Genomic DNA, 250,971 nt, shown 5'->3' with positions numbered 1-250,971 from the left:
AAATATCATCCAAGGAAAAATTAAAATTAGTAAAGTTTTTACTCCTCCAAGGGTGATTCTTTATGAACAAAAAATATATGTTAATATCACATATTTATATTGAAATCAAACACGGAAAATAATTTGAAAGTTCAGCCAAAGCACTTCTTGATGGAAAAACCAAAATAAATGTCAGTATTTGTAGACCGGGATACATAATCACACTTTAACCCACTTTCAAGGTAATGTTTCACTTTTTGAATTAGATGGTTTTTTTAACATGTAGAACGAAGCACACAAGCTGGATGACTTGTAAACAGAGAAGCACAACTTTAGATACCCATTCAAAGCACAGAAGATTTCTCACACAGCACTTGAGAGACATTAATAATCTGAACCTATTTTACACTCACTCAATGGTTGATATTAAATGCGTAGGAAATTAACACATCTTGAATGAAGAAATTTTCGAGATATCTTTCAATCATTTTCTTGTGAACTAGCGGATATTTTTCCACTGGGGTCAGCCGCGTAGGTTTTACATATCCTGTCGACTCTTTGTGATATTATAGTTTTTGCGAAAGATGAAAAAACAATTTACTCCTTAATAATGGCCGAGAAGACTGTTGATGACTGGTGCTTAGGTAATAACTGATACTATGGTTAAAATATCATTTATATTTTGCACATGAACAATTATTCAGAATACATTTTTGCTTAAAACTGATACAACACTAGGGTTGCTAAACACACTCCACAATCTCTATACATGAAACTTACATGTTAAACAATAGAGAAGGAAGGTGAAGCGAGAATTGAAGTTTACGCAAGCAACAGCAGGAGACAAAAAGTATTGTGTGAGATTAGAATAGTTGTCGTGAGTAGGCAGCATTTAGTAGTACTGGCTACTTTGACTGCCTCGGCTGAGAGATTGCCTTTAGGCATTGGGGGTAATTAAAGAATAAGACGATAAATACCGCGCCGTTAAAGGCGAAGCTATCCATGTACATAGAGTACAAAGTTGAAATTAAAGAAATTTTTAGGGGAAAGCATCTGATGAGTCTTCATTGGCCGCCGCTCGAGCTGTTACTATTCCGAGGTAAGTTGGAAAGTATTGTGTACTCACTTCGGTCCTATTTATAGTCGGAAAGTCTTTTAGTCTCAAGCCTGCCGTCTCTGCCGTAGGTACGTTTGCTCATTGCTGGTTCAAGTGGCTTAACTGCCTTGCTTTGCTACCACTAGCTTAGAAGGGGTTTGAAGTTCGGGATCTAGCTGATCCCTGTAGGCTAGTTTTATCACTTGCCAATATTTCAACTTAGTAGTTTCAACAGTTACCGCCCAAGTAGAGGCGAAGTTTTCTCTGGCACTAAGAAACATTTTTTACATCTGCATTTCTCGCAAGCTGTTTCCGAGCTTAGGCTGAAATAGCTTAGGTTTTCAGAGCTTAAGCTGTTTAAATATTTTACTGTACTGTCTGTAATTAATTTTTATAATAAGCAGTTAATTTATTCCTGCTCATTCAGAGAGATATCACTGAACCAAAATGATAGAGATGTTCTTTCTTTTGCACATAATTCCCTAATTAGGGGAAATTTAGTCAGATATGTATATTTTTTATTTTGTCTGGTGAATAGTATTGTAATTTTTTGATTTATTTAATTTGCTTTCTATCTTTCAACTCTTTAAAACATTACTCCACAAGTGGCCGGGTGGTTAAGATTGCAAAACACTGTTAGTTCGGTCCCAGGCGAACGGGCTGGCTGCATGACTGGTCTTCGCGGTGTTTCTCATGTGTAATCTGAAGGCGAAATAGTGTGGAAAAGACCACTGAACACTAGTAATTCGCCTTGAATTCATTTAATTCCCAATGGGAGGATTTCACTGGATTTTAATGTTTTTCATCTGCATTACTCCACAAGTGGCCGGGTGGTTAAGATTGCAGAACACTGTTAGTTCGGTCCCAGGCGAACGGGCTGGCTGCATGACTGGTCTTCGCGGTGTTTCTCATGTGTAATCTGAAGGCGAAATAGTGTGGAAAAGACCACTGAACACTAGTAATTCGCCTTGAATTCATTTAATTCCCAATGGGAGGATTTCACTGGATTTTAATGTTTTTCATCTGCATTACTCCACAAGTGGCCGGGTGGTTAAGATTGCAGAACACTGTTAGTTCGGTCCCAGGCGAACGGGCTGGCTGCATGACTGGTCTTCGCGGTGTTTCTCATGTGTAATCTGAAGGCGAAATAGTGTGGAAAAGACCACTGAACACTAGTAATTCGCCTTGAATTCATTTAATTCCCAATGGGAGGATTTCACTGGATTTTAATGTTTTTCATCTGCGTGTAGCTTAGTATGTTCCGATGTGTAACATCAATATGAGACAGTTTCCCTTAGAAAGTTAACCCCACTGTTGGCCAAGTTGCCAGTTGAATACTGGAAGTTCAATTGAGGCTCGAAACTAAGCAGACAGGTTGGCTGCATGAATGATGTTTTTATTCCATGCACAACGTAATACGAACGGATTTCTCTTAAAGTCCTCCACGAAACCTCCCGCCCATTTTAGGCAGAGAGTCCTTGTAGCTTTGGCATACTCAAATAACCCAACTTTAAAATTTCGTACGAAGTGCAGTCACCCTCATTTATTTAAAGTCCATCTCCTAAAACTGCCGAGATATGCTGGATATATGTTTACGTTAATTACAAAAATACCGGCTTTGAGAATTGATGATGTTTCTTCATTATTTGAAGACAAATTTTTTAAAGGTATGTATTGAATTAAGCTACCACATTTTGATTGATTACGGTCAAATACATACATTCGCCAAACTTATTCCTATAACTGAATATTAGAACACTACAAGCGTCCGATATGCAGAGGTTTGCATAACAGGTCTTTCATCTAATCAATCGTTCGTGATCTAGTTTTTGAAAACGTACTTTTGAAAATGCTGAAAAAGTTAAAATGTTGATGATCTATCCGAAAAGAAAGAAAAAGGATTACAATCCTTAGAAGAAATGAAGCCTTCAAAATGCTATTCTATTAAGACAAGGGTTTAAATGCCTTACAAATGCTTATTTGATTAAGAACATATGTTTACAGTATTCGAGATCAGTATAAAAGGCCAAGAATATCTGAGGAATTTCGCATTCGTGCAAAGCAAAGCGGTTCCTTGTGGTTCTGTTGGCCAACATCTTCTGCAGGGGATTCACAGCGCTACTTGCGGGTGACTCTTGTGGATTTCAGGAATTCTGAGTTTCAGGTAAGTTCTTTCTTTCAGGAATATTCTGCTAGGAATACTTCTGCGTTGCAACTTCGTTAACCTTCCTTAGCAAACTTAACTGTGGTCTTAGAGACAAGAAAATAGAACTGCATCCTTATCCATCGAACATTTGAAAAAAAAGAAAAAAAAAAGTTTTGTTAACCCTCTACATATACTAACAACTCTTTATCAGTCTATCGGTAATATGAAATAGAACTTTCACAACCTCCATTTCATTAGCAGTAGATCTTACAGTTCTTTAGCTCACAGTGAGTAATATATATTTATGGTCACCATTATAGCCTATGAAGGTAAATAATTTTCCTGATGCTAATATTAATCTGCTAGTCTGTTTTCTTTTCGCTTTTCTTCCTCTTAATTTTCTACATACTGGAGGATTCATTGAGATAATTTTCTGTAACTGAATCTCACAAATAATGTTTTCTTCTCAAAAAGTTTTTTTAAAAATTCCCACTTTTTTTAATTGATTGCATTTCTAAAATAAGAAGATGAAACTGTCTCCCATATACAAATGCATTATTTAATGAGTTGTTAAAATTTAATTATATAAGATAGAAATATGTATTTCTTACGTTTCTTGAGCTGAGTTAAGTACAAAATATGTTTTTGTTTCCACCAACAGCTAGTTCTTTATTATTCTTTATAGCAAAAAATTCAGTGTTAGATATATGTACACGGAAGTTTAATTTTAATGTTTTAAATTTCGTATATCCTACGAGAAATGTGACCCTCTTCATTTCGGATGTATCCAATTAGTACATTTTTATTAGTATACTAATCTAGCATGTTCCATATTCAAATGGCTGCATTGTTCCTTCCGGATCTCAAAATAAATGTCTGATTTGCTAAAGTTTCTGCTTACTTTTGTAAGAGTTGGAAATGTGTCTCACAAAAGTGATCGCCACATTTGATTTCTCAAAATAATAAAACATGAAATGCATTTAAACTAAAGCTATTAATGTGATTTTCATTAAGTAAAAGTTAACTCCTTTTTCTTCCTCCATGAAACAAAATACAGAGCTTAAAACCTAACATTTTCTCCTCTCAGCGGGAATATCATGTCATAAAAATGAAAGCACGTTTATTATTCTATAAAATAAAAAGAGTAAAAACATTTTTAATGACTTTATAACGTTGCGCGCCTCCAACTTGCACGCAACCAAGAGGTGACTGTGAAAACTTGTATAAAAGATAGAGCCTAGTGAAGGGTTTAAGTCCCTTTTTATTCAACGTAATAAATTACAATTGCGTCCTCTTGACGCTTACAGACTGAGCCAACTTGGCAGTCAAATAAAAATAATAACCTCAAAAGAAAGTAAAGACAAGATTCTAACTACGAGGCTCTCTAAAATAACTAACTCACCGCGTGTTACAATACCGCTGCTAATTCAGCAGACTTGAAGCTCACTGGAACGATTACCACTACTTCCCGCCAAGCACATAGGCCGCAACGCGGGGTTCTTCAATTCTCGCTAACTACCTCCGCGCTCGCTAAGTAAGAATATCACATACCGAACTTGTTTCCTTCTATTTAAATCAGAATACTTCCGCTGATAATTTGAATCCTTGCGCGTTCTACTCAAATTTACATATTCTGGCATTGGCAATTCCAGGGGAAAGTAAGGCTTGACAGGAAAGATAGTTTAAACTTAAAATAAATGTTAGTTAAAATAAATATAAACCCTACAACTTTATAAGATTATTATTAGCTTTCAAAGATCTCTATTTGGTTTAATCTCTTTGGCATAAATTCAACTAGAATTTTTTATTTACTATTTAAAGTTTCTTCAATCACCTTATAATATTAAATTGAATTTTTGTTTTAAAGAAACACTATATTTTCAGATTTTATATCCCATTTGTAGCTGCATATGTTGCATACGATTTAAATTTTGAAAATAAGGAGTTAATTTGAAGATTTCAGGTGTATTAAACAGCACCTAGAGCCACACATTTGCTTGGGATATTATCTTAATAGAATGTCAGGAAGAAAAGCCATTTTTTTTTTTTTTTTTTTTTTTGCATGGTACATATTGGAATTTAAAATTTGTTGTCAAGAACTTAATTCACTGATATGCTCACTTTTGCTTTCACTGGAACAATCATGAAATTGTGCTTCACTCTAAGTTACATTAATTTTGCAACCTTTGAATTCTTAATTTTTGCAAAATTACACTGCTTGTTGTAATACATTGCTCCAGAGACTTTATTTTATAAACATTTAATTAAAATTTATATCATTTTGACTAAAGTCTAAAACCTTTTAACTCACTAAAGTATAAACAAAACAAACAACAACAACAACAACAAATTTAGTCAATTGAGTAAAACTGAAAATTTGAGAAATGTTTTTAAACTAAATGCTATTATTTTTCTTTTCAGCAGCTATTTACTTTCTTCAGAAATGTCTTCTCAGGCGATGAATGGCGCCTTCATGGCTCCTCGTGGAATGCTTGGTGCCCCAGCCCCAGTCCATCTTAGTGCCCCAGTGCCTTATGATGGTGCATTCTATCCTTACCAGAGGAATGCCACCGTCGTCGATTCTGTGCCTAGCGACATTTTACATATGATACCCGAGCATTGGTATCAGTTTCCACCTCTAAATCCATTGTGGCACAGCCTTTTAGGGTTGGCTATGATCATTTTGGGAATCATCAGTGTCATTGGCAATGGGATGGTTATCTATCTCATGACATCAACTAAGGTAAGAATGATCACTACATTTACAAGCATAATGTTCTTGAAATCTCTATCCTGTTTGCATTTCTTAATGGATTATCTTAACCTATGTAATTTCTTTCTTTAAATAACAAGCAATGTTTTGAAGAGCGTATACATTTTGGGCTAATTTAGATATTTAATTAAAAAACGAGAAAGCTACATGTGGCATAGGAAGTTTGATTTCAGTCATTCGAAAGTCTGAAATGAACGTTTATGTAGAACGTTTGCTACATGCTTTTGCTGCTCGAAACATATGCGTTATTTTTATGATGCTTAAATATTGCACTGGCAATGATTTTCAAAACGTTGACTCTTACAGGAAACGACAACAGCAATGCATATACTAGCTTGAAGAAGCAAATCTTTACAAAAAAAGTGAGTAAAGATATACTTTTAAACATTGTGAGGTGAACTGAAGAAATTCGGATGTTATAAACTGAATTAAATTTAAGGCAAAAATTAAATTCTTGATATGTTTAATAATATCTTCCAATAGTAGAAAATGTTTAAGTTCCATATTGCAATATCAAAGCAGCATAAAATTTCGTTTTATGTCTAGTGAAAAGTCTTTTTGATTTATCATGTGAAAAGTCTTTTTGATTAGTAAAAAGTAATTTATCTAGTGAAAAGTCTTTTTGATTTATCATTTATCATTAGTCTTTTTGATTATCCAAACATAAATCGAGGTTAGAAAATGAAGAATGGGTGAAAGATTTTTTCCAGTCGTATTTTTTATGATAAATAGATTGATTATTAATAATTGAATGATTGAAATAATATTAATGACCTTGTCGTGCTTCCATTTTATCCTTATGTTAGCTATAAAATTGCACGGATTCTCCAGAAATTCAATTTTCAAGTCGGTTTCTCCCCTATTAATAAAATTCACCCTTCGATTCTAAATGATTGCGTTTCTGTCTTGAACTCTTGGGGAATTTATAGTATATTGTGTCAATGTGGTTTAAGATATATTGGCCAAACGTAATGAGCGTTGAAGTTTCGTATCAAGGAACATGAATCTTACGTCAGAAAAGGCGAAATTAACAAGTCTTCAATAGCGTATCATAGTTGGACTTTTAACCATAATTTTGATTTTGGATCTGCAAAAATTATCAAAAGGCTTCTTCTATAGGTGAATCGGATTTTCTTGAGGCTTTTCACATTCACAAAGATTTAGCAGGTTCAGTTAATGATTTGAAGTCCAATTCAGTCCTTCCTGGTGCCTTTAAAATTCTACTATCTTAATTCAGTTATTTTTTCCGATAGATGGCGTTACCTCCTCGCGTTAGTACTACCAGAAGGTATAAAAATCCGTTCAGTGGTTGCTTTCCATTATTTGAAGTTCAGATTTTGAGCGTAAGGTGCATTTGCCCCTCGCTCCCTATTTTAACTTCCCTAATTTTTCATGCTCGATCAGATAGCCTGGCTCAGTAAAAGTAGGCAGCCAGTGCAACTCTGATTAAAAATCTTGTTATAACCACGTGCAGTGCTGATAAGGACCACGTGTTTCTGTCACTCCTTCTCCTTTATTTTCTTCTTTCTAGGTATTTCTTTCTCCTGATGAGGAGGGACCTTTAGCTGCCCTCGAAATCGATTGAGTGTTTCATTATACCTACGCTAAATACAAGGTGGTTTTTACGATTTTTGATTGTCATATTAGCGTGTTTCTCTTCTATTCTAGTCTAACTGAATGATTATTACAAAAATGAAACAAATGATGAATAACATTAGCAATGCAAAGCATATAAATACTTAGGAAGAAGGAGATTTAGTTATGAGAGATCTAGCCTCTTTATTTTGAAAAGCAGAAATCTTGAAATCATGAAAAATGTAATTTCTAAAGTAGTATTTGAAATTATTTGTCTATGCATACTAAATGTTAGAAATGGTAGCTGTAGGAACTTGATAAATTAAAGTAAAAGTTTCTTATGTAAGGTTAATTTACGGAAATCCAGAGAAATCGTTATTAGTACGCTATATGAACTTTCGTTTTGTTTTAGAATTAAACATTCATGGATTTTTAGAAATATGCCTTTAAGAATCATTTGTATATTTCAATGATACATTTCATTGGTATTTTTTCTTTATCTAATTTAATTTATTTAAATATAAAATTATTTCACACAGGGTATGTAAAGCTCTATTTGATACTAATTCTTTTCTTCTAATGAATATCATTTATAAAATCTAAATGAAACTCATTATTGTCAAATAATTTAAAATTAAACCAAAATCTTTCTCAAGAAGTTTTTCTTTACAAAATATACTTTCATTTCCTAATATTTATTTACACTTAAATGGTAACCCTGTCGAAAGATAAAAATTACCTCGAAATGCATTGCAAAACTGAACTGAAAAATTGTTCTGTAATAATTTAATGATAACATTAACTACATGTATATTTTCATAAGTTTCTTTCTTGAATTAACATAGTGTCTAAATTTAGTGAAAATTAAACATTCTGCAATTTCAACAGGTACGATTAAATGTATGAATGTGTCATACATATAATTACACTTTGCCAACAAATGAGATACGTAAGCCTGTTTATTGTATTACTATTGCTTTCTACTTTGCATAATCTGTTGTCTTATGAAAAAGGCGTAATTAAATTATATGTTTATAAGTCTTATTGTAAAACGTTAAATAATTAGTAACAATTTATTTAATTCTGCTGTCATGCTTTTTTATGGATTAATATATTTAAAACAGACTATAATAATGCCTGGCTAAAACACTTTTCAATTTTGCATGTAATCCATTAATTACAAATTTATTCTTAAAAACAGTAATGAAATTAATGTTGTCTTTTTTAATTATTAATGGAAAATAAAAAGGTCTTGAATTACTGTACTGCGTTTTTAAATCGCAAACTGAAAATTAAATGAAATACCTGACTATGAAAATAAATGCTGTGAGCAATAAATTTAGTTCGGCTGTTATAATCAGTACGTTAGAACGTTAATGCGGAAAATATGTTTTACACACTTATAAAAATTCGCATTTATTCAAATCTGAGAAATCCGTTATTACAATCCTCAGTGGTCCATTTTTAAATTTAGTTGTTTCAAATAGTTAAAAAAAAGATTAAATCTTTTACAACTATAAAGATTAAAAAGTTATGTGGTTTTCATACTTTCTTTTATTAAAGTTTTCGCTAATTCAATATTCTTTAATGATTTCAACACCACTCATTATCTTTACAGAGCCTCAAGACACCCACGAACATGCTAATAGTAAATCTTGCTTTCTCGGATTTCTGTATGATGGCTTTCATGATGCCCACTATGGCCGCTAATTGTTTCGCCGAGACATGGATCCTAGGACCACTTATGTGCGAAATATACGGGATGGCTGGTAGTCTTTTCGGTTGTGTTTCTATCTGGACCATGGTGATGATCGCATTCGACAGATACAACATCATCGTCAAAGGTATGTCTGCAGAGCCTTTAACTAGCAAGAAAGCAGCACTTCAGATCCTTTTAGTGTGGATATGGGCAGCTGTATGGACTCTGCTTCCTATGTTCGGCTGGAACAGGTAAGTTTACTGCAACTTTATTATAAAATTACAGTGCAAATAAAACATAGTTACTAGCAGAATTCTTATTGCAGCTTGTATTTCAACCCAATGAAATATGATAGATTATTACTTGGGAGAAATTATTGAAACGGGCACGATTAATGACCTTGAATTTTAAAACGACGCGAATGGCCTTTCAAGAGTATTTCACTTCATGTGTGTTAGTGCAGTACTTGAGTTCAGTACTGAGTACAGTTAGTGCATTCGACGATATCATTGCTCACAGCATGCTCATTTCAGATTTAAAGAGACAAGTATTCCCCAAAAATCGGAAACTGTTTTAACCGATCAAATTAATATTGTTATAATTTAGCTGCAAAACTCCTCTGATGAAATCTGAAAATAATTATCACTTTTCATTTCTATAAACATATTTTTCAGTTTTTAAAATTATATTTGAAAATAGCGAGTGTGAATTAAAACTTTTAGTTTAAGTTATAACATTAGAGTTTATATGTAAATTAAGATAAAAAAATATGTAAATAAATATTATAACTTTTCGGAACGGGAACGATTAATGGGCCAAATTATTTGTAGACGCAAAATGTTTAATTACAACAAAATAAACATGATTTAAATTATCAGGGTCACTTTTCCTTCTTACCTTCTTCGGGAACATACAAGGACCTGACTCGGAACAGAGAGCTTACTAAAGCTATGTTCACTAATTGTGGTAAGTAGACAGGATACAGACGAAGGGTATACAAAACCCTTTATTTTTTCTCTATATACAATAACTTCCGTACTTCGGAATACACTGACCCGCCACTTGGGGTCTAACGTAAAAGTATAAAAAATAAAAATAAACTCTAATTTAACTTTAGAATAATAAACGTGGAAGATTGGCCTTATATTAACAGGAAGGCGTATGTAGTACAGATAACTGAGAACACTACAATACGTTTAAAAGTTATCAAGAGGATTAAAACCTCTGGCCTGGAAGGCAACAAGCAACTGCGTAACTTCTAAGGTAAGCGGCCTGCTTCGAACTCACTGCTTCCTCTCTCTTGCTTGGCAAAAAGCCACAACTTAAATACTTGGCGTTCGCCAGACAACTTTGCATAAAAACCTTAACGCTTATAATTCTGGCCGGAAGTAGAAAATAAGAAGTGATAGTAAAGATTTAAAATAAAAGTAAACGTTAGTAAAACTTAAGATCCTTACAAAATATGTCGTGATTGCAAGCTTCTACAGTTTTATCCTTCAATATTTATCTGCGTCATTCCCAAATCATCACATGTGTGTGTGTGTATAGTTCCTTTCCTATTTATGTTAAATTAAAAAAAAATTCAGCAGCTAAAACAGCTAATTTTGATTAGATTGTTTTTTTTAAATGCACATTTACTTCTTAATTTATAACTATATATAGTTAGCCCGAAGGCAAACACGTGCTACTCAGGATATGCGTTCTCTCTCAACCTGAACCTTCCTTAAATACTACTTCTAATTTGCAATCAACGCGGTTCTGAAAACTCATTCTGGTAGGGAGTTGTAAATGGAAACAAGAATTGATAGGAAAGTGACTTTAAAATAAAAACATACCTTACAAAGCATAAAAAATATATAATTTATTATTCCTAAATTTCGTTTTATAAAATTTAACTGGAAATATATAACTTTTTTAATTGATTTCATTGTGCTTTTTTTAGGTATGTCCCCGAAGGTAACATGACTAGCTGCACCGTCGATTACTTAACGAAAGACTGGTCTTCATCTTCATACGTTGTCATCTATGCTCTTGCTGCTTACTTTACACCTCTGTTTACCTTGATCTATAACTACACCTTCATCGTTCGTTCTGTCGCAGAACACGAGAAACAGCTCAGAGAACAGGCTAAGAAGATGAATGTTTCATCTCTCAGAGCTAATTCCGATCAACAAAAGCAGTCCGCTGAATGCAGACTCGCTAAGGTACGCAAATTATTTTTGTACCTTTTCTTTTCGCCGGCGCAAATCTAGCCAAGCAGACTTTATTGGCGACAACATACAGTAACAAATAAATGTTAGTTCTAAGAATTTTTTATTTTGAAGGCATAAACATTTTAATAGCGTTTAAAATTTTATAAAAAGCCAATAAATTAAGACAATAAATTTGAAAAAGACATTAATTTAAGAATTTACCATGCTTTCATGGTTCAACATCCTGAGTCGCCGGTTCGTATCACGTGACCCCAAGTGGCCTCATCCCATGTAAACTACGTTACAAAAATCTAATTCTCTCAGTAATTATTTACATTAATTCTAAGTTAAATCTTAGTTTGGAATACAAGCTTAAATGCAAGAATTATTTCAGTTCGTACGAATAGCTTACTCAAATTATGTAAAGCCGTAGTGCTTTACTTCGTTAGTGCATTCTCATTAGAATTGCTGGAATTTAACCCTTTGCCTTTTCTATATTTTCGCCTTCGGGTGAGCGGTGTGATTTCATCCCAATTGACTTAATTATCGCGAATGGCCTTAGGGCATAAAATTGAGCTATCTGGTAAAAATTCTATGTATTCCAGTATTGAAAGAAACAATCAATCTGATATGAAATGGCAGCGACTTGTTTTGAAAATGAGGCGTAAATGGTTACCAGCAAGGAAATTTAGTTTGGCACCCAGTTGTACCATTATTGCCGACTTTATCGCCTGCGCCGGCAAAACGGAAAAGTACCTTATTTTTTAAAGCCACATTTGGCAAGTATATTTATTTAGGGTATGTAGAGTATCGTATGCTGTGCATAAAGTGTAGACATGAGTAGAATCAGAATCTTATTTGGTAGATGAGTACTTTTATAAAAATCAAGTGAAACAATCTACTAATAAAATATCGTTTGTATAGAATTTGTATAGAAAACTGTTTTTCTAGAATTGGTTCCTATGGCATGGTCCCCAAGTTGAATATTTAATACAGTGTAAACAAATTCAAAGTGATTATTTAATTTTTCAATTAATTCTGCTTTTCTATATTTTCATTAAAAAATAAGTAACAGTTGAAAGGTAACAAATATGCGGTGTAACACTAAATGACGTCTCTTCTTTTAATCATAATAATAACCAGAAAAGTGTTTTCATTATTTTAACTGATAAACTTTTTTTGTGTAAGTAATAAGTCTTCAAACAATGCCGACTCAAAGAAATTACAAAAACTATCATGTTTTCTTAGAATTACTACCATCATTAGAAAAGTATGTGTTAAAAAAAGAATAGAAAATCAATTTTTAGTACATTTGATTCAGAGGAAAACGAAAAAAAAAAAAAAAAATCTTAATTTCTTTTAAATTTTACTTATAGAAACCGATTTATTTCATATTATTTTAGGTAAAGATAGCAACACAAATTAAACGTATATTATATACAGCGTGTCCCACTTGAACTTTGCCAGTTGTGTCTTAACCACATGAGCGACGTGGGGACGAGCATTGTCGTGTAGCAAGATCACACCATTCGTCAATTTTCCAGGTCGTTTGTTCTTGATTGCGACACGCAGCCGATCCAGCGTTGCACAATATCGCGAACTATTGATAGTCTCTCCACGTTTAGCAAATTCAATCAGTAATGGCCCCTGACGATCGAAAAAAAAAGTCAATAGCACCTTTCCCGAGGAAATGACAGCCTTTGCTTTCTTCGGGGGTGGTGAATTCAAATGTTTCCACTGTAAGCTTTGCCGGCGTGTTTCAGGTTCGTAGTGGTGGCACCATGATTCGTCTCCGGTCACAATTGCAGACAAGAAGTCGTCACCCTCATTGTGATACCGGATGAGGTGAGTCAAAGCAGCGCCAAACCTTTCCGTCTTCTGGTGGTCGTTCAAAATCTTGGGCATCCATTGAGCACACAAAAGCCGATAACCGAGATGATCATGAATTATGGTGTGAACCGAACCGTGACTGATGTTCACACGCTCTTGTCAGTTCATCGATGCTTATCCTCCGTTCTTGTCTAATCAGCTCATCAACCTGTGCAATTGTGTCGGGGGTGATTGCAAGGTGGCTTTGGCCCGGTCTTGGATCGTCTTTGCAACTTTCACGTCCTTCTCTGAACCGTTTGCTCCAACGCTTCACAGTGGCCAATGCGATGCAATGTTCACCGTACATAGCAGTCATACGGCGACTAATTTCATGTTGGGAAACACCTTCAGCTGTCAAAAACCTGACCACACCACGCTGTTCCTCTTTTGGAGCGTCCATTATGTCACGCTACCGTCTTCAACCCAGTGTAAGAGCGCCTTAAAGAACTTTAACCTCACACTTTCGCGCCACTTTCGTAAATGAAGGCTGTCTCTGTGCTACGCGCATGGGCCGCAGATGATGGACCGAACCATTCTTGCTGAGGAAGGGTTGGCTCACTTTCATTTGACTCGCCCTTATATAATAATAAGCCCCATTTCAATGTGGTTTAATATAAAGTCCTTGATAAAGAATCAGATTGCAGATATTCAGTCGAACGATCTCTCTAATTAATAAAAAAAAAAACAAGAGTGTTTTAGCAAGGATGTATTAAATATTCTTTAATTTTTTAATGTTTTTAAAATTTATTTTTGAGGCTTCTCATGCATGGTATTCAAAAATCCTTTGCTTTAAAATGAATGGTTTTTTTACAACTGAACTTACAATTTATTATCCCTAACAGGTTGCCTTGATGACCGTCGGATTGTGGTTCATCGCATGGACCCCATACCTCAGCATCGCATGGAGCGGTGTTTTCAGCTCAGGAAAACGTCTTACTCCTTTGGCCACTATTTGGGGATCTGTATTTGCCAAGGCAGTTGCAGTCTATAACCCCATTGTTTATGGTATCAGTCATCCCAAATACAGAGCAGCTTTGCACCAGAAATTCCCAAGTCTTGCATGCACTACAGACAGCGGTGACCACGGAAATGATACCAGGTCTGACACCACTGTTGTTTCCGATGAGAAACCGCCAAAAGGTTCAGAAGCATAATTTTTTAGCTAAATCTTTCTGTTTCAAGCTTGTAAAGTTGTGCGCTTCGTGATTTTTCTCAAATGGTTTGTTCCATTCTTATAGATTTGTAGAAACTTCGCTTACCATTTGCCTTAATAAATCTGCATTATATACCTGGCTGTCTGCTTCTTTGACCAGATTTGTATTTATTTTTAAAAAGTAATAATATATATAGCTCTAGCTTATTATGAATATCACAGGAAGAGGGGATCGAAAGTGATAAATGATAGTTCTACTTAGGTAAATATTCAACATTTTGCAACAGTTACTTCAAAACCATAAATTTCATCACTAAGAAATGTTTTTCTCTATTGAGTTTCAAATAACACCTATTATTAAAAGTCTAATGTGCATTCAAATAAGAAGTAATCACGTACCTTTTCAAATTAAAGACCAGATGTGAGGTATAATTAAAGACCAGAGAAATATTCCTCTGACTTTTATATGCATTGTTCAAAAGCTGGTCGAAACTTTCAAACTGAAAAATTAACCTTTAAGGTGTGCCTTTAAGTGTCTACGATGGATATGTTTTTATAAGAAGTTTTCTTTTTAACTGATTATGAAACGAATGTGAGGCTATGCGCCTAGTGGAATGATTTTTTTTTTTGAGGAATTTGAGGGAATGCTGCTTATGTTCATATTACACATAAGAGAAATGATGTGAATTTCCATGTAGTCAAATGTAAGCCAAGATTCAAACCTGGTCGAAACAATAATGTATAGCCATTCAACAGTTTGTGGATCAAAAGCAAAAGTCTGGAAAAAACCGTCTTATTTTTAGGTCAAAATGGGATTTAAATAACAAATATTTTTACTTTAAATAACTGGCTTTTTCAAAACTAAAATTACATTCTTTCCCTCCGTAAATAATTTTCATCCTGTTTTGATAGGTTAAATAAAATAAATTCTAATAAAACTTATATATTTGAAATAGTTATTATTTAATGGAATTCTTATTTATAATTCAGAGGCGAAATATAAAATATTACCATAGACTTTGATGTATCAGGTTAGAAACAAAATTTTTAAATGAATTTTGTTTAAATTTACCGTAATTTGTTTCCTATCCTTCGTTTTCCTATCAACTAACCGAATTTATATATTAGGCTTAATTATACACTGACTACCAGTAAGTATTTGGACACCTGTGATAGAAAAGAAAAACTAACTTTATTCAAAATCAATTGTTGGTAGAGCCTCCACTAGGGGTAATTACAGCGTGGTCCCTCCGGAGCATACTTTCCACAAGTCTTTGTATGACAGATAGTGGTATTTTCTTCCACTCGGCTTGGAGAAGACATAGAAGTCCCTTCACCGATTTTGCACGGGTAGTGCACCCCTGAATTCGGCGATGCAACTCGTCCCAAAGGTTCTCGATAGGATTCAGGTCTGGACTCTGGGCAGGCCAGTCCATTCGATAAACTCCATTGCCATCATACCAAGCCTTGGTTAACTTCGAAACATGACAACTGGCATTGTCGTTCTGAAAATAACAGGGGTCCAACCCGTAAAACTGCCACAACGTAGGAAGCACATTGTCATACAAAATAGTGCAGTAGACATCGGAGTTGAGCTTACCATGAATGGGGACCAAAGGTCCCAGCCATACCAGGAGAAACACCCCCAGACCATAATTCTACCTTCGCCGAACTTGACTGTTGGCACAATGCATTCTGGAAGGAGACGTTCTCCAGGTAGACGCCAGACCCAGACCCTGCCATCCGAACGGTAAAGGGTGAACCTTGATTCGTCACTCCAAAGAACCCGTTTCCACTGATCTACGATTCAATTTCGATGTGCTTTGCACCACATTAACCGAGCAGCGCGGTTGGACTTTGTGATCAAAGGCTTATAGGCAGCAGCACGACCATGAAAACCAAGCAGATGTGCTTCCTTACGGATGGTATTCATTGGAACAGTACTCCCGGATGCCTATTGAAACTCCTCGCGGATGAGGGCTATCGGTTGGGTGCGGTTCTTTCGAATTTCTCTGAACAGCACTCGTCGGTCTCTATCTCACAGTTTCGTTGGTCTGCCGACTCGAGGCAAATTCCGACAATCACCGCTCACCTTCCACTTTTTATTCACATAGGCCATTGTCAATTTGGGGTACTTCAGATCGCTAGATATGTCCCTTAAGGATCGGCCCCATTTGTGATACCCGATAATTATACCTTTCTCGAAATCAGAGAGCTCCGAACTGCGAGGCATCTTGCATGCGATTAAAGCCGATGCTGTTTCCTACACGATATATACCGGTGGAGTCCGTGACGTACCTTAGGACCGGAGATATCTTCATTTGCATAGGTGTCCAAATACTTATTTGTAGTCAGTGTAATATCATAAACAAACAAGTTTAGTAGCATGAGAAAGATATTCAGTGATTAAACCTCCAATGGTGATCATTTCCTGAAGACGATCACCACTAAACGCAACCAATATTTCTGAGAATATAATAAAATATTGATCAGTAATACGATATACTTGAAATAGAATTATTATTTAATGTAGCTTTATTTATAATTCACACTCGAGGCAAATTCAGACAATCACCGCTCACCTTCCACTTTTTATTCACATAGGCCATTGTCGATTTTGGGTACTTGAGATCGCTAGATATGTCCCTTAAGGATAGGCCCCATTTGCGATACCCGATAATTATACCTTTCTCGAAATCAGAGAGCTCCGAACTGCGAGGCATCTTGCATGCGGCTAAAGCCGATGCTGTTTCCTACACGATATATACCGGTGGAGTCCGTGACGTACCTTAGGACCGGAGATATCTTCATTTGCATAGGTGTCCAAATACTTATTGGTAGTCAGTGTAATATCATAAACAAAAAAGTTAAGTTAGTAGCATGAGAAAGATATTCAGTGATTAAACCTCCAATGGTGATTATTTCCTGAAGATGATCACCACTAAACGCAACCAATATTTCTGAGAATATAATAAAATATTGATCAGTAATACGATATACTTGAAATAGAATTATTATTTAATGTAGCTTTATTTATAATTCACACGCGAAGTATTAAATAGTATTAAAATTTATGAAGAAACATGTAATATAAATCAGCTTTCTATGATGATAGGTTCTATAGAAAACAGCTGGTTGTCTTAACGAGAGGGATTAATTACAGTTGTACCTAGATATTTGTCCGCTTTGAAATACATAGAACCTGGTATGTATCCTGTTTGAACGCGAATTTTTTTTGTTGGGTATGAGATATTTATTTCTCGATTTCGAACAGTCGCGATTGCGCGCACTATATCTCTTTCGAGACAATGTTGCAAGTGCCCATGAGCATCAGTAAGTGAGTTGTGTGTGAAGTGCACCGGCCATCATAAAACCCAAGTTTGTGATAAAGGACGCTTGGACGTACCTAAATGCTGTAATTGTGGAAAAGGTCACCCAGCCTCGTACAGGAGTTTGGAAACATTTCTTACTCTCAAGCGGCCCCAAACGTCTTCCAGAATCTAACGGTATGAGTTATGGACAGGGTGTAAAATCTGATAGAGAAACGCAAAATGCAAATTCCTCATCTGAATCTGCTACTGCGACTATTAATAACCCGAAAAATATTCCTGATAATAGATACGATAAGAGTTTTGTTAGTATGCGAAATACCTGAAATTTTGTACACCTTTTGGAGTTGATGAAAATCTTATCCGAATTTCAAAAAGCTTTTAGAACCGACCTTCATTGGGTTACCCAAATTTTCAAAAGTAAGTTGCCTGTGATGCAGGTTGCTAACGATTTAGGCACTAAATCCACCATTCTGTATTTTGTTATGGAGGAAATAAATGCATTAAATTATCATAATGAGCCAAATCATTATAATTGTTCTAAATACTTAATGGTTTTATCTCCCATCTCCTAAGGTAATATTTAACCTTCTTTATATAATTGTTAAATACTTGGTACCATCCACTACCCCTTTCCCCTTTTATTTTCTGGCTCTAACTGATAGGTACTTTTGCACACCTTTAATGATTGCTTCCTCTTAAGCCTCACAGTTGATTCTTCTCTTTTCCTCGCAGTATTTAGCCTAATTTGAATGGTGGCACTGGTATGAAACAGTTCGTCAACGACTTTTCATAGTTTTACACTGTTCCTGATTGATTTGATGTCAGCTTCTGAAATGTCATAATTGCTTTAAGACGTCAACTATGATAGCACAGGATAGCGCTACCGCGTGAGTGCCTATTTTTGCGAACTGCATTCGCCTGAGTCGTCGGTACGTTTCTGTTGCTACTATTCACTATACAACCCGCGCTATAACTCTGAATTTTCAGGTGTTTTTTTTTTTTTTTTTTTTTTTTTTTTTTTTTTTTTTTTTTTTTTTAGCATAAACATTTTGCAAATTCATACTTTTGTTTGACCGTTTTTGGAAAACATACTTCCAACTCAAAAGCTAATCGGTTACGAAGATTGCGTTTTTGTAAGATAAAAATAAGGGTGCTAACCAATTAACTGTTATTCAGTTATCTTCTAAATTTGACTTCAAAATTTATTTTTCATTCCTAAAAATCGGTGGCAACGGTAAGTGTACATGTAATGATAATGGCTCACTGAAAGTACACTTATTATACGCTTTTAAGGAATTTCGTACCACTGAAATCCAATAAAATGAGTCAAAAATTTCCTTTTAACGAAATATGCTACTATAATTCGGATTTATGAAATAAACCTCTTTCTGATATATTGAATGTTTATTTATTTATTTATTACGTATTTGTTTTACTGTTTCTGTTTCAGAAAATCTGGTTCATAAGAAAATAAATCATATATGTGGAAAAACAAGCGTTCATGACGTTAATAAATTCAGACTAATTTTTTCCATAGATATCTTTTAATAAATAGCTCAGGTATTAAACTATCGACAATTTATCAATTCTTTTATATTTCTTGGGTCATAAATTTACTTCTGAGAAATATATCATTTCATGCTGAGCAGTAAGTATAACCGTCCTTTGAGACATCCCGGTGCCGTTTGCTTATCTACTTCATTCGCGCTCTGCATCATGCCTTGTATTTTCTACGCCCTGAATTATGCATTATACTTTCTAATGCTAATAAACGTTATAACTTGAAACATTTCATGAAGTTTTAGCAATGCCTACGCTCTAATTTAAATGCAGTGGTACTTAAGTCATTAAACCGGTGCAAATCATTACTCGCACACCGAACGAAATTTTACAATTAGAAATACAGGGAAAATAATGAATCCGTTCTTATAGAAAATCGTATTGTTATTCTTATAACACTGTTTAATACCAAAATGCAAAAGCAGTGGGTGAAATAAATCAAACAAGATACCAGATCAAAGGAAAATTAATGAAAAAGGTTAAGGAAGGAAGCAAATTGTTAGAATTGTTAGAATTGTTAGAAAGGTGAAAACTAATACTGCTGAGATGTATGAAGATGACATCCGTACTGCATACCGTATGACGAGTACCATGGTGTCTAAAGCTGCTAAAACTAAGACGCTTTTAAATCGGATACAGTTGGGAAGTTGTGAGTTATGAAGGGTGGAAATCGATTTCCAAACAGAGAATACAGACCTTAGACCACGCTGAAAAATGGTTTTTGATCTGGTATCTCGCTTAATTTATTTTACCCACTGCTTTTGCATTTTGGTATTAAACAGTGTTAACTATAGTACTTACTTCATTTTATTGGATTTCATTGATACGAAATTCCTTAAAAGCATATAATAAGGTAAATGAACTTTCAGTGAGCCATTATCATTACACGTGCACTTACCGTGGCCACCGATTTTTAGGAATGAAGAATAAACTTCGAGGTAAAATTTAGAAGATAACTGAATAACAATTAATTGGTTAGCACCCTTATTTTTATCTTACAAAATCGCAATCTCCGTAACTGATTAGCTTTTGAGTTGGAAACATGTTTTCCAAAAACGGTCAAACGAAAGCATTTTTTTGGTTGATTTCAATGCTTTTCTTAAGCATAATTTTTAGAAGAAGCCCATTCAAATATGTATGTTAATTTTCAGTTATAAGGCTTAACGTTTAATTTACGCTAGTAAGGTCTTCCATTTATTTATTTCAACATTATGAACATTAACTAGGAGTGGCCTCCTGGCTCACTAGTAGGTCATTATTAAGATAACTAAAGTTTAGCCCTCCTGATATGCAACTGCTGTCATCCCCCTTTTGGTCTTTTTAAACACCTGGCAATTCCACTTGGCTTAAGTAACTCAAGTCAACTTTCCAACCCCGTTTTAAAAAATAGGGTTGGATTTTTGCCACCCGTATTTTGAGGGTATCCTTATTGCTTGAGCTAGCGAAGAAGGGCATGTCAATCACCTCTGTCAATCCTTAAATGAACACAGTTTAAGTTTAAACCCTAACAAGTCCATACTCAGAAAACTATCTGTTTCCTTGTTAGGTTGCTATATCACTGCCTCGGGTGTGTAATTCCTGCCCGAGAAAACAAAAGCAATCGCTGTCTTCTCAAAACCCATCACTGTAGTCGAGCTTAGACGTTTTTTAGCTATGTTAAACTATCGTCGCTTCGTACCAAAGGCAGCCGACACCCCAGCTTCTTTGCACGATCTCTTAAAATATTCAAAGAAATATTATAAACGCCTCGTTCCTTGGTTGGTTTATTTAACTACTGTAAAGCGCTCGAGGGCTATCTGCCTACTGGGAAAGATGCCTTCGTAGAGGACTTTTTATTGCAACTCTCAGTTATCATTCTTTCTGGTCAAAAGCTATGTATTATGGTCGAGGTTTCTGACACTTCCACGTACAGCTGTCTTATACGTGCGATACACTAACAATTTTAAAGCAATTAGCGTTTTGCTCGCAGTCTCCCACACAACAATTTTTTTTTCTAAATTTAACTTACCACTAAAATTTAGAAAAAAAAAAAAAAAAAAAAAAAAACTGAAAGGTTTCAGATTTTAAATTACGTCTAAAGGGGCGTTTTTTTAACGTTTTGTGTGTTACCTTTATTTATTAAATATCATGTTCTTCGCACTTAAACCATAAAATTCACTTCAATAGCAATGTCGCTTAATAATTTTTAAATGAGCCTATCTTTAGAATTTTCGATACGCCGATTTTCCGCGGGCTGGAGATATTTTCTTTTTCTTACGTAGATTGTTGCCATTGCTCGCTTTCAAATCGTTGAGCTTGTTACTCAAAAATTCGTTAAACTTTTACAAGATATGAAATCGATAATAAACCAAATTCCAAATTTCAAATTTCGGCTTCCACATGCCCATATTCGCTGTAGGATTACGTCATTCAAAATTCGATGGCTCTATGTACCGTTGTTTTATCACAATGCGAGAAATATACATACATTTATGCAGATTTTTCATTATTTAATTTCTTCAAATATAGTGCAGGACTCTAACATTTGGTGGCAACAGTTTGAAAAGCGAAACGGGCATTTATAGTGATTCAACGCAAAATCGCAAAACAAAAACAATAGTCCTTCAGGAACAAAGCCTTTTTGGACTAAAAACGTTTTTTTCCACAATCTATCGCACCTACGCATTCAGGTTTCCAAAAAAGCTAATAGAAGAAAAATTCGTTTGGCCGTCCATGCTAAAGGCCAATTGAACTCGTTCCTGCATTAAGTGCCAACGTTCCAAAATCATACGGCACATGCACAGTCCTTTGCAGAAAACTAACGTTCCAGAGATTGGCACGTTAAGATAGACATAGTCCGTCTTCTGCCTCCATCTAACGTTACCGATATCTGCTAACCTTTTCGATGGCTCAGAGTTTTTTCCGTATAAGACATACTAGATCTGTAGCTCTACTATACACTTCCGATTGGGCTACGTCACTTCCTCTTGTGCGTTTTGTTTTACGTTCTTCCTTCAAGATACATCTCCAAGGTAAATCCGCCGAGCTTGTTTATGGCATAACGTTTTGACTACCATCTGAGTGTTTTCAAACTTCCTCTGCTCCAATCGAAACATCCTCCTTCTTTCAGATTTTCCGAGAAGAGACGAAAACGCTTTCTTCGACTCCACATCATGCCACAACAGAGCAAGTTCGTTCGTGCATCCTGCACTGAGCACCTGCACTCATATGTTTGTTTGTAACGACGTGGTAAATTATAAAGCTACTCATATAGACTCGTTAGAAACATTTTCGTATAAAACGGCTCTCTCTCTGTGTGTGGGGAGAGAAGCAAAACACATATATAATGCATTATTTCAATGGTAAAAACAGTCCAACAGAAACACCAGAAAGCAAACTAAAGTTTCATATCGCAAACTGATTAAAATGCACTGAATAATTTTGATAACATGAATTTACCACAAGCATATGTTTATAATAAAACTAATGCAGTGCTGTACTACTTCCAACAATTTAATTTGCTAATAAAAAACAAAACAAACAACAAAAAAAAAAAATCTGAAATGTTTCAGATTTTAAATTACGTCCAAAGGGGCGTTTTTTAACATTTTGTGTGTTACTTTTCTTTATTAAATATCATGTTCTTCGCACTTAATCCTCCTTCTTTCATTTAAACCATAAGATCCAGTGCAACAGCAATATCGCAAAATAGTTTTAAAACGAGCATATCTTTAGAATTTCCGATACAGAGACTCACGCGCTGAAGATATAAATGTTTTTTCTGCACAACGTTGCCATTGCTCGCTTTGAAATCCTTGAGTTTGTTAATCAAAAATTCGTCAAAGTTTTAAAAAATAGGAAATCGATCATAAAACAAATTTCAAATTTCAAATTTGGTCTTCCACATGCTCATATTCGTTGGAGGATTACGTTATTCAAAATTCGATGACTCTATGTACCGTTGTTTTATCACAATACGAGAAATATACATACATTTATGCAGATTTTTCATTATTTAATTTCTTCAAATATAATGCAGGACTCTAACATTTTATGGCAACAGTTTGAAAAGTGAACCGACATTTATAGGAGTCCGACGCAAAATGCCAAAACGAAAGCAATAGTCCTTCGGGACTCAAGTCCCTTTGGACTAAAAAAAAAAAAAAAAAAAAAAAAAACAGAGATCTGCAACGCTTGGCACTAGAGATTCTGTGGATTTTACGGATTTCAGGAGAAAAAACATAAATCATAATGGTTAGAGTAAAAGTGCAAAATAAAGAACATTAAGGATATATGCAATAAAGGTCATATACAAACATTAAGATTATGCACAATAAAGACTTATGAAAGTAAGGGACAGTAATAAAGCATAAAATATACTTTTTAACATGTTTCGAACACTTTTTTGAGAGACAGGGTTTTGTTTTTAAACCTTAGGAAGCCCCACAGTAAGTTTTCTTCCTTTCTTTTTTCTTCTTTCTTTTCTTTCTTTCTTTCTTTTTTTTTTAATGTGTCTGCGTGTAAATCATATGGAGTCAATCTCTTGTTCTATGACTCAGCTCTGTTCTAAAAATTTTAGGTACTTTACATCATGTTTCAAACCTTCATTAAAAGCTATTTTCTACCTCCTATCAAATTTATTATCTGTGTCGGAGTCATTTTCTTGCTGTGTCATGTTCAAAACAGAGCCAATAATTTCACCATCGCTCATCTGATATGCTAGTGCTGGCTGATCTGGATATATCATCTATTCAACTATATTATTACAAATTTTGTCTTCAATTTGCTATTTTTAGTAGAATTATAATTAAAATTGCTTTATTTCCCCGTGCAATGCAGCGCGTGACGAGTTTCAAGAGAAAGCTAACTATATTATTACGGATTTTGTCTTCAATTTGCTATTTTTAGTAGAATTATAATTAAAATTGCTTTATTTCCCCGTGCAATGCAGCGCGTGACGAGTTTCAAGAGAAAGCTAACTATATTATTACGGATTTTGTATTTAATTTGCTATTTTTAGTAGATTTGTATTTAAAGTTGTTTTATTTCCCCGTGCAATGCAGCGCGTGACGAGTTTCAAGAGAAAGCTACGCCGAAAAAGTAAAAATACGGGAGCACGCGCATTTAAAATTTCATAAATAGATATCTCGTAATTGTACTCTTTTGCTTTCCAGAAATCTCGAGAAAGTAGCAGACTGTTCTCGTGCTGATTAAAAAGCTTATAAAAGCCGGAGCAAAAATCTCAGTTCAGTGTTCAGTTGTTTACTAAGTAGTTGATTGTAGCGAATTCGCGAAGAGATCGGAAAAGCTTTCTCTGCGTTTGAATTGTGTTCTATTTAACGTTTTAGTAGTTTAAAATATAACTACTGTGTGATATTGTACGAATATCTGTGAGGAACAATTTCAGCATTTTGTTTCATTTCTTGTGATAAGAATAAATTTTATTAACTTTTAATCAGACTTGTGCATTTAATCTATTACGAAACCGTACGCACACAGCATGTTTTGGTGGTAGCGGGAGGATTGAATGCCAGTCACTAGAGCCATAGGTGAACAGTTAAGACAGCTCGTCACTGCTTTTTCTGCATTTCAAGAAAAGATGGAAGCTGGCAAGCATCAAAGAAGACATGAAAGATTCTGTTAAAGGAGAGATGAAAGCATATCAAGTAGCCGTTCAAGACGAGATGAAGTAGTCAAGTAGCTGTTAAAGAGGAGATGAAAGCGGGTAGAGTAAAGCGGTTCAAGAAAAGATTAAGGCAGGCTAAGAGGAATTGAAAAGAGAAATTACCTGAGTAATAGAAAACAAATTCGAGGCTATGAAAAGCAGAATTGACGCGGTTGAAAATAAAGTTGAACACATTGAAGAAAGAGTTTCTTCGGTAAAAGAAAAAATAGAAGAAAGAGTTGCTTCTCTAAAAGAACAAATAGAAGAAAGAGTTTCTGCAGTGGAACAAGAAATTGAAGACAGGGTTTCTGCTGCCGTTGCCAAAGAAGTTGACATCTTAAAGAAATGCATAGCGACAGCAGGAAGCAATTCTGATGGATTTAAATTTTTACCCATGCCTGCTCGTCCCTCACTGAAGCGATCAACATAAGATGGGAGGATCTCCTGGTAAGTACATAAGACGCAATTTTCCATAGTGGCGGATGTGAATGGATGGGATTCCCAAGCTAAGCCCTGCCATCTCGCCGCTTCTCTTAGAGCAGACGCTGCGGATATTCTTCAAACTCTTCCAGAAAACCAGACACTAGACTTCGAACCTCTATCCGGCGCGTTGGAGCTGCGCTTTGGCGAGAAAAAAGATTACAGTAGGCTTCATTTAAAGTCCCGTCAAAAGAAGCCCACGGAAACACTCGAGGAGCTCGCCACGGATGTTGAAAGGCTATCTCACCTCGCCTTTTCGGAGTACCCGACAGAAACAAGGGAAATCCTGTGCCTGCAATACTTCATCGATGGCATCCGGGATCCAGGAATACAGAAAGCTCTGCGAATGGCGGATGTTAAAGACGTAAAAAGCGCTCTAGTGTGCGCCATGAAATTCAAGATAGTTCAGCAAGTAACTCGTAGAGGTCGCTACCCAGTCAAAGCTCTGCAAGTCCACGAGCCAGTGGATCAGTAGATGGCTCGTTTAGATGATTTATCCAGACACTTCAATGATTTGATACGGGGTGTAATGTTTGTTATTGCATTGATGCCTTAGTTGTAAGTTGCCTTAGTTGTCCTGGACAGTACAGTCCCTGGACAGTAGCTTGATGCCTTAGTTGTCCTAGACAGAAGCTTGATGCCTTAGTTGTCCTGGACAGTAGCTTGATGCCTTAGTTGTCCTGGACAGTAGCTTCCTGTCCAGGGACTGTACTGTCCAGGACGTGCAGTCCTTGGGAAGGGGGTAGTGTTTACGGAGCAAACTTCCTCTAAAGTGTTCGAAATGTGGTACTGAATGCCACATATGACGGTATTGCAGAACACGCAGGGACACGGGAAATAAAACGGACGATTTGACAAGACCAATCAATGCCTTGAGACGGAATAGGAGCGAAAAGAAACCAATCCTAAAGTGCTGGATCTGCGGTGTTGAAGACTACATACGAAGGAACTGCAGAACGCCCAGAGCACGGAAAATAAGACAGACGATTTAAACAGACAATTAAATGCCATGGGACGGAAAAGGAGTGACAAGAAACCAATTTGCTGGAATTGTGGAGTTGAAGGCCGCGTATGAAGGAACTGCAGAACACCTCAGGGCACAGAAAATAAGACCACGTCCCAGCAACGACGCAGGAAACAATTTAATGCCCATATCGAGGAGCAGAGGTTGCCAAATAATAAAAAACCCCGTTTTAATGCGCTCCAGATTTCTACAGTGAGAGGCAACAGTAACGGACTATCCATTAATGAGCGTATTGATGGAGTTCCTTGCTATATGATCATTGACACAGGAGCTAATCATTCGGAAAGATTTAGCACAACACTTTAAACTCATTTGGACGCCATCCTGCGTTACCCTACAGCTTGTGTCTGATAAAATCGTCATAGATAGGAAGTTATATGTGAACATTACGTTTGGAAGTGCAGCCTAGTACCATACGACATATGTGGCAGATATTACAAATGCTTGCATACTCGGATTGGGCGTTTTAAGGAAATACAGTTTTTCCTTGGACTTCAAACACGGCAAACTGCTTTCAGCATCAGAGGACGTAATTATCCATCATTAGAAGGGATCCGCACCTGGAAACGACTCGTCTGAAAGACCCTGCTCAGAAAACTGCATAAATAATACAGTCAAAAGACGTTAATTCGGACACCCATAATCCGGAATGATCTATAATCCGGACCTCAAAGCTACAAACTTTCTGAGCATAGGCGTTTAAGCGTGCGCGTTTAATGTATAACGGATGGTATAAGCTAAGCTAAAATTATCTAATTCAGTTAATGTTGCAGATTGCGTTGATCCTTAATCTTCGAATTGGATCTGGCTTATTATTTTTTTCAGACTCTTAGAGCAATTTTATAAAAGTAAACTTGAACTTTCGATTATGTCAAATAGAATTTCTGATATATACTTACTAATATGTAAAGGATCTACAAAGCGAAAATATGTTTCGAAGTCCATTAAACAAAAAGTGGAATTGCTGCAAAAAATGGATAAAGGCATATCCTTTGTTTCTCTAACCATTCCGAAATCTGCTTATCAATTTCACGCTGCTCTGCGGCGCGGGGGGGGGGGAAACGCCGCGGCGCGCAATGAATTGGAAGTTGATCTGTCAGCACTATCCTTATCTTCAGGGTAGATGTTTTTATTTTATTTGGCTTATAATTCCTTACTAAATGTAGTATTTTATCTCGATGTACTCCGTCTTTGATATGATTTAAATCAAGTTCCTCGTCATTATAATTCGCTTCCGATAGTGAAGAAAGTGACACAGAGGTTATTGAAAACGAAAAAATTTCGATTGACAAATTAGTTGGTATTCTCGACACAGCAATTATAGGCCTTGAACAGCGGAACTTTGTAACTCAACAAGAAATTATGTCTGTTTAATAGAATTAAAGAGAAAGTATTATCACATGAAACGAAGCAACTTAAACAACTTACATTGAAAGAAATGTTTAATAAAGTAAACAAATAAATATTAAGCTTTTTCTTTTTGTAAATTTTCATACCCTTTAGATCATAATTGTTGTTTATTTCATAAATTACGATTTCATATTTTTAATTTTATAATTTCTGCATGCCATCTTACCAGATTTACACTGATGATCTATAATCCGGAATCGCCGAAGTCCTGACGAATCCGGATTAACGACTTTTGACTGTACCAGGGTCGAAGAGAAACATGAAACCACTGGTATTACCCATCTCAGATGCTCTTTGGTCGTGACCTTCGTCTGCCTTGTCATCTCTAATTTGGTCACCCTCCAGGTGTGCTTTCATCGCCTGAAGAATAGATCCAAGATCTCCAGGCCCGGTTTGAAGTGATGCACAATTTTGCACGAGAGTGAGTCAACTTAGTGACGAAGACGAAGACTCGATACGACACCAGAGCTACTGGACATCGATTCAGCAGAGACAAGGTGTGGTTGTGGAATTCGATTCGAAGGAAAGGATTCTGTCCGTAACTACAATCACCTTGGTTGGTCCGTATATAGTCCTAAACAGGTTGAATGACGTGGTGGTTCGGATCCGTTAAGTTAACGAACCTAAAGCCTAAAGTTGTTCATTACGACAGGTTAGCTCCTTACTGTGGCCATAGTAAGTAGTGTACAAAGTATAAAAACATGGTCCTTTTTGTTTCTTAATTTGTATCTGGTTTGATTTGTATTTAATTTGTTTTAAGTTACTTATTGCAATTATTGTTTACATTGTTTGCTCTTGTTATGCAATGTTTGTTATTGCATTGATGCCTTAGTTGTAAGTTTGGCTTCCTGTCCAGGACGTGCAGTCCTTGGGAAGGGGGTAGTGTTACGGATTTTGTATTTAATTGCTATTTTTTGTTGAATTGTAATTAAAATTGTTTTATTTCCCTGTGCAATGCAGCGCATGACGAGTTTTTAGAGAAAGCTACAGCGAAAAAGTAAAAATACAGGAGCACACACATTTATCATTTAATAAATAGATATCTCGTAATTGTACTCTTTTGCTTTCCAGAAACCTTGAGAAAATACCAGAATTTTCTCGTGCTGATGAAAAGGCTTATAAAAGCCGGAGTAAAGCACCTCGGTTCAGTTGTTTACTAAGTTGTTAATTGTAGCGAATTCGGGGTGAGATCGGAATAGCTTTCTCTGCATTTAAATTGCATACTATTTAATGTTTTAGTAGTTTAAAATACAACTACTGTGTCAGATTGTACGAATATCTGTGGGGAACAATTTCAGCATTTTGTTTTATTTCTTGTGATAAGAATAAATTTTATTAACTTTTCGCCAGGCTTGTGCATTCAGTCTATTACAATTCCACACGCACACAACAATATCTTCTTGCAAAGCCTCCTCATTTGCTCCTTTTCCGAATGCAGAAGCAATTCTCTTGCTTAAACCTTTGCTGCACTGTCCCTAAAACCAGAAAATTCAGCGTCATTGGTCTCAGTTTCAACAGACAGAGAACAGGCCATACATTACGCCAGCCATTTATTAATGATGTCTGGAAAACAGAATTCCATGATTCTGCTAACAAATCCATGCAGTCTTTGGTGGCAAAATTTTTTTTCTAATCACAAAGTGAAATACAATGGTCTCTTAAAAGAGTTATTTTCAAAAGCATTAATGTGGAATTTAATACTGTGTTGGTCCATTGGCTATATCAGGGATAGAGAATTTGGGGGCAAAAATAGGGCCATGAATTTATCACACATTAAAATGGTTGCATCTGGATGTGCAGAGTAGTTGTCTAATCTTGCAGTTTGATGGTAAGCACACATTGTATCAATGCCTTCTAGCCTCTTTAACGAGATTTTGGTATTTCATTCTCCATGTTGCGGTTTTACTGAACCCATAAACTGAGTGCTTACATTTTGAGAGGCTGTGCAGATTTCAGGTCAGCGGATTTCCCGTATTTGACTGTACCTTTAATATTGAAATAATGAAACGGTGAGATATGTGAATTTATAAAAATTAATTTATTGAGTAACATTTCTAAAATATATGTCAACTATTAAATTAATTACTTTACACTTCATAGCATGCTACAACGTAGAAAAGATGAATAATAACACATTATATAAATATTTGTTTATTTTATGCTTCTCATAATTCGTCGACAATGATGGGATTTTGCTTCTTGAAGGGCTTGATCTAATACTTCTGTCATGTGAATAATGTTAGAAGGATCAGCTTCAAAAACATTATTGACTGCCTCCCCATCTTTCTGCAGTTGCAATTTCAAAAGAAAAGACGGTTCAACTGGTCTGCGCAAGTTTCTGCTTGCAATCTGAATTGAGGAATAAAAAATAATGTAAATATACATAATTGATTCAACAAAAAGAAAAATGCCAGAATATATTTGTTTTAATTTTGCAATAATTATGCAAAGAATAAAATTTGCATACAATTTTGCACTAATATGGATAGTTTGCAAAAACACAAAAATCAAATACTCTTTACAAAAATTATATGCATAACAATGACAGTGAACGAAATACTGATATTTCAGTTCAATGCTCATTAGCGAAAAGACTGAACTTTGATTAAAAAAACTGAGACTTCGAAATTGAGCTATTTCAATCAATTGAAAAATATCTTTGTCTTTAAATGCGCATTAAATCAGCAATCTCAAATTGCACGCATGCCGAATACAGGATCTGAAATCAGCTGATTATATGAAGCATTAAAAACTGCTAAAATAAAAGTTGTTTATTAAGCATTAAATATGTAACTAACAGCAAACTAATAACAACAAAAGGATAAAGCATAATTAAAAAGATGAAGAAAATTAGATAGGGGATAATTTATATAAATTAATTATTTTTAATGGGGAAAAATATTTAATATGAGATTCTTTTTTGAAACTTACTTCATTTCTAGCATTTTTCAATTACCATGTTTCCCGAAAATAAGACCGAGTCTTACATAATATTTTGCTGCAAAAAACACACTAGGGCTTATTTTCAGGGATGCCTTATTTTTCATGCATAATAATTATCATTTGTTCATGTTCAAGAAATGCATTTATTCAGGTTCTCAAGAAACATTTATTCAGGTTCTCAAGAAATACTTTCTTCAGATTCAAGAAATACATTCTTCAGATTCAAGAAATACATTTATTCAGGTTCAAGAAACATTTAAAAAATGAACAAAATCCTTTATTCTAATACAGCCATATTTTCTTCTTCTGCAACATCGTCACAAAGCTCCAAATCACGAATTTCGGCCTGAACCTTTTGCAACTTCAGCAACAGAGCTTTTGCTAAATGAGTTCTTCTTGTCAAAGTTTCATAGTGCATTGGCAACAAAGAATCTGTTATTTTATCCCATGTATTCTACACCCAAGTAGGATTTCTTGTAGCTTCACAAATTTTGCTCATTGATTTCTCTCCATTTTATTTTCAATGACATTGAAAATGCAAAATTGTTTCTCATTGTTGTCTGAATGAAAATGGTCTTTAAATGGCTTCTTTATTACACTATCAAGAGTATGAAGATATGCAGTCATTCCTGCGGGAATCAATATTTGATCAATTCTTCTTTATGGAAGGGAGTTCTTCATGGTTTTAGCGCAGGAATACTAGCAGAATCCTGCACTTGATCAGTGGTAGTTTGAGACCCTTGACCCATAAACACTGCAGTTTTATCCACAGCAATCGTGTTCGAAAGTTGGTACTTAGAATTTAATGCCATCAATGAAACACTTGAATACAAATGCACGTTTAATCACTTCAGTATCTTCCCATTTGAGCAGAGTTGTCAACTTCTTCAGAGACAGTTTATTTCGCTAAAAGAAGTCATCTTTCCAGTGTTACGATGCTTTGAATTCATCTGCGATATGCCTAGCTGTGGTTTTATGCTCATATCTAGTTGTGGCTCTATATATGCCTAGTTGTGGCTCTATGCAAGGGAAAATGCTTGAACTTCAGCCCTGTTAACAACCAAAAGTTCTTCTTGTCGATGTTTCATAGTGCATTGGCAACAAAGAATCTGTTATTTTATCCCATGTATTCTACACCCAAGTAGGATTTCTTGTAGCTTCACAAATTTTGCTCATTGATTTCTCTCCATTTTATTTTCAATGACATTGAAAATGCAAAATTGTTTCTCATTGTTATCTGAATGAAAATGGTCTTTAAATGGCTTCTTTATTACATTATCAAGAGTATGAAGATATGCAGTGATTCCTACGGGAATCAATATTTGATCAATTCTTCTTTATGGAAGGGAGTTCTTCATGGTTTTAGCGCAGGAATACTAGCAGACTCCTGCACTTGATCAGTGGTAGTTTGAGACCCTTGACCCATAAACACTGCAGTTTCATCCACAGCAATCGTGTTTGAAAGTTGGTACTTAGAATTTAATGCCATCAATGAAACACTTGAATACAAATGCACATTTAATCACTTTAGTATCTTCGCATTTCAGCAGAGTTGTCAACTTCTTCAGAGACAGTTCATTCCGCTACAAAGAAGCCATCTTCCCAGTGTTACAATGCTTTAAATTCGTCTGCGATATGCCTAGCTGTGGTGTTATGCTCATATCTAGTTGTAGCTCTATGCAAGGGAAAATGCTTGAACTTTAGCCCTGTTAATAACCAAAAGTTCTGCACCTCTGTCAACATTCGATCAACAGATGATGTGTTTCCAATTCAGGAAATAATGGTTGCCGACCTGATCCACACTTAGGCTTCTTAACATTTCCCTCGTGGACCTGCTGACGGAGGTTACTGTATTCTGATTGCCATTTTTGGACCATTAGTAGATCCAACTTCTCTTTGTAGAAGGCGTAAAATTTTATTCTCTCAATCTTCAACAATTTCTTTTTTGCACTCAATGGAATAGCTCTTCTCTTTGCAATCAGTTTATCTGTCTTTGCACTCAGTTTATCTTAGCATCAACATTTATTATATTTTAAATCTATTATTAAATCAAGTGCTAAACATCTGTTGCTAGTGCAACATATTGAATACTGAAAATTCTGCTTTATCACAACCAGATCGTTTGTTTCAAATGTGCATGAACTGCATCTGGTCATTCAACAATTAGGCGTCTGTCTGCTTGACGATTTTAACTAAGGTTTATATTAAGAATACCTTGAAAAATAATGTTAGGACTTATTTTCAGGAAACAAGTATTGGAAATGATATTTATAATAGTAATTTGAAAAAGTGAGACTGTTAAAAAATAATAATGCTGTGTGTAATTATTTTTAAAAACAACATTATTTTCAGAAATTCTGCTGAAACATATATGTTTTAAACTTACATCAAAATTATTAAAACCTTAAGTAAGCTTTATACAATTCCTTTAACTGGGATCCTCAATAAAATAATACAAAGCTTATTAGAAACATATAAGAAATTGACTTATTTTTAAAATTAAAATACTACATCTAATAACAATCATATTAAAATAAGGTGAGTATTAAACTTTTAAACCTTTTTGCTGAAAAAAACTACAATCATATTTTGCTACTAATGAGCAGTTTCATATAAAGGTATTTTAAGTACATACATTGAAATAAATATAGATAACCTTATTAGATATCCCACTTTCATAAGCTGCTCTCTGCATCCTGGTTAGTTTATCACTTTGTCACTGTTATTTGGTAAAGTTTTGAAATGTGACGAATATAAAAGAAGTAAAACGGCAATATGGTGATCAAACCATCCCCTTTCTTATGCCTACTGTTGCCAATCTAAATATTTTGTATTTAGATCTCAATCTTTTAATGTTTTCTAGATATTTTTCTCAAAATTATAACAAGTGTTATAGTAATAAATTATTATAGCAATGAATTTAGATGCTTTATTTTTTCATTTAAATATTTTTATATTTTTAACAGAATTTATAACAAATTGATATGAGAGCCCATGAGATCCATTTATTTTTATTTTTTGATATTTTGTTTCAATTAGTGTTGGCAACACTGAAAATTACACTAGTCCTGTTCACTGTTGCTCATATCCTATCTTAGTTGAGGTCAAATTGCGAGTCAACATTTGCGATTAATTTGTATTGTAAATCAATCTCTAAAATATAGAAAAAAAAAAAAAAAACTGTACTGCCGATGAATTAAGAAAGGACCCTCAATTTCTGAAAACGTTTGCAATCATAATGAAAAAGTGAAATGTTTACTATGCTTTTCATAATATTCATTAGCTCATGGTGAGCATTTGGACATAACAAATCATTTGAAATTAGCAAAATATAAGGTAAGCTTAGAAGCAGTAGCAGAAACTTTCTCAAATATACTATCACATTTCAAAGGTATCAATGCATGTGTCAAAAAATTCTTAAAAGCAGCTAAAGAAGCAACTTTTGTATTCCTGTTATTATTCACAATCTCAGCTTTAAGTCAGATGACTGTTCATATAAAGTGATTTCAGTGCTTTGAAACAAAAGGATAAACATTAGCAAAGTATGCTCAGTTGAGTTATTAAAAATTTCTTTTAACACATTTTTGTTTTTGTTAACAGTTTTTTTGCTTAGTCTTTTCAATCATAGGTACACCAAGCCACAGAAAACATAAAAAAACAAAAAAAAGGGGGGAGAAGGGGGGAAAGAGGAAAAGGGGACGATTTTATATCTGCTGTTTTAATGGGCTAATTGACAAAAATCAATGTTTTTCAACTTTCAAAAGTCCGCTTAGGGTATACATTACATTTACATATAAGGCCTTGTTCTAACATAAGTTATTTTTACGAAAAATTAGACTCTTTCTGAAATGACACATTGATTTTTTTCTCAAAATTTCTAACATATGCCTTAAATTATGCCAAAGTGCAAAGTTTCATAAAGATCTGAGTAGATTAAAAAAAAAAAAAAATCAAGTTTCAAAATTTCAGCTCCTCAGTGTTAATGGGTACATATTTATTGAGCTCTCTTTCTTTTTTATTAAACTTACTTGATTCCTTCTTTCAGAATTCGAAATTTAGGTTCAATCCATATAAAATTTGTATCTTTTTCATGATTTAGCTTTAATTTTTGTATTTTCAAATAACTTTATAAATTTTTTGAAAAAAAAAATAAACTTTTAAAATGTTTGCCATCATATTAAAGACGATCTAATTCCAGGCATACTTGAAAATTCAAATTTTCCCAAAATATATGTGAATATGTAAATTAAGATTTTAAATTCAGCATAAAGCAATAATAATGCCAAATATGGCTACACACTTTGTTATAATCTTCATTGAATGATAACAGTTATTTTGAGGTTTAAATTTACAAACGGACTTTTACTGAGGATTATTTATAGGGAATTTTTTTATTTTCATTTTTATTAATAATGCCTAATAAATATTTATTAATAATACATGAAAAGCTACTTTTTAAATTTATTAAGAATATTAAAAACCAACCCCCAAAGAGTTTTGGGGGTCTTTAACAACCCCCCCCCAAAAAAAAAGAAATTGCAGGGACTGAAAGGGGTGACCAAGGAGGTTGTTGTCTGCTGTTGCAGCATGCCTAGCTAACTAGCATTGGTTAAGAACTAGCATTGATTATGCCTTAACTAACTAGCATTGGTTAAGAAGCTTTCGTACATTCTTGTGAAAATGAGGCAGAACACCATCCAGTTGTAAAATGTAATCATCATAATTGGGCTTAGTTAGGGTAACAACTAGTACTAAACGTGTATAGAAAAGAGTCGCCAATCACAGTTTCTTGTTCAAAGAAAAATGGACTGTGCACTTTCTCGAGGGACACTGTACAGAAAACGTGCATGAAACTCAAGCTGCACTCAAACCACATATGTGGACACATCATAACGGAGTACAAAGAGAGACTTTTCCTAAAAACTGAAGCTGTGGCTGCACAGTAAGCATGACAAGCAAACAGAGGTAGCACATGAGAAACTTGGAAAGTTGCCAATGCTTATGGTATAGGTTTTACATGGGTAAGGTAATATATCAATTTATTACTAATTTTTAAAACTGCACCATTCATTTACAAATACCCTGCATATGATGATTATTATAACATTTTCACATAATTCTTATTTCTGTTATATTAGAATTTATTAAATTTCTTGGACAATTATTTCAAAAATTTTAATCAAATTAGCTTCCACACTTCCTGTCAACTTTGTCAAAAAATACAAATTAAGTGGCAATTCAGCCATTGGCACTACATCTATGATTCCTCGGAATCACCGAATAATTATACTAGGCTTCGGTGAGTTTGTCGTTTTCTCGGTTTGGAAATCTGCATTTAGAAATCATGCATAAAGTTAAGTTGGTTGGCTATTTTAATGTGGAAAAAATATAGAAGCTATCTCTTTTAGAAGGAATAATGACTCCGTGGAGGATTTTTCTAAGGAAAAGTAGATTGTAGTCATGTTGCACATACGGAAAATCAAGAAAAACATGCAGCCACCTCTTTTGTCTGGGTTGATTTCTGGGAAAAACTATCAGTATTCTTTAATGACTTGGCCACTTGTGGGGCTACTTAAATTATGAGCCAGGTTATTAAATTTGTACAGTATCTCATGTTAATTAAATAGTTATGATGATATCAGTCTTTACTATAATTTCTTCTTTCCATATTTCTCCCCAGAATGCAAATTAGCTTTGTGTTTATTTATGATGAGGGTTTTGAATGTTTGGTTGATAGAAATCATATGTATTGCTGTCAGCATGTTTAGCCAGCTCTAAATATCCTTAAGTTGTGGAAAAAATATCCTTAAGTTGTGGAAAAATTCATCTGTAGCACCAGTTGTGCCTTTATGTTCAAGTTGGGAATAAAATATAAAGGTTATTTGAACCTTCTTCTGTATTTGGTGAGTTACTTAAGATGTAGCCATAACTTTCTATCAGTCTAGTTGGGTCTGCAGACTTATAGTTTCCAGTTATAATAGCAACCCTACAGATTCTAATTTAATATTTGATTTATAAATATTTATACTATTATTATATACTCAGGCACAAACAGCAGAGTTCTGTTAATACATTAGTTTTTAACCACCAAGTTGTGCTACAAGTGAATGTTCAGATACATTTGCTGTTATTGTATTCACTTGAAATCTAAACTAAAGCTTAAGTATTGTTCTTGGAATCTAGGTGAAAGACAGGAGAAATATCTCCCTGTTATACACCATGGGAAGATTAAACAGATGTTTTGATTAAGTGACATTAGATTTATCTTATAAGTTGAAGTGTCAAAACAGTGCTGAAACTTTAAATGTTTTGTTCAATAGCTAATTTAAATAGCTAGTATTTAAGCAGACAATTTTTAATCTTACGTTTTCATTCTGAAGCCATTGTATCACATGATCAAAATTGCGTTACAGTATTTAGTTTCAGATACATCTCGACAAATGTAAAATCAAATTATGCACACAATGTATGCCATAATTACTTACATTTTACATGCGATAATTGCTACTCATACAGTCTTCCCTGCTATACTTTGAATTCTCAATCTTATGAACTTTTTCTATGCTATGCGAAAAGATACGCACATCATCCAACTTTATTATACACAGGGTAGAGCCAAGTCCAGGAACAATGCTGCATGACTTTGTCACCTAATAAGAAAAGATCCATCTTTCCACTGGTCAATAACCACTTTGTAGTACTGTTCTGTCCTGAAAATAAGTGTGTGTACTTAGTCATCCAGCATGTTCTCTAGATTTGTCTCTTTAGTATTATTTCCTATTCACAAAATTCGAGTGTCTTTTCAAAAGTAAGTTTTTCCTATTATAGACAGCCCACCAGTGGCCGAGCGGTAAAGTCGCTGAACACTGGTAGTTCGGTCCGAGGTTCGAATCCCGCGAACGGGCAGGTTGCATGGGTGTTTTCGTGGTTTTCCCCATGTGTAACGTATATACGAGCCAGTTTCCCTTAGAAAGTCCTTCATGAAGGCATCCCTCCCCCTTAGGCAGATAGCTCTAGTGTGCTTTGCCATAATTAAATACACCACCACCTATTATAGACAAGACAAATGGAATGCTATATTCTAATCTTAAAGCTGTGCCATAAACAGACCTTTATAAACATTACTGCTTAAATGTGACACCAAATTTTACAAAATTTGGCTTTTAGACATAATTTGAAATTTGAATTTTGTTCATCCACCAAGTAGAACAGGAGATACAAAATTGTTTCCCTTTCTTTTCCACTACAGTAGTAGGTTTTATTTTCTGCTGTATTTTCTAAAAATGCCTTAGTTCGAGAAGAAAAAAAAATATTATGGTAAACCTAATTATAGTAATATGATGAGAATATAATATATACCTGAACATCAATTCTCCATTCCAGATTATGATAATGAGGAATACCCACATTTAAAGTAGTGAGCAAAGATCGAATTTCTTGACTATTTTCTAAATAACATCTAACGAGTTCTTCCTGGCTTTCAGCATTAAAACCCAAAAATATGATTGAATCACGGAATTCTGTTTCATTCACCTATAATAAATGTGTATTATAAATAAAGAACTTATCACTGAAAAGTATAAAATTTATTTTTTCATAATTTATGAAATGCACACATGAACACTATATGAATTCCATTCATATGTAAGTAAAGAATCCATGGTAATAATGTAGTAAGTGAACAGTTATTTATTTTATAAGATGGTTTTGGTAAACCAAAAACCACTAAGATTGGTTTTGTTTTGATCATTTCTCTTTCTCGCTTTTTTTCATACATTTGAATATGAAAGCATTACCAAAAGAACTCTGTCAGTCATGACTGACAGAGTTCTTTTCCAGGAACTGTTTCGATTCTAGGAATTTCTGGATTTTGGATCATCAGCTTAAATCTAATAAGATCACAATATAGAAAAAATATTATTTATTAATATTTTCTTAAGAATGAGGTATTTTGCACACAGATTCTTTTTCTGAATTACCATCATGTAAAATTTCAATGGGTACTTTTCCTTTATCTGCCCACAATATTATAAAATCATAAAAACAAATAATATGATATAACAACACATAATAATGAATAATAAGACAATGAGAAGACTAAATTTAATTATAAAAAGGGTAGAAGGGGCATTGCTCATGTCAATTAGTGCTTATTTCAGGTGTTGCCTATTGCCTCTATAATGGAATCAAAATAATTCCTCCCACTTGCTTCTTCCTCAAAATTATTCTGACAGATAGGATGTGAGATGTTGCCTTGTGGTACCACATTGTATTTTATTTCTTCGTTTAACTAATCCCCATAAATGCTCAACAGCTTGCGTATGAGCACCCATTTCTGGATCTATGAAATTATATTTGTGGTTAACTTTCAGATGGAAATAACCAGCTTCCTCAAATGCCTGAGTTTCGTTTCCTTTCCAACAATCTGAATAAATCATGGTTTCATCACTAATATTTTCCTTGATGCATCACAAAAAACAACATGCTCTTCTGTTGCATACTGCTGCCAGAAATGCTTCTCTTGTCACTCTGCATATCAAACCAAAACCCCATTGTTGAGAGAAAACACAATTGGCATTGTTCTTTCTACTGGAAATACACTCTCGTCCATTCTGACAACTACACAAGCGGCTTCTACTTTTCTCTCTCCTGTCCCATCTTTTGCACAAATCTTGTGTAGACTGCCATTCCAATCAACTACAGTATTGTTATGAATTTTGAATATATGTAAATAATTTTAACAAAATTATATGTGAAACTATAATATCTTTTGTATAATACAACATGAAAAGTCTAGAGATAAAGCTCTGATGGAAAACTACAATTACAGGGGCAGGTTAACAGTGAGTAAATGGCTATCTCATTAAGTTAGAGAGATACTGCCAAGCTGATGATAGTTTTGAAGACTAATTTTTGCCATCAAATTTGGTAAGAAATCGTGAAATGTCACCAAACTCAGCGACCATTTGATTCAGTCCCTGAATAAATGTAATTGATTCCTAAATGTAACTGTAACCATATCAGGTCTTTGTATATAACTTTAACCATACATGCCACCCAGTAAATTCAAGAAAATGGAGGGTACTAGAGATTTCTTGGCAGCCGAAGTAAAACTATATAAGCCCGAAGAGAGCATCTTCTTGTTTGTTAGTTCAGAGCTGACTTCAGAGTATTAAGATATCCGTGAGAGCTTCGCCTTTTAGATGCGCTTTGCATTATGCTGTGTTTAATATTTTTAGTAGTTTGAAGTATAACAACTGATTTTGCTGTGTGATACTCACAAGAGTGTGATAGTGTATGAGTGCTTTTGTTCAAAGTTCCAGAACTGTAAAGTATTTCTTTTGAAAAAATAAATGTTATTAAGCTATCATCGGTTCTGTGTGCATTCAATCCATTAGGAACCTGTATCGATGCTACAGTATCGTGGTAAAAATTTTTTTTTTTTTTACAGGATATCCATAAGTTCTTATTTTAAATGTACATAGAATATACATCATAAATTGCTATATAAGATAATTTTGTAAGCAAATAAAAACAAAATAATACATGCCATATTTTTTGCTGCTTCAGTAAACAAATGCATGATACCAGTGACAGCATTTTGCACAAGATCAGCTTCTACATTCAGTCTTTCTAAAATAACAATAGAATTATAATTAATAAAAAGATAAGGGAAAAAAGCTATCAATGTTCTATTACTGCATAAAAAGAACTAATAATAATAAAAAAGTTAATTGATAATATGTTTACAAGAAAGCATCAGTGAATATTTTCAAAAAATTAACATAAAAACAATCAAAAAAATATTTATTGCTGTTTAAATCATTCCACAAAAATTACATATGGAAAAAGAAGAGAGGATTAAATTAAACCTTTATGTTTACAGTAATAAAATATAAAGGCTATATAAAAATTTAATTCAATAATTAAACCAGCACATTTACTTCTTTAAAATTGTCAAATCCCAATACTTAAAACTGATTACTACATGAATATTTTAAAACTTGAATTTATAAAAGTCATATAAAAACTAAAAATTTTAACTTTATAAAGGGAAATCATTTAAAAAAACTTGTTACATACCTAAAAACATGTAAATAAGATTATACTGTTAAAGACGAGAGATTTTACAGACATTTTTTTAATCATATATCTCTTGATTTTTAAATCTAAATATGAATATAAATTCTACAGTATTTTAAATAAATATATCAAAGTGCATTGTAAATTAATCTACTTACGAGCAGCACTCTGATATACTTTTGGATTACTTCCTTTACGAAGATGTTCAATGGCTATTCGACAAAATTCTTTCAGAACTAAAGCAAATATAAGATGGGAAATGTTTATTATTTGAAAAGTATCTAACACACAAGTTCACATTATATTTAAATACATAAGACTACTTGCAATGAAAAAAATCATAATGATATATAAGTGTATTAGAAGGATGATGGTACACTGTTATAATCATTTTAGAAGAGGGGACTTTTTTGTCTCATGTACCCCTTTTAGATGATCATTTTCCCTGCTCCTTTCCAAAACTTGAAAAGTAAATATATATATATTTATGCAGATTTAAAAGACAACAAAAAGTAGATAAATACTATTACTGAAATGTCCAGGCGCGGTAAGATGGCTGCTCCGCAAAGCAGGTTTAGGGTTGCCATAAAATGGGAAGAGAAGGCAATGTTGTCACATTTGGTGATAAATCGCCCACTTGCCGACAAAACTTGCAATATGCCATGGATGGATGGAGAACCTTCTGGAATGAATTCTTACTGGTTTAGCCCAGAATGTTCTTGAATACAAGTCAAAAGCTATGTAAACCCTGCTAGTACGTGGAGAGTTAGTATCGAGTTAGTTAGTACCTTGTCTAGTGAGTTGATAGTCAGTCATCGAGCGAGTGTCTCGAAGTTTAGCACTAAGTGCATCGAGAGAGTCTTTTAGTGTATCGCAAGTTAGTGCATTGACGAGTTTTGTCTTGCGTCAAGAGCTGTACTCTTGCGTATCATCAAGTGCATCGCGAATTGTAGTGCGGAGAGTCTCGAGAGTATGTAGAGTTCCAAGAGTGACCGAGCAGAGTCGGAAGCCGTACTCTGGTGCTTGTCGTGAAACTGTCTCCACTATTATAGCCTGATAGTGTGAAGGCTGTGTCCCTGATCGTGTCAGCGTGTTTATTGCAATTCTTTGAAGACTGTGTAAACGTGTTATTGGACCTGTTTTGAATAATACTGGCCATTAAAGTGTGCTTCGATACTTCATCAAGTGTTGTCGTTATTCACTCCAAATCTACGAACATGAAGGAAGAAAATAATGGAACAATGCCACAACTTGAAAACAGGGTATTTATGTATTGATGCAACCACAAGTAATTAAAATACTGACCATATTTCCTCCCTAAAACTATGAAATTCTCCACAAGGGAATTAAGTTTTAGAATTACGTTAGTTGCACAGGTCGCACAATTACCTATTAGAAGAATTTTGTTACTGAAAGATCTCTTTGGAAGAAGGAATTTGTTACTGATTTCATTATCTGCTTTGTAAACGTCTGTGACATCATTCCGGATTTTCAGTTAATTTTATAATCTGCTGCTAAAGTTTCATATCTTTTAAAACATCTTTGGTTTCTATATTTATTGATTACAAACAGCTTTCTTTTGTCTGGGCCATCCCCATTAGTGTAAATAATCACTGTTGAATACATTTTAGAATTTTTACCCCAAGTACATATTTCCTTTTTAATAGCTAATATTTTGTACAATATTAAAATAAAAATTCATTTCTTTTTTATTATTAGCATTACAGGTACGATATTGTAAAATAAAAAAAAGATTAAAAGGCTTTGACTTTTCCATCATTTCTTCATTTATCGGATCACTTTTTTCTACATGTTGATTTGAATATTGCTCCATAATGCTAAATTAAACCATTACATCCATCTAAAACCCTTCTGTCTTAAATATTTAGTATATTTTGAAAGTTTTTGTTGTTCTTTCTTTTAGCAAAGGAGACTGGAATCACTCTGATTCCCCGAAATCACTGAAATACTGTGGCTTCAATCTCATTATGAAACTCTATCATAAAATCTTTTCCCGTTATATACTATTTAATGAATGATAATTAAACTTTCACTTCATATTTTCTTTATTTTTCAGTATCAATAATAAAGAACTTATTGGAATAGCAAATTTGTTGATCATTTCAAATTTTTCATTCAGCTTTTATCCACTAAATTAATTACATATTTTTTTCCCATTTAGTTAATGTTTTACATTTAAGTGGTGCCACTGAGCTTTTACATCATCATTTGTTACATGTAAAACAACAAATTTTAATATGCATTTCTAAAAGGCTAGAAAGGTGCATTTTTTTTCAAAGCCAACAGCCACTGGAAGAAGATAACTGGAAACTGAGATGACTGAGAAAAGAGAAACAAGCTTTAAAGTTTCAGAATAGCAATCCAGATTGAGGAAGTGAAAAGCAAATCATGCTCACTCTTTACAGCTACTTCTGGGAATAACAATGAGCAAAGGATTTATTTAGAGGGAGGGGGGGAAGCAGCTTCCTGGATTTTGTGGAAATAAATATATATATATATATATATATATATATATTTGATGTCTGTGGATTTTAAATAATATATATCCATATTAAGTAATTAAATTAATAAAGATTGGAAAAAATACTTTATATCATTTATTATATGTCCGATAATTACATTTGGATGATAGTACATATTAACCTGCCATTATAATGTTTTTTGCTTTACCACTGTCAATATAGGAATAGCCTTTTTCTTTTTAGCCCAAAGGAGCAGTAGCACAGAATGGCTATTAGTCTCAAAATGGCATTTTGTGGTTTCAAAATAAACGGAGAATCATTTTTTTAATTATTGCCACCAAATATTATTGCCCTGTATTACACTTAAAGAAATTAAATGATGAAGAATCTGCATGAATGTATGTTTCTCGCACTGTGAGAAAACTACAGTACCTAGGAGCCGTCAAATTTTAAATAACGTAATCCCCTCTTGAACATGGGCATCTGGAAGGCCAAACTTTAAATTTTATTATTTTATTTTATTATCTATTTCATATTTTGTAATATTTTAAGGAAGTTTTGATTAACAAACTCAAAGATTTCAAAGTGAGCAATGGCAACACTGTATAGGGGAAAAAAAAACATATTTATCTCTAGCGTGCGAGACTGTTTATCAAAAATTTTAAACATATGCTGTTTTTAAATATTGCTGTTGAACTGAATTTTATGTCAACTTCAGATTTATGCAAATTTAGCTGAATAACACATGGGAATAAAAAGAAATATTGGCCATAGTAAGTCTGATAAATAATCATATTTTTAAAAAACTCGTGTATATTGCAGCAAATTGAAAAGTGTTTATGATTAGCATCAATTTTTTTTTTTTTTTGCTAGCATTCTTAATTCCTTTATTAAATTGGACACAGTTTGCATGTGTCTGAAAATCCTGAAATTTTATGTTCTCCCATTCACCTAAAACAGGTTAGCGAATTTCTGCATTCAGACGCCTTAAAGTTGTATGATAACCATTTAAAACAACACTTCTTCAACACACAAAGGAATAAAATCTTCCATTTTACACAGGATGTAAGAATTTCTTATGACAAGCTACATTCATTTTGATTATAATGTGCTTTCCATTTCTAAATTTCTTCAACACAAATCTCACTTTCATTTGATCCGATGCTTCTCCTAACTCATCTAATTTAGTATTCTGCTTATTTTAACAATGTCTTATTTTAATTACTGGACCCAGGTTAAAAGAAATTTTTCTAGTTCTTTCTTAAGCAATCGGTGGTGAAAGTGCAGAATCGCCCACTGCTTGGTGCGTTTTTAAGAACTGCACATACTCTGTATCCATGTACACATAGACCACTTAAAAAAACATCCCAGAATTGCACAAAAATGGCATTGTGTACTCCCTTGACTTTATCCATGTACACATCGACCTATTTTCACTTAAAAAGTCAAAGAAAATTGACAAAAATCCAAATCTTCTTACTTTTGTAAAAAGCGCCAAACAATAAGTGGACGATTCTGCACTCTAGCCACAAACAGTTTCAGAAATTACAATTTATTTTGCATTTTCTATAATTTACTTTCTGAATCATTCTAGATGTTCTTCTCCATAGTTTTCAATGAAATTATCCTCCCATAGAATTAGGGACCAAAACTAACTAGCAAATTATCTCACCAAAACTTTTCCCAAAAACAAAATTACTTCTTTATTTACTATTGGGAGTTTTAGCACTGTAACCTAATGCAGAGATTTCAATTAATCAAAAGACATGCAATGAAACAATGAAAAACTACTCGATATTCAATGGGTAAAAGTTTACAATTGCGTGCCCCTTGTTTTTTGGCGATTCTTTTTTGACGGCAAGATCGGTGCCAGGAAGACATAATTTCAAGATGGCCGCTAAACAAAAACCAAAATAAAAAGTCAAAGAATTGCATAAACTCTGTGTCCATGTACACATCAATCTGTTTTTACTTAAAAAAACATCCCAGAATTGGACAAACTAGGCATTGCGCACTGTTTAAATTTGTCCATGTACAAATCAATCTATTTTTATTTTAAAAAAATCAGGAAGCTAAAGCAAAGTTACACTATCATAGTAACCAGAAATAAGATTTCATCGCCAAAATTTTACAAAAAATTGTCGCTAATTGAAGGAGTATTCAATTCTATACTAGAGCCAAAATATGAAACAAGGGAAGAAATATAATGAATTTAAGCAACAAATAAAAGTAAAAAAATAATTCATAAAAAAATATTATAGTAAAAGTATGTAAATAGACCTTTTATTTTTACACAAAGTCGCACTAAAAAATTTACTCTTATCAACTTCCCATAAAATTTAAACCTCAAGGAACCTTTAAAAACTCTCATGTAAATTATGATAACACCTAACATCTCAAAAAGAATTCTGACTTTGAATTACAAATATCTAAAAAGTTAACCTCATTCAGACCTATCTAATTTTTAGTTTATTCATCAATATATCCTTAGAAACGGGCCGCAACAATGAAAGCTTAAAATATCTGAATGAATTTATAGAAACATCACATTTTTAAACCACTGTAACTAATTAAATTGCACAGAATTTAATACCAAGTGTACAACGTACTTTTGATATTTATATCTTTAAGAAGATCCAAATGCTTTTTATGAATATCATCCAGAATCAACAGCATGATTATTATCAAATACAGCAATTTATACACGATTGACACCCACAATAGCACACAAACAAGGTCTATGATTTTAAAATTCAAGTTTCTGAGAAATATTTTATCAACAATCTTGTGACATTAAAAGATGAAATTAGAAATGAGAAGGAATTTAATTAATCTACAATCAGAGGCCGTAACTGAATAGTCATTTCCGTAGCACACTATGGCCAAACCACGGAGTATAATGAAGGAGGTGAAACTGCCTAGTAGAAAAACGGTCCTAAAATGTCGCGGTCACTAGATGGCGCTGTTGTTCCATCTTAGTAGTTCCAAATGTAAACATTTATTGAGTAGCCAGGCGGCGAAGCTTACTACCGAATGAAAAATGTTTATGTTTTTAATGTCATGGATTGCGTTATTATCAACGTTATAATATTCTGCTCACTAATGATTGTATTTTATTCCTCAAATTATAAAATTAATTTACAGCTTTCATGCTGTAAGGCTTGTAGTACTTTTTATGAATGATTAATTTAATGATTATTTTTCAGTCCCTCCCCCTCAGAAAAATAATCATATTACTAATAATAATACTTGCTGTATATATGTTAAATTTAATTAGAATAGTTTCTTCGCGTCTCTCATTTTGTAAAATGCTTAGATACACAGCTTGATATAATCTGTGGCGAAATTTTAATGAAGCTTATAGAATTTTTTGCTTCCGTCAGTAAATTTTTGTACTATCATAATAAGTTATTCTTTTTTATGACTCAGTTAATTTTTTATGTCAGTTTTGATTTTGATATTTTTATCGTTTTCTGTTAAAAATTTCCATATCTTTGTTATTTGAGAAGTATGTTTCAAATTGATTTTAAAAGATTTTAAAATAGAATTCGGATTTGAATTCAGTTGGTTATGCTGAACTATATTATTCATAATTAAATATAAAGAGTAAAAAATATTGACTAATTCAATCTATCTTTAATTTTGTCCTGCTTGAACTAACTTCTAACCAATAAATGCAGTATTTTAACTAAAAATATAATGCAGATCTTTTTTATTTTAAAAGTACATGTCCACTTTTCTTTCCAAAGGAGGAAAATTCCATCCCATTCAATAGCCTAAAAGATGAATTTCTTATGTTCAGAAAAATTTTATCACAGTTATAATGATATGATATTTTCTCGCTGTTAAGTTTCAAATTGGTACATGTAGCTTTTTTGAAAAAAAAAAAAAAAAAAAAAAAAAAAAAAAAAAGTTTTCCACGTGTTATGTTTTACTGGAAAAGATCCCCTATTTTTTATTTTCATTTGTTGAACTGATCATTTACTAATAGAGTCTAATTACATTTGTTGCAAAACTACCAGTTTAATATCAGAATACCTAATGTATGCTTGCTGCAGTATTTAAAGAACATCATTAACTATATAAAACTAAAGTCTGTTTTCTCTTGCAGTAATTATTTACTTTTTTATTCTCAATTTAATATCTCTTTTTCAACGATTAAAGACTCGCAATGAAAGAAACAAGTTCAATTAAATAACAAAAATTTAATAAAAATGTAACAGTAATTATATAAATAATCCCGAAACAATCTTAGCAGTATTGTTTTATATTGTTACACACAAGGGTGAGCTATAGGAAGCTCCGGGGACGAAGCAGGTTGCATTACAAGAATTACTCATAATGGAAATTGATATCAAATCAATATTTTCTGTGTTGCTGCCTATGGCAAATCCTACGAAAAGTAGAACAGCTAACGATTGCAGCGCCCTCTATAAATAATGCGACAAAAGTGGACCATTTTTGGGAAAAGTTGTAATACCACTTTCCCCTCCTTGTTTATACTCCGTGCACATAAGTTATGTGAAATATTTAACTAATTTCCAATTTAAAGTTCTGTGAAATATTTAACTAATTTCCAGTCTATTACTTTTTAAATACCCTCTTATTTACTAGCAACCCAGACGTTCTGTAAAGTTATATAAATTCGTCTGACTGTGATCAGGCATGATATAAATGTTGCTCACCTTTGGAGCTCTAAATATACTTGGATTCTTGATTCTCAAGCTTTTATTCTTTTGCCTAACAGATGTATAACCACTGTTGCATCCGGGGACGAAGCAGGTTGCATTACAAGAATTACTCATAATGGAAATTGATATCAAATCAATATTTTCTGTATTGCTGCCTATGGCAAATCCTATGAAAAGTAGAACAGCTAACGATTGCAGCGCCCTCTATAAATAATGCGACAAAAGTGGACCATTTTTAGGAAAAGTTGTAATACCAGTTTCCCCTCCTTGTTTATACTCCGTGGGCCAAACATACAATTTTATTTTGCCTCATCTGAGTCGTTTTGTCTAATGTTGGACAACTGTTGCATAATTCGATTTACAGTAGATAATAATTCTCTCCAAGCATTTAATAATGAAAAAAAAAACCTTCTGATTTCTTGAAAAGTTATTGGTTTAAAGTTAATGTTTTACTATATTGAAAATGTAGAAATTTTAACTGTCAAAAACAGGACCTTTCGAAACAGTTATCATCATGCAGTCATAACCGCAATAATCGAGAATAATTGACTGCTGTCTTCGCCCATCGGTGCAGAAAGACTTAGCGGGTGCAAAACAAGACCATCTGTGTACTTTGTCTGTCTGTCTTAAATAACGGGATAAGTGTTGCATTATTTTTTATTTAGTTCGTAAATTGGTACTTAAAAAATTGATTAGAAAGCTGTGGTTAAAAAATCACTGTCTGTTCCATTTGCTTAGTCAACATGGATTCAAAAATGGATGATTCTGATTCTGAATATGAGACTGAGGTATGTATACTTAAAAATATTATTGTTGTGTTGAAATAAATTATTATTGACATATAATTTCATTTATTTGTGAAACTAAATTTAACAGGGTGTGTTTGAAACTTGTAATGAAAGCCGTACTTTGAAATTTCTCATTTTTAATTTCTACATTTTTAAAAGGTGCTTTCTTATAGTAATTCACTGACAGTAAAAGGATTTTGAAAATATTATAATTTTTCAGTATTTCTTATTTTTTCAACTGTAGATTCCAACAGTTTCCTGTTATATTTTAGATCCTTTGAAAAATCCTTACCTTTAGATACAAAATTAGTGAAATAAATAAAAACAATCATTATGTGAAAAATATAAAAGCAGTTTATATTTTTCAATTTCTTTTTCGTATTTTTAAGAGAAATATATGTAGAGAATTAATTTGAATTATTTTTTTTAAGAAATACATAGTAAATATAATTTCGACGTGAGAAGAAAATGATGAAAAGCTGACAAAAGTTATTTTTTCATTTTTCAAACATTCCATTTACAATAGTTTCTTTTAAAACGTATAACATATTAGTGTTTGAATCTTTTCTTTTTTCTGAAAAGTATGGAATCATTACTTTCTGTCATTACATTATTTGGTTGATCTTTACATTACGGTAACTGGTAGTTTGGCGACATTTTGGAGGCGATAAAGGTTACTACCTGGGACTTTGGTAATAATGTGAGCAGTACTGAGTTCCGATTACGCATTATTTTGTGTGGGGGAAATGAGAGATCATGGGATATGTCATGTGATATTAATGGACGAATTACGGTTCTTTAATCGAAAAAGGGGGGAAATCGGGAAAAAATCTGGAAATTTTGTATTTGGCTTTATTCTGTGTTGTGTGAAATAGTGTTTGTGAATTTTTGGATCCCATGGCCGTAAGTAAAGTGAATTCGAAATGGGTATTTAGTGGTATTGAAAAGGATAGTAAGAAATGTTTTTTAAGGTTGTGTGAGAGAGAAATAAACATGTTTTATTATGTTATTTATTTTACCTGGTATCTTGCTTTGAAAGATAAGTATGATTTTAAAGATTCTGAAAGAGAATGAAGAAAAGTGTATCCGCCACGTAATGAAGATTCTGAAGGAGATTAGGTAAGTTAGTATTTTTAATTATTTTTATGCATTGTTGGAAATGTAAGGTGAAAAGGAATTTGGTATTATTGGGAAAATTGTTATTAGCAATGATTTAGTTTAAAGTAATTAGGATTGTAAGGTAATTTTTATTAATTGAATGTATGTGCTCATGTATATTTTAAGTGGTGTTTTTGAATTTAATTATATTTTAATGAAATGATAGTTATTTTGTGAATTTTATACTTGTAGGAATTTGGTGTATGTTTAAGTTGAAATAAATGTGCATGGAAATAATTTAAATATTTGATAATAAATATTTGTAATGCTTCATGTATGAATTCGTTGGTGACGTGTATAATGTAATAGATGATTTAGAGGTAAAAGTTTTTGGATATTTTATTTATTTTATATGTGGAAATGTTCATATTTGTAAAGGGTAAATACTTTTTCGTGATCATGTAATTTCATATATGTTCTTTTTACCGGGTTTAAAGATTGAGAAAATTGTCATGTATTTTCGTGAAATTTTTTTAATTTATGAGAAAAAAGCAGTGTACATGGATATAGTGAAGAGTGTGCGCAATGCCATTTTTGTGCAATTCTGGGATGTTTTTTTAAGTAAAAATAAGTCGACGTGTACATGGTTCAGTGATATTTTAATGAAATGATAGTTATTTTGTGAATTTTATGCTTGTAGGAATTTGGTTTACGTTTAAGTTGAAATAAACGTGCATGTAAATAATTTAAATATTTGATACTAAATATTTGTAATGCTTCATGTATGAATTCGTTGGTGACGTGTATAATGTAATAGATGATTTAGAGGTAAAAGTTTTTGGATATTTTATTTATTTTATATGTGGAAATGTTCATATTTGTAAAGGGTAAATACTTTTTCACAATCAGGTAATTTCATAGATGTTCTTTTTACCGGGTTTAAAGATTGAGAAAATTGTCATGTATTTTCGTGAAATTTTTCGAATTGATGAGAAAAAAGCAGTGTACATGGATATAGTGAAGAGTGTGCGCAATGCCATTTTTGTGCAATTCTGGGATGATTTTTTTTAAGTAAAAATAAGTCGGCGTGTACATGGTTTATGTGTATGTGTTATTTTGAAAAACGCGTAAGGAGTATGGTATTGTGCACTTTTTCCCAATTTTGCAGTGAATATTTGTCATGATTAAGCAGTTTTGTTTGATAAAATTTCTAGCATAAGTGTAATTCGGCTAGTAGATTGTTGGAAGAAGTGTTCAGTAGATAAAAAGAAAAGAAACATGTCTTTACTTCGTGAAGACAAAATGGTGGCGGGGGAAAAAAAATAGAGGGTTGCTGTAGGAGAGTTGGTTGCCAAATTTTCGCCAAAAAATCGCCAAGTTACCATAATGTAAAGATCAACCCATTATTTGTGTATATGCATTTTTTCTGTTAATATATGAATTGATTAGATGAGAAACAGGGCAATGTAAAATTGAAAATTAGGCAATGAAGTAAACGTAGATTAGCAGAGATTTTGAATAAAACTTTTACTGGTTTTGAGGGCTATTAGACATAAGTTTCTGTTCTTCAGGAGAAAAAGAAAATTTCCGTATATTGTATACAGGCAGTTAGTTATATGTGCTTTACTATAGCTAAATATTTGGTGCTTGAAAATAATAATAATAATAAAAAAATCGGCGAATCCTTGAAGGAGTGGAAAGTTTTTCAGTATCTCTAAAAGTGTCCTTCTCTTTCTTCATTTGGATCAGTCTCCATTACAAAATCAGACAGTTCCCATGCCTTTTCTAAGAATTCATGTAACTTCTTTTACTTAAAGCTCTTTATCTTCTTCACTACTGGTGCTTTCACCATTGACGAGTGTTACTAGGATTTTCCAACTCTTTATTTGTCATTCATGACTATTTGTTTAATTTCTCTATCTTCCATATCTGAAAACCCTTCAGAGCTTATTACTTTTGCAGTTTGTATGATTTCCTTGTCTTCATCTTATAAAAATCTTGTAAAATTGTTGACAGTTTCTAGACAGTGCTGATGCTAGCAAGCATTCATTGTTGATGAATTTTATTTCTATGATGTGTCGTATGTTAAATTGCTTCTGAACTGCCATTAGCATGTCATGCTTTTCTTCATCTACTGTTTTATTTGCAGAGATATAAATGTGCTTCTGTGAAGTGTTTTATGTTGAATTACTTCCAAAGTGCCATTTATGTGTCATGATTATCTTCAATTAGTACTTTATTTGCAGAGATTTAAATGTGTTTGACGTAATATGCCTTAAATTTGTTTATGACTCTTTGATCCATGGGTGGATTTAGGACATAAGTGATGTTCGAAAGGATTATAATTTCTGCATTTGGATGCAGTGCTGGGAAGGCTTCAATACAGTGTCTGGGAGCAATATTGAGAATTAGGATAACTTCAAAACTCAATTTTTTCCATTCTAAGTAATTTTTGACTTCTTCAATAACTGAATTTTCCTACCAGTTATTAAGGAGAACTATCACAACGATACCAACTATCTTCGGCATATTGCATATGATTGAAATTGTCACATTGGGCAAATAAAATGGAAACAAGGTAACAAGTCTGCACAAAATCATGTTCCGCAAGGGTTTAGTGTAGTATAGATTTGCTGAGTTGCATGTTTTTTTTTTTTTTTATCATTAAGATGATTGTGCCTGTGATTTTAAGAAAGCAAAATTTATTGGGCAAATAAAATGGAGACAAGGTAACACGTATACACAAAATCCTGTTCTGCAAGGTTTTAGTGTAGTATAGATTTGCTGAGTTTGCTTTTTTTTTTTTTATCATTAAGATGATGCTCCTGTGATTTTCCAAAAGCAAAACTTATGGATATCTTTTTCCTTTAATGCTCAACGTAATCAAATTTAAAAGTTAATTCTCATCCTCTCTTGTTTAGTTGAAGTTTCATTGCAAAATATACAGTCAACTCCTGATTTATTGGGCTCGATTTTCACGACTCAAAATCATGTTTGATGTGAAGGCAGTTAAAAAAAAATACACCATGATAATAATAATCTATATTATATCCCTCTAAGTGGCCAAACCATATAAATTAAAAATAAATAATATTAGTTAATATCATTATATCTTTAAATACACTGACATGCATCTAGAAATGTGTCAAAAATAATAGTAGTATATATATTGGAAGGAAAGGCATAAAGGTACAAATTGGTCAAGTCATTTCATAGTTATAATCAAGAAAATACCACTTACTCTTGACCTTTTAGGGGTTCAGGGCCAAACTCTTGGATGTTCAGACTTAACAGAAAAACAGTTAACAATTTATGTGTGTTTTCATGCTGTTTAATCTAGAGGCTAAATTCATTTGGTTATGTAAATCAAATATATATATTGTTGCATGCGTACGGTTCGTTAAAAATTGAATGCACAAGTCTGATGAAAAATGAACAAAATTATTATTATCACAACAAAAATGCTTGAATTTCCTCAGATATTCGTGCAATATTACAATATCTCTCAGTAGTTATCTTTCAGCTACTCAAATGTTCAACAGAACTTAATGCAAAACAGATAGAGAAAGCTAATCCACGAATTTGCTGCAGTCAACAAGAGCAGTTTTCTAAACAAACTCTTAAAACAACAACAAACTAACAACTACTGAATTGAGAGGTTTCCCTCCTTTTTATAAGATTTTAAATCGCACGCGAGACTGGAATTTTCTCGAAATCAAAAAGGGATATTTATTTATTAAATGTTAAATGCTACACGTGCTCTTGTATTTTTAATTTTCCAGCTATGCTTTCCTTTAATATTTGTCACGTGCTACACTGCATGGGGAATAAAATGATTTAATTTATAAATCAACTAACATTAGCTATTTAAATACCAAATCTGTTACACTGCCCCCTTCCCAAGGACTGCACGTCCCGGGCAGTACAATCCCTGGACAGGAAGCCAAACTTACAACTAAGGCATAAGTGCAATAATAAACATTACAATATCAGACAAAATGAACAATAAATGCAATAATTAAACAAATTAAACGCAATCAAATACAAATCAAATACTAAATACATATTAAAAACAAAAAGGACCATGGTCTTATACTATTTACAATTATTTACACTACGTACTATGGCCATAGTAATGAGCTAACCTGTCTTAATGAACGACTTTATGTTTAGAATTCGAAGACTTACGGATACGAACCACAACGTCATTCAGCCTGTTTAGGACTGTGTACGGACCATCCCAAGGTGACTGCAATTTCAGAGTCCTTTCTGTCGAGTCGGATTCCACAACCACACCTTGTCTCATTCATGGAATTGATGTTCAGTAGCTCTTGTGTCATATCTGATCTTCATCTTCTCCGTCGCCAAATTGATTCGCTCTCAAGCAAAGTTGTGCATCACTTCAAACCGGGCTTGGAGATCTTGAATATATTCCTCAGGCGATGAAGGAGCATCCAGAGGGCGACCAAACAAGAGATCACAAGGCAGACGAAGGTCTTGACCGAAGAGCATCTATGATGGGGAATAGTCGGTAGTCTCGTGGACAGCACTGCGGTAAGCCAGTAAAAACGGTGATAATTTCTTGTCCCAGCTCTGCTTGTTTTTAGAAACCACTAATGAGAGGTTATTAAGGATGGTTCGATTGAACCTCTCTACCATGCTGTCCGACTGGGGATGTAATGGAGACGTTTAGGTTTTGCCAATGCCAAGTAGTTTGCATAGTTCTTTGATTACTGCTGAGGTAAAATTTCTTCTCTGATCTGAATGTAACTGAAGAGGCACTCTGAATTTGGAAATCCAGTGCTGTATCATCAACTCAGCTACTGTGACAGCCTCTTGATCAGGAATAGGATACAATTCAGGCCACTTGGTGAAGTAATCAATGACAACGAGTATGTATTTGTGGTTGATCTTTACATTATGGTAACTTGGCGTTTTTTTGGCGACCAACTCTCCTACAGCAACCCTCTATTTTTTTTTCCCACCGCCATTTTGTCTTCACGAAGTAAAGACATGTTTCTTTTCTTTTTATCTACTGAACACTTCTTCCAACAATCTACTAGCCGAAATTACACTTATGCTAGAAATTTTATCTAACAAAACTGCTTAATCATGACAAATATTCACTGCAAAATTGGGAAAAAGTGCACAATACCATACTCCTTACGCGTTTTTCAAAATAACACATACACATAAACCATGTACACGCCGACTTATTTTTACTTAAAAAAACATCCCAGAATTGCACAAAAATGGCATTGCGCACACTCTTCACTATATCCATGTACACTGCTTTTTTCTCATAAATTAGAAAAATTTCACGAAAATACATGACAATTTTCTCAATCTTTAAACCCAGTAAAAAGAACATATATGAAATTACCTGATCGCGAAAAAGTATTTACCCTTTCCAAATATGAACATTTCCACATATAAAATAAATAAAATATCCAAAAACTTTTACCTCTAAATCATGTATTACATTATACACGTCACCAACGAATTCATACCGCAACCATTACAAATACTTAGTGTCAGATATTTAAATTATTTCCATGCACGTTTACTTCAACTAAAACGTATACCAAATTCCTACACACATAAAATTCACAAAATAACTATCATTTAATTAAAATATAATTAAATTCAAAAACACTACTTAAAATATAAATGAGCACATACATTAAATTAATACATACATAAATACCCATTTCGAATTCACTTTAGTTACGGCCATGGGATCCAAAAATTCACGAACACTGAACACAACACACACACAACTTCACACAACACAGAATAAAGCCAAATACAAAATTTCCAGATTTTTTCCCGATTTCCCCCCTTTTCCGATTAAAGAACCGTAATTCGTCCATTAATATCACATGACATACCCCATGATCTCTCATTTCCCTCACACAAAATAATGTGTAATCGGAACTGAGTACTGCTCACATTATTACCAAAGTCCCAGGTAGTAACCTTTATCGCCTCCAAAATGTCGCCAAACTACCAGTTACCATATTGTAAAGATCAACCGTATTTGTTGCCATCAGCAGTTCGTGGCAGAGGTCCCAAGATGTCAAAGGCGATATGTTCAAAAGGTGCACCTATGTTGTAACGTTGCAGCTTGCCTCGATTGCGTTTCCTCGGCCCTTTTCGACTTGCACAGGCATCGCAAGATCGGCACCACTTTTGCATGTCATCCTATGCATTATTCCAGTAAAAACAGTTACGAATTCTCTACAAGGTCTTCATGATTCCAAAGTGACCTCCTGTAGGGCTGTTATGTGGTTCTTTAAGGACATCAGGAATCCGAGATCTTGGAAGTATCAGTTGCCATCGGAACATCTTCCTATAATATGTAGATAGTTTCAGAGAGGGATGATCAAGCATAGGTAGAAATTTAAAACCATCTGGATTGTTCTCTGCTGTTGCTAATTTAAAGAATTTCTTTAAATCATCAACTTCTTTGGTGACCGCAGAAACCCTATCATTAATTTGTTGTTCCACGGCAAAAACTCTCTCTATTTCTTCTTTTGCTGAAGAAACTTTTTCTTCAGTGTGTCCAACTTTATTTTCAACTGCGTCAATTCTGCCTTCCATAACCTCAAATTTGTTTTCTATTATGCTAGTAATTTCTCTTTTCATTTCCTCTTGACCTGCTTCTATCTTTTCTTGAACAGTCTTCATTTCTACTTTAACAGCTTTCATCTCTTTTGTAACAGATTCTTCCATCTTTTACTGACCAAATTTCATCTCTGCTTTCATTTCTTCTTTAAATGAAGCAAAGACTGATATCAACTATCTTAATTGTTCTTCCATCACTCTTGTTATCAGCATTCAAACCCCACTCCTGACACCAAAAAGTGTTGCGTGCGTACAGTTCGTTAAAAATTGAATGCACAAGTCCGACGAAAAATGAACAAAATTTATTATTATCACAACAAAAATGCTTGAATTTCCTCAGATATTCGTGCAGTAATAAAATATCTCACAGTAGTTATCTTTTAGCTACTCAAACGTTCAACAGAACTTAATTCAAAACAGCTAGAGAAAGCTAATCCGTGAATTCGCTACAGTCAACAAGAGCAGTTTTCTAAACAAACTCTTAAAACAACTACTGAATTGAGAGGTTTTCCTCCTTTTTATAAGATTTTAAATCGTGCGTGAGAATTTTCTCGAAATCAAAAAGAGATATTTATTTATTAACTGTTAAATGCACGATCTCTTATGTTTTTAATTTTTCAGCTTAGCTTTCCTTTAATATTCGTAGCGCTACATTGCATGGGGAATAAAACAATTTAATTTATAAGTAAACTAACATTAGCTATTTAAATACCAAATCCGTAACAATATGTATAAAGAAAATACACTACAGTCAAAAGTCGTTAATTCGGACACCCATAATCCGGAATGATCTTTAATCCGGACCTCAAAGCTAAAAACTTTCTGCGCATGCGCCGTGTTGACACATGGCGCATAGGCGTTTACGCGTGCGCGTAAGACTTTTTACGACTGCGCATATGCATGTGCGCAAGCGCAGAATACGTTTTCGCGTGCGCGTTTTATGTATAACGGACGGTATAAGCTAAAATTATCTAATTATCTATTTCAGTTAATGTTGATGATTGCGTTGTTCCTTAATCTTCGAATTGGAGCCGGCTTATTATTTTTTGCAGACTGTAAGAGCAATTTTATAAAAGTAAACTTGAACTTTTGATTATGTCAAATAGAATTTCCGATTCTGGAGCTCTCAAAGGATCGTACAAAACGAAAGTATGTTTCGATGTCCATCAAACAAAAAGTGGAATTGCTGCAAAAAATGGATAAAGACATGAAGAATGTGACAGAGAGGTTAGTAAAAACGAGAAAATTTCGATTGACAAGTTAGTCGGTATTTTCGGCACAACAATTAACGGGACTTGAACAGCGGAACTTTGTAACTGAACAAGAAATTATGTTTGTTTATAGAATTAAAGAGAAAGTATTATCACATAAAAGGAAGCAACTTAAACAACTTACATTGAAAGAAATGTTTAATAAAGTAAACAAATAAATATTAAGCTTTTTTTTTGTGTAAATTTTGATACCCTTTAGATTATAACTGTTCCTTTATTTCATAAATTACGGTTTCATATTTTTAATTTTAGAATTTCTGCATGCCATCTTACGAGATTTAAACTGATGATCTATAATCCGGAAAAATCGATAATCCGGTATCGCCGAAGTCCCAACGAGTCCGGATTAACGACTTTTGACTGTATAAGTAGTGAAAGAATCAACTTGTATTATTTGAGTTATTTCTAACTCTCCTGATCTCAACTTCTGGTAGATCAGATCTACAAATTTTATCATGGCAAGGGTTCTGCCTGTAGTTTGTTTAGGCATCATTCGAGATGCCTAAGCAGGCAGTATGAGTATGTGCATCTTCCATCCCACTTTTGAAGGAAAATACCATGGAGGACAAATCGCTGTCCTGATATAAGGGTTAAAGATCCAGGCTGTGTATATCATTGGGCTTCAGTTTGAATTATGGAGAATACATGGTTTTTTTGATAGTTTGAAAGGTCGTTTCAGCTTGGGGACACTTAAATACTGGTAAGCGGAAAGTTCTGTTGTATGGTTTGTGCCAGGGAAAGAGGAGCAGAAAGATTATCTTTCACTTTTTCATCAATAAATACATATTACTGAAATTTATTTTCATAAAAAGAAATTAAATCTAAAATGCGTAAACTTGCAATTTTGTGTGAAGTTCAATTAAAGGCTTTTTTTTTCGTAATGACGTCTCGTCCTTTAGATAAATAGCCCTCATTTGTTTTGCCATAAGCAATCATAAATACATATTTACTGAAATTTAAGTCTTCAGTTAAGGAAGTTGTGGTGAATGATGAGTGCTTTATTAGTGCAGATAATTTTTAAATGCATAGACCTTAATTTATTATTCTGGATTAAATGAGATAAACCTGTATATTTTTGCATAGTCGGCATTTTCATAAAAAGAAATTAAATCTAAAATGCGTAAACTTGCAATTTTGTGTGAAGTTCAATTAAAGGCTTTTTTTTTCATAATGTCTCGTCCTTTAGATAAATAGCCCTCATTTGTTTTGCCATAAGCAATCATAATTTTAAGCTTTGGTATGTGTACTGTATTGCCATTAAAAGTCAGACACCCACTGTAACTTTTATTGTCTGTCTGACATCAATATCTATCAGAATACAAATGAAGAAGGCATGAGCAAACAGTTAGATGTGTATATCAACTACTGCTCTCAGAATGAATGTATGATGTGAGCTGCATGAAACTTAATGTAGTATGATCATCAGTGACCATTGTTTGGTCATTCCATCCCTGAGATTTCTGGCAGGTCCTAGATGCCTTGTGCAACAGTAAGTGATGTATTTCTAAAACAAACATGAGATAAAGTTATACTGTCTGGGCAGCATAGGGGCATTTTCTAATCTGGGCAAGTCAAAAGCTTTCTTGAGTGGTTTGCTAAGGGGGGAAGAGGGATGGGAGATCCTAAAATATGTATTGAGGAGTTTCTCTATCAAAACTGGCATGGAGCTTTACAGTTGGTGTGGTGAATCTATACCCGAATGAATAATGGTGAAATTCTGGTGTCCCATCCACTCCTGTATATACCTAGAGGGCAACAGATCTAAAGGTCTTCCACCTTTATTCTACTTAACAAGCTCATAAGAACAGTATTTTAAATGCTTCCATGTCACAAATGCACAGCATGCTTATGAACATTCGACATTTGAACCTAGGCCCTAGCGATATGGCAGCCAACTCCCCACCATGTCAATAGAATGCCAGGAATTCTATTTTAAGTGGCAATAAGTGACATGGTGTCTGTAAAAGAACTTGAACATCATTGAAATTAAACATTTTTAAAAGAATTGTTTAGAACATTTTGGTTTTGGACAGATTTCTGCCAGATATCATCTGCTATCACTGATACTACTACTCCACACACTTTTTTTCCTTTTTTGTGTTTTCATAAGCAGCTTTGTTTTATGCTAATGGTTTGCAACAATAATTTTTCTTGCTACCAGGTTAATCGGGAGTTAACAGTATATTTATTACGATAGGAAAAGTCCTTATTAAAATTGTCGTGACAGTTAATCGCTAGCCTCAGGAAACATAATTGGCAAATTAGTTGACTTCTTTCTTTCTTTCTTTTTTTTTTTTTTAGGAAGCTGTGGTGCTAGTAGAACTTAATGGAATTATTGATTCAAATTTTCTGCATCAGGAACAAAACCCTTGCAAAATATTGGTAAATATGTTAAATAATTATATTCATTCTGAAACTTTTTATTATTGTTCTGAAGTAATTGTATTTTTTTTTTAGTTGGAAGTATAAAGATAGCTATGGAATAGTTGGCAATATTTCAACATAACTTTTAATGATAAATTTGTATTTTAAGTATTAAATCATTGTATCATATTTCACTAACTTTTTACTTTCAGCTGTGTAACGTTTTTCCTTTTTGTTAAATATTTTATTTTGAAAATTTTTCAAAGAGAGAAAATGTCATTCTGGTATGCTTGTCAACAGGTTATAGGTATATTTTTAGATGTATAGGAGGATGCTTTGTAATAAAATAAAGCCTGTATGTAATTTTCCATAATTGACTTAATTTTTTAAAGATATGAAGCTGTATATTAACACAAAATTTGTCTTATTTTTATATCTGTGATATATTTTTGTTTCACAATTAAATGTTGTGATTATTTGGAATTTTTTTTTGTTTGTTAACCCTCTGAGCAGCAGAACTCTTTGGATCCACTCATGAAGATAAATAAAGGATAGAGGTAGTCATGCCACTCAAAGTTAAAATAAAGTTAACTAAGTTTCTGTAAAAGCAAGTGTGCCTAAAACTGTGAAAACAATAAAAAACAATGAAGATCATTGATTATCATAATATTTTAATCTAATTAGTTTAGTGGAACTTATGCTGGAATAAGAGTCTTCAGTTAAGGAAGTTGTGGTGAATGATGAGTGCTTTATTAGTGCAGATAATTTTTAAATGCATCGACCTTAATTTATTATTCTGGATTAAATGAGATTTTCAGGTTTTTTCTATTTGTATGAATTTTTTATGCTTCAGAAGAAAATAATGATTTTACATCGTACTGATTTTGAGATTTGCAAGTCTGTATATTTTTGCATAGTCGGCATTTGTCAGTTGTCTGGTTCATGCCAAAATGGTCTCATATAATTACCTATTTTTCTACAATTCAATATAAAATGTAGACATTTAAGTAAGCATAAGTGTATTTCATTAATAATAATGTTTACTTTCCTATATTTAATAATTTTCTGCAAGTAGGATACATTATAAAACATTCACTTAAATCCAGTTGCACCCAAATTCTGCAAATATATTGATTTTTACTGTGCTTAAGAACATATTCTTGTTACCATTGAGAAATTCTTCCTATTAATTACTAGTTTCTCTTAAATAGGGTCTTTTAATTTCTCCCAGACTTAGAAGATTAAATGTTACATGGAATTTTTTTAGAGATACCTGAACTGTCAGATATCTCTAAAACTCTTTTCGTTTGCGATGTCAAACTTCACATTGCCGTTTCATTTTGCAGTTGCCAATTGCAAAAAGAAATGGCAATGTAAAATTTAACATTGCCAAATGGAAATGACGCTAAATACAATACAAGCATAAATTACTGCAAAACTAAAACATAAATTTAAAATAAACTACAAAAATACAAAAATAATGCATATCAAGTGTCTCTTTCTTCACATCAAAAAATTGTCAACCAACTAAATATATTAAAATTCACTAACAATGACATCATAAACTCACTAAAATATACAAGTTGCTTTTTTCGTGGAATTCAACATACTGAACCACTTTTGTTCAACACTTTAAACATTCCACATCTCTCAGTTGCTGCATGCAAGAAACAAAACTTAAAAAAATAATTAACTGACCAGAAAAACATTAAGTAAATTAAATTAAAACATTCATAAATTATAAACTACACGTCATCTGAAATCGAACATTTTCCCATCAACAACAGCTTAACTTCCTGCAAATAGTAAACAGTAAAACTTTAAAAAATAAACACAATATTTCAAAATTAAATTTTTTTTAAATAATATTTTCTGGCTACACTAAACTTGCACTCATTACAATCACTGAGATAAAGCTCTATGTTTGCCACAAGAGAACATATAGCCAGAGATACAGCCAAAAACTGCAACGAAATTTAAATCGCGCCAAATAAAAACTCTTGCCAAGTTTCGCACTCGCCTTATTTATGGAAGATTAACCACAATGCTTGTATCAGTCTTCATTTTTTCAAGGAATACGGATATATTTTTACTAGTATGACTTATTGCTTTGCATTGATGAAGTTTCACTCGTTGAAAGTCATCAGGATAAAGAAATGGAATCTCTTCTGTAAATATCAGGCATAAAATTTTCTATTGATAGAGCGTTGAGTTGATTTTAACATTTTCTTCCACTCTTATTATTTTAAATTTCCCATTATAAAAGAATCCTTTTACAGTCATAAGCCCTTACTGAAACTTTCTTTGCATTGATGTAACCAGGTATGCACATTTTTTTCTCGTTGTTTTTGATAATAAATAGACCTTTTTTTGTTGCAGTCATTTAGGTAAATTGTGCTTCATCAAGAGACACAGCATATTTCCATTTATCTCTTGCTAAATAGTTTTAATACAGGCTTCTACAAATATTGAGTTGAAACATAAGTAATGGCCATTTATGTCATGTTTAAAATTACATGATAAAAATAAAATGTATTGACATAATGTTTTGTGTTATTCAAAAGAGAATCTTTCCCTCTACAAGATGGTGTATTTGATTTTTTTTTGTCTGAGCTAATTTCTGTTATTTTTCAGATCATTAAATTGGAGTGTCAAGTCAACAAAAATAAGCATTTTCGACACCACCACCTTTTTGCGTTTAATCGAAGCGCCAATGCTGCAGAAGCTGCCCAAGAGATTTGTGAAGTGTATGGAGAAGGTGCAGTGCCTGAATGAACTGAAAGAAATTGAGACACAATAACACGCCGAACAAATACTAATTCAGAAGTCAAACAACAAAAAAATTCAGCGTTATATTTTCAAAATTTTCATAGGACTAGTTTTGATGGTTTTACCGAACCACCATCCTCAGCTGCAAAACCGCAAATGAATGAGATAGGATATAATGATTAGATAAGAAAGAAATTGGTTTGCCAAATTGAAAAATGGAACTTTTGACCTTGAAGACACTGCTCGTTTGAGACGACCAAATGAGTTTGATGAAAAGTGTTTGGATCAACTTCTGCATGAAGACACCCGTCAAACCATTGAGAATTAGCCAAATGAATGGGTTTTAGCCAAATGACTGCAGTTCGACATCTTGGGTCTATGGGGAAAGTCAAAAATTGGAATATTATTGACTAATTTATTGTTTTTTTGGTTTTGTTAAAATACAATTTTTTTAATTAAAAAAAGGGCCATTGCATATGTTTCAACCCAATAGTTCTACATTGAGACACATACCTTGATGAAAGATGGTAAACATTATGTATTTTAGCTTTTTTAATTTGTAAATCTTGGTTTTTATTTATTATAGTTACATATGTATTTAAACATTTTGCAGTTGATTTCTGCTTCGGTGAATTTTCTCTTCTTACCAACGATTTAACTGTGAAAGTGTTAGAAACAGTATGTACTTTTTGGGGGATTGTTCCTTTGGAATCTTCTTTTCATGTAGAATTGTAGATTTATGAATGGAAAAAAAAAAAAAAAGACTTTTTAAAAATATTTATTCCTTCTTATTTACATCTAAGTAGATAAAAAATCTTTTTTGGAACATTACTTTTATGCACACGTGAGTTTTTTAAAAAAAATATTTTAAATTAAAATAAGGTTTATATTTAAAATTTATTCCTGCCTGTATCGTGAATTAATCAATGTTTTAATTTTTTATTTTTTATTTGTAGATTTATTCATAATTTTAATTCATTATTGTAGGGTATTGAAACTGATGAGCCTATACTTCAGCTTGGTCATTACATATTTTCTGGGGAATATGAAGATACTATGGGAACAGTTGTTGTCTATGAACCTGTTCAAGTAGAAAGAAATGATGGTAATTTCTATTCTAATTTGATTAACTTTTTATTTTAAGTGTAATAATACATAATCATGTCTCTGCATTTTATTCCATTAATTTGAATGTTATATAAATGTAAAATAAGCATAAAAAGCTTTTAGGTAAAATTCAGTATCAGATTAATTTTGATTTTAATTTAATACTCTGTGCATATCAAGCTACAGTTATATTCAGGTCTGTCTTTTTAATTAACACTATTTTGCATTTATCTCCCTTATTATCTCCCTTAACCCTTTGCGACACGCATATTTAAAATATATTTTAATCTTTAAAAAAATGCCTTAGAATAAGTCAGATGGACTTACTTAAGTGCCTTTAAGGCTTGAAAAAAATTCTGCGCTTTTATTTTTTACGGGGGAAGGTGGGATACCATTTGTCCCACCATGCAACTAGCACATGTCTTATAGCATATTGGTGTATAGCAGGGAAAAAAAATCATATGTGGAATGAATAAACAAAATAAAGCGTGCATTCTAAAATATTCATAATAAACACACTAAAATGCATTTTGTACTTATTGCATATATGCATGACTTGTAAAATTTTGAATATGCACATTTTGCATATATATATTTAATATTTTTAAATTTTAAGAACAAAAGAAAATATTTTCTTGAATATTATTTTAAGATTAAAATTTGATACACGAACAAATGATACTAAATAAAATATTGAAATTGGCACTTGATTCAAAAACATTTATATATGATTAAAACTGAAAAACAGTCATTTTTCATGAAACTTTGAAAAACATGTTGTTTCATTCTTTTGTAAGCATAGAGGCACTTCACATGTTTCACATATCCAAAATGTTCGTCGTTCTTCTTTCGATGTGCTGCAATATGCACATCTTTCTCCTGCTCGTTCACTTTGACATGTGACTTATATTTTTTAGTCTCTTTTCTGGTTGTACGAACGAGTTTTTAGTTTTTATTTGAACTGGGGATTTCAGTTTTCTTTTCTGCTCTTTCTTGCCTGCAAGTGCCATTAGACCTTCTATAACTGAGAGAAGAAAATCTTTCATTGTGTTTACATCATGATCGGGTTCGCGAACAAACTTAAATAGAATAAATGCGTTTACTATACTCTCCTCTAAAAAGTAAAAAGTAAAAAAAAAAAAAAAAAAAATCATGTGCCACCATTTCTTGCTTTTGCGGTTTATTTCATATAGTCCTTTCAGTTGCTCAATCAGTCGACATATCCCATGTTCTTATTGTATGAAATAATGCTGTTTGGACACAGTACTTTTTTTGTCTTTCCATCTCGTTCTTTTCTATTAATTTCTTTCATTTGAGTTGCCTTTTCCAAGCAAGACAGGATAGAAACGGATCTTTTATCCTTCCATTTTATGCAATAAATTGAATCATCTCTAACTGAAAAGTCTATATATTTTCTTGACATAAATTTGTGGGTAGATACTTCCAATTCATATTTACAGTGCCACATGCATAGATGGCAGCCACACGCATAGATGGGTCTGTGTCTTTAAAAAGCGAAACAAATTATAACTACTTTCCTTTCTTCTTCAGCAATAACTTCAACCTCATTTATTCTCTCTTGGATTTCAATTTCATCTGAATCAGAACTGACATCTGAAGCATTTGAGTCGCAATCGGATGGCAATTCAGCAAAAAGATCCAAAGCTTCCTGTGTTGTTAATTTTTTTCTAGACATTTTAGCACATCAGAGCATACAACGGATGTAAAAGCGCGCACAATCACGAAAAAAGTAGATGCAAAAAGAAAAGAAAAAATAATCGTGAGTGCTGCCATCTATTGAGCGGAAATTCAAGTGTGTGGTGGGACAAATTTTAACCCACTTATTTCAACTGCAAAATTAATGTTATAAAATATTGAATCCAATTAAGATTTTTGAAAATAAAATACCTTTGAATATTAAAAAGAATCATGCATATCCTAAATTGTATACCAAAATGTTTAAAATATTGTAAAATGCGAGATACATGGATATCACTTTTGTGATCCTATTTTGAATATTTTTTGCTTATAAACTGAAGCCCTGGTATAATAGTGACATCTACTGAGAAAAATAATAACTAAAATAGATTATTTTTAAAAGATTAGAAAATTTCTAACGGAAATTGCTAACTGAGAAAATAAATATTAATTAGGTGGGACATATATTGACCCACCATGCCGCAAAGGGTTAAATGAAGACAAGTATAAGGCACTGTCTACATAACAAAATAAAAGGGAGGGAATAAATGTGTGAGATAACATTTTAAAAAATTCTGTAAAATAAAAATTTACACATATTATCACCATTGCTGTAATCATAAGTCCCGAAATGTTCATAATTATTCCTCCCCCTCCACAGTAAAATGTTTGGAAGCTTCAATATTTTACAATGCGAAAAGAAAGGAAATTAAGAAAATGTTTTCAAGCACCTGTATTGAAAAACAGTTCCATCAGGAAAGTTTAATGTAATGACTTACTTGAATATATATCTATGCTGTCAAAAGCATCATTACATACATCTGCATTATCCATCGTTCTGCTTTAAATTATACCAGCTTTTAATGCAAAAGGACATAAATTTTATAACTGGCCACTTCCTACATATAGCAAGCAACATATCATTGCCTAGTAATAAAGTTTTATATTCTTTGCCACTCTTAAGATTTATGTCATAGTGTGAATGCATCTCAACATCTTTAAGTTTATACTTTTGAGCTGAAGTTAATAAAATTTTGACAATATCTTTAAAGAAATATAATTCTTTAGAGAAATTCAATTCCCTAATGTTTTTTTTCCCTCTTTAAAAAAGTTAATTTTAAAGAAATTTAATTCATTAATTTAAGTTTTTGGAATCATTTTTTCTGAAGCAAAATTAAATGAATATTCCAGATACTAATGATCATCAGCAGAGTAAGATTTATTAGATTGTTCATTTTCAGTATATTTCTGATTTTCTTCCCCTCCCCCCTTTTTTTTTCCTTTCATGTTCTTAATGTGAAATTTCAAAACTCTTTTTGTATAATGTTTCTAAAACCAAGCTGATAAAGCATTTTATATTTTCCCCAAGAAATTAAATTTGAGGAGATGTTTTAATAAGAGATCCACAAATGCTGTTAATAGAAGAAAAAATAAGAACTTATTATACCATATTATATAGTATAGAATCTAGTCAGCTTTATAGCCCTCCCCCAATAAGAAATGATAAAAGTAGTAATATTTAGGAAAATTTTGTTAAACACAGGCATAAGAAAAGCAGTAACTCATCAAAAATTATATTAACAAAGAACTTGTGTTATTTTATATTTTTGATCCAAATTATATCCCTTTTTATGTATAAGCTTCATATAGATTTAAATCTCCAATTCAATATTTACTATTAACTTCTCATGCAATTGATGTGAATTTCTAATTTCAGCCTATCTTTTCAAATGTGCTATGTGTAGTTCAAATCCTTTATGCTACAATTATTTTTAGGTGAAGTGGATACAGACTTTCAATTTTTATGCAAAACTGACAAAAAATTATCAATGAAAAGGGTGTTCCTTCAAGAAAAAGTAAGCAGATATATATAGATATTTACTTTTTAATTATAAATCTTGGTACTTGTCAGTTTTACCTATGATTAAATACCAAATTTGGCAAAGTTTATCACCAGACAGTATAGAAAGTAACCAAAACCAAGTAAACATTTTTCACATTGTATTTTCTCATGATTATAATTTGTGCATAAGGTTCAGGTTTAAATTTGAGATTTTTCTTCTGTTCATGTCTTTTCATGTTTGTAAAGCATGTACATATCTGAGTTAAAAAATCAGCCTCAAAACAAGTAATAATTGTGAAATAATTTTTCTTTTCTTCACTTTCAAAAGGATGACAATTTTTCATTTATGATCAAATGAAAATGAAGTTATTGCATTCTTCCAAGAAAGGGAAATTTTACTTTTTGAATTGTAAAAACGAGTGTGAAATATAAACTACTGTAGAAATGTTGAAGCTGTATGGAGGTGCATTGTTAAAAATGGCCAGAAAAGAAAGACCTTCACATCTACAATTTTGTTGATCTGAGAACTGATTTACAAAATAGTGAAATACTGTGGGATTACATGAAGAAGAAAAATAAAAAAGAATGTAGTTCTGCTTGCCAATATCTTGAGTAGTACTTGGTTAAATTCATGTGATGGCAATATAATGGAATATAATATATTTGAAATCATATTAGATGCTGTTGCAGATTTATGACCACTTGAAAAAGAATTTACACCCTTTTTTTATTGTAAGAATTCATGTTTTTAGAAGTAAAATAAGTTCTTTTTTTTAATATATTTTATTTAAAATTCCATTATTTAAAATCATTTTTTTTTTTGGTCTGGTTCCTAAACTTAGTGGCATTTTTCTTGGCATTTTGGTCACAGGTAAAATGAGCAAGTACCTGAATTTTTAGCATATATAGATTTATTTTTATAAACACTATCTAGGAAAGATCATGAAGTTTTTTCCCCCTTTTTTTGTGGTGTTAATAAACTGTAACTCAGTTAAGGTTCAATGAAATGCAAAATACATCCACACAAATTGATTAATTTTATGCATACATTTATGATGTTTATTCAACTGTTTCTTTACAACGAAGAAATTTTGGTGATATAAGTATGGAAATAAAGACTGCTGCAAACAATTTCATTCAAAGCCATCATGAAATTTAGTTGTTAAGACTAATTTTGTTAAGAAAATAAGTGCTTACGTATTATCAACCATCTTCATAGAAGTAGCCAAATGTTCATAATGTGCCAGATAGTGGCAGCCATACTCATAGAATCCTTCATTCAAGCAACTTAGCCATTTTCATATGCTTTCTTCTAGTTGTATTAAAAGTTCCAACAGTTTTTATAAACAAATCTTTATATTTTTTGCCTTAAATTTAAAAGATGACTATAGTAAAACTTGTGTAAGAATGTAGTATTTTGCTGCAGAATCAATAAAAGGGATGATGGGAAGTACTCAGTAGATAGCAGGTGTGCAATGCCTATTATAGTATGTGATATTCTGTTATATTTCTTAAAACAAAAACATTTCACTTCATACATGGAGACAACAGCAGAAAATAATTACTGGAGAGTTTCAGGAAAAATATGAATTTTTTATTTTTTAATTTATCATTTAATCCTTATTTAATAATTAAAATTTGTATTTTAAAATGATAAAGTTTTTTTAATATGTTGATTATGTTTGCAGAGTTTGTACAATCCTTAAGAGACCGTAAAAGTCCTTAGGTTTTTTTGGAATCGATTTTTAGTCCTTAAAAGTCCTTAATTTCGACCAAATTCAGCAGAAGGTCCTTAATTTTAATCATCTGAAATTTCTTTCCGTTTTTATGACTGCTACTTTGAATGTGAATTAGCATTTTGGACAAATATTTTAAATTATAGTTATATTTTGAATGAGTGAATAGGTTCATGAATTAAAGAGTTTGTTCCTACTTCTAATATAAACAGTGGGATACTCAATTTCTGAGCAAAAAGTGAAACATAAGCATTTAAAAATTATTTCATTTTTTTTAATAAAGCATTCTTAAACAACTTTTTGCTTTTGTGAATTCTTTATTAAATGGTTCCAAATTTGGCGACTTATCAACATTTTGGCGATTATAAGATCAGCTTCTGTAGAAATTTTTTAATTCGGAAATCTGAGAATTTTTCAACAATATTTTTTTAAAACATTATAACATTGATCAATCTTATTACAATAATGCTAATATATTGAAATTGTATTCAAGAAATAACATTTAAATTAAATATTTTTATTTTTCTGTTTCATGTCATAAAGTGACTGTGCTATTCATTTTGGTGGTCCATACAGTGTTTTGAATATGAAAAATAATAAACAAGGTAATAAATGCTTAAATTGTGCTCTGGCACACTTTACAAAACAATTCTTAGCAAAATTGCTGTGTAATTAATTAAAAATGCCTTCATTTTAATTTTTGCGTGGTAAGAGTTATTCCCATGTAATTGTCTCAATATGCATCAGTTTTCTCTTAATATTAATTTTAAACTTTCTTCCTCTGATATTTTTTTTTCAACATATTTCTGGCTTTTTGCTGTTACAGAATTAGTAGGAGTAATTTTTCTGTAAGATTTTAGACATTGCAACTTGAAAAGTAGAAAGATTTGAAGGCAAGATTTATAGACTCACAAATCTAGAAGATTCCAGAAAAATGTAACACATATAATGGATGTAATTTACAGAACGTTTGTGATGCACATTTACGTTTTGGAGAATTTTTGGAAGAACAATAAAAATCTTATTTGAATGTTTTACTTCCGATACTAGAAGTCTTTTTCATAACATGTTTACCTTCCCTTTGTTTTCTCTACTTTTCACTAGACACAAGAATTCAAAGTATCAAAAATGCTTCTAATATCATCGCATGGACAGACATTTATAGAAAACAGTTTTTATATTAATAAAGAAATTGAAAACCGACAATTTAAAAGATTAACCTTATCTCATCTTGTTCCAATGCATCATCAGTGGCATGGCTAGGGTATGGCAAGGGGGAATATCTGTTCCCTGGCACAGATCCATGGGGTGCCAAATTGATGTAACAGAATTTTTGAATGAAATGTTTTTCATTCTTGGCATACAGAAGGTGCCACAAAATCTTCAGCTGTTCCCTGGCCCTGAAAACCATAGGTATGGCTCTTTGCATCATACACAGGGCTGGCACTACACATTTTCACAACTGATACATTATCTGTGGATCCTAAATTCTGCTGCCTAGTGGCTTCGTAAATTCTAAAATTTTGTCATTTCTAGATTTTGTTGCTCGGTGTGTCACTAAATTCTAAAAATTCTGCTATACCAGCTCTGTAACTGGCCCTTACCATATATCATTTCATATTTATTCTGAGTGTTCATATTACTAAAGGAATAAAATTAGAACCTTTTCCTATACATTCTAAATGCATTTAGTTTTTTAGAATAACAGACATCTTTAATTAAATCCCAAAATTCTAAAATAAAGAGGAAACGTACTGAAGAAAGAAACTGAATACATTAAGAGCAAGAAAATTATTCATCAAAAATATGTAGAGTTATTATTATGTAAATTAAGCAGTTGTTAGTAATTTCAGCCTTTGCTGTAATTTTCCCTTTTCATTTCGTCACCAGAATGAAAATCATTTAGATAGTTTCTAAACTAAGGTTTTGGGGTTGTAAGACAGAATTTGTTTCTGGCCTCTGCTTGCACGCTGCATTAGTTCCAACCAGCTCTGGTAATTTGTAATTATTCTTATTTGCGTTATCGGTGCCAATATTTGAATTTATTATGTGATAACTATGTTACATGTTACTGAGCCAGCTTAGATTAAAATTAAACTGTGTAGTCTTTGATTACTAGTTCACATTTTTAGTTTGAATTTGACTGTTCCTGTTTCATTAGATCAACATAAGTTGTAGTAGTGGCAACCAGTGTTCTGTAAATGAATCATGCTGATTATGATTTTACTTTCCATATTAACCTATGCTGTTTGGCATAAAATCTAGCTGTTATTTACTAAACCTCTGAACTGAGCAAGTACATGACAAAATGAGACATAAAAGAAAAAGTCAACATAAAGCTAGCTGTTAGTAAAACAGAAATAAAATGACACTAATCTTCTTTCAAAATATGTCCGACTATTATAAGTGTAAAATATTTAATGCTACTTGATAAATTTTTAAAGTTGATTTTATTCTCAAATTTGTTTTATAATTAGGTTTATTAAATTATGTTTAATAATAATGCATTCTACCTTGTGGATCTATTTTCATGATCTAGTATGCTATCACAAAATTAAAGTTGAGGCATAGCTAATGCCTTTAATTGAATTTATTCAGTTCCCATTTTTTGATAGGTTCTTAATTTTTTTCATTAATGATCCTTAAAAGTATTAAATCTCCACGTGCAGAAATGTGTACAAACCCTGTATTTGCTGACTTGTGATAAACATTGGTAGTTTAGGAATTTCGTAAAAAAAGTCATGAAAATTGTCAGCTTGTACTGGATAAATATTTTTTACCTTTTCATCTGGAAAAATCACCAAATTGTGCCAAGGTGGTTGTGTTAATATGTAAGTAAAGAAAATAAATAAAAATCAAGATTTTTAAATATTAAATAATTGTTTTCTTTCATGAGAGCTTAGTTACTTTATTTATTAATGTAATCATAGATTTTCCTTACTTTCATTGTTAAAACTGTAAGCTTTTAAAAAATTAATAGTGCTTATAAGAACTGAAGTATAATAATTTAGAAGTCAAACAACAAAAATCAGCGTTATATTTGCAAATTTTCACAGTTAACGCTGATTTTTGTTGTTTGACTTCTAAATTGTTACTTGTTTGGTGTGCTATTTTATCTTAACTGAAGTATATTTAATTAGTTTTATATTTTGCTGTATAACTTGAAGAACTTAGTATTTTAACACAATAATATAATCTTGAAGCAAGCATGAAAGAAATCCTTCATGAGGAGCAACCAACTTTCATAAGTAAAAGATTCATCTATTGAATCCTTCTTTTGAATTTTTGTTCACTTCTTTTATTGATTCAGAAATAAATTATTGATAAAAATTTATAAGCAGAAATAAAAGTGTGTGGGGCAGCAACCATCTTCTAGTATAAGATTTTGTTTTTGTTTTTGGCATGCATACATAATACTAGTATTCTTAAGTAAATTCATGTCTGCAATGTGACAGCCATCCACAAAAGGTTAATCTCTCGAAAAGATGTTATTGTCTTCAGTTTCCGATAAAATTTTATCTGTCATAAATAGATCTGGCCTCTCAGCAATACTTATGATCTTTCATTTATCTTTGTTATTATAACTATGCATTACTAAATAGGGTATAAGTTAATTATTTAAAAATAATTTTATCCAGACTTTTTAACAGTGTTTTGCAACAAGTATTATTTTATGTCGTGTGTCATTAATAAAATAGGTTTCTAAAACCCTATATGAGATTGATCATAAAATTTGTAATTTTATTTATTGTATACTGTTGTCAACATGCACAATAAATTATAATAATTGATGATGGAATTTTATTGTATGTATTGTTTGCAAGCTTCTCTTTATATTGTCTCTCTTTTTTTTCTCCCTTTTTGTGATTTGTGTAAAAGTTAATGTACATTTTTCTTTTTAAACCATTTTGTTTTCAAAAAGGAAGTGTAGGGGGAAAAAAAAAAAAAAAAAAAAAAAAAAAAGAACAGCACTTTTAAAACTGAAAGTCTTTCTAAATTGAGTTTTAATTTCATTTTTCGTTCAATAATTAAGATTTAATTTCATAAGTTTGCAGTAATAGTTGGTATTTAACATTTTTTTGTTTTCTGATAGTTCATTTAGACCAGCGGTTGTCAACCCTTAGAACTTCATGGACCACTATGTATATAATTTTATATTTGGTGGACCATTGATATGAATTATTAAAAAAACTCCCTTAAATCAGACCTTATAAACAGCATATTAATACGCAAAAAAGATATTCAACTTTCCAATACGTGTACAGGTAACCCTCCGACAACACGGTTCGCTATAACATGATTCATAAATTGTGAGAACCCTCCTATAACAGGGTTTCGCTCTAACACAATAAGCAAATTGCCCAAGCAATCGAAGAAATTTAGCGACTCCACACGAAGTTTTACTATGTTGTGCAAAGCACCCATATAGTCACAAGGTTCGTACGGTCCTTAAAAGTCCTTAAGTTTTTTGGAATCGATTTTTGGTCCTTAAAAGTCCTTAATTTTGGCCAAAATTGGCAGAAGGTCCTTAATTTTAATCATCTGAAATTTCTGTCTGTTTTTACGACTGCCATTTTGGCTGTGAATTAGCGTTTTGTAGGAATATTTTTGGCAATTCACTGACAAATATGGCTAATTTTTGAATGGGTTCATGAGTTATAATTTGTTCCTATTAGTAATATAAATAATGGTGGGATACTCGAGTTTCTGAGCAAGAAGTGAAACATAAGCATTTCAAAATTATTTCATTTTTTGTAATGAAGAGCTCTCGAACAACTTTCCGCTTTTGGGGATGTGAATTCTTTTATTAAACGGTTGTAAATTTGGCGATTATCAACATTTTGGCAGTTTCTATAGAAAAATATGTATTTCATATTTCTTCTGAATGTTCATATTACTAAAGAAATAAAATTAGCAGCTTTTTCCCATACACTGTAAATGTGTTTAGTCTTTTAGAATAACAGAAGTCTTTAATTAAATCCCAAAAATTAAAGTGAAAAGGAAATGTGTTGAAAAAAGAAACTAAATATGTAAAGAGAAAAATTATTCTTCAAAGATATGTACAGTTATTATTATGTAAATTACGTGTTAAACCTTTACCTTGGTCACAAGGTAAAACACAAAAATGTAAAAATTCATGTGAAACTTATTCTTTGCATCTAGTGAGACTTAATGCAAAACAACTTATCACCGCTAATGCTTTAGTGGCTTAATAGAACCTTAAAGTATATTACAGCCTCTGAAACTCTACACAAAGCTACAACACTAATAGCATCAGACAGAGGTCAGCTAACTTTCAAAACTTGCTAACTGTGCCTACATCAGGCCTTTCAGATTTGTTCTGATCAGCAGGTCTCTCTATAGGTGAGCAGGAGCGGTGACAACAGCCAATGTTTTGTTATGAATCATGCTGATTATGATTTTAATGCTCATTTTAACCTATGCTGCTTGACGTAAAAATCTACTTACTTTTTACTAAACCTCTAGACTGAGCAAGTATGTGACAAAATGAGACATTAAGAAAAAAAGAAAAAAGCTAACTGTTAGTAAAACGTAACTAAAATGTCACTTATTTTCTTTCAGATATGTCCAGTTATTATGAGTGTAAAATATTTAATGCTACTTGATAAATTTCATAAAATTAGTTTTATTCTCAAAATATTAATAATTATGTTAATTATGTTTAATAATAATGCATCCTACTCCCGTTCAGCAATAGATATAATATTTTTAATTGAATTTATTCAGTTCCCATTTGCTCATAGGTCCTTAATTTTTTTCATTAATGGTCCTTAAAAGTACTTTATTTCCTTGTGCAGAAATGTGTACGAACCCTGAGTCATATAAGAATCCTTGTTTTGTAAGTTCTGCCTGTTGTCTTCCAAGATCTGCTGCCCGTACGAACAAATGTCCTCAGGCTACCCATATGAACGAATGTCCCCAGACGACCCATACAAACAAATCTCCTCAGATAAAAATGAAGAAAACTCACTATCGCAGAAGGTGAACAACATGAGGTCACAATAAGTGCTCTAAAATGCCCAGCCTGCACATTCGGCTTCCAAAATTCGAATCCTTGTCTCCATGGCCTGAAAATAAAAGTGTCTCACGGTGCTGGTTGGCACTCTGCGTCGAGCCAGGGTGTGTTAAAGAATAACTTTTTTGTCTTTAAGACATTATGTTTCAGTCTTGTAACATGTCTGATAAAGATAAGAAACAACGTTTAAGAGGAAATTCATTTCTTTAGAAGTACAGATACAAATCTTGAACCATCTTTTAAAAGAAGAAAAGGCATCTCACATTGGAAAAAATTTTAATTGGAATGAAGAAACAGTCCGGACTATAAGAAGTGCAGTAACTGCAGGATCTTCCACATCCACAAAACCTGCAGCTCACCCCCGGGCATGCCAACAATTGAGAAGATGGAAAAGGCACTCAGCATTTGGATTGATGATAGCTGTCAAAAAAGAATTTCATTGGATGGTAATATAATTAAACAAAAAGCACTCAAAATTTTCAAGCACCTCAAACAACATGGAGAACTCTCTGTCAACCCAGATTTTCTGGTAAGTAAAGGTTGGTTTGAAAATTTCAAAAGCATTTTGTAATTCATAACATAAGAATTCAACAGGGTTCGTACGGTCCTTGAAAGTCCTTAGATTTATTGGAATCGATTTTTGGTTTTTAAAATTTCTTAATTTTGGCCAAAATTAGCAGAAGGTCCTTAATTTTAATCATCTGAAATTTCTGTCTCTTTTTACGACTGCCATTTTGAGTGTGAATTAGCATTTTGGAGGAATATTTTTGGCGATTCACTGACGTATATGGTTATCTTTTGAATAGGTTCAAGGGTTATAATTTATTTCTATTTCTAATATAAATGATGGGATACTCGAATTTCTAAGCAAGAAGTGAAACGTAATCATTTTGGAATTCATTTTTTCTAATAATTTCTAGGGCTCTTAAACAACTTTTTTCTTTTTGGGATGTGAATTCTTTTATTAAAAGGTTCTAAATATGGCAATTTTAAGGTAAGTTTCTATAGAAAATTTTTAATTCCGAGATCTGAGAATTTTCCGATGATTTTTTTTAAAACATCATAACATTGATAAATTTCATTAAAATAATGGTAATATATTGAAATTTTATTTAAAAAATAACATTAAAACATTTTCATGTTTAACTGTCATATTATAAAGTTTCATTTTGGTAACTTATTACAGGATATTTTGAATCTGAAAAATAAACAAGGTTTAATGCTATAAAGCACAATTTACGAAACATCTCTTAGCAAAAGCAAAATTAGCTATGCAATTAATTAAAAATGTCTTTTTAATTTTTTCATAGTAAGAGTTTTTGCCATGTAATTGTCTCAGAATATTCAAAATTCTCAAAATATGCATCAGTTTTCTCTATAAAATTAATTAAAATTTTTTTTTTTCAAAATATTTCTGGCTTTTTGCTGTTACAGAATTGGTAAGGATAATTTTTCTTTAGTATTTTAGACATTGCAGCTTGGAAAGTTTAGAAAGATTTGAAGGCAAGATTCAGAGACCCACGATTCTAGAAGATTCGAGAAATATGTGACAAAATGAAAAATATCTCCATAGTATCAACATGTAATGAATGTATTTTACAGAAAGTTTGCGATAAATTTCTTATTTTTTGGAGAACGTCTGGAAGAACAATGAAAACATAATTCTTGAATGTTTTACTCCTGATACTAGAATCTTTTTCTTAATATGTTTATCCCCCTTTATTTTCTCTACAGCATGGAAAATATCAAAAATGCTTCTAATCTTATCATTTGGGAAGGCAAATTATAGAAAGGGATTTTTTTTTTATTAATAAAGAAATTGAAAACTTACAATTTAAAAGATTCATCTAATATGTCTTTATGCATCATAAACAGAGCTGCACAAGGCATTTTCCCACATGATGCAATCTCAGTGGATCCTAAATTCTGCTTCCAATCCCTGCTCTAAATTCTAAAAGTTTGCCATTTCTAGATTTTGTTTTATGGTATGTAACTAAATTCTAAAAATTTTGCCACAACAGCTCTGTAACTGGCCTTTACCATAAATATTTCATATTTCTTCTGAATGTCCACATTACTAAAGAAATAAAATTAGCCACTTTTTCTATACATTCTAAATGCATTTAGTGTTTTTTAGGATAACAGTAGTCCTTAATTAAATTATAAAATGAAAAGGAAGCACGCTGAAGAAAGAAACTGAATATATAAAGAAAATTATTCTTCAAAGACATTTGCTGTTATTATTATGTAAGTTACCCAATATTTTATGATTTCAGCTTTTATTATAATTTCCCATTTCTATTTCTTCATATGATAGAGTCACTGAGCCAGATTAAATTGAAATTAAATTGTATAATCTTTGGCCACTAGTCCACATTTTTAGTTTGAATTTAACTGTTCTTGTTTAATTACGTCACTGTGAGCTATAATTGAGTTTGTTAGCATCAGAAAATGCTTTTATGTTCTAAATTCTTTTTAAATAAAAGGCTTATTTAAATCTTTGTCTGATATTGTAGTTACTTCCAGACATAGTGATAATTTGCTTGATGTCTGTCGGGGGTTTTGGACTATTTAACTTTCTCAGATCAAGTAAACCCTCATAGGTAGGTACGAAGCAACTTAACAGGTTTGTGGAGAGGTTGACAAGTTAGGAGATAAAGCAAGCGAAAACTAGCAAGAGCATTGGTTTGCATGTTGACACAAATCTCTAATTGTTAGAAAACATGCTTAAAGAGAAGGAAATCGATTATAAAGTAGCCAAAATGTTTGGGAAGGCTTCAAATTAAAATGATGGATAACTATTTTGTTGAGTGTTGTTACAAAACATAAATGTTTTGTGGTTTTTAATGTGTCCTAATATCATTTAAGAATGTCATAAATTACATGTATTTTAAACTGTGAAATTTTATTAGATTTTGATTTTAATAGGAATTTTTTTAACAGACATTGTCAAAAAGTAAAATTTAATAGTGGCCATGTAAATCCATAATGACTAAGGTTATCGAATTACCTAATTTAATTATTTATAACTAACTGCTTATCCTTAAAAATTATTTCTACATATTAAAGTGAGTTATTGCCCTTCATTAATACTCACTGTGGTCACAAGATAAAACACAAAAATGTAAAATTTCAAGTAAAACTTGTTCTTTGCATCTAGTGAGACTTAAAATAATACAAAACAACTTATCACCTCTGGTGCTTTAACACGTAATTGGGGAGGTGTGGTCTCAGATACCGCTACAGGTGTTGTTCCTATCACCCCTACTCTATATTTAGTCTGACTGAGTGGATTCTCCTGTTAGCTTCTTCTTTTGTGACCTTGATAATTTTCACCCATTAGCTAACATTTTTTGCATCTGCTTCATTGTAAAATTCTAGTCTTTTGTCCGAGAGCAGTATGTCAGACCGCACCTCCCTTTCAGTGTTACAATTTCTGTGCCAGGTGGAAACACGGCTCTGAAACTCGGTCCGAGAAATATCATATATCCTTCTGATTCGTGTTATATGCAGAAGAGCTGCAAAGAATTCTTGATGAAGTAGGAAGTGAATTTAGTGACAAAGATGAATTCCAAGAAGATTTTGCAAATGAAAGTTCGCATTCCCCCAATATCAGAACTTTCTGAATCTAACAATGAATCACTGAACCAGAGACTGAAGCCATTTCATCTACAAAATATTATGGGAGAAACCACTTCAAGTGGTCATCTATTGAAGCTCAACGAAAAGTGAGAACTACCGCGTATACAGTCAAAAGTCGTTAATCCGGACTCGTCGGGCGATTCCAGATTGTAGATCATCAGTTTAAATCTGCTAAGATGGCATGCAGAAATTATAAAATTAAAAATATGAAACCATAATTTATGAAATAAAGAACAATTATGATCTAAAGGGTATCAAAATTTACCAAAAAAAAAAGCTTAATATTTATTTGTTTACTTTATTAAACATTTCTTTGAATGTAAGTTGTTTAAGTTGCTTCGTTTTTTATGTGATAACACTTTCTCTTTAATTCTATAAACAGACATAATTTCTTGTTCAGTTACAAAGTTCCGCTGTTCAAGACCTATAATTGCTCTGTCCAGAATACCGACTAATTTGTCATTCGAAATTTTTTCGTTTTCAATAACCTCTGTGTCACTTTCTTTGCTATCGGAAGCGAATTATAATGACGAGGAATTTGATTTAAATCATATCAAAGACGGAGTACATCGAGATGAAATACTACATTTAGTAAGGAATTATAAGCCAAATAAAATAGAAACATCTGGCCTGAAGATAAGGATAGTGCTGACAGATCAACTTCCAATTCATTGAGCGCTGCAGCTACCCCCCTCCCCCTGCTACAGAGCAGTGTGAAATTGATAAACAGATTTCGGAATGGTTAGAGAAACAAAGGATATGCCTTTATCCATTTTTTGCAGCAATTTCACTTTTTGTTTGATGGACATCGAAACATACTTTCACTTTGCAGATCCTTTCCCAGCTCCAGCATCTGAAATTCTGTTTGACATAGTCGAAAGTTCAAGCTTACTTTTATATAATTGCTTCTAACAGTCTGCAAAAAAATAATAAGCCTGATCCAATTCGAAGATTAAGGAACAACGCAATCTGCAACATTAACTGAAATAGATAATTTTAGCTTAGCTTATACTGTCCGTTATACATTAACCCATTAACCGCCAAAACTACAAGGAATGTTTCTTTTCTCATGAAAATAATAACAAATATTAAATTCAGCATTTATAACATAAATTTGCATTGAAAATGAAGAAATGCTCTTACCCGTGGAAAACGCGAGTGTTGCGTTCGCGCAACGTCAGCGGAATAAGACTACGGATGTTTAGTGAGTAGGATTGTACTCGTGTGATGTTTCTTTTGAGTGGAATGCAGGATTACTTTTTAGTTGTATAACGTTTTATGAATCTGCAAATCACTTTACTTGTAATTAATTAAATATTAAAATATGCATTGTATTTCTTTTGCAAATACAGATTATTTCAATTGAAAGATTCAAGCTTAAAAAGCTTGATTACAATCATGATGTAAAGCTACATTACATACTTTGCGTCTATAAACAGTCTGGCTATGGTACTCTTTACAACAAAGTCTTTTGTTATCAACGGACTTTACGATAAAATGTCTACCATCTCCTGCAATGGTTTTTAAATGCTGAATTTACTAGGTCTTCCTGTTGCTGATTTATTTCTGGCTAATTCTACACTCTCAAAAGGAGTTTAATGCATTCTCGCGTCTGAAATCGACTTTATATTTCCAGTAGTAAAAAGTGGTGATATTTAGTAAGTTTAGATATGGTCTCACCTCATATAATTTATCAGTATTGTCAAATACAAATTCTGCTTCATATTCCTGTACTGCAAACGTGATATCGATTCTCATACAACAAGAACAGAAATGTTTTTAGAAAAGACTAATACAGTTTTTCTTGAGGTAAAGAATAATATCCTGTAAGCAATAATATTCCAATAAATCTTCTCATATAGGCTTCAGATGCAATAAATTTTTTTTTTTCCCCTCCTGAGCGTATATATTTGTCTGTTCGACGAGAAGAGAGTAAATGTCTAAACCAAAACAAAAATCGAAAATACTGGTTTTACCTTGTATTTTGTCTTTTATAATTTCTGTTCTATCTCTTTCTTCATGTTCTTCCTGAGACAAAACTAACAGTTCCTTTTTTATCCACTTCAAGATTTCAATCTTCTGCTTTTTAAATTTTCTATTATGATTATAACTGCTTTTAGAAGGCTGAAACTTACTTCTTACGTGAATTTCAACTTTCCCAGCAGTATCATTTGGTAAAATATCATTATCATTATTTAAAACATTGCCATTCCTTTCTTCTTCGTCACTAGTTTTTTCTGGGGGAACAACAACAATATTAGTTTCATTCTGGTCATTATTAACATTATCATCATCTGTTTCTTCAGTAAAAAAATCTTTGAAGGGCTTCTTCTAATGTACATAACTGCCAACTTTTACGAATTTTTCGTAATTTTTACGAAAATGCGTTTGTCTTTACGATCGTAATCCATTTTTTACGATTTTTTTCCTTTTTCAAGTGTTTTTAGTGATTTTTGTCGAAATTTTAGAATTTTTCGCCAATTGCATCGTGTTTTACCGACTACTTCAAATCCAGTAACCTGCGGTTTCTCCCAACTTGCCGTTTAACCAGCCAATCCAATGTGCTGAACTTGTTTCTCCCACTCTTTTCTTTGTGGGCGCCAGATTATTTTTTTTCACGTTCGCTTCAGCAGCAAGGGAATTACTCAGCGAGCGTGGATTGTCGCATTCTGTTTTTTTTTGTTTTGTTTTGTTTGCAGGTGCTATGAATTTTCTTAATACGTCGTTGTTACAAAATGTCACTCATTTCAAATGAGTTCAAAAAAACCGTATTCTCAATATATTCGGCCTGCCTACAAAGCCGAATTTTCAACAATTAAAGAATCCTTCAAAGGAAATAACTATGCATTTTGCAACGTGTGCATGTGTGACTTCATAATAAGTCATTGTGAAGCATGTTAAGTCTGAAAAGCATGAAGTTAATGCTTCGGCTTCGACAACGTCAAAGAAAGTGGATGATTTTTTTTTCAAATTCGGCTACGAATTCGGATTCCGATGTCATTTTGGCAGAGTGTTTGTTTACTGCATTCCTCATCGAACACAACGTGCCGCTAAGCGCTGCCGGTCAACTTTTCAGACGGATGTTTCTCGACTCCAAGATTGCTCAGAAATATGCTTATGCTCGCACGAAAACATCTTCTATTGCAAACGAAATTGCTTGCGATGCACAAAGTAAAACGATATCTGCACTCCAGAATTCAGCATTTTCGGTGTCAATCGATGGCAGCAAAGACAGCGATTGGAAGCTTTACCCCATCGTTTTCGCATCTTTCTGTGATGTTTCTAATGAAAGGAAAACTCATCTTTTGCGTCTTCCATTGTTAAATGGACGGGGGAAAATATTGCCTCCTTGGTAATTAATGAGTTGACAATGATCTTATAATTGGAAATCAAACCAGGGAACTTGTAAATTCTTTGAAAGATTATGAGAAAAAAGAATTTTTTCAATGTGTTAGAAAGTACTTTTCCTCAGCCTGTGATTACATTGTAAGGAAGTTTCCTTTGTAAAATGAAGTTCTTTTAAATGCTGAAGTGGGAAATTTGAAACAAATTGAAAATTCATCTTTTGAAAAAAATTGTTTTTTTATTGATAAATTTCCATTTTTGTTAACAATTAAAGAAAATGAATGCCATAATGATGCTTTAGATGAATTACAGAACCAATTTTCTGCTGCACAGTTTGAAGACTTTGCCAGTTCTGGAGAAGATAGACTTGATGTCCTTAAAAGGAATAAAAAGAGCTGATGGCACACCAAAATATGATAGACTAGCAAGAGTTTTATGTGCTATTCTCGTAATTCCACACAGTAATGCTGAGTGTGAGAGAGTCTTCAGTGTTGTGAAGAAAAACAAAACTATGTTTCGTTCTTCAGTTTCACCGAAAACTCTAGAAAACATTTTAATTGCTAAATGTTATGAGGAAACTAATTGTTATGACAGGAAATTTTCCAAAGAATTTTTGGCTAAAGCCAAAAAATGCACTCTAAATTCATTGCAAGAATTTTTTTGTGTAACATTAAGTTCTTGTTTTATGTTTTCTAATAAATTTTTTAGTTACTACTTAATTGAGATTTACTAATGTAAGTACATTTTTTTTTTTCTATTTGTATAAATTGTTATTTTTTTAATATCAAAGCATGATATTAATTCTTCGTGTTCTTCTGAATTTGGAGGAGAAATCTTCTGAATTTTTATCTTTAGATACCTCATTTCTAGGCATTTTTAAACAACCAGAACGTGAACCAGAACATCGAAAGGAATGAGTGAAAAAGGAGATTGACTACCCGTTTCCTGCTGATGTTGCGTCAGCGCAACACCTGTTTTCCCTTGCTTCCCAACACAAATAAAAACATCTGATTTATATAACGTTCTGATAAATGGTGACCTTGACTAAAAATAGATCAGTCATAAAGATGGCGATTCTTTCATTAAATATTTTCAGCAAAAATACCCGGTCGAAAATTCTGCTTAAAGTATGATATTAATTATTATAAACAAAATTATTGTTGAAGGCAAATTTTTTTTACAGAAATAATCTTCATAATATTCCCTACACAAAATCATCTGCTGGTATAAAATATCTTAGGTAGTTATATTTATATACACATTTATTTTGACCGTTGCGTCAACGCAACACCAGCGGCTAATGGGTTAAACGTGCATGCGTAAACGTATTATGCATGTGTGCTCACGCATATGTGCATGCATCAACGCATTATGGGTTGACGCATGCGCAGAAAGTTTGTAGCTTTGAGGTCCAGATTATAGATCATTCTGGATTATGGGTGTCCGGATTAACGAATTTTGACTGTATAATGTTTTTTCAGGAGAATAAGCTTATCATAAAAAAATATTGTTCAAAACTCATATGTCCCTCATCTAATCCTATGTATTTTCGGATTTTTTTATTTACATCTCATAGCAAAAAGAGTAAAATCTATTGCATTTTTTAAATGTAAATGCAATTTCTAATTGTCAAGAATAAGCTTTGTTCACTGAAGTGAAAATAAGTGCATTAGGTAAAATGTTAGTATTGCATATTTGAAAAAACTTGAATATTGTTTAAACATGCAAAAAATTATTTAAAAAAATATTCACATTGTCAAAATATCAATATATTTGCCATTTAAAACATTTCTGCAATTAGAAGTATATGACTATGACCAATGGTTGTGAAAATAAAAGCTGGGTAAGGACTTCTAAGCCGCCTAAGGCAGTGGGTATATATGTAATATATAGGTTTTGTACGGCTGATTTCAGTTAAAAAAGGATGTGCACAACTTGGTATTATAATAGTCCCATGTGTAAAATTTGGAAGTTCTCCAGCTAATTGTTTTTTAATTATTCGAGATACATATGTAAGTACAAACAGACCTCATGGAAAAATCCCTTCTGAACCCTTTTTAAAATCTGTTTTTTGGGGAAAAAATCCTTTTCTCTGACTATATGTACAGATATCGTGCTAAAAAAAATCAACCGAATGGTTTCAGGATTGATCAAAATGAACACAGTCAAATGTCGTTAATCCGGACACCCATAATCCGGAATGATCTATAATCCAGACCTCAAAGCTACAAACTTTCTGCGCATGCGTCAACCCATAATGCGTTGACGCATATGCGTGAGCGCACGCGCATAATACGTTTACGCATGCGCGTTTAATGTATAACGGACGGTATAAGCTAAGCTAAAATTATCTAATTATCTATTTCAGTTAATGTTGCAGATTGCATTGTTTCTTAATCTTCGAATTGGAAGCTTGAACTTTCGATTATGTCAAATAGAATTTCTGATGCTGGAGCTGCGAAAGGATCTACAAAGCGAAAGTATGTTTTGATGTCCATCAGACAAAAAGTGGAATTGCTGCAAAAAATGGATAAAGGCATATCCTTTGTTTCTCTAACCATTCCGAAATCTGTTTTCACGCTGCTCTGTGGGGGGGGAGGGGGGTAGCTGCAGCGCTCAATGAATTGGAAGTTGATCTGTCAACACTATCCTTATCTTCAGGGCAGATGTTTTTATTTTATTTGGCTTATAATTCCTTACTAAATGTAATATTTCATCTCGATGTACTCTGTCTTTGGTATGATTTAAATCAAATTCCTTGTCTTTACAATTCGCTTCCGATAGTGAAGAAAATGACACAGAGTTATTGAAAACGAAAAAATTTCGATTGACAAATTAGTCGGTATTCTCGACACAGGAATTATAGGACTTAAACAGCGGAACTTTGTAACTGAACAAGAAATTATGTCTGTTTATAGAATTAAAGAGAAAGTATTAGCACATAAAATGAAGCAAATTAAACAACTTACATTGAAAGAAATGTTTAATAAAGTAAACAAATAAATATTAAGCTTTTGTTTTGGTAAATTTTGATACCCTTTAGATCATAATTGCCCTTTATTTCATAAATTACGGTTTCATATTTTTAATTTTATAATTTCTGCATGCCATCGTACCAGAGTTAAACTGATGATCTATAATCCGGAAAAATCGATAATCCGGAATCGCCAAAGTCCTGACGAGTCCGGATTAAAGACTTTTGACTGTATTTCTGTTGAAAAATTTGTGATTACAATATTTCTTTTACTTCTTACAAGGAAGTAAAATAATGTAGAAAGAAAATGAGTATCCAAAGTGAAACAGTAACTCTTCATTAAAATGGTAAAACTGAGAAATTCCTGAAGGTATCAAAATTAATATAGAAGATTCTTTTTTGTATTCTATACATTAGGCTGTTGAATATGGGAAGGTATACAAGAGTTTGCCTGAGAGGATTGCAATTTCGTAGGCTATTTTCTAATGGAAACTGTCAATAATAATATGTATTTTTCGTTTAGTGAGATACATCTTTTATATACTTTATTGAAATTCTGAAATATATTTCTGTCATTTGGCAGAATTTATGGTAAAATATTTACTGTTTATAAGCATAAGGTTTATATCTACTTTTATTCCACTTGAACTTTTGTATAAAAATGAAAGAAAGAAAAAAAAAAAAAAAATCATAGATGTGATCATAGCAAAGCCAATGTCATTTTTACATGATTGGAAAATGCAAAAACCACAGAATTTGTTGAAATTCTTTTCATAGCACTATTTTTGAAAAGAATAGCATGATACGAGGTTTGGAACTTTAATAGTGGCAACACAGCTGAAAAAACGCTACGCAACAAAACCAAAGAATATTGCGTATACCACACGTAAACTACATACCTACCTTACCTCTCAGCAAAAAACTCGTCCTGACTACGTCACATGCATGTGGAGTGACGCGAAGAACGGATTGTTGGAAAATATGACCTATTGTAACCTTTTTCTGCATCATCTCTCCTCCTTGAAATAATTCTAACTTTTACATAAGGCTTAGTTCTTATTTTAAAGGGATATAGTAGTTATTTCTACTTCGTTTTTCTCTGCCACTGTTTGTATTAAGAACGGACTGTTCCAGCCTAATTAAGATGCAAAAACAAAACTTGATGTTACGTCATCTGGAAAGCCGAGTCGTGGCGATAACTGATTGATTGCCGTGAGATGACGTCATGTCTACTTCTGGTATAAGTATCTTGCGTTGCTCTGGCTTATTCCTTCTGGTTCCTGTTTCTTTGCTCCTTGGTGTGCCGTTCCAGACCCATTGAAAGACGATGTTGCGATGCATGCCAGCCAGCGACTAGTGCAGTGGTTCCAGTCCGCAAGATGACTTTTTCTGGATCCTGAAAAGCGGCAACAATGTGAGCGACTGCTGTGGGCGGTATCCTGTTTTCATGAAGGCGGCATCTTCAACACAAGTTAGCGGCAATGTTTTTCTAAGCTGTGATTTGTCATATGTAACTAATGTGAGCGGCTTTTTGCCGGTTTTAGTGCTCTCAAGGATTTAATTTAATTTTCCAGTGCCTTCACCCATTGAAAATTCAAGGACAAAACATATAGATGTAAAACTATTCTTCATTCGTGATCTATTGAACAGGGAAATTTTTTATCTAAAATATGTTCCAAGTAAAGATAATCTGGCTGATCCCATGACAAAATCGCTGACTAAACATAACTTGATAAGATTTTGTGGAGAGACTTTTTCTGGATCCTGAAAAGCGGCAACAATGTGAGCGACTGCTGTGGGCGGTATCCTGTTTTCATGAAGGCGGCATCTTCAACACAAGTTAGCGGCGATGTTTCTAAGCTGTGATTTTACGTGCGTAACTACAGTGAGTGGCTTTTTGCCATTTTAAGTGCTCTCAAGGATTTAATTTAATTTTCCAGGTGCCTTCTTGACCACGAAGCATGGACTTATTGATTGTGTAGCAAATTTCATTATAACCATGTAATTTCTGTTTAGTGATATGTTTTTCGCGTATTGAATGCCAGTATTTGGAGATCAGGTGAAATATTTTTTAATAGTGTAACATTCTTTAACGGAAAACCCTTGGGGTTAATGGATTATCAACTAAGTGTAATTTTTTATCATGATTATGTTATACTCTTTAAGTTTCTGATATTGATTAAATTTATTCATTGTGTTTTTATTTTTATATATTGTTAATAAATTGGATAAGTTTAAAAATTTTGTCTTCAATATCTGTACAATATATAACCTTAGGGAGCTTCTATTGCTACTTTTGCTAAAAGTTTAATTTTACAACTTTAAACTTTGCTTTTGCATCACGGATCCTTGTATTAGCTCATGGTCTAAAGTAAGTGTTGTCAGGATGTTTTCAAAACAAGAACAACGATGTTGGATAAAAATTGAATGTGCCAGAGGTCGTACAGCATGACAGTGTCATCAAAGGCTTCAAGAGGCTTGCGGGGAATCTGCATTGCCTTACAGAACCGTAGCAAGATGGGTAAAAGCATTCAATGAAGGAAGCCAAAACGTGGCAGACATGCTGCAGCCAGGTTGTCCGAGTGTCAGCGATGCAGACGTGCAAGCTGTTGTCGCACTAATGGACAGAGATCGCTGCCAAACGATTTGTCAACTGGCCAGAGAAAAAGGATTAGCGCATACGACTGTGCTGCACATTCTGAAGGAACGCCTGTCCATGAGAAAAATTGCTTCACGATGGGTTCCACATCAGTTGACGGAAATGCAGAAATGGCTAAGATACGATGCTGCCCAAACTCACCTGGAGCTATATGAGCGCGAAGGAGATGCTTTTTTACGCCGTATCATTACTCTGGATGAGACTTGGGCCCGATCGTACCAGCCAGAACTGAAACGCCAATCGAACGAATGACATCATCACGGGTCACTACGACATTCGAAATTTCATTAGAACCCCAGCAGTGTGAAAGTTATGGTGATTCTCATGTACGACTGTGATGGTGTCATTCTAATGCATACCGTTCCCCCACAGCAGACCGTCACTGTGCAGTATTATTTTGGAGCACAATCTCCGACCAGCTTTGAGAAAAAAACGGCGACACTTTCTGCAGAATGCTCCTCTCATTTTGCATGACAATGCTCGGCCGCATGCAGCGCAAGCTGTGACTGAATTGTTCAAGCGATGGGGCTGGGAAGTGCTTTACCATCCACCATACTCCCCAGATCTAAGCCCTTGTGACTATGACTTAATTCCTAAGATGAAAGAACCACTTCATGGCACTCGCTTCCAAACTGTTCCTGAGGTTCTTGCGGCAGTAGACCGGTCCATTCAAACTATCAATAAAACAGGCGCTGCTACAGGTATTCTGCGACTTCCAAATCGTTGGAAACGGGTTGTACACAATGCTGGCGACTATATTGAAGGACTGTAAAACATGGTGACATGAATCACTTTTGTATTCCTTGTAAATAAATAGTTGCCACTATTAAAGTTCCAACCCTCGTATTTACGGGATCTGTTGATTAGTAATTGTTTCCCCCTAATGTTTGCACCAAAATATTTAGGGGTAGATTTTTTATTTATTTTTTTAAAAGTCATTGTAAGTATAGTATAAGTCATATTAAGTATTATATTCTAGATACACTGTTATATCTTTTAATCTTTATATCTGTTGCATGTTTGAACATTATATCACTTAATTCCATTTGTAATTATCTCTACCTATTAATCTCCATTAAACAGCATAAGCAGTTTCACTAAATGTTTTGAAGATGATTTGGAAATATTTGATACTTGAGAGAGTTACTAATAAGTCTTTTTTGCGGGGGGGGGGGGAAGTATTTTGTTTACCTAATGTTTTGAGTATCTTTTCATTTTTATCAGCTTTTGATTTGCTATCAGATTATTTATCTTACATTTTCTCATTTACATTGCTTCATTATTCCACTGTCTGTTTTACTATCACATATACCTTATTGTCTTCATATCTGACATCAGGAAACTTATTATATATATATAAATTTCATTCCATTTTTGGCATCCATAATGTTATGTTATTGTTTAAATTTCAAAAACATTAGAACATCAAAATACTTTATAGTGCACAAACTGCAAAACTAATGCAATTTGTAGTTGCAAACTTTGACCAGTTGTGTAGGTTAGTAATTTAGTGGCAACAAAAAAATTGCTCAAGAAATGATGTGACTATTCATCAGCAGCAGTCAGAAAGAGTGATTGAAATTATGATTTCATGTAAATGGCAACCAGAAACAGCATTTGATATAGTAAAAATTGCAAATCAGTATCATAAATGATAAAATTTGCATCATCAGTGTATAAAATATGATACACAATAAATTATGTATTAAAAAGATTGTTCTTTAAAATGGTTTATTTTGTTCTTTTTATATGAATGTATTACTATATTTTAAAAAAATATTTTCAGATATTGTGCTGCATGTATTCATAACATGCTGTTATTGGTAATTTTGTCAAAAATTGTAACACTTTGCCTATTTAAACTTTAAGATTTACCTTGCTGAAGGTTCTTCAAATCTGTGAATTAATGTATCATGTATATCAATCAGATATTGTTTAGTATAATTCCCTTTTTTGTATATATTATTTCAGAAAAGCTTGAGAACTAATGAACCAACACCTGTTGAATTGACTAATGCTCCAATGCAGAATTCAGTGATTGCAGCTGAACATCATCAAAAATTAACAAGTTTGAAGCATCCTGATAATATGACACAAGCCATAAAGGAAAATTTAAGCTCTTTGCAAAATGATATTAGGAGTGTAAGTGTGCAGTCCTCAGCGGAACTGCAAAATTTGCACAGAATGGATTTAGATGCTGTGGCGAGTTCAGAAATTGCATCAAGAAATGAACAGATGTTAGAGAAGCAATCAGTTCAAGAGGATTCAGAATGTGATTCTAATATAACTGCTTTAATTACAGAAATGGTTGATACAATTTCATCTAATAATAATTTAGAAAGGTTTGAGGATGAAAATTCTGACATGAACTTTTCCAAAGTGGAATTAGCAAAAAATAATATTGTAAATGAAGCTGAAAGTTCAGAGCTTGTAAAAAATGTTTCTTCTGAAAAGGAAACCAATAAAGGTAAAATAAATAAAAAGAGAAAGTATATTGAGATGGATTCTGATGTTATTAATTCTGAAGTTAAGAAAACAGTGCAGATGATAATGGAAAAAGTAACTAGTAGTAAAAATGCTAACTCTACAGATAAGAGAAAGAAAAAGGTGTTTAAAGCATCATTTACTCATAAGAATGGCGGAAAGTATTCATCTGAAAAGATCAAAGGCACTGATATTCCAAACAAATCTGATATTTCAGTATTTCAAGAAGGGAAACCTCCTTCTAAGTCTGTTGTAGTTTCATCGAACGATTTCGCCTCTCGTGTTTCATTTCAAAAATCTGCAAACTTGAATAAAGATCATAGTATAGGTAAGCCCAGAAGTTCTAAAAAGCTAAGCCATAAAACAGTTGATTTAATCAATCAGATATCTTCAAATTCTGATGATGGGGGTAATTCGTTTAATATTATAGATGAACAAGTTAATCAAACACCAGTTTTGAATACTGATGCTGAAGATAATGTGAATCAGTTAGTACAGTCATCTACAGATAAAGTTGTTGAACATATGCCATGTGTAAACAATGAAGTTATTCTTGAAGAAAGATATGAAAAATGCACTTCTTCTGCAGATATGAAATATTCTACTCATTCTCAAGATGTACTAAATCCATGTCAGTCATCTGAACTGAAACAAGTCAAAAATGAAAGGAATAAAGCATCATCATCAATTCTGAAGGAAAGGAAAAATCATAGTACAAATCAGGCTTTAACAGACAAAGTAACTTCATGTGAAGTCAGTCAATCTGCTACTGATTATGATCCAGATGGAAAAGATTTGCAGGAATGGGAAACTCATGAACAATCTCAGTCTGTTTTAGAATCATGTGATAGCATATCTCATACTGTGGCAGATCCTTGTGCTTCTAGTACAGAAAGTGAAGTCTTTGAAAAAAGCAAAATGTTAGGGAGAAATAAGACAGAAAATACAAATGCTGCTAAAGTTTCATCTTGCGAAGTAACTCAATCTAATAATTCAGAAAAAATGTCTCCAAAAAGTACTGAAAATACTAATGAATGTGAAGCATCTGTTAAGAATTCTTTGGATAATGGAGCAGAAAATTTTTATCCATCTCCCAAAGAACTTAGAATGCAAGATGCAAAATTTGGATGTTCTTTGGTTGAAGTCAGCCAGTCTGATAAAGAATGTGAAACTCAAAAGTTTAAAGGTTCAATAAAAGGTATTAAGAAATCTCTACAGAAAGAAGGAATGGTTTGCAGTCAGTCATCAGATTCATCATTTACATTTTCAAGAGAAACAATTGTTGATCCATGTGTCTCATCATGTGACATCAAAAACCGTAGTCTTAATGAAGAAACGATACCAGCTTCTTCATCAGAAAATGGAAATTTAAGTACTTCTTGTGAAGTTACCCAGTCTGATAAAATTGAAAACTTATTAACTGAAAATGAAAACAAAAGAGAATTTAATGAATGTAGTCAATCTGTTAATAGCATAGCTAGTGCTTCAAATAATGTAGCAAGTGAAACTGATTACTTTCATACAAATATATCCTCAGATTCTAAAAACATTGCTAGTACTAAGGGAAGTGCGTCTAAAGATACATTATGTGAAGTTAGCCAATCATTCAAGTCAGACAGTCTTGATTCAAATTCTTTAAAACAAGAAAATTTAAAACTTGCAGGTAACTCTAGTGAGTGTGAAGTGTTTTCAAGAAGTGATCATTCAGAAAGTTCTGATGCTGGAAACAATTGTGCTGATAATTCATATATTTCTTCAGAAAACATATTTTCAGATTCTCTGCGTGTAAATGCAAATAATATGCCAAATCCATGCGAAGTAAGCCAATCATCCAGTTGTGAAAATGATCTAACATCAAAAACTGGTACATCATCTGATGATAAAACAAATACAAATGAATGTGAAGTATTCCAGAGTAAGAGATCTATACAAGATTCAAGTATGTCTTCTGAAGGCAAAAAAATACAAAAAAGACCACTTTGTGAAGTCAGCCAATCTATTGTATCTGAAGAAAGAATTAATAAAGGGAAAAATTCTGGTGTTTTAGGCCTTAAAGCAAGAGAAAAAGCTAGTGGAGAAGTTGGAAATAATTGTGAAGTTAGTCAATCTCTTAGTCGTGAGCAAGAATTATTTGAAACTAATGATGATAACATTACCGCAAGTAAAATAGACATAGCATCCACATCACATTCATCTAATGAATATGAAAAAGAAATGGAATGTGAATCGTCAGACGATATATCTGATGATATTTGGAATGATAAACATAGAAATAAAGATTTAACAGGTGAAGTTTCTCAATCAGACAGATCTCAATTTAGAGATAACTCTCTTCCACATTCATCAAAATTGATCAGTACAGATATAGGAGATTCTAGTGAATGTGAAGTGTATGGTCAGAGATCATTAGATACTTCCTTAGAACAACATTTAAATCAAGTAAAAAGTGGTGTAAAGGAAATCTGTGGATCATCTGAAGATGTTGAATTCTTTCCGGGCACACATACATCTTTAAATTTAAAATCTGAGTGTAAAAGCTCTACAAATGAAATAAGCCAATCGATAAAGTATGACAAAAGATTAAAAACTTTTTCTTTGGATAAAGAGAATAATACAAATGAATGTGATATGTCAGGACAAGATGGAACTAATATCACCAGTGGACTAGCAAGGGATATATGTGAATCTTCTGAAGATGTGCATGTTTCTAATCCTGTTGTTTCATTTCCTGATGAATGTACCTCATCTATTAGAGATACAAAAGTTTTGACTAATGAATCTGAACAGTTACTTAAGGTGTGTGATTCGTTATCAAATGCAGAAACCACTTTGTTGATGAATGAAACAGAAAATTGTAATATTTCTCAATCAGAAAGCCAAACTATAAATGATGATATTGCATCTGTTGGAGGAAACAACAATTTATCCCTAGATTCATCTAATGTCCTTGATTCTGTAAATGTTTCTTCATCTGTTGATAGTTTGAGTTCTAGTTATATAGATTCGATTTACTCATCATCTGTTTTCTCGAACTCTTCACATAATTATTTATCAGTATCACTACTGAATTCAGAAGTTACACAATCTTGTGCAAAAGATAGTCCTCAAAAGCAAGAAGAAAATACAGAGACTTTAAATAATGAGAATTCATCTGCATGTCTGATAGCTTCAGAAACAAATGATGAAGTCTCACAACCAATAGAATTTAATGGTGTTCAGTCTTCAGATGATTTAGAACATACACATTTAACACTTTTAAATGATCGAGTAAATGCATTAGAATCCTCATCTGCATTAAATAAGTCATTTTCTATTGATGAACCTGGGACATCAAGCAGCACTGCCCACAGTTTTCAGGATGATTTTTCTGGACCTGAATTAGTAGAATCATCAACTGTAGCATGCCCATTAGCTCAAAAAAAGGAGCTTGCTGAAAATATAAATTCAGTTACAGAAGAGCAAGATGTTAAAGATGTCCACAGACACATAGAAGCTTTAAAGTGTATATCTAATGCATCCAATAAGAATGATGATCAAAATCAAAAACTTAACATTTCTGAATCTCAGTCTTCTGGGCCGGTGATATTGCAAGACAATTTGGATCATTCAGATGTAAATCAGCTCTCTGAGCAGCAGTCAGTACCATCTAAAATCGTGTCATCTTCTAGAGCTGAAAAGCAAATTCCAGGTTCTAGACCATCTTTATTAGAAGTCATAGTATCATCAGCAAGTGACTTCAGAAATTCATTAATCCACGAGGGTAATAACTTTGTTAGAAAAAAGAGTCAGCGTTCATCACCAGGACAGGCTGTTGAATCCTCATCAAGCAGTATAGAAGCAACAGATGGATATTCTGAGTCATTTAATGAAGCTATTGGGTACTCAAATGAGCTTGATAATCAAGATAACAAAAGTATTCAAGCTGGAACAGATCCATTAAAAGATCAAGTAAATGAATATCCAGATTCAGAAGTTTCTGGCTCTTTTGAACAAATTCCCAGAGATAGTATTTTGGATGAGCAGAATAATAGTCAGCATCAAGTTAGTCAGTCCTCTGAAATTGTTAATACACATTCATCTACCAGTAAAGCTCATACTTTACCATCTGATATCACAGAATCCTCTCAACGAGATTTTGTGCAGTCATCAACCAGCATCTCCAGTGTCTCAGGATGTGTAACACTAAAGGATTCTTCTTTAAATTCAGAGCAGGTTAGTTCTGCTGAAGAAAGTGTTTTGACTAGTAATTTAGACATTAGTGAAATATGTGAATCTTCTTCTGCACAAGATGTAGTATCAAATAACAGAAACACTCCAGTTGCAAGTAATTCTGAAAATCATGGTAATGTCACAGAATCTTCAGCTGGTATGTTAAAATATCCTGCTAATTATAAAACTATTTCACAAGTTGAAAATACTGAAAGTGAAGTGTCTTCATCACCTTGCGATACTCATTATTCTGCATTAGACATGTCATCAGTTGATGGAAGTGGACAATGTTCTGTTGTTGAAGGAAACATAGTGATACAAGGCAAATTATGTAGAGAATCAAGTAGGCCAAATGACTTATCTCATGACACAGCAGCATCAATTGATAATCAGGAGGCATCATGTAGCAGTATCACATCTAATTCAAATTCACTTCAGTGTCTTCCTTGTGGATCATCATATGCGGAAAAAAATGAAATCACAGAATTACATGAGGATAGATTATCATCATTCAATGTAATTGGTTCATCTAATGAAGCGAAAGTATTAATACAAGGTACATCCTCAGCATCAGTTATAGAATTAGACCAAAGTGAGGACAGAATTCAACTTCATTCTTCTCAAAATGAAGGGGATTTGAGTTCATCAGATGTAATTTTTGAAGCAAATGTTGCTAATTCACCACTAAATGAAGTAGAAATTGTAGCTGATGTATATGAGTGTGATGAAAGTAGTGCTTCCTGTGAAATGCAAAATAATTCTTCCTTGTGTGAAGTAACAGAATCTCATGCAGTTACAATGGATGATTTGTTAGAATCCTCCCCTGGGGAAAACAAAGTATCTTGTTCTGTTTCAGAAATCTCTTTGAATAATCAAACATTTTATAAAAATTATGGGTTTAATGAAAATGAGTTTTATCAACTTTCATCACATGAAGCTGTAGCTAAATCACCTGATAATTGTGAATCATCATATGAAGTGAATATATGTGATAATGTACTAGCAATGCAAAGCATATCACATGCTGCTTCTGAGAATGAAGAACTGAGTATGTATTCTCATGGAGCAGATTTTGAAAATGATTCTGTTCAATCTTCATCATTTGAAGCACCATTTTCTGTAAGTGAACAAATAAAAGTTATTTCTTCCCCAACTTTTACAGATGCAAACTGTTTTGAAGTGCAAGCACCTTTGACTTCAAATTCATTCATGACATTACCATCAGAAACACAGTTTCTGGCTCCAGACCAATGTGACATATCTTTAAATAAATTTACATCATCGTCATCTTCATCTATGTGTACTTCTGAAGTTACACAGTCCAATCCTGAAGACTCTGTCATTGTCTCTAATTATAGTACATGTAAAGACAGACAAAGTTCACCTTCAACTTCAACATCAAATAACATAATTCATGAAACAGATAGCTCGCAGATAGCTGTATTAAAGACAGAAGATAATTTGTACTTAGACAATAAGTGTACTTCCAATAACTCTTCTCATTTATGTACTAATGAAAATGATGATTATTCGACCCAAGAAACTCATTTTGAGTGCACTGAGGAAATTATATCTGACTCTCACTCTGATGTAGATAATTTAGCTGATTCAACAGAAGATGGAACTGATATGGGTTCTTCTGATTCTAATGCAAAGTTATGAAATGCATTAAAAGGAATTTTTAAAAAAATGTATATAACTGCAGAATATTTATAGGTTTTTTTTTTTTTTTTTTTCCTTTGGACTATAAGATTTTGTATAAATGTATTAAGAACAGTAAAGACAATTTCTATTCTGTGACTCAATTTTCATCAAGATTGTAAAATTATTTGAAAATGTAAGAAATAAATCTTTATATTTACTGCTTATTTTATATTTATTCTGTATGTATATAAAATATTTTTTTTTTCAAAAAATATTTTTCAAGATTTTTGTATTTTACTTTTAGATCTTAACATTACCTCCCCCAAAAATATTTATGTGTTAGTTAAAAACTTTATGCTAACATATATATAATGAATATAAAAATCTTGTGCTTGATCTACCTTTCCCAGTTTTCAGTACAAAATTTAAATATGGAATTTTGCAGAATGGTGTAAAATAGAATAAGGATTTGAATTAATTTTAATATTTTCAAATATTTTAAATATAAACTACAGAATAACCTAGTATATGTAGTCTCTCAGGAGGTAGAAAATGCCATAAAAACTAAATATGTATTATGGAACAAATAACTAATATAGAAAATAAGGGTTATTTTCTAAAAATTGACAGAACTGCTTAAATTTTTTTAATAACCATTAAAGCTATGTGCATTAAAAATATCAGTAATTGCTCAAAAGGGGTATTAAATATTAAATGATAAGTAAAAAATAATTTTTTTTTCAATCAGTGCTAAGCAACAAGAGTGGTTTTTTTGTTTTGTTTCTCCAAACAAAATACTCTTAGCTTCGTGATTTTTCTATGCCCCCTCTCCTCAGAATGCACTTCAGGCCTCTTTTTCACAGAGTAAGAAGAAGAAATGTGTTTAAAAAACTAGAAGATGCCTTAGCATACGTGAATGAGGATAACTTTCCTGATCCGACAGGCCCACCAGCGGCCGAGCGGTAAAGTCGCTGATTACTGGTAGTTCGGTCCGAGGTTTGAATCCCGCGAACGGGCTGACTGCATGGGCGTTTTCATGGTTTTCCCCATGTGTAATGTGTATACGAGCCAGTTTCCCTTAGAAAGTCCTCCACGAAGACATCCCTTAGGCAGATATCCCTCGTGTGCTTTGCCATAATTAAATACACCACACCACCTGATCCTACAGAGCCTCTTCCATCTGCTCTTGCATATTTTCAGATTGTCATATCAACAGATATGATAAAATTATTATAATGTGGGTTGAACAAACAAATTCGTATAGTTTTCAACAAACAAGAACTTCTCTTATGGTCACGGCAAATGAAATAATATGAATGATTATCAGAATAGGATTAGTCCGTAAACTTCACATTAGAGGATATTGAGAAGAGGGAATAAAGTATGAACTAATTGCAGAAGTAATGTCTAGAAACTGATTTGAAAAAATCTTAAGATTTTGCATATTGTGGATAATTCACGAATTGATGATGATGTTAGAAGTGACAAATGCTGGAAAGTGCGACCATGGTTGTCTAGACTTAGAGAAAACATGCTATCCGTTCCAGGTGAGACCAAGCAGTCTATTGATGAAATAATGATTCCATTTCGTGGAACAAACCATATAAAACAATATATGCCTAAAAAACCTCATAGCACATCGGGTTTAAAAATGTTGACCCGGTGTGGACAATCAGGCATTTGTTACGATTTTGATGTTTACACTGGAAAATCTGAAGGTTACTATTGAGATAAAATTGCCTATGCATTATGTCTAGGAGCAAGTGTTGTGGTGCAGTTATGCAGCATTCTAAATAACCCAACAAAAACTACTATCTTTTGCAGATAACGTTTTCTCTGGAATCCCATTAGTATGTGAATTATCCAAGAAAAATATAGGATTTGTTGGGACTTTGAGAGAAAACAGGCTAATGAAATGTAAATTAAAGAAAAAGAAGGAATTGAAAAAAGAAGACAGAGGATCCATTCATTATTCTGTAGCATCTGTAAAGAACGCATATATCATAGCTGTAAATATAAATATTGTAACCTTAAATATTTGTTTTTCAGTTATTACTTTTAGGATCAAAGAACTGATGGTGTGCATCACTGGCCAGTGTAATAATTTCATTAGGCAAAGATGCCACATGCCCTAGAGGAATATTTACTCAAGTTAAATGTGAGAAATGTAAAAATATCTTTGTTTTAACAAGAACAGAAACTGTTTTTGAGCTTATCATTTGTAAATAACTGTACATAAACTAAACCAAATCTAAAAAAAATGTGTTTGGAAATCACTTGATTTGTGCCCTAATCTGCCCATGGTAGCATATTTGCTATCATTTTCACAATTTTTCGCCATGTTTGTTTTATTTAATCTAAAATAACACTCTTTTTAACTAACAAATAATTTTTTGTTTGGAAATTTCTTGTGGTGGGCAGTAGAGGGTTAAGAATTAAAATAAGATTGAATAAATGTAATGAAAATTTGCATCAGATGCAAATTTTTTGAACACATCTGTTTCTGAGATAAATGTATCGTCATCGGCTATGAAATTGTCAAAGTAAAATATTCCGAAATTTTCAGGAGATGCAGGAAAATGGTTTTCAAGCTGCGATTGATCAGAATAAAGCGCTTACCAAGACTGAAAAAATTTGTATACTTGAAATCTTTATTGATAGGGCAAGCATATAATGTCGTTGAAGCATTCCAGTTAACCGGACATAATTACGATTCGTGCTTAGAACTTTTAAAAGAACGCTTTGGAAAACCAGAGAAAAATTATAAAATCACATATGAATAATCTTTTGGATATAGAACCACTTAAAAATTCTACTGTTTTTGAGCTTATCATTTGCTCAAAAACAGTTAGAATTTTTAAGTGGTTCTATATCCAAAAGATTATTCATTCGAAGCTTAAGTAATTTAGGACTAACTTCGGATTCGTACGGACACTTGTTAAATCCGATATTATTGAAATTATTGTTCATGATTTGATTCTCGAATATTACCGAAAGCGTGATCCAAAAGAGGAATCTGATGTTACAGGTTTAATTGCTTTTTTGAAAAAAGAAATTGAATGCTGTGAACAAACGTACACAGTTAACAAACCGGAACCGAAATTCATTCCATTGAACGGAAAGAATAAACACTTCGACAAACACAAAAGTAATTTTAAATACACAAACAATAAGTTTAACTCTAAAGTTAACTCCTCGTCGGTGGCAGAATTATTAGCTCCCATAAAAGAAGAAAATTGTATTTTTCGCAAAAATAACACATAATAGGGAAAAGTGTATATGAGAAGCGAAATGTACTGAGATTACAAGGTAGATGTTATATTTGTCTGGCTCAAGGTCATAGATTGTCAGACTGCTCTGAGAAAAACTCGTGTATACTGCCAGAAAAAATATAATGCAACCCTTTGTTACAAAAATGAGAAAAAAACCTGAAACATCGCAATCAAAAGGTGTAGAAAATTCAGCGTGCAATCACATTAGCATCGGTAAGAATAAAATATTTTTTACAGACGGCGACAGTAGAACTTAAAAGTAGCTCACGCAGTAAATTAGTTCGTTGTTTATTTGATAACGATAGTCAACGCTTGTATTTTCAGAAACGTCTGTCTAAACAACTGGGATTAAAAGTCGTGGGAAGGGAAGAAATTATGATTCATACTTTCGGGATTTAAAGTGCCTACCAAACAGAACTGTGCGCGAGTGGAAGTAAAAATGAAAAACATTTTTGATAACTAGGAATTAATTATTGAGGTTTTAGAGACTGATGAGATATCAAAAGCTGACCTAGACTATCCACCCGAAAATATTAAGGAGTTGTTAAAAGATAGGGGATTAATTTTACCGGATGTTGATCACGAATCTTTAGATAACAACAACGTATCTTTGCTCATTGGAGCTGATTATTATTGGAAATTAGTAAAGGACGAAATTGAACGTTTGAACTCAACATTAGTTACAATGGAAACCAAAATGGGTTGGATTTTAATGGGAAAACTGTTTGATCACATTGAAGATAAGGAAAATGTGACTCATGCCGTCGCAGTGACTTCTTTATTAATTCACACATCGAAGATTGAAAATTTTTAGAAATTAGATTTATTGGGTATTCGAGACCCTGTTGAAACAAAATGCAGAAAGGAAATGGAAATTGCCTCATTGAATCATTTTAACGAAACTTAAAGAGGGAAGATATGAGGTTTAGTTGCCTTGGGTGATAGAAAAGAACTGTTTAAGTCAAAATTTCGATATTGCTTGACAGCGTACAGTACGACACACCGGTGGATACAAGAGGGCAAATTCGAGGATTACGAAAATGTGTTCACAGATTGGTTAAATGAAGGAATTATAGAGGAAGTCCCTGAACACGAAATGAATGATCAATGTCACTATTTACCACATAAAGGGGTATTCAAAGAAACTTCGACCACGAAATTTGCGACCGGTATTTGATGCTTCATATAAAGATAAAAATTCGCGCTCACGTAATGATTGCCTAGAAAAGGGTCCAGATTTTGCTGGAACAAATTATTCCTACAATTTTAAGATTTCGCAAGAATAGAATAGGAGTTATTTCAGACATAAAAAAGGCTTTTTGGAAATATCAGTGAATAAGAGTGATCGAGATTTCTTACGATTTTTATGGTGGAAAGACTTTGACTAGGAGGAACTTAGAGTTTTTAGACATAAACGCGTTGTTTTTGGATTGAATTGCAGTCCCGTTTTATTGGCTGCTGTATTAAGCCATCACATTGATCTAAATTCGTCTAAGTATCCTGAAACAGCGGGAAATTTAAAAGAATAATTTTACCTAGATAATTGCATCACATCTGTTCCTGATGAAGAAATACTTACGTGATTCATCGAGGAATCGAAACAAATATTAGAGTCTGCGTCATTCGACCTGAGAGGGTGGGAGCACACTTCTCTTTTGGGAAAAAGTTCTATTCGTGGATTGATGATTTGTCACTTTTATCCAATGTTAAGTCCAAGGGCTTAAGATATAAATGGAAATGAAAATCTTAGTCTTCATACATTCTGTGACGTAAGAAAACAAGCCTATGGATGTGTTATTTATTTAAGAAAAGAAACAAGTGAAAAATGTATCGGTTTATTTTCTTCTAGCGTGAGTAGAGTGAGTCCATTAAGAAAAATGACCATAAATAGTCTAGAATTATTCACCTGCTGTATAGGGGTCAGACTCGCAGCTCTTGCTTTACAAACACTGAAGTTAGATAACATTCCTAGGAACTATTGGACAGATTCGAGTACTGCTCTTTCTTGGATCCAAACAGATGACCATTGTGCGCCATTTGTCGCAAATAGAGTAAAAGAGATACGAAAATTGTCATTGGAATCTGAATGGCGTCACATTCCAGCAAATTCGAATCCTGCAGATATACCATCACGAGGGTGTTCGGTTAAGATATTTGTGATCTCTCGCTGATGGCAAAGGCCAGAATGGCTTATGAAGAACGATGAAGAGTGGCCAACTAGTGAAGTGATTACTAACGAAGAAGAAATCATGAGAGAAAAGCGAAAGAACATTGTTTCGACTTTGGCTAATATCACCGCTGAAAAATGGTAGCTGATTTACTTTTCAAGTTACTTTAAAATTGTGAGAATGATTTCTTGGATTCTAAGATTCATAAATAATTGTAGACATGGAGGGAGAAATTATGGCAAAACCCTGAGTGTTGAAGAATTGGACATTGCTGAGAAGAAATTAGTGAAGATCGTTCAACAAGATGCATTTCCTATTGAAGAGCAGTTGAAGGGACATTTTACTTTCAGAGATGAAGAAGGGATTATAAGATTGAAAATGAAGATTTTTAGAAGACATGACGATGAAAACTTCCGGTGCCCCATTGTACTTCCATCGAAACATGAATTAGTAGAAAGAATGATATAAAGCTACCATTTACAACTTTTACATGCTGGTACTCAAGTTCTTTTGACCAGTATTCGTCAAAAATTTTGGATAATAAAAGGAAGAAAAACAATACAAAGAGTCATATCGAAGTGCGTTCGTTGCAAGAGACATTCGGCGAAAGTTCCTGATACAGTCCCTTGTCTTCTCCCAGAAGATCGAGTCAAAGATGCTTATGCATTTGGAGTGACGAGTGTTGATGCAGCAGGACCATTTTATTTAAAGGAAAATAGAAAAGCTTGGATGTTGCTTTTTACCTGTGGATTTTATCGTGCGGTTCATTTAGAATTAATAGAAAGCTTATAAACTAATGAATTTTTTCTCGGATTCCGAAGATTCATAGCAAGAAGAAGACGACCTAGAGTATTATACAGCGACAATGACACAAATTTTGTAGGGGAAAGGAATTTACTGGAACCAAATTATCAGAAGTTCTTCGACAAATGGACAAAAATTCAATGGAAGTTAAATCCACCAACCGCAGCATGGTGGGACGGCTGGTGGGAGAAACTGGTTCAGATGATTAAGAAATTATTGAGAATTTTTTTCCTGAGAAAAGCATTTCTTTCATATGAAGAAATGTTAACTATTTTATGTGATGCAGAAGCAAATATCATCTCTATACCATTAACATACGAGTCAGACGATTCCACCGATTTATGAGCACTCACTCCATCTGTGTTTATTCAGGATGTGCGAACTGAAGGTGTTCCGATCTGGCCAGTTTGGATAAAACCAACTTATCGAGAAAATGGCGATACCACCAAAATTTACGTATAGAATTTTGTAAAAGATTTAGCAATTAATATTTTGGAATGTTAGTATATCGACCAGAGGCCGTACTTTCGCGAACCATCAAGAAAGATGATTTAATGTTTATAGAGGACGATAGAAGTAAAAGAATAGACTGGTCCATGGGTCGTGTAATCGAGACATACTCAGGAAAAGACAACATCAGAGTGGTGAAAGTAAAAACATCTAGTGCTGAACTGTTAAGACCAGTTCAAAGAGTATTTCCAATGGAGGTAGACAATAAAGAATCTATCTTCGAGCTTAAAACTACTGAATCATCCACATCTTCGAGAAATACTGGTAAAAAGGATGATTTAGTAATTGATACTAAAGACTGTGAACTTGAAAATTCTGATAAAAACATTCAGTTTAGTAGATATAGCAGAAAAATTGTGAAACCAAAGAACTCTAATTAGTTTAATTTTCTTTTCAGTACCACTATTTTTTTTATTCTTTTCTTTGAATTTAAATTTTGTTTACGATTTGATTTTTACAGTTTAGTGAACTAATCTCTTTACTAGTATTTTTCAGAAAAGAATTTTTTGTCTGTTGTTTAAAGAATGTATGTTTTCAGAATATTAAGTAAGTGTAAAATATTCAAGATATTTGTTACGCCTAGATAAAATTGTTAATTTTGGTAAGGTTTAAATTACTCATCTTATTTCAATTTTATTATTCATCAATTCATCTTATTTCAATTTTTATTTCACAATTGTTTTGATTTTTTCATACTTTGTCAAAAATCAAAAGGTGGCAGAAATGTTACAACTCGAGCGAAAGTTTCGCTTCTGCCAGTGGCAACGAGGTGTCAAAAAACGAACGGGGAAGGGAGCAGTTGCTCACTGTTTTTTTTTTTTTTTTTTATTGAACTGCGGTGCTTAACCACCAGGGTGCCTGGGCGCCATAGCCCTACCCCTCATCGAATAACATGATAAAAGTTTCGAATTATGAGAAATATAACTGAATGTGCTAAATAATTAAATGAGCAAGAGTTTAAATTCATAATTGCTAATAGTTAAATACGTATTTTTTCCTGAAGTACCTAATTACTAATCCATACATAATTGACTATTTTTTAACAACTATTTCACAGAAGAATACATGTACACACAAGAGAAACAAAATACGAAGTGCGACGCCTTAGTGCCACTAGTAAAAACAAAAAGCAATCAGGAGGAAAAAAGAACAATATACAATAAAGAATCTGAGCAACAATTTGCATAACACATATACAAAATTACACATTACTAACATTTAGGATCGCCCTTCGGTTTCTCTTGATAGAATTTGATACGAAGGGGGGATAATCTCCCTTTCGATTTGAAATTAATCTCGAATTATATATATATTGTAATATAAAAGATGTGTGTAATTAAAAAATCATTAAGACTTAATTGAAGTAGTGATTTGAATCGAATATAGAAATCGAAAGCTCTCCCAAATAGTACAATGGATTAAAGAAATAACAATTGACATTTAAGGCTTGGACTACTTACAACTTTCTCTGTAAAAATCATCCTAATATTCCCCATTGCAGTATCACTTATATAATGTCATCTGCTCATTTTCCAAAATTAACTGTGTTTTTGGTTTTCTTCTGTAGTGCAAAGATAAAGGCTCTGCTAAAAAAATGTCTGATATTGGACACCACATGACTTCTTTGTACGGTCTATTACATTATAAACAGTTTTTACTACACTTCATTTAAACTTATTTCCTCGAATTATTCTAACTTAAATAACCAGTCTCCCCAAGGTAAGTTGAAAATAACATCAAAAACTGAAAATTTTGGAATTAAAAAACCTAATTAGTTTTGATCATATTGGATCCAAACTTCTTATAATTGCATTTTCCCTTAAACATTATAAAACTTTCTCAAATAAAAGTATAGGAACCGAGAGAGAGTTAGATTTCGTTATTTGTCAAAAATTATTATTATTTTAACTTTGGCATTGCCAAAACGTGATTTAAAACACTTCCATATTTGGAAGCATATGACTACGACCAACGATTGCGAAAATAAAAGTTGGTTGAGTTTGTATATATATATATATATATATGTTTGGTATTTCTGATTGCTATAAAAAAGGGAAGTGCACAACTAGATGTTATAGCAGTCCATATACAAAATTTCAACCTTTTAGGCTTAATTTGTTCTGAGTTATGCGAGATACCCACAGATGTCACAAAAAATCCCTTCTGAATCCGTTTTCGTAAAGAGAGTCCTTTATTCTCTTCTACGTACAGAGGTCAGGCAAAAAAAAAAAAAAAAAAAAAAAAAAAAAATCATCCAAGTGGACTTGGGAACAGTCAAAAATATAAATAACAAATGATATGATAAAAAATGTTTTTATACCTAAAATATTTTTCTTCTTGCATGAAGTAAAGGAAGTATTGTAATAGCAAAAGGTTTCACATATCATATTTCAACCGAAATATCCACTTTTAACGCTCTAGAATTCATTTGGACATTTTTTTCCCCCTAGACGTGTGTACATAAGAACAGATTAAAGGCTTTTTTTCTCCAACCAGATTGTAAAATGGATTCTGAAGGGATTTTGTCATGACATCTGTATGTGCGTATGCATGTTTCTCGCATAATTCAAAAATAGTTAGCTATAGAACGTTGAAATGTTGTATATGGGATTATAGTAATTATTTAAATAATTATAATAACCATTTATTATGTTATAATTATAAATATGTATTAAGAAATTTTTTCAGTCTATATTAATGTGCATTAATTATTAATTATAGTATTATTATTATAATTATTTATTGTAAAATTATTGTGATCAGTTATAATACATATTATGGTAAAATTCATGTTAATGAAAATTACACAATGTCGTATAATAATTATATTGTATTATGTAATTTTGTATATATCTAAGTTATTTTAGTGAAATTGTAGTAACTTTTCTTAATGTAACAGGAAATTTCTGAAGTAAAGTAGCTCTTTCAGAAAAATGACATTACAGGGGCAAGTGAGGTAAATGGTAATCTCGCGAAATTGGCGAGACATAACCAAGCTGGCAATTAATTTGGCAAGAAATCTCCAAAGTTGGCTACCATTTGGGTCTGGTTCCTGTATAACTGTAATTGATTCCTATATGTAATTGTAACACCTATATGCCTTCTAATTTCGAGAAATAGAAGGTACTAGAACTTTCTCGACGGCCGGGTGAAAACTATATAAGACCGGAGAGAACACCTGCTCTTAGTTTTTCAGTTCAGAGTAAACTCCGGAGTATTAAGATCTTCGTGCGAACTTCGCCCTTTAGATGCACTTTGCATTGCCTTGAGTTTAACATTCTTAGTAGTGTAGAGATTCCATGGTGAGGCAAGACACAAGTATAAAATATATAAACTTTATTTAACACATCAATAATGACATTCCGATGAGAAAAGGAACTGCCGCTGCACGCACGCCATTCTCTCCTCCATCCGCACCTCATCAGAAGCGGGCATGCGCTGCAGAACAACCCAGACCACGAAAGTTAGGACCGCACCCTAGCAGCGAGGTAGGAAACAAATTAGCGGCCATGTCGTGGGGCGGAGATGGCCAGCTATTGATAAGCACCATTTTAAAGCGCTTCAGATTCCTGCAGTGAGTGGTGGGAGTAACTGAATCTTCACTGTGGGACATATCAGCGGAGTTCCTTGCAATATGACCATCGCTACTGGAGCCAGTGTTGCCCTCATCCGAAAAGATTTCCCTCAATAATTGAAATGTAAATTCATCTGGGCAGAGGGCTTCGTCCAGATGTGCAGGCTCCAAACTGTGTCCGGTGATAACATCGACGGCAGTGGAAAGTTAAACGTTAACATAATGTTTGGAAGTGCCGGCTAACACAATACGGCATATATTCGGGTTAGACTTCCTAATCTGCGTCTGAGGACAGAACATTTAGATTTATGAGCGATGAAATTCAATAATAAACCTTTGAAACCAAATCTAACTGCGAAAGAAAGAGCTACAATGCGCGAAATTCATTCTAACCCGGATATTATCATTTCAAAGGCCTACAAAGGTGGCCAGATAGTCGTCATGGATAAGAACACTTACATCGATGGTGTCATTAAAGTCTTAAACGAAGGACCATATAATCCGATCCCTAAAGATCCTTCACCTTCGGACCTGTCAAAAATAAAAACTGCGATCAAATCTTCACAAATCATTTCTAGTAACTTGAAACATTCGCTTATCCCATCTGTTGCGAATTGTGCCAGATTATGATGCTCTTCCCAAAATTCATAAAAGTGGTATTCCTTTCCGCCCTATTGTATCAAATTTAGCTACTGCCTCGTATCCATTAATTAAATATTTAGTTTCTAGATTTTCAACTCTATTAGACAATAACATTTACACCATAAAAAATTCAATAAAGTTTGTAAAAAAAGTTAAAAACATTTCTCCGAGAAATTTACTCATGGTTTCTTTTGATGTAAAATCATTATTCACCAATGTTCCAGTAGAGGATCTATTCAGATGTCTAGAAACCAGACTTCGCGAATTTAATTTCTCTTGCATCGAAATTGATGAGCTAATTTCTCTCACTCAACTCTGTTTGAAACAAACACATTTTGTTTCCCAAAATAAATATTACAAGCAAACTGAGGGATTAGCCATGGGAACCCCCTCAGTCCCATCCTGGCTGATATCTACATGCATTATTATGAATCAAAATTGTTTGAAACTTTAAACTTCCCGGCATGGTTCCGCTACGTAGACGATACTTTTACCCTGTTTGAAGGTAATAAAGATGATTTAAATAAAGTTCTTTCAACAATGAATTCTATTGATCCTGCTATTCAGTTCACTTTTGAACTTGAGACTTGCAATTCTCTTCCGTTTCTCGACATTCTGGTCACACGTAACACATCCAACTTCAGTACTACAGTTTACCGTAAACCTTCATCGGTTTGCCTTCCACTACACTTTAAATCATGTCATCCGACTAAACAAAAGTTAGCTTCATTTTATTCTTATGTTTTCCGGGCTCTTCAAGTTTGCTCCTCCAAACTAGCCCTTGATGAAGAACTAAATTATTTAAAAGCAATAGCTATTGACAGGGGCTTTTCACCCAACATTATTAATCAAGCAGTTAAAAAATTCTCATTTCAACACACTAAAAGGCACACTCTTGTTTTAGGAGATTATAAAAATTCTGTTGTCATTCCCTTCTTTCCATCAATTAGCTATAAAGTTGGACATATTTTGCAGAAATTTAACTTTCGGGTTGTTTATTCTCCCATCGATAAAATTCTGAGTTCCATACTTAAGGACCCCATTCCGGATAAGAATTCCTGGGGTATTTATAGGATTCCTTGCCAGTGTGGTTTAATTTACATTGGCCAAACTAAGAGAGCCTTAAAATTTCGCGTCAAGGAACATGAGGCATATGTTAGAAAAAAGGAAACACAGAAGTCTTCTGTTGCGCAACATTGTTGGTTCGAAAATCACACTTTCAATTTTTCTGCTGTCAAAATTATTCAAAAAACATCTTCCATTGGAGAATTGGATTTTCTAGAGGCATTTCACATTCATAAAAATCTTTCTGTTCTAGTCAACGATCCTAATTCATCTTTGCCTTCGGCCTTTAAATAAATTATGTTTTAGTTCTGGTTTCATCAACAGATGGCGCCGCTAGCTTATTTTCAGTCCAGGCTTTCTTATCTTTTCTGATCATTATATTCTATCTCGTTCATTTGCACTTTTTGCAGCTGAGGATGGTGGTTCGGTAAAACCATCGAAACTAGTCCTGTGAAAATTTGAAAACAGAACGCAGATTTTTGTTGTTTGACTTGTGAATTAATATTTGTTCAGCGTGTTATTGTGTCTTAGTCATATTCAAGCTTTAATTCCGATTTTTGAATGAGGTTAACTATAGATTCAGGTGCTTCTTCAATATTCTTTGCTCCTGTGAGAACATCATCTACATAGGTATATTCCAATAGGACTCTTGAAGCTTCTGAAAATCTTATTTGTTTCTCTATGGCAAGTTGTTTTAAAGTTCGAATGGCCAAACACAGAGCTAAATAGTCCATACGTTAACTGTTAGAAAATGGACTTCTTGATGCTGTTCTTCAGGTCTTTCTCTATATGATTCTCTGGAATTCAATACCATTTTGACTAGACTTTATTGGAACATTTTTTTTAATATCTCCATTGAGTGCGATACAGTGAGTTCTAAATTTTAATAGAATATTGAACAATTCACTTTGAAGTTTTGGGCCTGTATGGAGAATATCATTCAAAGAAATTCCTGATTCAGACTTTGCAGAACTATCAAACACAGCCTGTAATTTGGTAGTTTCCTCTTTGATGTCTAATAACTCCAGAATGAGATAAATAGAAAAACTCTAATGTGATTTTGAAAAATCGACATTTGGAATAATCTGCATATGATTCATAGTTTGATATTCCCACATGAAATGCAAATATTAAATTTTAATTTTCTGGATTTTTTAATTTCTGGATTCTTTTGAAGTTTTCTGTCCAAGAAAAAGAATAATTTCTTCAGTCACCCAACAGAACTTTATTCTTCAATGGAAGATTGAGAACATATCTGCTATTAGAATTTTGACTAGTGTGATTTAAATAAAATGCTTTGACATCTTGCTCTTCTTCATTCAGTATACTCACATCTGAAACTGACCGAGTTCCCAGAATTTTTTCATCAAGTTTTTAATGTTTACGAAAGCTTGAAAACTGATTGAGGAATTCTAAATTCGTTTGTAAACGGCCATCATTCCTGAGATGAGCCAATGCAATTTTTAATTTAGAGCAGGTGGCTAGTTTCGATTTCCCTCTATCTCTCCAATTTGAATTAAGTTTAAGAATATATCTACACCCAGAATTATGCCAATTCTCCTTATGTAAAAAGAAGCATCTGCCAGTCGTAATCCTTTTAGATGAGGCCAAATGTATTCTGATACATCAAATTCTGGCATCAGCTTTTTGACTAGTACAACATTAAAGAAGTTCTCATTATTAAAATGAGTAAAATTTAAACTAACTACTTTCATAGAACATACAGCAACAGTGTTTTCACATCCTAGAATAGTGTGTTCAGATTTTTGAAATGAAAGCCTTACTCGATTGCATGATTCAGTGATTACAGATGTTTGAGAAACATTATCAATTAAAGCTCGGCAATCAAGAAACCATCTTTGACTATTCTGCACTCTTATAACAGCTGTTGCAAGCAAAATGAAATTAGAATTCTTTGCATTCCCTGTGAAATAAATGTTTTTTTTATCTGCTCAAAATGTGTGAAGAATTGTGTGTTGTTTCTGTTTACATGCCCTGCAAGATGTAGTGAATTGGCATGAGGAAACACTATGATTTGGTCTTGCACAATTAAAACAAAGGTTTGTTTTTCATACGAAGTTCCATCATCAGTATTCATTTTAAGAAATTTCTCGCATTTATTTAAAATGTGTGGTAATTGGCAAAGTACACAAGAATTCTGCTTCAATTTTACACTTGTTTTAATACTGAAAGTTTTGTTAATGGATTTTACTAATCTAGCTTGACTATGACAATTGCCTTTACGCTCTGAAGGCTTCTAGCTTGTTTTTCTTTAAAAAAAATTAAGGATGGAAAATATGATTTGTATGTTGATTTCCATTTGATTTTAAGTGAATCCTCTAGCTTATGTTAAATAATGAATATATCAAAAGAATTTCCAATAACAAGACACCCCAAGAAAAATTATACTATGAGAACATGCATGAGAAAATACAATAGTTCTTTCGTAGCTCATGAAATTTCGTTTTATTCTTTTAATTGGAATTTTCATTATGAAATTGATATTGGGAAAGCAAATTTCATTCTGACAGTATCACACATTTTTCAATGTTGCTAACCTTGAATGCTTTTTTTAAAAAAAATTACAGTTGTGATGCTATGATGTAACTCAAATCTTGCTGCATTGTGAATATGCATAGGTATGGAAAAAATAGAGGTCAAGTCTTGGATTTCCTCTAATCCGAATGTTGAAAATACTTTTTTAATATCAAATTCTTAAATACTTAAAAAAATGTTAAAAGCTTTTAAATAAAGCAAAAGGTTGAAATATGCCTTTAGTGTAAGAATTTTTAAAAATACAACTAATTTATTAAAAAGTTAGATGAAATTTGGAAAATGAAGTGCATAAGTAAATTTATTGAATCATAAGATTAATGTTAGAAACAGTCATCAAATTTCCTCTGCGATGTAACTGATAGCATGTCTGACTGGCGAATGGAAAATTTTTGGTTCAAATATTGGCAAAAACAAGTCGATTTTTCATGTTTTTTGCTTTGAAAGAATACTCAAATAGCTTTACTGTGGTACCCAACCAAAATGTGTTGTGTGATAATTCATCACTTGGATTTGATTGACTTAATTTTGTTCTCTTCTCACCCACTCTTTAAGTGGAGAAGAATGTAAGGAATTATTGCATACCTTTATATGCATTCTTGTTGTGTAGCTAGTAGCATGCTTAGCTAGCAGTCAGAAGATACGTATTGGAGAAAGCATAATTGAGTTTCCATGTTTCATGTTCTAACAGTACTGTAATTTGGCAAAGATATTTGAGTAAAACAGTTCAAATTTCATTTAATATTTCAATATTCAACAACCTTGGCTAAATATTTCAACTGATTAACAATTTCACAACAACATGTGCATTCTGACATTTATATACAATATCACAAATTGGTAGAAATGCACAATACCCAGAATTACCGAAACGATCCTAGGCTTAGCTTCATTTTCAAGAAAGCACACCCTACAGATAGATTACTTAAAAATTCCCTGGATGCTCTACTGGGGGCCCAAAGCCATCATGAGGTGATACTGATAGCTTAGATACTATTGAAAGGATAACAGCCACATTCATTAGGCACTTTTATTACATTAGTAAACTAAATATATCCCAAGTTTTTTGCTTAAACATTTAATAATTTTTTTAGATTAGGATACAAATGATGAAAAATATATTTAGACTCAAATTTTCGAAAATACTCGGAATCTGAATCGAATAGCTCATCCTTAGGAGAAGGGAGATATGTATACTGAAGTCCCCCACCCCCCTAAAAAAGAAATTTTAGTAATTTGGAAATTAATCCTGGTGTACTTTTTTTTTTTACTTCGTGTCAAGAAATAATTCATTTAGTGAACTTTTCAGTTTATGGCAACTAATTTTTGTAGTCCCTTTCACTGTGTGCAAGCAGGGAAAAAAGTAACTTTTTTGTTTATTGCATATATTTTTACTTAATATTATAATTTTTAATCAAATTTGTCATTTTTTTTTCTTTTTAGAATTTCATTTTAATTGCTTGAGTTGTGTGGTTGCATTATGGTTTTTCAAGCAGTTACTTCACAAATTTAAGTCATTTTTTTATTTTTTAAATTACAAAATTAAAAAAAATAGTGTTTCTTTGCCAAAAGTGACCAAAAGTAAACTTTCAATTTTGTGCACCAAAAAATCAGTCTTTTGCCCCACTAGCCGAACTGCTTGTTTTTGCGTAGAAACTAATGTTAATTATTAAAAAATTTTTTATTTGTTTTTAACTGTATTTGGGCCTTTGTGTTTTCCTACATTTTACAGTTTTTAATGAAGATCCTTTGAATTTTTACGTATTTTTGCCTTGTCAACTAGATTAATTGAAAGAGAAATATATCTTTGTTGAAATTCAAGGAAATAAATTTAAATGAAAAAAAAAAGTATGTATAGTTTAGTAGGGCAAACAAGGAAGTCATGTTGTCCACATCAGATTTTTTAAATAAATTTAGAGAATATTATTCATATCTTTCAGTCATTTGAATCATGCATCCTTAAAACATGGCTAGCCTTTATTTTATTGTTCATAATAGTGGAAGGGTTCAACTTTAAATTCAACTAGTCAAAGAATTTCAAGCTTAAGCACTCAAAATTAGATTTCCTCATAAGCCTCCGAAGTTACCGTTACATAACTGCAGTCATTAAACATCAGGCTCTACAGTGTGGGTTTTTCTACTAAGGGAGAATTTCTTAATTTCAAAGGGTAATGCTGGTAGCCTAAGTTAGCTGATAATTATTCATAGTCTGTGAATATGAAAAACTACTTTTATTCAAATTTTGTTGTTTATCAATATTTTCTGAACTTTTTTGTTTAATTCATAAAACATATTAAAAATAATTCAGACTTAAAATGTATATTTATTTTTCGAGTTTTGAAAAGGAGGCATGATCACTAGCAATGATAAAAAGGGTGCATGGGACATAAGAGGTTGAGAACCAATGACCTAGAGAAAGATAAATTGATCCATGAAATGCAACAAGGACCAATAATAGTTAGAATACTATTTCTATCATTTAAGATAATCGAGTTACATCATGGTAAAAAGTCGGCAATTTTGTGAGTTCTGGAGTCATCTAGAGCAGTAATCTCAAACTGAAATTGCATGTGGGGCATATGCAAGATGATGCAAATTAAAGCAGTTAATGGGCTGGAATTTTTTTTTTTTTTTTTTTTTTAAACAGAATGAAGTAAGGCAAAATAAAAATACAAACATATTTCACAAACAAAATAAGTACACTTAACACTAAAATTTAGATTTAGTTGCCTCCATATTTACTAAAACATAGATAAATAACGGAAAAATAACGAAGAGAAAAATTCATATTTATTATTTATTCCCTATCTGAAAACTAAAAGTTGGTGACTGCAAAAAACTGTGCTGTTTTACATTTATTTTGACAGTAAAATTTTAAATTTTCAGCTTCATATATATTCCACATAATTATAATATGTTGAATTAAATACTAAATAAAACTAAAAATAAATAACTAATGAAAATTTTTCAAATGGAACAAAGCTTGAGAATACATGACATCATTTTCTCTCTTTTATTCATTAAATTTTTCTTTGACGCACAGAGAAGAAATAATACATATGTTTATATGTAAACTGATAGAAAGGTCTTTCCTTGTTACTATAACTTGATGCTTGCTGACATTCTAATTCTGATAAAGTTTGTTGGTTTGGAAAAAAATTACAATAAAAGTCTTTTAGACTTATTACTAATTTTCAACTGAGGGGGACTCAAAGATTTCAGGTTATGCACAAATAGGCTTGTTTTTCTCCTTTACACATATACATGTTTCGAGAGCATTTGAGCTAATGTCCATTTAAGCTAAAGATATTTAAAAACAGCAAACCTTTAGAATTTCTGATAGACAGTCTCACACCCTGGAGATAATGTTTTTTTCCTGAATAGTGTTGCCATTATTTGCTTTCAAATCATTGAGTTTGTTAATCAAAAATTCATTACAGTTTTACAAAATATGAAATACACTATAAAACATATTTAAAATTCGAGGTTCCAGGTGCCCATGTTTGGGCAGAAGATTACGTTATTCAAAATTTGATTACTGTTGTTTTTTCACAGTATAAGAAACATACATATATTCATGCAGATTCTTCATTATTTAATTTCTTTAAATATAATACAGGGTGATAATATTGTGAATGAGTGAATTGACGCAAAATGTCGCTTTGAAAGAGACTAATAAATAACCTTATGCTTTAACAAAAATATATTTAATATCATTTATGAAGTTGACACCAGTATTCACTTAGAAGTGATATTAAATTAATTTCATACAGTTATGATTTGCCTAATATCCTTAGAACCTTTTGAATAGGCAATATTAAAAATTATATACATAAATAAAGTTCCCTTCCTTTATTCAGGACTGCTTATAACTGCTGCTTTAAAGTCTGACTATATGGGAGAACTTGCAGCTGAATGATCTTGCACAAATGTGGAATTTTTATGTTGAATTCTTGCTTCAAGTTGGCTTTCATTTTCTGATGTATTGGATTTCTGTGCAAATGATGTTGCTTGACATTCATTATTTGTATCCACAAGAGATTCTGTATGTATAGCTGATACCTTTTCTGATGTAAAGGATTTCCGTGAAGGTACTGCTGCTTCTTGATCTTCATTATCTGTATTCATGAGAAGTTCTACAGGTATAGCTGATTTTATTGTATAATCATCATTTGCTTCCACTGGAGGCTCTGCATCTATAGCAGCTTGAATCTTTTTTATGTAACTTGAGAAAAATCGTATACTTCTTTTAGAATAGGGATTTGTTTGTTGAAATATAGCCGACTGAAGGCTCTGGAGAAAGGGGGAAAAAAATATATATATATATATATACATTCAAAAATATTTAACAAGTAAACTAGTGGTTAAACTATTGAATCAAATACTATTTGCTTATTAATGTTAATATGGGTTTATATATTAAACTATTCAAAATATCATATAAGGAGAATCTGTAGAATACTTTCTGTACATTATAAAATTAATTTCAAATACCCAGAATTGTAAAATATCAACCTGGAAAATAATCTCTTATTTATATAAAATATTTTAAAAAACAAAAACTTTCCTTAAGTTATGATAAACTAGTTGGTTTAGATATGAACATGAAATAAATTAGCTTAAACTTTAATAAATGCATATTTAGAGACTTAAGTAACAAAAGTAAACAATTGCATATCTATTACTAAAAACAGAAATTTAACATTCTTAAAATACATTTGACATTTTAAGATTCAGATTTATGTAAAATAGGTACATTTCTGATAAGGTTTAAACAGTAAGTAAATTTGATTTCTTTGTTAGTATTCCCAAATACTGACTGAATGCAATTTTAAAACTAATTAAAAAAGTAAACAGCATGGAAAGCTTTAAATTATTAGATGATTCAAGCACAATTTCATAGCCAGAAATACTTTATTCTGTGTTTATTTAAAGTATCTTTGATAAATTTCATTTATTTCTGCCGTAATCTTGTACTATTTTATGTTGTATGCAGTTGGTTCCTTTAATGATAACTCTATTGGATACTTTCAAATATTCATATATAAAATAATGTCCCACAGATAAGCTGTGGGTGCGACTTGATGACAAATAGCAGTAGGGGAAGATTTGTCAAACAAATCTGCAAAATTTCAATTTGAAATTAAAAACCATTTTACTGGTTCTTTTCTGCATGTCCATAACTGTTTTTGCCATAGAACTCAATATCTCGATCTTTGAGTTCACCTGTAAAACGATTTCACTGCGGGCATAGTCTAAAGGCTGAAAGCCAACTTTAAAGGTATTTCAATAACAAATCAATGGTATTCCTTTGTTTTTGGTATATTATTTTTATTCTTAATGTAGAATTTAAATAATTCTAATTTGATCTGAGTCTGTTACAATAATTCAGTGTAATTTATTATAATGTATTATGTAATTTATTAGTCCAAAGGGGCTTTGTCCCTGAAGGACTATTGTTTTCATTTTGCGATTTTGCATTGAATCACTATAAATGTCCATTTCACTTTTCAAACTGTTGCCACCAAATGTTAGAGTCCTCCATTATATTTGAAGAAAAATAATAATATAAAATCTGCGTAGATGTATGTATATTTCTCGCATTGAGATAAAACAACGGTACATAGAGCCATTGAGTTTTGAATGATGTAATCCTCCTACGAATATGGGCATGTGGAAGACCAAATCTGAAATTTGTTTTATTATCGATTTCATATTTTGTAAAACTTTAATGAATTTGGATTAACAAACTCAAGGATTTCAAAGCGAGTAATAGCAACACTCTATGGGGGAGAAAAAAAACCTTTTTATCTCCAGCACGCGGAACTGTGTATCGGAAATTTTAAAGATATGCTCATTCTAAAATTATTTTGCGACATTGCTATTGAACTCAATTTTATGGTTTAAGTGCAAAGAACATGATATTTAATAAATAAAGGTAACACACAAAACGTTAAAAAACGCCCCTTTAGAAATCTGAAATCTTTAGAATAATTTAAAATCTGAAACCATTCAGATTTTTTTAAATATTTCTTTTAATATTGATACAGTATGCATTTGGAGCATTTTGGTAGCTACTGTGGGAGGACTGCTACCAACTAGAGTTACCCTGTATTGACTGGCGGCAGGTAGCATATCCGACTCCTTATAATTATGGGGCAAGTTTGTGAGGTTGCATAACTCTAATTGCATTTTAAACACAAAAGATATTTAATACAGTTACGAGAAGTTCTTTACACACACATATATATAATTCATAGATAGCATAGATAAGTATTTAAATGAATTATAGTCCTCATAGAGTGAAGAATCTGCTCACAAAGGTTTTACTAGTTGAGAGTTCAGGAGTGTTTTTCTGATGTTACTCCGATGGCGAAAATCTTCAGACCGAATTAGCCACGTCTCCTTTTAACATCCTCTGATTCGTTATATCTGGAATGATACCAGAGAAAAAATCAGATCATTGGTTCACCCCTCCTGAAATTGAGAGGCTTTGGCGACAGATACAGTGCAGAACGTTACAATCTAGCCATGAAGTTATGGCTCTGTGATGTCAAAAACATGTTGCCCGACACATCGTAGTGACCACACACACGATTTACTTATCTCTGTCTGGTTCGCCACACATTCTACCCTATTTAAAGCTAGTTATTTAGATTTTAGATGGTGCCATGAAAATCTGTTGTTGTTTTATCATTTCTCTCTGTTGCCATTTTATCACACATTCTATAAGGATACAATCAATGAATTGTAAACCATCAACAGAAATTTGTCAGTCCCTGCAGACTGTACTAATGTTCAAATAATTGTATTAATGGTATCATTTTCATTTATGTATTCTTAATTACTTATATTTATTTTTATACTTAAAGATAGTGTTATGAAATGTCCAGCTCCGCGTTTTTGTACGGGTCCATTGGAGTCATTAGCGACAACACTTGATGAAGAATGAAAACACAATTTATTAGCTAGTATTACTCAAGACAGCTGAAATATCATGTTTACAGTTGTCGGAAAACTACTACATGCTGAAACAATCAGCAACACAGCCTCAGGCTATAATGGTGAAGATAATTTCACGGCAAAGCATCAGAGTATAGCTCCCGACTCTGTTCGGTTGTCCTTGGAACTCAATGTACTCTCGAGACTATCTACGCTACAACTTGCAATGCATTTGATGATAGACTCTTTAGACTCTCAATACTTTCGAAAACCAACTAGACTGACGATCAGTTCGCTAGATGAGGCACTGCTTGACTTTCGATTGACTAAGAGACTTTGTTGAGACACACTGCTGAAGTTCATGGACTTCTTAGCAGCTGTAAAAGCTCGCCTGGAATAGATAAAAGCTGGATATGAAGAGATGAAGACTGAAATGAAAGCCGGATATGATGAGATAAAAGTTGGACTGGAAGAGATGAAAGTGGTTAAGAAGAAATAAGAGTCGGCCAAGAAAAGCTGCAAGAGAAACGCCAGCAGATGAAAGTGGATCTTGCAGAAGAAACAGGAGCCATAACTGATGTGGATTGGATTGGATTGGGTTATTCAATTATGGCAAAGCACACCATGGCTACCTGCCTGAAGAGAGGGATACCTTCGGGAAGGTCTTTCTAAGGGAAACTGGCTCGTATACATGTTACATATAGGGAAAACAACGAAAATGCCCATGCAGCTAGCCCGTTCACGGGATTCGAACTTCGGACTGAACTACCAGTGTTTAGTGTCTTTACCGCTTGGCCGCTGGTGGGCCCCATAACTGATGTGAAAATAACATAAGTGGCATCTGGAAAATCAAAGGATGAAGAAATGAAGGGAAGCAGCCAGTGAAGTGTCTGAGAAAGATCAAGAAATGATGGATGAAACATCTAACAGGATTAAAAAAAAAGCATGAAGAAATAAGAGATGGGAAGGAAGCTTTTGATTCTCAAGTGCCTGAAGTTGAAGTAAGTGAAGATGTGACTGTTACGTTCTTTAGAAACTGGTAGTGAAGATACGAAGTCGCAGTCAGCAAGTATTGAACCATCTGAAACTGCATGTGATGTTGAGATGGGAGTGCTGATGTAGAGCTTAAGCAGAAGTTCCAGTATGGAAAGAAAATACAGAGTTCACAAACTAAGTATGTGCCTAATAATGCAAGTTGTAAAGACACAAACTGGATTCTAAACCAGGATACTTCTGTTTGTAAAGATCAGATTCTATTCCTAACTCTAATGCAAACATTGGAACTGGCTTTCAGGAAATAGAGGTAAATAAGCATGTATCATCTGCTAAAAGTACTGAGGTGAACTGTACACATGATGCGAATAAACTACCGAGTGGTGAACAGTTTCGGATCTTCCTGTGGATGAAAAGTCTGAATCTTCAGACTGTGTTATGCAAAACAGAAATACATCTGAGAATTGCAGTGAGAGTATTTGACCCAGATATAACTTAATGAAAAGTCTGAGACTGAAATTCATTCTGAACTTTAATTTGTATAATTTAAAATTGTTTTGTGGTTTATTTGTGTCTATAACTTGTACGCAGTGTAAATATTTATTTCTTTAGTTATGTTATTTGTTTGTTTTATTATGTTTTGTTTGTATCGAATTTGGCTCCTGACCAAGGATTGTACTGCCCGGGACGTGCAGTCTTGGGAGGGGGCAGTGTTGCAAAATGTCCAGCCATGGTAAGATAGCTTCACTGCAAAGCAGCTTTAGGGTTGTCAGAAAATGGCAAGGGAAGACAGGGTTACCATATTTGGTGACAAAACTGGCGATATGTCGTAGACGGATGGAGAACCTTCTAGAACGAATTCTTACCAGTTTGAACCAGAATGTTCTCGAAGGCAGCCCAAAAGCTATACAAACCCTGCCTGCACACAATGTAGTCAGTCAGTGTCTCGTCAAGTTTTATCTTGAGTGTGTTGAGCTCCGAGAATGACCCAACCGAGCTGTACTCTAGTGCTTATTGTCGAGTGATCATCTATTTCTACTTCAAAAAGAATGCAATGAATTTTAATTTTTTTAACACTTACCTCAATAATTATTTTAATATTTTCTTTCAACTTGAGTAACTTTTCATGATCTTTTGGCATAATTCCACTACAAATATTATATAAATCTAGGGATGAGAGTCGCCAAGGTTTCTTCAGAAAACCTTTTGTCAATTTTAAAACAAGTAGGTCTTGAAATTTTTCCTACAAATAAAGTATATGTCAAAATATGGACAACTGTATAAAAGAATGGCAGTGACATTATAATTTATACATAAGATAAAAACCTGAACATTTAGTAAAGATCTAAATATTGGCTGCATGTATACAAACATTTGTCTTATTTTATAGTTTAGGATATTTGACAAAAAAGTACCTTAACGGTATTATTTACTATTATTCTTTTATAATAGATATGCAGTGATAATGAATAACCAAAACATTATAAATAATCATGCTGGATAGGTTATGGGTTTGTAACAGATTGAATGCACACAGAATGAATAATAGCTTAGTAAAATTTATTTTAACCAAAAGAAACACTTTACAGTTCTGGAACTCCCCCCAAAAAATGCACAGCTTTTCTCAGTATCACAAAGTCAATTTGAAACTACACTTCAAACTACTAAGAATGTTAAACACATCAAAATGCACAGCACATCTAAAAAGTGAACCTCACAGGAAGATCTCAATAATCCGATGTCTGCTCTGAATTGAAAAATTGAGCTTATGCTCTCACTTGTCTTCCCCTGGCCACTGTGAAATCTCTAGTATATTCCATTTCTTGGAATTACTGGAAGGCTTATACGGTTGAAGTTACATATAAGGTATCAGTTATACAAAGACCGGACCAAAATGTCGAAGTCCGATGACTTTTGGCAATTTTTCGCTAAATCTGGTAACAAAAACTAGTTGCTTAAAGCCTCACCAATTTAGCGGAATAGCCATTTATTTCAATGTGAACGATCCTGTAATCTTATTTTCTGGCAGAGCTTTGACTCTCCAGATTTTCATGTTACATTATACAAAAGATAGAATATACAAAAGATAGATACTTTTATCAATTTTTCAAGACGAGGTCGTCCATCGAGTGAAACGCCATCAAATCGTTTATTTGAACAGAATTTTTTGGAACCTATACCACCTACAGAAAAAAAAGAAAACCCTTCCAGAGAATGTAAACTATGTTCATCAAAGAAGAATGAATGCAAGTGGAAAACTAATTAGGAGAAAAACGAGGTATTATCGTAAAGATTGTAATGTGGGACTGTGCATAACCATGTTTCAAACTTTACAATACCCAGAAAAAATATTAAATTTTTGAAAAATATTACAGCTATTATTGATGTTGAATAAAAGCATCAACATTTGCAGATAATAAGTGTGCATTACTTAAACGTACGTGATTTTTCTCTCTCCAAAATTTACATGTAATTTTAAAAGCCTATATTGAAGCTTTTCTGCCTAGCTTAGGTGTAAGAGGAAAGCCGAATATAAAGTAAAACAAGGTTAGTTAACAAAAAATTTTACATATTTAAAAAACTGTTAAATTTAACAAAAATATAGTGTTTATTATATTATATGAATTTATTTTAAATTTCATAAACATTAATTAAAAAAACTGATGATTTTTGAATAAATTTTGTCAAAATTTTGTGACGAGTAAGGGGTTAAAAAATCAGATTAAAGCAGAAAAGTATTTGCATGCGAATTTTTAATTATCCTCTGTTTTAGTGACAACATATTAATTTATTTCAACAAAAAAGAAGAGGAATTATAGCTTTTTTCCTAATAGATAAAAAATTTTTGTTTTTAAAGAATGAATTCAAAAGAAATGAAAAGTAAACTAAATAATAATTTAATTTATTTTCTTTAATGTTTAACAGATTTAAATTATTTCATGCCTTCAGCATCTTAACATTTTTCACAAAACTCTGAAATATGCAGTAGAGATTTGACTATCTAAACTGGTAATATATGGATGGAATTGGATAATAAATTTTTATATATATAATTAAAGAAAAGAGAACAAACTATAAAAGACCTATGTGGTCAAAAACTTTGCACATTGAGCTGCAAAATTTAGAAAAACTTTAAAAGAAAATTCCTAGTTCGTACGCTAAAAAGTTGCTTAGACACTGTGGTTCCGTGAAAATATTAACATAAGCCTTAATGAAATTCGAATTGGGTTAATCTACCAATTACCACTTCTTTGTTTTTGTATTTTTGCTAAAGTCTTTTGTCACACTTTAATTCTAATGTTTAAAATATACCTTATTTTGATCAGCATATTGCTTACAATTAGTATTGAATTTTATTTGTAAATATTCAAGTGTTTATATTGTTTATTTAATCTTTTTTACACATTTCATTGCACTTTATTTTGCTTATGTTAATACTTTCACGGAACTACAGTATCTAAGCAACTTTTTCTAAGTCTTTAATCCGGACCTCAAAGCTATAAACTTTCTGCGCATGTGCATAATACCTTTATGCAAGCGCATATGCGTTTGTGCATGCACATAACACGTTTATATGTATTATGCGCACGTGTAAATCCTTTGTTTCTCTAACCATTCCGAAATCTGTTTATCAATTTCACGCTGCTCTGCGGCGGGGGTGGGCGAAACGTCGTGGTTCGCAGTGAACTGGAAGTTGATCTGTCAGCACTATCGTTATCTTCAGAGCAGATGTTTTTATTTTATTCGGCTTATGATTCCTTACTAAATGTAGTATTTCATCTCTATGTACTCCGTCTCTGATGTGATTTAAATCAAATTCCTCATCATTATAAATATCACGAATACACATCAAATAGTTTTCTGGTTACAATTTTCTAATTTCGACTATGCGTAATGTATGCTTTACGGCGCGCGTTGAAAGAAATGTTTAATAAAGTAAACAAATAAATATTAAGCTTTTTTTTTGTAAGTTTTGAGATCCTTTAGATCATAATTGCTCTTTATTTCATAAATTACGGTTTCATATTTTTAATTTTATAATTTCTGCATGTCATCTTACCAGATTTAAACTGACAATCTATAATCCGAAAAAACCGATAATCCGGAATCGCTGAAGTCCCGACAAGTGCGGATTAAAGACTTTTGACTGCATATGTAAAAGAATATTTCATATAAAAAAATTATTCTCGACATTCAGTTATTTAAATTAAAGACATTTATTTGCAAGAATTAATTTAATTAAGATCAACATTATAATTTAAAATAAATAATGTGCAAAATGAGCAATTAAAAAAAGGAATACTCATTAATTTTTTTCACATTAGGTTGGTTGACTTTTTATGGCAGAAAACCTTGAAGGTTGTTATGCGCCAGAAGAATGGTGAATAAAATTCGAAATGCACAAACACACTGTATCAGATGAATTGTTGAAATGAACCTGTAATGCTGATGAAGGCATGAATAAATGACTTTGAGAAATACTCTAGCAACAGGTAAAGCAGGATAAAAAGGAAAACACTTCAAATCATATGGTAAAAAGTCTGGTATGGTCTTTTAAAAATCTTATGAGGTTGATGTGAGGATTTCTTCCAATGAGATCTGTTAAGTTAACATAGAGTTAAAATGATATCCTTGTTTCTGACTAAAAGCAGGACAGCAGGTTAAAATGTGATTGACTGAAATGGAAACGTTGCAAGTGCCACAAATAGGCTCATTATCTCCTTTCAAGAGATACTGATGTGTCCGTCTGCAGTGACCAATTCATAAGCGAGTCAGCTTTTCCACATTAGGATTTATGATTAACACATTTTTATATTTTTAGGTAACTGTTAACTTGCCTTCATCTGGAAGAAAAATTCTTTTGCATCCAAGTGGCTTAAGTAATATACTTGACAGACAAGACTTTTTCCAAAGTTTACATATGGAGGCAAAGTAGGAGATGAATGTAGGAATAATGAATAAGAGAAATCTTAGGGATTCAGAAACTAAATTACTGAATACTAGAAAAAGAGCATTTCAAGGTTTCCAAGAACTTTACTTTCACTCTTACACATCTTAGATTTCTTTAATGTGTAGCATCTTCACTCCCATTTCACCAAATAAGTTTTATGAGTATGATTGGTTAGTGGTAAATCTGTTCTCTCATTTAAAAAAAAAAAAAAAAAAAAAAAAAAAATCCTGAAATTATAAAACCAGCTAAAATATGTTCATGAAAATTTATTATGTAATGAGAAATATGTGAAATAACATAATTATAAAGAAAAATCTTATCAGCATGGTAAAATCCCAAGCTAAAGCTGCTTCAGGAATTGGCAGATTCACTGTGAAATGATTTATGATATCAATGCGAATATGTGAATTATTAAATGAACTAGATAATATTATTTACCAATATTGCTTGTAAAACTTTTCATATTGGAAGTATTCTTTTGATATGCCACAAATTCCAAGTTTAATTTATAAAAACATTTAAAGGCCATGGTTGCATGTGGAAACATGAGATTTTAGGATTTAATAACATAGAAATATTTGATACCATATCAAAACATCCAACTAGAGATAGACATAATTTTTAAATACATAAATAAGCACTATATGTATAAATTTAACAAAGATTTTCTATTCATAAAAAGCAAATTTAAAGTTAATTAAAATTTAAATTTTAAATTATGAAATATTAATTGCAAACAAAAAATGATTAATTATTGCTGCAAACTAATCTACAATATCATTTAAATTCTGAGAGCATATGTAAATTAAGTGCAAGTATCAAAATCCATGAATAAATATATAATATTCCAAAAAATCTTTTAATCCTAAAAAATTTTATAAAAAAATTTTAAGACTAAATTAATTTGCATAGTGAATAATTGTTGAGCAGGCAGGAGACAAATCTTATCAAGGGGAAGTTGCCTCCGAACCTAATTATTCAATTTGTGTTTCGTCATCCATATAGGCTTGGGTATAGTAATTTAAAACCGAAAGTAAATCAAAATTAGTGGAGAAAAAAAAAAAAAAAAAAAAAAAGGAATTTTGAGAAATTTAGAAAACAAAGAGATAAAGAATCAAAATAATAATTAAAATAATATTGCCAACGTAAAAAGAGTAGAAAATCAAATTTCTAGAAAACCAGAGTAATTTAGAAACCTTTACCTATTTGGAAACTTCCCAAACATGAATTATGCATGTAAATCAAAAATAAACTATATACAATCTATAAAAAAATACATAAATAATACTAAAAAAAGGCAAGTAAATAGTATGTTTTAATTAGTTCACAGCAATAATTAATCATTTTTTGTTTGCAATTAAAATTTCATAATTTAAAGTTTAAATTTTAATTAACTTTAAATTTGCTTTTTACAAATAGAAAATGTTTGTTAAATTCAAATTTCATTCTTTGCAACAATGGTGCAAGGGAATTATTTACATTTAATTTAACTTTACTATTTTTTCTTATGAAACAATATATATATACATACATAAGCATTTGCACAATTTATTTTTCAAAAATATTTGAATACTTAACAAATATATCTTCTACATAAATATGATACAATTTTACATACCTTAAATGAGAACTCTTCGGAATGTTCGTACTCTTTTGAAAATTCTACCAATTCCAGAGCAGTTGTTTTGATGCTGATATTGTGATATGGACTAGATTTATCAGAATCAAATAGCAAGTTGATTATGGCCAAGAAAGATTTTACCAGACATTCAACTTCTTCCCTGACAAGACAAAAAAAAAAAAAAAAAAAAAAAAAAACTTTAACATAATTCTAAAGAAATGAAAAATGTGTTCAGTTTAACTTAAAAGATATTTTATTGCCTTTTAAAAAGATAATTTTTAAAATTTTCTCTGCTAAATCAAAATATTGACTATTTTTAACAGAAGTATATTATTAAAAAATAACCTTGAATGTCCATAGGTTTGTAGAAAACAATTAACATATTTTCTTGCAGAATAATTCTCATCAGGATGATACAACAGCATCATTAATTTTGATAACACACGAGGTGACCATATATGATGGGCTGTGTACATTTTCAAGATACCTTTCACTATAATGTCTCTTTCTTCAGTTTCATCCTAAAATTAGAATAGAGGAATTATTAATAAAGAAAAATTTAAGTAGTAAAGCTCTTAACTAGTTCTTGTTTGTTTTTACACTCCCTGTAGTGTCAGCTTCAAAACTAAACCTAAAATCCTTGAAAACTAACAAGAATAGACTAATGAGAGCTGACACAGCTGAAATGAATGCAAGCTGCAATGAAATATTTATATATGCAACATGATTCTGAAGGCCATGTGCAAAGCACTGCTGCATTACTATGTTGCTGTTATAGTCCAGAGAGAAGTTAAGATAATAATTTTAATTTTTTCTCCCCTTCCCCCCAAATGATCCAAATGAGAAATGCTGCATTGGGAAGATGATTTGCAAATAATTTGACTTTGTTCAGAGATTAACAGATGCAGGAAGAAACATTATTTGTATAGAACTTTTCTTAGGACCAAAATTGGCAGAAGATACATGCACAAAGGTAATGTTGTACTAATGATACAAATGATAGATGGAGGTTTTAATGTATTTTACAATTTTTGGTGCATAATTTTGTAGCATTGCTCTCTCCATCTATAGAAGTAAAATCACACCTATAATAAATAACATAATTTTCTCAAATCTCAACATTTTTTAAACCAAATTAGCCAACTTCAAAATAAACTAAGATTAAGTGCTATATATGTTACACATCTCATCTTTCAAGCTTTGTTCATACCCACGCAAAGCAGTGTTTAAGTAGCTGCTTCTCAGCTAGTAACCAAGAAACTTTAAAGTACACGAAAAATTTTAAAATATTAAAATATATATCTATAGGATGTCTCAAAACTCAATGTAAACACTTTGAGGAGAAAATAGTATACATTGATATAAACCATGTTCACACAAAAAGGAAAGATCAGAAATGAATAATTGGAGTTGTACATCAACACTCCAGAAAGCTTGCAAGACTGTACAGGGGACATGCATTGTTTAATTAACACTGAATGGGAAATCATCACTTCTTTTATGGGTTAGCTGATGATAATGGATGAATGCTTAGTAATATCTATGAAGTTCCAGTTACCTTTGAAAATGTTTGGCAATCCATGTAGCATCAGTGCATCACTGTGAATAGTTGGAACTTTAAACCACTCTTGTAAAACTATATTCTGTTTCTACCAGTAGCTATATTAAGTTTAATTTAATAGAGCATTTTTTATTTATGTATGTTGTTCTTTTTTTCCCATCTTCTATAGATGGCATGTACAGCCATTCTTTCCTATATGAATATGGTTCATATTGATGCTCTTTATCCCTCTTAAAATTTGTAGTTTTCGAGACACTCTATGTAGCAAACACAAATTGAGGTAAACAGTAGCTTTATAATATTGTTTCATTAATTAATTGAACTGCAAAATTAAAATCTTATGATCAAGTTTCATTTTATTAATATTTAATACTTTCAGTATTTTTTTTTATGATGCAGACATTTTTCGAATCAGCTGCTTGTATTAAAATAACTTTTTACAGTAAAAAGATGCAATTTAGATTATACATTAGGAGAAATCAAACAACAAAAATCAGTGTAATATTTGTAAATTTTGCAGGACTAGTTTTGATGGTTTAACTACAGAATCATTGAAACTATATAAGGTATTTCTCCCACTTTCCTAGCATCCTTTGTGGTGTAGTGGTTCTGCACACTGGGTCGGTATTCCAGAGTCGGTATTCCGTGGTTCGATTCCCCGCAAAGGCGGTTGCATATTTTTCATCTTTTCTGCTTCCAATTAACCTAATGTCTCTACAGTGGTGCCCGAACTAAAAGGGTTGTGGATGATGATTCTCCACACCCAGGATTTGGCGACTAGGTTCCTAGTCACCCTTTAAAAAGGGGAGTATATAAGGTATTTCTCTCACTTTCCTAGCGTCCTTCGTGGTGTAGTGGTTCTGCACACTGGGCCGGTATTCCAGAGGTCCGTGGTTCGATTCCTGGCGAAGGCAGTTGCATATTTTTCATCTTTTCTGCTTCCAATTAACCTAATGTCTCTACAACTAGTCCTGCAAAATTTACAAATATTATGCTGATTCTTGTTGTTTAACTTCCCCAATAATCATTATTTGGAGTGCTGTTTTAAGCTTAATTATTCATTAATCTATATATATATATATATATAAAACTGGCTGCTTCCAGTCTATTTCTTATAAGTCAAAGAATGAACTGTTCATTCTAAGATATTTAATCTTGTTGGAAATGGAGGAAGAGGGAAGAGAGAGGATGTGAAAGAATAAAAATGGCAAAGTTGTGTCTTTATTAATTACTAAAAAAACATGTAACCACATTAAGCAAAATTGATTGTTATTAATAAAATTCTTTTTATCTCACTACTATTCAATATTAAATATTAGTAAAAATAATTTGGCCTTATTGGGAGGGGAAACCACAACTCATGAATTAAATTATGAAGCATTATATGGAAAAAAAAAAAAAAAGTGAATGAAATTCAGGATTGACAGAGTACAAAAAATGAATAAAATAGAAATATTTCAGTAAAGTTTATGAACAGATATAGATAAGATACAGATATACATTTACCCTTGACTGTGATAATATATCATCTAAAAAGTCAATGAATGTCACTTCCCTATCTTCGGCTTCACAAAATACATTTTGTCCATGGCACTTCAGAATGTCAAAGATACCCTTCAAAAGCACACTTCTAATGTTAGAAGATTTTGCACGAATTTCCTGAAAGTATTTAAATTTATTAGTGGATTTTAAAGGAACTAGCTGAAAATTTAAAAAAAACTTCTGGAACAAGTGGGCAAAGATACATTAAACACATAATTACATTTTAATAAGGCTAAATACTTTTCCTTTTTGCCAAAAATTGTTAAAATTTGCAGTATTTCCAATTTTTTGTAAAATTATTAGTTTTTCACTCACTTCCATGAAAAAAGGCCAAGAATATTGTGCTTCTTCTAGACTATGCAAGCAGCATAAAGAAAGAGCTTTTATAGCTTCAGATTTTAAATCTGCATCATCAGAGTTTAAATATGGAGCTACCTATGGAATAAAAGATCCACAAATTTTCATTAATTTCCTAAAATTATTACAAATTTTATATATTTAAAGTAAATGGCTGCATTACATTATACATATATACTTTTGAAGGAAAATTCAGGGGGAAATAGAACTAATAACCTATTAATTAAAAAATAAAAAATGAGCTATAAATATGAGGGCATAAAAGAATCAGAAAGAATGCATTCTTCTTAAAAGTTCTTTTAATGCATATTTATGATAAAGATGACTTTTTGGCACAGAATTTTAATACACAAATTTATAAATGGAATATTCAACTAGATGATCTTACATGCACCTTTAATGTTAATATGACTTTGATGACAAAAGTCCTGATGAGTAACGAAACCAAATATATTGAGAATACTTTTGCACTCTTTTCCTTTTCCGATATTAATGATTAACAAAAAAACTTGGTTGGTTTGGTTTAGTTGATTACGCCAAAGCATACTAGAGCTACCTGCCTAAGGGAAGGGATGCCTTTATGTAGCACTTTCTAAGAAAAACTGGCTTGTATACACATTACACATGGTGAAAACCATGAACATGCCCATGCAGCCAGCCTGTTCACCTGGAATCGAATCCAGGTCAGAACTATCATTGTTCATCATTTTTACCACCCTGGCTCTGGTGGGTGAAAAGGAACTTGATGAGTAATGAAACCAAATATGCTGAAGATACTTTTATACAATTTCCTAGACAAATAATAACTTTCTAAAAACTTAGAATGAAATAATTAGTAGAAAGTAAAATACTGCACTAAATACTACTTAGCTGCAGAAAAAAAGAAGGGTCAGCTATGCATTTGAAATTTAACACATTAGTCCAATTATATAACTACCCTACTTAGCAGAAAATGGTTTTAAACAGTACTAAAATTCATAGAAATTCGTAAGACAAGACTTTTTATGCACAACTCATATACAGATTTTAAAACTTAAAAAATGATACAGCAAAGTACGTATCTTTGTTATTTAAATATATAATGTTACAAAGATGAGTTGCAAGGCATTTAAATTTTCTTTTTAAAATTTATTATTTGAATACCTTGCATTTTTGTTGCTCATCATTCTATGTAATAATCTTGTTAACTGTGTATTTGTTGTTCATAAAATATTGTTACGTTTTTCTTACATACAGGTTCATGGATTTGGAATGAATAACGATGACAGTACTTGATGAAGTATCAAAACACAATTTAATAGCCAGTATTACTCAGGACAGCTCCAAAAACACATTTACAATCATCGAAATGGCAAACACGCCGAAACAATCAGCAGCACAGCTTCAGGCTATAACGGTGAAGACAGCTTCACGGCAAAGCACCAGAGTACAGCTCTTGACTCGGTTCAGTTGTTCTCGAAACTCTACGTACTCTTGAGATTCCCTACAGTACAGCTCGCCAAGCACTAGACAATACACTTGATAGCCTCAACGATGCACCAACTCGCAATACAGCCGACGACCAGCTCGATGGACTAGGCACTGACTGACTGACTCACTCACTGCATACCAGCAGGGTTTATATAGCTTTTGGCTTGTGCTCGAGAACATTCTGGGCCAAACCAGTAAGAATTCGTCCATCCGTCTATGACATATCACTAATTTTCTTGGCAAATATGGCGACCCTAAACCCACCTTGCGGGAAAGTTTCTTACCGCACATTTCAAAACAATACCAAGCCAATCTTTTGAACAAAGCAACATCAGTTTTCAGAATTCGATACTAAAATGCTTAATTAACGTATTAAATATGCATGCACTTATATGTCAATATTTTCCTGCAAATTATTTCTGAAAGAATTAACACAGCATGTACTCTGATATGTTTTTGTGAATGGCTAAATAAGAGACATATAATGGAGATAACAGCCTGCATTCATTTTTTCTTCCTTATTTTATATATATTTATAAAATTCTATATAATTCCAGATATTTTTTCATAACCATTCTAATTCATCAACAATTCATTTATCTTCCTCATCTTGTAATTCTAATAAGTTTTTCCAATAGTCTCTTTCTTACAAGCAACATCATGTTTTTGCAATTATTAGTAAAATCTTCAAATCATTCTGAGCTATTTACTCTTTGAAATTGATTCAGATTTATTTATAATTGTTTTTCTTGCTTCCAAAGATGAACTGATAAAACTGTAGAGGAGTAGATACACTTATTAATTTTAATTCAATAGAAAGTAAAGCTGAAAATTTTCAACGTGCAGAACAAATGTTACAATGAGAATAATTTTTCTCGAACATCAGGATAACTTTGCATTCCATTTTTAACGAAGTTTAAAACATTCTAAAGTTATACATGCATTCTTATAAGTGTGTTATGCATGACTGGATATTATTATTGACCTTTATAGGACAAAGTTTAGCTCTTTCTGGCATTAACAGCTTAACACTTTTTCTTTACAATTAAAATTTTAATTTTGTCAGCTATTTGAAAGTATGAATAGCATAGCACTGTTATGTAATTTACTGATACTTCAGAGTCCACCAAGTTTATTGAATATAATATACATTGACATAGTGTTTAGTACGATTGAATGGACATGTTTGAGTTTGATCTATAGACATTCATTTGTGCTTAAAACATTATTTATCTATTTGTAAAGAATTAAAATCATTCATAACATACCTACCTGTACTGCAATAAGCAGCATATCAGTCAGATAATCTGGAGATTCAGATTCCCCTTTCAGCAATGGCATAATTTCCCAATGAGTATATATATATATATATATATATATATTTGCTTTTAAACTCCTCTTAAAGTGTTGAAATTTTTTTAAAATATAATATTTGCTAATACAAAATGCTGAACAGGATTAACTGCCACCAGCAAACATTCATCCTAGATGTGCTTCAGAAAAGAAATATAAGAATGGTAAATCTAACATCAGTTCTTTCACACATGATTCATACATGTTTCTGCACATGGAAATTAAGTACTTTTAAGGACCATTAATGAAAAAAATTAAGGACCTATCAGCAAATGGGAGCTGAATAAAGTCAATCAACTTATGTCTGAACTTCATTTTTGTAATATCTAAAAATAAAATAGTTCCGTAAGTAGGATGCATTCTTATTAAACATAATTTAATAAACATAACTATAAAACAAATTTGAGAATAAAAATCCACTTTATAAAATTTATCAACAAACATTAAATATTTTACACATACTTGTATAAATAGTTGGCCATATTTGAAAGAAGATTAGGGATATTTTATTTACGTTTTACTAACAGTTAACTTTATGTTGATTTTTCTTTTATGTCCCATTTTGCCACATATTTAGTCTAGAGGTTTAGTAAATAGCAAGTATATTTTATGACAATGGCATTAAAAGGAGGAATAAAATCATAATCAGCATGATTCATAACAGAAGATTGGCTGTTGCCAGTGCTGCTGCTTCTCTAGAGAGAGATATGTTAATCAGAACAAACCTGAAAGCCTGATGTAGGCATGGTTGCAAAGTTCTGAAAGTTAGTTATGCTCCGTCTAGCTGATGATGTTAGTGCTGTAGCTTCATGTAGAGTTTCTGAGATTGTAACCCAGTTAATATATTTTAAGGTTCCTATAAGCCACTAATGCACCAGAGGTGATAAGTTGTATTATTTTAAGTCTCACTAGATGCAAAGAATAAGTTTTACATTATTGTGCCGTATCTTGTGACCACAATAAGGATTAATGAAAGGCAATAACTTGCTTTAATATGCAGAGATAACTTTTAAAGGTGAGCAGTTACTTACAAATAATTAAATTAGGTAGTTAAATACCCTTAGTCGTTATAGATTTACATAACCACTATTAAATTTTATTTATTTTTCAATAACATTTGTTTAAAAAACACTATCAAAATCACAATCTAATAACATTTCACAGTTTAAAATGAATGTAATTTATGACACTGACTATTTAACAGTATTAGGATAATTCTATATTAAAAGCTACAAAACATTTATGTTTTTGTAGCAACAACACACAACAAAATAGTTATGCGTCTTTTTAGTTTGAAGCTTTCCCAGACATTTTGCCTTAATTTCTAAGATTTTTTTTTTCTCAAACATGTTTTCTAACAATTAGAAATCTATTTCAATACACAGACCAATGTTCCCACTAGTTTTTGCATGCTTTATCTCCTAACTTTCCAATTTCTTAACAGTGTTTTACTTGATATGGTAAAAGTTAAATAACCCAAAACCTCTCACAGACATGAAGCAAATTATCGCTATGTCTGAAAGTAACTACAAAAGTCACATAAAGGTATAAATAAACCTTTTATTTAAAAAGAATTTAGGACATACAGGCATGTTCTTATCATTACAAAATCAACAACAGCTTGTGGTAATTCAATTAAACAGGAACAGTCAAATTCAAACTAAAAATGTGGACTAGTAGTCAAAGACTAGACAATTTAGTTTTAATCTAAGCCGACTCAGCAATTTTATCATTACAACAAATTCAAATGTTAGCAGCAATAACGCAAAAATGAATAATTACAAATTATCAGAGCTGGCAAGAACTAAGGCATCATCCAAGTGGAGGACAAAAACACTGTCTTACAATGCAAAAACCTCAGTTTTAAAATTATCTGATTTGCATAATGCTGGGGAAACAGAAAGGGGAACTTATAGTAAAGGTTAAAATTATAAACAACTGTTTAATTTGCATAATAATAACTCTACATATCTTTGAAGAATAATTTTCTTCCTCTTTATGTATTCAGTTTCTTTCTTCAATACGTGTCCTCTTCACTTTAGAATTTTAGGAATTAATTAAAGATTACTATAAGTTGAACATTCAGAATAAATATGAAATGATATATGGTAAGGGCTGGTTTCAGAGCTGATGAGGCAGAATGTTTAGAATTTAGTGACACACAGTGCAACAAAATCTAGAAATGGCAACATTTTTAGAATTTAGAACAGGCACTGGGAGCAGAATTTAGGAGAGCACTAGGCAGGATAATTTAGGAAGGAACTAAGCGGCAGAATTTAGGATCCACAGACACTGCATCAGGTGGAAAAATGCTGAATGCCCTGTGAATAATCCATCGAGACATATAAGGTGAATCTTTTAAATTGTCAGTTTTCAATTTCTTTATTAAATTCGGAATGATCTATAATCCGGACCTCAAAACTAAAAACTTTCTGCGCATGTGCCGCGTTGACACATGCGCATAGGCGTTTACGCGTGCGCGTAAGACCTTTTACGACTGCGCATATGAGTGTGCGCAAGTGCAGAATGCGTTTTCGCGTGCGCGTTTTATGTATAATGGACGTATAAGCTAAAATTATCTGATTATCTATTTCAGTTAATGTTGATGATTGCATTGTTAATTAATTTTCGAATTGGATCCGGCTTATTATTTTTTGCAGACTCATACTTGCCAACCTATGACACTCAAAAATCAGGAGATTTTTTTAAGAAATCAGGAGATCTTTCACAATGTTAAAAATACTTTTTAAATGATAAAAATATAGTTTTTAATAATGAATTAACTTTAAATAGTTACTAAGTCTTAAATGCAAGCAAAACAAAAATACCTTAGACATAAAAAACATTATTACTTGCATCGTTAAAAAAAAAAAAAAATTACACTTTAATCAGTTTTCATACAAATGTTATGGACAGTGGCAGATTTTGCTTTCGTTAAGAAAGGAACTTCATAATTTTGTTCATAGCAATTGCCACGTAGGCCTGCTTTCTCTAATAAAAGTTTTTCTAATGTGTTATCACTAATATTAGATCTAAATTTAGTACTCGCTTTCGCAACAACACTAAAAATCCTCTCACACTCCGCATTACTATGGGGAACTGTCAAGATGGCCAAAATAATTCTAGAGAGTTCACTATATTTTAAAATTCCATCAGCACCTTTCAATTTTACAATTAAACTCCACTGGGTGTCAATCCTAGCTGATTTATAACTTCATCCAAGTTTTCTAATAGTAAACTGCAAAATTGCGACTGCAGTATATCAGTAGCAACATCAATATCGTCATCTTTCATGACTAAACGAAGTAACACAGGAAATCTGTTCAAAAAGTACCTTATATCAGAAAAAGATGCATTTGCTAGAGCAGAAACATCAGCAACTTTAGCATGCAAAATCACTTCATCGTTGACTGGAAATTTGTAATCACATACTCGAGAGAAGTAACTTCTAACATGAAGATAAAACTTATTTTTGTCTTCTTCTGAAAGTTCTTCCACTACTTTTGTAGTTGCAGCTCCTATTACCAAATCTTCATCTTTCTTCTGATTTTCCGTTTCACCATAAATCACATCATATATAGAATTACAAGACAAAACGCAGACTGGTTTTACAAACTTTGATTAAATGTCTTTAAACAGATCATAAATCATTGATTGCAAAACATGAATTAATGGAATTCTGCTTTGTAGAATTGCGTTAAGAACATCGAATGATGGCAAAATGAATTGTAAAAAAAAGCAAAAAGCTTTGTTAAGGTCCGAAGAAAAAAACATAAATATTCGTTCTTCACAAGATAAACTTACAATAATCGGAAAATGTTTCGTGTGCTGAGCAATTTTTTTATTTTGAGAGAAATTTGTATCAGCTTTACGCTTATATTTTGCAGTATTATTTTGAGAACTGCCATTTGAATTTCTGAATGATGCAGAAATTACTTTATTTTTCTCAAACCTATTTTTAACAATAGAAGTAGTAACTACATCTCCATTTACTTTAGGTGCTTTATAACTTTCAATAGAGCCTTTTATCTTAACTCTCGAAGCATTTACTTCTTCTTTAAAAAATGCAAGAAGTGGGTTCCATTGATCGAGGATTCTAGATAAGCATTTCTTTAAAGACAGCCAGCGTGTACACACATGTTTCAAAATTTTTCTTATTTCAGTATTATGCAGCTGTTGGAACTGTTTCAATTTTTCCTTTCTTTTAGAACTCTTTTCAAGATAATAATAAATATCAACAATGTATTCATCCACATTTAATGGTAAAGAAGCTGCCCCTTTTTCAGCTGCTAAATTTAAGAGGTGACAGGTGCACCTCATAATCTGCAAATCTGAATTTGCCTTTCTTAAGATGCCTGCAACACCAGTCTTCAAGCCTACCATTACTGGTGCATTATCGGCACCAAGTGCTAAGCAATTATCCAGAGGGACTTTAAAGTTTTAATAATTAGCTGTGCTATATTAAAGCCTGTCGAATGTCCTTCTAAAGTGGGGAGAGAAAGTAAACTGCACTCAATTTCTGAAGACTCTGGATTAAAAAAAGAAACAACAATTGGATACAGTTTTGAATTGGTATTATTGCTTCCATTCGTAGAGAGGCAGAACGGAGCTGTTTTAATGCAATCAATAACTGAAGATTTATTTTTCCAAACCCATTTCTTTAACAATTGCACCTGTTTTGGTCCTTGCACTTGAGTATTTCTTAGCGATTTCACTATCGGGAAACATTTTTCTAAATAAAGCTGCAGCGTGATCCGATGCATTCAGTGGCAGGTTGTGCTCCAGTAAAAAGGCAGAGAACAGACATTCTGCATTAATCACTTTTTGGTCTTTTGTTTCCGAAGAAAAATTTAATTTTTCATTTTTTTTCAAAACAACTCATGTTGTCCTTGTGTTTTTGTGTACGCACATGTTTGAGAACATCTGCCCTTCCACCATGCGAAATCGAAAAATCGCAATGGGAGATGGTACACATCGAAATTTATTACATTTCCTTGAAGAAATAATGGAAGGAAAGTCAACTGTGTATGATTTTTGAAACGTGCACGAGTATTTCACCTTTCTCGCAGACATAACAAAAGACGATAATTTCTGAAACTATTTCCCAAAGGCACGTGCACTCACACAACTCAGGACAAGATGAACGAAATAGCGAAAGAACATCCAAATAACGGCCAACGGCCTTGAGCTTGCTTTGTGCTCATTGGCTAATATATGCCAGATTACACGCAGTGGAGCTCGATGCCCATTGGAGAACGACGTTTCTGGATACGTATGCTGTCACTCACAAAGCAGAAATTCTCATCTGATTCGCAAGGTTTTATTTTAGATATAATCTAGAGAAAATTCAGTTGCTTTCAGACGTCCAAAATCACTTTTTTTTTTTTGTTCATATAACGAAGTATGAAGCCAAGTTCCATAAAAATTGTGAGAAATATTAAGAATAAGAAAAAGTCGGGAGAAATATATTGTAAATCGGGTTGGCAGGAGAGCGGTTGAAAATCGGGAGTCTCCCGACTAAATCGGGAGAGTTGGCAACTCTGCAGACTGTAAGAGCAATTTTATAAAAGTAAGCTTAAACTTTCGATTATATCAAATAGAATTTCCGATATATATTTGTTAATATGTAAAGGATCTAAAGCGAAAGTATGTTTTGAAATCCGAAATCTGTTTATCAATTTCACGCTGCTCGGCGGGGGGAAAGCCATAGCGGGCGCGTAATGAATTGGAAGTTGATCTGTCAGCACTATCCTTATTTTCAGGGCAGATGTTTTTATTTTATTTGGCTTATAATTCCTTACCAAATTAGTATTTCATCTCGATGTGCTCCGTCTTTGATATGATTTAAAACAAGTTCCTCGTCATTATAATTCGCTTCCGATAGCAAAGAAAGTGACAGAGGTTAGTGAAAACGAAAAAATTTCGATTGACAAATTAGTCGGTGTTCTCGACACAGCAATTATAGGACTTGAACAGGGGAACTTTGTAACTGAACAAGAAATTATGTCTGTTTAATAGAATTAAAGAGAAAGTATTATCACATGAAACGAAGCAAAACTTAAACAACTTACATTGAAAGAAATGTTTAATAAAGTAAACAAATAAATATTAAGCTTTTTCTTTTTGCAAATTTTGATACCCTTTAGATCATAATTGTTCTTTATTTCATAAACTACGGTTTCATATTTTTAATTTTAGAATTTCTGCATGCCATCTTACGAGATTTAAACTGATGATCTATAATCCGGAAAAATTGATAATCCGGAATCGCCGAAGTCCCGACGAGTCCGGATTAACGACTTTTGACTGTACTAGAAAAATTTTTCACTGTTTTATAAATGCCTATCCATGCGGAAAGATCAGAAATATTTTTGATAATTTCCATACTAGTGTCTAGTGAAATTTTGAGAAAACAAAGGGAAGATGAACATGTTAAGTAAAAGACTTCTAGTATCAGAAGTACATTCAAACATTGTTTTCATTGTCCTTCCAAAAATTCTCCAAAATTGTAGAAATTCATCACAAACTTTCTGTAAAATACATCCATTATGTGTTAATACAATGAAGACATTTTTCATTTTGTCACATTTTTTGTGGAGTCTTCTAGAATTGTGAGTCTGTAAATCTTGCCTTCAAATCCTTCTAAACTTTTTAAGTTGCAAAGTCTAAAATCCTCCAGAAACATTTAGCCCTACCAATTCAGTAACAACAACAAATACAACAACAAACTGTGGAAAAAGTGTAAAATTAATTTTATAGAGAAAACTGATGCATATTCCAAGACAATTAAATGGGAAAAATTCTTACCATGAAAAAATTAAAAGGAATACATTTTTAATTAATTACATGACTATTTTGCTTTTGCTAAGAATTGTTTTGTAAACTGTGCTTTATAGTATTTATTACCTTGTTTATTTTTCAGATTCAAAATAAGTTGCCAATATGAAAAGTAATGTCACTGACAGCAAAAAAAAATAAAAATGTTTTATTTTAATGTTATTCCTTAAATATGCTTTATATATAGCATCATTATTTTAGTTAAATTTATCAGTTATAATGTCCCCCTCCCCCCCAAAAAAAACCCATTGAAAAATTTCCAGATTTCTGAATTAAAAATTTCCTATAGAAATTGATTTTAAAATCGCCAAAATGTTCATACATCGCCAAATTTAGAGCTGTTTAATTAAAAAATTCACATCCCAAAAGCAGAAAGTTGTTTAAGAGCTCTTCATTAGAAAAAAATGAGATAATTTTGAAATACTTATGTTTGACTCCTTGCTCAGAAACTCCAGTATATTAGAAATAGGAACAAATTATAACCAATGAACCCATTCAAAAGATAATCATATTTGTCAGTGAATCGTCAAAAATATTCCTCCAAAATGATAATTCCCACTCAAAATAGCAGTCCTAAAAACAAGACATAAATTTCAGATGATTAAAATTAAGGACCTTCTGCAGATTTTGGCCGAAATTAAGGACTTTTAACGACCATACGAATCCTGTTCACACTAAAACCAAAGGACAGTATGAAACAATTCTCACAAAAGCTTAAATTGAACAATAATTGAAAAATATCTCACAAAAGCATTGAAAAATATGTTTTTAGTTAATACATACATACATCCATTTCATCATCCAATGTGTGCGAGTTAAATATTTTCATACCTTTTGGCATGTTTTGTGGATGACAGACAAGACAATGGTAAGGTGTTATGTAATTCACAAGGTAAGAAATTGCTTTTTCTTCATTTTTATTACATTAATTGTTTTATGAAAAATATCTAATAATATTAAGCATCAATATTTTTTAAAAAGAAAGAATTTATGAAAGAGCATGTGATAAATTTCATAACTTGCAGAGATATTATAACCTCACCATAATTATATGCAGCTTTTCCACAAATCAAAAATGTAATTATATGGTTATGAGTATAGGCCATAAAAACTATTAATGATGATAATCATACTCTAATATGATGAAGACTTTCAATGATGCATAACATGTGATTAATATTAGCCATATTATTAGTTATTATTTGTTAAATTCTACAAAATGAACAGCAAGCTATCTCAAATAAATGAAAAAAATTTTTTTCAAAATTTTTTAAAATGAAACAAATGACTGATGTAATTAACAAAACTTTATAATATCAATAAATAAAATCAAATTAACAATTATTTAGCTTAAAAAGGGCCATGATTCAAGCATGTGAAATTAGGGAAGGTCATACTTCTAGGATTCAATATGATCAGTAAATTTTTCTTATGCAAAATTCCCAATTCTCAAAATTTTACAAATAATTAATAGGTACCATAGAGAACAAAAATTAGGGCATTTAAAATAGAGAATAAAAATTAGTATGATACACTTCATATATTTTAAACTGCAGCAATTCAAAAACACCATATAAAAATTTTAGAGAAATATGAAATATAAGAAACACTTAAAACATATGTTGTTAATTATGCTCACTTGTCTGACAGTAATGTCAGCCCAAGCCCACAAAATTCCTTGTGGCAAGGAGTGCAAGATAAGTCGTTGGCAACAGCCTTGAGAACCTTACAGGTGACAGTGCGATTTAGGTCAGTTCTGGCCCCAATTTTGATGAGAGCACCGGGGACGGGGGAGTTCTGAAGGTCTCCCACCTCTCCTGCCCTATCACCAACCTTTCGAAACGATTTTCGGCTCGCTGCATGTTTAGAGTGCCTCCATGCCACAAGGATACTATACATTGACAAACATCCATGCCTTCTTTGGGATTCAAACTCGGTCCCTTCGGCATGGCGGTCAGCGACGCTAACCACTATACTGGTTGGGTGGCCACTTTAAACATACAGTAAATTCATGCACAGTTTTACTATTTTAAAATATTCTCAGATGTAGGATTTGGTTTAAAATAAATATTTAGATTATGTTCCTCTCTGCTGGAATAATTTATTTTCAGTGCTGACATGGTGCACTAATATAACATTTACTTTTTTCATGCATTATTTCTTTCATTTTTAATTTTCAAAATCAACAATCAAATCTAGGTCATTACAAGTCTTGAAATCTGTATACAGTTTTCTGCAGCATAAAAGTGTTAGAGGTGGCTACAAATTCTAAGCTCAGCAGCACAGCAGTTATTCTGGCAGGCAGCTGCACTGATAATTATCTATCTTGGCAAGAAATTATTTTTCTTCTGTGATTTTGTCCTCTTTTTCTACAGTTTTAGACTTTAAATTCCAGAGATTTTTGAAACATTTGACACCTTGCTAGCCATTTCTAGTCACTGCCTTGTTTTCTAAATGGCTGGCAATGCCTCATTCAGATTTTTTCAAATGATGCTTCAGAACAATTAAAAAAAAAAAAAAAATATATCTGGAGTAACCCAGATCAAAAAAGCTTAAACTGCCCCCTCCCCCCAAAAAATTAAAGTGCAATATCCCTTTAATTCAAAATTCAAGCAAAATTTTATGCAATAAGAACTGCTAATCTAAAAAACTGCAGGAATACTGAGTTATCTTACCAATTGCTTTTCGATGGTAGTTATTCTGTCAGTAAACACTATATCTTCTTGAGAAAGAATTTCATCAAAAATAGCAAAACATTTCAATAGCATATTTTTCCCCTGCAAAAAATATATTACAAATTTGATACAGCAGGAAAAAATTAAAATATTTGATAAAGAAAAATAGACTTAAAGCATGATGTTTCCTTATTATAAGCATTATATTAAGGCAATTATATATAATAATTACTATACATAATTTAAAAATACCGGCAAATGGTATCAACACAGAAAATTATATAGCATGCATTAAAGAATAATAGCAGGGCAAATAATTAAGAAAAATAAAAATTCATATTCAGTTTTATTTGAAACTATCAAAATGATGAAAAAAACGTTTTTTTTATTTATTTTTTTTTTTTTAAATTATGCACAGCATATACACAGGGTGATTCTAAATTGTTTTACAAATTAAGAGGAGTTATAGTACCCATCCAGATGAGCAATAATTACCATAGAACATAGGGTCGCATTCCACTTTGAGAGACAGAAACGAGGAATATTAGAATAACAACCTGAACAGTGTTTGAAAAGTGAATGAACGAGAACAAAAGTTACACAATCAGATTTATTGTTTAGTGAAAAACTCACAGAAAGTATAGTAAACCGGTTATTTTGGTGTTGGCGGCAGTTTTCAAAGTTGTACAAAGGCCGTAGCGAAGACTTTGTATAGTTTTTATTCTATTATTATTGCTCAATATTTAATAAATACATCAAATATATATATAAGTTTCAAATGATCATTCCAGTTAGGTGAAAATAATAGCATCCAAAAGCATATCAGTCTTTTAGTTTTTATTCAAGTTATCCTCAGGGAATTTGATACAGTAAGAAAAGAAAGTGGTAAATTAAACTTTTAATAAAAAAACTGCAAATATTATGCTTAATGAAAGGATTAACCTCTGTTCCAGTCGCAGTGAAAAATGCTGACCATGTGTGTCATTGCACAGTTGACATCAGCAAAGGAACGACTAGCGCACCCTCTCGACAATTCCTGGCGTTGGGTTAATTTTGTCTGCGGCAACAACAATTCTCACCACAAGATTTTCAGCTGAGTTTATAGTTGTCTCATACACTAAAGATTTCATGTGGCCCCAGAAGAAAAAGTCCAATGGGTCGAGGTCCGGTAAGTGAGGAGGCCAAACCACAGGTCCGCCACATTCGATGCATCGTGTGGGATATGTGATATTTAAAAAGTTACGGACTGTGACGGAGAAATGTGCTGGGTTTCCATCGTGTGTAAACCACATGTCTCTCTGGATGGGGAGCAGAACTATCTGCAATAAACTGGGAAGCACTTGTTCCAAGAAGATATAGTATGTTCCGCAGGTTAAAGTCTCACATGATGCAAGGGCCTACCAGGTAATCATCTAGTATACCTGGCCAGATGTTCACAGAAGATTTCTGGTGGTGTTTATGACAGCTAGTGCACTGGGGATTGCTGTCCCATCAAATGTAATGATTGTGCATGTTGAAAATGCTTTCTTTGCTGAATGTTGCCTCATCACTAAATAATATTAATGCAGGAAATTGGGGATCATTATTCCTCATTCCAAGCATCCACTCCACAATGTCTACCCTGCAGGGATAATCATCTGTGTCCAAAAATTGCACTTTTTACACGTGGTAAGGATGCATGCCTTCCTCCTGTAAAATACACCACACTACTGAGAAATACCCATTTTGTATGACACCATTTGCATACTTGTGGAAGAAACTCCTTCAAATCTAGTCAAAACTCAATCTTCCACTTCTGGGGTTTGTGCATTTTGTGTACACCCTGCATTGCTTTTTGAGATGGCAAAACAACCGGTTTCTCGCAGTCTTCAATCAGCACTGGAAAAGGTTGGATGACTTAATCCAATGAGTTGGAAACCACTGTTCATACAATCTTCGTGTCCATTCTCTTTTCTTCACCATATGTGAGTGAATATCTGCCAATTCCTCATATATGTACTCCGCCATAGCATTCACCATGTTTCCACCATGCCATAGAATTCACCATGTTATCAAGGTAATACTTGAAGCGATGATGTTGTGTTATTTTCAAGGACACTGCTCTGATTGGCTTTCTCCAGTATCAACTAAGAGCAAAATATTGCTTCTTCTCAGTGCAAATTTGCATACAGTTAATTTTTGATAGTCTCCTCGTTCTTTGTTGATGTGTTCTACTTTCGTCTTTTCTGCTTCTCAGAGTGGAATGTGACCCTATGTTCTATGGTAATTATTGCTGTCTGGATGGGTACTATTACCCCTCTTAATTTGTAAAAAAAATTTAGAATCACCCTGTATAGTTGACACTCATTATAATAGAACTCTACAAGGACCCATAAAAAAAAAATCAATCTCATCTGATGAGAGTACATTATCCACTTCTTTTATAGACACTATTCTCCAGTCATTATAACCCCCTTTTCTTAGGACCAAATGGGAATGATTCATAACTACAGCCAGCTATTTGGAATGTATTATTGCCAAACGTTCATATAAATCTGAATTAGGGTCCTTATTTTTTGGCAATACATCAATGGGTATTAGCTAATAAACAAGTACCTGAATTATCTTTGCACTTCAGGTTTTCTTTATGTTTAAAGTTTATTTGGTAAATTTACAATAATCGTTTTATCAACTCATTTTCCCAAACATTTCAATGTTATGAACTAATATAATTTTATGAATTATTTATTACAATATGAATAGATTTAACCCCTCTAAAAAATAGAAGATACATATAACTTTTTTTGCATTGATGATTAAATATAAAAAAAAACTACTTGAAAAATTTTCTTACTTTTAAAAAAAGGTAACTAAGATATATTATTAAAAAAGGTAACTAAGATATATCACAAGAATGTAAAAATATAAATTATTTATACCTATAAAATAATACACAGACAATACCTCATTTCCTGCAAATTGTGCCATAGCTTGCAGCGTTTCTATAGTTTGAAATAATTCTTCATAACTAGTATCTTTACCAGTAGAGTATGCTACATATAATGTCACAGCATATGGCATTATATCTTTTGATACAAAAGGATTTTTCACAAGGTTCATTATCAAAGAAACAAATTCCCCACTAAAAAATTATAAAAAATACAGTTATTAGCAATAGTATAGACACTTAAGAAATCTATTTTTTCCTGTATGTTAACTATTTAATACATACAAGATAAAGAAGATAATAAAAGAAGTGAGAAACATTGCATTGAAGTGAGAAACATCGTATTGCATGTTTTATTTCTTGACATTAGCAGAAGTTATGAAAGAATTTTCATCCAAAAATTAGTCCAGTAATGTTTTTAGAACGTGCAAAAAGATATACCTTTTTAAGTAATGATATAAAGATAATAAACTTATATTTTTAACAGTAAAAAAAAGCAATTTAATATGCAGTTATTACAAAACTGTAGATATTTAAAATATATCCTGATTAAAAATAAGAAAAATCTAAAAAAAGTTTATTTTCATACACATCTAAAAAGATATTAGATTTATATTAAAAAAGACAAACTATTATAAGTATTCTAATAGCTATTATTATTACTAGACAAAATGTCACTTTTTAAGGCACTGTACCATTTTTCAACACCTATTAAATTCTTGATATCAGTAAGAAACAAAATGAATTCATTTAAAATATAAGCATGATCTTCTTCCAGAGATAGATTCTCAAAATACCTATAACAAAAATTAAATATTATTAAACATCGCATTTACTATGAAATTCAATTAAATTAAACAATAATAACTGATGCAAAAAATACAAGCAATATGTATATATTAATGCCAGAGAGTTGTTGATGGCTAGTAAGTAATTAATGTGGAATAATTAAAACCTCCCTTTAGAGTTATTTATCCTAAGCATTAGAAAATCAGTTTCTTTTTTCCCTCCAGTGTGAACACTGTGGTGATTGCAAATCTTGGATCGAATTTGCTTGCACGCACGCACGCACTCACTCACTCACGCACGCACGCACAAATTAATAACTAAGCTACCAATTTATATTTTAAAATATTTGTATTTTGAAATAGTAAAATTGATAAGTAAAAACAGCTAATTTAAAATGTTTCAAAGCCTTTTTTAATGAAAAACAAAATTAAGAATCTTCTTAATATTGAACAGCATTTATTTAATGCAATTAAAGAACAGCACTTATTCAAAATATTTTCTTATAACACACTCCAGACATTGTATAAGCTTTGTTTGTTTAGATAAATATTACTCATGAAATTTTACAACTTAATCAATTAAATCAGATTAAAATTGGCACAGCAGTCAAATAATCTATTTATTCCCATTCTCGATTTTCTGCAAATTTGTTTTCACTAAAATTCTAAATATGACTTCAAAGTTCATAAAATGTAAATAGAATTGGAAATTGTTTCAAATGTGTCTCATAACTAAGTCATTGTTTCAGATGCATCCAAAAAGTAAGTTTTTTTAGACTCGCAGACAGAAACAAAAACAAAAATACAGATACAGCAATTGTTGAGCTACCTTTCAATACATTCAGTGATCAAAACCAAAACATTTGTCGTACTGTGGAATCAATTTTTGTATTCATCTATCATATAATTTAGTCATTTGGGATCAAAACTAGCATGTTACATTTCTGCACTTTTTTGTCATTCTAAAAATGCTGACCAAAGAGGAATTTTAGGTCTAAGAAAAGATGGTAACTGCTGGGAGTATGATAAGAACTATAATATTAGGCCAAAAAAATCAATGAACAAAATACGCTCTGTCTTATAAACCAAAAATTTTTATGTAGATGAAGTCTGCTTGAGTTTTGTCCTGTACAGAGATCCACAGTGATAACAATGCATTGATTTTTGCTTGGTTTCCGAGACGAAGTGAACAACCCATGTTTCACTATTTGTGATGATTCTGTCGAGGAATTTGTCTCTGCCATGATAGTATTGCTGCAGAAAAACCAATGCTGATTCCTTGTAACATGAGGTACTTTCTGACAACTTCATGATTCAAAGAATAGGATAACTGCAGAAAATGACATCTGAGTTTTGTAACTGTGAAGCAGTGAATATACTGCTGCACATGGTTGTCATTGATGTTAGATGGCCACCCAATGCACTTTTTACTATAGAAATCTTGACAACCTTTGGAAAATTACCTGCACTAGACTATATACATGCTCAAAATATCAGGCCCATAGAGTCAACAAAGCTGAGCATGAATTTTGATTGACATTTTGACGGAGCTAAACATGAACTTTGATAGACATTACTTTGTGTTCATTCAAATGGTTTAACACAGACCTTACCTCATACTTAGGGGATGGAAAATAGGGGCTGACATTTTAACTTTGTATTACTATTATACTATAAGCAACTGGGAAGTGGAAACTGTCTTTGCCTTTTGCAATTCATGGCCTATCATCTGTTGTTTGTGAAACTTAGTTTTTGGATTCAACTCGTAGCATTTAGGGGGGGGGGAATTCTTGTGTTATGTGCAGAAGGTTAGACATGGTTAAAGTAGGAAAACAAATAATTATTTTTGCAAGATTTCTTTTCTTGATGTCTACTATAATCCTAGTCCCAGATAACTCCCAATTACCAGACCACTTCCTAATGCAAAATAATATTTTTCAGTAGTTACATGGATATGCAAATTTTTTTATGGCAATTTCTTTTAAGTATGATAAAAACAGTCAGAAGTTTAATTTTACAGCAACTTTAATAAACTAAATATTGCTACTGGAATTAATACAAACATTTAGAGAAGTTAAGTTCTTAAAGTGCAACTGAGTGAGTGAAAATTTTTTAATATAAAATTAAGGAGTTTTTAAAAATATTTAACATGTTTAAGAATACCATCAATTATGTAAGATGTAAAAAGAATCTAAAATATTTAAAATTAATTTTAATGTTTTAAATTAAAATATATTTACATTTTACATGATCGATCAATAAATGAAAAGATCGTCACACTTACTTCAAAATGAATGCATGCAGATTTTCAAACTGTGGGATATACTGTGCTAATTTTTCTTCATGAAAAGCATATCTGTAAAAGTGACGCCATAAAAATATCCTTTCTCCAGTTAAAGGAGTTTTGGGTAAAGCTCTGCAAGCAAATAATAATCATGAATGAATAAAAATTAAAAAGATTAACACCAAACTAAATCAAATTTCCTGCCACAAAAATTTTCAAATATAGAATTTACCAAAATAAAATTTATAACAATATAATTTGTGTTATATTGCAGAGTCAAACTTTCAAAGCCCCCATTTACAGAAAGATCAACTCTCGAAAATAGTTAAACACATACCAGGAGACTACTGAAAAAATATATAGCAACTTAAACAATCCGGTACTGCCACCTTTTTTCAGTCATCACAACCATAAGCAACAGCATGTTTATTTTGAATAGAAGAATCTACTAAAGGTGAACAATGCTTACTGCAAAACCTTATATGCATTCTCAGCTTATACATTACTCTATCCATTAAATGCTTCTTAGCTGACACCTTACTTTATTGGCTATGTATACATACTAGCCCCTTAAACTAGTTACAACAAAAAAAGAAAAATATGGGGGTTGTAAATTAAAAAGTGGCAACTTAACCTTGAAACTCGCAGAATGGCGAGCATGCACAAATACAATATGGGAGCGGTGAGGTGGTGCTGTATTCAATGTGTAAAGTGCAAAAAACAGTCTATCTGCTTAGAAGGGTAGTTGTTGTGTGGCGTTAAAGTGAGGAGTTTCGTTTCCATCGCTCTAAAGCATGTTTTCAAAAGGTGATCAGTGGTTGTGGCTTAAAATCGAGATTGCCCGTTGCAAAAATGCAACAGAATGCTATCGAGGATTAGTGGAAGCCTGTGTGGCACAAATGCTTTACCGTATAGGACAGTAGCACGATGGGTTCAAGCATTTTGTTCGGGTCGGAATGAGACTGCGGATTTGCAATGCACAGGTCAGCCCTCCATTCCTCAAGAGCAGATTGACATCCTGAGCGGTCTTCTTACCATAGACCACCGATGGACTATCCGAGAATTATCTTTAGAGGTTGGTCTGAGTCATCAAATGGTGTGGCGCATAATGAAGAAATCTCTCAACATGAGGAAAATTGCTTCCTGCTGGGTTCCACATCGACTAACCGAAGTACAGAAATGGTACCGGTATGCACTGGCTGGCATGCACTTGGAGAGATACCGCAATGAAGAAGATGAATTTCTGCAACGTATTGTCACTATTGATGAGACATGGGAACGAGCCTATGAGCCTGAATTAAAGCGTCAATCAAATGAATGGCATCACCAAGGTTCGCCACGTCCGCAGAAGTGAAGGTTATGCTGATTATGGCATGCGACTGGGACGGTGCAATTCTTACTCATGCTGTACCTGAAGGACAAACTTCAAACGAGATTCGTATTGCCGATTTCTACAGTACCATCTGCGTCCGGCTATGCGGCGCGAACATCCACGTTTATTGCACAACAATCTAACTATCGTATTGCATGACAATGCTCGTTGCCATGTCGCAAACAATGTCATTCACCTTTTGCGACGGTGGCAGTGAGAAATCCTGGAACAACCTCCCTACTCAGCCGGCATGAGTCCTTGTGACTTTGATCTGCTTCCGAAGTTGAACGAACCCCTCCGAGTTCACAGATTTTATGACGTTTCATCTGTACTCCATGCAGTAGGGCACTCGGTCACTCACATCAACAATCAACACCTTGCCACTGGTCTACAACAGCTTCCCGACATTTGGCAAAAGGTTATAAGCTTTGCTGGTGATTACATAGAAGGAATGTAATGCAATTGTATTTGTAAGTTAATTAAAAATTGATTTATACCTATGCGGCCATTACTTAATTTACAGCCTTCATGTGTTAACAGATTTAATGAGGTCAGCTAATAATTAATAATAATAAAGAATAGAATTTATTGATTTTTAAATCCCTTAGTTCAACACATGGCCAGCATACTAAAAGGGGCCTTTAAAGTCAGTGTGTTTTTGTGGTCATCCCAGACTACCGAAAAATAAATAAAACTCAAGTTCACTCTATATGCCCCATTATAGCTAAAATTCTTAAATTTTGGAAATTACTTATGGCGATCATCTATCACTTTTTCTTCCAAGACATAGTTTATGAAATTTATTGCCAGTCACACTACCTATGGACACTCTAGCAAAAAAAATCTGATGTGTACACCATGGGACTTCCTTGTACGGAATATTAAATTATACGCATTTTTTCTTGCATTTCATTTAAACTTATTAGATTGAATTAAACCTACTTCGCCGACGCCGCATAAGCCACAATAGAATAAATGCATTCTTTAAAATTCACTTTGTTTACCATAGCGACACTCTGGCGCTAGATTCACTTAACAGTATCATATTTCGTTCATATTATAACTCAGAATGCACAAAATTTATATCATTTAAAGAATTATCTAATCGTTGCCACATGTTCTATTCAAATAATATAATAAAGCTAGAACGATGCCTAAAAGAAATTAAGCAAACAAAACAAAAAAGAAACAGTTTTTCACAGACAATTGAGTATTTCTCATTCAATTAATTCAGTTTTCACTTCGCGACAAGGCAAAAATACACAAAAACTCAAAATATCTGTATTAAAAATTACGAAGTAAATCTTAAATGCTTATTTCCTCGAAAAAATTCCAGAAAGGATTAAGCATGATTTAAATAATAAATGAAGGCGTTATCTTTTTGTAGTAGCAAAGCTAAGTTTCTCTAGATTGGCAACAAATCCGCTATCCTGCTGTTTCAAATGTAAACAAGAGCAATGGCCGCCATCAAAAACATTATTAGGCTAAGTGGCACTTAAACAATTTTAAAATTGTTGATAATTCTAAAAATATTACGTACAGATTTACTAAAGGCATAAAAACCTTAACCGGAAGATAACAACAACATAATTCAATCATTTTTAAAGCAAAAAATGTACAATTTACAAACATATAACAGTAAAGAAACTGAGATCACTGAGCCGGGTAACAGAGTAGATATATATATAAATATATTTATATATGTATGGTGCGGCCGATTGCAATCAAAACATGAGGTGCACATCTACATGTTATAGCAGTCCTATATACAAAATTTCAACATTCTGAGGCTACTCGTTTTTGAGTTATGCGAGAAACGTACAAACAGACGCCATGAAAAATTCTCTTCAGAATTCATTTTAAAGCAGTTTTATAATTTTTTTGGATTAAAAGAGTGTTTTATTCTGTCCTTACGTACATATATCACGGAAATACATCGTTAAATTGCATTTGAAAGAGGTCAAAATGCGATATTTTCGTTGAAATATGCTGCTTGAAACTTTTTGCGATTACAATACTTCCTTTTTACTTCGTACAAGAAAGTAAAAAGAGAGCTTTAAAACATTATGACTGTGGTGCGTATTACCAATGTATATCAAACATAGAACAGTAATACAGGAATCAGCAGGCTCAACTACTTCCTAAATGTGAAGACCAAAATTTATGTTTAGTTAATAAGGTAAAGATTATCTAAGGTTTAATAGATTTCAATTATTAACAGCAATATAATTTTTTTTAAACTTAATTATTAAAATCAGTATTACACTCATGTCCATAAATTAAGGATAATTCAGAGTCACGCGTAAATCAAACTCTAAAATAAATATATCACCTGTAAAATCACTACACACATCTTCAAGATTCATATGCAAATTTCAGGAAGTAACTAGATGACACCGATGGTTGTAACAATGACGAGAGTGTAAGAGAGTGATATATAAGGAATACAGGGAAAGAAGTAAAATTGCTCGCAGGCGCTTTATAAGCATTTCAGTGCAATAACCAAATAGTTATGACACAAAGGACGCATTTGGATGATTTTTTACGTGGTAGAATTATCGTACGTCTGGAATGTGGGTGTACCCGACTGGAAGTATCAGACGAACTTGGAATTGCCCAGAGTGTCATCTCCAGGCTTTGTCAACGATTCCAAGATGATGGTAATGTGAGTAGGTGTTACAGCACAGGTCGCCATAGAGTTACAATGCCGAATGAGGACCGGTATTTAGCAATTACTGCCAAAAGAAACAGGCGGAGCACAGCCTCAGACCTGTCTCGTCAGCTGCCTTCAGCCACTGGTACGACAATTTCAAGGCAGACAGTGTACAGACGCTTAGGGCAGATTGGTCTATATGCTCGTAGACCTGTCAGATGCGTTCCACTTACTGCAATTCACTGTCGCCTGCGGTTAGCCTGGAGTAAAGAGCATGCACTGTGGACACCGCAACAGTGGGCTTGTGTAATGTTTTCCGACGAGTCCAGGTTTAGCTTGCAGTCTGATTCTCGCCGGACTTTCATATGGAGAGCTTCAGGTACCTGCTACCACCAAGAAAACATCATTGAACGACACCATTGCGGTGGTGCAGGAGTGCTCGTTTGGGGTGGAATTATTCTGGGTTCCAGAACTGACCTGCATGTTCAAATTGGAACCATGACAAGCCAAACCTATCGGGACGTCATTCTGGAACAACACGTACGTTTGTTTTGGGACGCCATGGACGCACAATTTGTGTTTATGGATGACAACACCCGTTCTCACCATGCACACATTGTAAGCGAATGCCTTCAATCAGAGGATATCACCGGTATGGACTCGCCAGCATTCTCACCGGGCTTGAATCCAGTAGAGTACATGTGGGACATGCTTGGCCGACGAGTTGCTGCCCATCAACCTCCTCCTGCATGTCTACCGGAACTTCGGAGAGCATTGCTTTTTGAGTGGTGTAATATCCCCCAAAATCAGATGGATATTTTGATACTCAGCATGCCTAGGCGTTGTACGGACTGTATTGCATAGTCTGGGAGACATACGATGTATTAACAATTATACCAATCATGAAATATTGGTTTTTTGTAAATAGGTTTTTTTTTGTAATTTGTTCCAGGGAGAAAAAAAATCGCTAATTGTTTTAATAATATCAAACATATAGCATCTTTTTTTTGCACTTTACCTTTTGTTTAATAAATAAGCTTTACAAATAAGTCAAGTTTGTTTTGCTTCTAACTCTTCCTTTGCCTGATTTTGCATTATCCTTAATTTAAGGACATGAGTGTAAATTAAATGAATTTTAATGAACTGTATTGTAAAAATATAACTATTCTGTTAGTGACAAATGCTAAGAAATTTCTTTTGAAGGTGATAAGAATAAGGTGGTCTGCAGTTTCGTAATATTCAATAAAAAATAATTTTTACAATGATAAATCAGGTTCCTTGAAATTACATATTGTGTATAAAGTAATAAAATGTATTTAAAGTTAAACAACAACAACAAAAAACATTCAGAGCAGTTAAAGTCTACCTTGCTTATCAAGCTTCAAAACTAATTCATTTATTAAACAAAGTGATTAGCTTGTATATGCTAAGCATTAATATACTAAGTATGAACCAAAAGGTGATGTTGGGAGTGGTAAGTTAACTCACAATAATAATATAAAGCATATAAAAGCACACATTACAATCATGTAAACCAAACAATAACTTTTGTAAAAGCTAAATAACACGCTGAAATACAGTACAAAGTCTGAAATCCGGATGTCCATTACCTGGAATGATCTCTAAAATCTGGACCTCAAAGCCACAAACATAAAAAAAAAAAAAAAAAAAAAAAAAAAAAAAAAAAATAATAATAATAATAATAATAATAATGCTTATACATGTGCATTTGATTTTTCCTTCCATAATAAAACATGTGGAGACTTAAAAATTCCGATTCTTAATTTCATTTAGGCACTAAATAAAATACCTCATTATGGAAAAACAATCATGTACGCATAAATTTGCGAGATTAATAATTTGGCTCTGTAGCTGAGTATCTACTTGGCATACATCTCAAACCGAAACATTTACCTATTTTATATCCCTGATGACGACTTGGCGAGTCAGTATTTATTATATTTTGCTTTCATCACCGCATGTTTATCAATACATGACAGCTTCAGTAATAACTCATGCTGTGATGTTTAAACTTTTTTTTTATATTAGTAATTGAATAACAAGAGTATGGCAACCTTTTATGCTTTCGCTTGGCGATGATTATAGATTTTTAAATGTTCTAGGAAATGTTGACGAGGAAAAATTCAACAAAAATTTCTTTTCATATGCTAAAAATAGATTTTGTTAATGAAACTCATAGGCCAAAATATTACATTTAGTGATATTTTAATTAAGAAAGACTGATATGTTATTCACCATAAACCCGGAAGCGGCGGGAGAATATGTCGTCACTGGACGGCAGAATTTAGGGAATACTAAACTTTTGGAATTTGGGGAAGCACCGAGCGGCAAAATTAAGGGATGAGAAGTTTTTATGATTTAGGAAAAGCACTGGAATCCAAAGTTTAGGCACAGTGAAAATTTAGAACTTAGGAAAGCGCTTTGTAGCAGAATTTAGGAGACTGCACCTGGCGGTATCGAGCGCCGGCCCTAGATAAAGCCTTAAGTATATGTGGGAGTTCATTTGTTCAGGACTCTGATTAGTTTGAAGCATGTGCCAGAAATAAATGTAGGTATAGTAAATAACTAAACTAATACAATTCACGCTTAATTTAGTACGCAATAGGAGCAAGACAAAATTTTGCAAAACAACTTGGCTTTCATCGCCAATCTTGTGATACCCAGCCAATAATGTATAACAGATGCTATTAAGCTAGGCTAAGATTATCTTTACTGATTCTAAGGCATTTCAATTAATGTAGCAGACTGCGCTGCTCCCTGATCTTCTATTTGATCCAGCTTGTTATTTTTTGCAGACTGTTATTTATTACAGCAATTTTATAAAAACTAAGCGTGAACTTTCGATTATGTCGAAAAGAGTTTCCAATTCTGGAGTTGCCAAAGGATCTACAAAGAGAAACCATGTTTCAATGTCCATTAAACAAAAAGTGGCATTGTTGGGAAAAAAAAAAAAAAAAAAAAAAAAAAAAAGGATAAAGGCATATCCGTCTCAAAATTATGCGAGGAGAAAGGCATTGGAAAGTCCACTATATATGACACAAGAAAAAAGGAAAAGGAACTTTTTGAATTTTTTGTAGAAGAATTTTAAACAACTTACATTGCAAGAAATGTTTAATAAAGTAAAATATATATAAGTTTGTTTTAAAATTAATTTTTGAAACCCTTTAGATGATAATTTTTCTTTATTTTATAAATTACGATTTCATATTTTTAGTTGTATAATTTCTGCATGTCATCTTACCAGATTTAAATTGATGATCTATTATCCGGAAATATCCCAAATCCAGAATCGGCGAAGTCCCAACCAGTCCGTATTTCGGACTTTGTACTGTATTTAAAATAGTTATGAATCATTATAAAACAGTAAGGAAAATAATAGAATAAACCAAACAACATGATTTCCCAAAACACATAGACAATGAATACCACATTTACATGTGTACAGGTTGTATATGTATACAAGCTGTACCATATTTCTGAAGTGACATATTTGTAGAAGAAAAAAGGAAAATCTCATAATTCTGCCAAGAGGAGATTACTAAGAAGGTACTCAGAAACACAGAAAAACTGCAAGTTCAAAATAAAAGGACAAAGTAATGTTTATTGTTAAGTGCTTGCTCAAGGAAGATATTGCTTGAAAATTATCTTGAATATAAGCTGCATTCTAATTTTAGTAAAAAAGTTTAGGGTAAAGGAAATGTGACATATACATGCATAAATATATGAATTATGGTAAAGACGTAAAAGTAATATTTTGAACAGTATGAAATATTAAGTTGTAATTCCACACATTGATATTTCTGGCTTTGTGAGCAACTTTATTATTTTGTACCAATTTATTTTAAGTAAATAATTTTATGGAAAAGAATAATTACAAATTCACTTTTAATTCCACTAAAAGGAAGCTAAAGGTGTGCCAATACCAAGAGAGGGGGGAAAAGAGATAAGAGAGACAAGACTTTTGCATTTACTATTACAGGAACCAAGGTTTTTAATTTGCAATGGCAATCTTGATTTTGGAAGGACTTTAAAATTTGGATCCATGACCATTGAAGAATGAAACAATTTGCTGAAATTGGAAAGTAATTCATACAATCTTTTTGTTAAACATATATTAAAACTGCAACAAATGATTTAAACTTCTGTGGGATTTATCAGCATTATTATATATGAAATATTAAGAATGTCCAGAAAGTTTAGTACCATTGGCAAATAATGCTGCCGCAGTACTATTTTGCTGACTTTCTAAGTCCTTTATTTACTGGATAATAGAAAAGTCACAGAAAACATTTGGGGGGGGGGAGGAATCAGATCCTTCAAACATGTCGTATTTTTAGCACATTCAAAACAACCAAGCACCTGCTACCTGTCAAATGCTGTCTTATCTGCTTTCGAAGACAAAGCTGGTAAAATTGACAGGCATTCATCAACAACTTTAAGAAATGTATAATAAAAATGCCACGAGTGGTCAAAGATAAATAGATGAGTTAGAAGCTTCAATGAAAGACAAGTTATAATCGGTGGAAATATACAATAGTGAGGCATGGACAGAAGAATCTAGATACCAGATCTGGAGAAGTTTAGAGGCAAAATTTCTTTATTCAGAGTACTTTGCTTCAAGACTACACCACATTCTATGTTGTTATCAAAATGTAAAAGAAGTCATCAGGATATTTAGCTCTTAAGCAAATCATATTCCATATAGCCCAGTTTAAACTTTGAATGATTTTTAGAAAAATATTTTAACAAAAGGCATTGTTTTTAATGAATATTAATACAAAGAAAAATCTAAGCATATAATTCATACAAACATAATTAAATACATAATGCATGCAATTAAAATAAAAATTTATATTACAAAGCTTACGTTTCTGCATCTAAATCCAACTCTTCAAGCACATCTGCAATTTTTACACTTTTCAGCAATAATAACAAAAGTCCGTTCATAAACATCAAATTATCAAGGCTATCAGCTCCTGATCGCAAACTTCCCAGAAAATTGCATATTTTATCACCATAAGCTCTGAACCAAACTGGTATTAAACGCTTTTCTACATTTCGACGAACTATATCTATAATGAAATTACATTCTTTAGAATGCTAGAAATTTCAAATAGTTATATAAAAATATAGAAGCAACATTAAAATAGATAATTCCTACAGTAAAAATAACACTGTTCTGCATTAAAATCTCCACACCAAACCAATGTGTTATTTTGAAAATTTTTATCTATGTGACCCTTACACTGACCTGTAAATTGTCGTATAATGTAGCAAAATCTAGAGAACATCAACAACATGCTTTGACTGATTACAAAGCAGGTATGAGGATGTACCTATGTGACACATAAGTTGTTACAGTGTATAATTTTTTTTTTTTTTTTTTTTTAATGTTTAGGGAAATTGTGCAAAACCTGGCAATACAGGAATTATGTTGTTGCTTCTAGTAATCTTAATACCCAATGTTTCTAGAAAATACCAGATATACAAAACAGGTACACAAGCAGCCAGCCATGTTCAAATATGTTAATAAAGGGGGGGGGTGTGAAGTGAATGATAATGTATAATTTAGTTAATAAGTTCTGGCAATAGCGAGTGTTGTTCTCATTAGGAGATCGCGCTTTGCAAGCACCAGGAATGTTATAAGCACCAGCTGTTGTTATAGAGATGCAGTTCAACTTTAGTTAGTAATTCCAATTAAAGCTTACTACTTTTTGCTCTGCTAATAGTTTTCTTTTTTCTAGTTCTAGAAACACCTTTTCAGGTTATGAGTATATCAAGCTCCCATACTGCATCAAGTGTTTTGAATTAATAGAATAAAATTAAATTCATTAAGCCTAAGTGTTTCGTTTTCCTCTTAGCGATTGAAATTGATTAAAAAAAAATTAAAGAATGGAATTATCTAAGATCCAAGTAAAGCCTTTAGCAGGTGAAAGTGACTGGCTTGTATGGAAATATAGGATAAAATTTAAGCTATCATCCTGGTGTTTTAGAAACTGTAGAAGAAACTTTAGTAAAACCAAAAAATCTTTCAGTAGATGTGTCGATTGCTCTACAAGAGAAGTTTAATGAAGCTATTAAGAAGTTTCAAAATGCAAATACACATGCTATAATGGTTTTAACAAATTCTATGACAAAAGAAACTCTTCAGAAGATTAAGAGATTTCAGACTGCTAGAGAAGTGTGGTTGGTTTTACATAAATTTACAAACATTCCATTGATTTTTGTTGTTTAACTTCTCCAATAATTGTTATTTGGTATGTTATTTTAACCTAAATCAATATCTTGCTAATAGTTGCTGGGAAAAAAAAAAAAAAAAAAAGACTTTCATTATTTATTCAGAAGAAATATTGAAAAAATCTAGAAATATGAAATAATTTCCAAAAAACACTTCATAGAATTATCAGTGTTTGCACGGATAAATAATTTTCTACTTTTTAGACTTATATAATAGCAGGTTAAACTGCATCAGTCTTGAAAACAATACATATTTTAACAGCAAAATTTAACAAATTATTTTAATGCAAATACATCCTACCTGAACTATCAAAAAAGCACTGATTCAAAATTAGTATTCGCTGATTGTTTGTATATGAACGAGGACTGATCCTATCACAAATGTGGAGAAGGGCAGCATTACGGACATTAGCATTTCGGTCATAAAGAAATCGCCCTGTAAGAGGCAGAAGAGTTTCTTCACATGCAGCAAGAATTTCGACAATATTCTGCCGAACACGTGCATTAGGATCATTTTGTAACTGCCAACATAAACCTAAAAAGGAAAAGAAAGCACGTAAATATGAAATGTGAATAATAGAATAATAATAACTTCTATATTAAAACACATAAAGTAATAAGTATAGTGTCCAAAAAGAAAATTTAAAAATACTCCATACATATTTTCAACAATTTTATTACTACATTAAATTTTTGTATGCTTTATGCTTTTTCAGTTGTCTTTGTTTTACTTTGTGTTGCAATATTGCAATAAAACTTGCATCTTGCAGAATTTTAATTCATTCTGAGACCATAATATTTTAATGTTACTCATACACAGATAAAAAACATTATATGTACATAAAAATGTATAAAAAATATATAGATTTTACCTGTTACTGTTTATTGTGGAAACTTGTATTAATTTATCATACGCTTATCTGTAACATAACTTCAATACGACTTGTTAAAATCATGCTATAGATTATTGTGTTGTTTACCCCAACATACTAAAATGAAATGTATTGTTTTTGCTGTCAAAAAAGTCCTCATTTGATTAAAAGGATTTAACAAAGTACAAATGAATATATGGTTTTAGGTAAGCATAACCGTATACCACATGTTTAAGGCATTATTTTTGAATGGATTTGAGAATGCTAAAAAATATAACTGGAAGATACAAGCCACTAAATTTTAAGGATCTGTGACATAAAAATAAAATTTTAGTGAAGGAGAAGGGGAGCAACTATTTGTCACATTTGTAACTAGAACTTTATTTTATTATAACTTATCATTTGTGAAAATAAAAACCAATTATTTCTAGCATTACCCAATTTAATGCTTCCAAACTTATTTAACATTTTTAATTACTTGAGTTTATTCTCAAACAGATAAATGTTTTACTGGTCTTAAACAATCTTAAGAATTTACTTTTCAAGGACTGTATAAAGTTGATAATGTTTCAGTTTAAGAGCTGTACTTCTACAGCAATTAATTATGTTTCAATTTTTTACAGCAAGAGATATGTTTTCTGTAGCGATACAGCAAGTGAAATCACATGATATTTAAGAATGTTTTATTTCTTGTTAAGCTTTACTAGAGGGATGATGGTAAAAGATCTTAAGGTTTAATAATGATATTTTAATTTTTATAATTACATTGTATAGTGGTTAATAACTATTGTGAAATTTATTTTTCTGTGTAATAGTTTTATATGATTTTAATTATATTGATAGTTTTAAAATATTAAATTTCTTCAACTAAACTAAAAAATTAAAAATAAAGAAAAACAAATTACAATGTTCTTGTAAATGACTGATATTTTTATTAAAATGCTTGATGAAATCTTAACTGACAGTCTTACTAAAGAATTTAGAAAACTGTTTTAATGAAAAAAATTGAAAATAAAAGTAATAATGTTGTTTTAACTGACTGATCCCTCCGCTAAAGTATTTAATGAAATTATGATTAAAAACTAAAACAATTTCACTCAATACTATTAGAAAGAATCAAAACAGTTTTATTTAATATGGTATGAAAATCATTGAAGGTAAGATGAATGATTTTTCAGCAAAACTGTTTTATACAGCCAATGAGAGAACTATAGAAATTTCTATTTAATATATATACATATATATAATATAAATAAATAAATAAATAAAATAAAAAAGAGCATTTACCAGAAATTACAGGATCATTAACACTAGATGGATCTTGAAAAAATTTAGCAATTAACACAGCATGACTTCTCACAATAGCACTAGCATCTATTCTTCTCTCTTCAATAATTTTTGCAATGTTATCATATACAGACATGGCTATCTCTCCAACACCGTTCTCTTGAATATTGGTAAGTATCATATAAAGAAACTGACAGACATGACAGCGCACTGTATAAGATGATGCTCGAGACCACTAAGAAAACAGTTGAAGTATATTAAAACAATGCAAAAATTGCATAAAAATATGAGAATTTTATTAAAACTGATTTTAATTTCTTTACAGCATAACTATAGATATCACATTTCATCTTTCTTAATACATAATATCTTTGGAAGGATAAAATTTTTTAGCTAAAAAATTATACTTTACTATACTGAATTTATTAATTTCATAAATACAAAAATTTGTTCCATTCATTAGCTGTTAATTGTATTAACTGTCATTAATCATGGAATTATAATATATAACAGTCTAAATGATTATAAGAACATTTTGAAAATGTCACTTTTTTCAATCTCTTTAAGGAGATGTGTAATATAATTTAACATTAGCCCTTCCCCCCCCAAAAAAAACACCCCTCATTAGATTAGCACAATTTAAAAAAACAAAAAATCATAAAAAAAAATTCGCAAAAAGCTTTTTTTTAACCTTTTGTGTGCTACCTTTATTTATTAAATATCGTGTTCTTTGCACTAAAACTACATAAAATTCTATTCAACAGCAATATAACAAAATATTAAAAAACAGCAAAATAGCATATCTTTAGAATTTCGCATACACAGTGTTGGCATGTGCTGGAGATAATAATGTTTTTTCCCCCGTACAGTGTTGGCATTGCTCGCTTTGAAATTGTCAAGTTTGTTAATAAAAATTCATTAAAACTTTGCAAAATTTTGAAATAGATAATAAAATAAATTCCAAATTTGCCTGCCAGATGCCTATAGTTGGGTGAAGGAGTATGTTATTCCAAATTTGATGGATCTTGGTACTGTTGTCTTTTCACAGTGTGAGAAACATACATACATTTATGCAGATTCGTCATTAATTTCTTTAAATATAATACAGGGTGATAATATTTGGTGGCAACAATTTAAAAAGACTTTTGCCGATTATATGCAAAATGCCAAAACAAGATTAATAGACCTTCTGGGCTAATAAATAATAATATTTATTATTTATTTATTTATTATTATTTATTATTATCTAATAAGTGGGCAGAAATCTAATTCAAAAGTGGGTCTTCTATTGAAATTGAAGGTGATTTGAGATCAGCCCATTTAAAATCTCTCATTTCTGTAGAAGAGAGATCTATATCAAATCATCCTCAAAGTTAATAGATTTCTTCAAAATCTCCGCTAATCTAAGATCGCTTTTTTGGATAACTTCAAATTTTACACCAACCTTTTTTTAGCTTCTACATTAGGTGCAATATAAACCATAAGTAATTTTACTTTAAAAAAATATTGTGAAATGTGGCAAAGGTTCTCAAATTAAGTTTCACATAAAAATTATCAAAAGGGAATACTGGTGCATTATGTAAAATTATAGAATTGGTTTTCGTGTTAAGCCATTATTTTGCATTTCCTTTTATGCTTTTATTTCAAATTTATCTTAACTCTTTGGGGCCCTGCAAAATTAAATGATTCTTTCTTCCCAAATATCCATGCTAACTGTCAATTGCACTGGGAACAGATGCTCTCTTTCTTTTCCTAGATACTTTAATAAATGCCACTAAAAAGGTATTTTTTTAAAAGAAAAAGCAGCTGAGCCAATCATCAATTACAATTTCATATGATTCTTAAGCTATTAATAAAAATATTTTATTATTTGCCATTATTATTTTCCCATTATTAATTTGTCAATATAATAGCTGTATGTATTTTAATAATGAATTTTTAAAATATAACAAGACATGTTAGATAATAGATTTACTAACCAATAAGACATACAATAAAAAATTTAATGAATATAAATATATTTATTTACGTAAGAACAGCTTCATGTGTGGTAGACTTTGAAATATGGAATGTTACAGAGTGCGCCATTTCACACAGATAAAATCTTCTGCACTTGAATTATCTTCCAAACTTTCAAAACAAATATCCAAATCTGAATCATTTTCATTATCTAATAAAAGATGTTCAGCTTCAGAATTCTTTGCTCATAAAATATACTTTAACTTTCTCTATGATGCATTTATAGCTATAATGCACATCCAAAATATATAGCGATAAACAAAACTGTCAAATTCATCCTTATTATGCAGAAATTATCTAATACTCCTACTGCCATTTGTCCAAGTTCAAACAACTAATCTGCAAGTTCTAATTTGTAATGCTAAAAAGAAATGGATTACTTTGAAAAGTGAGCCCACTTTATTTATGCACATAAGGGCAGAAATCTAATTCAAAAGTGGGTCTTCCCATTTATTCAGAAACTTATAATGTGAGCTGTGTTCATTTGTGTCCACTGTGGTGTATAACTGGAATGCAAGCAGAGCTCGTTAATAACCATCAAAAGGTTAGGTATTTCTTAGCTTTTTAAATATAATTCTGAGCTAAAAAGAAATGGTACTTTCTTATTGTAGTGGCCCCCAAGATTAAATGAATCACTAATCAACCAATATCTCACTGAAATTTTATTATGTGTGCTTATACCTTGCTATATGTCACATCTTGGTTGATCGGCGATTAAACTTCGGCTGCTGTTATAATCAGAAAGTACCAAAAAATTTTTAAAATGTTAATCTAGACTATGGATGTTCCTAATTATGACTGACAGCTAATGGTAATCAGTTATATGCTTTATCTGCATGTGTCTAAATAAATTTCCAGGCACAGAAAATTTGATGATTTTGCTGTAGTTATATCATATTTGCCAACCTATCAAACTCAAAAATCAGAAGTACTTTCTCAATGTTTTAAATAATAAAAATATGTAGAAAGAAAATGTATTTTTTAATAATTAAATAACTTTAAATGGTAACTAATTACTATCTGAAAGTTCAGTTATTTCTCATATGTAAACAGTGTAATACTTACAGGAAAAAAAAAAAAAAAAGTTTTATTACTTGTAACACCTTGGGGGTGGGAAAGGAGGGACACTTCTATATCTCCCTTTCTACTGAACCGATTGTCGAAATATAATGTGTTTTCCATTTCTCGAAAGTGCAACTTAGGGTATATATTAGATTTATACATAACATTATTCTAACCAGGACTGTGGAGTTGGAATCGGGCAGATTTTGGGGTAAAAGGAGTCGGAGCTGGAGTCGCTAAAAACAGGTCGACTCTGACTCCAGTTTACGTTGGACAGTTTGAATTTGAAATGAAATTAAAATGAATTGAAAAATTAATCACAAGCTGAGTTATTATTTTTATTTATGAACTGTATACATTAATAAATAGTTATTTTCTATTTTATTGACCTATTAATAAATAAATATAAGGGAGGAGGATGGATGTGATATTTGCCATTAGTGATTAAACTGATTCATTTAGTTACAAATCTCACTGATAAATTTAGGTAAGCAGCAACAGCAGCAAGAACTTCTACAATTGATGCCATTCTTAGGAAGCGAGCAGGAAAAGGAGCAATTATTGATTAAGCAATGGCGATAAGGAAGTACATATTTGATGATAAAGAGGTTTTTAGAATTAACTTTTTTAGGAAATGTAGATAACCCTAATGTTTCACTAACAGAAAGACTGTGGAATGATCTTGCAGAATCGGAAACTCTTCTTTCTATACCGTATATAGCCACAAAAAAGCTGCAATCTGAAGAATTGAAGAGAAGCCTAGTAAAATTAGTTATAGCCTTTGAAGAAATAGAGAAAGATGATTGCACTTGCAAGACACCTCTTTTAGAACTTCTAAAAATCTATCCTGCAAAGTTAAAAGTAGCCCTAACAGTAACAATTCTTCCTCCTACTCAAGTTAATGTAGAAAGACTCTTCTCAGCTCTGAAGTTTATCAAATTGGATCTATGGCACTCCAACAAAGAAAATCTTGCCGAAGCTATACTGTTTCTTAGAAATAACTAATGGAAGTTTTTCCATTTCATAATAAATGCTAATTAATGTAAATAATTTGCCATGCCATCAACTTTTTTTCTGTAGCATGTATTACTTCTTTTATATTAAAAAAATAAGCTGTAATACATGTGTATATGTTTACACATATATATATATATATGAGGGAGTCGGAGTCATTAAGATTCCAGGAGCCGATCATTTTTCCTACCGACTCCACAGCCCTGATTCTAACACAGATATTCTGACACGAAACTAGACTTTTTCTAACATAACATACCAATTTTTTTCCATATTTCGATTCTACGATTCAAATTATGCCCAGATATAAAAATTTGTAATTTTTGGTGAGAAGTTTAAAAATTTATGTTGCTGCATTTTTTTCAGATTGCACCAAGAATAATTCACTTGGCGAACTTCTTAATGTATAGTAATCTATTTTTTTTTTTCCATTTTTTCATTGTGCACAAGTGGAAAAAAGGCATGGTTCAGTCTTTCAAATAAATTTAACAAAGTGCATAAAGCATATTTGACTTATTATCACTTATAATAAATATGACAAATTTCAAAATGTGCCAATATATAAATTCACATATATCTTAGAAAACTTTTAATAAAAAAACTAATTTTTTGCAGCTATGCTTAGAATTGCACTTACCTTAAGATGATGGTAAAAATTTTATAAAAATGATTTTAAAATACAAATTTAAAAAATAAATCATAAAAAATGGGTGAATTTTATTTTGCAATGAACCTAAATTTTGAAATGTGAAAGGAAAAATCAAATAAGTTTAATAAAAAAGAGATTTTAATAAATATATACCAAATTCGAGTAACATGGAGGAGCTAAAATTTTGAGAGCTAATTTTTTAAAAACTATTCATGCGATTTTTACAAAACTTGGCACTTTGGCATAATTTGAATCATAGAATCAAAATATGGGAAAAAATTAATATGTTATTTTAGAAAAAAGTCTGATTTTGTATCAAAATACCTATGTTAGAACAATGTTATATACAAATCTAATACACATTCTAAGTCGCACTTTTGAGATATTGAAAATGCAAGTTAAATTTCAACAATCGGTCCAATAGAACAGGAAATATAGACCTGTCCCTTTTTTAGGGGGCAAGGTATACCTTCCAATAATAGAAAAATACACTAATGAGTTTCCCTATCATTAAATAATATTTTAACTATATAACTAATCATTGATTGCAAAACATGAATAATGCAAATCTGCACCATAGAATTTTATTAACATCAAATAAGGGCAAAATGGAGGATTAAAAAAAAAAGCAAAAAGTTTTGTTAGGATCCGAAGATTAAAAATATAAATATTCGTTATTCACAAGATAAACTTACAATAACTGGAAAATGTGTCTCTTGTCAAGAGTTTTTTTTTTTTTTTTTTTTTTTTTTTTTTTTGTTTTGTTTTGGAAGAACTTTTTGGGGGGAAGACCTTTATGCTTATATTTTGCAGTATTGTTTTGAGAACTGCCAAACTGAATTGCTTGCAGGTGCAGAAATGTCTCACACCTATTTTTAACATTGAAAGTATTAACTACATCTCCATTTATTTAAAGTATTTTATAACTTTCAACAAAGCCTTTTATCTTAACTCTAGAAGCATTTATTTCTTTCTTTAAAAATGTAAGAGGTGGATTCCATTGGTCGAGGATTCTAGATAAAACTTTTCTCGAAAGATAACCAGTATGTTCACTGCTGGGGGAAAAAAAAGAAGAGGGCAGTTCTACATCTCCAGTTCTATTAGACCGATTGACAAAATTCAACTTGCATTTTTCATGTCTTGAAAGCGCGACTTGGGATATGTACTAGATTTACATATCCAATACGTATTGAAAATTCATATTTCATATATCAAAATTTGCTTTTGAAACACTGTATTTTACACATCACATAAATACATGAAATATTAGCTTATTAATAGTACTTACACGCTTTAAAATTTGAAACAGGTATTCTAATAAAGGATGCATTATTTCCTCTTCCTCCTCATCTTCAGTTCCATTGCTTTTTCTATGTGCTGTTTTATATTTATTATCCAAAGTTAACACACAATCAGAGATAAATCTAAGCATTTTGCGAACATCAGCACTTCTTTTATTGTCACTTAAGATGAGCATTAAAACTTCTTCAAAGCTTGGCTTAAAACCTTGGCCGTTGAACTAAAAGTAATAATAATACTAGTAATTATTGTATAAATTTTGAATAATATAAAAAAGAATATAGGGAAAAAAATCAAAATAAGAGATATAACTTCAGAACTCGAAAGTCTCTCAATTTATGAACAAATTGTCTGAATAAAGCAATGAACAGCGTCTTGTGTTATAAACACACTAGTCAGAAGATGTTCTGAGGTAACTTATGCTACATAATTAACACTCAGGGACTTCTGGAGACATTTTAATATTTTTTGCTATTTATCTTTCATTAACAAAAACCTGCCAGCAAATAAGTTACAGAACCATAAATTCAGCTTAGAGACTGAATCAGCCAAATTATATGCAGATTGCTTTGTGGGCAGACTTTCAGGCAATGCACTTATGACCTTTTTTGTTGTTTATACTGTGTCTTTAGGTAAAGTTACGGACTTGGTAGTTAACAATGATGATATCGAGAAGTTACTTGAAGAGCATAAAAATAAGCTCCACAAGGAAAAAATTCAGCAACGAAAGGCCCATTTATCCCATTTCTTTGATCTGTAAAATTTGTGCAAAATAAAGTAAGATGCAAAATCTTCAAGTAATGATACCACTCTCATAAAGAAGTAGCAAGCTACAGCGTAAACATTTTTAGTAGCAATGCCATGCCTCATTTTAACAGTTTTAAAATTTAGGCAATAAAAAATCTAATCGGACAAATTTTAAGTAAAACAGAGGCCCAGTGAATCTCAAGCAGATTTGAGTGGCACATAAAAACAAAAAAAGATGCCACCTAAAAATATATACCTGACAATTTTGTGGAAGGGGATTTTGTATCCAACAAATAAGCTCTTCCTCATCATACTCTAACTATTTTATTTTCTCCCCATACAGGTACAATAAAACAAAAAATTTATCTATTTTATTTGTTTAATATTGCATTTATCTTTGTTCCTTTATATTTAATAATTCCATTATATTTTAGAAAATTCCTTTTACTTTAATTACTATGGAAGAAATAGTTTCAGTTTACGAATATTTCAATTTATGAACAGCCTTCAGGAATGAATTAAATTCATGAACTGTGGTTTTACTGCATATAACTGCTAGCAATGTATGGAACAAAATTTTATGTGTGATATTAGTGTAAATTTTTTTAGATTCAGTCCCTCTTCATGAAAATGTATTTCACCTTCAAACTTGCATAATTTATAACATTTAAATAAGTTTGATTAAGTTAACAACATCATAAGGCAACTTGAGTGGCACGGCCACTTACTTTGAGGCTTGCCTCTTTTTAATATACTGAAATGCCACTGAATTAAGGAACCTGATTATTAATGCATTGTTGTCCTTTGGTTTTGGTAGCAGTTGCAACACAGTGAGGCATTGATTCAACAGTTCATGGAAATTGTCTTCCAAATGCCTTCCACAATTTCTCATAAACCAGTTAAAGGCAGTGGTGGTGATTGGCTTGCTTACAAATATTTTTCCAGAGTATCTTAGAGATGCTCAATGGGCTTCAAGTCTAAGCTTCTCAGTGGCTGTTTCAGCTGACAGAATCCTGTTATATGCTCCTTGAACTAGATGGTAACTTATTGGGATTCATGATTACAGCAGTAATTCTACAAGTGCATGCCATTCATTCAGATGCAAAAAAGCATGAAAAGATGTAGGTGATTGTTCTGCAGATTTTTGTACTTAAACACAGTGAATGCTTGGTACAAACACAAAGGTCCTAAACACTGCCTAGAGAAAACACCTTAAATAAGTGGTACCAAAATTTTTTAGTTAAATTAGCAACAGAACAATCAGAAAGTAGCAAAAAGCTGCACATGAGATCACAAGTAGGTAAGTTCATATGATCTTCAGTGTGATCACAAATTCAGTGTTTTTAGATTCTCTAAGTTATGAACCTTAATACAATCTTGATTGGTTTATTATCTATATATTAGTTTCAACAAAAATCTTAAAACTAAATGTTTGCAATTTAAGTTTTTTGTTCAGAATTTTCCATTGCTTAAATCTTTGTTTCTTCTTTTAATTAATTCTCAGTAAATTTAGTTTTTACTTTTCAGTTAATTTGTTTATATGCATTGTTAGTGTTGTGGTGTATAATTTTCCTCTCTTAATTAAAATAAATCAACTGAAAGTGATGAACAACTTGCCTTTTAATTATCTTAAGAACAACACCAACAATAATATCAAAATGACCTAGTAAAAGTTAAACCAATTTGCGTTGTGTAATCAAAATGTGCTACAACTGGTTAAGAAATTGTACGAAGCAAGTATTATAATTATCACAACAAAATAGTAGGTAAGTTGATTTATTTAATATAGAATGCATTGCAATTAGACAAGGATATTCCTCTGAAATACCAGCAGTTAGAAATCAATTTAAATTTTAACTTAACAATGATCAATTTATTAAACAAACACTTAATATTAATTCACAGCAAAATAGTAAAATTATTGGTGGTTGAATGAGAAATAGGGGGTCGGCGCTGATTGCTAAATATCCTCATCTCTAAGGGAAAATTTAAGTAATGTTACCTCCTGGTCAGTAGACATCTTCTGGTACAGTTTTTCCCGAAACAGGATGCTCAGATCAGCTGCATTCGACAGCGGGTATCTCGCCGACCAAGTTGACCATCTAAGCCGGCAATCTGTAGCGCGGCTGTTGCACTGGAGGGAAACATCAGAATATTTTGGGCTCCGTCCATCTGTTCTAGGCCTACTCCACGGGGTGACATGTCGGCGAACTTCCCGAAACAGGATGCTCAGATCAGCTGCATTCGACAGCGGGTATCTCGCGGACCAAGTTGACCATCTAACCCGGCAATCTGTAGCGCGGCTGTTGCACTGGAGGGAAACATCAGAATATTTTGGGCTCCGTCCATCTGTTCTAGGCCTACTCCACGGGGTGACATGTCGGCGAACTTCACTGAAATTTGAGCAGAGAGTTTTCTATAGGTGACAGATGATTCGAGGCAATAGTCTTCATCCTGGCAATCTGAAGAGGTCAAAACAAAATTCTCAGTGGAGCCCTAAGCTGGAGTTTAGTTACGCTGGAAACGGTGAGAGTGAAAACAGATTCGCAACAACCATTCTTCTCGTCTTCTCCACTCCTCCATCTGAGAAATTTTGCGGGGAAAATTTGCAGGAAAATCTTCCTCTAACAGGTGAAGAGTTTTAAACCAGAAAACTTCCACATTTCCAAAAAGTCCCCAAAAGAGATGAGAAAAATCTGCAACCACGCCAAGAACAAAACCATATAAAAATTTCTAAATTTTTCCAAGAATAATTCAACCTTTTAAATTTTCTCACCGAAAAACATGCCAAGGCAACTAACCCTTTTTATGGGAAGGCTCACCCCTCCAGAAATGGGTGACATTCATCACCAGTCAAAACCCAGCTCTCGAAGCTTAAAAATTGTGCTTCTAAGTGAACATTTCGAAGTCAGGAAATCTGCGCCATTTCTGCTAAAAATATACGTTTAATTACAAATAAGTTCTTAAGCAATTAAGCTATGTGAAAACCTATAATTCCACCAGAAAGGTACACATTTTCTAACATATAAACAAAAGCATATAAATTTCCATTAGTTAAATTCATAATTTCTATTTTTAAATTGAGATAATACTCAAGAAATACATGAAATTAAAATCTCTTTAACACAGAATCCAACCCAAGAGACCTATTTTGAGTTATCCAAATTTACCACAGTTATACAAACTGAGTAACATAATTAACTTTACTTAAAAAAATAATAAAATTTGGCTAACACAAAAGCTGATTAAAACCTTAATTAATATTACTAAAAAAATTATACTTCTTCAACACCTTACAACCAGAAATTATTGATTCAAAAGACATTAGCAGAAAGAGGGGTAGACGTTAACCAAATTCTAAATTAAAAACTTTTAAATAATTTAAAGTTACATAACCTTAAGGATCAAAACAAACATTACAAAACTAAATAAAATTTTAAGTAACTAAAATTAAAAAATTAAACAACTTCACTATAGGAAAACTTTTAAAGCAACCAAACCTAAATTTAAAGTTTACAAAAATTACAGTTTAAACTTACAACCAACTTTAAACAACTAAAGCAAAAGTTAATAACTTTAATACTTATAAAAACTGAATTAAATAAGCAAAACAACTTAAAGCTTGAAAATAAAAACAATTAATACATAACATTAGGTTTCCTCAGGTTTGGATTTTTTAACATTATTGCACTAATTTTTTTAAGTTAACGGTTTTTATTTTTTATTCATGATTCCTTGTTTTATTTTAAGTATCAGTATTATGATGAAGTACTGCACAATTTTTCAACTATTAAATTGGACCATCCCTTCAGTTAGTTAGCTGTCTCAGCTAAGGTTTGATGTTGTTGGCTACATACAATATGGCCTGCAGAGCATGATCCTTCAAGGTGAATTTTCCCTCTCACTTTGCCAAAATATTCTTTCTTTTTCTACTTTTGCATACTCTTGTCGTACCCTTAATACTGTAGAATGAAAAATTCTCAATTTTGGAACTACACTGGTGAGAAATATTAAAGGGACAGATATAAAACCTTGTGCATTGTTGAATGATTTTGCAGCTAAGAACATGGAACAACTCCATTTTGCTAAATCTAACATATCTTCAAAACAGAGAATTGCTTATTTCTGCAAAAAATAAATTTAAATAAGAATATGAAAAGTGTGCTTTAAAGTTGGGTATAGAAAAATTGCTATTAAAATTTTTTCAAAAGTGCACAGAAAAACTGAAATGGGTCGTGGTTACCCCTGACCAAAATCAAAGCTTTACAATGATTTTCCATGCTGTATATTACATTGCCCAGCAGTTTCTATAATAACAAAATATATTCATGATGAATAGCTGGACAGTGCTAGCTAAGGGCTGCAATGGAGGAAGTTGGCCTCCTAGTTTATCTTACACATGTTCTACCGAATTTAAGTCTTGAGAATCTGAAGCCCACTCCATCTGTTGGATCCCTTTGCTATCAAGGTAATCAGTCATAAATGCAGCATTACCATGATGGGCATTATGATTCATTAGGAAAACATTATTACCAATCACACTCCTAAGCAACTTGACATATGAGTGGAGAAACTTATCTCTATATATTTCAGCATTCATAGCTGCACTGGTAAGATTGTGTAGATCAGTTTGGCCACTGAAACTTATGCCTGCTCATACTATAATTCCATCACCTTCTTCATGCTGATACTTTTCATAGATGTTTTCAGGTTTATTGGAAGCATTTTACTCCCACTAAGTTGTAACATGTCTGGAATCATTGTCCATACAAAAATAAAACTCACTAGTAAACAGAACTCGGTTTAAGTCAGCTGTACTCCAGTCACAACAATCACTTCAACCAAGTGCATTTTGCAGCCAGAGTTAAGATGCTTGTTTTTTACAGCTTTTTTTCATGCATATGCATGTCACTCATGTCATATCTGAACAATCGTGTTCTCAGAGATACAGTGAACTATCCTGCAATTTGGACTAACTTTAACAGTCAATTTATTTTGTAGTTTTTGCCAAATAATGGTCCTAAAAGTCTATTATAGTATGTTTGGCCTGGTTGTCTACATACACTGCTAAGTATAGCCTTTAACCGTTTCTAGATTCTTCACAAGATGCTTTTCATGCTTTTAGATCTTTAATGACTTGTGTTAGTGTCTATCCTGCTTCCATTTTCCCAATCATGAGCCATTTCTCACAATCTATCAGATGCTATTGCAATAACATGTTCCACCTTCTACACACAAAAAAATTATTCAGCTCTTCACTGAATCCTAGAAATTAGAATGTGAAGTCACATCTTAAAATCCTTTTGACATATGCTGAAAGAATAGGCTAAAAAATTTCCCTACTTCTGTGTAGTGGAGGTGAATCTCATTGGTCTATATGATAATAATAATGACCTTGAATCATCAAGTACTTGCCTTTCAATAGATTTCACTTGACAAAATTAGCCTAAATACCTTTTTTACAGCTGTTCTTTAATGAAACAGTTTATTTTTGAAACTGAATATCTCACAATCAAGCAATTATTATTGGTCCTCTACCAAAGGTCCTTTACCATCTAAAATCACGACTTTCACCTATCATTTTACTTATAAAAACTGCTTAAACAAATGGCCATACAGCTATACAAATCCTAACAGCAGTGTCCTGACATGTACAGATATCAGGGAGCGGCTTTGCAATACTTGTATATCACCACCTATCCTTAATTCAGTAGCACTAAAATATTTATTACCTTATATTCTTGAATATATGTTTTCACATCTTGTTCAAGAGTTTAGAAATTACTTTATGATTATTAAACCAAAATAAAATATAAGGTACTTTTCCGTTTTGCCGGCGCAAGCGATAAAGTCGTCAGTAATGGTACAACCGATGCCAAACGGAATATTCTTGCTGGTAACCTTTTACGCCTCATTTTCAAAACAAGTCGCAGCTTTTTCTTATCAGATTGATTTTTTCTTTCGATACTGGCATATAATTACATACAGTTTTTACCAGATAGTTCAGTTTTATGTCTAAGACCGTTTTTGGTAATTAAGTCAATTAGGATGCAATCACAGTGCTTACCCGAAGCCGAAAATATAGAAAAGGTAAAGTCAAGGGTTAAATTCATCAGTTCTAATGAGAATGCATTAGCGAAGTAAAGCACTGCAGTTTTACATAATTTCTGAGTAAGCTATTCGTACGAATTGAAATATTTCTTGCATTTAAACTTGTGTTCCAAATCAAGATTTAACTTGAATTAATGTAGATAATTACTGAGAGCATTAGATTTTTGTAGAGTAGTTTACGTGAGATGAGATCGCTTGGGGTCACGTGATATGAACCGGCGAATCAGGATGTTGAACCATGAAAGCAAATTAAATTCTTAAGTTAATGTCTTTTTACAAATTTATTGTCTTTTTTTATTGGCTTTTTATAAAATTTTAAGCGATATTAAAATGTTTATGCCTTCAAAAAAAGAATTCTTAGAACTAACATTTTTTTAAATATTTTTTATGTGTATACTGTATGTTGTCGCTAATAAAGTCTGCTTGGCGAGATTTGCGCCGGCGAAACGGAAAAGTACCAAATATAAAGCAAATACATTCTACATAAATATAGGACATCTTACACAGCCATAAGCAGTACTGCTGCTTACATTAAAAATATTAGTTTTGAAATGTTATTTGCAATCACAATTAATTCAGTAAACCTCAATCATTGTATGGAGTTCAGATACAATGAATTTTAATTTCATATTGCACAAACAGAGATGAAATAAAAGAACTTTTTATCTTGAAAAACTTCCAACTTTTCTTCCATTACAAATTTTTAGAGTGGTAGAAATTTATATACAAGATGGTTTAAAATATTTGGCAAAAATTTAATGGAACGTATGCACCCAAATGGCATATTGAAATAGTACATGGCACTTTTGAGCATTACGTAAAAGCATTTTGTTAGTGTAAATCATAATTTCCAGTGCAAGTTTTGAAAAGTATGCTTCACTACATAAAAACTGAATTTATTGATATGTGTTTTATCTATAAGGTTGCAGCTAGTAAAAGAAGTTACAGAGAATGAATCCTGAGTACTTCCTTTGAGAAACTACTCCATTTCCATCTGCAATCCCATGAACACAGAGTATATCATTGAGGTATGTGTTCACGTATCACTGCACATCAGCACTTGAAATCTGCATGGGAAAGGACAATTTACACCAAAAGAACACTTTTATCTACTACTCAACAGCATCCTATATTGCCTCAATGTGTCATTTGGTCACACATTCCATTAAAAAATCTGCTTTTTTTTTTTTTGTTCCTTCTACCTGCATTGCATTTTTGCCAGATGTTTTTCAATCACCTTATGTGTGTGTGTACATATATATACAAAACTGTTTTGTAATTATATATATATAATGAAATTTCTTTAAAAATAATTGTTTCTATACATACTCTTCTACACAGGAAATACTTGTTATGGACGGCTTATTATTTACCAAAATAAAATTTAGGAATGCTTATCAATCAATTATTGCTGTTTCATTTTTGCAAAAAATATGTTTGTAAATTACATTTCTGTTGTTTAAAAATAAATCAGCCACATACAGATTTGAAAATGCAGACATAATTCAACTAGATTTTAACAAAGAAATTAAAATATTTTTAGTTACCATCAATAACTATACAATTACTAAAAAGATTATTTAAAATATGATGCAAGAATTTCTTTGCAACACAAGACATTTTAGCATTTAAAATTTCTTATGAAAAATATAGCATCCTTTTCAGCCTGATATGTTTGGAATTTATAGGATATGGATGGGCAATTATGTTTGCTTTTAAAAATCTTATTTAGAATTAGGTAAGTTTTCATATGGATTTACTTAAGTTTATAAAAAAAAGAAGGGTAACTATAATATTATAAAAATAGCGTCCTATGTTCATTTCACTGATTCACAAAAAAAAAAAAAAAAAAAAAAAAAAGTCTAAAAAGACGCTCTGTAAGAAATTATTTGCATGGAAATTTCTATGTATTTTACAGTTGAAAGCTTTTAGAATTTTCCCTCAAGATGAATTTCAGTTTACAGCCAACTGAATGATAAAAATGTAATGTTTCAATATAAAGTTAGAAGTTTAGTGGCAATTGTGAAATTTTTGTATGGATATGCTGATGTAACAAACAGAACATGTTGATGTTAGATTTTGATTACATTATTAACGTACATTTAGGAATATGTATCCTTAAAATTAAGAGACTACGGTAGACTTCATTTCAGCTAAATTTAAGCTGTTTCATTACATTTACTTTGCAATGGTTGTAGATAAGTTATCAAAATTTCATTAAAAGTCAATAAATATAAACCCCGGTTGATTATTAATCAATAAAAGGCATTCCAATTCTGAACGACTTATAGAGGGAGAAAAATACTCACAGAATCATATAAGTCACAAAATTTCTTCACCAATTCTGTCTTATCAGCTTCATGAAGAACAGATTCAAGTATGTCAATCAATAATTCCTGCACATTGTCCTTATTTTTAACTTGAAACAATATGAAAAATGAAAGTACACACTTTATTATATGCAATTTTTCAAAATTAATACATTAAAAAATTATACATTGGTTTTGATGAAGATAAAAGTGTTGCACAGTTTACAATCAATACAGACATTTATCAAAAATTAATTTACTAATATATTTCATGAAACTTCTGAATTCTTTATTCTGACGTAAAATAAATGCATGTTGTATTATTTTTTTGGTTTGTGCAAGTTCATATCTGACATTATTGCCGATGATAGATAAGAATATTTTATTATATTTGATAATTTGAAAGCATATTGTTAATAAAATAAAATATTTTATTTGGACTTATACTGTATTTTATGTAACTTGGAACAACTTATTTTATGCCATAAGAATAAAAAAGTAGGTTTCCAATACCCTATACAGTAAAGTGCCGCAAACTCAACTCCGATATTTCAACATTTTGTACAACTCAACAGCCTTTTTGGAATTTTTTAAAGATATCTGTTGGCAAAACAGAGCAAATATTACATACAATAGATATATTTATTATTTATTTATTTACCATCAGATGAGCAGCTGCACCACCTTTAAGACATTCAGCTTTTATACTTTTATATAATTATTATTTATGCATATTTATCTATATGTGGCACATTATATTGAGTTTGCAGGATACTGTAATAGGCTCATTTCAAAATTCCCAATTCTAGCCTTTGTATCTGCTTAAAAAGCCTCTTTGTGCATTTCCTTTTCAAAATTTATTCATTTTTATTTGTGCCACTTTGAAGGTTTAGCAAAAATTTGCAGAAATAAATGTTAAAGCAATAAAAATTGAAATTTGTTTCTGAATGGAGTTTTAATGTTATAAAAAATGCATAACATTAGCTTTAAAATCTAAGAAGTAATCAAAATTGCTATTAGTCTATATTGCAAAATATCACTTCATTTCAGGCTGCCATACATTTAGACAACTATTCTAAAAAATACGGTAACCTAATTGAAAACTGAGGTAAATAAAAGAAAGCATTGCATCATTCGAATTCATGCTGGTGAAATAAACAGGTCATCCATTAAAGTTTCCACTTTTCAGAGTTCTTAATGTAATTACAGCATTTGTTACACAAATGAATATCCACTGTTGGTATCCTAATGATTTTTTTCAATTTTCTTTGGGAAAAAATATGAAAATAAGTTGTTCAGTTAGAGAATTAGATACATCAACTCTCTATCATCTCATCAAAAATGTATTAGCATCATTTAGTTAATGAGTTTAATTCTAACTTTCCAAAAAGCATTTTCATGAAGCCCTTGTCTTGTAGATTTGTAGTGACCCAGTTATTGCACGAGTAATAATTATTTTTTATCTCAAGCATTTTATCATGTGTTTAATTATCTCATAAAATTAACTTTAATCTTTTGTTAATATTCATATTTATATCTCTTTTATGTTGAATGGCAATAATTTATTCATATTTATATTTCTTTTACACAGAATGGCAGCAATTAGATATTCATAATTATATTTCTTTTATGCTGAATGATTCTCTTTTTTAACTGTAATTCAGGTAGCAGTTATTTTGATAGCTGAAAAATAAAAGCAGTAAAATTAGCTATTCCTGATTCTTACTGTTCCTAATCATAATTTAGTTTGAATATCAGTAGCAAAGGCTACAGATTTGTTATCAGCATTGCTATTTTTATGGGAGAAAAAGGGAGTAGATTATCTTTCAAAACATATAGAGCACACTTTATGCAAAATCAGTACTAATCTTAAGGCAGGATGTCAATAGTTTTAAAAAAAATTATGTTTTAAAAATCATTTTCAGTAAGTTTTTTAAAAGTTTAAAATAAAAAACAAATGAAATTAAAATTTACCTGATTTAAATGAAGACTCTAAATGGACCATCTTTATGGATCAGATCAGAATAAAAGCACACAGCTATACTTTCAGAGGAAGGTTAAAAAAAATTAGGAGATTGCAAAACTAAAATTTATACATGCCAGAACATTTAATAGGAACCAAAGAATAAAATGCAGTATCTAAAATGAAAAAAAAAAAATAAAATGCATTCTAAATAATTTTGAATTTACAGAAATTAGCATTTATCTCTTTTTTTTTTTTTTTTCCGAAAGACATGGTTATGCATACCTCTAAATATTTTGTGAAGTTAAAAGGACAAATTTCTACTTAAAAAATTTAAAATACAGGGTGTCTAAAAAAATGTACTCACAATTTAACTGTCGCTAACATGCTGTTTTTTTTTTTTTTTTTTTTTAATTGCAGGTGTAATTTATTCATCACAGCATGGCAGGAAATCAGCTTGGAAAAGAGAAGTTTGACCTGAAATGTTATTGGAAGACCGAAAACACCATTGAAGTGCAAAGATGATACAGATGGGAATTTGCAAAATCCCTATCAATGTGCCAAACCACTGCTCGCATGAGAGACAATTTTCAAGCAGATGAAACTGCTCAGAACAAGAAACGTTCTGGATGACCACAGACATCCAGGAGCCCTGGAAAAGAAGAGCAGGCGCAGGAAACACCCCTTCGATGACCACAGAAATTTCTTCGACAAACTGCTCGGGAAACCCACATCTCAAAAGATAGCGTCTATCGCATAATGAAGCCTCTGCACTGGAAATGCTACATTCCAACACTAATCTATGCAGTCAACAAAGAAGATCCTGACTAGAGAGTTCAATTCTGTGAATGGTACCTGGCAAAATGTGCAGAAGATGCAGGATTTCCACACAAAATTGTGTGGAGCGATGAGGCATTCTTAAAATTAAATGGTTCCAATAATGGCCATAATTGCATGTATTGGGGTCCTGTAAATCCTCATGTAACACTTGAAAACCATGTAAACTTACCAGGAGTAACAGTGTGGTGTGTGATATCCACACTAGGTATCATAGGACCAATTTTTTTAATGGAACTGTCACTAGTGAGAGTTACCTCAACTTGCTTCAGAAGTTTTTCAGTCCGCAAATTTCAGATGTTTGTTGATGATGATGAAATTTACTTTCAGCAAGATGGAGCACCTTCCAACTACCATCGCAATGTACAAGCACACCTTGATGCAGCTTTTTCAGACACATGGATTGGACAAAGGGGTACTATTGAATACCCTGCACGTTCCCCAGACCTCATGCCCATGGACTTCTTTTTGTGGGGATGTCTGACAGACAAAGTTTATCACACCAAACCAAGAACAACTGATGCATCACAGTTGGAAACTGAAAGAAAGTGTCGTGATATTCCTAATGACCTGTTTCATGACGTTTCCCTAGGTGTGCGTTATCAGCGTTGTCCAGACAATGATGGTCATCAATTTGAACATTCATGAACATGATTCCTCAATTATATTTGTCTTCTGTATTCGAAGCCATTCCATTTCAATCCATGTTCAGAAATAATGTTTTTCTTGTCATTCGAAGGGCGAGTACATTTTTTTGAAACACCCTGCATATTGTAGATTGTGACTGTGACTATGAGCAAAGCCTTAAGGGCTATCTATCTATGGGAATGGATACCTTTGCGGAGGACTTTCTAAGGGAAACTGGCTCATACACATGTTATACATGGAGAAAATCACGAAAACGCCCATGCAGCCAGCCCGTTCATTGGATTCAAACCTCGGACTAAACTTTGCTACTCGGACATTATTGGACACATATAGATACTTAGTAATATGTTGAGTTTTATGCTTAATTATTTAAAACTGGGAAAAAAGACAATCTTACTTTGGCATACATTTTGAATAAACTATAGATTTCAAAGGTGATCAGACACAGGTTTTTCAGGAACAAAAGGCTGTTTGAAAATTTTAAAATTTAATTAGCATGTTTATCTTCCAATTGAATATTTAGTTAGATTTCAACTTTATAGAAGCACTGTTTGCCTTACAAAATAATAATAATTACATCTTTGACTACTGAACATGCTATGGATCTCACTAGCAGAATCGATGATTATAGGGGGGCAAGTGGTTCAGCAAACTTTCTTCTCAGTCACTTACTGATAGTTTAAAATCTAACATGGTGACTGGTCAGTCTTATTACTATTTCCCAATGGCAGCAACCAAGACATGTAATTATGTATGCTTTGACCAAAGAGTACAAAATGTTTGTATATTCCCAAATGCTTTTGTTGTGCACACATGTCTCCATTAAGAGGTGTGATTGATATAAGTATAACCAGAATCCAAGTCGGAGATGCAAAGATCCTTAAGCGGGAAAAACTAAATTTGGAATGCATTCGAAAATGCTCAGCAGTGGATGAGTGGTTAAAGCTGCTGTGGACTGGTAATTCAACTGCAGATTTCGAATCCTGGCTGTATGAAAATTGTCTTGTTCTTCTCATGTACAACACGAATAAAAGCCAACTTTCCTTAGAAATTCCTCCAAGAAAGCATGCTCTTTTACATAAACAGATAGCCCTTGTCACATGCTTTGCTGTAAACTAATAAAGGAGCAAATAAACAATGGATTGAATTCAAGAATGTAAGATTGTTGAAGAGAAGGTCATTCTTACTGAAATTATAGCCACATATAATACTTAACTGATATTTAATCAATCTTACTATTTTAATATCTATTTTCTAATTCCTTTGATAGTAAATAAAGAAAAAAATATTCTTCATTTGTTTCAAAAACGTGATAGAATAATTTATATTACTGCTGTAGTACACACACACATAAAACACATTTTTTTATTACATTTAGCTTCATTACTTACTGTTCCAAAAATGTTATGATTATGGGTTAAATTCAGCAAATGTTTTTGCATTCCATTAATTTTTTCATGCATATCAGTCTCAATAAAATGGTTTTTATTGCATAAAGCATTTCAAATTATGCCAAAATGAATTTCTGCAACTATGTCTCACTTAAACTCAGCTTTGATTTAAAAAACAAATTAAACAACTTGGCCTGGTTGCAGCTTAGGCTTACGAAGCACAGAAATCTAAATACTCATGTTTCAAGGGGCCCCAAAGTCAAGCCAAAACTTATGACACTTTTTTGTTTCCATAAAGAATAAGGAAAGGGGCAATTGAGGGTCCCTAAAAGAATATTCTACTTAAGCCATGGGACTCTTTATCATGCCATTTAAAAAAATAATTATTCTGGCCAATGCTGTTATTTCAGTTATCTTTTGTACTGTGCTGGCTATAGTCACATAATATGATATATAAGCGATTTTAACGCCAAAAATCACCACTACACAAAGACAAAATAAGAAGTCAAAGAATTGCACTTACTCGGTATCCATGTACACATTAACCTATTTTCACTTAAAAAAAAAAAAAAAAAAATCACAGAATTGCACAAAAACTAAGCATAGCGCACTTCCTTGACTTTATCCATATACACATCGACCTATTTTCACTTAAAAAACATCAGAATTGCACAAACTTGGCACTGTGCTCTAAATTCATTTTGTCCATGTATACATCGATATATTTTCACTTAAAAAGTCAAAGAAGCACCTAATTCTACTGTAGAATCAAACAAAAAATACATACTACATTTTAAACCAAACAATAAAATAACATAAAAAAGGAAAAACCTCTTATGCACCTAAGCGCTATACAAAGCAAATATAAACTTACCTTATTTAGAAATTTCTTCTTCTTCAGTCTGTGGAACACAAAATTCCTTAATAGTATCTAAAAACTTTTTTAAATTATCTGAACTCTAATCCATATATTGTCATTGCCACATAAATTCACAAAAATAAGAGTAAAAAATATCCCTCGTAGTTCCAGACTTTCGATGACACTTCTTGTGAAAATCTCTTTTCACCACAGTCCACATACCTTCAATATTGTTAATATGAGCTCCCATTTCTGGATCTTTAAACGTCAGTGGATGATTTACAGAAAGGTAAACGAATGCATTATGAGAAAGACAATTATAGGACTTTCAACACTTAGACGTAATAGTTGTACCTGGTAGAATATTTCATTCGATTACATCCAACAAAGTTTCTTTCCTTCTGTCCCCAACCACTTAAAAAAAAAAAAAAAAAAAAAAAAAAAAAAAAAAAATAACCCTTCCTGTCTCTTGCTTTACTCCACCAAACACCCACTTTCCCACCACTCGTTTACCTCTTATTATAGTTCCACTTTCCAAATTTACTTTCATCTATTTCAACAACGACTCCTGCACCCCCAATCTTTTCACCTTTCCGAAGACAAATACCCATGCACACATTTCTAAAAAAAATTTTCCAAGCCGTTACAGTCTTCTTATTGTTAATATTCAATTTCGTCTCAATGATTTTTGAGTTTGCTTCATAGACCCAGAACCACGTAAAAATCAAAAATATGAATCGTACCCAAACGACTTTTTTCGAATCACGTTCCCTTTCTGATCGAACGTTTGACATAGTGACCATCTGAACCTTTCTTCCTACAAACCCATTCAAATCTATCTGAACGGTCTTTACGTTCGACCAGACACAATTCCTACCTACATACCGGACACTTAAAATGGCTACTAAGTAAACCTTCATTTACACACCAATCAATTAATGCTCTTTTCCTCTTTCATTCCAAATCGTACAGAAACTTCAAATTAATCTTACTACATTCAGCCATTCTACTGTCTAAATAACAAAACAAGCAATGTACTTCCTAACCAACACACACCACAAAAACCCTTAAAACATCCTACGAGTCAAAATTTCATGGAATAATGCAACCGATTATGCCATAATAGAGTTTCCATAACATTCAACTACTCAGGCTACCACAAATGAAACAACTTGGCGAACCAAATGGCTGAATATGGTAAGATTAATTTGAAATTTTTGTACCATTTGGAATGAAAGGGAAAAAGCATTAATTGACTGGTATGTAAATGAATGTTTACTTAGTAGCCATTATAAGTGTCCTGTTCATAGGAAGGAAATGTGTATGGTTGAAAATCGGACGATACCAGCACAACAGAAGATATTTTTCACTCCTCTGTTGAGAGGATTTTTAAGCAGCATCCAAAATTTTTGAGAATTTATGTGGCGATGCCAGTATACACATTCTAGTTCAGATAATTTACGAAGTTTTTGTATGCTGTTAAGGAATATTTTTTGACTGAGGACTCGAAAATTCATAAATAAGCTAAGTGGATATTTCCTTTGTGTAATACTAAGATGAATTTCCTTTTTTATTTTATTTCATTGTTTGATTTAAAGTGTAGTTTATTGAGATTATATATATTTTGCTGGCTGCTCCTTTGACTTTTTAAATGAATATGTATCGATGCGAACATGGACAAAGTCAAGGGAGTGCATAATGGCTAGTTTGTGCAATTCTCTGATTTTTTTCAAGTGAAAATAGGTTGATGAGTACATGGATACCGAGTTTGTGCAATTCTTCGTCTTATTATTTTGGATTTGTGTATCGGCGATTTTTGGCACAAAAATAACAAAGCCAAAAAATTTCACAAACTCGGTGTCCATGTACCGCTAAAAATCGCCAGGCACCCGTAAATATAAAACGTTCTCAAACTGTTTTCAGACATGTATATTACACAGAATTTTGTTCACTTTTTAAAAATTAAAATAATAAGGAAATTTCAACATTTTCAATTGTTGACAATGACTGTTAATGAAATTTTCCCCATCTTTAGAAAAGAATGAAAAAAGCTATATTTCTTGCTAGCATGCAATATTAATTTTTCGTATTCCTACGTATATTAAAAATAGGACTGAATTTAAGGTAATTTAAATATATAAGACTAGCAGCTCAAATTAAAGAAAACACTAAAAAATTCTACAAACAAATGCTTCAATTTATGTAAGCAACTTTTATCGAGTTTAAATACATTATTTACATTTGTATATACATGCAACACAACATAAGATGGCTCTCGGGTGGGACTAAAAAAAAATTTAACTTTCTTGAATCGTTTCACGGTTTAAATTCAATAAACAAAAGGCTTATAATGAAAACGGTAAATAATAGTTACTAAAGTAAGAAACAAAATCATTAACTTACGAGTTCTGTCAGTTACCAGATTATTATATATTCTTCACGAACACAGTATAACGTACAATAACAACAGTACCGCTATTTGGCAGAACACAACATATTATAAATCCCGCTTAACGATCGTTGCCATGCGTTTCAAAAGAATATGATCAAAATTTGTCGGTCAATTTCCTCAAAAATCAAAAACTGAATAAAAGAACATGAGGCTCATTAAGAAAGAGTTTTCAAAATATAAAACTAATATTTGCTATTTTGAAGTTTATTTTATGAGTATATGTGGGAGAATGAACGACAAGTAGAAACGAATTCTTTAAAGTTTAAGCGTGACGGATCCTTCACCAAACTAGTTTCATAGATTCCAATTTTTGGTTCTTTATTACAGTTTCTGTTAAATTTATTATTATTTCTATTATCTATGTTTCCATCAAATAAATAGGTGGAAAGTATATTTTACAATTAGAATTAGTTAGGCTGTATGTATTCATTAGACCGGTGTGGGAGTGGTTGGGCCGATTCTTTAGTTGGTCCCAGTTGGGAGTGGTTGGGCCGACACGAGGGTGGTTGGAACGAAGACCCTACCCCTGATCGAACAAGAATTTGTGCTTTTCTTAATCCTGTCAAAAGAAAGCAGATAAATAATTTGAATCATAATGAATTTGGATACACGAATTCAGTTCAATAAGTTAGCCTAAACTTAATCCAAAAAGGTATAGAATAGTGAGAATTTGTACTAAACTGGGTAAGTATTAACAAAATGTGTTCGGTCCAAGTTCGATAGACAGTTAAATCAAGCATCTGGTAAACCTTAAAGCTAATGACAGAAAGTGCTGCAAAGGAAATACATAAACATATGCATAGATACTGGAAGTGCGAGTCTGTTGGTGAGAGAATATAAATTAACAGGGCCGGATAAAGGGCGATTGGAGCGATTGGGCACAATCGGGCCCCTCATTTGAAAGGGCCCCGCGTTACCATCAAAATGAACAAAAACAATTTCGAAATTTAAAGCAAATTGCTTTTGATGATAATGGATAAATTATTTATTATTCAAATAATTAAAAATATATTTATTTTAAGTTCGCATTGCTGGATGAGATTTATTAATGTGTTTATTATTATATAATATATACTTTATAATATAGAAAACTGATACCCGTAAAAGTTCATGTCAAATGTATTGAATTTAATCAGGATAGCCCTATATTAGAGAGATTTTGCACTACGTACGTGAACTACTTTACGTACGTAAACTACTATGCAGGTATATGCACGCGCAACTAGTTGCGAAACCGTACTAGCCAGTGGTGGATGCATAGCTAGTATCAAATGTCAATTGTTTCTTGCATTTGTAGTTCGCTATTCTTTATATTTAAATAATTATAATTTTATTTAAATATTTAATATATAGAGAGGGCTCCACAAAAAAATTCCAATCGGGCCCCGCACCTATTCGACCCTGGTCTGTAAATTAGAGAATGTTGGAAATGTATTTAAGTATATGCAAGTAAGACTCTGATATGAACAAGCAATAATTTACAATATACAATAGAAAATACTTAAATAAGTGGTGAGATACATATAAATATTGGCAAAGGCACAGAGGAGCATCAAGCCGAGTATTTGAATATTACTTTTAAATGTTCGTGGAGGCATAGTTGCTAATATATTATTATTATTATTATTTAAATTTATATATACATATATGAGTATCTTCTCATTAGGAACTGTTACAGTCACATAAAGTACTTAATTGTTGCTGGCAAAAATTTCCTCGATTGAAAAGTAGGAACAGTTTATCTATTGCATGTTCAGTAGCTTGTATTTTCGGCATTTTAGCAGCTATTTTCTTAATTATATTAGACAGGGAATTACCCTTGAACATATTATATCATTCTTTAATTAATTTAAAGATTTCAACGAGTGATCCGAAACTTGAATCATTACCGTTATTAATATTTTTATCAACATGTGCAGAATTAGGAATATTTTTGGTAACAGTACTAATCTTAGTAACACTTACATATGAATTGCCAGGAATAGCATGAGAGGATTTAACTGATTTGCCAGAGTCTTTAGATTTTACAGGTATATTTTTAAGTTCCGATTTTTCAGTAATATTTACACTTTGATTAATCAATTTTGGGGAACTTAGAACATCCCTTGTTATTGGCCGTGTGGACTTCTTCATTACAATTGCGACACTTTAGGAATCCTTTTGACAACACAATTGGAGGATTTATGCGGGCCAGCGCATTTAACACAGCGCGTCTTCAATTTACATGTTTCAGAATTGTGATGGAAGTGTTGGCAGTTGTGACACTGCACAGCACCCCCACTCACCCTATATTCTACAATTTCAACATAAAATAATAGAAAATAACTAACATCATAGATTTTTTTAACTCCAGGAACATTTGCAAATTGAATTTGAAATAAAGGCATTGGCAACTTTGACTTCAGTCGGTGCATTTGAGATACTTGCTTTACATTAAAACCTAAGGTGCATAATTCCTTTTAATATCATCGATAGGACAGTCTATCGGCAAACCTCTAATTACGACTTTAATAGGTTCGCCAAGTTTTTTAGTAATTAGGCAGTGATCTACCTTCTTCTCTTCTAAGTACTTGCTAATGCCTCTATGGTCATGCTCAGATTTTCGAAAAATTTTTAGAAACTCTCCGGATACCTTTCCGGCAAAGTTTAACTTTGTTTCGTCTTTCATTTTCTTAAAGAATTCAGAAAATTTAAGGTCAAGTTTGGTCATTATGGGCCTAATTTTTGGAGGTGTCACCTCAACTACTGATGCAGTGTCCATAACATTATCAATATTTTCATCATTTACGAATTTTTCAAACTTATTACTAACACATATTTCAATATTATTTTTAACAGTTTGGATGGTCTAGCCACATTCCTGGGCAAAGTGAACCCATCCGCCTCCCGAGTATGAGTAATTGAACGTTTACTACTTTTTTCGAAGGCCGCTTGGGCTTAATTTTATCATTCCCAGAAGAACTCTGAGTTTTATCATTAACTTTTTCAGGCAGAGCAGCATTGCTAGATTTAACATTAGTTATTTTGTCAGGTATAGAAACAATGGCAGGTTACTAGTAACAGACCCGTTGGGTGCATTATTTACATTATCATGTAGAGAAACATTGGAAGTATTTGAAACCTTAACAGTTACAGAAATTTGAGATACATCAGTTTCCAAAATATCATCCGGAGCCTCATGACATAGAATATTAATAAAATTTTTGGCATCCCTGGGGATGCCATACTGATAAATACCATTAAAAGTTTTATCAACAATATCATGCAAAGAAATATTAGCAAGATTAGGATTAACTTCACCAACAGACTCGCACTTACCTTGAAATAACTGTACGAGTCCGTCAGATACACCACGTTGCCGTCTGGCCCATGCTAATAATTTCGATTTAGCTTGAGCATTAACGATTTTACTTAAGCGATCCTTGCACTCGTCATCAAGTCGGGTAAGAAAAGATTGAATTGTTTCAGCACTTTTCAGCACCCTAACAACATCTTGAATAATTAATTTATCCTTCACTAACAGTTCACTCGAGTCCTTATTTAGTAATCCGTCAGCAAAATTAGTATTTTCTTCCGGTAGGTCCTGCACGATGTTACGCACAAATTCCCTTGCTTCAAGCTCTTCCTCCATGAGGAAAACAAAATAATCCTTAAAAATCACTTAATAGCTCATCGCAAATAAGAAGAACACAATCAAAAGCCGATTCGAAGAAAAAATAAGCACGGTGTAAATATATTCATTAGACTGGTAATTTTATGTTCTGCTCGAACATTCTACAACAAGTAACTTTTAGACTTCTACTTCATTGCTTTTTCTTTTCGTTTTACTCAAAATCTATACTCCAATACAGCATGGAGGCGCAAGTAATGTCTCCATTTAGTGAATTCAGATATCAGTGACTACCTTCACATGATGAACGAAATTCGTACTCCTTTAGCAACACTTTAAACGTGAAAAACACATTTCTGACCTGCCGTCACTTTAAGAGTGCATTCAGCAAGACAGTCTATAAGACATTATCATCGGGCTCAACCAAGATCAGTTATAAAACTAGTCTACCCAATAGTAAATTTGAGAGAATGAATTTCAAATTGTGGGAGCGAGACCGCATAGCACCAGTAATTCGGCGAGGTTTAATAAGTGAAGTAGCTGCATAGACATTTCGTGGGGACACATGGGGAGCCATGCGTGGTGGCAATACAATCACAAGACCGACGAACTGGTCTTTCTCATACATTTTCTCGAAGCAGTAACACACCCGTCTTGGTGACCAAAGCATTCAGAGACTTGCCATTAAGATCAATAGGTTTTTGACAAAATCGGAGGTAAATATTTTGCGTTGTAAATATAAGTATATATATGTATATATTTTCTTTCTGTGCAATATTTCAGAGTCTAAGTATGTAAACGAATTTTAAACACTTTTAAACAACATTTCATTCTGAACGGAATTTAATGCTATACGTTTCTCAGAACAGTTTTAATTTGATTGAAGTGTTGTTCTCATAAGTCTTCGTTAATTACATTAGAAAGAAGTGTTATAGTTCGAATTTATTCAGTTAGCAAATGCAAAAATAAAAATCAAAGTTTATTGCATTATTAATATTAAAATCGTGCATTATTTCTTTTCTATTTACAGAACTTCTTTCAGAAATACTTTTCAAATATGAGATGGTTTTCAGCATTTGTAACTCTATAATTAATGCTCTGTTCGGTTCATTTCATATCAAAGCACATTTTAACAGTCAAATGCTTTAAATATTGCTGTTGATTTCTGATTTCCATGTACTTGAATTTTCTATGACTATTTCTCAAAGGGATAAATTTTTTGTTTAATATTATTTAAAACTTAAAACTGAAAGATTATAAAATGCAAGGAAATAATTTTTTTAACCCTTGATTTCAACGATACGCATTCCAAAAATTCTAGTTTACCACTTCCTTAAGTACCCATCTTATAGACTGTGCTTCGAAAAAACGTGGAAAAATTTCAAAATGGCGTCAGTCAAGTTGTTTGAAGAAAAAAACTGTTTCTAAAAGTGGAAATGGCTAATTCAGCTAAAATTACTCAACATGGCCACAAAAGAAAGAGCAAAAAGGAAAAAACAGTCATTTGTTAATAAAAGTCGTAATTCTTCAAGCTAGAGTGCGATCAAGCTACAATGAAAAACGAAAAGGCCCAATTAGTTAATAAAAGTAGTAAAATTGGCCATCAAAGTAATTTAAAACTATTTAAACAATAGTATTAAAAGTATTGTGCCAAAATTTTTTGGAGGAAAGAAAATGTAGTGACAAGAATTATCCGTACATTTTTACATTAGATTCTCTGAATCAGCCATCCACTTTATACCGTCCCATTGGGCTTTAAGCATAAAATATCACTATCTAACTCGAAAAATCTAAAAATTGGTAAGGCTAATGCCAGCTTTTTTAATGTATTTTAAATTGTTTTATGAGGAATTAGATTATTTTTCAAGACAGTTACGAAGTATAGTATTTCTTCTTGAAGGTGTTTTGTAGTATTAAAGATTCTTTTTATTCTGAGTAGTTGTGAATAAATTGTGTTAAGGATGACTCTTTTGGAAATATTTGAATTTCAATTGGTTAATTTTAGTGTTGAAAAATTAAATTCTCTTCTTTTGTCGTAAACTTTTATAAAATTGTAATCAATAATATGTAAATCAAGGTAGACTACATTATGTTGCACTGTATTTGTATTATTTAGTTTTAAGCATGTAGGGTAGATATTAGCAACTTTTATTTTGTTCTAGTTATTAAATGCAATGACATCATCAATATATCTATAGATGTGTTGGTAAAATTTATGTTCTTCTGAACTGAGTGAACGGACGAAGGTCAATTCTTTTGTAAAAAGGGATAATTCACAGACAGAACTTGAAAAATTACCTCCCATTGGAATTCCCTGTATCTGTTTAAAGATGATATTGTTAAATTGAATAAAATTATTGAAAAGCATGCTGGAGAGGAAAAGTTGCCATTTTTCGTTGCTTATAATGGTAGAAATTTGCGGAAATAAATCTGGAAGAGCAAGTAAGCTTGTAAATATTTCTTCAAGTGGTAAAGTAGTATAGAGGTTTATATAGGAATATGTGCGTGTGTGTGTTTGTATCTTTATGAAACTTGCCACACTCGACCTTCAGAACAAGAGAAAGGTCTACATAAGATTTCTTAAAAACTAGCCGATGGGATCCACACTCTTTATATACATATATTTTAAGCTAATTTAATGAACCTTTGATCAAAAACTCAGCAATTTAAAAGCTACTCGTTGCCACTCTGAAACCGTGATATATATATATATATATGTTTCAAATTTTATTAGAAAACTCGGGGGTATAAAAAAAATTGTGGTGAAACTTAGCGAAGGGCAGTTACATTAATTTGTGTCGAATTTACTAAACACACTCGGTTATTTACGAGAAATATATTGCCATTGCTCAAATTAAAATATTTCAAAGTGTGCTATCGTTCAGCAGAGCGTAAAACATTTAATACTTTGCCCCATTAACATGCCTGTTACTACATCACAAACGTATTTTCTTTGCTTTTTGAAACTGAATTTGTAATAGTCGTCCCAAGACATTTTTTTCGCTGTAATATCAATTGTGGCACTAAAACGAGAATCGATTGCTTGATCTTACACCCCAGGTTTGAAAGAATAATGCACCACAAGCTTCAGAAACAACCGATCAACCGGCAGCAAGACTGGAAACTTTCGAGTACACCCTGTTCAAGCTGGTTCGTATGAAACAGACTAGCAACGGGAAGCAAGACTGGAAAACGTTCGAGGACGCACTGCTCAAACCCGTTCTTTTAAAACAGACGAGCAACTGGAAGCGAAATCATTCGAGTAAACATTGCTTGATCCAGGCGACCACTGCACGCTGATTTAAATCTTGATGCATTCCATTACGATGATAATTATATTTGCAGTCTTCATCCAAGTCTAGTCGCTGCAAAGTTGGATAAATTATCCATGCAGTACAAAACCTTCAAATTTAAGAATGAAGCACAGAAATGTTCTGCGCGGGTGGAAAAGTAAAATTTCCAGAATTAAATTTACCACCCCTAACTATTATCAGCCTTGGTATCAGGTGACACAACCCAATCGAAACACGAAAAATACTCACGCTATTCTACCCAAATGAGGAGAGAAATTTTACTGAATTTTAAGTAACTGAACCAGAATTTTAGAAAGCAATTACAGTAGAACTCCAATTATTCGAACTCCGACTATCCGAATCGCTTTCAGAATTTCAGAATTTTTCAAAAAAAAAAAAAAAAAAAAAAAAAAAAAAAAAAAAATTGAAGAAGAGAAGGAAAAGGAGAAAAAGGGAAAGAAGGTTAGGAAAAGAAAAGGGAAGAGAGAGGAGAAGATGAGGATGATGTGTCACTTGAGGAATTAAGAAACATTCTTTTGAAAATTCCTAGATATTCAGAAGTTAGTACTGAGGATTACAGAAGAATGGATGGTGTGTGATTCGTCATACCCTAGGTTTCAAATTCTAAATAAAGATGAACTTATTGAAAGTGTGAGAGAAGATGACCTTAATGGCGAAGTTGGAGCAAACACGGAACCATCAGCTAGTGCAGCGTTTGCCGGCCTTCAAACTGTGCTGAAGTGGATGGAGCGTCAGCCCGAGTGTGACTCATTGTCAAGCGAATGCGCGACTTGGCTCCGCGAAAATGAATGAAGACAGTCAAACAGCTTACTTTGACCGAGATGACTTTCAGCACTTTTAAGTACTCTACAGTACGCTATATAACATGTACGTAAAAGTGTTGTATTTTTATTTTAATTAATTAAAACCTCTTTTTCATTAAAATAGTTCCCCCATTTTCAACATAAAGTATATACAGTGGATGGACAAAAATATGGAAACACCTTGTGAAATGCATGTTTGAAAAGAAAGATTGATTTTAATGAAATATGTAGGTGGCGCTGGCGTTTTTGACTACTGACGCCACCTATACAACTTCGTAAATGTGCTAAACAGTTCAGTTGTTGTCGGAGTACTGTTATGTGAGGTTGTTATTGCATTATGTCAGAGTTAACATACTTCGAACGTGGGCAAATTGTTGGAGCACGTATGGTAGGTGCTTCCGTAAGCAAGATAGCCGAGGTGTTTAGTGTTTCAAGAGGTACTGTATCGAAGATCCGCATATTTGAAAAGCGGAAAAACATCATCTGCTAAATCACAGCGCGGACGAAAGTGTGTCCTGAGTGATCGTGACAGACGATCATTAAGGGCAATTGTGACGAAAAATAAGAAGACCACAGCTGCAAAAGTTACTGCTGAAATGAATGTTGTGTTACCGAACCCTGTGAGTACCAAAACAATTAGAAGGGAGCTTCATAAACAGGGAATTGCTGGCCGTGCTGCAATTGAGAAGCCACTCATCAGTGATGCTAATGCCCGTAACAGGAAAAGGTGGTGTTTAAGTCATAAAGCCTGGACTATAGAGCAGTGGAAGCGAGTAATATGGTCTGACGAGTCTTCTTTCACATTGTTTCCCACTTCTGACCGAGTTTACGTCTGGAGAACGCCATCTCAAGCCTGTAATACAGCAATTAATTAAAGTGTACGTATACCCTTTCTTCGGAAAAAACCCAATTATCCGTATTTTTGATTATCCGAAGGAGTTCCGGTCCTAATTAATTCGGATAATTGGAGTTCTACTGGAACGTTAACTGCAGATGAGTCTTAACAGATTCTTATCGGCTTTCAGATTTATAAGAGTGGGAAAACCTGAAGCTTGCTTTATCGAGTCTTCTCACTTATGCAGACCAATGTCATCAATTATTTTGTAATACAATCGTATTTTAGAAACACTTAAAACTGATTCAGGTAAACTTAGTTATCTATTAGTTAGGACTTTTCAATATCACGTGCATATGTGCTACATATTCTTAAATAATCCCAAAGAATATTTGAAAGAATTGAAAAAAATATCCAATACAATTTAAAAAAATTCTAACTTAAGGTACTTGTACAAGTCGACCGTTTCTTTCTTGTTTAAGAAAATTCCATTAATTGAAAATAGAAAAACTTTACCTATTTTTTGATTAAATATAAAACCGTATAATGTTTTATTATGAAACTTGAGTAAGAAAACATTTCCTAATCGCGATTCCAGGCTCTAGATGATATGCCATCTAGTGGAGGAAAAGTGGAAACATAAAGAAGGGTATTCTGTCTGTGAATACTACGTTGTTTGTGAAGCACGTTGTGATGGAAAAATAATTAAATATTTATTTTTGAGTATTGCGGACATTATGCATAACTTAAAAAGAAGTACATACCACACTTTTTACTGTGTACAACAGTACAATTCTTGAACTTACAAATAATCTAAATTATACTTCCATAGAATTTCTCGTTCCAAAAATATGAAACAAGATACTGATATTGTAAAAGGACGAAAGATGTAAATTAGCATATTGCGAATTGGAAAGGAAATTGGACATTATATGAAAGTGTGTTCTAAGCATTTCGACAAAACAGATTACGTTTTTCCTCGTAAGAAACATTTTGACAAACATAACAAACATAACAAACTAACCAAAAATTATTTTTGGGCTTACAGATTCAGAAGAAATGTACCCGGAAAAAGTGTATTATGATAAAAAAGCTTCACTTCTTTTTAACATCGTAAGAGTCTAGATGATTACAGAGGCTGCCCTTTTTAGGCAGCATAAGGTTTGCCCAGAACTCTAAAAGACAAGTAGCGAATTTTCGCTATGTCTTGTAAGTACCACAGAGACAGGGAAAGAGTGTAAAGGATCCAAGCAAAACTTAACAGTCGGTACCTAACTCGTGCTTACCGAAACCAACCGCTTTGGCTTAAATTAAAGATAATGGATGAGCTAAAATTAATGAAACTGAATTTAACCTAATGGCTTCACAGTTTAACCATCTTCAAAGCGCTGACAGAAATCGACGTAAACAAGCTTAATGGCAAGAATAAATCAACGCCGCAGAATATTGATCGGATCACCAAAGAATTAAAGTTAGCAACGTGGCCTTCAAGCAGGCAGAACACGCTTGGACTGTATCCTCCAGAACCTTCCTTTAAATACTGCCCCTCTCGAATAACTTAAACATCGCGCGAGCCATAAATTTACATTCTGGTAGGAAAATGGAAACCAGGCTGATAGACGGATTAGAAATTTAAATGGTACTCTACATTTTTAGCCACCAGAATTTAAGTTTACAAAAAGAAGGTCTTTTACTAGCTCGTTAAGAACTTAAATTCTAACTACATACGAATTCGAAGCCAACTTCTTACAATAACATAAAATTTTAAGTGAATGTAATTAATTGTAATTTTACATTACAAAGAGTGGAGGAATTTAGCAGAGAAATTCAAAACATGATACCATTGCTTCAATAGACCATGAAAACCTATAAAGTTCCGAAGAGTAATATCAATTGAAGAAAAATTCAGACAAATAATGAAAAGAAAAAGAAAATCAAAAGAAATGAACAACTGAACAACATTTTTTTAGAACGTAATTTTTAAGCTTGGTGAACTCATGCAGTAAGTAATAAGCATTATTTATTTAAAATTTATTAATTATTTACACTTTTACCCTAAACAATCGTTTTCAAGCGTTCATCGTTTTTTACCCCCTCCATTCCCCTACATTTAATTAATGATAATATCAAATCACTTCGAATTAGGAAAATTATAAGAAACTATTTTAATAGTAGCTTTAGAATATACGAGAAATAAAGTTAAATTTTATAAATGGAAGAAACTTGATACAAAAAGATTTTCTTTCACGTCGACCGTTTCTTAATAGGCTGTTATAAGAAGTACTGCAAGTGATAAATTAAATCACTTAAAATAAATAAATACAAACATTACTAAAAGTTATTCACTCATTTAACTTTTAAGCAGTTATTTTTTACATACGGCTAAGCGTACTATCTTATTTTCTTTGACTAAATTTTAATTTTATTTTCTTTGACTAAATTTTAGTAATTCTTTAATACTTACTGCATATGCTTAGTTTTTAGAATAACATTAATCATGTTTTAGTCGAATCGCAAAGTGAAAATCTCTTTAGAATTTAGATTGATGATGGGATAATCACAGTTTCTAGAAATAATTGAATTCTACTCTACGATGTTTAGCTATTCATTTCCGCAATTTTACGGATCGAATTTTTTACTCGATTTTTTTTCCTCTGAGAAGGAAACTTTTGGTCTGGAGATGAGCAGTAAGAAAAATTCTTTGTTTGCTTGTGACGTGAAAAATGTATCAATACGTACAGGAAAGAAAAATGATTTTTAAAGTTAAGAAAGAAAAACGCTTCTTCCCCCTTTAAGTGAGACTATAAGACGAGAATAATGTGAAAATGTAAATGGCTAACGGAAAAGCTTTTTTTTTCGTCTTTTAATCATTCACGGCTGTTCAGGGATTTACTAAAAAGTACAAATGGTAAATGAACATTAAAATAATAGGATGAAATTCTAAAGGAAAGGTAGGATAAATTCTGAGGAAATTTCATATCGTAGAATTATTACCTCCTCTGAAACATAACTCGATTTTCTTATAAACAAATCTTATTTGTATGATTAAAAGCGTTTAAAACAATAAAATAAACAAACTGTTACTTCTTCATAATTTAGCATTTTAATAAATTATGAAGAACTAACAGTTTGTTTAATCATAGTTTTAAACTGCTTGCCGATTAAGTTAAATTATCTGATTATAGCAAAGTATACTAGAATTAGTTGCGAAATAGGAAGGGTACCATCATAAAAGTCATTTTGAGGCAAACTATCTCATATTAAAGTTTTGCATGAGGAAAACTATGACAACTCACATATAGCTAACTTCATACTGAGTCAATTACTAAGGAACTTGTAGAGTCATTAGATTATTTCGAAGCAGGGACGTGAAAAGGATGCATTTCTCTCGCCAGGACTCGAACCCTGGAACTCTCGAATGCATGTTGAGTATATTTCCAATTACACCACAAAGGCATGTGAAAAAGAGAGAGAAAATACCTTATATACTCGTATACTTTCCTTTTAAAGGGCGACTTGGGATAAAGGGACCCGGTCGCCAAATCCTGGTGGTGACGAATGACGAATTAACGTCCACCACCGATTAGTTCTGGAGCCAATTGTTGAGTCATTAGGTTATTTTGAAGGAGGTAAGGAGAAAAATGTGCAAATCTTCACCAGGGCTGGAAGCCTGGAACTCTCCAATATGCTTGGCGAATGCTTCCAATTACACCACGAAGGAATGGAGGGAGAAAATACCTTTGTAGAGCCATTAGGTTATTTCGAAGCAGGAGACAGGAAAAATGAGCAATGCCCTCGCCAGGACTCGAATCTCTGACCTCTCGAATACACGCCAAGAGTGCTGACCATTACACCACGAAGGTATGCTAAGAAGGTGGAAGAAATACCTTATATACTTCTCCTTTTAAAGGGTGACTGGGGATTAGGGGGCCCAATCGCCAAAGTTTAGTGGTGGAGAATCATCATCCACCACCGTTTTTAGTTCGGGCGCCACTGTCGAGACATTAGGTTATTTCGAAGCAGGAGAGATGAAAAATGAGCAATGCACTCGCCGGGACTCAAACCATGGACCTCCTGAATACGCGCCGAGTGGGCTGACCACTACTACACCACGAAGGCATTCTAAGAAAGCGAGAGAAATACCTCATAAACTTTTAAAATTTTGATACGAGATACACGCACAAATACACTCTGATTTGTTTTATATATATTTATTAATAGATGAGCATTTATAGTTACATTTTTGTAGCAGCTGAATAGGGGTTATCTACACTCATGTCCATAAATTAAGGATAATTTTGAGTCACGCGGAAATCAAACTCTAAAATAAATATATCACCTGTAAAATCACTACACATATCTTCAAGAATCATATGCAAATTTCAGGAAGTAACCAGATGACACCGATGGTACGTCACAATGACAAGAGTGTAAGAGAGTGATATATAAGGAATACAGGCAAAGAAGTAAAATTGTTCGCAGGCGCTTCATAAGCATTTCAGTGCAATAACCGAATAGTTATGACACAAAGGATGCATGTGGATGATTTTTTACATGGTAGAATTATCGGTCGTCTGGAATGTGGGCGTACCCAACTGGAAGTATCAGACGAACTTGGAATTGCCCAGAGTGTCATCTCCAGGCTTTGGCAACGATTCCAAGATGATGGTAATGTGAATAGACGTTACAGCACAGTTCGCCCCAGAGTTACAACGCCGAATGAGGACCGGTATATGGCAGTTACTGTCAAAAGAAACAGGCTGAGCACAGCCTCAGACCTGTCTCGTCAGCTCTCTTCAGCCACTGGTACGACAATTTCAAGGCAGACCGTGTACAGACGCTTAGGGCAGATTGGTCTATATGTTCGTAGACCTGTCAGATGCGTTCCACTTACTGCAATTCACTGTCGCCTGCGGTTAGCCTGGAGTAGAGAGCATGCATTGTGGACACCGCAACAGTGGGCTTGTGTGATGTTTTCCGACAAGTCCAGGTTTAGCTTGCAGTCTGATTCTCGCCGGACTTTCATATGGAGAGCTACAGATACCCGTTACCTCCAAGAAAACATCATTGAACGACACCGCTACGGTGGTGCAGGAGTACTCGTTTGGGATGGAATTATTCTGGATTCCAGAACTGACGTGCATGTTCAAATTGGAACCATGACAAGCCAAGTCTATCGGGACGTCATTCTGGAAAACATGTACGTTTGTTTCGGGGCGCCATCGGCGCACAATTTGTGTTTATGGATGACCACGCCCGTCCTCACCGTGAAAACATCGTAAACGAATGCCTTCAATCGGAGGATATCACCCGTATGGACTGGCCAGCATTCTCACAGGACTTGAATCCAGTAGAGCGCGTGTAGGACAAGCTTGGCCGACGAGTTGCAGCCCGTCAACCTCCTCCTACATGTCTACCGGAACTTCAGAGAGCATTGCTTTTTGAGTGGTGTAATATCCGCCAAGATCAGATCGATAATTTGATACTCAGCATGCCTAGGCGTTGTACGGACCGTATTGCATCGTCTGGGAGACATACAATGTATTAACAATCATACCAACCATGTAATATTGGTTTTTTATAAATAGGTTTTTTTTTTTTTTTGTAATTTGCTCCAGGGTGAAAAAATCGCTAATTTTTTTAATAATATCAAACGTATAGCAATTTTTTTTTGCTCTTTACCTTTTGTTTAATAAATAAGCTTTACAAATAAGTCAAATTTGTTTTGCTTCTAACCCTTCCTTTGCCTGATTTTGCATTATCCTTAATTTGTGGACATGAGTGTAATTGAAGATTTTGGGATTATTCCTATAAGTAACGTAAATAGCAGAATGTTCTCAAGAAATTCTGCATAAAAAGAGTCAGCATCGTTTATTTTACGGTAATCAGAGAATTTTCAGTTTGTTTAATGATTGAAGATCAGGCTCACACGGTGAAGAAATTCAATAGAAATTTTATAAAAATAATGCTCAAAATGCGCATAAAACACTGAAAGTACAGATGCACAGGAATCGAATGCATAAAATTCTTAACTAAAATAATTTAAGTCTTTGTAAGTCTCTTTGTCACTGAAATTTGTTTTGTTGAATAGCATATTCTCATCAGTTTCATCTGGGCCAAAAGATAAAAGAATGTTCTGATTTGATTTAATCAATGAAAAAAAGACATGAATAATTTTGATTATTTTCTGCTTTTGAAGTATTGTACATATTGTTAAAAGCAACTAAAAGCACAACAGCGATTTATCAAACACTTCCATGTCAGAGCTTAGACTTTGTCGCAGATTTAGAATTGTCACTCTAAATTAGAGTTTGCTGCCGCCTGAGATCAGATGAAAAATTGCATTCAAATGAGTATTCAATACTAGAAGTAAATGACTGAAGACTCTTTGCCTAACTGCTAATACTTTTGCTAAATTTATCTACTTTTAATGTTTTCTGCTCATCATCTTTCAATCCCTCTAAAGCTACGACTAAAATAATGTGATTACTTTGTTCCTAAGAAATGCAAAATCGCTTCTTTGACTGAAATTCAGAGCTAGAGCTTCTCTTTTCGTTGCAGACAAGTACCAACTCTGATAGTAAAACTGATCATCTCTTCGTAATTTCTTGCTCGCAGCCGTGATCATTTTGGCATGTGTGTTTCAAGTGAATCTAATTAAGAGTGTCAGGTACTTTGAACTTTCTTCTGTGTAATACAAGTCATATGTACATGAACTAAGTTTTAATACAAGCACTGAAGCTTCAGTTGAAAGGAATTCCTGTAATATAAAGCATAAAATATTTTTCATTCAACAAGTTTCTTCTTCCAAATTTCTGAATAATGCTTCCCCTTGCTTTCTGTTACTTTTCTTTATTTGATTACATTCTTTATCATTAAAATTCTTAGAAACAAATGTGTAACATCTCAGCAAAATAAGCTTTCGGTATTCGATTCGAATGTTTGGAAATTTTTACTACGCTACAAATGTTTTCCAGAGTAGTTTATTTTAAATTATTTTAAATTAAAGAGATACCATCTAGAACTGGGAGATATTTATTTCTAGTATGCAGTTCTTTATTTCTCTGAGTACTAATATAGTTTGAAGACACATTAGGTTATTTCGAAGCAAGAGAGATAAAAAATTAGCAATGGCCTCCCGAGACTCGAACCTCGGACCTCTCGAATACGCTTCGAGTGTACTGACCACTACACCAAGAAGGCGGGAGAAATACCTTGTATACCCTTCCTTTTAAAGGGCGATTGGGAATTAGTGGACCCAGTCGAAATGAGCAATGCCCTCGCCGGGACTGGAACCTCGGACCGCTGGAATACGCGCCGAGTGTGCTGATCACTACACCACGAAAGATGAAAACAAAACGGCTTGATACTTTAGTACAATGTGGAGATGGGGTTGGAGCAGAATTACATCAGCTTCATAAGGTCAGTACGTTAATTCCCAATGGAACACACACGACTCTCTCACTTACCTCCCCCCCCATTTAATACTGTTTGTTTGAAGTTACTTTCACTTACTCGATATAGTTTGGCTTATGTGATTACAGTAAAGCTTCTAGGGCTATCTGCCAAAAAGGGGAAAACTTCGTGGAGGACTTTGTATGGGAAACTGGTTCGTATGTATTGAAAATATTGAAATTATTAATATTACACACATTATAATATTACACACACACTCATACGCATACTCAATATAATAATGCTTCACTTAACTTTACTCAGACAGTATTTATTCAGACGCTATAAATATAATTTAATAATATACCATTTTTAATTTGCATGTCAGCTTTCAAGGATCTGCGCGCGAAACAAATGACATCGAAACAATTATGGTAGATGTAGCTAGCAAAGGGCTTCAGCTGTTCATGAAATTGGAGACGCTGGACATTTCTATGAAGTAGTGGTAAAAGTATAGGAATTATTAAACACGTAATAAAAAGTTCATCTTTTATAACTTTTTGAAAATTTAATGGCAAAATCTTTGAGATGTTAAAGACTGTAACCTGAAACTTTTAAGCTGCAATTTAATTCATTAATTCTTAGCTCCAAAGGGCGTTACACCGAATCGCACTTATTATTTTTTCAAAGAAATCAAATAATGAAGAATATGCAGCAATGTAGGTATGTTTCTCACACTGCGAAAGAACGACGGTATCTAGGGCCTTCAAATTTTGAATAACGTAGTCCTCCACCCGAACATAAGCACCTAGAAGCCCAAATTTTGTATTTCGTATCTTATATTCATATTTTGTAAAACTTTAAAACGTACTTTTAACAAACTGAAAGTTTCGAAAGCCAGTAGTCTGAACATTGTACGGATTAAAACATTGCGTACCAGACATTCTGAAGATATGCTGTTTTTAAATATTTTGCGATTTTGCTATTCAACTGAATTTTACATGGCGTAAGCGCGAAGAACATGGTATTTAATTAATAAATTTAACACACAAAAATTCATAATAAAAAGACAAAAATTGCAAGCCATCATATAAAGAAAACTGTACATTGGTATGATAAACAGAGAAAAGACTTAGAAAAATGTATGCCAACACTTAACACTTTATCGGTAATTCGAAACCCAGCAAGCAGCATTGCACCCAGTAAGGGCACAAATTTACATCAATTTTTCAATATTAAGCTAGCATTTGCCTTCGCATTGGATTGTATGTTTTAAGATTAACTAAACGTTTTCGGTGCTACTTTGGTAGACGGTTGCACGGATTTTGGCAATTTTTCTTTTGGCGAGTAATACGACTTATGGTAAACCCATTGCTAGATAAGTTATTTATGGTAACCGATACCTTGTTGACATTTTATTTAAAGAATAATGCGTGTTATTATGCATAAATTCCGTGTTTTAAATAGTATTTATGGCTTCTAAATATTAAAAATCAATTTAATTTTGCATTTTTATTTGAAATAAAAATTTTATTCTTTATCATATTTTATGAAATTTTATGCTGTGGATGATATAATCAGTGACGTCACCTTACTTTAAAAGTAATTGGTTTTAATATCTATAAATTTAATCTAATGTTTTAAACATTATTTATGGCTGTTAAATATTAAAATACAATTTAGATTTGCATTTCTTTTTTAAAATGATTTTATTATTAATGATTATTTAAATAATTTTAATTCTAGGCGTGATGTAATCAGCTCTCTGATTGGTTATGGAATATTTGTGCATTAACGAGCTGTAATCAGCTCCCTGATAGGTTGCTGAAAATTTGTGCATTACCGCGCCATTTTAAAATTTAATTCATATCTTCGAATTCCTTCAAAAATGTCTCCTTCAAAGATGAATGCTGTTTTTGATAAGTACCAAGAATTTTTGGTTTCGGAATCAAAAAATTGTCCTTTGAGACCTTATTTTCGCCAGCCTGGCTTTCCTAATTAAAGATTTATTTATAAATTCTTACGAGGGTCAGAGGAAATTTATTTTAAATTTTTGGAGGAAACGTCGCTAATTCTTTCTTCAATGAAGTACGAAAATGTAGATCACAGATGAAGACCTTTAGAAGAGCCGATTCTGAGACGGCCGTATATGATATTGTGGTCATGTTGGAAGAAATAACCGCTGTAACGGTAAGAAAATTATTAGACATTCCTCCTTTTTTACCGACAATAAGCTAATTGCTGTCATTTTAGCATTATTTAACGTTGGTATGATGGTTTTTAATTCGATATTCAATTTACGTAATATTTTAATTCAATTAAACGTTGGCGCAATGTTTTTATAGTGGTATTTTTATTCTATTTCTATGCTATATGAAAGTAATAATTTAACCTTTCTTTAGTATTTTATACTCGTAGTAAATGTATTTATTCTATATAATATATATATATATATATTATATTCTATATAACGTATTTTAAAGTATTTAAATTTAATAATATTCTAATTCTTTTAAATGTTGGGTGATGTTTTTTATTTCGATATTCAATTTCAGTAATATTTTAATCTAATTAAACGTTGGCACAATGTTTTTATAGCGGTGTTTTTATTCTCTTCTTTGCTATATGAAAGTAATAATAACCTTACTTTAGTATTTTATACTCATAGTAAATGTATTTATTTACACTTGCCTGCCATCTTAAAAAACGACATTTTCAACAAAAAAATGAATCCATTATTTCTAACGATATTTATTTTTTTTTTAAGTTTCGATTACTTTACTATGCGTAAAAACAGCATTTTTCAAGATGGCTGGCGTTTGTAGAAATCGCGCCAACAATTGCGCCAACGTAAATCGCCAAAAATCCGTGCAACCGTCTACCAAAGTAGCACCACGTTTTCAACTAAACTCTTAGAATCATGTATACGTGTTTTTACGTAACAATTGTATAACATTCGGAATAAAAATATTTCGAACACAAGAGCACTGAATTCAACCTTCTCTGTATTTTAGTGAGTTATCATTACAGGCACAGACGTTATTGAAATAAAGTAAGTCTAATTAAAAACGCACTATCCAAAACAAAGAAGCATACTTTAATCTACATTTCTGTTTGCAAGCTGAAAATGATCAAATGATTTCTGCCGTCGTAACATTACTAGAAAGCCAGGCGGTCATACGAAATGACCGCTGTTCTAGATATTATAAATTGTAATTAAAATTATTTATGCAAAAGGTAATTCAAACTGAATTAATCTGAATTAGTTTATTTACTGCACAAAAGGAATTTTTGTTTAAAATGCAAAGTGTAAATACTCTTTGCAAAAATATACTTCCCACTCTGGCAATAATACTAAATAACAAATATTCCCGTGAACAGATTCCGTGGAATAAAGATATAATTAGTCCAAAGGGATTTCAGTCCCGAAGGACTATTGCTTTCGTTTTGGCATTTTGCGTCGGACTCATAAACGTCGGTTCCCTTTTCAAACTGTTGCCACAAAATGTTAGAGTCCTGCATTATATTTGAAGAAATTAAATAATGAAAAATCTGCATAAATGATTGTCTATTTCTCGCATTGTGATAAAACAATGGTACATAGAGCCATCGAATTTTGAATGACGAAATCCTACTGCGAATATGGGCATTTGAAATCCCAAATTTGGAATTTGTTTTATTATAGATTTTATATTTTGTAAAACTTTAACGAATTTTTGATTTACAAACTCAATGCTTTAAAAGCGAGAAATGGCAACGTTATATAGAAAAAAAAAATACTTTTTATCTCCAGCTCGCGAGACTGTGTATATCGGAAATTCTAAAGATATGCTTAATTTAACATTATTTTGCGATATTGCTCTTGAACTGAATTTTATGGTTTAAGTGCAAAGAACATGATATTTAATATATAAAGGTAACACTCAAAACGTTAAAAAAATGCCCCTTTGGACGTAATTTAAAATCTGAAAAATTTAAGATTTTTTTTTTTTTTTTTTTTTTTTTACATTTGTAAACCATTTCAAAAACAGATGATTGCCAATGAAAACCAATGTTCATGTTCCTCCTGACACGCTCAATTTGCGTTCAGCTGAAAATTCAGTTTAAAATAAAAAAACAGATTTAATAATTTTAAACGAAAATGCATTTATTGGCAACATTGTATTTCATATCTAGTTTTGGCAACAATAAAGAAATGTATGAGATACCATTGACTAGTACAGTTACGCAAGCAACCAATAAGCTATCCGCGACAAACACTTAAGCCGCATATATATAAGATACAGTATCATAATTATGAATATTAAAATATATCATGCGGACATCACATGACTTCCTTGTGAGGCCTATAATATAATACACATTTTTTTACTGCACTTCATTTAAATTCATTTCCTCGGATTTCATCAGAGACAAATTTCTCATTCAATTAGTTCTCACTTTGAGGTAACAGTAAAAATAAAAATTTAAAAAAAAAAAAAAAAAAAAAAAAAAAAAATCCTACAATTAAAATTAGAGTTTCCTAGAGTTTCCACACGAAAACAATAAATTCAACCAGCGGGCATTAAGATAGATATTTCGCTGCACAAAACTGAAAGTTTACTCTTGGTCACACTCGGCAAAAAGACGCTGAAGTTGGTGCAGAAATAGACTAAATTCACTATTCTATTAAGAGTTTTAATTGTAAACAAATGGCTGGTACGTTAGGCATAGTAACACGTAAACAAGTTTAAATTGTTGATAATTCTACATCTATTGCATGAAGATTAATTAAGGCATAAAAACCTTAACCGAAACATAAGAACAACATAATTTAATCACTTTTAAAGCAAAAAAATACACAATTTACCAGCAAATAAGAATTAAAAAAACTGAGCTCACCGAGCCGGGTACAGAGTGGGTACAAATATACATATATATATATATATATATGTGTGTGCTTTTGATAAGACCGATTACCGATTGCAACCGAAAAGGGAGGTGCACAACTACATGTTATAGAATTCCCATATACAAAATTTCAGCATTCTGATGCTATTCGTTTTTGAGTTATGTGAGATACATTGCATACGGACTTACGTACAGACGTCAAGAAAAAAGTCTGATCGGAATCCATTTTGCAATCCGTTTTGGGGAAAAAAATCCTTTATTCTATCCGTACGTACAGATATCAAGCAAAACCATCGTTCAAATGGATTGGAGAGCGGTTAAAATGGATGTTTTCCTTGAAATATGATACCCAAAATTTTTCGCGACTTCGTACAAGGAACGCGACTGTCCTTTAGTAAAAACTGAGATCACCGGAAGAGGTAACAAAGTGGGAATATTAAAGCTTGAAAGTAATTAATGTGCACATAACCTAGCTAAACAGCAGACTGATTTGTTCCGTTAACGTGCGGAAAGTGTTTTTCGCATTTTACCTAGGCAATGTGCACATTAACGGCTTCCGTACCATTAAAACTTGTTTCTCTCATTTTCTTTCCATCTCCTTCCTTGATTGTATTAACCTGATTTCTGTATCTTCAGATATCGGAAAATAAATGAATAACATTATGTTAGTTCCCTTAATTGTAATAACATTTTAAGCCGTTTTGTATACGTATTATAGTTTTTTAATTGATTGATGATTGATTCTAATCAACTAATTTATTGATTGTTTTATTCTATTAACTCGATTTTTTAGATATCAAATAAATAAATAAATAATATTATGTTAATTTAAGCCTACAGAAACATTGCTGTTGTTCCAGTAAAGATGTTATTTTCACTTTAATGGTTGCCTAGTAGGTAATGTGCAAAAATTACCTAGGTAATTTGAGAAATGTAACAATTTTCCGCACTTTAACTAATCACCCTAGTTAAATTGCAGATTCGCCAGATAATTTGCAGAATAACTGATTTTCCGCACTTTAGCAGTAGTATAAATGGTTAACCTTCGGATTATGGTAACTTGGGATTTTTTGGCGAAAATGTGGCGACCAACCCTGCTACAGCAACCTGCTAGTTTTTTTTTTTTTGGACGCCATTTTGTTTTCATGAAGTAAAGGCATGTTAATTTCGTTTTTTACTCAACATTTTTTCCAACAATCTGCTAGCCGAATTACGCTTATTCTAGAAATTTTACGGAAAAAAAGTGCTTAATCATGACGAAGATTAGGTGCGAAATTGGTAGAAAGTGCAGAATCGTCCACTGCTTGCCGCCTTTTTAAGAATTCTACATACACGGTATCCATGTACACGTCGACCTATTTTCACTTAAAAAAAAAAAAAAAAAAAAAAAATCGCAGAATTGCACAAAAATGGCATTGCGCATGCGCACACTCTTGACTTTATCTATGTACACTGCTAAAGTCCTAGCTATTAACCTTTATCGCCTTACAAAAATGTCGCCAAACTACCTGTTACCATATTCCAAAGATTAGCCGCATAAATATATTCATTTGTCTGTGGGTCGATTGTATGTTATAGCAGTCCCATATACAAAATTTCAATGCTGTACAGCTACTTGTTGTTAGGTTAAAAGCGAGATACATACATACATACGTTCGTCTCCCAAAAAATCTCTTCTGAATCCATTTTAAATCCATTTCACAATTCGTTTGGAAAAAATAATCTTTTATTCTGCCCGTAAAAAACCGTTCATGCAAAAAAATGTTCAAAGCGATTGGAAAGCGGTTAAAATAAACATTTTCATTGAAATATGGTTCCCGAAATTTTTCGTAATTACTTTACAGCGTACAAGGAAGTAAAAACGCTATGAAAGCCATGGGTTTTTGGTATCTAAAGCCACAACAGGTAACATTGATCTTTAATGTTAAAAGGAAATCCTCCAAGTCAAAGGACAGTTGCAAAGTTATTAAAATGCTCAGTGTCAACTGTAAACAAAGCAGTTAATGCTGATTTAAATCTTAAAAAAGACAAACAAACCTAATCTGCATCGTCTGTCTCCAAGACACATCGCCGAACGCAGAATGCGCTGCAGAATTCTTTATGGGAAATATTTATCTGGACAAAAATGGAAAAACTGTCACGATAGATGAATCTTGGGTGTATTAAATGACTGCAACCAAAAGAGATCCGTTTATTATAATCAAAGAAGAGAAAAAAATATTAATACATGGTTCAAAGAATCTAAAGAAAGTTTTTCAAAGAGATTTATAATCGTTGCTGGTTTTCCATATAACGGCAAATTAAAAATAACGAGACTGGAGAAAATATTAACTGCACATATTATCAGGAACATATTTTACACCTAGTTTTCTACTATAAAATACCTTCTTTTTACCCAGTGTCATCAATGAGTTGAACTGCATGAAGACAAAGGAAACAGACACAAGTCAAAATCCACTGTTAAGTTGTAGAGACATTACGTACTTTTTGGAAGCAGGCAAGATGAAAAATATGCAACGCCTTCGCCGAGAATCGAACTGCGGATATCTGGAATACGCGGCCAGCGTGCAGACCACCACGCCACGAAGGCATGCCAAGAAGGCGGGAGAAACACCTTCTAAAGTTCCTGGAGGAAATGAAACAAGAAATGGGTATCAAGGCCATACTCTTCACTCATATCCGTACTAAATCTGCTATTTTCATGGATGATTGCGCGTTTGTACTTTTTAAAAGTGGATTGCCCAGAAGTGGGCTTACAGGCCTCCTTGGATTTTGGAAAGCTGTTCAAGAGGAATGGGATAAAATACCTCTTCCAATGCTACAAAAGGCTTTACCGTCTTGGAAATTACGTTGCAGAAAGAGAGTGAAGATTAATGGTTATCAAATAGAACATTTAAAACACGAAACACTTAGGTAAAATAATTCTGTAAATACAAAGAAAATCGTCTACAAATTTTTTCAAAGAGACTAGTATAACTAAATCATATTATTCCTCAGGAGCTTCAAATTCTACGTGAATCTAACTACCATCGCAACCACTATAATCAAAAATCTCCAAAGCTCGTATCAGTAACAAAATTCTTTCACAATTAACAGTGTAAAGATTAACTCTTTGCGTTAAGCTTGTAGAGATCATTAGCTATTTTTGATGCTGGGAAAATTAAATGAGCAATGCCCTCATCGGGTCTCGAACTACGGAGTTCTCGAATACGCGCCTAGCGTGCTGACCACTACATCACGAAGGCATGCTAAAAAGGCGGGAGAAATACCTTATGTACACCCCCTTTTAAAGGGCGACTGGGGATTAGGGGACCAAATCCTTGTAGTGGTGAATCATCATCCACCACCTTATTTAATTTGGGCGTCACTGTAGAAACATTAGATACTTTCGATGCTGGGAGACGTGAAAAATGAACAATGACCTCACCAGGACTCGAACCACGGACGGACCTTTCAAACACGCGCCGAGCGTGCTGACCACTACACCGTGAAGACATGCTATATGAAGGCGGGAGAAGTACATTATAAGCTACATGAAGCTGAGCTCATTAATCGTTGAAACCGTACGTTTTTTACTATTTTTAATTTAGAGGGTCTATTATTTTTTAGATATTTGCCATTTAGAAGAATGTGGAATATTTTATCTACCGTACATTAACAAACTAAGCTATTTGCGGTTCTTAACAACACTATTTTTTAACTTTTTAATCTGATTGATTTAAGTTAAATTCTCTTTTAGAATTTAATTCATTATATATCTAACTAAAATAATTAAATATTTTTATAGAATGACATTTCACTTTTCAGATATACAGAAGATACCAAATGCAACCTATAAAATATAGTAACATACAAAACCATTTAATAACCTATAAAATGCTTCGATAATCCACTTGGGCCATCTCTATATATCGATAATTTCTAATGATAAACCATATTAAACTTTAAAATAGCCTTTGGGGCAACCCTGAAATCTTTGGCTAAAATGTTTAGCCCAAAGGGTGTTAGCCCAGAAAGGGCTATTAATTTCGTTTTGCCATTTTGAGTCGAAAACTTTAAATGTCCTTTTCACTTTCACAAAATGTTGCCACCAAATATGATCGCCCTGTGTTATATTTAAAGAAATTATATAATGAAAAATCTGCATAAATGTATGTTTATTTCTCGCATTGTGATAAAACAACGGTACCTAGAGCCATCCAATTTTTGAATAACGTACGTCTCCTTCCGAATAAAGGCATCTGGAAGCCCAAATTTGAAATTTGATATATTATCTGTTTCAAATTTTGTAAAGCATTTAGGAGTTTTTGATTAAGATACTCAAGGATTTTAAATCTAACCATAGCAACACTGTACGGGGGGGGGCATTTTTATCTCCAGCGCGCCGTGAGACTGTGCATCGGGAATTCTAAAGACATACTCTTTAAAAATTATTTTGTGATATTGCTGTTGAATTGATTTTTATGCTTTAAGTGCGAAGAACATGGTATTTAATAAATAAAAGTAACACAGATAGAGTTAAAAAAATCGTCCCTTTGGGCGCAATGTAAAATCTGAAAGCTTTCAGATTTTTTTAATGTTTTTTTTTGGTTTTATTTTATTTTTATTTTTTATTTCTATTCATACTTAATTTGCATATTTATAGACAAGAGTGGATGAAAACAAGACCAATTAGAAAATTAAATGAAAGCTAACGAGTTAACTAAAAGATCGATGAGCTAGAAATGTTTATTTGGAGGTTGAACATTTTAAATTAAAGAGTCGAAGATTGTGGGTACTTACATGTGGCTTATATTACCTTGCTCTTTCCTTATTCAGCATAAAATGCATACAGAATTTTTTTCTGTGAATCAGATTTCTTTAAAAATTTAATGGGATTCAAGCGGGAAAGAATCCGACAGATAATATGCTAAAATAAGAGAGAAATGCTTTTAGATGAAAAGAAATAAATTAATTAGTGCAAGAAGTGCAATTTTGTCAGAAAGCAAAACCTGGTTTTTAAAGTTTTATGATCATAACCACTAGAGTCACGGCAGAAAGGTTTGTTTTATTTATACCACTACCTTTATTACTGTGATTTCATAAAAAGGAAAGGAAATTCTGGTTAAACAAGGTTTATGCTGTTTCTATATCAAGTTCTTCAGGCATTACATTATTTCTGTAAAACAAAATTCTGATCGGTTAGCAAGGTTAATTTAGAAGTTCAGAAAGCTTTTAATATTAGGATTCATTTTAAGAACTGTGGGTATATATGTAGATATGTGGCGTCATACTATTTTGCATTTTCATTATTAAGAACGAAATGCATACAGAATCGTTTTAAGTATTAAAAAAAAAAACTTTTCATTTATGTATTTGATGAGAATTCGAGGCCTTTGGAATACATGAAACGCGAAAAACAACTTGACAGATGATACTGTTACGAAATTCCAGCTGCAGTAAGATAGCTTCCCCGCAAGGCAGGTTTAGGGTAGCCATAAAATGGCAAGGAAAAGCAGAGGTGCCAGATTTGGCGCAAAATCGCCCATTGAGGGACATTTGGCGACGAATTGCTATATGCCATAGACGGATGGAGAACAACATTCTGGAACGAATTTTTACCGGTGTGGCCCAGAATGTTCTCGAAAGCGATCCAAAAACTATACAAACGCTGCCTGTACGCAGAGTAGCAGTTGATCCTCAATCTAGTGTCGAGTTGGTCTTCGAGTGCATCGAGAGGGTGCATCGTTTAGGCTATCGAGTGTGTCTTGTCAGAGTCTTTTAGAGTATCGCGAATCTATCGAGTGCATCGTCGAGTCTATCGAGTGTATCCTGAGTTGGGTGAGTCTCGGGAGTAGGTTGAGTTCCGAGAACTACCGAACCGAGTCGAAAGCTGTACTCTGGTGCTTTGTCGTGAAGCTGTCTTCACCATTGCAGCCTGATAGCCTGAAGGCGGCGTTGCTGATTTTTATCACTTTTTAAGTAATAGTTGCTCTAAATGATATAATTTATGATTTATTTAATTATTGAAGAGCTACCTTTCACATGAAGTATTATTATTAGCTAAGGTTATAAAGTTTCGCATAAATGCAAAATATATAACTAGAAAATGAATTGGAACGTCAGAATTACAATAAAGCATGGAATAAATACTTAAGGGAGTTATTAACAAGCTAAGGAATTTATTACAATAGGAAATAATTTGAACTCACTTTCGAATGCAGGTTAACAAAATATTCATATGTGGGCCTGTTTTTTATATTTGTTTGATTCAGTTTCGTACTGGAAAACGAAAGTGTAAATAAAACTCAGAAGAGCTTTTGAATGTCTTGTTGACCAGCAATCTATTACGTCCTCCTGTTACCTGAATTCGTTTATCCGCTTAAGCTTCGGATAGCCGCATTTTCTTAGCGAATATTTAGACGCTTGTTAATTGTATTTCTTATTCTAATTTGGCATGAACGCCTTGTATTGCATTTCCCGCAAGTTACGAAGATTTGGTTTCAAAATGTTGTTTAAGTCTGTGACAGAGTGACTTGTAAATAAATATGTTTTATTTTAAACTTTCATTATTGAATTTGTGATTACTGTAGTCAGAAAGAAAGACGTGGCGATAAGTCATTTGATTGTCTCTTCTAGTAGCTTGGTCTTTTAAAGTAGTGTAGAACTGTTCAAAGCTGAGTAGATTTTTACCCGAAAGCTTTTTCTTCGGCCGCCAATCATTTTGAAATTTGGTACTTCATAAAGGGCCATGCTGTATAAAATTTTCTATGATGCAAATGGATAATTTTCCAGTTCAGTTCTGAATAGAGTATGATACGATTGAGTAATTTTGATGAGGGAATGATTCGATTCTGTTTTCTACATTACGTTGTTTCAAAATTACGATTTGCACTTGTTGCCTTAATATATATTCATTTATTGATTTCTAATAATATGATGAAAAGTTCAAATTTCTTTTGCTAACCATGAAAATGTAGCCGTGAACTACCTGTAGCTCAAGTTCAAGAGTCTGGAAGCTAGTGGTAAGTTAACAAAGCTTTTATTTTGATGCTCGTATTAAGATAAGAAGTTCTTGCACATATTTAAAAGCCGAAAATTTTTCATTGAATATACAAGGTGACCCAGAATAAATTGTCGAATGTTCGGAAAAGTATGTTTAATGAGTTACGAGCTATTGAATATCAGTTATAACTCTATGCGAAAACTACTTGCCTGTTCTGTATAAAATGAGGTAGATCCTTTAGACAACATTTTTATTGCTGCTGGAGTACGAAAAAAAAACAAAAAAAAAACAGAGAGATGTCTAAGTTTATGTTACTGATGCTTCTTGTTAATGATTTTCAAAGTTTCGTAGCTATAGGCCAACCAATGGCTAAGCAGTAAACCTCTGAACACTGGAAGTTTGCCTCGGGTCCAAATCCTGTGAATAGGCTGGCTGCAGGGAAGTTTCTGCTGTTGAATGGTAGTGGTTTTCCGCTGTTAAATGGGAGCGTAAATAAGAACACGTTTCGCTTTAAAAGTCCTCCTGGTACAGGTGTAGGTTGTAGAGACATTAGGTTAATTGGAAGCCAGAGAGATGAAAAATATGCCGGGAATCGAACCACGGACATCTGGAATACCGGCCCAGCGTGCTACCGTTACACCACGAAGGCACGCTAGGGAAGTGGGAGAAATACCTTATAAGGTAAAAATAAGGGGAATATCAGATCGTCACCGCTAATCACCAGATATTGTTCCCACCTGTTACCTTTAAAAGTTTAGTCTGTTACCTTAAAACTTTAATGTTATTTTTTCCGCCACGTTTGACTTGCAACCATAAGTACAACAGCTGTGAAAAAAAGGTCGACTCGTTTAATTATTTTCCTTCACTTTATTTCCGTTTAGCGTGTTTCGCTTTGTGAAAAAGACACGAATGAACGCTGACTTGAAATGCAGTCTTAAATGACGTGGAAAAAAATAAATGCTGTGCGGTGATGATGACACAGCTGACGATCGCGAATGGGGATTAGGGGATAGCAACGGCCTTGAAGTGCCTATTTTATTGTAAAATATTGAAGACTTCTATAATAGCATCCCTACCAATTAATGACCTCATCGAAATCCTTCCGATTTAAAAACCTCATCTGTTCGACAACCTGGAACCAGCTCCATAATCTTCGACAGTTTCTTCAAACACATTTCAGGCTAAGAGACCTCAGGTTTTTTTTAAACAATTTTAATTATATAATATATCTTTAGAAGATTCCAGTTTCACATGGAAACTAACTGAATTTGTGCAAAGCTATCAGACTATCCACCAGTCATCACGCTCTGTTAACCAGTAATATTTACATTTAGGTAATGTATTGCAAAATGCATATTTTATTTATATACAAAGAATATTGATTTTTTAATGCATTTAAATCGATTAATCAATTTAGGTCACACAGTCTTATTAATACTAACTTAACCTTTTGAGGCCGGAGCTTTGGTAGAAGTAAAAGCTACCAAAGGACGGGGAATCTTGAACCGAATGCTTTCCCCATTAAGAAATCACCTCCTATTTGCAACAAAGATTCTTGTGTGTAGTTAAATGGATTCTCAGAGGGGTGCATCTATGTCGCAAAAGGAAGTCCTTTGAAAGAGATAAGTGGTTAAAACCCCAGGGACGTCAAATTACCCCACTTTTCAGCCTGGAAAATGGGGGGAAAAGACACGGCCACTAAAATAAAGCCGTCTTTTCAAAGAGAGGACTCTATGGCCACTATAATGGCCATCCCGTCTTCAAAAGGTTAACAATTTAGATCAAGATAAACTGAGGACATAGTATTCTATAGTTCATGACTCTGAATATATCCTTTTATTTGTTTTATTAATCTGAGACTGGACACAAGTCTGATCCATTTGTTGCCAAATTTGTTATATATAATAGTATTTATTTTTGCCAACAGCTATGGAGCCATGAGGCAACTTTTGAAAGCAAGTTCATTTCTAGTTAAGTTCCTTATATGAGATTCAGGGTTGTTGTTACTGTTGCTAATCCTCGAGCCCAACTTCTGCTAAACGAGATCCACAGTCTTTTCCCCTTCAAAACGTCATAGACTAGCATAGGAAACTTTAATAGGTCGTCGTAGGACAAACCTAGACACCTAAGAATATGTGCCGGAGTGCTAAAGATGTAATGATCCGCACCACAAGCTTCCCCAGGAGAAATACTTCTCGAATGAAAATATGCCGAAGTAAAGACCGATGACATATTTTTCTTTAGGCAGGTAGCCTTACATGCTTTACTATTGTCTAAGGCAGGAATGGGCAAACTACGGCCCGCCGGAAGGTTCTATCGGATAGAATTTTAATTTGCCGGTCTGAGGCAGATTAAAAGAAAAATATATTTATATATTATATATCCATCTTCTTTTCTACTTTGCTTAAATATTATTATTTTTCTTCTATTTTTTCCAAAGGACTGATGATCTTTTAACTTTCTCTATTTCTGTTCTACAAAACATAAATCGACAAATAGCAAACACAGACTGCTTTCAATCGGTAAAGTGTTAAAAACGGAAGTTCTTTCTTAGTTATAGCTGTAGATTAGAGCAAACAAGCGTTATTTCTTTCTCGGGGAGCAGACATACAGGAATCCAATGAAGGTGAATTAGACCTCACATATGGTAGACTGCGCATTTTAAGATCCAGCCAGCGGCTTTTTATTTTGGCGCGAGTTCTAATATTGATTGCATATGCGGACATATAGCATCATTGTGAATAGTGGTAAAAATAATTAAAATTATAGAGTACTTAGTGCTTGCTTGGGTTATTCTTAAAATATTTCAACCCAAAAATGGGTACTGAAAACGTAAAGTTGATTCAGAGTGCCATGCTTTTAATGATAAATGGACCTGGAAATATTTTTGACAGTTGTAAAAGATAAACCAGTGTGTCTCATCTGCAATGAAGCTGTAACAGCCTTCAAAGAATATAAAATTTCCCATCTAATCATAAGAATTTCAATTATGATGCAATGTCGAATATGAAATGCAGAAAGTCTGTAAAAAATTAAAATTGCCAGGCTGACAAAATTTTTTTAAGAACGTAAACAATATCTAAGAAGCAGCTACATATGCAAGTTACATTGTAGAATACAATATTGCTAAAAATAATAAAGCTCTCAGTGACGAGGAGTTTGTTAAAAAGTGCATGCTCCAAGTTTGTGATGAAACACCGAAAAGTCACCGATTCTAGAAATCACCGAAAAACGGTGACTTCTAGAATCGAAATCATCGGTAAAAATTTGACATCACAATTAGAGTCAAAGATTGGCCAGTTTAAATTTTGCTCCATATCTATGGATGAAAGCATTGATATGAATGATACTGCTCAATTAGTATTATTTATAAGAGGTGTTGATGAGAACTTTGAAATTACCGAAGAAGTGGAGTGCATGCGTTCTTTAAAAGGAACTAGAACAGGATGTGATATTTTTCGTGAATTTCAGGAAGGGCTTTTAACTTTGAAAATGCTATAACAAATATGTGCAATATTACGACTGATGGAGCACCAAATATGACAGGAAAAAAATCTGGATTTCTTGGAAGCTTTAATCAAAACTATCATGGGAACAATGTTTTTTTTTTTTTCTACATTGTGTTTTATATCAAGACGCTGTGTGTAAATCTGCATTGAATATGTAACCCGTGCTTGATGCAGTCGTGAAGCTGTAAATACTGTTCAATCTCGTGGGCTTACTCACAGGCAGTTTCGAGATTTTCTTCAGTCCATGCAATCTGAATACTCTGATGTACTGTATTACACGAAAGCAAGGTGGCTTAGTGCAGGATGTGTTTTCCAGCCAGTTTGGCAGCTGAAAGACGTCATTGGGTGGTTTTTCTTGAGAAACGGTGTTCTGTGGAGTGGAAAATGTTAGAAGACACAGAATGGCTTTCGGACTTTGCATTTTTCACAGACCTTATATGAGCAACTTGAATGTCAAGATGCAAGGGAAAATCAATTAATCGACGATATCTGGGCCCATCTCAAAGCTTTTAAACTAAAAGTTAATCTGTTTGCTGGGCAGTTAGCTAAAAACGACTTGTCTCATTTACCGAGGTTAAATTCAGTACCCTCAGTAAATGAAGAGAAGCTTAAGAATTATGAAGATGGCTTGAAAAAAAACTGAGTTTTGAGTTCGAACTCTGATTTCAAGATTTTAATGCCATTCAAACAGAACTGGATATTTTTACCTTGCCTTTCAACGTAAATTGTGTAGCAGTGGGGTCAGATTTCTAGCTTGAATTAATTGAGTTGCAATCTAATTATCATCTCAAGAAGTTGTTTCTAAATATGCCAAAGTTAGAGCCAGATATCATTATCGAAAGTAAGGTTCTGAAATTTAATATTTCACGCTCAGAAAATCAGTGCTAAAGTGGTTTCAACTATGAACCTTAGAAAGAATTATTTCAGAAGTAGACTTACAGATGAGCATTTAGCCTTGTTCCTTTGAATCAGTACATCTCACTTCGAACCTCAATATGAGGAACTTTTAAAAATGAAATCGCAGTTTCATTCATCTCATTAACATATTTAAAAAGTAATACTTGTATATAGTTTTTAAAATTTTAGAAAAATTTATCTCGGCCCGCCAAACATTTTTTTTTCGATTTTTGGCTCGCGACCGAAAACGTTTGCCCATCCATGGTCTAAGGGATCCAAACAATAACTTGTAAACTATGCGCGTCCTGTTTTATATTTATAGGTCCTTTTTTTGCTTATCTTCAGTCCCAGAATGCAGTCGAGGTGTTTGACGACTTTGTTGTGAAACGCCCTGTATATTTTAAAATGTATGAATTGCTGATAAATTAAACAAACAGAGAACATCTTTGCAGCATTTTTTAGATTAATGAATAATGAGTTTGCGGAACATCACATGTTTCAGAGTGTAGCGAATTAATTGCAAATAGCTAAGTCGATTTTATCATGGAGATAAGGAATAACTTGGTTTTGATAACATAATATTACTATTAAAGAATTCAAGGCACTGAATTTACATAAACATGAAAAATTCAAATTGTACATACTGTAGAGCTTTTAAAAAATTTTTAATGGAACATTACAAAGAAAATTATAGGCAAAACAAGCAAATATGAAAGAGAACAACAAAAATAAAATGGTATAATTTAAAATCTATTTTGTGTTTTCCCTGCCAATATCTCTCCCACAGTGATCCAGCATTAATTGCAGGGTAACTACTCAGAAGTCATTTCCTCATAAAGTTTGCACAATTTACTAATTGGCCTCGGGACAATGTTCATTCGATGCAGATGTTTTAAAAGACAGTCATGGTCAAAGCGAAATATAACAGCAGATATCTTTCTGGGCCATAAAGAAATGTCAGAAATTATGTTCATCCATCTATCTTTATGATTGGTCCTTTCAGTAACGTCTTCCCCAAAAGCTTCTCTATAACAAATTTTATTACTCTTTTGTCAGAGTAAAAACGGAATATGATTATCTGTTAACATAAATTAGACAGTTGTATGACAGAAATTTGCTTGTGGAATTCAGATGAATGAATCAAATTTTAATTTCACTCCAAAATAATCTTATCTGTAAAACTCAGACTAGCAAGCAAAATTTGAATTTGAATTGCAAACTACTTGATATAAACTCAAGAAAGTAAGCTCGTACATTTTTTACATTTGAAAAGAGACCAAGAAATGGGAGAATTTCAATTTGTGAGCCAGCCTCTTCCAAAAATCACAGAGAAAATATTCCGCAAAGCATTCAGTTACGTCAGGAGGCAGACATTAATTTTACTTTTTGACTATTTTTCGAGCAGTTCTCTTCTTTGATGATCGACTGGAACAGAGCTGTCACAATAGATTTCTTCTTCTGTGGAACTAATGGAAAAGCTCTGTGTGATTTATGAAGCAAAGACATTAAACTATCATCACACACGCTATCGATAACGGCTGCGAATCGGATGTTCGATACATCGATATGCGGCGGACTCGCTGAATATCGAACGGTGGTAGATAGCATACCAAAGCAATTCGCTGCAATGTAGCCTACAATGTTTATCTTTTTAATGAAGTTTTGCCATTAATTCTATTTCAGGGAAGGTAAATGATTGGAGCAGTTTATCTTGTATCACTCTTTGCATTCTAAACGAGTTCTCCTTTCCTCTGATAAATAAATTAATTCCTAAAAGTGTTAGTTTTGTCACGCGATTTGTAGGAAGTGGAAGAATAACATTTGTTTCTGTGTTATTCTCACGGGTCCTTCATCTGCTAGGTGGGCTTGAACGAAGCTGAATTCAGAAAGTAATTAACGTCCTTTATTTCTTACTTGCATTAGCAGTAACATACAGAGATGTTCTTTAAACATTGTATTATTAAAAATATTATCGCACATTTTAGATAAATTTCTCAGAAACTTTCATATCAGAAACTTTGGAAAAAGGGTACTCGCAGCTTTGAAATGAATTTTATTTATACTGTCTAACTCCGATTATGAAATTGAACGCAAAATATACCCTTTTATTTTACTTAATTTCTTGAATCTTCTGAACAAATAGTCATGACCTAATTAATAGTGATGTTGGAACTGAATAAAATGCTAGATAACAGATCTAGTCTTTTGAAATGAAACCACATTGAAAATGAAAATCATTGAAACAGTCGTAATATAGTAGAACATCAAACTCTAAATTAAATTTCTCATAACTAGAGTTTAGTTTACACAAAGACTGGGCAAAAATAACATCGAACCAATAAGGTAAAATGAATTGCCTCCAATGCATTTTAGATGCCACCAGGGGCCTGCCAAGTAGTTGAACTCTGGTAGTTCGGTCCGGGGTCTGAGTTCCAGAGAACTGGTTGGTTTGTGGTTTTTCCCATGTGTAAATGTGGATACGAGCCAGTTACCCTTAAAAAGTTCTGCATGGTGTCTCCATCCTTTTCCGTATAGTGCCAAAAGGCGAGGAATGTAATAAATAAAAAAAGTATTTTTTAGAAGTAATTGCTCTACTAATTTCATTACTTCCTTTTTACTTCTTTGTACGAAGTAAATTTGGCTATGCCAAATTATTAAAAAAACAATTTGTACAAACAACGAAATCTAACTTTTAATGTCTTCTCTCAGTATCTATGCTTATATTTTACTTTGCAAAAATTTTGTACGTGTTATGAAAAAATAAAAATACAAGAAATTTGATTCCCATACAATAAAAACTCACCTAGATATTTAATTTCAAAATTTGCAATTTTTGATATAATTTTTAATTTGTTTAGAGGAATCGCTTAATTAAGTTAGAATAATTCGAGGAAATAAGTTTAAATGAAATGCAGAAAAAAAAAAAAAAAAAAATTAATTTAATAGGCAATACAAGGAAGTCATGTGTTGCCCACATCAGATTAAAAAAAAATAAATTATATTGTATAATGAAAACAAGTGATTTGAACGCATTATACACTGGTGTGCAAAAATTAAGGACGAAATCGAAAAATTAGCATATCAGCTTAACGAAGAGGCAGAGCGGCACAGAAAGACCAATCAGGAGATTAAGTAAGGTGATGTACGGTAGCACATGCGCAGATATGCAGGTAGACGTAATGAGGGAGTGTCTGAGTAGTATAAAGCATGTTGTCGGTGTAAGATCAGTATTTCTGGCAAAGAGATTGCACGCCATATAGCAGTTAAAATAACACCGAGTTGCTGCCTCAGCGAGAAATGGCGAATAATCAATCTGTTAGACGACATCTGGATGGTTTTACTCGAGGTCGAATCATTGGGAAGTTGGAGGAAGGCCGCAGTGTGACAAGTGTGGCTGCAGAGTTCGGAATTGCTCACAGCATCGTTTCACGACTTTGGAGACAATTTCAAACTACAGGAACAGCTATCCGGGGGTTTAGTAGTGGTCGTCCACGAGGAACTACACCCGCAGATGACTGGTATATTGCCTTACAGGCCAGAAGAAACAGGCGGCAGACAGAGGGAGAAATCGCTAGACACACGACACAGGCGATTGGACGACCGATATCGCGTTTTACCGTGGCCAGAAGACTGCACGGTGGTGGTCTGTTTGCACGACGCCCTGTACGGCGTTTACCTCTAACGCCTGCCCATCGGAGAAGGAGTTCTCTGTGGTGCAGGGAACACCGGAATTGGAGAGACAATGAATGGGGACGAGTACTCTTTACAGATGAGAGCAGATTCAGTCTGAGTAGCGATTTTCATCGCATACTCACTGGAGAGAGCGGGGAAGCCGCAATCATCCCTCAAACATCATTGAAAGGGACAGGTATGGAGGTGGCGGTGTTCTCGTTTGGGGAGGCATCATGCTTGGTAGTCGTACAGACCTTCACATCTTCGACGCAGGTTCAGTCAACGGGACCCGTTATTGAAACGAGATTCTTCTTCCATATGTGCGTCTTTTTAGAGGCGCTATGGGTCTGCAGTTCCTTTTCATGGACGACAATGCACCATGTCATCGCACAGTAGCTGCCGAACAACTCTCAGAGAGTGAGGATATTGAACGTATGGATTGGCCGGCACGATCTCCGGATCTCAATCCCATCGAGTGGCGCTGCAAGACGAATGGGCAGCAATGCCTCAACAACTCATTGACACCCTCATTCTCAGCATGGGCAGACGCTGTGAAACCTGCCTAGCAGTCAGGGGAGATCATATTTCCTATTAAAGACCGGATGTTTCTTGCTGGACACCCATCACAGGGGTGTTTCGAACTTCAGTCGCATTGCTCTCCATGCTACTTTTTCAATAAAGCTTCTTTTTATCCCTCTGATTTCTCTTTTAGTAAGTGTTGCTTACATTACTCATGTCCTTACGTATTGGGGATCTTAGGGTATTAAATGTGTTGATTTGGAAAGCTTTTGTACAAAGTTATATTGAAAAAACCGTCTCGTCCTTAATTTTTGAACACCAGTGTATACAAACCTGCTAGTGATTGAAATCTGTTAAGTAGATGACTTCCAAATATTTACGTTCATTGATGTATTACGCCAACTGAAAAATCATGTAGTACTCAAAGAATTGCTTGAACATTTAATTCTGAAATCAATCAATTATGAAAGGATTTCGAAAAATAACCTAAATGAACTTTTGCCAAGCTATGAGAAAATGCGTTAGTGTGCAGTGTAATCCTATCCGTTGATGGTGGAAATGCACCATAACAGGGTGTCTGAAAATATTGAACTTGAAGCAATCAAAGAAGAAAGCCAGAATTGGCAAATAGGAAAGGAATCGTGTTCCATGACGACACAGCGAGGAGTCACACATATTTAGTGTAGCACTCACGAAATTATTTGAGCTTGGTTAGAAAGTGATGCCGCATCTCCGCATATAGTCCCGACTTTACACCGTTGGAATATCATTTGTTTCGAGATTTTCAAAACTTTTTAAATGGTGAAAATTTCAGCAATGACTTCAAATCGCATTTGGTTGACTCTTTTGCTCATAAAGTCTCGAAGTTCTATAATAGCTGAATCATGAAGTTATCAGAAAAACGGCGAAAAGTTATAAGGTTTATCCTAAGTTTTTAACAATTATCTTTAGTTAAAGCTACTTTCCTATCCCTCCTAATTTAAGCTTACAAATTCCTACCAGAATGTGTTTTTAGAATCGCGTTTAATGCAACTGAGTAAGAGTGGTATTTAAGACGAAGTTCCACTGACTTCGTGAGAGAGCCAGAGTTTTTGACTGGCGCGCGTTCGCCTTTTGGCTACATCTCTGTCTGAGCTATTACTACGCTCGGTCGTATTTCAGGCCCTTGATAGCTTCGCCAGCTTATTTGATATCTAGAAGGCAACCACTTAGAACCTTGATAGCTTCGGCTATATCTTTCTAGTTGAACATTAGTTAAATTTTATTTCTTATTACTTTGAGTTCAAGCCCAAGTGGAGGCTTTTCTGTACGCTCTGAGAAAGGAGCCGACTGTTCAATTCTTGTTTTGGATATTAAAGGGTAATTAACCCTTCTTGAGGTTTACGTCTCTGTTCCGAAGTACTTTTACTTTGGTTCCGAAGTACTTTTACTTTCCGAAGTATGATGTTTTTGCTTGACATCTATACGTAAGGACAGAATAAAGGACTCTTTTTTCCCCCCAAAAATTGTAATGAATGAATTCTGAAATAAAATGAATTCTGAAGAGAATTTTTCGTAGCGTCTGTGCTTACGTACGTGTGTATCTCGCATAACTCAAAAACGAGTAGCCTCAGATCATTGAAATTTTGTATATAGGACTGCTATAACATGTAGATGAGCCCCTACTATTTTGGTGGAAATCGGCAGCACCAAAAGTATATAAATATATGTATATATAGTATATATTCACTCTGTTAATCGGCTCATAGATTTCAGTTTCTTTATTCTTATATGTATGTAAGTTGTGCATTTTTTGCTTTAAAAATGATCGAATTATGCTGTTCTTATCTTCAGGTTAAGGTTTTTATGCCTTTAGTAAATCTGTAAGATATATTTTTAGAATTATCAACAATTTAAAAGTTGTTTAAGTGCCGCTAAGCCTAATAATTTTTGCCATGTTGGCCATTGCTTGTTTACATTTGAAACAACATAATAGTAGATTTGTTGCCAATCTAGAGAAAGTAAGCTTCGCAATAACAAAGATATTGTTATTTAACAAAGATATTGTTATTGCCTTCTTTTATTATTGCGAAATATACCATGCTTAATCCATTCTGGAATTTATTCGAGGAAATATGTGTTTAAGATTTACTACATAATTTTCAATACAGACATTTTATGTTCTCGGATTTGAGACATTTTGAGACATTTTTTTCCAATTAAAACAAGTAATTTTACCTTGTTTTAATTGGAAAACAATGTGTCTGACACTTAAAAACCGAAATTACTTTCTCGTCAAGCCGATACATAATAAATTATAATTTACATAGAGGCAAAAAGGCAACGAAATAAAAATGTTTAACACCGCCATTTCTAAAGCAATGGATTCAAAGAATAACATTAATATACAACAGCTTTAAAGCTGAGTGGAATTTTCAGCAGAGATCAATCTAGTACATATACCTTAAATTTTTATAAAAGCGTTTGCTTGTTATTGTTCCCGAAGAACGGATATGGGATATGAAACCAATGCTTACTGAAAAGCGAGGCGGTGAAAAGAGTCTTTACTTTCGATTTACCTGCGGTGCGATTACCTCATCTTTTGTATGCCTTTTGATTCGTCACGCATCTGTTGACGTTCCGTCCTGGCATCATTTCAAGCATCATCAGTATCTGCTTTGCATTCTTATCTGCAGAATAAAAGGATTTCAAGATTTCAAAAGGGAGAATCCGGAAATCTATCAAGATAGAATTTCGATGTTAACAACGAGGTATCAATGGTCGGAGCTAAAACTTAAATGTGGATTTTTGAAAGCTCTATGAGTCTATTCAGATTTCTGGAACTTAGAAGTTAACTTAAAGTTCCGAACTCGCGTTTTATTGTCGCAGTGGAATATTTTTGCAGGGTATTTACAGCAGCAAAGAAATATTTTAAAGAAATAATGAATAACATATTTGAGTTATGATGTTTCAAGGAAGAGGTTTTGCATGGTTATAAAATATTGCTTTATTTTAAAAAAATCTGTATAATGTTTTTCACCTACTCTGCATATTATTGAATTGCCAATGATGGGTTACAAATTTAAAAATAATGTTAAACTGTATGTTGATATATATTTATATTAAATATATATATTAATAACTAAAAATTTTTTTATATAAGAGTGTTTTGAAATAATTTTGCTTTTAATTACAAGTTTATTTGCTCAAAATTCTCGACATTTGAGTCATTAGCTCAATAGTTACATAATGATTGTTTCAAATGAAATTTTTTTAAATCATATAACATAAGTTGGATTTATAGTAATCATAATGCGTTTAGACTTATCCCACTTCTCTGACAGTAACATGAGAACAAGTTTACCAATTTTACCGTGGCCAGAAGACCGCACGGTGGTGGTCTGTTTGCACGACGCCCTGTAGGGTGTGTACCTCTAACGCCTGCCCATCGGAGAAGGCGTTCTCTGTGGTGCCGGGAACACCGGAATTGGAGAGACAATGAATGGGGACGAGTACTTTTTACAGATAAGAGCAGATTCAGTCTGAGTAGCGATTCTCATCGCATACTCATCTGGAGAGAGCGGGGAAGCCGCAATCATCCCTCGAACATCATTGAAAGGGACAGGTATGGAGGTGGCGGTGTTTTCGTTTGGGGAGGCATCATGCTTGGTAGTCGTACAGACCTTCACATCTTCGACGCAGGTTCAGTCAACGGGACCCGTTATTGTAACGAGATTCTTCTTCCATATGTGCGTCTTTTTAGAGGCGCTATGGGTCCGCAGTTCCTTTTCATGGACGACAATGCACCCTGTCATCGCACAGTAGCTGCCGAACAGCTCTTAGAGAGTGAGGATATTGAACGTATGGATTGGCCGGCACGATCTCCGGATCTCAATCCCATCGAGCATGTATGGGATTTTCTAGGCAGACGCTTGGCAGCTCGTACCTTACCACCAGTAACGATTCCGGAGCTTCGATTGGCGCTGCAAGACGAATGGGCAGCGATGCCTCAACAACTCACTGACACCCTCATTCTCAGCATGGGCAGACGCTGTGAAACCTGCCTAGCAGTCAGGGAAGATCATATCCCCTATTAAAGACCAGATGTTTCTTGCTGGACACCCATCACAGGGATGTTATGGCCTTCAGTCGCATTGCGCTCCATGCTACTTTTTCAATAAAGCTTCTTTTTATCCCTCTGATTTCTCTTTTAGTGTTATGAAGCTACTGCACCAAAGTTCTGTTTCTATACTTTGCCGTAAAAATCATGGGCACCAATGCAGTGTTACTACTTCCTCTTAGGGAGGAAACTAATGCAGAAATAGACAGGTGAAACTGTAACTAGCTAAATATCAACTGCGAAACTAAACTCTTAAGAGTTTGCTTATTACCAAACTTTTAGTGATCGTATAAATGAATTTTTAATGCACTGCGTTGTGAAAATGCATCCGGGACCGCGCTGTGAGAGGATCGAATAAACAACATGAAAAATCAATATATATATTTAATAAAAAACGCATAACAGATATAAAGAACACATAAGAAATAGGTTTCCAGATTAAATATCAGTTTATTCAAATTCCTCACAATAAAAATTAAATCTTATCCTCATCAGAGAGTCTAATTTCTTATTTGTGTTACCTTTTAATTTACTTATTTTAGACACAGGGGAATTCTTCAATTTGTCATTTACTTTTTGTTACATTTAAATTCATGATTTGCAAATCTATTACATGACTCTTTTAATTTAACGGGTACCCGATCTGTAATTTCTAAGAGGTTAAGGAAAACATATTATTTGCAATTCACATCTGTTCTAAGGAAGATTACACATACAACTTAAATTATTACATCCTAATTCATATAAAAACCTTAAGGTTTGTCTCGGTAATTTAGAAGGGGAAAAAGGAAGCAATTCATTTTCAGTAGCCTGAATTTAAGATTCAATTTTAGGTAAAGTTCCAATTTCCAAAATTTCCAAGGAAAATTGATAAAGCACTTATATGTGATTTTGACGACTTGAAACGCACCCGCAAAGGTAGTGGGCTTGCCTTGCTCCGGATAACCCCGATTCCATTCTTTTTCGGCAACACAATCCGTTCGCACAACCCTGTAGAAAACAAGCCCTCGAACCAGCACCCGAGCAGAATCTTCAAGCTCGCAGTCAGGATGTCGAGAATAAAATCTCACGTCGGCCGGGGTGGAACTTGGCCAATAATTTTGGAAATTAATACTCGCTGGATCATTTTTTTTCTTTTCGACAGCAAGGCGACGGCCGGATAGCGTCCGCCGTGATCCGCCTGACTCACCACTTATTCATCCACAGAAACTTAACAAATCCTTCAGCCTTGGAAGTCCGGCAAAAAGTCTTAATCCTGAAAGTCTTAAATCCTTCAACAAAACTAGTCCAAAGTCGGGCAAAAAGTAACGTCCACAAGTAAGTTCAGCAAGCAAGTCCCTCTCGCCAAGTCTCGCACGAAAAAGTCGTTAAAACTCGAATTTTCTTCCTCTCCTCCACAAACGCGGGCTCCCACTATGGCTTCAATTATCGCCCCCTTAATTTGGGTAAAATTTGAGTTTTCAACCCCTGAATGCGGAAATAAGGGTGATCGCGCATGTGCGCCCTTCTTCACTAAGCCAACAACCGGACCCTCAATCGCCAAAAATCTGAATGACTTACATCGAAAGTCAAGTGGCAACCTCTGACCCTTCTGTCACGTACTTCCTGTTTTAAGGTCAACTACACAATGAAATTCCTTCTAGAACATTCTAAAGAACAAAGCGGGCGAAATCATGACTTAGCAAAATTACCTCCCTTTCCCTGCTTCTTTTCACAATGAATCAAAGCTTGTACAAAAATTGCAAATAAAAGAAAAATAAATAATATTCTTTTAAACTAAGTAATATTCTCAGAAGCATCTGTTTTTCCCCAAAATTAAAGCATTAAAATAAATAATTCAGAATCAAATAAAATTAAGATTTCCATAAATCAGAAAATCATTCATTTAGTTTTTATAACGCTATCACCCAAATTCTCTACACAACATTAGTAAGTGTTGTTTACATTACTCATGTCCTTACGTATTGGGGATCTTACGGTTTTAAATGTATTCATTTGGAAAGCTTTTGTACAAAGTTATATTGAAAAAACCGTCTCGTCCTTAATTTTTGCACACCAGTGTATAACTAGTAAAGCAAGGAAAACGAAACACTTAATGATGCCCCTGCTGTGATTCGAACTTCGGAACTTCAGATTCCTAGCCAAATTTCTAATTTTACTACAGGAGTACTCATTAAGGTGGGAGAAAATACCTTACAAACATACTAAAGCTAAATAAACGAGTAAACAAGGTAGAAACTTAATAATCTCTACATATAAATACAAGAAAGAGTCTGTTTGTGTGTGTGTCTTTCGTTTTCGCTGCGCGTAAGCTAATAGACCCACGGCTACGACATTTGGTACATAAGTGCATCTAGACAAAAGCCAGTGCATCTGGAAGAGAGTTTTTCGAAATTCGAATTCGAATTTTTTTAGTTTATGCTTTGTGATGAAATCGCGTCATTTTGAGACATAATGGGCTATAGGAAAGCGAGATTTTACTCTACACACTTCATTTTCACACCGTCAAGAAACGTAGGCACTTAGCTATTTTACGAACTTAAAATAAATTTCGTGTTTCAATAAATCGATTAAATACGAATTTATTTAACAAAAGGAGCTTAACACCTTTTCAACGGGATTTTTTCTAAAAAAGTTTATTTTAAAAAATGTACAATTTATTTTTCTTTGATTTTTGTACTCGTTAAACTTTCATCCTTTCGACTGCTTTTACAAAAAGAATTTTGGAAAAATGATAATATTTTGTATTTTTAAAAAATTTTTAAATGAAGCTTCCGAGTACATTTCTCACATCTCACATCTTTAAAAATGTGATTTTGGCAACAATTTTTCTGTCTTATAGTTGTTGATAGATTTTTGATGAAATCGCGTCATTTTGAAGAGTTTCATTCTTTTAGAAATATGGGTTCGCAACAATTTTTCATCGTATTTCTTATGTCACAGTGTTTAAGAGATTGGCATATTTCATTGTCATTTATATATATATATATATAATACATTTTTCTTGATTTTTTTGATAAAGTTGTACTGCAGAGTAAAATTCTGCGCGGAATGTTTTGTTTTTAGAGTTGTTTTCATGCTATTTTTTTGCTTATTTCACTGTTTGTAAGATATTAAAAAGTTTTGCAAGACATTTTCTTTCAAAGGAAAGTTGGTTAATTTTTACTTCCTTGTACGAAGTAAAAAGGAAGTATTGTAATAGCGAAAAGCTTCAGGCAGCGTATTTCAACGAAAATATAAACTTTGACCGCTTTCGAATGCAATTTAACGATGTTTTTGCGCGATATCTGTACGTAAGGACAGAATAAAAGACTCTTTTCCTCCAAAAAAAAAACTAAAAAACTGCTTTAAAATGAATTCTGAAGAGAATTTTTCGTGGCGTCTGTACGAATGTATGTACGTACGTATCTCGCATAACTCAAAAACGAGTAGCCTCAGAACGTTGAAATTTTGTATATAAGACTGCTATAACATGTAGATGTGCACCTCGTATTTTGGTTGAAATCGGCGGCGCCAAACGTATATAAATATATTTATAAATATATCCACTCTGTTACCCGGCTCAGTGATCTCAGTTTCTTTAGTCTTATATGTTTGTAAATTGTACATTTTTTGCTTTAAAAATAATTGAATTATGTTGTTGTTATCTTCCGGTTAAGGGTTTTATGCCTTTCGTAATTCTGGAAGCAATATTTGTACAATTATCAACAATTTAAAAGCTGTTTAAGTGTGGTTAAGTTTTAAATAACATGGCGGACATATTTGTTTACATTTGAAACAGCAGAATTGTAGATTTGTTGTCAATCTAGAGAGACTAAGCTTCGAAACACAAAAATAGCGCCTTCATTTATTATTGCAAATTAAATCATGCTTAATCCTTTCTGGAATTTTCTTTCGAGGAAATAAGTGTTTAAGATTTACTTCGTAATTTTTAATACAGATATTTTGAGTTTTTATGTATTTTTGCCTTGTTCCGAAGTGAAAACTGAATTAATTGAATGAGAAATATTCAATCGTCTGTGAAAAACTGTTTCTTTTTTTTTTTTTGTTTTCTTAATTTCTTTTATACATAGTTCTAGCTTTATTATAGTATTTGAATAGAACATGTGGCAACGATAAGATAATTCTTTAAATGATATAAATTTTGTGCATTCTGAGTTATAATATGAACGAAACATAATACTGTTAAGTAAACCTAGCGCCAGAGTGTCGCTATGGTAAACAAAGTGAATTTTAAAGAATGCATTTATTCTATTGTGGGTGCTACTTTGGTAGACGGTTGCACGGATTTTTGGCGATTTACGTTGGCGCAATTGTTGGCGCGATTTTTACAATCGTCAGCCATCTTGAAAAATGCTGCTTTTACGCATAGTAAAGTATTCGAAACTTAAAAAAAAAAAAAAAAAAAAAAAAAAAAAAAAAAAAAAAAAAATATCGTTAAAAGTAATGGATTAATTTTTTGTTGAAAATGTCGTTTTTTAAGATGGCAGGCAAGTGTAAATAAATACATTTACTATGAGTATAAAATGCTAAAGTAAGGCTATTATTACTTTCATATAGCAAAAAAGAGAATAAAAACACCGCTATAAAAACATTGTGCCAACGTTTAATTAGATTAAAATATTACTGAAATTGAATATCGAATTAAAAACCATCTACCAACATTTAAAAGAATTAGAATATTATTAAATTCAAATACTTTAAAATACGTTATATAAAATATAATTAACATTAAAACATATGTGACAATAATTATATCAGCAATTTTTGAAAATAGTGTATTAATTTTTTTAGCAAAAATTGAAGCATACAATTATAAAATAAAATAAAAATATGTACTTACATTTTTTTTGAGTAATTTAACCTCTTGTTTATTGATAAGTACCACAAAAAAAATCGAAATCATAATTGAATCGGCTCTTTTAACCATCTTCATCTGTTATCCACATATCTCGCACTTCATTGAAGAAGCAATATGCGAGATTTCCTCCTAAAATTTAAAATAAATTTTCTCTGACGCTATTAACAATTTATGAATAAATCTTTGATTAGGAAAGACAGGTTGGCCAAAATAAGTTCTCAAACGGCAATTTTTTTATTCCAATACCAATAATTCTTGGTAATTACCAATAACAACATTCATCTTCGAAACAGAGATAACCATTCCATTTGAAATCTGACGAATTCGAAGAGGTGAATAATAAAATTTTAAAATGGCGCGGTAATGCACAAATATTCAGTAACCAATCAGGGAGATGATTACATTACGCATAGAATTAAAATTATTTAAATAATCATTCATAATAAAATCATTTTTAAAACAAATGCAAAATTAAATTGTATTTTAATATTTAACAGCCATAAATAATGTTTAAAACATTAGATTAAATTTATAGATATTAATAAAACCAATTACTTTTTAAGTAATTTGACGTCATTGATTACATCATCAACAGCATAAAATTATATAAAATATTATAAACAACAAAATTTTTATTTCAAATAAAAATGTAAAATTAAATTGATTTTTAATATTTAGAAGCCATAAATAATATTTAAAACACGGAAGTTATGCATAATAAAACGCATTATTTTTTAATAAAATGACAACAAAGTATCGGTTACCATAAATAACTTATCCAGCAATAGGTTTACCATAAGTTGTATTACTCGCCAAAAGAAAAATCGCCAAAAATCGCCAAATCCGTGCAACCGTCTACCAAAGTAGCACCCTATTGCGGTTTATGCGTTGTCGGCGAAGTAGGTTTAATTCAATCTAATAAGTTTACATGAAATGCAAGAAAAAATGCGTATAATTTAATATTCCGTACAAGGAAGTCATGTGGTGTACACATCAGATTTTTTTATTAGGATAATTAATATTTGTATTAAGGGATATAGCTTATTTCATTGTAATTTTTTTCTCTTGAAAATATAAGATAAAATATCATTAATTATACTTTGCTTTTTCAGAATTTTTTTTATGTTATTTATTGATCATTTCACTGTTTTTAAGATACTGAAAAGTTTTGAGTGATTTCTTTAGAAAACAATGTTCTTAACCTCCTTTATACCATTGGAGTTCTTAAGATTTTGCAAAGGGAAGTTGGTTAATTTATTTATTAGGATAATTAATATTTGTATTAAGGGATATTGCTTATTTCATTGTAATTTTGTTATACGTAATAACTTTTTTTACGAAGTTGTTCTGAAGAGTAAAATTCTACGCAGTTTTTCAATTTAACGTTTGGTATTCTCTTCAGCCATTTTTCCGGTACATTTAAAAGCCAGACGAAGGCTGGCAGCGAAGCTGCTAGTAAATAATAAAAATAAAAAGTACAAGATATACAATAAAATATGAGCATCTATTAGCATAAATTTGCAACATTGCATTACTATATTAAAACAATAGAAGAAGCATAGTTTTATATTATAAATATAGCATTTTATAAGAACTTAGACTCAAAAGAAGGTGCTTTATGCCAGTGAAAAAACTTGTGAGTGTTATTTCCCAGAGGTAAAAAAAGCCCTTCCGTGAAGAAACTCCTATGGGATTTTATTAGTTATTATATTTCATAACATGGTGACTGAAAATCCGTATACAAATATTTCATTCTTAGTTTCTTATGCTATTGAAACCTCCTACACATCATCGTGGTTTTCCGTCTTCAAATATATGATTCTATAAAGTTCGAGTTAGAAAATTGTCTTAGAAAAAGAAAAGTATTATTAACGTTCTAAAGAATTTTTGGGAATTTTGAAATAAAAATTTAAATTAAGGGAAAATACATATTCTGAAGGAAAAGAATTTTGGTTAAATTACGCAGTAATAAAAATTTTCATGCGATTTCAAATGGAAACTGAGTTTTGGATAAAATGAAATATTGAAAAAATTTTAATATCAGAGATATTTTTAATTTAATAGAATATTCAATTAATTTCAGAGATGTTACTTGCATAAATTATATAGTACAATAATAGAAAAAAAGTTTAAAGGTGAGTTAAATTTTTTTTTTTTTTTTTTTTTTTTTTTTTTAGCAGCGAGGAATATTTTTATACAGACGTAAAGAAATTTTACGGAATTTAAAGTTTTCATTTACTTTTCTACGATTACCACATGGAAAAAATATGATGTGGATATTGCATGACTTCCTTTATGGATTACAATATTTTTTTTGCATTTTAAAAACTTACTTTCGCGAAATTTGTTGCATTTTTAAACTTATTTCCGTGAATTATGTAAACTTAATTAACCGATCCCTCGAGACAAGTTAAAAATGACATAAAAAATGCAAATTTTGAAATTAAATATCCCGGTCAATTTCTGTTGCACGGGAGCGAATCTTCTTGCACTTTTATTTTTTTCTTAACGAGTAGGAAACTTTCCCAAATATAAATATAGAAACCTGGAGACAGCGTTAAAAGTTAGATTTCGTAATTAGTCCAAAATTAATTTTTTGAAAAAATTTTCATTGTCTGAACATGAATACTTTCGCCATTTAAAACACTTCTGTAATTGGAAGATCTAAATATATGTGTATTATAAGGTATTTCTGCCACCTTCTTGGCGTGCCTTCGTGGTGTGGTGATCTGAACACTGGGCCGTTATCCAAAGGTCAGCGGTTCGATTCCCCGCGAAGGCTTTGTTAATTTTTCATCTTTCCTGCTTCCAAAAAATACCTAATGTCTCTAAAGTGGCGCCCGAACTAAAAGGGTGGTGGATGACGATTTCTCTCCACCCAGGATTTGGCGATTGGGTCCCCTAAAACCCCAGTCGCCCTTTAAAAGGGGGAGTATATAAGGTATTTCTCACCTTCTTGGCTTGCCTTCGTAAAGGGGTGGTCTGTACACTGGGCCGGTATCCAGAGGACCGCGGTTCGATTCCCGGGGAAGGCTTTGTTAATTTTTCATCTTTCCTACTACCTAATGTCTTTACAGTATATATAAGTTTGATACTGCAGATTGTAATAAAAAAAAAAGATTGCACAAGTAGGTGAAATAGCAGTTCCATATATAAAAGTTGTACGCTCTAAAGTTAATGATTTTTGAGTTATACGAGATACACAGATGCGTATGTACGTTTTCTTTTCAAAAAACTCTCTTTTGACTCCATTTTAAACCCAGTTTACAGTCCGTTTTGGAAGAAACAGTTCTTTATTCGGTCCCTACGCCCACAAGTCACGTAAAACAATTGTCCAAATGGATTCGGGAATAGTCAAAATAGAAATATGATATCCGACATTTTTCTCGATTACAATATTTCCTATTAAATTTTTCCTAATCAGTTAGATCTTCGGTGTGTTTGTTGTTTGGAGGTTGGAATCCACTTCATCCAGCCTATGCATAAGAAAATGACAAGCGAATCGGAGTTGACTGCTATTGCTCTGGAGACTATACACACCAATTATCTTGGTCAGGACTGGTTGCATATATATACGGATGGATCACGCCTGTCTCAGAATGGAAAATATAGGATGTGGTGTCGTTTTTGACTAGGTTTGCATTCTATTCGTCCCTTGGTCCGTGTACCACTCCATTTGATGGAAAGGTGGAGACCATTAGGTTCGCTTCTCATCAACTGCTTACTAGGTGTGAGAGTTTTGATAATACTGTTATTTTGTCAGATTCTATGTCTGCAATACAAGCTATTATCTCTTTGAAATCTACCAACTCGCAAATTATTAAAGACTATATACCTAATTTAAGTAAATTACAAACCTTACATAAAAAGGTTATTTTATAGTGGGTTCCGGCTCACTGGGGAATATTTAGTAATGAAATGGTTGACATTTTAGCTGAAAAAGGAATCAAAATGCTACAGATTCCGACGAATCCTATTATTTATCCTACTGCAGTGCGACTAATAAAAGAACGCATGAATAATGACTTTCAATCTAGGCAAGCAGAGCAAATTAAAGAAGGGATTCTCTTTTAAAAACACCTACTACACCTTTAAAGAAGGGATTCTCTTTTAAAAACACCTACTACCAAGACGAATAGCTGTTGCAGCTTTTCGGTTAAAAACTGGACATGATTGCTTTACGGGTCATTTATATAGATTTAACATGTTTTCGTCCCTCTAACTGTATATTATGCGGGAGAGATACTGTTATAGATGCTTCTCATCTTAAGGAATACCCTAAGTGACTCGAGACCTAATATGACAGATACTGCCAGACAAGAGAGAAGCTACAAGATCTTCAGACTATTTGACTTTTTCCTTCTGACTAAATTATGTTCCAAATTTTATATTTTGTCCTTTTACATGTGTTCATGTTGAGTGTACTTGTCACACTTTAGTTAACGAATTCTATCTTTAAGTGATACTACTAAAAATAAAAAAAAATATTTATATGGAGAAATATGTAAGTAAGACTAGAATCCAAATGCATATCCAGGTATTAAAACCTGGTTTTTAAAATTGTCTTAAAATGCCTATAATTAGGCTGCCAAAAGCAAGTTATCAATGCACTCATTTGTTTTATAGAATTAATAAAGTGCTAACTGAATTATCATTATTTAATACAATTCTAATTTTTTAGGAAGTGCATCACTGTCATCCAAAGGTGTGACAAGTTCTTTGAATAAAGTATGTTCTTCTGCCGTACTTCTGCAACCCACTCTTTGATTTCAGTGTTTTTCAAGTCAGGGGTTTTCGACAATGAAGTGTCATTTGGAAAAAAATGTTCTGAGATAGACAATTAATCGGCAGCTTAGAAGAAACGTAGAGAATTATGGAAGTAGCAAGATGGATGAATATTTCGGGGCAGAGAGTCTCTGGCCTGTGAAGCAATTCAAAGATTTTGGTATACTGAAGCCAGGAACCTGGGGCAAGGTCATAGAAGATAACAATCTGCTTATCAAGATCGATTTCTTGTCATAATTGCCTGTTGCAACAGAATCTTGACTGTTAGGCAGCTGAAAGAACTTGATGTCGGACTAAAACTTTGGTAGCACTGTCAAATGTTTAGAGAAAGGTTAATGAGAAAAATCCTTTAGACAGAAAATCAATATTTTATGTTTCACCAACACCATAGTAAAAGTGAATTCATTTGAAATAATATAGGAGTTAGAACAATGAATCTGCATTTATTTCAATGATGTACTAAGGTTTATTTGTTTACGTCTGGAGCGAGTCAGGAACACGAAATCTTTCCATTCATGTTATAGACAACTGCCCTGGAGAATTATTTGATATTATCATATGTGAAGGCATAATGATTAACTGACTGACTATTCTACTCTGTTCAATAAAGGCCTAAAGATACCGAGATGACACTTAACATCCAAACCAAGGAAAATTTTAGAGGAACATGTAGGTCTAACTTTCATTACATGGAATGAAAAGCGTTCCACATCGAACAAGCCTGCTTAATGAGTAGACTCTATTAGACATTATGAAGAAGCAAACAAGAAAAATCCGCTGTGACAGTAATGGATTTTCCGATCGCTAGCTAGACGTACTAACAGTTACACCATGTAAGTACACAATGGTGAAGGAGAAAATTCCTTACAAAGAATTTCTTGAAACCGCAGGAATTTATAGAATAAATTGACTACCAAATTGTCATGATTTGAGATAAATAGGATAACTTACAGGATATCTTTGGATGAATGCCGACCAGAAAGTGGTTAGTGGCTATGAGTGCCGTACCGAAGGGCATGGGTTCGAATCTCGAACATAGATGAAATTTGTCTAGCGTCCGGTCAACGGTAGCCTAATTATTAGGTGCTTCCATAACAAAGTGACCGCCGGTTCCTGCCTTATTAGTTGCCAACGTCTAGAGTCCACCATTGGGAGAAAAAAAAGAAAAGCCTTAAAGGAATTAAATCGTTGCAAAATCCTCCTCCTGAAAATCTCAGTGTCTTGAAGACCACATTGATAGTCAAATGGAACTTAACACTTTTAAACTCTAATTAGTTTGTAGGGTTTATATTTATTTTAACTATCATTTATTTTAAGTTTAAACTATCTTTCCTGTCAAGCCTTACTTTCCCCTGGAACTGCCAATGCCAGAATATGTAAATTTGAGTAGAACGCGCAAGGATTCAAATTATCAGCGGAAGTATTCTGATTTAAATAGCAAGGAAACGAGTTCGGTGTGTGATATTCTTACTTAGCGAGCGCGGAGGTAGTTAGCGAGAATTGAAGAACCCCGCGTTGCGGCCTATGTGCTTGGCGGGAAGTAGTGGTAATTGTTCCAGTGAGCTTCAAGTCTGCTGAATTAGCAGCAGTATTGTAAAACACGGTGAGTTAGTTATTTTAGAGAGCCTCGTAGTTAGAATCTTGTCTTTACTTTCTTTTCAGGTTATTATTTTTATTTGACTGCCAAGTTGGCACAGTCTGTAAGCGTCAAGAGGACGCAATTGTAATTTATTACGTTGAATAAAAAGGGACTTAAGCCCTTCACAAGGCTCTATCTTTTATACAAGCTTCACAGTCACCTCTTGGTTGCGTGCAAGTTAGAGGCGCGCAACGTTATATTGGCGCCCGAACACTTATCGAACTGAAATGGCCGAAAATTGGATGGAAGCCGCTGGACAACACCAAGAAATGACAACACAGTTAGAAGGATTTGGATTCCTGGTCCAGACTTTGAGAGCATCAATCAAGCCAAACGTCCATTTCGACGGAAAAAATTCGGTGGCGGTATTTCTCGAAGGTCTAGAAAACCACTTTCAGCTCTACCCTGTGCCTGAAAGACAAAAGGTTGCCATCGACACATCAGCACTAAGAGGACAGGCCGCGCTATGGTGGAAAAACATAGGAAAATTTCTACTAGGTGAATTTGGAAGCCCGACATATACATTTGAAAATTTCAAAAAATCGTTAGTAAAGGCCTTCCCCATAGTGAAAGATCGCGCACGGCTGGAAGCCGAGCTATATAGTTTCTATCAACGGGATACAGCAGAACTGACGGACTTTATTTTACGAAAAATTAAGCTAACGGATATGCTGTACGGAAAAAAACCCGATGCGGAGATAATTGAAATAATATTACCAAGATTGTTACCCGCTGTCCAAGACTACTTTGAAATTAGAAACCCAAGCACATTGCAGGAACTTTTCGAATTGGCGGTGAAGTTTCAAAATCGCAGAATAGCGGAAAAAGCGAGAGAGGAAACATATTCTCAACATACCCGAAGGAAGGAGGAAACCAGAAATGGAAATCGCTCATATGGGGGAAAGAACTATCAAGCTAACGCATCGAAACTCGAAGGTCAAGGCCCAAAAAGAAAATTTTAAAATAAGCATCCGCGTACCCAGAAGATACAGATTGAAAGGAAAGCTTTAAACGACTAGAGGGGCCTGTGAAAGGGAGGGTCCAGACCCCGGAAGTTTTTAAAAAACCCTCAAATAGACATTTAAACACGGTCATCGTAAAAAACTCACAGCTACCAATTATACAAGTCCTGGTTGGCGATGTACCAGTAGAAGCCCTCATCGATACAGGAGCAGAAGGAAATTTTATGAGTGAAAAGTTCTTCAAAAAGAATTTTTATAGGATACGACTATTTAAAACCAGAAATACGGAAATTATAGCGGCGCAAGGAAAAACATGTCACTGCATCGGGAAATTATCATTAAACTTACAGGTAAAAGAGGAAAATCTCAAAGTATTAATTTTTGTGGTGAAAGACCTACAACACTCTCTTATTTTAGGTATGGACTTTTTAGGGGCCGCGAGGGCCAAATTAAATTTTCAAGATAGTTCCGTGGTGTTGGAGATGGACCAGAGGGTGGTGGAATCTGTGGAGACACCTGAATTGGACCTTAGCCATCTGAATGACCAGGAAAGTAAAGCAATACAGCAAGTGGTGAGTAATTTTTCTCATTTGTTTTCAGAAAAACCAGGAAACTGCCAGATCGTGACTCACAAGATTCAATTAAATGCCGAAAAACCTTGTAGGACTAAACCGTATCGTTATGATAAACAAAAAGACCTAATCATCGAAGAACATATTCAGGAGATGTTAAAGAATAAAATAATAACGCCCATAAATAGTGAGTACGCGAGTCCAGTCGTACTATGTAGGAAAAAGAACGAGTTTCCTCCTTCGGATAAAAGGGCTTGGAGGTTTGCTATCGATTACAGAAAACTAAATAGCATTACTAAATTTCCAGTTTACCCTTTGCCGGTTATAGACGAGATCATTAGACAGATCAAATCGACAAGATATATGTCTACTTTGGACGTCTGGCTACTATCAAATAGCTATGAGACCCGAAGATATACACAAAACCGCGTTTATAACAAAATCGGGCACTTATGCATTTTTACGCATGCCTTTTGGGTTGTGTGGGGCCCCATCAACATTCCAGAGAGCTATGGACATTGTTCTAAAGCTTGTCCTAGGAAAATCAACTTTAATTTATCTAGATGATATAATTATAACGAGTAGTACGTTGGAACAACACATTAATGACCTCGAACAAGTTTTTAAATTATTAAAAGAGGCCGGTCTTACAATTAACGCCTCAAAATGCAAGTTCACAACTAAAGAACTTAAATATCTCGGTTATAAAATTTCGCAAAAGGGTATAGAAACGCAAGATTCAAAAATAAAAGCTATTAAGAATTTCCCACCGCCCAACACCGCCAAGAAACTTTCGTCTTTCCTTGGATTATGTTCTTACTATCGATCTTTCATAAAAGATTTCGCTAATATTGTTGAACCACTCTTAGTAATCAAAAGAAAAAAGAGTAAGTTTACGTGGACAGCGGAAGCTAACACAGCTTTTGAAAGATTAAAAGAAGCGCTTATTAATGCCCCTGTTTTAAAATTCCCTGAGGGGGCCGAAAACCTGGAAATTGCAGCAGATGCGTCAGACTATGCGGTGGGTGCGGTTCTTATGCAAAATAACCATCCGCTGGCATTTTTTAGTAAAACGTTGAATCAGACACAAAGGAATTATACAGCTACAGAAAGAGAAACATTAGCCGTATTAATGGCTGTACACAAATTTCGAGTTTATTTCGGCAAATCGCCAGTAACAGTCTTTTCGGATCATGCGGCTGTTGGTGAACTTTACTCGGGAAAAACACCTAACGCCCAGGTTAATAAGATGGGCTTTAAAACTCCAAGAATATAATATCACAATAAAATATAAACCGGGTAAGGAAAACAATGTAGCTGACGCACTTTCTCGTATAAAACTGGACGACGAAGGAAAGGAACTTAAATGCGCTGTGTTGACTTCAAAAATTTTAGATTCTAGAGATACGGTTATTACTGAACTGAAAGCTGATCCTGAATTTGGAAATATCTATGCTTATTTGAAAGACCCCGAAAGCTTTGAGCATACAGATATCGATGCGATAAGAAATAGAGCAAAAAACTATGAAATAATAGATAATTTATTATTCTATACGAAAACAACAAACGAAAATCTTGAGTATAAGCCAGTCATCCCAGCCTCGCTTCGATTAAGCATTTTGAAGGAGTTGCACGAAAAAAAAGAAAAACAGCGGGCCACCTAGGGGTCAGAAAGACTTTAAAAAGGGTACGCGAGGCGGTATATTTCCCGCAATTATACAAAATAGTAACGGCGTATGTCAGGTCCTGCAATCAATGTCAGTTAATAAATGATATTAATTACAGCCCGGCCGGGTACTTAAATAGCATTCGCGCTACATTTCCGAATGAAATTTTAGGCATAGATCTCCTTGGTCCCTTCCCCCAGAGCGAGTTAAATAAAAATCGTTTTCTTTTAGTAATAGTAGATCATTTTTCAAAATGGATAGAAATTGTTCCTCTTAAACGCGCGTCAGCCAAAACAGTCGCAGATGCATTCTTACACAGATACATTTTAAAATACGGTGCACCGATAAAAGTCATTAGCGATAACGGAAAACAATTCATTAGTCAAATATTTGAAAACATATGCAATGGACTTGGCATACGCCATATCAAAATGGTTCCGTATAGACCACAGGCTAACATAGCAGAAAGAGTTAATAAAAACATTGTAAAAATAATTCTCAGTTACGTGAGCACACATCACAAGCGCTGGGATGGCTACATAAATGAATTAGCTTATGCTTTAAGAACGGCACATCATGATACTACGGGAAAAACTCCAGCAGAATTATTTTTAGGCAGAAAGTTAATTACGCCTTTAGATAAATTATTCTTTGTGCAACAAAGAGAGCAGGAGTTTAAACAACAAGATGTGCAAAAGTTGATTGATCAGGCGCTTAAAACCTCGGATACGGCAAGAAATAGGCAGAAACTTTATTATGATAGAAAACGCCGTGAAGCAGATTTTAAAGTTGGGGATAAAGTATTGAAGCGGAAATTTTCTTTATCAAGTGCCCCAGACAATTTTATGGCAAAGCTAGCTCCAAAGTTTGAAGGCCCCTATGTAATTCAGGAAATCAAAGGGGTAGTATTATATCTTAAGAACGACAGAGGGGAAATCTGTAAAGCAAGTCCCGACCAGGTGAAAAAATACTATAATCCAAATGATTTTGAAATCCTTAAAAGTTTCTTGCAGGAGTCAAGTCTAAACGAAGGTTCAGAGACTACAACAACTATTCCACCACCCAAGAAACAGAGAACTGAAGAGAGACCTAGCACTTCTACAACCCGGACGTCGGTATCAAAAAGAAAAAATGATTTTCAAACTCCGGCGTTTAAGAAAAACAAAAATACAGATGAACCGGGTAAAGAAACCGTGGTAAAGATAAAAACACCACCTACAAAGGATAGCAGGAGAAATTACACATCAAGGAGAACGCGCACACGGCCACAGAGTCAGGTGCCAGCAAGGCCGCCGTTCCGGAAACTGAAACGCCAGCAGGAGGCACAAAAATACGAGGAACAGAAGAAATTCAAGAAGGACTCCAGACCGGAGGACGTCAAGACCAGCCGTCTCAGGCAGAAACGGAAAGGTCAACAACCAGACGATTACTCCGTCAAGAGGCCAGCATGTAGAGGACACAAAAGAAAAAGTAACGTGGACGACACTCGGAGATCAATAAGGAGAAGATTGACATCCATGAAACCTCTAACTTGAGATCAATTTTGCCAAAAACGGATGACGGAGTTTCAAGCATCGAAAACTCAAAGATAAGTTAAAACCTTCTATAAATTTTTTTCTCTTTTGTTCCGAAATGTTATGCATAAGTACGAAGTTCTATGTTTTGACGAAAGTCAATATGTCTCGGTTGAGACTTAGTTTTGTTTTACTTTATTTAGCTAAGGCAAAAGTATTATTTTCTTTAAGTGTAAAAGCTAAAAACAAGCATTTTCTGTTGGTCGAAAGACTAATTCTGTTATGTTAAAGCCAAAATTTGGCCGAAGATAAAAATAACTTCGTATTCTTGTATTAATAAGAATTTTACTTTCAGTGCCGCCAGCTTGGCGAAGAATGAGTAAAGTAAAAATTTATTTTCTCTTATTCATTTTATGGTAAATTGTAAAAAGCATATGTATTAAAATTTTGTAAATGTATGTAAATACTTGAAGGTTATGTAAAAGTAGAATTTAGTCTAGAAGCATAAAATTGTAGATGCTAAAAGTGAATGCTTAAAAGCAATGAAGTCAAAATTTAAGTATTAAACTGTAAAGTCATGCTTTAGAGCGAAAGCCTGCATGTTTAAAGATGAATGAGGGGGAAGTTAGAATGAATGTGTTTTGTAGGGTTCTCCACCTACATTTGAATTTTTAAGAATATTAAAGTAGCTCATTGAGTTGTAGAATGTCGAGTAAGGTGTGTCTATTTGGTCGTTGAATTCTAACAAATCATGGTGGTTAGGGGAAGTGTTGTAAGACTAAAACACGAATATTCCCGTTTGACACCACACACGGTGGAGAGCCAGGGTAAAGTTAAATTAATGCTTGAAAAATTGAATGAATGTGAAGTAAGCAATAACTAAGAAAAACGAATCGTTTAAAAACAAAAATTTATTGTGTCAAGAAAGTGTAAATTATAATGTATGTAGAAAGATACTGATACTTATTCCTTCCAGATGCTGGAAGGAAAGACCAAGATTGATTGATGAAGTCCAGGAAAAGTTGCTGTAAGAAGAGAGCTTTATAAGATCAACACAATTGTAGTATAAAATTTGTTACATAAGATTTTTTTTTTGTGTAAACGAGATTCTCGCCAGTTAGTTCAGAATTAGATAAACTTACAACAGGTCGTTTGTAGGACCTGCTTCCAAGTTTTCCAAATTCTGGCAGCGGCAAATGTAGGGTTTATATTTATTTTAACTAACATTTATTTTAAGTTTAAACTATCTTTCCTGTCAAGCCTTACTTTCCCCTGGAACTGCCAATGCCAGAATATGTAAATTTGAGTAGAACGCGCAAGGATTCAAATTATCAGCGGAAGTATTATGATTTAAATAGCAAGGAAACGAGTTCGGTGTGTGATATTCTTACTTAGCGAGCGCGGAGGTAGTTAGCGAGAATTGAAGAACCCCGCGTTGCGGCCTATGTGCTTGGCGGGAAGTAGTGGTAATTGTTCCAGTGAGCTTCAAGTCTGCTGAATTAGCAGCAGTATTGTAAAACACGGTGAGTTAGTTATTTTAGAGAGCCTCGTAGTTAGAATCTTGTCTTTACTTTCTTTTCAGGTTATTATTTTTATTTGACTGCCAAGTTGGCACAGTCTGTAAGCGTCAAGAGGACGCAATTGTAATTTATTACGTTGAATAAAAAGGGACTTAAACCCTTCACAAGGCTCTATCTTTTATACAAGCTTTCACAGTCACCTCTTGGTTGCGTGCAAGTTAGAGGCGCGCAACGTTATAAGTTACATACTTAAAAGTACCTTACATGTGCTAAAAGTATGTTACAAGTGCACTGTTACATGTGATACGAATTAGAGCAGGTGCCGACATTTTCTAATATTAGTGTCAGAAACCTGAATTCTGTTTAAAATTTTCTTGTCTCGCATTATTTCAGTTTTATTGACTTCATAATAAAATTTCATATCGTATCCATTAATATGTGACTTATCAATTTCTGTTCATGTTTTATGGCACTAAGTATTTTTCAGAATACATTTACACAGTTCTACCAAGATGTTATGAGAAATCAGTGTATTATATTATTGCCCACACGAATTTAATTTCGAGCCGTAGTATATAAATAAGGCCCTAGTAAAATAATCTGGAACCATACCTTTCCCTGATACGCATTGTTTTACTTATTTACAGTATATATTTAATAGATTAATTAAACTATTTTTTAAATGTTTTAAATATCAATGTAGTCTTGTGTAACTCAGTTTTCTACAATAAATTAAAAGAGAGAGAAGGAAGGGATGGACTTTTATTAAATTAGTGAGTCTATTGTTAAGCAACTTTATTACATTTTATATGATGAGAAAATATTTTGCAAGTTTAATTTCGATATCAAAAGGCGAATGGAACAATTTATTTAAAACAGGTTTAAAGAACTTTTAAAAAGCACATCAGGATAGCAGGGAATATTTTGTGATAAAATAGGTGACGTATATTGAAAACCGACTAAATGGTAACGGAAACTCGAAAACGCGGGAAGTTTACCCAGCATTTTATTTATGTAAGACAGTTTAAAAGATGTTTCATATTATTAAGTTCTCATAATTTATAAAAAAGGAAACTACGAGAACTAAAAATTTTTACTTCCATGGTTCAGAACACTTGAATGAAAAATTATGCGAGACATTTAAATGAATTTTGATCAGGACTGAATATAATATGCATCTAATTTTAATTCATAAGATATATTGGGAAGTATATATCAAGAATAAATATATGCAGAACACTTTTTGAAGGGAAAAAAGTAATTAATAAACATAAAACCTTTTATGATTTTCATAGCCATTCCGCATACCGAAGCCCTCATTGAAATAAAATAAGCATTTATAACTTATTTATTATTTTCATTCTATATAAAAAGAGTAGATATACATCAAATTAATCGAAGACTACAAAATAAAGTCCAGTTAAGTAAGCAAAAGGAAAGCTACTTAAATAGTCAACGAAAGGATTAAGTTTTCTTTCCCCCTAAGCTATTATTTCTTCACTCTAACTACAGTCATTTGAATCCAGCACTATATAATTTCATCCTTGGTTTGAAATCTCTCTCCATTGAATTTCATGGACACTCAGAATTCCCATTGCTCCCTTTGCATTTAAATGCTTCTTTAACTGACTTGGCATTGCATTTCCTTCTGAACTTACCAGAAACACTTACTTTGTTCACCTCCCCTACGAAAGTATGCATCGTGAGAGACACCAGCTGCTTCCATTTGGGAAATGAAGACTGGGAAGTACTCGAACAGTGAAAAGTATATATGCCGCCATTCAAGGTTTCCGTCAGCTGTTTTGTCTCCGTTTCTAATGGTGAATTCGCCCCTCTCATACAAAAGTAGAGTATTATGCAGAATACCCGAGTTTCGTCTTCTAGGACTGTAACCATCAGGTTGATTCTGGTGCAAGTCCAAATCTGTTTTGTTCGCTTGAATATCCTGTGTATCCGTGTGATTCTCTCGAAGAGAAATTGTCTGATTTTAAAGTGGAAGTGTGCCCTCGATTTATTTTAAAAGCGTCGTCTGATGCGTGAGTTGAAGTTGAGTTAGGTAGTCGAAGTTAACCACGAGCAGGATATTCCTTCACTCCCCAAAGACCAAGTTTATTATATACACGCTATATTTGATAAGCTGAGTAAGTACATAACACTTAATGAAAATAGGGAACATTAAGAATGAAGTAAAATATTTAAGAAGAAATGTTAGGCTTAACCATTATAAAATATATACAGCTTTCATATTTTCGTTAATAGATTTTCTCATAATCTCCCACCCGCTCACCGAGGAGAAAGAAATACAGTAAAGCATTGCCGAACGGGTATGTTACGTCATGAATATATTGTGCGTCCGGCTAAATTGTGTTTCGCAGCTTTCTATAGAAAAAATTCTTTAGGATATGTTATAAGGTACTTCTCCCGCCTTCTTAGCATGCTTTCGTAGTGTAGTGGTCTGCACGTTGGGCGCGTATTCCAGAAGTCCGTGGTTCAATTCCCGGGGAAGGCGTTGCTCATTTTTCACTTCCCCTGCTTCCAAAAATACCTTATGTCTGTACAGTGGCGCCCGAACTAAAAGGGTGGTGGATGATGATTTTTCACACCTAAGATTAACGATTGGATCCCCTAAAACCCCAGTCGCCCTTTACCAGGTGGAGTATAAAAGGTATTGCTCCCTCCCTCTTAGCATGCCTTCGGAGTGTGGTGGTCTGCACTCTGGCCGCTTAATCCAGAGGTCCGTGGTTCGATTCCCGGCGGAGGCTTTGCTCATTTTTTCACTTCTAGTGCTTCCAAAAATTACCTAATATCTCTACCAGCTCTCAGTGTTCTGCTATTTTATCCACATGCGAGTCCCGTAACATAATAATAATATACGAAAGGGGAACTAAATAATTTACTATAAGAGGTAATTAGAGTTTGGCGTTGCATCGCAGATATAGGATTAAAATGATTTTTTTTTAAAAACTGAACCTTGAGTTGAGAATTTAACCTTTAGGTCACTCGTAGGTTATCTAAACTGAATATCTCATACTAGTCTCATACATATCTCACACATAGCATTTATGGAAGACAAACAAGTTATTCTAGCATTCTGGATTATTGTCCACCAGCGGCCGAGCGGTAAAGTCGCTGAACACTGGTAGTTCGGTCCGAGGTTTGAACCCCGCGAACGGGCTGGCAGCATGGGTGATTTCGTGGTTTTCCCCATGTGTGACGTGTATACGAGGCAGTTTCCCTTAGAAAGTCCTCCACGAAAGCATTCCTCCTCTTAGGCAGATAGCCCTCGAGTGTTTTGCTGTAATCTAATAAACCAAGCAAAACCCTTCTGAATTTCAGAATGCAGTAAACCTTTACCAAATGCAGGGATTACGTCATTAACATATCGTGCGTACGGCAAAATCGCGATAACTGTCTACGGAAAAAATGTGTTAGGTGTAATTCAGATTAAGAATGTACTATAATTTAAATAAATGTAAACATTTTTATATTTAAGAAATATAAATGAAACAATGGTTAGATGAAAGGATTTTTATTGAAGTTTAATAAATCTGCGATACAATTATTTTTTTAAAATTATTTCTTGGTGATTTTTTGCTTGGAACAATGACCGACGCAACTCTTTAAACGAAACTTCCGAGTTCGATTAACGCAGTGTGTTGACAATAATGGACGCCATTTGCCTGATATTATCTTTAAATAAGTGTGAACATAAACTTTGCATGTTGTACTTAATGCTGTGGAAAGAACTAAATATATATGTAATGATTTCAAATGCGTAGATGAAAGCAGTGGACCTCCCAACAGCTTACGATACTGCGTAGATGATCGAGAAGACCGTAGTGGCTTGAAGGTGGCAGAGTGAAAAGCATGATGACGCAATTTAGCACAACATATCTTGAAAAATCACAATCTTTATTTTTTCCATGCATATCTAATCCTTTTTCAGACAAGATATTTCTTAATAATATTTGAATAGAATAACTCCCGTTTTGAAGTACGACGTCATCTTAAGCAAGTAAGCAGCAGCAGAATGGATGAAAAGCATCTTACCAGCAGGAGAGCTAACGTGGAAAAGGGCAGAGTATCACAGAACTTCAGAGGAAGAAGGGTGGGATTCGGAAAAGTTTCAGTTCACAGAATTAATTTGATTAGACAAGAGAAATCTGCATTAAAACGTTACATAAGATAGAAAAGTCTGGAACCTGTGAGAAGAGATGAATTTAGGGGCAGATTACCAAATTTAGAATATTACTTTTGAGGTCGTCAATTATTTTTTTGAAACAGCTATCATATTTTGTTATATCTTACATATATATACACTGGTGTGCAAAAATTAAGGACGAAGTCGAAAAATTAGCATATCAGCTGAACGAAGAGGCAGAGCGGACAGAAAGACCAATCAGGAGATTAAGTAAGGTGATGTACGGTAGCACATGCACAGATATGCAGGTAGACGTAATGGGGGAGTGTCTGAGTAGTATAAAGCATGTTGTCTGTGTAAGATCAGTATTTCTGGCAAAGAGATTGCACGCCGTATAGCAGTTAAAATCACACCGAGTTGCTACTTCAGCGAGAAATGGCGAATAATCAATCTGTTAGACGACATCTGGATGGTTTTACTCGAGGTCGAATCATTGGGAAGTTGGAGGAAGGCCGCAGTGTGACAAGTGTGGCTGCAGAGTTCGGAATTGCTCACAGCATCGTTTCACGACTTTGGAGACAATTTCAAACTACAGGAACAGCTACCCGGGGGTTTAGTAGTGGTCGTCCACGAGGAACCACACCCGCAGATGACCGGTATATTGCCTTACAGGCCAGAAGAGACAGGCGGCAGACAGCGGGAGAAATCGCTAGACACACGACACAGGCGACTGGACGACCGATATCGCGTTTTACCGTGGCCAGAAGACTGCACGGTGGTGGTCTGTTTGCACGACGCCCTGTACGGTGTATACCTCTAACGCCTGCCCATCGGAGAAGGCGTTCTCTGTGGTGCCGGGAACACCGGAATTGGAGAGACAATGAATGGGGACGAGTACTCTTTACAGATGAGAGCGGATTCAGTCTGAGTAGCGATTCTCATCGCATACTCATCTGGAGAGAGCGGGGAAGCCGCAATAATCCCTCGAACATCATTGAAAGGACGGGTATGGAGGTGGCGGTGTTCTCGTTTGGGGAGGCATCATGCTTGGTAGTCGTACAGACCTTCACACCTTCGACGCAGGTTCAGTCAACGGGACCCGTTATTGTAACGAGATTCTTCTTCCATATGTGCGTCTTTTTAGAGGCGCTATGGGTCCGCAGTTCCTTTTCATGGACGACAATGCACCCTGTCATCGCACAGTAGCTGCCGAACAGCTCTTAGAGAGTGAGGATATTGAACGTATGGATTGGCCGGCACGATCTCCGGATCTCAATCCCATCGAGCATGTATGGGATTTTCTAGGCAGACGCTTGGCAGCTCGTACCTTACCACCAGTAACGATTCCGGAGCTTCGATTGGCGCTGCAAGACGAATGGGCAGCGATGCCTCAACAACTCACTGACACCCTCATTCTCAGCATGGGCAGACGCTGTGAAACCTGCCTAGCAGTCAGGGAAGATCATATCCCCTATTAAAGACCGGATGTTTCTTGCTGGACACCCATCACAGGGATGTTTCGGCCTTGAGTCGCATTGCGCTCCATGCTACTTTTCAATAAAGCTTCTCTTTATCCCTCTGATTTCTCTTATAGTAAGTGTTGCTTATATTACTCATGTCCTTACGTATTGGGGATCTTACGGTATTAAATGTGTTGATTTGGAAAGCTTTTGTACAAAGTTATATTGAAAAAACCGTCTCGTCCTTAATTTTTGCACACCAGTGTATATAAACTGTTCTGTCCCACCCTGTATGCTTTTCATGAAGGCAACCGCAATCGTCCGTAATGTTACTTAAAAGTGAAATAAATAGGTAACTACTGGCCAGCAATTCGGTCTTATAACATTACTGCACGAAGAAAACAACTATTCGGAGGGATTTTAGGAAAATATCCGAAGCAATTTATATCGGAAATCAAGAACTAAAAAAATTGAAAGTTTGAAGAATCCGCAAATGCCTTTATTTTCGCAATCTTTGGTAGTATATGTATATTTTGTATAATAAACGTATTTCAAATATAGAATACAGTTAAGTTTGGCCCTTTTTTAAGTTTAAAATGTTCATTTTGTATGAAGTAAGACATCAATATTTTTATAACTGACATCGGGTATGCAGTTATATTTTGTCAAATTTGCTCAGCTTCTAAAAAATAAAACACTGAAAGTTTAACTCCTGTGCACGAAAAATTAATCAAAATATTCAAATTTAAAGCTTGTGATAATGTTTTCCAGGGGCATTCGCAAATTGATGGGCGAAATACTTAAATCTGCATAAATTAAAAATGAAATATCGGTTTAGGGGAAAAGATTTCTGATGTTAATAGATTAAAAATGACGATTATTGATGATCAAATTGTCTTGAAAAGTTTAGATCAGAACAGATGTTTCTAAAATAGACTAAAAAAACTCCTATTCTAAAAATAGGGTGGCTGATAGACATGTAGCCAATTAACATTATTTCTACAAATTAAGAATTAAAAATATTTCTAGTCAAATATTTTTTTCCTAACTCTCCGATTATTATCCTAAAGGAATTAAACTGCACATGAATATCGTTAACATGTTTTTAGCATGTAAAAAATTATAAATTATTAGTGTAAAAATGTTTTCATCATACTACATGTAACTAAGCAATAAATTAAAGAAAGTTACACACTTGCAAATCAGAAAAAAATATCACTGAATGATATTAAGTGGAAAAAAATCAACCCTGAAATAACCAAATTTATTTTTTAACCGTCTCTTTTCCAAGGAAAGAGATAAAACTGGTTTTCTGGCATTGAAAAGTATATAAAAATCTCAAACTTTAAAATTCAATACCTCAATTACATTTATTGTACAGAAGTGATTTTTTTTAAGAATTAGAGTAAAAGTTTATTAAATTTACGAATAACTACATGGACATGGACACCATATAAAGAGTTAGATTTCGTAATCATTACAAAACTGATTTATTTTTAAATTTAAAAATACCATGATATGAATATTTGTATCTTTTAAAACACTCTTATAGTGGGAGTTCTTGGCTATGACCACCGATTACGAAAGTAAAGACCGCATAAAGAATTCTGAGTTAGTTTCGATTATGAATGAAAGATCATTCCTTTACCCTTAAATTACCTTTGCATGCCTGTAGTTAGCTTGAAGTGGCATCCTAACGGTGCTTACTCTCTTTTATTAATATTAAAAAATATTTAATCAAAAAGAAATCTCTGCAAGATTTAAAAGGTATTTCTCCCGCCTTCTTAGCGTGGCTTCGTAGTATAACGGTCAGCACACTCGGCGCGTATTCGACAGGTCCAAGGTTAGAGTCCCGGCGAGGGAACTGCACTTTTTTCACATCTTCTCCTTCGAGAAAAACCTAATGCCTCTACAGTGACGCCCGAACTAAAAAAGGTGGTGGATGATGTTTCTCCTCCACCAGGATTTGGCGACTGGGTTCCCTAATCCCTAGTCGCCCTTTGAAAGGGGAGAATATATAAGGTGTTTCTCCCGACTTCTTAGCATGCCTTCGTGGTGTAATGGTAGTACACTGGGCTCGTATTCGAGAGGTCCGAGATTCAAGTCCCGGAGAGGGCATTGCACAATTTTCACGCCTGCTGCTTTAAAGAAAGAAAAAAAAATCTAATATCTCTACAGATTTTAAGCGTTAACAGGGTATAATGTGCTTTAAGATGTTTAGAAGCCTAACAATATCTGTAAAAATTAAACTTCAGCCAGAAATTTAGAAAGCATTATATGAAGACTTCTAAATTTCAGTTAAGGACAGGAAATGTTATGCATAAAAAAGAGAAATGGAAATAATTTAAAGTGTGTTTAATCAAATAACTCAAAATGAGCCATATTAACTTTAGAAATATGGCAAAATCTCTTACGAAACTAACAATACAGATATCTAACGGAGTTTTTTAGAATAGAATCAATGTCTCATGTAAAGCTTACGTTCTTTTTCACATTATTATAAATTTGTCATGAGTTATTTTCACTTTCACATAAATAATGTAGTAATTACTTTCTAGAAAACGATTAAGATTTTGAACCTTTCAAAGAATTTTGGTAGAAATGAAGCGATAACGAAATTCTTCAGTGCTTCTTTTTTTACGTCGCATACTATGCACGTTTGAGAAAACTACGACCAACTCATTCCATAGATGGCATAGATTTCTTAGTAACTAATTTGGGCTTATGCGGACATACATATCTAAAATATTTTATCCTATAAAGGAAATGGTTTCGTTGAAAGGACGAAAGAGTATAGGTTTTCTAGAATGAGATATATCCTTGCTCATTGCAACACTGGCAAAAAATCATCACGTTATAAGTCTGTATCAATTAGAAGTTGAACCTAGAATATGGAGTATATTGTCAGGCGTGTTTTTCTAACTGAACTTCCTAAGCCAAAGTATTAATTTTTCTTGTACATAAAGCTTGAGAAATCTATCATAGTTAAATTAAAATGTGGCAACAGAAACAAGATCAGACGTTTTCTTTTTCTCTTCAATTTTCCTAAACTGACTGCTAACATGTGACTAAATCGTATTCTTTTGTCAATAAAATAGCTACAAATGCAATCTAACAGACTGATAAACTAAATGCATAATTAAGAAGAATGGAAGATTACTATAAATGTAAAATAATCTGTTACTCTTTGCGTAGGCTACACTCATTTATAATTTGAAGAATTGAAATAATTTTGCACTTAAAAAGCTCTCATTTTATTAAATAAATATCGCACAATAGCTGGACATTTTAGAGCTTGTTTTGTACCAGAACTTATAATCCGAAATAAATTCCCACTAAACTCTCTAATTTGATTTAAAGAAAACAGCCAGGGTAAAACAGAATAACTCCATGTATATGAAGGTCCCAGTGAAATAGCTTCGAAATGCTAAAAATGGAGCTTAATGATCGAATGCAGAGATTAACAACACACGAAATTCCATTATGCCATTTAATCAAGCTTATGAAATTTTGCTTCCAAATGGAGTAAGGATATTACAGTATTTAATAATAAAAATTAAATTCCATTCCCTATAGCTATCGCACCCATTCTGCTCCAAAACGTTGCCATTTCTCACACCAGTACTTCCGTTGCTACCGTAATCGAATTTGAAGCCATCCTTCTGCAGACAAAGAGATCTAGTGAAACAGCTTCGTTTCGCTTGGCAAACCTCTTTGTTGGAGGGATTCGCTCTATCTCAAAGCGCATTTGCACAGATAGAGAGACAGCGAGGAATAACTTATTAATTATTGTCTGCCCACCCAATTTCCAGCTCGGAATACGTAGGCCCCAAAACATTACGAATGTTTTACCCTTTTATGCCGGACGAGGCGTAATTAAAAGCTTTCAATCTTGGTAAGAATCTGAGCTGGGGCTATTTTCTCTATGTTGGAATAATTTCACAGTCATTATGAATTTATTTTAAGCTACAGTAGCTTTATTTTAAGCTATAGTTCTCGAGATGAAAACCTTATGCATGTGGCACAGATCTTAGATAATAATATAGGGACTCTCTATTTGTTATAAACGCATTATTTCAAGCTAACTTGCTCTTGAATGAGTTGCTGTGGAATACTGAAAATCATGCACAGTTGTAGTTAGATTTCAGAAATCAGGACATATTTCTTAGCCCTATTTCAAACAAATGTTAAAGTGTACGTAATTA

The 250,971-nt window shown here is 33.0% G+C and overlaps 4 protein-coding genes across 8 annotated transcripts; 2 read left to right on the top strand and 2 right to left on the bottom strand.

The window, feature by feature from the left end:
* The first annotated feature begins 3,087 nt into the window (after nucleotides 1–3,087).
* On the top strand, nucleotides 3,088–14,623 carry LOC118189039 (ocellar opsin-like). Of its 2 annotated transcripts, none has more exons than XM_035359575.2 (5): nucleotides 3,088–3,239; nucleotides 5,646–5,964; nucleotides 9,188–9,519; nucleotides 11,211–11,472; nucleotides 14,172–14,623. In XM_035359575.2, exons 2-5 carry the CDS (start codon nucleotides 5,665–5,667, stop codon nucleotides 14,481–14,483), a joined length of 1,206 nt encoding a protein of 401 aa, XP_035215466.1. In that variant the 5' UTR covers nucleotides 3,088–3,239; nucleotides 5,646–5,664; the 3' UTR covers nucleotides 14,484–14,623. The 2 variants fall into 2 exon arrangements, with proteins under 2 accessions (XP_035215466.1, XP_035215465.1); XM_035359574.2 differs by having other exon boundaries at nucleotides 5,643–5,964.
* Nucleotides 14,624–29,951: 15,328 nt separating this feature from the next.
* LOC118189038 (COMM domain-containing protein 2) lies at nucleotides 29,952–46,348 on the bottom strand. Its single transcript, XM_035359573.2, has 5 exons — nucleotides 46,051–46,348; nucleotides 41,117–41,194; nucleotides 40,426–40,508; nucleotides 38,235–38,408; nucleotides 29,952–30,281 (listed from the first exon to the last, which is right to left on the bottom strand). Exons 1-5 carry the CDS (start codon nucleotides 46,115–46,117, stop codon nucleotides 30,084–30,086), a joined length of 600 nt encoding a protein of 199 aa, XP_035215464.1. The 5' UTR covers nucleotides 46,118–46,348; the 3' UTR covers nucleotides 29,952–30,083.
* A 2,377-nt stretch (nucleotides 46,349–48,725) lies between these two features.
* LOC118195602 (uncharacterized) lies at nucleotides 48,726–96,647 on the top strand. Of its 3 annotated transcripts, XM_085816069.1 has the most exons (5): nucleotides 48,726–48,920; nucleotides 60,218–60,298; nucleotides 64,037–64,154; nucleotides 67,631–67,710; nucleotides 90,062–96,647. In XM_085816069.1, the coding sequence occupies exons 1-5, from the start codon at nucleotides 48,876–48,878 to the stop codon at nucleotides 96,443–96,445; spliced, it is 6,708 nt and encodes a 2,235-aa protein (XP_085672195.1). In that variant the 5' UTR covers nucleotides 48,726–48,875; the 3' UTR covers nucleotides 96,446–96,647. The 3 variants fall into 3 exon arrangements, with proteins under 3 accessions (XP_085672195.1, XP_085672196.1, XP_085672197.1); XM_085816070.1 differs by lacking the exons at nucleotides 48,726–48,920; nucleotides 60,218–60,298; nucleotides 64,037–64,154; nucleotides 67,631–67,710 and adding an exon at nucleotides 75,708–75,999; XM_085816071.1 differs by lacking the exons at nucleotides 48,726–48,920; nucleotides 60,218–60,298; nucleotides 64,037–64,154; nucleotides 67,631–67,710 and adding an exon at nucleotides 77,626–77,717.
* An 18,053-nt stretch (nucleotides 96,648–114,700) lies between these two features.
* On the bottom strand, nucleotides 114,701–183,187 carry Cap-G (Chromosome associated protein G). 2 transcript variants are annotated; one of them, XM_085816072.1, is made up of 17 exons: nucleotides 183,069–183,187; nucleotides 176,942–177,010; nucleotides 174,968–175,077; nucleotides 165,790–166,020; nucleotides 159,758–159,992; nucleotides 157,900–158,133; nucleotides 156,229–156,433; nucleotides 147,316–147,447; nucleotides 144,939–145,040; nucleotides 144,261–144,438; nucleotides 141,318–141,419; nucleotides 128,941–129,060; nucleotides 128,590–128,742; nucleotides 125,868–126,043; nucleotides 125,520–125,682; nucleotides 120,032–120,193; nucleotides 114,701–115,308 (listed from the first exon to the last, which is right to left on the bottom strand). In XM_085816072.1, exons 2-17 carry the CDS (start codon nucleotides 176,970–176,972, stop codon nucleotides 114,907–114,909), a joined length of 2,736 nt encoding a protein of 911 aa, XP_085672198.1. In that variant the 5' UTR covers nucleotides 176,973–177,010; nucleotides 183,069–183,187; the 3' UTR covers nucleotides 114,701–114,906. The 2 variants fall into 2 exon arrangements, with proteins under 2 accessions (XP_085672198.1, XP_085672199.1); XM_085816073.1 differs by having other exon boundaries at nucleotides 176,942–177,005; nucleotides 183,069–183,166.
* Between the last annotated feature and the right edge of the window lie 67,784 nt (nucleotides 183,188–250,971).

Source organism: Stegodyphus dumicola, chromosome 4, assembly GCF_044657685.1.
Source record: "Stegodyphus dumicola isolate Sdum_Otavi_A_Nest chromosome 4, ASM4465768v1".
Classification (NCBI taxonomy): Eukaryota; Metazoa; Arthropoda; class Arachnida; order Araneae; family Eresidae; genus Stegodyphus; species Stegodyphus dumicola.
The sequence above is the reverse complement of the archived record's forward strand: the minus strand, read 5'-3'. Positions and strand labels throughout refer to the sequence as shown.

What these genes read in the sequence shown, in the direction of transcription:
- LOC118189039 (XM_035359575.2), top strand. Translation starts at nt 5,665, where the DNA reads ATGTCTTCTCAGGCGATGAATGGCGCCTTCATGGCTCCTCGTGGAATG. An exon ending in ATCTCATGACATCAACTAAG is followed by an intron (nt 5,965 to 9,187) that starts GTAAGAATGATC and finishes TTATCTTTACAG; the next exon opens with AGCCTCAAGACACCCACGAA. An exon ending in CCTATGTTCGGCTGGAACAG is followed by an intron (nt 9,520 to 11,210) that starts GTAAGTTTACTG and finishes TGCTTTTTTTAG; the next exon opens with GTATGTCCCCGAAGGTAACA.
- LOC118189038 (XM_035359573.2), bottom strand. Translation starts at nt 46,117, where the DNA reads ATGCTGTTGATTCTGGATGATATTCATAAAAAGCATTTGGATCTTCTT. An exon ending in TAAAGATATAAATATCAAAA is followed by an intron (nt 41,195 to 46,050) that starts GTACGTTGTACA and finishes TATTTGCTTTAG; the next exon opens with TTCTGAAAGAATTTTGTCGA. An exon ending in AATGGAGAATTGATGTTCAG is followed by an intron (nt 30,282 to 38,234) that starts GTATATATTATA and finishes TCCTCAATTCAG; the next exon opens with ATTGCAAGCAGAAACTTGCG.
- LOC118195602 (XM_085816069.1), top strand. Translation starts at nt 48,876, where the DNA reads ATGGATTCAAAAATGGATGATTCTGATTCTGAATATGAGACTGAG. An exon ending in ATTCTGAATATGAGACTGAG is followed by an intron (nt 48,921 to 60,217) that starts GTATGTATACTT and finishes TTTTTTTTTTAG; the next exon opens with GAAGCTGTGGTGCTAGTAGA. An exon ending in AAAACCCTTGCAAAATATTG is followed by an intron (nt 60,299 to 64,036) that starts GTAAATATGTTA and finishes TCATTATTGTAG; the next exon opens with GGTATTGAAACTGATGAGCC.
- Cap-G (XM_085816072.1), bottom strand. Translation starts at nt 176,972, where the DNA reads ATGGTCCATTTAGAGTCTTCATTTAAATCAG. An exon ending in TAATGATCCTGTAATTTCTG is followed by an intron (nt 158,134 to 159,757) that starts GTAAATGCTCTT and finishes TTTCCTTTTTAG; the next exon opens with GTTTATGTTGGCAGTTACAA. An exon ending in CTTGGCCTTTTTTCATGGAA is followed by an intron (nt 128,743 to 128,940) that starts GTGAGTGAAAAA and finishes AAATACTTTCAG; the next exon opens with GAAATTCGTGCAAAATCTTC.